General features: G+C 40.8%; 4 protein-coding genes across 10 annotated transcripts; 1 reads left to right on the top strand and 3 right to left on the bottom strand.

Moving 5' to 3' along the window:
* The first annotated feature begins 33,814 nt into the window (after positions 1–33,814).
* Positions 33,815–54,277, top strand: TMPRSS2 (transmembrane serine protease 2). 3 transcript variants are annotated; one of them, XM_026121583.2, is made up of 18 exons: positions 33,815–33,965; positions 36,826–36,867; positions 37,451–37,570; positions 38,352–38,476; positions 39,715–39,871; positions 41,060–41,130; positions 41,953–42,148; positions 42,476–42,559; positions 43,893–44,012; positions 45,345–45,474; positions 46,557–46,667; positions 47,533–47,576; positions 48,264–48,438; positions 50,208–50,383; positions 51,604–51,699; positions 52,066–52,208; positions 52,754–52,906; positions 53,097–54,277. In XM_026121583.2, exons 6-18 carry the CDS (start codon positions 41,116–41,118, stop codon positions 53,106–53,108), a joined length of 1,455 nt encoding a protein of 484 aa, XP_025977368.1. In that variant the 5' UTR covers positions 33,815–33,965; positions 36,826–36,867; positions 37,451–37,570; positions 38,352–38,476; positions 39,715–39,871; positions 41,060–41,115; the 3' UTR covers positions 53,109–54,277. The 3 variants fall into 3 exon arrangements, with proteins under 3 accessions (XP_025977368.1, XP_064381372.1, XP_025977369.1); XM_064525302.1 differs by having other exon boundaries at positions 40,984–41,130; XM_026121584.2 differs by lacking the exon at positions 33,815–33,965 and adding an exon at positions 34,163–34,274.
* A 1,495-nt stretch (positions 54,278–55,772) lies between these two features.
* LOC112996159 (interferon-induced GTP-binding protein Mx-like) lies at positions 55,773–99,999 on the bottom strand. 4 transcript variants are annotated; one of them, XM_064525236.1, is made up of 17 exons: positions 99,015–99,999; positions 89,373–89,563; positions 88,391–88,495; positions 78,964–79,149; positions 73,737–74,068; positions 72,000–72,195; positions 70,902–71,039; positions 69,423–69,577; positions 67,541–67,679; positions 66,831–67,029; positions 66,046–66,124; positions 64,919–65,041; positions 64,029–64,170; positions 61,739–61,897; positions 60,737–60,813; positions 58,976–59,224; positions 55,773–56,274 (listed from the first exon to the last, which is right to left on the bottom strand). In XM_064525236.1, the coding sequence occupies exons 5-17, from the start codon at positions 74,010–74,012 to the stop codon at positions 56,032–56,034; spliced, it is 2,175 nt and encodes a 724-aa protein (XP_064381306.1). In that variant the 5' UTR covers positions 74,013–74,068; positions 78,964–79,149; positions 88,391–88,495; positions 89,373–89,563; positions 99,015–99,999; the 3' UTR covers positions 55,773–56,031. The 4 variants fall into 4 exon arrangements, with proteins under 4 accessions (XP_064381306.1, XP_064381328.1, XP_064381322.1 ...); XM_064525258.1 differs by having other exon boundaries at positions 59,075–59,224; XM_064525252.1 differs by having other exon boundaries at positions 72,000–72,192.
* Positions 100,000–100,148: 149 nt separating this feature from the next.
* FAM3B (FAM3 metabolism regulating signaling molecule B) lies at positions 100,149–112,388 on the bottom strand. Its single transcript, XM_026121587.2, has 8 exons — positions 112,187–112,388; positions 108,710–108,853; positions 107,704–107,827; positions 106,284–106,342; positions 103,759–103,809; positions 102,464–102,551; positions 101,570–101,702; positions 100,149–100,642 (listed from the first exon to the last, which is right to left on the bottom strand). The coding sequence occupies exons 1-8, from the start codon at positions 112,203–112,205 to the stop codon at positions 100,556–100,558; spliced, it is 705 nt and encodes a 234-aa protein (XP_025977372.1). The 5' UTR covers positions 112,206–112,388; the 3' UTR covers positions 100,149–100,555.
* Positions 112,389–118,328: 5,940 nt separating this feature from the next.
* On the bottom strand, positions 118,329–174,515 carry BACE2 (beta-secretase 2). Of its 2 annotated transcripts, XM_026121507.2 has the most exons (9): positions 173,778–174,509; positions 151,552–151,640; positions 144,307–144,523; positions 142,593–142,721; positions 141,183–141,317; positions 137,850–137,951; positions 134,235–134,384; positions 132,853–133,021; positions 118,329–125,695 (listed from the first exon to the last, which is right to left on the bottom strand). In XM_026121507.2, exons 1-9 carry the CDS (start codon positions 174,090–174,092, stop codon positions 125,442–125,444), a joined length of 1,560 nt encoding a protein of 519 aa, XP_025977292.1. In that variant the 5' UTR covers positions 174,093–174,509; the 3' UTR covers positions 118,329–125,441. The 2 variants fall into 2 exon arrangements, with proteins under 2 accessions (XP_025977292.1, XP_064381339.1); XM_064525269.1 differs by lacking the exon at positions 142,593–142,721 and having other exon boundaries at positions 173,778–174,515.
* Positions 174,516–214,518: the final 40,003 nt, after the last annotated feature.

The following is a 214,518-nucleotide window of genomic DNA, read 5'->3' as shown; positions in this document are numbered from 1 at the left end:
GATAAATGATTTAATCTTTCCCTAACAGAGTCGGCTCCCCTCCCATCACACAATACCTCAAGGGCACAATTAAAGCATTTTCAGATAACTAGAACACTCCCTAAAGTGCTAATCATGCTGGAAAGATTGTTGGAGAATTTAGAAACCTAAAGCTTATCTCCTGTGCCATACAAAAGGGGATCTGCTTCTGCAGACATCCTAATCTCCCTTCTATTTAAATTTCAGCTAATTCACAGTCCCACACTGGGAACTAGAAAGGGTTGATTAGAAGTTGGGTGAATCAATATGTACTGAATAGCCCAAAGAAGTGAGAACATTCATTTTGACACTAATAAAACTGGGAAAGCTGTGGGTGGATGACTAAAAGGAACAAAGGGCTGCTTAACAGCATAGAGCTAGGGTAAAAAGGCCAGGAAGAAAAGTGCTCATAAAACTTTATGACTAAGATCAGAATAAGATGAGAAGTACATTGGATGAAGTGTTAGATCAGGAAACATGTCATTCAAAGACTACAGTAAGTCATGCCAGCTCCTACCTTTTTGGACAGGAGGTTTGTCTATCTGAAAGGGGCAGGAGGAGGGCCAAGTTCCCATGTCCGATTCCCCCATGAAACAGTTGGCTTCCTTACGTGAATTCATGTGACTACTCAAGAAAGGACTGGCCTGATATTTCAAAGCTGGATAAATACAAAGGCACTGGGGCCCCGATTATTCCAGGGTTGTATTAAGACCTTTAACATTAGGAAGGGGGGGGGGGGGGGGGGGAAATTACCCAGAGGCTGCAGGGTCACAGACGTGCCCTGAAGGACTCAAACCAAGGAGAAAGGGTAACAACTTCAGACTTTAGGAAAAGAGGCCAAGCATTAAACCAAACAGGAAACAAAACTACCTGGGGCCTAGCACTTTGCTAGGGCCTGTATTTCTTCTGCCCTCGCTTTATTTGCCCTGTGGCTATACAGAGAACTTTCTCCCGTGAAGATGTCCATTTGCAAGTCTCATGAGTGTTTTAACTCATTTAATAGTCTGCTTTCTGCTAATACATGTTTTGAGCAGCAGTTTCTATTCATTAAAAGCAATTTTCATCTCAAAGTACAGAATGATTTTAGTATTTTGAAACCACAATATATGAACTCCTATGGACTTTGATTATTGAAATGTTCAAATAAGATCATTTCCTGTCATGTTTTAGAAGTATTCACGATCAAAAAATAAACATAGCATTAGGATGGACACCTAACGGCAATAAGCACTTGGTCATATGTCTTCTCATAATTTTGCCTTCTTCCCCCTGCCCCCCCCCCCCAAAAAAACCCCCCTACAATCTAGAAACCTTTGGCATTAACATGTAGAAGGCTAAGAACAACATTGAGCACAGATATGCAGTTCTGAGCTCTGTCATTAAGATCATCATTCCCCTTACAGAGTTTCATTACAGACTTTGATTCTTACAAATATTAGTTACAAATCTCATTAGGGATGTTAGTGCAAGCCTGTTGGGGCTACAGAGAAAGCATCTCATGGGATTTATTTATTTTTTTTTAATCTAGTAAGCTAAATATGGATTTCAGCCACTCTAAACCACAGTACTTGTCAACTTACTAATTTTCTGCCTGAAAGATTTCAATCATCATCTTCTACATAGATTTTAAGCCTCTGCTATCAACACAACCCAACAGGCAACAAACAATGAAACCAGTTCGGTGAAATAGACATGCACTTCATGCATTGGCCCACGGTAGGAAAAAAAACAAAAACACAAAAAACAAACAAAAAAACAGAAAACAAATTCAACTTCTCATAACACGTTAGTTCTCATGACCTTAATGTTATCCCCACACTTCCTAGCACCTCTCACAACAAGAGGAGGCAGACCTGAAACACTGATAGGAAAACAGTACTCAGGTATTCCTAATCCACCTTAGAGCAAAAACGTACCAAGACTGAGAAGAAAGCCTTTTGATTTCCAGACCAACTCCATTGACTCAAGAAGTCTGCAAGTTCAGGTAAGATTTGGTTGTATACACACATGCTTGGACACTTTCAAGCTAATCCTAATGCCAAAGTTCCTTGATTGTTCGAGTATAACAGAAGTATTTATGTTCCAAATATGAAATTCTTCAAAGCTATTCCTTCATCTGGCATTTCAGACACACAGAGCAATCAGTGCACTTGCAAGTAGACAACACATTTACTGTACATGCCAAAGTGTATTCAGGAGGACACGCTTGCTTTCCTACAGTTAAGGACTCCTCACTGTAGCATCAAAATACTGATGAGAGCTTTGCTATTGACAGGTACGCTCACAGGGCCAGAGCAGATTTTCAGTCTTGTTTCACGAGCACATAGAGGAGGAGGAAGCTTGCAGCTTTCCAAACCGCAAAGTGCTCCAAGCTTTGTTTCCCACACCTCAGACTACAACTCTCATGAGAGAATTTGAACTTTTCATGTCAGATTACTGACTGAGGACACCTCGTGGTTTTTTTCTTAAATGCCAACACCATAAAGTTAATTCTATCAGAGAAAAACCATTATTATTCTTTCAGAGAAAACTATTAACTTCAGAGGAAAAACATTACTAGTCAACTACTTTTTAAACATATAAACCTGTATTTTTAAAAATTCAGTTACTGATGAGAGGGGAAAAAACATAACATTTTCCCAAATGTTTACTAATTTCATCATTCCACCACATACTGCTCCCATTTCTTTCCCATTCCATGTTCTTTACTTAAGACTGTAATTTCTCAAAGTTTTAGGTCAACATGCCACTGTCAAACTGAATTCATGGACCTAAGCCCACCAGTACAGTCAGCCAGCACTAGCAAGCTCATAAGTGATACTAATTAGAAGGGTTCTATGGCCTCATAAGCTACCAGCAAAGCTCAAACAGGATATGAGCCAATAATTTAAATTTGAGGAGAGCCAGAACTTTTCATTTTTACCCATTTGTAATGATCAGAATATTATCCGCATCAACCGTACACCAAATAAAAGGCATCTATATACTTACATAACTCTGTCAAGTCACCAATATATTGAACTTAATTAGAATATCAATGCATACAGCTGGGTGTTTTTTGTTTTTTTTTGTTTTAAATACACACACAGGGGATGCTGTAGAAATCAGGTCTCCATTTTGTTATTCCTGCCCAGAAAAATAGAAATGGTGAAATTTTAGGATATACTTCAATCCTTAATTTGGAATGCTTTGGATTACCACAGATGTGTGTTAAGTTTAACAAAACTTGAAGTTAAATGCTATGTGTTACTTTGGGATTCTCAGTCCATCTTCTGCTTAGTCCAGAAACTGAGTTTTTACTACATCAGTGTTCTGGAAAAGCGATTTCCTGTTCTCAGCTCTTTCACAGTATTTTTTTAAAATATTATCTGAAACTCTCAGACATAAACAATTAAACTAACAAACTGTAGCTATGCCATGAAAGAGTTCATAAAAAAAAAATCCTCCATACACGCCCTCTTCAACACCTGTCATGTTCTGGGTACTACACTGTTCTTTCACCTCTCCAGATATGTCATGCAATGATCGATAATCCTGCCTGTGCTCCAGCCTGCCCCTTAACTGCCTTAAATACCTGTTTCACCATATTTTCTCTGCTTGTTCCCATGTTTGAGAGGCACATGAAATCAGGCAACACAGAAGTTTAATGGCTTCGAAGTAAAGACAAAAGAACATTCTCCCACACTCCCAATCAAACTTAAAGATACTTCTGAAGCATAGAGCACAATTTGTCCTCCAGCTGGTGGCAATATGAAGCCAACAGCCCCCCAAGGAGCAAGCACCACTGTGAAGTGGGTCAAAGCAGCCAGCCAGGGTGCAAGATGAACAAAGAAGCTTCTCCATTGTACTTTAACAGCAGAGCTCCTAATGGAGACCCCAGGATAATTTAGGTTCTCTTCCTAGTATGAAGTATTGTGCAAAATTGATAGCTGGATCACTCATTAGTCTCTCTGGGTGAATCCACCCAAACGTGCAGGATAATTCACTGGCACAAGACAGTGCTGTTTGATTTCACACAAGAAAATACATCTCTCCCTTTGCTTAAGTGCTGAATACAGGGATGGTACAAGAGCCATAACAAACACAATAACATGAGGAAGAGAACAAGACAAATGGATGAGCCATTGTACTGGCTTGCACACTAATGCCCTATGGCTAAAGAGCAGGATGACGTCCCTGAACACAAAGCAGGCATTAGATAAGGACATGTTTTGGGGAGTTGAAGGACATCACATTTTACATTCACTTGGGTGTTAAGTCAGCCTTTCTGAACTAGGAGACTTCCTTTCCACCTACTCTGTTTGGCACTGTCTTAGTGAATGAACTTACACCATCAGGTGCTGATAAAAGCAGAATGCAGGCTCCATTGTTACCCCAATTTTTTCAGTTCTTATCAAGAGACTCATACTATGTTACTGAAACCACATCTCATTCTAGGAGAATGATACTCTCAGACCATCCATTTAGGATAACAAGCTATGAAATTCAGAACTTTGATATAAAAAAGCAGAAGTGAGACAAATCATGCATGAGAGCATGAGTTAATGCCTCTCAGCACTGCTGAACACCATGAATACTAGGCACCATGTGGTTTCTCTGACTAGGCATGCCTGTTCATGAGATGTGTGCTTTTGTGCTGAAGCAACAGATTCACAGCAGTAATATATCATCATTTTTCTGCTGAGTTATCTCCTTTTCAGATACCTTATAGTTAATGGCTCTGTAAGACTTTGTTCAGTACTATCTAAAACATCTCTGGTGGAAGAACTTCTACTGTCTCTCTTTCTCTGAGGATGAGGGCTTTTCTACCACTCAAAGTGTTAGGTGCTAAGGTCCTCAGGGGAAGGGAGTATGCACAGCAGTCCCCCCACTCCCTTCTTCTGAAGGGTCATGCATCATTAAATAAATAATACAGCCTAATATACAGTCAATCACAGACTCAACTTTTGCCCTGAGCCTCTTGGAAAACTCTCTAAGCATCTTCTTGGCAGCAGGCAGAGTCTGTCCTGGCACTAACTTTGCCCCCCAAAAGCACACACTTAAACAGGTACCATGATGTGACAAGATCATTAACAGATAGGGAGTGGGGGGAAAGCATTAGCCTCATACAAGACTATAAATACAAGGCATGTAATGAGTGTTGGCAAAGTTTTTCATTTTCCTCCTCACTTGTACTGGGTGCAGGTGACCTACATTCTCCCCTTTGCATCTCACAGCTATGGCAGCTGACCATGCCACAGGGTTTGATCATCAGGGAAGTTTCCCAACAGGCTGTTTTCTTTTCCTTCACAAGGTTTCCTTACCTGGCTTAGAAATTTAACTGTGTTGCCAATTCTTATGATTTTATCACAACTGTCCCACTTTTTTTTTTTAATTAAAATCTCAGCTCCCAAAAGCAAGCAGTTATGCAGAAATCTCAGGTTTCATTAAAAAAAAAAAGTTTCCAGACCTCAGAAATGCTAAGAAAAAGCTTGAAAGGGAACATATGTTCTAAAGGTTAAAAATTTAGAATGAAACACAGGAAAACAACTTCTTTTTTTAAATGAGATCAAGACTGTTCACATTCTCAAGCACCTTTTTTGTACATTTATTTCACCTCCCTCCCCAAGTGAAAAGGAAGGGATGAAGCTTGAGCCAGTTTTGACTGTCTAAGATTAGTATTAGTATTCAGTATTAGTAATCTGATATATAAATCTGATTAGCTTGAAGAGGTCAAAAGTCTTACTTATTGAACTTTCATATGCAAGAAGGAAAGATTATTATAAAACTTGTTCATTGTTCTAATCCCCATCAGGAAAATTAATTGTTTTTGTTTTTCTGTTGTTTACACAGCATTAGGAGAGCATCAGACACTTTATAAACACTGAAGGCTGATCTAAATAACTGAAATACAAATATACAGCCTTTATATGAGGGATGGAATTCTTTAGTTATGTAATACAACCTGTCCCAGGCTGTATCTTTTGCTAAGCAGAATCACAAAGATACAAGCCAGAAGAAAAAGACAGATTCAGTTTAACAACAGCTTTGCTGTTTCTACCAGACAGAAAGTGTCTTTACTAGTAAAAATGCATAAATATCAATTCCATGCACGTGTTTTTGCTTTGCCACAACCATGTAAGCTCTCGACACAAATGCAGCACTATGATCACTTCATATGATGGACTCTGTTTCAAAGATTTTTTTGCTACCTCTGCAAGAGCACTAGGAACTTTCAAGTGCAAACACCTTTGTACAAAGCATGCTATAAACACCACCACAAAGACATGCCCTTCCACAGGGGATTTAAAGCTCACAGTCTAGAATTCAGCCAATATCCCAGGTGAGAAAGTGGACAAACAGCACTAGGTGGAGAGAAGTTAAGTTCACAGACTGGTCCATACATAGCAGAGTGGCTGCTAAGGAGTTTGGAATTTTATTTATGTATTTATTTAATAAGATCCGCTGAAGTGGCATATCTGAGAACTAATATCGGGCCTGAGCCCCTTCAGCTCTGCCACAATGCAGTTCATGATTTCAGTGCATAAAACCCAAATGAACAAACCAGGTCAAATCAGAATCAGGCTCTCAAAATGGAACTCAGTCTTAAGGGGAATTCTCAGCCATGAACTTCCTGAATGAGGTGCAATTAAAATCTCAGTGTTGTGTTCATTTGGGGGGGGGGGGGGGGGGAAATAGTTTCAATATTCCATTTCCTTGTTAAGCAGTCACATATTAACGCCAGACATTTAATGACAAATATTTGTGGAAAGCATGCAACATCCACATTCCAATAATCCTTCTTGCAACTGATTTTATGTTTCCCAATACATACCATTTTAAACAAAAAAGTTAAAGAAAAAGACAGCAAACACTATGCAGCTGAAGTCCAGACCACCATTTGCTCCAGCAGCCCAAATGGGATGACCCCAATTTGACAGCACTAAAGCCCCTGGAAACCCCCCCCCCCCCCCCCTTTTTTTTTTTTTTTTTTTTTTTTTTTTTTTTTTTTTTTTTTTTAAGTCTCACTTACACAAGACAGTCCTCAGTTGTTGTTAGGCAACACATGATGGACACTGGATGAGCTCCAGAAAGCCCTTGAACACCCCTGAACTCTACGCAACAGCAAAGGGACTTTTCTTATCGCTCTGAACCAAAAACTCATGCACGCAGCTCAAGATTTAGGTGAAATCTGCAGCTCTAAGCATTTTTTTTAATTAAACAAAAGCATATATCCCAAAGGAGATTCCTCCATATTCCTCCACATGGAATAATGACAGGTGACAACACTTCTCTCTTAATTAGACAGCCAGACTCCTCCTGGGCCCTCTGATTTCTGCTAAAACCAGATCCTTTTTCCATTGGCTGCTGTGCTCCAACTGTGTAGACCTAATTTGCTGTAGCAGAAAGCATGATTGGTCCAACACCATCATCCATCCCTCTGAGGGCAGCAGCCTTTGTGCAACACTTCAGGGCAGTTAGATCACTTTGAGAAAAGCGCTAAGAAATGTAAATCACACACTCTTGTTTTCTTCCCCTCTCCCAACACACTTTACAGTAGTATTTATATTTATCTCACGGCACATTCCTCACAAAAATAACCCTCAAACAAGATGAGCAAAGCTCATCTGTTATTTGACAAAGCTTTGGGAAGTGGTTCCTGGGGGAGAAGAAAGGGCCCCCGATTTACTGGCCAAATTACCTTGCCATCATATTCATATAGCTGGATGCCTTATGATGCAGTCACTGGAGTCAAGCCCATTTCAAGGTGAAAAAAGACACTTATCATCTAGCCAGAAACACATACACGATGTTTATTTAGCCTCCTCTAGCTACAGAGGAGCGCGCGACCCGACCCGCCCACCCGCTAACCTCCTCCTCTTCCTGCTCCTCTCCCTGGGGCACCGCCAAGGCCTGTAACGTCCCTCTCCTCCCGCCCCCCGTTTTCAAACCCCGAGGCTGTTGGGCTGACGCAGTTCCCCTCTCCTCCGCGAGGGGCCGGGCCGGGCCGCGCCCCGCTTCCCGCCGCAGCCCCGTCGCTGGGGCGGCGGCGACCCCTGCCGGCCGTCCTGGCGCCGCGGAGGCCCAAATACAGCCCGGTACGACGGGACCTACCTCACCCCCCCTTAAAAACACAAAACAAACAAACACCCACACAGACCCAAGCGGACAGCATCAGCAAGTCGTTACACTGAAGGTCCCACCATTCTGTCCTATGCAGTTCAAAACGAAATTCTTCTTCAGGAAATGGGGATTTCTGTTTAAATACGGCAGACGAGGGGCACAGACCACCATACTCGGACGCATCCCTACAGCAACACCATCACACTTTCCAGCCAGGGGCCTTGCCTGGACAAATCAAGCAGTACTAGGATGGTTGGCGTTTGAAGCTCCAGTACATCCATACAAAGCATTTCTGTTTATTACTCCACTTTGCCTTACGCTAGTGCAGTAACCATTCTTTCATCAAATTTCACATCCACTTCTCACAGGTGGTGTTAAATTTGCTTCACGCAGGAGCAGCAAAACCAAGGAATTGCCTTTTACTAATGCAAAACGCAACCCCAAGATGTTATATTTCTCCCTTTTGCTTTCAAAACAGAGTGTCCATGAGCAGGCTTGTGATGTAAAGACTAAAGGCAAGACCAAATAAGAAAGAGAAAAAACACACCCTGTTTTCACTCTCACCTGTTACCTCATAGCCCTCAGAGACAGGACCTCTGCTGAAAGAGCTGTTATCAGGAAGCTACAGCAATCAAATCCCTTAGCCAGAGAGACATACTGTCTTCTATAAAACAGGTATGTGCACAAAGGCAGCAAAAGGAGAACTTAATACTCACTCCCACCTTGTGCTGCTTCTGCAAGCAATGAAAATGAGATGCAAAGCAGCTGGGAAGCCCTCAGAAAATCACAGCTGCAGGTAACTTTCCCACATCACTGAGCTATAGAGGTGTGGCTCTGCAGAAGAGAGTGGTTTCAGCTATATTTCAGGGCAAGTCATTGACTTGAATTAGGGGATTGTTGCTGCATGGCAATTTTGTTCTTGTGCATTGGCCTGGATGGGCCCTTTTTTAGCAGGGGAACAAATCAAGACAACTTTTGGGATTGTTGAAACTAGCGTGTGGAGATACAACCTGCTTCCCCTCACTGCTCCTTGTGCTGGATCACTCCTGATGCAATATTAATGTGACTTAGCTTGTGCAAATAGAGAAATCAGCAGCTGGAACTTTTCTGTGGCAAGTGACTGGTGTGATGTGGCACCACACCCTGCCTTGCTGCTTCCAAATATATCTTCTAAAGTAAGAGACCTATCATTTCTTAAAGATGAACTAAACACTGTTCAAATTAGAGAGATAACAAGGAATGGTGATCTCAAAATAATAGACTGTAAATAAACAAGCATCATAATGGTCAATAAAAAGCTGCATACAACAGTTTTGTTTTTTGTCTAGCCAAATAATGGAGTCAGCTATGCCTGGTAAAGTACTTGATCTGTAACCTTTCAGTACTGACAGGTCGAATAGCCCCCTCAGTTTGAGAAGCTGCAGCCTGTCTGTGGGCAGCAGCATTGTGCTTTCTGTTCTAGACCTACCTGAGATGGAGCCATGTCCATCTCTCTTTCTATTTTTACTTCTTCTTTACATTGCTTCACAGCCATCCAGTTATGCGTACACATCTCTTTCTGCTTTCTGTCTCCTTTAGCGTACCCCTTTTCAATTCATCTGCTGCTCCTCCACAGGACCATCTTACGCACAGCTTCAGCTCCCCGTAAATGTTTCTCCTGGCCCTCAGACAAAACATGTTGCTTGCCCCTCTGCTTCCCTGTACAATCTCTGTTGTTTCATGTCCCTCAGCCTCCAGTTCTCAGCCTCTCCTACTTGCTCCGCAATACCTGCAGAATTGAAATACATGAGTTATCTAATTCTGACGTGAAAGGTATTCCAGAGTTTAAGTCATCAGATAATTAGCTTTTAGTCAGATGAGGGCAGTGTTGCAAAACATGTTGGCTCCAGCCGCCACACTTCACTGCTGTTCTTCCTCTCAGTGCAACAGTTTGTGGTCTGTGTTTGCATTCTGAAATGATCCAGGCTGAAAAGAAATATGCTTGAAAAACAAAACAAAACAAAACAAAACCTGGGAGATTTATCCCAAGTCATTTCAGCGTTGTGGTTTACGGCAGCGCCATGCTGACATCTGAACAGAGGAGGCAGCACATGCTGTGGCCAAGGAATGAGCAGCCAAAGACAGGAAAGGAGTTTCTCAAGCAGAACTCCTCCAACAAAGGCAAGATGTGGCTGCAGCCTAAGATTTCTGCACTATTTTTAATCCTGAGAAGATGTGGGGTTTGATTATCTGATCCCTTGTGCAAATCAGAGTCACTTTTTGCATACCTCACTCCTTTGTCTTGTTCTCTAGCCCCTTCCCCTTACTTCTCCCAAATTAGTTGCTGCAAATCCTTCAGTCTACCATAGAATGGTGATTTCTTTCTTTGAATAAGCAAGTGACAAAGGTGACAGTTCCTGCCTCGGTGTTGATGTAGTGGCCAATGTCTAGCGTATGTTAAATCTAACAAACATTTCATGATCTTACTTGGGGGGAACAGGTCAATGGAAAGTCACCTCCTTAAATCTGACTGAAAGCAGTCAAATAGCTGTGTTTGCCAAGGTAGAAGGGAATTTATGTACATATCCAGGGACATTTCTTTTTGAACAAGCTCATTTATGACTTAGAGTTCATTTTCAGTGCAGTACACTGAGAAGCAGCTGTGGAATTTCCATTAACAGTAATATAAATGTTGTGGCTAATTGCATGGGAAGTATTCCTCTCCCCCAGGTTAATTCACACTCAGGATCTTTTCTTCTGCTGGTCTAGTTCTCAAGTGGCTTCCAATTCTACAGATAAGGAACTGAAAATTACTAAGAACTCTCCAAAGTGAATAATAATGGGTAACTGGAACACAAAATAAGGAGAATGTTCAAATGCATTTTGCATTTCATGACTGCAAGATGGATTAGGAGGGGCCATGGCTGAAGAAGGATCATGTGGATGATCTGGAGTGTGTAGGCTGAGGATATACGTGCAGGCTTTACCACAAACTGGAGAGGAGTTCTGAACCAGCATGTTTCTCTAGAGCTTTAGTGGTGACACATACATAAGTACAGAGGGCCTGATGCTCTTTTCAGTAATTGATGAAAATCACTGTCAAACATCTTGATCAGTCACAATTTTTCATAGAATCAGCTGATTTAGGAAATTCTGTATGGAGATGGATGTTGAGAATTAGGGACTACACTGGAAATTTTTTGCCATTCTACTTCTAGATGCTCCCACAGCGTGCTTCACAAACCCCTACAATATAATTAGCAGTTGGCAGGAAAATCTAATTGACTTTATTTTACAAAATAGTTAAATGACGTGCCCAGGTTCACAGAACTGAATGTCAGAGAGAGGAGCAGAGTTGCAGATTAGGTGGTCTGTCTCTTTGCTACGGTCAGACACATGGGAAGAGCAGAGCATGGCTTTTTGTCATGTATTGGTAGCACGGAATATCAATGTGGCTGATTCCATGGTGTTCCTTGCACCAGTAGTTATTGCTAGCACTCCTCTTCCTCTCCATTAGTAGGCTGGTATGGCATTAGACCTTTGCTGATTTAATGGATACTTGGTCTCACTCTTAGATAGAGGCCTTACTCTTCCCCTTTTTCCCTTTGCCTTTGTGCTTAGCAATGTGCTTTCAAAGTCATTCCCAAGCCAAGGAAGATATGGGTGCTCCGGTTTTTAGTAGTTATTTAGTCAATTTAGCTTAATGTCAAACTTCGTCTCCATGTGCTTTTTCTTACACAGTGCTATTCCCCTACAATTCAAATACCTTAAAATACAAAATTTGTATGGTTAATATGAATACTAATTATGAGGTGAAATAGCAAAGTAATTGTTACCTGGGGTAACAAGTATTATCTGTAAATTACAAACAGCCAGATGATCAAGAAATGAAAAACAGTATTAAAACTATTTCTTAATTTGCCATATAATGGCCCTAAGCTTGTTTACACTCATAATGACTCTAAGGACTTCACAACTCCTCTTCAGTTGCCAGGCAACTGTGTAGCTTGAAGGAGTGTAGCCGTGTCCATTATTCTGGTGTCATTCATCTGGCACAGTGACATCATTTGGGGGTTTATATACATTTGTTCAGCTTGTGTGCTTTCAGGAAAAGCAATACTCTTTAGTCTGCTTGAATGCTCTTTAGTCTGCAGATTACCTACAGGATATGTACTGTTGGTGCATCAAGCACATAAAAAGGAACCTGTTTTGGATGCAAAATCTTAAAAGTGATGCTGAAAATACATATGTAGGTAAGATTCAGAAGTGGTTACTAGAATTGGTAATTTCCCCAGAAGTAAATTCAATGACACTGCCTGTGAAGTACCATTTGAGCCTGTGAAACTAACTTCTCCTGAATCTGGATCAGCTAAACTTAGATCATTCTCAACAGCTGATTGCCTGGAAAGGTTGCTTTAGCTTCCAATGACCAAAGTGTGTAAAACCAGGTTAGACCGTCTACTTCTATGCTACTGGTTACATGGTTTCCCTAACTGTCTATCCTAAAATTTATGCTATATTCTATAAATCCATTGGCATGGAGAACTCTCTTTCAAGCTTTTATGTGCTTGCAGAATTTACACTTTCCCCTTAACTTTGTCTGCTTTAAGCTAAACAAAACTAAATTGTGCAATATTTTCTTGGAAGTCATGGAAGGGGGATTATGTCACTGATCTTTCTTGTTGCTCTCCTCTGGACTTTCTCTAAATGAACTACATCAATTCCTGAAATGTTGAGCTCAAAACTTCAGGCCTCACCAACACAAAGCAGGTAGTAGGGGTTCCTTCCCTCATTTCAGGCTCTCCTCCCATTTATACTTTCAGGCTGTGCTTATTTTTTTTCACAAGAGCAATGACATTGCTAGCTGATGCTCAGCTTTTGTCCTCTGTAGCCCTAAGAGTCTTTTCCGCAAAGTTTGCTACCATTTTGATAGTGAACCTCCACTGAGAACTGCTCTCAGGCCACAGCTGTCCACCCCAGTTTTCACTCCTGTTCTGCTACAGTAGTTTTATCAAGATTAAAATATTTCACTGACATATCTACAGAAATGTCATTAAAGAAATAGTTAACAATAATGAAATATGAAATGAAATTGTCACAAAAAGCAACGTGTATCTCTCTGTTAACCTAAGGCAGGATATTACCCTAAAGAAAGAGTAAATCAGTTCAAAATTGATCAAAAGCCTTACTCAGGTCAAGACAGAATGCCAAAAAGGGGGAATCAGCCCCAAATGCAGGTGTCTTATGCTTCTGTTACTGACTAGGTCTCCACTGAACTACACAATGAGTAGCATCTTTAGAGGAATTAATTTTATCCTGGTGTAGAAATGCAGCTCACATGAAGACATCTACACTGCAGAAACTCATACTTAGGCATCTGTATCTGGCATTAAGTCCTGTCGCCATCCCTCTGTCTCTCTATCCCTCTGTCTGTCAGCCCGTCTATCTATCTACGTATAATATCTTCCTCTACCTTTGGTCCAAAAAGCCTGTTCCCCAGTCACAGAAGGAAATTAGACTGGTTTGTCACGTCTTGTCAGGTCTGTTAGGGTCTTTCAGATTTGCTGAGTTAAAAGATGGGATTTTCTTCCCTAAAATCCAGCCCTACTCACTCAGGATGCCACAGTAACTAAGCCAACACTGTGCCAGAGAAAACACGAAACCAGGAAACCACAGGCTACTGTGCTTTTGTTTATATACATACCACCCCCTTTGTTCTCACTGAAGACATTTCATTTTGTTCAGATCTGGAGAAATGTCAAATGCAGATGGAAAATGGTGTGTGTGAAGGGCAGGGGACAAAGAGGGGAGAAACGTAAATCCCCAGTTAACCCTCTGTTCTGATTAGTGTTACTGATGAGGGGAGAAAGCTGAGGGAAAAGGCTGGGTTGAAACAGGAAGCAGGATTTATTACCTCAGGTAGAATTTAATTCCATTAACCATTAGCTAAGTGGGGAATTCAGGTGCCTCCATTAGCTTCCAGAGTCACAGAAAGAAGTAAAACATAGGTTTCAACATGGTTATGTCCCCAAGTAAGTGGATATGGCTCCATACACAGCTGAGCAGAATTGAGGAAAAAGAAATGATATTTTGAAAATTGTATAGCTTTTTTCATAATATTTATATGTTATTATATATTTATAGTTATTTTTTGGCCATTTTTATGCCTGATCTGCAGTTTAAAGATAACACATTTTACTCATTCTTCTCCTTCAGAGATTAACTGTGCTACCTGTTCTCCCGGCTGTGACTGGAAAATTGAACAACGCAGATGGAAAGGGAGAAAAATGGAGCAGATCCAAAAAGACTGATGCAAGCAGTACAAATACATGTGATAAATTATAATGACATGTAGATTTAAAATACAGTCTTGATTTTTATCCTGTCCTCTTAAGGGAGAGCACCGCCCATACAGCATTTCTGGATGAGAGGTGCTGACATGTGTCCTGCTGATCAATAACTGCTTGTTGGCAGATTGGCACTGTCGGGGCCATGCAAACAGCACAACAAAGGTTATGTTTAACACACACATAGTGCTGGCTGTGTGCCTTTTTAGGCCAAGTGAAGCCATATTTCTCCCCTCCCTCTCTTTCCTCTCTTTTGCCAGGAGACCCAGCTCTTCCCTGTTTATATAAAAGGTAACCTATTTTCCCCATCTTCATAGTGTCTCCTGCTGTATTTATTATATTTATCTTCACAAAACTGGCCAGGCAACTACTGTCAGCTCCCATTTTAACAGCTGAGAGAAGTAAGCAAAGGGAAACTGAGGTTAAATCTCCTTGTAAAGCCAAAGCACTCAAGTCCAAACTTTCAACACCACTGAAAGCCCCCGAATTCCGACTCAGGTATCATCCCATACCCAGTGTTTATTTCCTTTAGACTCCTACAGTTCAGATGGGTCCAGAAAACTCCAGTTGTACCTATCCCTTTTTCCTGGTTTCCTATTAAAATGAAGGAGTGGTAAGGGGAAGAGACTCTGAAGGAGTACCTGGCACATGCACACCTCCTCGTAGGGATCTCTCCAAGTATACAGTCTCATGTTTTTCACAAGTATTTGTGAATTCACCTGAATACATTACTTCCCCCTTTCAATTACAATTACTGCAAGTCCTTTGTTTAAAATGGTTATTGTGCATTAAATTTGTTCCGTGTAACATGAACTTCTCAGAGTCCCCAAACCCAGCACGTGTTAGGCATAATCTACTGGCTACATGCCAAAGAATAACAGTTGTGCAACTACTAATTATAAGATTATAAAATAATAGCACTTTAGTAGATGAACAGCCCAAAGGAAATGTTATTATTCACAGTTTTGACTTACTCATATTACAAGGCACCAAAGGGCACTTTCAACTCAGAACGTTCAGCTTTATGTTTAACTCTTAATTACTTCTATCATGTTATAGTAATTCATCAAGCAACCAGGCACACGTAAAAAAGACACTCCCTTGCTTACAACTGATTGGGAAATTACATGTTCTAACATCAAACTTCAAACAAAATAATTTATGACTGTATTGCATATGAGAAATAATATGCAGAATAGTTGTACTATAAATAGTTGTTAGTTTAACCAAAATTATGTTTTAGTTTGTGCCAAAATAGGCTTCTAGGTGCACTGCCTTCTTCATAAAATTAATTTGGACAGACAATAGAAAGAAAAGCTCTGGAAAGACTATATGCTAAAACAACATCTGCTTGATTTCCAGAAAATAATAAATAAAGAAAACGTGGAGAAATAGACCTAGATGGATTTTTATGGAGCATAATGATACATATAACTAATATATTGGAAATATTTCTTAGCAGTTGGATCATCTGCCTAACACAGAGCTCCTCCCTATAAGAGATATTTTGGAGTTCTATCCTACCAAGAACATTTCCTTGGAAGCTCGTTCTAAGGACAAATATATATGAAAACTTTCTTCCTGATACTCTTTCTGGATCTTAGGCTAATTTCTCCTCCTCTTATCTCATTCCCCAGCTGCGTTCTTGAACCATGCTATGCAAATAACTCTCTGCCCTTGCTACAAGTGCCCTATAAGCTTTTGGGAGTTGAACAACTGAAGAGATACTGTCACAGGCTTAACAAGCTACTTGTGTCTATTTTGACATAGATACATTTAACTATTTTTATTTATGGTAGATCCTATCCAAGCCTTTGGTACTCTTTTTGCTCTTCTTAGAACTGTGTCAGATTTGTCCTCACTCAGCTACATAATGAGTAAAACTCGGATAATATTCAGACATCCTAGAATACAGGGGGAAAAGCATAGAATCACAGAATGACTGAGATTGTAAGGGAGGTCACCAGGTCTGTCCCCTGCTCATAGTGGGGCCAATTAGCTCAGGTTGCTCAGGGCTAGTCCAGTCAAGTTTTGGATATCTCCAAGGATGAGGATCCCAAAACATGTCTGGGCCCCTCTTTTAAGTGTCTGACCACCCCCTTGAGCTGCTGCTTCTCCAGGCTGAGCAGAGCTCCCTCCGCCTTTCCCCATGGACTCTGGACTCTCTCCAGTACGCCCCTTTCTTTGCCGTCCTAGGGAGCTCTGAACTGAACACAGAACTCTAGATGTGGTCTCACCAGTGCTGAATAGAGGGGAAGGATCACCTCCATCAACCTGCTGGCTACACCCTTGTCAAGGTCCTTCTGAACACCAGCCCCACCCTCCAGCATTATCAGCTGCTCCCTGCAGCTTGGTATCATTCACAAACTTGCAGAGCACACGCCGTCTCACTGTCCACATCATTAATAAAGGCATTAATCAGTATTGGCACCAATATTGATCCCTGAAGGATGCTGCTAGTAACTGGTTGCCAGGTAGACTTTGTACCACTGACTGATTGTAACCCTCTGAGCCTAGCAGTCCAGCCAGTTTTCCACCTACCTTATCGCTTAATTACCCAGTCCATATCTCACCAATTTAACCATAAGGATATTGTAAAAAGCAGTGTCAAAGGCCTTGCTAAAGTCTAGCAACACAACATCCACATCTCTCCCCTCATCCCCAGAGCCAGTCATATCATCATACAAAGCATTCTGGCTGGAGGGGCACAATTTGCCCTTGGTAAATCCATGTTGGCTGTTCCCAAACATCTTCTTGTCTTTCCTGTGTTTGGAAATGGCTTCTAAGAGTATTCGGATCAGGGTAAGGCTGAGAAGCCTGTAGTGCCTCAGATCCTCCTTCTTGCCATTCTTGAAGATGAATGAGATGTCTGTATTTTTGTAGTCATCAAGGACTTCAACCTATCACCGTGACCTGTCAAAGATAACAGAGTGGCCTCACAGTGACGTCAGCCAGCTCCCTTAGCACCCTTGGGTGCATCCCATCTAGTCCCATGGACCTGTGTGTGTCTAATGCAGGTTCTGGTGAAGACAAAGTCCAAATTAAAACACCTCTTCCCCAAATCCCACTACACAGTTCTCTCACACATCCATAAACTAAGGCAAACTCTGCTTCAAATATTTCCTAGGTTTGTTTTTATTCTGACTCCTGTGATACATCCAGCTTATTTAATAGCACGCAAATGCGTTTTTAAAAAATGTAAATATATGAATATTATAAAAACTATTGTTTGATAATTAAACAGCTTGTGGCCAAACAAAGCAACTACAACAATGGAAATGGTAATATGCATTTGTTCTCTAAGCATACAGTTAAATTGTCAAATAACCCCAAATGGTGTGTACAATAGTAAAAATAAAACTAAATAATGCGTAAAAAAATCCACAGCTCTTGAGGTAATTTTAATTGTTAATTTCTATTCACTATCAGGAGTTAGGTGGAGGCAAAACCAATTACTTTCATCATTTTAATTTTCTTTAGCAATAAACAGTATCTTTGAGAGTACCAGCTCTAATGAGATATATGGTACAATTCTGTATAATTTTCTTACCTTTATGTAGAAAAGCTCTTTCCCTGGGTAGTACTGAATAACTAAAATAGCAACAATTATGGCACTAAACCCACAGACTTTTGTTCTTCAAAAACACAGATCTATGTAAGTATGTATCTTTATGTATCTGTTTATCAATTTATCTGTCTAGAAGTCAAACATGCAGTCTCTTTTTCCTTTGTAGCATTTTTCCACATTCAGCAAAAACAATTCACTTAACAATTTTTTGTATCTTTTCAGCTTTTATTACCATTGATTCATAGTTTTAAAAGTGTTTTTACCTTAGGTAAATCTAGATATAAATAATTCAATCAATCAAGAAATGAAAATTAGGGGAAAAGGTACAGCAGATCCATGGTGTTTATTTCAGTATTTAAAAATGCTGTAAGGTGTATTAATGAAGTAGTTTCCAAATTACCTGACTGGGTTTGGGATTAAAAGTGGAAGATCTGGCTTTCTGAAACTCCATTTCTGAGAGCTGAATCGATTTAAAGAATTTATTCCACAAATCAAAGGGAAGGAGGGAAGGCATTAATGAAACTGAAGTTCTTCATTTTGCAAATTATGTTCTTCTGTGTAAGAATTGAGTCAAACTGTTTTTTTCCAAAGAATACTTACATCTTGTAAATAGCCTGAATTTTTTGTTATGTTTTCAATTAAGCTGCATGCCCCCCACCTCCTACCCCCGAAAAGAGATCATTAAACCACCCCCTTAAATGCCTAGCTCCACTTTGGATCAAGCCCTTATATAATCATTTGTTTTGCCATCAACAGCGATTTTGATTTGGGCATCTTGTGGGTTTCTGTTTATGGTCATAATATGCAATACAAGGGCCACCCATTTCCCCCACACCAAGTATCCGCAGCCTGGTGTTACTTTGAGCAGCACAGTGCCAGCATGATCCCCCCCTTGCCCACATGTCTCCCAGCTCCAATCAGGGGAATGTCTGGGATCTTATCTGTACTGGGAAAAATGCAGAAGGTTAGAAAGCAGAGGTCTCACCACGCTCTATTGCCCTCGGCATTCCCCACCCACTGCAGCAGCAGCTCTGGCTGCAGCAATGGTTGTCCCGGTCGAGAGTGCCTCGGGGCAGTGCCCCCAGCAAGGGGCCCTTGGCTGAGAGTGTCTGTTTGCTCCAAGAAATTTCAGTTCTTAAAACTGATAGCCAGAGTCACATTGCAGGTATTAACTGTACTTCACCTGTGTTGCAATCAAGGGCAAAAATGCTCCTTTGCAATCTCAAAGTTGTGCTTTTAAGCAAGATGTTCCAGCTGATTAACTGCAAGAGGAAATGGTTATAAACTGTGCATGCTTGTGAATATTGAACTATGTAAAGCCTTTGTTGATAAGGATGAAGGTATACTTTATTCCTTTAAAAATGGGGTAACTTAGGGTGTGATGCAGAAACAAACTGGATTTTGAAGAAGCTGGCTATTGCAATTTATTTTCAAAGCATTCGTTTTTGTAATTTCAGCACAGTCTGTGAGAAGCTGATTGCTCATTGTAGTTATATAGTTGATCATATGAATATCATCTCTAAGTTTTAATATTAAAATGTTATTTATATAATGACAAAAAATGGACTTGGCAGAAGTTTACAATAAGATGCAAATAAAGACAGCTCCTATTCTGAAACTCTCACCCTCCGAGATGACACAGGCAGAGAGAAGGTTTCCCCTTCCTGTTGCAGTAAGCAGTGGATTATTATTATGGAAGTGCATTTTTAGAAAGGCTTGAATGCAGCAGTGTGATGGCCTTACAAATTTAAGGTTAGGAAAATGTGACAGGAGTAGAAACAGCAGGGGCAAAAAGGGAAAACCGGGCAGGTAATCTGTACTGGTTTTACTGGAAAAGCAGAAAAGGGGTATGGATCACACTGCTAGGTATTCTTACAAGTTAGGCAGATTTTCAGACCAGCAAGTGACACAGGCTCAAATCTCAGCAACTCATGCCAGCACATCTCATCCTCTCTAAATAGGTCATAAAGCAAAACAGCTCTCAGGCTGTTCACTCCAACAGTATAGTCAGCAAAAGCTGACAAGGGTGACTCCTGTGCACTTCAGTGTTACCTGGGTGTATGTAGCATCACTCTGTGAAGCAAGCTTCGTTTCACACTAGTTAAATTAAAAACCAGGTCCTACACCATCACCCTACAGGGTGGAAAGAACAACTTGAAGAAAAAGTGAAGTGATTTCTGTTAGATTCGTGAGCTGAACAGGTCAGTTAGATATATGCCAACTACGCACCTGAACCACACAGGGCTGGGTCACTTTAAATACTGGAGGTGAAATCCTGGTCAGAGAAAGGAGGAGGAGGAAGAGGGGGAGAAGGTGGCAGCTAACACATGGAAGATATGAAGAGGTAAGCCTATTCAACCAAGATGGCAGCGCAGGAAGGTGGTCTCCAACAGCAAATCAAGTAAGACAGTTGGTGAGTGAAGAGCTCTAGCTTGCACCCCCTGGCTATTATAGTATATGTGTACTTTTTCCTAGTCCTGAATTTCTCAACGTGCATGTGACTCCCTTTTTGGTTTATCCATCTGCATGATGGTGAAGGCCACATGAAGCATGAAGAAATTCCTACCTTTAAAAAAAAAAACAAAACAAAACTTTGCAGACCACTTTTTAACCTTGTTGTTATCTAGGTAAGGTCTCAATCCATAGACTGTACAGAGCTTTTCAGATCAGTGTTTCTCAGTGGCTTGGGAGAACTGCTGATCATGAGGTTCAGGTTGATGTTCAGATCAGCTACAGCACCATTCACAGAACAGCCCATGGCCCCACAGATACCTACCAGTCAAGCCTGGAGGCATACCGGTAGGCTGATACTTTTCCTCTTCTGCCTCAGTCTTCAGAAAGAAAACAGGCAAAGACATAACCTTCTCCTTTGCCACAAACCTCTAGAAGAAAGCCCAGGCATGTCTCTTGCCATTACAGTTAGAAATAAGTGAACACTAGTTACACCGCAAGTATACTTTAGCGATAAATATTTATGCAGGTGTTATTTCAATTTAAATAACAGAGGCAGTCACTGGTGAGGGATAAATGGGATTTGGTTTACTGTGATATGTGAAAGGTCATGCTAGATCTCAGAATTCTTCTGGTTCTTCCTAAGGGATGTATGACACTGAAAAATCATTTAGAACAAAAATTTATGTAGGCACCAGTAGTATGTGTTATTCTAGCATCTCACACAAAGTTGTTTGAGGAAAAACATGCAAAGGTGTATTCTGTAACCTTGACTTATGTTTAGCAAGATAGGTAAGTCATGCACTAGTTTCTGAAGCAGAAAAGAGCACATACTAGCCTTACACTTGCTAATGTACATGAAAAATCATAGAAAAAATTCTATGGTGTGACACAAAACAGCTGTTTTTCTGTTTGTTTTCCACAAAGCATTGCTGAAACAAGACTTTCAGGTCATCTTGCAGCAGACTGATTTATGCAATAGTCCATTAAATGTTTGACAGATGAGGGTTGTTATTACATCCTTTTTTTTGAAGTTGGAGCACTCCTGGTGTGAAGAGCCTGTTCTAGTTGTTTGCCCTTCAAGATTGATAGAGCCAGGCTGCCTCCCCAGGAGGATATCTGTCCATCAGTCAGACTCTGGGGAATGTGGAAGATTTTTTTATAGTGAACTCTATCTTTCATCTCTCAAACCATCTTACAGGAACTCTATTCCCTAATTTCACCCTTGTAGGTTGCTTTGAGTTATAGAGGCTCTGGGACAAAGCAAAACAGAAGACATCTGAAATAGGCAGTGTCACAGAGTCAGTGGGGCTCACCCCTTTAAAAAAGTTTTTTTTTCAGTGAGGGCCTTATTCAGCAGCCCAGGACCAGGTCAGGTCCTAATGGAGCAGTTCTGAGCGACTGCAGGAATAGATGATCACCCTCCAAGATGCAGGGTGGGATGTGGGGGAATGGGGTGTTTGTTGCGAGTGCAAACAGCCTGCCATGAGCTGAGATCTGACCTCAGGGGTCTTTCCTCCCTCAGATCAGCGATAGCAGAAAACCCTCATCATATACCTGAGCCATTCTGCAGCACAAACATTGCTGGGAATATAGTATATCAGGAACTTCATAGCCTCAAGAAAGTTTTCTGCAGTGACCAAACTTTTTTCCTCTCTCTCACAGAAATTACTGCCAGCTTCAGTGTGACATGGATGCTCTTCTCCACCCACCTCCTGAGGAAACAATAGATTTCAGCTTCCAAAGCATCCATTTTTTGCCATATGTCAGGATTATTCCGTACTGGGGAGGCACAGATTCTTTCCTTCAGGATCTTGAAAGCCTTATCTTCTTGGTAGCAGTATCCTTCATGGACTCAATCACTGCAGCTGTAAAGGCAACTCATCATGAGATAGACCATCTATAAATGCCCACAGGAAAAAAGAGGAACATACCTGCCTCTTTATTCTGAGAAACTGAGTTTAGAAACAAGACAACCACTTTGGCAAATGCCAGGTTGCACTTGATCATTCCCTTCAGGAGAACTTGGGCATTGGGAAGTAGCACACTTGATGAGGCTGAAGCCCTTGTTTTGCATTGAATGAAGAACAGCCATCAGCTGCTACAGGTGGGACTCACGCTGCCGTGGATGACCACATCACTTAAATAAGTGGAGGAATACTAAGAACAAGGTATCAGGATTGATCTTAGACTCAGCTGTGGACCCTTTCCTGGCAAGCAGCAAGATTTCCCAGTATCTCTTCATAAAGACAGGGGTCCTAATGTACCTGAGTTTCCCGAGCCATTTTAGTAACTTTTTAAGACGGGTCTGAATAAATGTCAAACTGGGACATGCTATTGACACTTCTGAAGTAAATGGAGAAGCAAGCCCATCATGCTAATGGACAGATGTGGATGCCAGCTCTATACTTGTCCCCAGACTGAACATACCTCTCCATTTCTGGAAATACTTGTCAGAAAGCCTTAGGGCTCAATAGCCCTAAATCTTGTCTTAGCTCAGAGATCTTCCGGGTGCAGTAATGAAAACATTGGCAATGGTTCCAAACACGTACAGCACTGTGCTCTGTCTGCATCGGGAAGGAGCACAAGCTTCTTCTTGTTTTGGCACAGATCTGTAGCTCTGGATAGCTTGTCTGTTTTGTTTTTCCAGGCAAGGTTTCAGTAGGTCACATAATACACGTGGCAGGGTTCTTTTACGCTTACGTATGAACTGACATAAATAGTCTTCTTGCGTGGACCATGCACACTGAGGGAGAGCAGGGAACATTCTTAAATCTAGGCTTTACATCTAGCTTACTCCAAGCTCTCTTGTTATAACGCCTCCATTGGTTAAACTGGGTCTTCCTCAGGTCTGCCATGCCCACCCACCAGCCTTTGAACCTAGGACAGAACAAATTGGAATAAATTAATAAATGTTACCATCTTAAAGAAAAAAAAAAGCTCTTTTATAGGTCTAGTATTCTTATGGCCAAGTATCCCTAGCATAGTTTGGGGGAGAAATTCCATTGAACACTATGACTTCTCCTCAGAGGATTAGCAACAGTTGTACCATTGCTATGCATTGCACCACTGTAACTTTTTGCAGCATGTATTTTATAGATAAGTCAAACCTCCACATCTACCCATGTACTTGTGGATGGTAGACAGTAGCCCTGGATGTCTCAGTCATCAGCTTCGTAAGCCTTAAGCAAAAGCCAGGTGGAAAATTTGAGTTCCTGAACCCTACCAGAAAATAACCTCAACACAAGGTAATTTGCAACTGCTCTGCTGCAGGGCAGAAGAAGCATGAAATACTGGAAGGAGAACAGTATGTACTTTTAATAAGAGGCTGTGAAGACCATAGCCTTATACATAACCAACAGTGTATTTATAGCATTTGGTGGATCAGTGTTCTTTCCAGTTCCTTTAGTGGACACCATATTTATGAGGTAGCTCCTGACTTGGGCAGTCTGGGGAGAATAACCTAAACAAGCCTCAGTGCTCTTGTGGGCACTTGACCAGAAAGAAAAAGAGAGAGAAAAAACAAACGCATCAGAGAGAAAATGAGGTACATCAACTTGCTTTTTTTGCCTTATGGACTAGTTCATACACTGTGACTCAGCTGGACTGGGATCCTGCAGAGGACTGGGATCTTGCTAATTTAAACCAAGTCTGGCACGTGTCTACAGCTCCTGCTATGAGGGAAGACTCAATCTTTCAGGTACTCCTGAGAGAGATGCACCATTTTCCTCTTTAGTCTTCTCTTCCTCTGCTCCCTTTCCTTTTACTCAGGTGATGGGAGAAAAATTGTGCCAGTTCTAAGAGCACCCTGGAAAAGATGCCAGTGTTATGGGCGTAATGAATTATGTGTCTTTCTCTTTGTGGTTTTAGCTTTGGATATATAGCTATAAGCAGAACAGCATCTACAAAAAAGGCAGTTCACAGAACTATTTACCTTCTGCATTAGCACTGGATGGTCCCTGGAATAATGGGATATGAAAATTCCCCAGTTCAGAAAAAAAGAGAGCTGATGCTCCTGAGTGGAGGAGACTGTGTTGGGGGTAGACATCTGACCTTTGCAGAGCTTTGCAAGGTTGCTTTCCTCTCTGAATTACCAAATCTTCTGGATCACTATATGTTTGCATTCCAAGTCTGAGAGCAAGAGACACTACACTATTAATAAGTACTTGCATCATTAACCTTAGTGGGACAGGCTACCTAGCCCTATTTTAGCATATACTGTATTTCATAGTAGCATAGTCCGTATGAGCCTCTTCTGGCCCAGGAAGAACAGACAGAGCCCTCTATCCTCAGCCTGCTGGATATGGGTCATGACTTTCACTTACTTACCTCTGGACAACCTGCACCTGGGCTTCTCAGAATAGTCTGCTTAGGAGATGTACAAGTATATGACCCTGACCTACTGGGCTGGCACCACAGATTCTTCCTGACTGTAAAGCTATTTGTGTGTTTCTGTTCTGCAGAGACTTGTCATTGCCCTTCCTTCACAAAAGAAGCAGGCTAACCTTAGCTGGCTGAAATAATTTTTGCTAGCCTACTTGATACCTCCAGAAGGCAGCACCTGAAGAAACTGTAAAAGGACTGTTGCCAGGTCCTTTGGCAGCCCTTTGAGGACTGAGGTGAAGTGAGTCCATGCAGAAGCACAGGCACTAGGTTTCCCTATTTCACATGCAAACATGCAAAATCTCACCACAGTGAAAGCCTACTGTTCTTGCCTCATCCAACGCCTGACAGACAGTCAGGGCATCCTGTCTAGGTAAGGATCTGAGCAAAGAGCTCAATTGCCCTTGAGACCATTGGGATAGGATTGTACCTCTGTCAAGCATGGATCATCCTCTGCCATCCTCCTTGTGTGTAGTGACTAAATTCATCTGAGGTACCACAGCTCCATCCTTCTTTTAAATACGCACTGTAGCAGGTTCGTTGACTGCTTGAAGAGCTGCTGCTGTTTCTCATCAGCGCAGCCACATTAGGTCCATCTTTCTAGTGTATCAAGTCCATCATATGGGTAATGCAGCCCTGAGGCAAGGCCTTTGCCTGCCCCACTCTGGCATCAGTATTGGCTCAGTCCCAGAAGCTGTTCCTTCAGTCTGTTGACACCCAGTGCAGGAGCTTGAGGTTAGATCAGCACCACCAGTAGCTCTGCAGGCAGCAGCCAAAAAGAGGAAGGAAACGATGCTCCCTCTAAGCTCTACCACACAGCTGCCTTCCCCAGCCTGGGCTGGACTGTCCTGGGCAGCCTTGTCACCTGACTGGATCCCTGTTGTCCCAACCTGCGGGTTGAGAACATAGCACAGCGATGGGGCTCACCCAGAGGGGGTGTTGTTACACTGCTTCTTGCTTTCACTGGAGTTTTGTAGCCCCACCACATACTGCTAGGATCTTTGGATTAATGCAGTCAGACTGCATTAAAAATACAATCCATCAAGCTATTCTGGGTACACAAGAAACTCTGTGGCCTCTCTAAAGTCTTTTTAGGAGTGACTAAGTTCAAATGTTTGACAGTCAATGAATTTGTGTTGAATGAAACAACTAATGTGCATTTGGGCAGATTTGTCACCTTTGGTATATCCAAGACAAAAATGTTAAGTCTTCTCAGATAGGGTGCAGACAGGTAGTGTTTCACTGAAGTACTAGCTCTCTCCTGAATCATTAGCTCCATACCTGTCATTCTGATTCATGTCATGGGCTGCTACAGGTCTGAGTATTTTGTTAGATGAAATTAAGGCAAAGAATCCACAGTTCCTATGAGTTACAGGTATTTCTTCTCTAAGTCTCAGCTCTAATCTCTGCAAGGGTACCACAAAAGTCACGTTTTCTGGATGGAAACCCACAGTTCTCCTTGTTTTAAATGTGGTCCAAGGTTAAAAAATTGTGTTTTGATTGGCTTTTCCTCACAAATCTGACTGGCATCAAGACACATGAACAAGAGCAGAACAATGTTATAATTTTAAGAGGATTTTTTTAAATCTATAAACCATAAGAATGGGTTAGGGATAAAAAGCATTTTCTCACAGCAAAGCGTTTTACTCCTCAGGTAAATGTTTTTGGAATATTGCATGCATTGTCAGGTACTGCAGTACCTGTATCTCTGAATGGTTATCCAGTTATCTACTTATCCGGTCAGTAGCAACACAAGCTTTATGACAGCAGGAGCAGTAGGTTAATACTATGGGAGAGGGAATGCTATGTATACAATAGGACTCACTGAACAGAATCGTGTGAAAAGTAGAACCTGCCTACAAATATATAAAGGTGGGAAATACTTGCTTGAATGATAAACAAGGCTGGAATAAAGGGGAATTTAGTCTAACATAATAGACACATAAGCAAAATAGCAGAACAGAGTCTTGGAACACAGAAAGTCCTGTATGGGACAACTGTTCATGGGAAATAGATTGAGTAATCTAATGCATCTTTTTCATCCCTAACTTCTCTGTGGATAATAAGCAAGCTGAAATCTTGTTCAGTAAAACTATATAGGGAGTCACTGAAAAGCAAAACAACTATTTACCAAAATCTTTAATTAAAAAATGTTATAGGAAAATGTGTGTAGGTGGAAGTAAACTCAAAATTTCAAACAACTGTAGCTGCAAACCAATGACTCCAAAGCCATCTGAATTTTGATCAGTAAATTATTCTAAAGACAATACTTGAGAAAGAAAAGCAGAAGGGCAAGAAAGTTAGATTTCAAATACCTCAAATACCTCCTAATTCCTGCAGTTTGCACAGCTTTCCAAACTACCGTGCTCTACCTACTATGATATTTTTTTACATGCTGTCCTCTCAGTTCTAGCATCCACACAGCTCTCATGATGTTAGAAATAGAGAAAACTGAGTACAGAGACAACATGTTTATAAAATTGTCAGTTAATCTGCTTTTGTTATCTAACTTCCATCTATGCTCCATTTTTTCTTCAAAGCATGTGCAGACAGAAAACAAGATAATCAGGATTTTGTGATGAAATAAGCCCCACTTAGCCTATGCCATAATTAGTATTATTGGTACAATGTTACCACCTAAAGCATAGTCTTTGTTAGTTTTGGATATTTAGGGAAACATTTGTTTCTCGCACAGTATGAATATGACTAATACTCTTTTCTATAGTGTACATGCAATATTGCCAAAGTGGTTTTCATCGTACCTATACCAAAGTTTTAAGCAAAACTGCAGTATAGATGCCTGCTTGAGTTGGTAAATTTGTTTGACGAGAACTGTTACTGTTGTTACCAGAGAAGAAGTATTTAGGAGAAGAGGTCCATCACCAGCAAAACCTGTAGTACCCAGTTTGTACTCCTTTCTCAAGATGAGAACAAATTGCCTTATGAAGATTATTCATCTGGTGGTTTTACAGCAATTTGATGACCTAAATCCAAATCAATCCAAGACAAAGCAAATACTTTTTCTAGCTAGCTTCTTCTAGCTTCAAATGGAGTTTCAAAATGTTTCAGTGTGGTTGGGATTTGATTCCAAAGGAATATGTTATAATTATTATTAATAATATAAACCAGCTACGAAATGATTAAAATTGGTATACAATTAGTTAAGCCAGCATAGGAATGTCTTGCTCTAAAACTTGCTTGGTTAATGATGAAGGAAGGTTGGGGAGTAAGTAAAGGTAGAGTTAAAGCATCAATCTTTCACCTCTTAGAGGAAAACAGCAATACTGAGGTTTTCATTGTCAACCAGAAAGGACTTTTTTTTCTCATGCTGCCTTCTCTGAAGATAAGAAGTGTTTTGGTTTTGTTTTATTTGCACCTTTAAACACAAGACTTGTTTAGATACACAGCAGGCAGGCAGGCAGGCAGGCAGGCAGGCAGAGTTCCTTCTTAAGGAATTAATGCAGCAACTGAACCAGAACAAAACCAATCAAGAGAGTCAGACCTAAACAAAGAATGATGAAGATGAAGAAATGTAAGCATATTTTAGTAATTCAAAAGGAAAACGTAGCAAGCCAAATATGCAAGGTTTTACTAGAGATCAATAATTCTTATGCTGAGATGTGCAATAGCACTGACCGTGATTCAGAAAGACTTTCAGAAAGACTTTCTTTTCCTAAGTTAATTGCTGGCTTGCTGAAGAATATAAACACAAAAAACTAAACTGGATTTTCACTTGCTTATAGCATGCCTGATCCAATGAACTGAATCAGTATTTTGTTTGTGACTAAGCAGTAATTTACAGTTTTCTGACTTCATCTACCCGGTTTATTGTGGAATTGAAACAATGTTCAATTGTTGATAAAAATCAAGTACTTTTATCTGATGCAGGAACAGCCCATAAAAAATTGACTAGTTGCAGGTGAATATAAAGAGTACATGTTATTTTTACTCTTTTGTAACATTCTAATCAACATGTCTCCAAGCACTTTACAAATATTTGGTTAGATGTGAAAATAGCTATATACCTCCTGATAATGCATACCATTAATTACCCTACCTTTCACAGAACAGGAAGCAGAGCCAGATAGAAACAAGTTAGCCAAAGTTGTGCCAGAAACCTACAGCTGAACCTGGACTTAAAGAGAGAAAAAAGAAATAGCTCTTTATTGTTCAAACAAACAAAATGCAATTCTTTTCAGATACAATTTATCTCTGATTATCTCATGCAGGTATTCAAAAAATTCAGCAGTTCAAAAGGTCTGGTTCTATTTTTTTTTCCTGTCTTCTGTATAGAATTATTATCAAAGAAAATTCCACTGAAAATCAGTGGAACAGTGGTCTTTCCAGATCTGAAAAAATAAGTTATTTGCTGATATAAGATGTCATGAGTGACATTCAACATATAGAGAAGGTAACTAGAATTTGTTTTAATTCTAGTTATCTTCTCTTAAACATTCAGTTGAGAAGTTCTGGCTCCACTAAATCAATGTGAATTTTGTCCAAGATTAAATATAGATACAAAACACCACTTTTGGTTTCTAATTGGAAAAAGTCATCTTAATTTAAGATTTATTGTGATTTTATTTCTTTTTTTTTTTGGCCTATCAGAGTACTTTTTCATGTATATCAGCAAAACTAGTAAATTTTATTCTAATTTGTACTGAAACACAATTCTGCCATTTTTTTAATACTTTCCTTTCCCTTTGCAAATTCATGTTAAAAATTTTTAAAGCAACTGAAAATGTATTTATGTTAATTTTCTTTTACTAAAACAGTGAAATCAGTCTACATTGAGACCCATATTCATGATGCATTCTAGTTACTTCAGGCCTATCTGTTGGTACAAGAGTAACTAACCATAAGCCTGGTTTAACTGGCTGAGTAGTCTGAATTTATGGCCGCTTTGTGTTACATGTGCAACACAAATCAAACAACCAGATCAGTGGAAAAAGTCCCAAGTATAAGAAAAAAAATACAATAAATTAAAGTTGTCATTTGATTTCTGTGCCACAAGACTACCATTACTTTAATGTGGAAGGCAGGTCAAATTCTATTCTGGTGTGGGAAAATGCAGCGTATTTACATAGTACATCCTGAAAAATCCATCAAAGAACAATGTTTGAATTTTTATTCTCTCTTATTTTACAGTTAATAGATAAGGAAACCATTGAAACCATCGTGACAACATGCACCGAGAGGAAAGTTAAGGTCACTTATTATTCCTGACAGTTTCTTCCCGCTGGGAGACAGCAAATAATTTCACCTGCTCACTCTGAGACTTTCTTTGTCTCTCTACTAGAAAGCTAAACAGGAAGAAAAAAAAAAAAGGTGAGAGGGAGCACTGTGCACAACATGTCCTCTTATAAATCAGGAGTGAGCACTGTCTAAACAAAACTGAGTAAAGATCCTGCTTAAAGCAGTTTGTAAAGGACGACAAAAACCCATTATTCTCATGCATGAAAACCGTTTTTCTATACACAAGAACTCAGTTTCAGTTTATGAAGTTGCCAACTCATTTTTCCTCTAAGATGTGTTTGACAGAGGCAGATGCAATGGCTCTATCTTGTACACTTTCTGAACTCCAGGATTCAGAGGGGAACAGGTGGAAATTTTTCCTCTTGTGAGGTCTCAGGGAAAACTGAGAACCAAGAGCCTAGCTCATTTTGTGGTTCTCTATGTCTTGGCTTGAAACTCCTGAAAAAGTTTCTGAAAGGCTGGGAAAGAAGTGAGAATGTTTGCAGGGACACACCTTTCTAATCTGCAGATGCATGCCACCCTCTCATAGTTCCCAGATAACAGGGTAATTGGTTTAGGTAGTCACGTTTTTTTCAGCATCTTTAGTGAATACCATAACAAAGAACACTTCTTGTTCACAGGTACTCAAGAATTAGAATAAAAGAGGATTTTTGGAGGTGTCTCCCAATTTATTTTGATTTTCAAATATCCCTGAAGCAAGTAAGTTTCGTTGCATTGTGTTCTTACTAGTACCAGCAGATACAAATGTACTCTCAAAGTCAATGTACATTTAGCTTAAGCTTAGTTACTAAATGATCATTTAATTTTCCAAGTTTGGGGAGACTGCTGGCATAGTTGTATGGATGAGTGTGTGACTCTAGTGTTTGTCTGAAAAAGTCAAACAGACATCTATCTCTCATAGTAATGATCCAAAAAGGAAAAAAAAAAGCAAAAAAGCATAGAGGACCTACTGCAGAAGGGCATGGTAAGATTTCCTAGCACACACAGTTGGGCCATGAAAACAAAGGAGGTGTTGAGCTGGGTTAGCCAGATCTTCATCTGAATGTTTTGTTCAATTGAGGGCTTTATGACTGAATTTTCCTCAAGTCATCTTTAATTCTAGTTCTACTGGAAATGCTATGGCAAAAGTAAGTAAGTATGGTCTCAAAGTTGCAAGAGTGAACTCATCCTGAAATGTGTTAAGCAAGTACTCCACAGTTTTGCTTCTGAGAGGCTTTATCTCCCACTCTTCTGGGTTTTTGATTAGACTCTAGATACACAAGCAAAAATTTAGAAGCAAGAAAGGCAGTGGAGCTAGTTACATATTGAGTATTAACAGAAGAGGAAATGAAGTGTGATGACAAGTCGCCATGAAAACAATACAAGTTAGGATTAATAGGTGGGCAGAACTATCTCAAAGAATAGAGTAAAAAAGATGTCCTAGGAAGCCAAAGAACAGCAAGGTGATCCCATGGAAGGATACACAATGGTAGGTGATGCTAGGCATCTGAAGAGATCAGCTTCTTTACATGCTGAATTTCAAGTGCTTAGCAGAAGTATTTAAAAGCCTGGGCTTATATGTCTGTAAAAATAAAAGAAAACATCCTCCCCCCCATGTATAAATATGGAGGAGGAAGTGGTTCACTGAACATTTAAACTATTACGTGAGAAAAAAGCATCTGAAGTGTTAGGATGATGAGTGTTACCCTGGATAACTTTTAACTTCACAGGTTTCTGGAATTCTGGGCCATGAGTGTGTCAGAGGGATCCTGAAGAAGAGGATGTCCCTGGCCAGCAAAGTACTTGTATGCCCCTCTAGAAGCATTTAGCAACTCTGAAAAACACCAACCAAACAACCTGCCCTGAGCTCTCTTTTTAAGGTGGCTCATGATCCTCTAATGAGATGAGTACCTGGCATCCTAACTCCGTAAAACCGGACCTACATAATTAAAACACACTAAAGCATATATGCAAATATTTTTAAGAGATCACAAGGCCACTAGCTAGTCCTCAACTAGAAGACCAGCTGAAGCAGACATTACAACTCTTGCTGCCAAGTGGAGGCAGTGTCTCCTTCCCCACCTTCACTGCCTCCTGTGCTCCAGCTCTAGTGCACATTTGACCTTTGTTAGCAAACAAACAAAAAAAAACTTGCAGAACATTAACCCAACTTAAAAAACTTTTACTACGTTAGAGTACGGTACCACCAGTCCTTTGGTGAGCCAAATGCCAACCTCACACAGAAGAGGTTGCAGCCCAGAGCAAACGGGAGAGGAGCTGGGGGAAGGAGAGCAGGAATGCCCATTTCACTGGCAGCAAATTTCTTGGCCAGCTCAGCCATCTCATCTGACTTCACTCTAACGAGTAAGAAGAAAAGGTGTTAACAGTGTTAATCAACGAGCTGCTGGCACACAGCCAGATCTTCAAGTATGTAACTGAGCAGTGTCCCATTAATTTTAATGGAGCTGCACTGAATCCCTGCCGATCTGGTATTATTTCATAGTTCGCAAAGCAACATGGTCACCTGCTACAGTCTAAAGCTCTTCTGTCACTGGAGCACACCACTTGCCAGCAGAGCATACTTGTTTATTCCCTGCTACCGCGTCCTTCTGCCCAGTTTTGTTCATAACGCCTGAACCAAAAGTAGAAATAGAATATAGAAATTAGAAATACCTACATATGGACAACATCAAAGTACACAGGAACCTGCCTGTATACTTTACGTCACCCTTTCTTCTTACCTATAGCCATTGTGCAAGATGTTTGGACAAGTCCAAGATGAGATATGGGGATTTTCTTAAGCCTTAAAAAAATACCTTTAGGAGCATTAATTGTTAGGTATCCTAATAATTAAGGGAGCTCTTTATTAAGAGAGAAGCTGGACACAACATCCCTTCTGGAGAATGCACCATACACCACCAGGCACGTCCAACAAATGGGGTATAGAGCCAGCTGCACGCATGTTTAAAAGTGAAACAAACCCCAAACATATACCATGCCAAACAGGTACTTTCAGTCTTTCACTATCTGTAGTCTCATTACAGAGATGTTAAACATAGCACATGGTAATACTGTGTTAATTTGGAACTGTTATTACAAGTGACTGGAGGCTTTTCACACACGTATAGAAATTCCCAGTTGCATACTAAGTTTGTTTTAATGTAAATTGATTTTTTTGTGGTAGAGCTGAGTTTCGGCAGTGAAAATAAGCGCTCAAAACCTCATTTCTACATCTCCTCTATTAGAGTTATCCCGGGTTGCTGGAGTTTTAAAAGTCACACGACAAGTGAGATTGCAAGAGTTTTTACTAGTACCCCTTCATTAAACGGGGCTGGAAGGCAGAAGGGAGAGGCAGGAAGCAGTTTCCCTCAGCCCGGACACTTTTATGGGTATTCCTTATCAGCTCTGACCTGCCCAGCTCAGAGAAGGGCTGCGGTTGCTTATTTGCACACAACATCCCGAGAAGCAGACTCTCGCGGACTGATTTCTACGCTGAGAGAAAAGCAAGCCCCGGGCCCTGTCCTGCCTCAGGCTTCGATAAAAGAGGGAGCAAACGCCGAAAACAGAGACACCGGCGACTTCGGGGGCATCGCGGGCCGCCGCCGCCGCGCACGGGCAGGCGGCGGGGGGCTCCTGTCGCTGCCCTGCTTGAGGAGGAGTAGGCGGGAGGGAGGCAGGCAGGGAAGGGGGGGAGCCCGGCCGGCCCAGCCCGGCTGCCGCCCGTCCCCGTCCCCTCGCGGCGGCGCCCGGGGCGAACAAAGCGAGCCGCCCCGCTGGCAGCGCCCTCCTCCGCGGCCCCGGCTGGAGGAAGGGGCCGGCCGCCGCGTCCCCCCGGGACACCTGCCTCTTCCCGCCGGCTGCCCCGGCCCGGCCCGGCTCAGGTAAGCGCGGCGCCCCGCGGCCCCGCAGAGGCCCCGCGCCGGGCAGCGGCGGCTGCGGCAGGGCCTCCCCGCGGTGTGCGGGCTTTGAAGCGGGCGGCTTCAGCTCCGCGGGGCGGCAGGAGCGGAGCCGGGCGCCGAGGGGAGCCGGTGTTTTCTCGGGACCTGGGAGGGAGGGACGGAGGAGGGCGGGCGCGGGCTGGCAAAAACCGGGCAGGTGAGTAACCTGGCCGCCGCGTTTCTGGCCAGCTGACTTCCTGCCTCAGGCGGACAAAATCTACTTTTCCTCGGTGTTTCCCTGCCTGCGCAGCGGTAAGTGCAGCGCGGCACGGCCGGGCGTCGCGGCACGGCGGTGGGGAGGGCGAGGCGGGGGCCGCGGTAGCCCAGGAGAGGTGGTGGGGCTTGAATGATGCGATAGTCGAAGGCAGCGGAGCGCTGAGCGCCCGCTGAAGCAGTCCCCAGCCCCGCACCGAGGTGAGTGCTGCCCTCCCCCTGCCGTCGTGGCGAAGGGAGACGAGACGCAGCGAGGTTAGACAGCTGGTCCAGGGTCACGGAGCGAGTCGTGGAGAATAAACTGGGACAGAACCGGCTCCGGACCCTCTTGGTTATGTGTTAATGTCACCGCCGTTATGCAGATTCCGGCAAAAGCGCTAATTTCTGGGTGCGAGTGTCGGTCTTGTGGCCTAACTTCAGACGAGTAACCTTACTGACGGAGCCCCTTCCCGCAGGCACCGCATCTAAACCTCACTCTATTGAAATCCGCCCCCCCGGTGGCTTTGCTGATGGTCATAGGCTGCCTGGACCTAAAATTTCACCTCGGGTTTGTGGGGAGGGGGAGTGCCAGTGAATTTGAGAGACCATTCTCCCCTGCTGCCTTTGTCCTTGGTATCCCGGGTTGTTTGCCCTGAGTAAAGTTTCATTAGTGCCTTTAGAAAGCACCGGAAAGCACCTCTGAAGGCTGATTTGCATCAGTTAAGGCGCCAGGAGGTGCGGGAGGAGATGGGTGTTGTGCGTGGCAAAGATCAAGGAAACGGTCTCAGCCTTGGCTGTTACCTAGCTATGTCAACACAAATGTAATATAAAATGACGTCTGGACTAGGATAAAAGTCGATCTCAAAGTTGGACTTCTTCCATTTTCGCTTTATTTTTAAACTTTTAAGAGCTATAGTGGTACGTAGGGCAAATGTATTACGGTACCCTAGCCTGGAAATGGAAACAAGCCAAAACGGTGTTGATTAAGAACAAGTTGTAAAGGATGCTGATTAAAATACGTCCGTTGGAGATGCCACTCCCGCAGGTGTGGGCTCTCGCTCCTGCGTGTACAGCCCGTGTTGGTCAAGGGTCGGTCCACGCCAACAGCTGTGGTATGGAGACGGTGGCTAAGCCCTGGCTGTGCTGCCACACCAGTTGTTCGGACTCATTTTTGATGAGCGGATCGCTAAGCCCATCTCTGGCAGTGTGGACCTCTCCGTGGAGGGAATTCATCACTCCTGCTTGCTTTTCTTTCTTATCTGCGGTAGACCCCTTAGAAGTGCCTTACAGCTCCTCAGGATCTCAAAGGCAGAAAACAGATGACCTAGACAAATACCTAGTCTGTTTTGTTACATTTCCAGTCTTGATTTTTTCTTCTGCTTACTAGTAAGCGATAGCTATGTCTGCAAGCTCATTCATTTGCAACTTGAATATAGACAAGTATCCTTGAGAGCATTTTTTTCCCCCCAGAGCCTGCCAAAGGCTCCTGGTGCTGTAGGGAGACTAGAATTTTACTGCCAGAAGGGTGAAGCCATTTGCTGCTGCCGGAGGAGGATGAGAGCATAGGCAGAATTGGGATATAATATAGGGGGAGAAAGCATCCAAATGCTGGTCTGGCTGTTGCTGCATCCTCTAGCAAAGAAGTGATCTGTGCACGAGGTGGTGGATGTTCTGGGCAGCAGTTGCCCCTGCAGTTGTTGCCTGACAAATGTGTCCTTTGCCTTCCTTGACGACACCATATAATCCCTTTCTCGCTTTTTTTTTTTTTTTTTTTTTTGAAATAAAATCATGTGATGTACTTGTGATAAGCAGTGTTTCATGATGTCATTTGCTTTCAGGAAAGATAAATATACAATTACTCATAGTATGAATACAGTGTCTAACTTTTATAATGAGACTGCTACTCCCAGAGCTTTTTAACACTTTTTTTTTGCCCTTTGAAATAGTATTAGTACAATCTGGGCTTGCTGGCCTTGGGCAGACTGCTGTATTGTGGAGTTTATTTGAATGGCTGGTAGCGTTTATCAAGAGGCACTGTTTTTTAACACCTGTTGATAAGTAGTTCTGCAGTTTCATGGTATCTTAGGAGCTAATCTAGAAGAGCTCCCAAACAATTTCTTGGGAAATCTAGGAATGCTGAGGCTGTATTTGCAGGAGCCTGGCTTTCATATCAATATTTGTATAGTCTCTTAGAGTTCTCTGCAAGATGCTTAATGCTGCTGAATGGGCACACTGAGCAGAGTATGCCTACTGAGGAGGTTAGCTGAAAAAACAGGGTACTGGAAGAACGCAATTTTGATTACTTTAGTAAAACTTTCAGTTGCTCATAGATTTGGTTTTGGCTCATTCCCCAGAGTGAATTTTAGCCCGTGGAGTAAACAGCATTCTCATTTTTTTTAATCATCAATAAAAATATCCAGTACCACTTCCTGGAGTAGTATCAAGGAAATTTGGTTAATTAAATTAGATGAACATTCTCATTTAGTTCCTTTTTCATACATGATAGGATTTTTTTTTTATTTTAACTTTTCTAAACTTAATTTGTAAGTTTTTTTTCCTGGTTCTGTTTGTTAAATAGGAGTATTGAATGTGTTCCTTTTATCTTCTCCAGGTAGAAGAGAGACAGGAATTGCCCAGTGTGTGGAAAGATCAGGTAAGTGAACTTGGAATCACCTCTTTGTTCATATTTTCTCTGTCTTTTTTTTTTTTTTTTTTTACTCTTCCCCCCTTTGTTTCATGGTTAAATTCCTGTAGCAATTGTGTTTAAGGTTACACTGCTGAGGCTTCTAGAAGGACGTAGAATGAGTGGGAATAATAAATAAAAGCATGGTTCCTTTATAGCATCAACAAAACCCATAATTCTGGATTGCTCTTGTTTGAGATCAAGCTTTGCACTGGATTTGTTCCTTTACTATCTTAATGAGTTTTCCCAGTCTCCTAATTTCTTTATCTGGGAAATGGGAATCGATAATTTCTTGGATATGGCTTTGTATGAAGGAAGTGTTCGTCACTGCTGATGTAGATTGTTTGGAGGCTTTTATTCTTCCTTTTAGAAGCTGAACTTGATGCATTTGATTTTTAGCTGTTCTTTCCTCTCCTTTCTTTCTTGTTTGCATGTGATTGCTTTTATGTAGGTATAACTATGAAGACCTAGTCTGTGGGTTTTTGTTTTTGTTTTCCAAATGTTGGTAGCTATCATACAGCTTGGCAAACAGTTAATAAAGTCTTTATTTCAGGAAATGACCCAGAATATGTATTGAAGTAATACAGAAGTACAAGAAGTATACTACTGTCAATCTATCTCTGGCTTCATTGGCCAAGGCGAAATAGCTGCAGTTACATTAGGATATCTAAAGGTAATTTTTCTGTCCTGTGGACTTATATGTCTAGACATGGAAGCAACACACAGATATCTTTTTTTATATAAAAACTAATATAGGAATTGGAAACTAATATAGCTAGGGGTACTTGTGTAGAACTCTACACCTCCAAAGCATGGTACTGCTGTTAATTAACAGTTGCAGCATGCTGTGTGATAAGCAATATCATTATTATTTCTTGGATGCGGAAACAAAGGCAAAAGCAATCTATCCGAGGCCAGACAGCAGTTGTTAACAAAACTGGGGTTAAACCTTTAGGGTTTCTTTGCCCTTTGTTCTTTCCTTTGTGTTCTGGGGATGTTAGCTCTTAGCTAGTGAAGGATGGGCATTATAAATGACCCGAGGGAGGCATAGGCAGAGGCTTACCTTTGCCCAGCAAGGTGAGGAGATTAGGAGGATGTGGTGGCAGGGAGGACCACTTACAGTTGAGCAGCACAGCTCAACACTCAGTGGAGATAATGGCCCTTCCTGGGGTTGGGAGGGGAACCAGCCTTTGGAGGACTAAAGTCTTAAGAAGTTTCTATTATAGTAAGTAGTATGTTATTGGATGAAGTAACAACCTATCAAATAGCAAATTTTGCTTAAGCATAAAGAATTAATGAAGTTGAGACTGTTAAAAGTAGAACTGATTTGAAAAAATGTCATTTCCTAAAAGAGCTGTTGAGTTAAATTCCTATTGGATGAATCTTAAACCTTTTCACATTTTTTTTCTCCCATTCTAATGACTTTTCTTAGAAAAACTATTGTATTTTTTTAGCCTTGAAGACATATGACAGGACTTTAATTACAACACTCCCAAGGCATATGTGAGAAGAAGCTAAAATATTTCAAGTTAGCTGCCTGCTGTGAGGCAGTGTATTTCACTGTATTCATCACTATACTGTGAGTAACGGCTATGTCTTTTATACCCTGCTATTATTTATGCCCTGTCTTTAGAAACAGTAGCATTATTTCTTTACTTTCAGAGTTCTGAAACAAAAGCAGACTCGACTTTTGGGGATTCTGTATTGCTGGAAGTCCAAACACTTGCTCTGTTCCATACTGGAGTAGTGAAATTCAGGGGTTGACCACTTCTAAATGGCAGGTCTTTTCCTCACCTGGGCATATTTTTTCCAAAGCTAAGAGGTGAGCAGGCAAGGTGAGGATTTAGCAAGCTGCCCTGCAAGGCTCGGGCTTCTGGGGACCTGCCTCTTGCAGGGGTGAGCTCCATCTCTGTTTCCTAGCTGAAGGCTCGCTGTTCGCTTTGACTGCCCCAACTTACTTTAAAGGACGCTGAACACTTCAGATGTGCCCACTTATGTGCCAAATACTTGGCAGACATCTGGGGGAATGACTGGTGATAGCAAGGAAAGATAATTCTGTGCTCTCACTAACCTTTGCTATACCAGGGTTGGTTTATGATACTTTTATATGGGGATTTATTTAAATCTATCTGAAGTACGAGGTTAAGCTAGAGGCTAAAATACTGGGCCGAGATAAGAGAGGCAGGTCACTTCTAGCTCTACAGCTGGTGAGACACGGCCTGTTTCACAGGTCAGCTTTTTTCTCCGTGACCTGGTTTCCTCATCTGTAAATCCGTTGCACTAACCTTGATTTATTTGTAAAACATTTTGAGATGTATCGGTGATGCATGTTATAAAAAACAGACTATATCATTATTGGATGCTGTCCATTGATTTTGCCTAACTTTTAAAAGAGTGCAATCTAATGGGGACTGTGGTGTTTTTGGTTTAATCTCTTTGTAATAGCCTTGGAATATTTCCTTGGAAATACGTATATACCTGTGTCTTTCATATCTGTTATGGCCTGATAAAGAAAAAAACTTTTTTTAATCAGCAATTAGATTGGAAATAAATTAACAAGAACTGCATTGGTGGTGGTGATTTTAAAGCCAGCTAAGCAACAGAGAGAATTTTTTGTCAGTTAATTGGAGGAAAAGAAATGGGATGAAGACTGTTATCTACCAACTTGCTAAAGCATTTCAAACTGTAATGTTGTAGAAAAAGTTTTGGTATTTTTTGGTTATAGCGTACCTGTTGACTCACCTCAGAAATACCTAGTAGTCTTCAGTCTGTTATCACTAAGCTTTTGTATCACTTTTTTTTTTGTTTACTTTTCAGAAAACAAGATAAAAAAATCTTCTTTCAAAGTATTACTTGGTCTCTAAGTCTGGGCAGAACTGCATTTCCCAGCACTACTATGAAGAGCTGAGTAAGAATGGATGCGACATAAACCAGAAGTTCTGAAGACTTACTCACCAATCTTGATGCACTTACTGTAAGTAGGAGTAAAGCTTGTTTTCCCCAATCTGCTGCACAAATAAGAGTTCAACAGCATGTTATTAAATTTTTTTGCTAGCTTTAATGGGCAAATACCAGAATCGGTCTTCCTGGATTGTGATGAAGTATGGGCATGCTCTGTGTGCTACGCTGCTGTTGAAATCAGCTTTAAAGACATTTGCAGTTCAGTCTGGGGTGAGATGACACCTAAGCACAGGCTCTAAAATATAATGTTATACTTCAGGCTGAATCAAGCTGTGTTTTAATTCAACTGCTCTTTATAACAATGGCTTTCAACAGGGTTCATGGCTGTGCCTGCACACAGGGTAGTGCTCTGGAGGCTGGAGAACAGTATTTCTCAGTGGATGACTGAGGCATCTCCTATGCCTTTTTAATGTAGGATAATATTATGAGAGGTCTCCACATAGTAAATTAATTATTTATTAAAATGATTGCTTGGGGAGGTGCTATAACTGCCTATGTTAAAACTGTAGCACCAAACACTTTGAATTTCTGGTGTCTGTTCTAATCTGTGGCTTTATTTAATTTTTTTTTCTCTTCTGACTCTTAAATAAACTGATATGATTTAAATGGGGGATGCAACTATTTTACTGTTTTAAAAACTTTGTGTTGATATGGCATATTGTCTCCCTGCTATGCCTCTTTCACTGTTTTTCGTGTGGTGGCTACAATTCAATCAAGAAGAGAACTTTTCACAATGCGGAAGAGTGAAAATAATGTGACCTGTGGGATTAGTTGCTGTAGCACTATTAAATGAGTTGAATTTGCATTTCCTGGTGCTTTGTTCATGTTCTCGTTTCTGTGTCATAAACTTTGGAATGATATATGAGTAAGCACTGAGAGAGGTGGGAGGAACTGAACTTGGTACTGATACCGTATGGGTTGTTGACAGGATATTCTTTCTTTAACTCTCATGCTGTCAGTGAGTGAGCACTAACTTAACCTTCTCAGTCTGTGTGGCGTTCGTGTTAATGAGTAGTTGCTACTGTGTAATAGTCAAGGTTGTACTGAGAGGCTATTAAGATCCGATTTCATGCCATGTCCTAAATTATACCCTCTCTTGAAAAACTTCTGGTATTTTTTGCCCAGATTTGGCTTTTTTCCAAAGGAAAAGGGACGACAAAGCTGGACAAAGCTTTTGATTGTGATCACTTTCTGTGTATAGGCTGACACTTCATTTCTGAACACTTGAATTGTTTCAGCATTGCTGACAAAGGAAAGATGACCTCTACTGTAGTAAGTAAACAAAACATTCCTTATTTTTTTTAAATGGGCCTGTTAAGTGATGTACTGGTTAATACATCTTTTAACATGTGGCTATAAGTATTTCCTCCATTTTCTTTTCTGCAAAGTGGGAGAGAGACACCATGAGAGAGGTGGAAGAGGCTTGAAATAACTACTATTTCAAATGTTCAGATACTCCTGTGAGGGATTTATGCTTTTAGAACTTCTCTGTGAAGGATAGATTGGAATGGCTTCGAACTAGTTCTTAAAGGTCTTCCAAGGTATATATTCCACAACCGCTCATGGACCAACATGTTTCAGAAATGGCTTAGGTATAGCTGGTCCTGCCATAGGACAAAATGAGTCAGTAAGCCTTTTTCCTAGACAGGGACCACTGGATACACCAACACTGTCATTTGTCAGCATTTCTTTCGATGGCGGTACCACCTTAAACTGTCCTCGCTGCTCATTTCCACCCTGTCAGATGCTCCGGTGAAATGGTTTGTGTGGCCGCCTGGTGGACTGGGTTCAAGAATCCTTTCTGGTTGAGTTGCTTTGGATCAGGAAACTGATCTCTTAATATTCCTTCCAGCTGCGCTGTGTGTTATTTTTATTATTTAAGGGCTGAGATACTAGGCTAACGAACTGTAAAGCTCTTTCCTTATGTAAATTGGAGCCACTAATAGGTATATGTTTGTATGGTGAATTTCTGCATTAGCAAAATTATAGTAGAGTTCTGCATGTCAATGACATCTTAAACTTATTTTGTTCTAACTGCAATTTTGCCTCTTTTTTTGTCTTCTCCTGTTTCCTTCTCCAAATGTTATCTTTTAGGGGCTACCCCCATACTATGAAAATCGTGGCTTTCAGCCAGAAAACTTTCACTCTGCCAGGCAACCAGTAGATGCTAACGCATATCCACAGTACCTCTCTACAAATGCTCTGTCAGTGCCAAACTATGTCCCAAGAGTTGCTACATGTCAGTCGAATAGGCCGGCGGCACGTTCATCCAGGATACCCTGTGCATCAAGTAAGATTGTCAGTATTTCTTCCAGTTTTAGGCTTAGTGCCTTCTAGAGTGAGTTTACAAATAAAAGGGATCTTCCTTTCAAATTCCTGTATTGAAGGAATCCACAAGGGCTACCACCTCCCTATGGATGAAAAAGTAGTAGCTGGGATGCCAGTGTAAAAGGATAGGAACCTGTGTGATTTGGAGGAAGGGTGGTGGAATGGAGAAAAGTCTGACTGCCAAAAACTCCCTGTTTTTAATTTCAAAGAAATACAGTGCTAGTGGTCATGCTAGAAATTACCTTATTTAGGAACCTAATTTGTCTTTTTGTCCTTACTTTCATTTCAGATGTAAAGAAAACCATAATCATTATCTTATCCATTTTAATAGTCATATGTTGTGTAATTGCTGGTTTCTTCATTTGGTATTTTGGTAAGAATATTTTTTTGTTCTAACAGAATATTTATTAAACAAAGCAAAGATGTATTTAACTTTTAAAATCAGAAATACACATTCTTATCTTCCATTTAGTGCTGAATTAAGGACAGGAAAGTCTTGGTTGCCTATCTCTTAAGATAGAAACTTATGTTGCTACCTAATGGCTCACTTATTTGGAGTAAACAGTGCTGCTATTGCTTTCCTTCCCTCTGTCAAAAAAATGTTTTTTTGACATCAAGTGATATGATCAGCTTTTTGACTCTTCTGGAGTGGCTTATTCAGCTGACTTTTCTGGAAAGCTACAATCTTTCTGGCAAAAGCTACTGCAGAACAACTGCGCAGATTTGGTCCAGTATCTTTACTAAAGAATAGTTTGACCTCTTGCAAGGGTCTTTGCATAGAGGGAAAGCTGGTGCATGACCTTGCTTGGATAACACGTTCTACCGTGAATTGCATTAGAGATATTACTGCTGTGTATTGTCTCTGGAATTAAACTTTAGTCTAAATTCTAACTCCACTTAACTTCAAGTGAAGGAAGGAGACTGAAATATTTTTTTTTTTCTATGAGATTTTTTGCTTTGGAAAGTGTGTTAAGGTTGTGTGAGCCCAACCATGCTGGGTGGGAACACAGATGATATGTTAACCTTGGAAGTCATCCCTAACTGGAGTGACTGAGCTCTGAAACTGGGCTAGAGCAATTCTGTTCAGTTTAGGTGAAGCTTGTCTTGCACTGTCTGAATTTCACTTTCAGTGAAAATCACTTTTCAAAGGACATTGAAAAACAATTTACTGTGTTTTTAGGAAACTCTCCCTTTTTTCTGTTGTAGTAGAGGAAAGGGAAGAGCAAGAGACAAGAGGGTTCATTTAAAACTATTAAGATGACACTTCTTGCTTTTTTATTCTTAGGATTTGTTTGGTTTTCACCGCTTTGATTTATACTGAGTAGACTAATCTTGTTTTGAATCGCACTGAAAGTGACAGGTTGTAATTGGAGTTAATGGCTTTCCTCCTTCTGTTTATAAGCTTTGTCAATGTAAAGTTGAGTCCTGTTAGCCAACTTGATGGTGCTTGCTTAATTCAAGTGAGGCAATGGACAAAATCCAAATAGCTGCATCAATGACTTAATCTGGCAAGTGATGTAAAGGGCGGAGCAATAAATCTTCTGTTGTGTCAGGCTAGGTCTCCTCTCCTCTCTGAATCTGTTTGTTTAAGAGCTCTTGCTAATATTTTGCTCTGTCAAACCCGGTATACTCCTTAAGATGTGAGCTGGCAATAGTCACTTGAGGCTAAGTTGATGCTCAGACTGGGTATTGCTCTTCTCTCGCAGTAGAGAATCGCTGTCTTGGCTCCTTAATAGAGTGCGGCTCTTCAGGAACATGTATACTGCCCTCCCAGTGGTGTGACGGGGTGATCGACTGCCCTAACAGCGAAGACGAAAACCGGTGTGGTGAGTGTCTGCAGGCTGCCGGGGGAGGACTTCAGCTAACTGTAAGAGGTTTTGAGCAATTTCCCATGTCCAAAGCTTGCCTAAGTTAAAATAGAGCCAGTTTAGGTTAAGCTGTATCCCTAAAGTGGTTTAGGGTATGCTTCAAATCCTGTGTCTTGGTCTTCAGTCTGCTTCCGATCACGTTGCACAGCTGAAACAAAATGACTAACTGGGGGCTTTGGGCTGGCTTAACTTAGAATCAGTTTAAATAAATATTATCTTTTAAACTGAACCTAGTTTGTGCAGATCTGAATGTAATGTAGGCTCTTGGATGGCAGTTGCTGTTGACTTCTTAGTAGGACTTCAGGTGATAATACTAATCTGGCTGTGTTCAGTGACTTGGCTCCCCCTTTCCAACATATTATCATTTCTCTTTCCTTGGTCTCCCAGTACTTCTTTTTGACCACGTCGTAACTCCTCTGTGTAAGAAAGCAGCCTGATTTGATTACTGTTTTCAGCTGAAAAGATGACAGAGGTAGCTTTAGTGCAGAGCTTAGAGCGTAGGGTGTAAATGTCACTAATTTGTCCTCTTCAAAGCTGTGACATCTTGTTTCTAATACTTGTGTTGTGCCAGTGCCACACTGGACAGCTCTTGCTGTGTCCTTTTCTTTGTCTTTGAACTTTTCTTCTGCACATGCCTCGTGCAGTGTTAGCATTTAAGGACTTAAGCTCTGAAGCTGTTTCTCTCCACTTAGTTGAATAATGTGTTTCTGTGGAAGCTTGTTCCATCTTTTCTTTTCCTTGAACTATTTTATATTAAATTAATGTTGCATTCTTAAATGTTAAATTCTTAAATGTTGCATTCTTGCTCTACAAGAGCTTATCTGAAGAAATAGGTATGTTAAGGTATAGTGTACTGATATATTATATATAAATAATATACTATATTTTATACATAAATAAAATATATTAGAATATAAGAAATACACAGTATGCGTTCAGGAAAGATTTAAAAAAATCAGATATTGCAATCTTCAGTGGTAGAATATGAAAAAATCTTCAGGATTTAAAAGCTAAGATGAAAAGATTAACACAGTGTTGTACATTTTTATTTTAAACTGGTAATTCTTTTAAATTGCCTTACACAAAGGAAGTCAATTATTGTGATATTTCTGTCTACTGGATATTTACCCAAAACTTGTATAGAGGGCAGCGTTAAATTAACACCAGTTCATTCATAATACAAACAAACATTATGACTAACAAACATCATGGGTAACAATCAGTTTAAGTAGAGAAAGGCTAGTAATGTAGTGTTTGTGTTGTTCTTGGGTCTTTTTCCTTTTCTGGTAGTTAGACTTTCTGGACCAGATTTTACCCTGGAAGTTTATTCACCTGTCAACAACTCCTGGTATCCTGTTTGTCAGGATGGCTGGAATGATGATTATGGAAAGATAGCATGTGAAGACATGGGTTACAGTGCGTAAGTATAACCTTGCTCAGACTTCGCAAATACGTAGAGAGATTAAAATTTCCCTACTGCGGTTCCCAAAGAATGTGTATCTGAAACAAAAAGCAGTTGCTAATCTAGCTGTTGTGAACACAGATGGGTCTGATCTTAACAATGGTAGCTGTTGTAGCAAAACTTCATTTCGATTCTGCAGTGTGTCATGGCATCTGGCATGCATGCAGCATTTATGGTTTGAGTTCACTTGTCTGATACATTCACTCACAAAGGTCTTTAAGAACTCACTTGAGTTTAGTTCCAATTCTTTATAACTACTTAATAACGCCCAATGTGACTTTTAATCTGTCATTGTGTGTGTTACATGGAAAGCCTCAACCTTTTGAGAACACAAGTAACAAATATGAAAGATCACCATAAATGTTTGCACCCAGTATGCTAGCCAGATTGGATCCCCATAACTCTATAATGTAAATTTTTCTGTAGTTGAGATACTTTATGCTGCTGCTCTTTAAGGTTGGCAAATGCTGTCCTGTGGTATGCTTGGAGTAACGGGGTGAATTTTTTGTGTGTGCCCGCACTCCACAGCGACACTTGGTAGTAAGATCTCTGAACCGGCAATGACCAGAGTAGTTCCAAATCAGTAAGACGGCCCAACAGCAAATACACAGAGCTGGTCCTCAGCTAAAAAGCATTGCAAAATGGCAGCACTTATTAGCACTAATTAGCACTGAGACTGTCCTATGCAAATGTTACTGTTGCTGCTTTTTGGACCGGAACTTTGCTGTGCTGTGTAAATGTCCTAGCAGAAGCATCTCTTCATCATGCTCCATTTCACAGGGCAGGAGATTCCTACCATGCATGTGTATTAGATGAAAACATTATTTTAATCTGGTTGTTTGATGTGAAACTGAACTTGATAAATTGATATTTAAAGAATCTGAGCCGCTGGCACTGTACTGTGCTTAATGTGTTGTGTGTTTAATGCCAAAAAAAAAAAGTATTGTTCATGTGAGAAGCTCTAGCTTGGTGCAGTTTGTTATTATATGTTTGAAATCTGAAACAGTTGGGTTTCTTAATGGACTCTTTCTGTTTTGCAGAGATACATATTACTATAGCCAAGGAGTAGCAGCTGAAGTTGGCATTAAAACCTTTATGAAGCTGAATACAAGTGCTGGGAATATAGACTTGTACAGAAAGCTCTATGCCAGGTATCTTTGCTTAATACAAACTTCTTCACTTTTATCTGGGGTCTTTCCAGTAGTTTTAAGAGATGTAGCTTCTGCCAGTAGCATAAAGCAAACATATTTTTCAATGGGAATTATTAGAGGAGAGTTTGTTTTTAATGTGGTTGCAGCAGCTGCTCTCCCCGCTATTTAAGATCATAGCTCTCTTTTTTCCATCTTTCTACTCCTCTTTTCCTCTTGAAACAAGAAGAGAGAGAATGGGACATTTTCTCTATGCTGTCCAGAAGGTTGCCATGTCGAGGAAACTATCATAAGGCTATTCAACCAACAATATGAATTTCTGCATGATAGCAATAGCTAATATCTGTAATACATTCACAGAAGTTGGTAGTTTTTCTGTTTTTCAAGTCACATGAACACATGGCTTGGAAAATGGATCTTTCACTGTAGAAGGTACTGTGTTTTTTATCATTAAACAACTCTGCAGCGTTTAGTTTCCAAACCTGTAGACTGCTGCACCTGTGAAGTTCCCTTGGCTCCCTGTTTAAGTTCTGCTACAGCTACTTCATAAATCAGTTCAACTTTTTTTTATGCTCTCCTTCATTTTGCTCCTCAGTGGGCTTTCAAGCCTCTTGTACTGCCTGTCTGTGCTAGGGCCTGCACTCTTCCACATAATAATTTTGGTGAATGGAAGAAACGGCAGTGGCCACTTGGGTGCCAGTAGTGTAGCTGGAGAGGGTGAAGAAAGGAGGGAGCCTCAGCAGGAAGATGAGTGTGAAGGCAGGGCATGTAGCTGGGAAGGACAGGAGGCAGCTGCATGGTAATCTGTGCCCACCATTGGCTCCACTGTGTGCCTAAAAGTGTCTTTGCCTTTTGATTTCTATTGCAGTGACTCCTGTGTCTCAGGAAACGTGGTTTCTCTGCACTGCATAAGTAAGTGTCTTTGTTTCTCACGCTTGCCATCTTTTGATGGGTAGATGATTTAGCTGTGGTTCCCAAGTTTCAAACGAGGGATATGAGAACTGGAGCGGAAGAAGAAACAAGGAGGGTGTTGGATCCTCGATTGCTTTTGTCTTTGTTGCCACCAGTTCCTTGAAATAATTTGCCCGTGATGAAACGCTCTAGCCATTGCTATGCATTTGTGGTGGGAAGTCTGTAACACGTCTGCTGTGTGACACACGGCCATCAGGTGGGCGCTGCTTTCCAAACTGTGGTGACTGAAGAGATGACTCCCAAATATTTTCTGTTTTGTTCCGCAGCACAAAGATGTGTATTTGTGCGGCTCATCAAAGATATTTGAATGCAGCAGCATTCAAAGGTGTAGCAAAGCACTGTTTTATGGTCATTTCAAACTGGTGAATTGAGGGCAACATATACCAAATATGTTGATTGATGTTTGTAATGTAAAGAGGGCCTAAGCTAAATGAGTCGTGGGACCTCCGTGTGCAACTCAGTGCCATGAATCTGTGTGGCAGAGGCCCGACTTGTGGCATATCAAACAGGCACCATGTAGCATGCTTGATGCACCCCTCTCTGCTGTGTGATAACGAAGCCTGAGCTGAAGAAACTGTCCTCCAGACTAAGTTGCTCCTTAACTAATATCCGCATGTAACCCCTTAGAGTGCGGCCTGTCCACTAAAACCGTGAGTGCTATGAGCAGAATCGTGGGCGGAAGCGCTGCATCGCTGGGCCAGTGGCCGTGGCAGGTCAGCCTCCATGTGCAGGGCGTCCACGTCTGCGGCGGCTCCATCATCACCCCCGAGTGGATAGTGACCGCCGCTCACTGCGTGGAAGGGTGAGTGGCAAACCCCGAGGCAGCAGACCTGCAGTGCCGAGCAATAAACGTGTTTGTCTGCGTTCATCTTAAGAATAGCGATTTTTGTCACTTCAGGCCGAAAGTAAGGTTAAACATTTACTCAAGTCTTCTGGCTTTCCACTTCAAAACTGAATTGAATGCCATTTTTTTCCCCCTCTTGAATGCAGGTATTAGCTACCATATTTTAGCCGTGTAGCTGCATGGCAGATTGGCTGTTTGCTTCCTGTAGAAAGAAAATGTGATCTTACTTGTTAAAGGTGGAAACTAGGTTGGACGGTGCTGTTGGGCACAGATACCCACCCAACTTAAGATGTAAATTCAAGATACCAATTTTACTCTGGGCAGCGCAATGTTATTGTAAAGAAGAAGTTGAATTACACTTTGGAGAAAAAAGGAAAAAAAAGCACAGGTATCGCACAACTGTAAATGTGATCAATTTAAAGCTAGTCTAGATTAAGATGTATGTGCTGTTAAGTTCCTCATATCTTCGGGCAATAAAGCCCATGTGAATATTAAATATAGGCTTATACCTGCCCAAGGAACACTTTATGTGGGTTGAGCAACAAAAAAAGCTGGTGCTTTCTCTGTTTTACCCTATGAAAATAGAAGCTTAAAGGGCACTCAAAAGTCTGATACCTTGTGCTCTATGGCAGAATATGTTTAAAAGGTAGCCACTTTTATTGGAGGGAAAATCCACTAAAATTAAGAAAAAACATTTTAATGGTTGTTTAGCTGGATCACAGTTAAAGACTAAGCCAAGGAAAAATAACTTCGTTCTTAACCTTGAGAAAGGAATGCAAGTGTTTAGTTTTATGCAAAGATCTTATCCCTCTTCTGTTTTCTAGTTTGGGCTCTGTAATGTGAAAGTTTTAGGAACGGCAACCAAACTGTAGCTGGTACCAAACTAGTTTTCGGTCTTAACAGTTTGTGGGACCTACACAACAGCTGCTGCCTTGGCAGTTCTGCTGGAGAGAGGTTTAACACTCGTGGGCAGTTTTCTACAGAGCATTTGTAAACTGTACTAAGAGACCACTGAACTTGCATCTAGCAAGTGTGCTTAACATAAAGAAATCCTAGCACTTTCTAGAGGCTGAAATTCCTTCAGAGATCATGGTTTTCTTAACACTGGCTTCTGCTTCTTCCATGCTTGAGATAGATAATACACACAAGTAACACCACTGACATCTGAGACTTCAGGAATACCTGCTTGATGTCTTGAAATCAATAAAGAGACTATAGTGCTGCAGTCTCGGATGTAATTTGCTGAGCTGAGTGGCTAAGGGGATAGGCAGAAACATTTAACCTATTTCAAAGAATTTTTGTGTATTTATGTTTAGAAATTGGAGTCCAGCTTTCCCAAAGCTAGATGTCTTGCACTTTGGCTTTCAAAAAAACTGATTCTGAGATTTTTTTTAAAGTTAAATTACCTCCCTTTTATGTTGTTTGTCTGTTTGCACCTTTTTGATGTGTATGGAACACAAGTGTCTGAACACTGACTTTCTCTACTTCTTTTCTGAATGTGTTAATAGATTTGGATTAACATCAGTAAAAATAGTGCTGTTAAAGTGGGCAAGTGAGGAGAGACTGGTGAAAAGTAAAGAAGTCAAAAGTCACTGTTTACCTTTGTCTTCAGAAAGGGTTGCCAAAAGCATGTGCGTTCTGGGTCATAGTAAAGACCGCTTTTGAAGCTGTAAGTTGGGTCTCCCTGCTGGAGAAGCAAACCTTCTAACCTTTTGTTTTTTTTCTAGGCGATATTCTGACCCATACAGCTGGACAGTTTATGCTGGGATCCTGAATCAGAAAGACATGATCTCCACAGCTGGACACGGACTGCAACAAATCATCTCCCACCCAGATTATGATTCAGATTCTAAAGACAACGATATTGCCCTTATGAAGTTAGAGGCACCACTAACTTTTACTGGTACGTATTCTGCTCTTCGTAAAGGCAGAAAACTGATGGTAACAAGCATATCTTTTAAAACTCTTGAAGTTAATCAAGAGATCCTTCTAGACACTTATCCAGGGGAAGAACATGAAATGTGGGTAGAGACACCTTAATGCCTCCTCTGTGATGTGGGCTCAGCACTGAATTTTCTAAGTAGGGTTTATTTAAATCTAGTTACCAAGGGTTTGTATATAGAAGTTCACTGGGGGGAGCTGGGGTAGCTTTTAACTCATTCACTGTTCTCCACCTAAGTAACATACTTCTACTGCAGAATACTATTAGGTGCCTAAGTATCATTGCCTCTTGTGTGTGCAGTCTCCGGGTGTAATGGTGGAGTAATTGACTAAGCCTTAAGCCAAGTTATATCAAAATGCAGTAGAAAAAAATAGAAATGTTCTAAATTCCTGCTCAGACTCCTCATATTAGCAGGTTGCTTCCCCCCCTCCTTTTTTTTTTTTTTAACTTGTAAAATTGAAAGGGCCTTTTCTTAAAGGTAGATGTCAGTTGTTCGTAAGCAAGCAGTAATACTTAGAAGATGAAGCATTATTTAAACTTAAAGGGCTTTATACAGGTGCTATCTATATGGGTTTATGTTTTAGTGCATCAAGTTAAAGCTACTAGAAATAACCTGAAAGAGCTTTTCTGCTGCTGAGGGTAGGGAGGGTGTCTGTTTACCACACACGTTTTTGTGCCTTGTTTTTTCCAGGTATTTAACACTTCTTGTGTACGGGCTGCATCCAGTCCTGCCTGTGCTATGATTGTTTTCAGCAGGGTTTTGGAAAAAGAGTGCAGAAAGCTATCGTGAAGGGCCTGTTATTTATCTGTTACTGCTAAAGTTGCTGGAAGATTTTCTTCTCTCCTTTTTCCTTCTTTACTATGAAAAGAGCTGGTATTAATTATCTTGATAGCCCAATGGATTGGGCTAGAATGATTGACTGTGCTTGTTCCTCACTTTGAGGGCAAGGCTAGGCAGCATCTGGGAAAGGGCAGCTGCTAAGCTTTCCACTGATGCCTTCATTGCACTGTAACTGGTTAACTGCAAGGAGTTAAAGTACAGAGAAAATGTGTAGTGCGTATGTATTTATGCATAGAGTAAGTGCTGGTCATGCTCAAATGTTTTTTATGCTCAAGTGTATTTATTTTGCATTATGTCTGGACATCTGGGACTACAGACTGCTGCTGTGTTTGCTTTGTAGACAATATAAGGCCAGTTTGTCTGCCCAGCTCAGGAATGGTGTTCAATGCCGATGAGCAGTGCTGGATATCTGGGTGGGGAGCAGAGTACCAAGGAGGTAAGCGTGGCTCTGGGGTACTTTTGTCTTGTACAAAACCAGTCCCCTTCGATGTGCCAAAAACCGCTGCATGGGCTATAAGTGGACAGTTTGAGTCAGATCTGTCAATGTGCTCAATGTTATTTAGGGCTGCAGTAGGCAGGTTCTCTTGCCTTATGGTACACTGACAGCGATGCACAATAACTCACTGACCTGGGAAGGGAGTTTTAATGTCGTGGTGTTCGCTGCGCTGTGGGCCATACACCTAAGTGTCTGCTCCCATGTTTCTAATAAACTTTTTCATCTTGGCATTTGTGACGGCAACACCATCCAATGCTTGTTCTAATTTTGTCCTTATGTCTATTTTTGTGCGTGTCTCAACTTCAGGTAAAACATCAGATGCCTTGAATTATGCTATGGTACCCTTAATAGAACGTTCTACATGTAATTCTGTCTCTATCTATAGTGGCATGGTTTTGCCTACAATGATCTGTGCTGGATATCTAGCAGGAGGAATTGATTCCTGTCAGGTAATTATTTTTTTTATTAACAGCTAATAATGATGTGATTGCTTATTTTAAGTCTTATTATTATTAGTTTTTTTTCTTTAATCATTTGCTGATTATAAACTGATCGTACTAAAAAAATTAAAAGGTGACTGACATTTCAGTCGGGCTTGTAGTTTCTTTTGTGGTGCATCCTTTTAAAAGGGAGAGCTTTTGTTACAATGTTCTGAATAGCTGCCAGTGCTGGCTTCTTGCTAAAAAGGATGGTTTTTGTTGTCTTGTGCTTGAAAATGAATGAACAATACTCTTCATAATCATGGCAAACTCTACTATTATGCTTATGAACAGGGAAGTCTATAAACTATCTCATTCAGTGCTTTGGGCAAACGCTTTTTGTGCACATTACATACAGTCATCATTTAATGTTGTAATTGCTATAGTAAGTTGTTTTAGTTGCTGTCTGGAAATGATACTTCTTTATTTTAAACCTAACTGGTGTTCCTGAAGTGAAATGAATTGTGTCTTTCCAGGTGGTCAGATAACTAATAATATGCTTATGTTTTGTGCAGGGCGACAGCGGAGGTCCTTTAGTAACTAATAAAGACTCTGTGTGGTGGTTGGTCGGAGATACCAGCTGGGGAACTGGCTGTGCTAGTCCCAATAGACCTGGAGTTTATGGGAATATGACTGTGTTTACAGACTGGATTTATAAAAATATGCAGGTAAATATTTGGGGGGTTTAATATTTTTAAATGTCCCAAATCCTGAAACTTGAAATTAAATATTTATAACCTGAGACTTGTCTGACAATAAAGCTATTTCCTTGAGAAGTATCCAAATAATTGATAAGATAGAGTCTCTTAGTGGAACTCCTTTGTTTGAACAAGCCTCTGTTTTTTGTTTTTTAAACAGGCAAACAGATGACAACACTCTCTGTCCTTCTTGCTGATCAATGTTTCTGAGATCAAGACTAAATGAAGCCATGGGTGCCTGGGATATTTATTCACCTTACAAATGATTTTTCTCTTTGAATTTGTTTTTAAAAAGTAACGTGAAGGATCGCACACTCGGTTCTGTGCTGGCTACAGGGACTGATCTAATCAATGAAGAATTATCACAATAAGCACCTTTCTCCTTAATGTGGTGCCTGGCAGAAAGTAGTTCTGCTGGGAGAAAGCAGAACGTCAGCTGCTTACTCTGTTTAAGTAACTTTCACTTGACAATCAGGTACATGTTCATAATGACAATCTTGATCACAATTTAACTTAAGATTTTTGTAGCAGGCTGTTGAGACAGTTGGTTTAGTAGTGTTTTAAATTAAGTGATGTGAACGTAGAATCTCTGAGCTGCTGGTTGGCAATTTAAGGAAAAAAAGTGAACTTTTTTGGTATATATGAAGGGAAGCTTTCATGCACTACAGTAGAGACACAGAAGAAATACTGTATATTTAGCTTGTTAAAAATCCTCAGGATCTTGACAGTTGTCGTCCAAGTCAGATTGTTGAAAGTGCGATCCATCTGACCACCTCAGTAATTCAGAGTGCTGTTCTGCCTTAAGCCACTGTGAATCCCCCAAGGGCAAGACCTGCCGTTGCTCTGAGCTGTAACAGGGACCAGTGAATTCAGGGTCCTGCTGATGAGGTCTGTGACTGCACGTGTCAGAGCATGACTCCCGAAAGGCAAAGTTTGTTCAGTGAGGCTGTGTTGCAAGCTATAGACCTCTGGTTGCAGCTGTGCATACAGAGACTGGATGTTATATGCAGAGAACACAGTCTGTGTCTGCCTAACCAGGTGACTACCTCATTTCTTAAATTTGGTTTTTAATTCCTTAAAACTCTCCTTTATGCATCTGCATGTATGTTTTTAGTAAAATGTATTAAGTATCAGAGCACCACCTCAGCTAGGATTTTAAAAAATAGTTTATAATCATAGTACAGAGGATCAAAAAGCCATAACAAGTCATTTTTGATAAGAAGGATGCATCTTTTGAGTGAAATGACTCTACTAGTCTTGTTTTCTCTATTGGTACTGAAACGCAATTGTCTTGCATGCAAACACTGCACCAAATAAATTTGTTTTTGTTTTTTACAAATAGTTTTGCTTAATGGTGGTTTGTATTTGTTTACTTGGCTATTCTTGGAAGCAGTTGCTGAATTCAGTGTCTGAAGTGCTCTGAAAATCTGATTAAAAAAAAAAAAAAAACAGAAGTGGGTGATCCAAGAGATTTTTTTTTAATTCCAATGTTTCAGGTCCTTGAACAAACCTGGGGAAAAGAAGTTGCATGTCCAGAAGCACTGAGCTTCTTCAGTGGCTGAGTCTGATGAAATCACTCTGACTGGTGAACTTGAGCCAAATAAGGGAGTTAGCTGAAAGGCAGTGGGTTGAGGTAGTCGCACCCTGTTTTGTTAACATATTCTGTTAATGCACCCGTATTTGTTACTCCTGCCTGAAGCGATGTGTACCTGCCTCTTTTCTCTAGGTGTGCGAGGGTGTTTTCAATAGCACATGAGCATGAAGTGTGCCTTGGGGAATACTGTGAAGTAGTCAACAGATTTAAGGAATGTTTAGCACAGAAATAAAAAATGTTTGAGTGTTATGGTATCGGGCTTTTAGAAGGCTTCAGACCCACAATACTCTAAGTCAGTTGTACCAAAACACTATACTGAAATGTGGAAGACTGACCCTGGTGTTAAACAGGGTTAAGAAAGCTGTATGCTCCACTTGAGGTGAATGCAGTACCACAGGTTGATACCCAGCAGCTGCTGCAGTTTCACAACAGGGGATCAAACACCTTCCATTATTTTTATCTTTCACTTAGAAACATTTCTTTTCCATCTTTCTTGGAAATTACTACATGACACGCAAGTGCAAAAGTTTGAGCTGAATGCAGGCTGCCTTTGTGCTATGGAAAGCACAGCTTTGTCATTTAAAATAAATCCTCCATATGAAAGATACCATAAATATAACATTCTGCAGTATTATATTTTGCACTGGCTTCCATGAAAGGGAAGACAGCCTTTGGAAAGATTCGCTTAGGCATGAGGAGGGAAAGGAGACAGGTAGCAAGCCATATGTGGCATCCTTCTAATGTTTAGTATCCTGGGTGGTTTAATCTGTTCTGGCCATCCAAACCCAGCCATCTAGTGAATTCCCCATCAGCCTCAAAATTTCAGGCAGTGCTCCAGGCATTCAGAAGAAAAGCTGCTTAGGATTTCTCTACAAATCAGAGAACTGAGAAAGGAGAAACAGACCCAGTGGCATCCTGTCGATGCACTTATCTGAGGTAATTAAGGTAATTTTCTTGTCCTAATAGGTGGGAACAGCTTCATGCCTGCTGTGTGCACCATCTCTACCTAGTGGCATGGGACTTAGAGGGGTAACACTTTGCATGTTCATCTCACAGGCAAGAACAGAAAAGCTGACAGCTACAATGAGGCAGGAGAGCAAAGGGAAGCAGGGAATCAACCCCCTAGAGCAGAGGAGCAAGCTTGAGCTAGGAAAGTGAGTTAAAATTTGATTTCTAGAGTTTGAAGATTATTCATCTGAAATTCCGCCATCCTCATTAAAAAAAAAACCAAAAACTGAGCTCTAGCTTTTTAGTAATTATTTTAATGATATGCAGTAAGTTCATAAAATGAATGCTTAGAAATATGATAACGTGTTTAACTTCATACATTGGCATATGTGTTTGTGTTTAATTTACTGTGGAAACTAAAGCAGAAGGAACAATTTTGAGAATTCTAAGAATAAGTGTTAAAGGTCAGTGCTCACATTAAAATTTGAGCAGATTTTACAGATTTCTTCAGTAACACTAGAAAACAACAGTTGAAAACCCCTTCAAAAAAAATTCAAGAAAGCTGCAGAGAGGCAAAGTTTCTTAGATACTGGCAGGCCTTGGTGAGACGATTAACTCGCTGACTGAGTGAATTCCTGTATTTAGCAACTTCACCATCCTCCTGAAGTAAAAAAGTTAGCTTTTCTTTTTCTTGCAAAAGATGTAACATTGTGATTTGTAAGTTATCTCCAAATTTTTGGAGGACAGAAAACAGAATTATCAAAGGAATCTGACTGGAGAGGCGATTCCTTGCTCCCTGCAAGGAAGAGAAAAAGAAATGACAATTAGACTTTTTTTTCCCTCCCAAAAAAGCAAGCAATAGGAAGGCGTTATAGATAATCTAGTAAGAAGTGATAGCACATTTTAAAAATGTTACTGAATTAGTGTTCAAGGAGTATGTGCCTATAGGAACTAAAAAAAATGATTATCATCAGTCTCTGTCATGCCTAAAGAACGAAAAAATGAAGAGACTTGGGAATGTCAGCTGCTCTTTTTTCCCTCAAGGATCTAAACCCAAGGTAGGCTATTCCCTACACACCTCTCATGGCTATCAAAGGTTATCATTGGTACCACTGTACTAGGCCATACCTGATAAATAATATTTGTTAACAATTTCTGGCTTCAAACCTGACTTTGGTGAACAATACCGATCCACTATGATATAGGAGAGATCTGACAGAGATTTTTCAAAGGTGGTAAATTCCTGTATTTAGATGTTATTTTTGATATCTTTTGTATAAGTGCTTTGGAGTAAGCGTTAGCCTTAAGGGGGAAAAAAAAGTCTTTGGCAATAGTGATGTTCAACTGTCAATACATTACAACTGGTTGTATTTTAGTAAGATAATTTTCTGCTTAACGTGACAACCTCTCTAGCTGAGACTGGGAGGCCCTCGCCATGGAGAAGTCTATAGAGAGTGTGCGTGTGTGTGTGAGAGTGTGCTTTCGGGCAAGGGGAGGTTCAAAGCCTCTCCATCACTGGGAGGGACCTGAACCCAGCTCTGCTCTTCCCAGGGGAGAGCTTGAGTGTGGGGGAGCTGGTGGTGTTCTCCTTGCTTCATGTGGGGGAGCCTGACTTGAGAATGACTGTGGGAAGACCAGGTAAAGGCGCACCTGCTTTATAGGTCCTAAAGCGGCTTAGGCAGCCCATTACCAGTGAGGTCTAAGGTTTTTCTGACCTTAAACACCTTCAGAGTTCACCAGCTGTAAATCTTTCATCTTTAAGGATGGGGTTGAGCTTCAGATGAAAAAAAAAAATCCCTACATGTAGATGTTTAAGCTCCCTGCCTAGTCTGCAGAGCTCTAGTCAATACAGAGCTGGGTCAGCTAAGGCACTTACTGAGCCTGTCTGTTCTCTGGGCACCACTGACTATGGTGAGAAGGAAGGCTGATGCTTTAAATGTGGCTGTTTTCTGGACATGAATCCCACCCAGACCTTGACAGAGCTGCCAAAAGTGACGTAGGCTCACGTGGGCTATTTTCAAAAGCCACGGACATTTAAGGGCTTTAATCCCACTAAAAGTGAATTCAGCCTCACCTAAGCATCTTAAGTCCAGTGCAGCTGTGATGCCCTGGTATTTGTTACTGTTGAAAAATTGGTGCTTAAGTCATTTATGAAAACGTACCACTAGCATTCAAAACTTTGTCCGATAGCAGAGTGTATAGTGGGGAAGGGAAGGGTGGAGAAACTTATGCAATTTTGCCTTTGGCTCTTGCTCTCTCACTATGATAAACTGGAATAGCAGCCTGAACATTTAAGTGTATGAATCTGTGAAAACCTTGCTATTGAAATTCAAGGTGAGCCACTACCTAAGCTACTGGTTATTAATATTTAACTTGTTGCTTTCTGAGGAACTTCTATGAAACAAAGGTCGAAGCCAGACAAGCAAATTCTCACACTAGGTGTTCTCCTTGCTGTAGCTCTCTAACATGATCCTTGTGTTAAAACATCCAATTTCTCTATAGAGATTTACCTTCTATTGAGCTATCTGCAATACAGCATAGGTGCCCTAATCTCTATGGGTAGCCGAATCCACTTTAACTTAACATTTTACCATCCCTCCTCCCCTGCAGTTAGTTTAGGATCTGACTGAGTGCCACTGCAGTGGCTTTCTGCTGGCAGCAGGAATATGCAGAGTGGTTGGGGGCTGAGCTGAGATCTCCAGCTCTGTGCCAAACACAGAAGTGCCGTAAACAGTGTCATTTAACTAGTGGAAACTGGCATAATTTGAAAACTGTGGGACAGACTTCTAGCGGGAAAAGCAATCCTAGGACTGCTTTGGCTTGTTGCTTCCTTTACTGGGGAGCAGGGCTTGCTATCATCCATGTATCAGTGATTTCTAACTACAGGGCTAAGGGATCTTCCTCATCTTCTCCTCTTCCCCAGTCAGGTGAGTACCTGTCCTTCCTCCTGCAATACTCGTCCCCAGAGGCAAAGCCAGCAAGCGAGTGTGCCTGCTGCATGGGGCTGGGTAGGAGGCAGGGAGTTACCCCCTGCTCCACAGGAGCAGGGTGAGAAGAGGACCCCTTTGCCAAAGGTACGCTCGCTGGGAGAGGGGCAACCACAGCAAAGAGCTGTGCCAGGCTGTGGGCTAGCTAACAAGCGGTTTAGGAACCAGCTGTCATTTTAACAGCCTGCAGTCTTTTCCAGTTTCCAGATCCAGCAACCCGTAACCACACCTCCACAGTGAGTGTGCTGACGCAGCCCGTGGGGCCAGCTTTGCCCAGGCGATTTTATCGCTGGCTGCCAGAAGCTCCAGCTGATTTGGACAGAAGCTGGGCATCTACCTGAATGGGGCACTTGCACCCTGTGAGCATTATTCCCTGTATGGTAGTGCTAGTGTATGGTACTGTTACACCAAAGAGAGACTCGTATTGACTGCAGCGAGATCTGGACGAGGGATATTGCCTATAGTATTCAGAGCAGAGCAGAAATGCTGTACTGTAGTTTGTAAACTCACACTGATATACGCCTGCGTGTGAGAAACCATCTCCTCAACAAAGGAGGGCTCTTGCACTGAAACGGCTGCAAAGTTCAGCTCTGATGGGTTTGCTTTCACCTCTCTGTGCTGCTTTTTTCCCTGAACCATTTTTAAAGAAGCCGTATAACTGTTGTCCTGGCAGTATACAATTTTCTCCATTTTAAACTGGGTCCGGATGTTTCTTTCGGCCTCTGCTGCTTGTTGCTCTTTCATGTCTTCAATTCTGGCCTAGGAAAGGAGAAAATAGTAAGCTCTGAGAAGTTTGCTTCCTTTATGAAGACGCCAGTGTTTAGCACCAACCCCAGGGAAAGGCAAGGTCGGACACAGGGTTCAACAGCCCTTACTGCCATGCTGTCTAATCCTAGCCTGGCTCCTGGGAGCACATCGTCACGGTTTAGATACAGGTCCCTTCGCTGTGAAAGAGCAGGGAAATGTGACATTTTGTCCACTCATTAAAGTCCTGAACGGGATCAGGCAAAACCTGGTCCTTGGAAAATACTGAGCCTAATGGGAGCAGGCAGCAATTGCCAGTCATGAGTTCAGCCAGCCCTCAGTTTTCACAGGTATTTTGATGGTGTCTTGCTTTTGCAGCAGGCAGTGACAGTGGGTACCGATGTGAACTCCATTTCCTCTCCCGCTCTCCTCAGAACTGCGGTCTCCTATCTGTTGTCAGCAAGCCAACCCCTAATTATCTGGCATTTTTATTACAATAATCTGCCGTTTTCTGGTCTTTTTGAAACTTTCGTCTGAAACTTTGTGGGGGCAGCAGGGTCCCTTCAGTCATCCTCAAAGTCTCTTGAAATGCTTTCTTAGCATCCCTTAGACTGAAGTCTTAAAAGACTGAAGTCTTTTTCTTATCTTTAATGCCTACCAGAACTTCCTCCCTTTTTTATCTCTCTCACCTCATGTTATGACTAAAGAGGGTCCCTAAGCACCTCTATGCTGGGCTGAAATAACTTACTTGATTGCTGCCCAGTTGGCTGGGGACTTCAGTAGGGTTTGTCCACGCACATTACATAGCAAACACCTGTTTCACCCAGCCTGTCCTTTGAGTTTCCTTTTAAGCAGGACCCTGCGATTGGAATCCCCGTCCTGCCTGGCCCTCAGTGCTTCCAGCCTCTTCCTCAAGGCTCTTTCTCAGAAAAGGTCTTCAGTGACAACCATGTCGCTTCACTCCACCCCAAAGCACCCAAGCCCCCAAAACATGAACAAGCATCATTTAATTCTCTCACAGGTGAGTGGTTTTGGCTTGTCTGCTGCTGCTCTCTTTCATGAAAGGTAAATCCCACACTGATTATCGCTCTAGCTTGCCTTTCAGAAAGCCAAAAGCACTGTTTAATTCTCTGAGGCTACCCACATGCTTATAAATCATTGCAGGACTGAAATTTGAAATTAATTCTAAATTCTTCAAGGCAGGCATACCAGGTTTTCTTTGCCTAGTGTTGTGTGCATCAAGAATGCGACCAGAATGAATGACAAATCTGCATTTTAGACCTTCTCAAAAGATATTGAAATACACTTTGTCAAAGTGTATTTGACAAAATGTACTTTCATTAATTCCATTATAAACATTCTATTGTTTTCAATCTGTTCCTTATTTTATAACAATCACAGACCTGCAAGAAATTCCATGGTTGCATAAAGATACTGTAATTGGAGAGGTACCATAAGCAAAGCTGTATCTACAACTGCCATTCTGTCTTGCTCTTGTCTTATCCCAGCTTATACGTAGTCTCTCACCTTAGCAGCTCTATATAGATTGTGAAAATCAGCAAAATGCTTTTTAGTGACTTCCAAAAAAGACCTTTCAACCAGTTCTAAGGGAAGAAGAGAGAAACAAAATGAAGTCAGGCAAGCAAGCGAGGTTTTCAAGCTATTGTTAACATAAGGCTTGGGAAACCTATTCTCTTTCCAAATTTATCCAAACATAGCTAGGCAGCTATGCTAATGCAATATGCTTTCATATCAAAAAAAAAAAAAAACAACTTAAGGAGGAATTTATATTCCTAGATCCAAGAGTGTGAGCCATGGAAGACCTCCTGTAACCGCTTATCACCTGAGACATTGAATAACCCTGAGATATCTTTGATAAACCAATTCACGTACTTGTGTTTGACCACGTGTGCCATCCCTTGGCCACGTAAGCACTGCATGCATTTCACCCTCTGAACAGCCTATGCAGGAAGCGGGGCTAATGCATACAATAAAGAGGGCCGAATCTGGCACAGCGCACAGAAGCGGTAGCTGCTTTCATTGGCAAGTGTGGGCAGCTGCTGCTGCTGCTGCTTTTGCCATGAGCTGTTTGCACAAAAGAGTAGTGCACGAACTGGAAGCCAGCATCCCACTCATGGGTTACTAAGTCAGGCTTTTTCTGGGTTATTCTCCTTCTCACATTTGCATCCCTTTCTACCTGGCTGCAGAAAGGGCTGAGAGATCTGTAATAAACCTCCTTTTCCCCCCCCTTCCAAGGGCTATTTGGATTGCACTGTTCTCAAAATCTCACAGTCACAGAGTCTAATTCAGGACTTCAGGCAGGTGGGTTAGCTCTGGGAGAGATGGGATGATGACATACTCCTTCCTTTGGTGTTTTTTACTGGGTGAACTACGTACCCTTCCTCCCACCCCCGCAGCCAGTGTGTAATATGTATAATATTTCATGCAGTGAATTGGCAAAGAAGCTGGGTTTAGGGTTTATGCATTGCACTCCCTGGGCAAAGGCTACATGTGGCCCAGGAGACATACCGACCACGGCATTCAGTGTTGCAATAGCTGGTGCCTCCAGTTCCATGATTTGCTCTTTTACAATGTCCTCAAAGGTCCTGTAACTGGTAAAGCCTGGGAGCTCCCGTCCACGATACTGGCTTTCATATTTCCACACTTTTTTAGGTACAATTTTTGTAACTGTAAAATTAAGAAAATTGCTTTAATACTAAGTTTATAAATTACAGATTTAAGAAGGAAGTCTGCTTCTTCCCTCAGAAAATGCTCTTGAGAAGAACTACTACTAAGCTGATCTTTCAAGGAATGTGGTTACTATAGAACTAAGCTAACACATTATTGCTTTATGAATGAGACATTTCACTCATTGGATTAAGCATCTAAACTGACAGAAAGAAAAACAGAAATAATGACGAGGTTCAACATTACTGGCTCTTTCTGGAATTGGTACTCTCTCAGAAGTGGCCAGTAGCAGCCATTTCTAAGGTATTAAAAAAGTAAAAAAAAGTAAAATCCATTAAAAACAGTCTTATCTCAGGGAATCTAGTATAGACTAGATATTTTTGGTTAAGACAGAACAGTCAATATGCCTGTGTTAATGTTATAGGAATTTGCCATCTTAAATGAGGTATATTCCTTTTGAATTGATTTACACAGTCAGGCATGTTTCAAAAGGTTTTGATTTTGACCTGGGTTTGGGTCAAATTTGTGAATTATAGATCCATAAAGGAAGCACATGTTGAATTAGAAATCAAGCCATGAAATACTGCATTCTATTCTAACATTAAGCTATATGAATTCATTAATACCAAAAAAACCCCCAGTCCTAGTAGATGTGGAGTATCTTGCTCAGAGTCGGAAAACATACCTGCACAGAGAAGGTAGTACAAGGCTGTAATATGGCCACAAGAACAATGTCTATCAGCTTTGGAATAGAAAGTTCAAGGTTTCAGCTATTCAATTTATCTGCTACTTTTGATACTTATTTCATCTTTTTCCTGATGAATGATAAACAGAATCATCCAAAGTGCAATGAGGTACCTTCAGAAATCCCAACACTTTCTCATAACCACACTTTTGCATTGAGGAAGGGCTACCTAACACTACCTCTGATTTTCAAGTTACGGAAATGTACTTCTTCAGCTGCACAAGCAAACACTTCGCCTGAACATGTGTAAACATTTTCTGATAGCACATTGCACGCAAACAGCTACACTATGGTAAAAGTCATTGTGTGCTTCTATCCTGGTCCAATTGTGAAATCAAACATATTAGCTTAAACCAACTGGGATAAGTTAAAAGTGCCCAGAGGATTGACTGCTATGGTTCAGCTGCAATGTGAAGGCTTGCATATATCTATTGCAACTCAGTTCCTCTTTGTCCTGTGAAGACGCTGCATCCTTCTGCTAGTGTTTCCTGCCATTTTTCATCTATTTCTTTGTGCCCTCATTGTCTTACTCTTTTACTGCCTCCATAATATTGTTTTGATTGGCTTGGTGCACCACGGCTGGGACATAAGAGACAATGAAGTATAGCAATGTCTGTCTGTCTGTCTGTCTCTCTCTCTAAATACGCATGTCTTTCTCTGGCTGACTGCATCTCTGGGCCCAATTTGTATCTATCATTTTAGAGTCACTAGTGATACTGTTATGGATAAGTATCAGTGCCAGAGAGAACTTGTGCCAAGAGCTACTGCTTGACAGGCAGCTGATGCCACATCTTCCCTGAGAGAAAACGATGAGGTTTCTGAAAGATGTGAAAAAAATGCTGCAAAAGATGCTGAGTATGCAGTAGTATTCCGTGTGTGCATGTGTCGTCGTCGTCCTCCTCCTCCTCCTCATTTTAGAGCTGGGTTCAGTGAGCAACTGGCAAGATGGTAATGTGCAGAAAGGAGTATTCTGTAAAAGGCTATGGTTATTTCAAACCCAAATTGCTTTCTGCACCCTTTAAACCAAGCTGAAACAGAACAAATATGACCAAAGTTCCAAAACATTCCGATTTTATTTTTTAGAAGACTTGTTCAGAGACTCAGCATCCAATTCTCTGCCAGGGTCAACTGTCTTGATTTTATTACTTTGCTGGGAGAAGAGGGAAGTCAACTGATCTCACTGTAATGACAGCAATTTACACCAGCTGTGTCTCTGTCACCAAGAACCAAAGCATAATTTGCCTAGCACTACAGCAAAAGAATGCTTGTAGCTTCTTGTTTTCCACTTTCTTGAAAGACAACATATTGGTGGTGCTGTATCTTAATTTAAAAGCAAGGCAATGGAATTTTTCAGATCAATTGCAAGTGATGTTTTTCTATGCTTACCCTTTTTACTACTGTCTTGGAGGACTTCTTCCCAATTCTGAAACTCTCTGCGGATTTTTGTAAACAGTCTGATTTCGTTTCCAGACAAATGTTCCTCTCCATGCATTGAATGAGCAATATCTTCATTAAACAGTTTGATTAGCTGTAATAAATTAAAAAAAACAAGCAAGCAATGTAGTCAAGTTTTGTTTCTTCAGACTAATTTGTATATGTTAAACAAATCTTCAGTCATTCGATGTTCAAATAAGGCCATGGTTCATTGAAAACATCCTTTGATTATCTTTTGCTCTTAGCTCCTGGTATTTCTGCAAAGCCAGCACATCTAGGGGAGAATGAACTTGATCTGTGGGCTCTCAGAACCATTTACTAAACTCTAACTGGTCAGACCTGTACAAAATCTTCGAAGGCGGATGGGTTTGCACAAGCGCCTCCACTGGCCTGCAGAAAATTTACTGAGAGTGATGATTTTCCCATGAGGAGAGAGACCCAGCTGAACTTGCAAACCGTATTTTGATATCAGGACCTCATTTAATCTTATGAGTGCCATAAACAATGGGAATCTTCCAAAATGCTAAGCTAGCAAGAGTGTAAGTTTTCCCTCTCCGACATGATTGATTTTGACCAAGCAATCAATTGAGTTGTTCTTCAGTTCTCTCATCATATAATCACAGAAATTAATGCTGGAAGGTCCTCTAGTCCATTATTTTTGCCAGAAGGCATGATGGCAGATATCTGTGTAATTTACCATCAAAATCTATCAATGGCAGGTCCTACAAGTTCCCCTCGTGATCCATACCGATGCTTCACTGCCTTACTATGTTTAGAACATTTCTCTCTCCAGCAACGACCTCCCTGTGCTGTTCTGTAACCAAACCAATATTGATACTTACATCTGTGAGGAAAATCAGCTTGTCAGACTCTGTTGTGGGCATGCCTTGTCTGTATTTGTGTAGTTCTTGCAGTGTTTTTTGGAGTTCACTGCGTATTTGGTTCTCTAATGTAGGCAAAGTTTTCTGGAGGGCGGGCATGAAAGAAAGATGCTTAGGTAGGTGGAACATGTCTTTTTTTTTTTTTTTTTTGGCAGAAAACAAAACTGTGCTGAGAGTGACCCAGGCCTGCACATATGTAAACTTTGCTGCTGTTTGGAGTCCAAGAGCAGCTCCCTGTCACCTGTATCCCATGTATGATAGCGGGATAGCACCGAAGTGCAAATATGACCTTCACTGAGAGAAGACTGGGGGGAGGCTTTGATATCAGGGCTGGACCTCGCTGTGAGGTGGGCAGAGCAACTGTAGTCTAGCACAAGGTTTCACCTACAGTGTGAGCCAAAAAGTATGTCCCAGCCAGTTGTAACAGCGAGGTGGTGATGTGGGGAAGATACTGAACCCTCAATTCCTGATAAATATGTGACTGAACATAGCTGTTCAGTTGCTTATTTTATGTAAGGTTACATAAATACATATTATTTCCTCCTTCAGGACTGAATTTAAAAGATCCTTGTATTTTAGCATTTTCCCATGATAGAATGATATATAGTATAATTATCTATATATATATTTATACATATATAATAAAACAATATATTAGCATCATAGCATACTGAAATAATTAAAATTTTACTTGAGATTTTGAAGACATATTCAGTTGATTGATAGAAATTATTCTGTTTTAGAAAGCTGGCAGTAATAGCTTGTCACCCAGCCTATCAAAGTTCTTCACAAACAAAAGGAAATATTCTGACTGCTATTAAAAAAACAAGGGTTATGAGTCATAGGCAAATGAAGTGATTTGCTCGTTGTCAATCCTTACTTAGACTAAAGGCAAAGCTGAGGACAGAGATGGGTTTCCCTACCTATAACTCTCAGCTCAGTTTGTTCTCAAATTGCCAGGTTGAAGGTTAATTAAATACTATGCATATAAAGAAATTTTGGTAGTTGCAATCCAAGGCTGAAGGATTTGGATTATTTTTAAATAGTAACGGGTACAAAGAGCTTAATATGACATCTCTGTTACTTACAATGATATGTCCCACAAGTTCACTTGTGAGCTTCTCTGCCAGAAAAGGGATGGTAGCCTTTCCTTCATTCAGAAGAATGCTGCAAAAAAAGGGGAAAAGGTTATGGGCAGAGCACTTTTGCAGGGCAAGGGAGCAGCACTGATGTGCTGCTTTGTTTTTACTGCTACACAGATTAAGTAAAGGGGAGTGCTAGTGTAGAGACGGGAGCAACTCAGGAGCTTCTGGGCACAACAGCTTTTACACAAGATTTGACAACTACTGCTACTTGCTAAAGAAAGGGGAACAGAGAAGACTGAAATAGCATTTGCTATCAGCACATTAGTATACTGCTGCATTGTTGCTGCATGAGGTAAGCATACTAAATTGAAATCCTTTCCACCTGTAATTATACTACAGCTGATTTGCTGCCAAGTCATCTTTGGGGGAAAACTGTTCCCTCAATGCAAGCAGTACTTTTTTCTCTTGCTAAGTTTCACAATGTTTTCCAGTGAGTAGAAATACTCAGCAAAGTACTTAACTTCAAGTTCTCAGATACTTGGCCTATTCTGAACTTCTGAAGTTCATTATGCTTCTCCAGGGGTAAGGAATACACCAACCTTGCATCCAAATAAATATTTTAAAAGATTATTTGACATGTAAAATTCTGCTCGCTTACGGGAATACAACATGGGCAATGACAAATAGCAAATAAAATTCCTGTTTGTAATCCTAACTGAAATCTCAGTCAACAGGAGGTTTTTCAGTGACTTCAGTGTTTTGGATTAGGTCCTTTATGTGAGAAATACCTAAAATGTTGATGAGTCTCAAAGAATTCTTTCTCCTGCTGGATTGCAGAGGCTAAGGTCAGATTGTTGCGGATGTCCTGTTGCCCGCGACACTTCACGATCATGTAACCTTTTTTGAGTGGGACGATCACATTTCGTATTATGTTAACAATAGACTCTTCAGTTCCTTTGTCCACCAAATCAGGTTTTGTGAGGATTCCTGTGAAGTTACACAGAGAGAAAATTAGTTGCTCACAGAAGTTAAAGGTGGAGAAGATCCATTAGGATATCTCGTCACCAGAGCAGGAATGTTCTGTACAGTGTTTTCTAAAGTAACTCCTTATCTTCATTTTACTATTTCTTTCCTAGAAAGCTCTCAGCTCCTGGGCTTTGCACAGTAAAGCTTACTCTTCAGTTGGACTCCCACCACACTTTTCTCCTTGCCTACCTTTTTAACTGCAACAGCAAGATTTTCCCATCGTCAACTTTGAGGTTTTAAATTTCCAACTGCTCATATCATGAATGTCAGCAAGACTCAAAACTGAGGTATTCTTAGAGTTACTGGCTCTCTTCCAGTTTTGTAAATAAATTCACAATAGTTTATTTAGGCTGTTCTATATATTTTTTTCCTTGTAGCAGCTAATTGCAGAACCGTGTGGAATATAAAACACTAGACTTTTATAGAAAAAAGGTTTGCACTTCTCTTCAAATTGTAGCATTAAAAGTCTCACCTAGCGTCCTTTCTCCCTTGGGATCCACCTCTTGAGCCATTTTCAGTGCTTCTGTTGTTGCGATATCCACATTACAGGGCACCACTACCAAATTGAGTGTCTCTTTGTTGCAAATAATGTTTTTAAGTAGCTTTTTGATCTGTAATGTAATACAGCAGCAGTGAAGTTCAGTACAATCAGATGCTAGCATGTAGGATGTGACCATCTCTGTCAATACCAGTTACTTCACTGATGGCATGAAATGTCACATATACTGAGGGTACTTTTACATGCTAAAGGATGGCATGGAAATGTCAGCAAAAGTATGCAGCCTCTTTTGCTATCTAAAGACAAATGCAAACATCTAACATGAATGAGAACAGACTGTTGTTATACTTGTCCTGAAAGCTATATAAAAAAAAAAAAAATCCTCACATTCATATAATCTTTCTTGATGGAAATATTAATATTTCATAAATAACCATGTATAAGAAAAACAAGTTCTGATGCCTAATTACAAACCTATGGAAAGAAAGCAAACTAGATTGTGCTGATAAATCTCAAATTTGTATCTCTGAAAAGAAGGCAAATGCCTTTGGCTTGTATTTCAGTGGATGATTAGCGTAAAAACAAATCTCATGTGACATTTAGTTGGCATTGTTTCCATGTTTCAATGCCAAACTAACAGAGTTTCTCATGGTTTGTGTTGTATTGCAAAAGGTTCACACTGCTCTATTGTGCTTATACTGAATTAAATTAACTCTTTATTCAGAGTTTTAGTAAAGTTGCCTTCATCTTTTCTACATGCCTTCCACCCTGATTTCTGACACAATAAAATGCTATACCCTCCATGTCTGAGACATGCAGGCATCTGGGGACAATGGAAATGTGTGAGTGATGTCACACTAGCTGCTTTCTTCTGTATACAATAGAAAAATTACTATCTGACTGTAAAATGATTTTACTCCTGTCCCAAGAGTAAAGCCCACTTGTATTTCCTTTGCTGATCTTGCAGGATTACCCAAACCTATCTCATTCTTCAGCTGATATGTCCAGCTTAGTTTGTGCTACTCTCATTCCAAGTTCCTACTTCAAGCTCTTACTAGAAATAATATACCCAGTTCCCGCCCATCACCCTCAGGTCCTGACCTCATATAGCTAGGTATATTTGCATTCCCTAGCTTTTTCTTCTAAAAGCCACATGAGGAAGGCTACAGATCCCCTTCACTTTAATGCATTTTCTGTTTACTTCATAAAGGGTCTGCTGGGATCCTTTAGGTGATCAGAAAAAACAGAATGGGTCACATTCTTATCTACTCTATATGTAAGGGGCAACAGAGCACAGAGCCAGTAAGAGGAATAGTTTGCCTTCTTGCTCCAGAAGAACTTCCATGAACTTGGCTATTTTATAACCTTTTATTTTATAACCTTTTATTTTATAACCTTTATTTTTTATAACCTTTGCTAACTACATCCACAGAACTGGTTAGATACAAGTCATTTTGAGATGCATCTATCTTCCAGTCTGCAGTCCAGCCAAGGGACATGGAGGCAGCACTGTGTTCAGAGACAGTCTGCCTGCGAAACAGAGTCAGTGTGACCGGGTTATGCCATGCTGCCATGGGTGATTGTGTCAGGCACCCAAGAAGGCTCATTTACAGCTAGCCTGGGCAGCTTCCTCCTGCACTACAGCGCAGAGGGAAGATCCTGGTCCTTGCTGTTCCTTCCAGCACTGCCTTGCCTGAAAAATAGGCCTGTTTGTTAGCTACAATATCATAGCTCTAATTCTGGCCTGGATGCCAAGTATAACAATCCCAGCAGCACCCTATACCAAAGACTGACATTTAAGGTAGGTTACAAAAGTGACCCTTTGCACAGGTTAGCACATAAGACTGAGTTTTACCTGTTCCCCAATGTCAGCTGGCTGATCTCCTACAGCCACTCTAGCAATTCCAGGAAGATCAATTAGTGTCAGGTCTGGGACAGCAGGGGACCAGACTTCTAGGGAAATCAGTTCGCTACTAATGGCACCTTTAGTACCAGCCACAACATTCTGGGCTACAAGGAGAAAAGAGCAAGGCAATGAATACTAGGGTCAAAAAAAAGTGTATCAAAGTGAAGTTGAAATAGGAATACAATGACTCTGAAAAGTATCTACTACCACCTAAGGCTCTTTTAGGCATGGCTTTTTTCAGGTGCAGCCACGCACAGAAATCCATTTATGCAAAATCCTAAGGAAATTATTAGGGAATATATAGATGCCTTTTGGAATGTGAACTGTAATATTTTACAGAGTATATACTTATTTAGTGTCATATAAACAGACAAAATACATATAAATAAACAAAAGTGATAGGATAAGATACTAGTCAGTTGCAGACATGCTTTCTCAATATCAAAACACTCTGTAGACATTAATTAATTTTTGGCTGCCTTGAAAGATAAATAGGCATTATTCTATATTCTTCACCAGTCGATTGTGAGGTTGAGAACTCAAGTAATTTATCACATGTCTTATAAGAAAATAAGACTAGGACCGTGAACAGCACAGAGGAGCAAAGTAACACCATGTTCTGCTGTGAGCACTGAATCACACTTGTTTCATTTACTCCATACAGCTATGCAATTTTATAACCTCTGTTGGGTTTTTGATACCAAAACAAGTAACTTCTCATGAGAGATGTTCAGCTCTGTAGTTAGCTTACTCAGTTCACACCACTGGCAATTTTTGAAGTATTTATTGAAAATGTCCAAGTAATATATGGAAAAACTAGTGAACAACATGACAATGTGCTAAAGCTGTGCAAATCAAGAACATAAGGACAATGCAGCTTTCACATTTAGGGCACGTGCTTATTGCCCTTTGGATAAGAAAATTGTTTTCTTGCACTGCATGAAACATCATAAAAGTGAAGCTGCAACAAGGGAAGGGCAATGCTTGGGGCTATGTTCACAGTAACTGGTAGAAGGTCTGTATGCCCTCCACTGTGCGCTCTTTCATTTTTTCCAGAATCATAAGGTTTCCAGCCCCAGATACCACAAGCTTTCCCTGGGCTTTTGCACTGAAAATATAAGCCATTTAAGGCTTAGCATGTTCACAGCTCAACAGACAACCTTCCAAAAACAGACAAACAACATCCAGTTGAGGACATGGCCTGAGCTTTTATCAGACGTCATGGATCATATTCACCACTGAAATAGTGAGTAGGACAATTCTCTTGATGTATGTTATGCTATCCCACCTTCTTCTGCTCTAAATTGGGTTCTTGGTGGTTACGATCACTGTGTTAGTCTGGGGATTGCTGTCCAGTCTAAGAAAGGGGAGAAAGTATTCACAGGAGATTGAGCAAGTCAGATCAGAGGGGAATGCATTATAGCTTACCTCCTCTTATTGCTTTCTCCACCTCTGAGGGGTTATTGAGCTCTTCACTGGTATTGCGGTAACTAATTTTCCCTTTCCATTTCTGTGTAGCAGGTGATTTTTTGAGTTTAAGTTCCAAGGGACATCTAGTAACAATACCTATGATAGTTCGAAAGATGGAATTAACTCATGTTAGCGGTTGTTACATATAATATACAGTGTGCTGTGGATGGTGTGCTGTACACAAAGATACCTAGTACTCTGCACAGAGCCACAAAAATGTTCCAAGGGACCTTTAAAGGGCTCTCATCCAGCTTCCCATTCTAAGCAGGACTGTCACCAGCTCTAGATGTGATCAGCCATCAACTTTGGCCAACTATGTCTTGCTAACCTCCAGCAATGGAGATTTACACTCTCTCTGGGTGACCTGTTTCAGTGTTGCACCACCATCCTATGAAAAAGGTTTTTCTCAAGTCCAACCTGAAAGACTAGATGTGCTGAGGATGGGGGCAATTCCAACTAATGCAGAACTTGTAGAAATTTTAAGTGTGTATATATATGCACGCACACACACATACATATATACATATGGAGCTGGAAGGTGAATTTTCTTGAGCTGCAAATAAACTTTTCCAACAATCTTCTCTGACTTGAATAACATCCAAGGCAGGCAATTATTAATAAAGGTTATTTTACATTTTCTGCCCAAAAAAATTGCTGTAAGAAAACTTTCATCCAAGAAAACCTAACTCCAAGAAAGCAAATTTCAAAATTAGTGTTTCATATGGAACTGACACTCTGCTGCTCTTGTAGTATTGCTTTCTGGGGAATACACTGCGTCAGCTGATGCTACCTCTCAAACTGTCAACAATTTGGGGCAAATATGCTACATTATACTTTTCCTAGTCCTGATCCCTTGATTGTCCAGACCACGCAATCCAGTTCCCCACCTGCACATCCATTTCTTCTAATGGAAATCAGACCTGAGAAGGCCCCTCATGTCCCACAGTTTAGATACAGTCTCTGTAATGAGTTATCTGCTCCCAGATGGAAAGGAAAAAGAAAGCCCTTCCACCTCATCAAAGTGAAATTCAGGTGAAAGAGAGGACGAATTCTCACCATTTCCTCTAGGAAGAGCAATACCAGACAGGGCTTCTAGGACAGAGCTTTTTCCAGAGCTCTGGTCTCCAATCACTGCAATTGCAGGCAAAGCCAGATCTTTTTCTATTCCAAGAGCCCTCAGGCTGTCGATGAGATCAATACAGGGGCGGATCTTTTGCTCGTATTGGTTGTACAAGATGTGTTCTTCCGTCTGCTAGAATTAAAGTTGCATTGCATTTTCTGTAACTTTTAGATAAGTTATTTTCACAAAAACCTTCTAGGCATCTCTTCCAGCTCATCATCCTCTAATAAGCCTTATGTACTGATATCAATCGCTACTTGGTATCACTGTACATCCTTGCACCTCCGTGTTATAAATAGGTGTCTGCAAATACAATAAAATCAGTTGAGGTTGGCTTAGTGATTGAAACATCTTTGATAAAAATACCAAACTTCGTAAGCTATCATCTGAGAACTGTGGAGGTGGAAAGTAAGAGGAAACTCCACTACTAAATGTGTTTTGTTCATTTATTTTTTTAATAACTGCCATTCTTATTTTACTCATCTACAAATGAAGGATATGTATGCAAATGAAGGCTGGTCTCAGTAATAAGGTAATTTAGTACAGAAAAACATATTAAATCTTTATTTTGAAGTCTGAAGATTTACTTTGTGTGCAGACACCAAAAAGATTCTGCTGCAGAGTCCTTAATAGATGGCAAAAAATCTTTTAAATCATGATGTCTTCTTTCATTGCCTCATTTTAGTTTTAAGTAAGGTAAGGTAAGTCAAAGTGAGTGATTTCTTTGAAATGACTAATTAGTGCCAGTTTTTGTTTTGGGTACTACGTACCAAATGTTAACACAGGATCTTCTTTTTTTATGAAACCAAACCGATTCCTTTCCAGCCCTTTCCAAAACTGGTCTACCTGCTGTTAAATGTTTCCAGTTAAGTGCATAAAGATCAACTTGGTTCCTTCTCCCAGTTCCTCTTTTCATGTTCCAGTCTGACTGCTGCATTTTAAAAGCTGTTTTGAGAACATCAATATTTTGTAAGACTTAACAGCCCAACTACATTCATACCTGATGTTTAGAAAATTAAAGCTGAAGTGGGTAACCATCACCTTGTTCTAAGAAAGCCACCTCTGAAAATATGTGTATCAGATGTAAGCAAAAAAGAGTAGATTTTTCTTTCAAAGATAAGAAAGACAGTACTCATCCCTGGATGCAGATATTTTAAAACCATTTTGGTAACACCTCCCCACTATCTTCATTACAATGTTCACTAGCTAGTAAATGCTTAACCATTCAGAACTTCATTAATAGACTTAAAAAAAAAATTTGTTCTGCTGTTCCAGTGTTAGATACAGAACACATATATATTAACATTTCTTTATATTCCTGTTGAAGGTAGTGAAGCCTTAAGTTAAAAGTATCTTAGATTCTAGGATTTCCATTTAACATTTGCTAATTTTGACCAATAAAACAGACATACATTATACAGTAAAATTGCTGCTGGGCTGTTGCCATCCTATTTTTTATATTTGTATTTTTTATGCCTGCAGATTAATTGTATGTATATATATTCCTAGTTACACAAATGACTGCTTGGGTCCTGACCCCAGAAGTACTCCTGCCCTTAGACCTAACAAGTGCATATTACCCAAGGAGACACAGGGGCTGATTTGGGGGCACAAAGCGAGAAACACGAGTAACTGTGGGAAGGATCTATGCGCTCCTCTGCTGTCTGCCTTACCTCATGCTGTACTCGGAACCATAGTTTCTCCAACTGTTTCTGCTGCTCTGGAGGCTTTCTCTGAAACGCAGACTTTCGCATTGGTGCCTGTAACGCCATCCTGTTTTGGTTTGGAGGAGCTTCTTGGTCATCTAAATCTGGTGGAAGAGGTACTGCAGAAGCATCTACAAGTGCTTTTCCGAAAGGTAACGCAGCATTTCTTTCCTCTGGAAAAAGATGCAAACGTTTACCATCCATGACCTCCTGATTTCTTGGCTTATCACGTGCATTGTTCATAACTGTTTCACTAAAAGACGATTACTGTCCGGTCCAGCCAGTCTTCTGTACAGCTTCTGAAATCAAACATGGGGCGTTCAGTGAATCCAACTTGTACTAGTAGTAACAGCAGAGAAAATCAAAACACCACTGTTAATTACCGAGTCAATCCTTCAGCAAATGTGCCACAGCTCTTTTCAAATCAATGAAATTGCTCTCCAGAAGGTAAATTTGAAACACTTCTCCCTACTTCTCCTCCACTTCTTTGAGTTTTCAGAAACAGAAGTTGCAACAGAGTAAACAAGAATATTCTGAACAACAAAACGCTAAGCTGGTTTTTGTGGAAGGCCCATTTTCCTCAGTGAAATACTTGCTGAAAAGTGTTTTGAGAAGCTCAGTCACCATGGCACCTGCTGGGCAGGTTTGGAGAGAGTGTGTGAATGCTTAACTTCAGTCACGTGAGGTCAGGTTTTCAGAGCTGCACGTCTGCACAAAGGGAGTTTACACGACTGGACTGCTGGCAATGGAAGTCCAAAACCCAAAGCTGTATTCTGCTGGGCAGCCACCTGCCCTCTCTTATAATAGAAATAATTGTCAGAGGCAAGTCTAGCCTTTTACACGTATTTTAGGAGCTCAGTATCTTAGGGCTCCTTCTTCTATTTAAAATTGCCTCTCAAAAAGCAAATAAAGACCTTTGCTCAACATTATGTTGGAAAAGGAGGACTGGGAGGCTTTTTTATTTTCTTGCTTGGGTTTCCTTTATTTAAAAGTGAAGTTTTGCTGAGAGCTTTTCCTGGAAGATTCTGTGGGTGACTGAAGAAACTGGAGGTTTACGATGTGACATTTTCCAGGGAAAGTGTGAACAACAAAGAAAGTGATTTAAAGAAAAAAATGGCCACCGTATTTTTCAAAGCCAGGATTTTTACTTCCTTCTCCCCTCACCCCATCCAAATCTGCTCAGCTCAAGCACTTTGGAAAAAGAGTAAGAAGAAACACATTTTTTTTCTTGAAATAACTGTTGTTCTGTTAATTTTTTGGCTGAATTAAACTTGCAGATTTTCTAATTTGAGCAGATGTCAAAATAGGAAGATCAACACAACGTAAGTTGTATTCCCAATGTGTAAAACAAGTTTAGAGAGAGAAAAAGAAGAACAGACTAATTCCACACTTCCTGTTCAGGCCTTCTTTCTAATAAAACAATAAAAAGTTGCATTTTTTTATATTCCTGTCTTCTTTAAACAACAGCTTACTAGTCTTTAGTCCTGATCCTTGGTCAGACAGACTAAAGAGTCATAAGCCCAAATATATTTCCAGAAAAGATCCATTCATATGTTGAGAGAGCCAAATAGGCCAAATAGCAATATATAGCTGATACATAAAAGAAAACACTAAAATAAAAAATAAACTTAAATGACTGGAGGGAAAATGCTCAGTTTTTGACCAGAAATAAAGATAACTGACCTACTTTCTCTTCTTTATAGGTATTCATTTCACAGTTCCTTCATCTTTCTCCACACCTCCCTTTTCAGTACTGTTTCAGTGTGATCTTTTTTCTCTTTCTATTAACAAATATAAAAACCTTTTTTTTTCCCCTTGAGTGAGGGCTCAATGCTTAACCTGTAACAAACATACATTCTCTATTCTCTGATAGCCAAATTCTTTTATCATTTTCTATTGCCATACAAAATAATTTATTGATAATAATGTTTCTAATAATAATTCCTTCTATTGCCTCTCTTCTCCATCCAATCCATTCTCTCCCTTCCCTTCAATTTAGAGGGAAAAACACTTCCTATGATTTTTCGTTTTACCAGAAATGTTACCCAGCAACAATCTTCTGTCCCTTTCACACTATTATTTACATTCCTTGGGTTGGATTAAGAGTCATTCATGTACAGGTTTTAGTATGTGGCCTTGTAAACATGAACATATTTCGTTCACAGAATGGTTATACAGAAAGCTTTAGCCATCCTTATAAGCAATAAGAAGAAATGCAAAAATAGTGTAGTAAGGCCACAAGGAAAAAAAAGGAGATCTTGAAAGATAAACCTGTGACACAACCAGGGTACTGAGATTTAAGGAGTCTCACAAAAAAGTGCCAACTTTGAAACATTTCAGTGTAAGGGCTATTTCCGGCCACACACATGAAACCCCTTTTTAGCTAGGTCTGCATTGCAGACCAAAGTGCCACATGGACATACAGGCTAAAAAAGATACCAAAATTGAGCAGCAGAGTGAGTAAACGTGTGGATTTCTGTGGCTACCCAGCTGTTCTGCCCCTGGATCTGAATAAAGTTAGACAAGTTGAGCTAACCCTTCACTGTGCCATGCAGACACAATCACTTCTTTGTGTATTGAGCCTTCACGACTTCAAAAGCAAGCAGAAACAAAAGCAGAAAAACAGACAGACAGACAGAAAGAAGAAAACGAGAGGCAATTTTTCAAGTGTCCTTCCGAAACTGGCCAGAATCTACAGGCAAAACTTTATCCCTGAATGACCTGCTAATAGTAGAAGTGGGATAACATCCCCCCCTTACCAGAACTGTCTCTATGTCAGTCATTAACTCTACCTGTCTTCTCTGAGGAAACGAAGTAATGTACAGCTTACCATGCTATAAATGCACATTGTCATCTACACCATGTTTCTGAACAGTGCCCTACAAGCTATGCATTTAAAAAAATGCCTTCCAATTTAAATGCCATCTTTCAATCATTTCCTTAAAGAGGAAATAATCCCTGTGTTTTATATAATACAGCCATAAGATGGCAGAGATACTAATTTCTTTTTGTTGTTGTTTTTTTTTCTCCCCCAGAAAATGAGTCCTGGGAACCTTTTGTAATCATACTAATGTTAGACTCCTATGCACCCTTCTCACATTCAGCTATCAGATAACAATTAAAAATTGCAAGATTATTTAAAGAAGAAGGAAGAGAGACACTGTTACCTGTGTAGCGTCCTGTAGCAAGGAGAACCAATAGCCTTTTTCGTCTTCTCTTGGTGCTTTTCTATTGACCATCTCCACCCATACAGAGTGAAAGGAATGAGAAGAAATGAAACTAATTCATGAAACGAAACTAAGTCTATGACATGTCCTGAAATAATCAGGCAGTTTATTAATCTCCTTCCACTTCCTTTTACTCCAGCCAATTTTCTGACATGGCCTTTCCAGGAAACAGAAATTAAACTCCTCAAGGGTACAGGTGGCCTCACTGCCATTTAGCTTTACAGTGTGATCTATCATCTTATTTTGTGACTGGTATAAGGTATTCAAAGGACAGATGATGGTTTTTAGCATCCATAATACATTCTTTTTTTCTCACATATAAGTATGTAGTCAATTCAGCATTTCAACAGTTACAAGTAAATGTAAGATGACAAAAGACTGAAAGTAGACTTAAAGTGTTCTCGCTGTGTAACCTACTCTCAAGTTTATTTTTGTAAACTCATATAAAAACAGCACCAAAATGAAGTAACTGTCTTAAAACCACGAGATCTTAGAAAAAGAAAGAAAAGGAAAATAAGAGAGAAATAGCAGAAATTCTGAATTCTTCCTTGCTGTCCTTTTAAGCCTGTATAAGCCCTGTTCTGAAACTTTTATTGAAAAAATTCAGAGCTAAAAATGTATTTTCTTAAAGACATGGGATTGTTTACCAACTGACTAACAGCAGGAGCTGAGGTTTTAAATCAAACAGCAAGGATTGTGAGACTCTCAAAAAAAAAAGTCGGAGTCAGAAACACTGTAGTGGTTGGAACACTTCCCAGAGGAGACTAAATCCCAGGAATAATTTCTTTCAGGCTCAAAATTAGTCATGCTGTCCTCCTTTTACATATAATTTACACACACACACACACACATGTGCATCTTAGCATTCTAGTCATGAACTGCAAACATATTGAAACTCAGGCCTACTTTCCACCAAGTCCATTGCAGTCTTTGGCCCCCCTTTCTTTCTCGTCAGTCTTTCCAGGATCCTCAGCTCACAACTCTGTCTTCACTTTCCTTTCCTTCCACTTTGCAAACCTTATCTCTATCCTGTTCCCACACTTTCCAGGTTCCCAGTTTCCCTTCCACGCTTTCCCGTCTGCTAGCACTTTCCTCCCTAATGCCAGTTCCCCAGCGTCCTAAGTATTATTTGCTGTGTGCATTACAGCAACACCTAACAGCCTTATTCAGAGTTCTAGGCCCTCTGCATCGGGCACTGCACAAAGCACCATCTCCTTCAGCACTTGTCATAGGGACAAGGTGAACACGCACACAGGCTTTTCTCACACCCTCGTATTAAGTCAACCCTCACCTTGCTCCTTAGAACTGGCAAGAGATGAACAAAAAGCACTTTGTGTGTTGCATTATGTAAGCAGTACCTCCTAGCACACTGTAATGCCATCTTGTTTTGTTTCAGAGGAGCTTCTTGATCATTTGACACTTTTCTTTCCTTGAGACAACTTGCCTGCAGGAGCAGAGACAGCTCTGTACATACTTTATACGCAATCTCTTCTTTCCTACCTCACGCTCCAGCAGCATCTCACACTGTCTCAGATGACTTTTATGAGCCCTTTTTGCTTCTCCCAGACGAGAAGCATGAAGGGCCGTTTTGTGTGCTGGTGTATGGAGAAAACCACTGGGAATGGGAGCACCAAGTCTGTGATGCTCCTAATAAAATAACAACTGCCAAAAAGAGTTTTTGCTAGGACACAGTTCCACAAACACAGAATGACATACACAGTATTCCCATCTAAAGAAGAATTAAGTACCAGGCCATAGGCCATAAAGAGAGCTCGCTAGCATACATTAGCAGATTTCTAATACTTGGTAAGAGACTTAAACTGTGATCATTGGAGATAGGGGTGATTCGCAGGACTAGAACAGTCCTTTTATAATACCTACGAAAAATGTGGTAACAGATGCTGTAAAAGTGAGTTAATAGGAAGTCAAAAGTTAAGTTTTCAAAAGCCAACAAGAATAGCCAGTACCTCTTTAATGTGGCAGCAATGTTCCTTCTCGTTTGGCATGTGCTACGCAGAAACAGAATATGCCAAAGGGGATATTGGAAAGCAAAAATAAAAATGCCATAAAAACAGGCACAACAGGCTCTCCTTTCTTTGAAAAAGGGATGGACTCAGCAGCTTCCTCTCTTCTTACTAAACTGCTGTCAGTCTCTGTGGACAGAAGGAAGAAAGAGTCAAATGGCAGAAGTGCTAGCAAGGACCTCCCCTTTCCTCACCCGAAACATTGGCTCTAAAGTGACTGCTCCACATCTGCTGTGGCTCTGATGGCAGCGGGCACGTTCAGAGTGCCACCAGCCAGGTTGCCTGGAAACCAGCCGGAGGGGTTTCAGTGTGCTCATCAGCTGGTACTGAAAGAAAGTGGGCAAGGGACCCCCACCCAGGAGGGTGAATATTTTTCCGATCTCACTGTGAGACTTTCCAGCCCAGCCGCACCATGCCACCACTCACCCAGGGCATGCTGCTTTTACTGAACACTTATGACAAGAAGGCAAAGTTATGCTTCAGTGTGATTAACCAGATGTTACACACTGCTTCAGGGCAGTTGAGCTTTTAAGTTGTTTCTCAGGTCCTTGCATTGTTTCTTGATGCTATTCCATCAGGATGTTCCCCCTTCTGTTGTCTTCTCTACTCCCTTGACCACATTTTGGGAGTCTTTATTGGTGCTAAGCTGTTCAGCAAAATCAGGTTTTTTTGTCCAGTCAGGGGCTTTGTCAAGTTTGTTGCAAAATCAACGCTTATTTCTCACTTCCTGTGATTTTGACTGCTGCCTCTATCCGCTGCTCGCTCTTCCTGATTTTATTTTTTGTGATTTTCAAACTGCCTTACTCTAGTGCATGAGGTTAAACTGAGCAGAAGTCACACAGTCTTTGTTAGAAGAGTCAGCTTTTTCCTACTTCCTTGTCTAGCAGTTACTCAGATGGGTTACTTTTGAGCCTACATGGGCACTCTGGATCTGGGAGCATAGCAGACAGTAATACAGAGCCAGCTTGTGCACAGCCAGCACCACAACTGGACATGGACATCAGAGAGGGACCTGCCTTCTTATGTTACAGTGCATTCAAATGTACAAGGAAGGCTGCGGCTGCAGACTGTGTTCTGGTCTTCCTCTAACATCAGTCCTCTTGCACCCAAGCATATAGGAGACCTAGTTGTGATGGAATAGGCTTGTACAGGTACTGATTTGCTTATTAATTTTTAGCTGTGCATTTCTTATGTGAATGATTTGGTTATGGGGTTTCATTTAACCACAGCATTGTGTTTCAAAGAAGAAGAAAAGCTCTGTGTAATATCGGAAAAATTTTGCAACATGGTTCCCTCTAGCCGTCCCTTCCCCAGACTGAGGGAGCCCCGCTCTCCCAGCCTCCTTTCTCAGGGTGTGTGCTCCAGCTTCCAACCACCCTGGTGGCCCTCCTCTGGACTTACTTCCAGTTTATTGATATCTTTTCTGTACTGAGGGGCCCAAAAGTGGACATCTAGATGTGGTCTAACAAGTGCCAAGCAGAGGTGTATAACCACTTCCCTCAATCTCCTGACTGTGTCCCTGTTCACACAGCCCAGTGTGCTGTTAGCATTCATTGCTGTCAGGACATACTGCTGGCTCATGTCTAGCCTAATGCCTATCACAACCCCCAGGTCTTCTCCAGCAGAGCTGCTCCACAGCCAGTCAGTCCACAGTTCATCGCACTGCAGGGATTTAGTCCATCCTAGGTGTAGGACTCTGCATATGTCCTTATGCATATTGCATAATGAATTGCATAAGGTGCCTGTTGGCCCATCCCTCCAACCTATTCAAGTCCCTCTGTATGGCAGCCCTGCCGTGGACTGTACCAACTACACCCTCCAGTTATGTTTTCTCCACAAACTGGATGCCAGTGTTTTCCATCTTCTCCAGGTCACTGAGAAAGATATTAAACAGAACAGGTCCCAGGATAAACCCCTGATGAACTCCACTTGTAACTGGCCTCCAGGTGGGCTATGAACTATTAATCACTACCCTCTAAGCCCTTCCACCATGTTCCAGCTTAGATACAAGAATATTTTAGGAGACAATGTCAAAAAACTTGCTTATGTCAAGGCGGCTGACATGCACTGCTCTTCTGTCATTCGCTGATCTAATAATTTCATATTAGGAGGCATTCGGGTTGGTCAAGCATCACCTCTTTCTCCTCCAGGTACTCAGAAAAGGCTTCCAGGAGGATTCATTTCATAATTGTCCCAGGGACCAAAGCGAGGCTAATCAGTCTGTACTTCCCTGGATTGTCCTTCTTGTTCTTTTCAAAGATAGGTGTAACATTTGCCTTTCTCTGGTTATTGGGGACCTCTCCCAGTCTCCACAACCTTTCAAAGATGACAGAGAGTGCCCTTGCAACACCAGCAGGCAGCTTTCAGCACCCTCGGGTTTAGCCTGTTGAGTCCGTGGATTTGTATGGGTTGAGACTTCTCAAGACATCTCGGAGATCTATCTTCTCCCACTACCTGTAGTTCCTCTCCTCATTCAATTCTGTCTCTAGGCACAAAGACCTGGGAGATTTTATTGGTGAGGACTGAGACAAAGGTGGCATTCAGCACCGTATCTGTGCACCAGCCATATCTGTGTCTGCTGTCCTTACATTGCCTTCCCCATTCGTCTGTGAGCCCACACTATCCTTGTTTATTCTTTTACTGTTCAAGTAGCTGTAGAACCTCTTCTTGTTGCCCTCGACACCCCTTGCCAGTGGCCATGTAGTTAATGGCAGCTGTTAACTCTCAGGATTGTGTCCACTCCAACTTGAATCCTTCCCATGGAGGAAGGAGAAGACCACCCTGTGGGCTCCCATGTCCGTTGCCCCCCCGAGCCCTGTAGTCACTCTTGGTTTGCTCCAGGTCTCCCTTGACATTGATGCTCACTCCAGTGACCAACAAGCAGTAACAGTCAGAGGGTAGGATGAGCCTTGGTGGTCTCCCTACAACACCCAGGATCTGTTGCTTGTCCACAAAGCAACAAGCTTCCTATGACAGCATGCCTGGTCAGCAGACAGGTGCCCTTCCTCCCCTCAGCAGGGAATATCCAGACACAACCACTCATTGCTTCCTCTTGGTGCAGATGCTCAGCTTGGGCCCAGCTGGCCCTGAGGGTCCCCTTAACCACACCTGTCCCCTCTCTGTGCTGTCGGGGCTGGCACCAACTCTACACTCAGGTTTGAGCCGGTAGAAGGAGCCCTTTTCCTGCTACCAGGAGTCATAGGCTTCCAGCAGCCTACCTTGGGTAGCCCCAGGCCTGGATGCCAGCTCTCCTCCTGCCCAAGCCCCCTCAGATGCACGAGAGACACTTTCTTAGGCAGTGCTGGAGATGAGGCCCAGCAGCCTGTCACCCATGGTGCTGCACAGTCCCACGCTGTCTGGAGCAGAGCATCTGCCCCCCACCTGGCACCCTGCCACCCACACAAGTACGAAAACCTCCCTCCTGTGCTCCCACCTCCCAGCTAAGTAGTCGCTCCCAGCACTCCCTAATCAGCAGGCAGTTAACAGCTAAGCCTGCAGGCCTTTTTTAATCAAGAACTTGTTAACCAGGAAGCAGCTAGCAGGAGATACCAGCTGCAGAAGCACCTAGAAGCTACCAAAAGCAACTAAAAGCAGAAAAATGACTTTCAGAAAAACAATACCATAATAAACAATAAAAAATCCCAAATAAATAAGCTTCTTCATACAACTGTTGGGGGGGGGGGGGGGAGAAGCAGACCAGAAACCCCTACAAAAGCAGCTGCTGCCTAAATAAAAATCCCACAAATAGATGAGAACAACAACAAAGAACCCCCACAAAGGACTACTAGGAAAAAGAACCCACAATAAAAATAAATTAAAAAACCCTCCCAAATAAATAAAAGCCCAAACAGAAGCTACCAAATAATAGAGGAGAAAAAGGAAAAAATGAAGAAAATTAACCGAGGTGTTGTAAAACAAAAAGAAAAGCCCATAAACTGCTGAAAAATAGGAAGGGAGAGAAAACACAAAACCCCACCAATGCCCAAAAACCCTGCTAAAAAACCCACCAACTCCCCTCCCCACCCCAAAACCAAACAATTACCCCAGTAAGTGCCCAAATCTCTATTTACTGTGCTGCCATTCAGCAGGTAGGCAGGTATTCCCTGTGGCAGAATGACAGGGCCCGACACTCCCTAATCATCAGTCCTTTGACTACTTACAGTTCGTAACTACTGTTGTAATGCAAATAGGAGGGAAAGACGTCTCCACCTCCATGGTCACCTGCTCCACACTCACAAAAGAGATTTCTGCCTGATGTCCCCAATACAGGAGCTTTTTCCTGTCCCGGTGGGTGCCTGCTGCAGGCATAAAGTGGCTTAACTGAATTTGATACTTCCAAAAGAAACCTTCAGCCCTAAGGATAAGTCACTTCTGTAGTAAATTATATTGCCTGCTCCGCTGGGGACTTCAATGAGTTCTTTGAGAAGACAATCTGGAAGAACCTGAAGGAAAAATGCTATGAAAGAAATATTATGAGGGAAAGCTGCCATGTAGATTGTGGGAACAGGGCAACAGAGCAGCTGGAAGAAGCCTCAGACACCTTGGGTCATAGGGAGATACTTAGGTTTGGCAAGCAGGAATTGGGTGAGAAAACAGAGACCCTGCAATTTGGCTTCAGTCACAAGAACGGGGTTCAGGTGTCAGCGTGACCAACATTGCCCCTCATTCAGGAGACTGCAGGTAAATCCACTGGTCCAGAGATTGTTTTCACTTAGCACTGAGCTGATCATAACGGTCAGGATTTCCAAAGCCAAAGCAAAAGGAAGCCTTTAAAAAATCTAGTATTTAAAGCTCTTGAAAAAATGGCCATATCTGCAAAAGTGCTGGCTAACAAATGTTATGACTGAAAATTGTGACTAGCTTTAACTAACTCAGGCACAGTTGTCATTAGCCATGGCTAACGTTCATGCAAATTGCAGGAACAGCTCCTTGGCTTAGCACAACTGCTTTAAACTGGGGGGTTTGCTAAGCACTGCAAAGCTTCTGAGAGATGTTTGATTCTTTCCTTCAAAATCTTCCTGACATCAGTAGTCTCTTTCCCCTCCAAAGGCAGATTACTGAACTGATCTTTGCTTTCCAAAAGGCTACAACATTTCACCAAGTTTTCGCTATAGTCCTGAAGGATGTGGAACGGAATAATCCTAGGAATTTGAGCAGAGACTGTTGTCTGACCCCTAAAATAAGGAGGAAGCAATCAATAATTTTCAAGTCAAAGGAAATGGAAATATAAGAAAAGGGATTCTACAATTCACAAATGAGTTTTTGCTTAGAAACTTTTCAAGCTATCGGGTGGTGGTATAAAAGCATAGTTAACAAGGATAAAACACTGCTATCCATTTAGTTGCAGCTCTAAGGTAGCCAGTTTTGGTAGGTCATATAAATTAGGTTTAGCAATATGGAGCTCAGCAGATTAAAGCAGTTGGTGCTGAGTCTCACACTGCTGCAGTTAGATGCTGCCAAAGTTAGCTTATAGTCAGCTCCCAAACCTTCACATTTGCTAGTGGCTTTCTGACTTTGCGACACAGCAAAGCTGCCAGCAATCAGACATACAACAGCACCATGCTGTACGTACTGCAGTTCACCGAAAAATTTGAACCATAATCAATCTATGAGAACACATACTAAAAAACATTAATAAGGAAATGAGTATATTTATTATGCTCTGTGTTCCTCTGCTCAGTGTTAATTCAGTATTTATCCTACCTTTCCACCCTCAGCCTTTTCAATTGCATTCCTCTTCCTTGCACCTTTCTCCCCACACGTATTTCTTATCCTCAAAGATGGGATGATTATAGAAGAAAGAAGGAAAAAAAAAAACATAGGAAAAGCTCACCCTGAGGCATGCAGTCAGATAAATAGCTATTTCATCTGTGAAGCATGGCTCTTGAGAACACAAAAAAACCCCAGGCATTTTTTTAATTTCTTTTACTAGTTCTCAGTAAGCATTGTACTAGCAGTAAATAACTTCTTCCAGTTTGAACTGTTTATTGCTCATAATTTTAGTCCTTTCCTCTTGTTTTCTTTTTATGGCTTTAATTATATTTTGTCATTAAAAAAAGGAAAAAACAGAAATATACCAGCCCTAATATTACCCCATCCAAAAAAGGACTGAAGCATTATTGCCCCAGCTGGTACAAATCTTAGCCCTAATTATTATCTGCTGCAAGAAATGATGTAGTGACAGAAAAGACAAGATTATCTAGATCCTCTGAGATCTGAGTCATGCTATTCACTAGCAGACTATAGCCTTTTATTTTGTCTTCAGTCTTCATGCTTTTTTCATAGGGCTCTTCACATATTTCACTCTACTCTGATTAATGCAGTAAGTAATTTTTTCCAAGTTACTGGCAGATAGCTGGGGCTTTAACAAAAAGTGCCGAGAATCACACTGTTCGTGCTCCCACTGGCTGTACCCTTTGCCAAACATGCCTGGCTCTGTAGCAGTTTTGGCAGATGGGAACACATGCTTCACCCATTATTTGCTCCAAAAATTTGCTCCAACTGCTGTCTGCTGTAGGGGCACAATCCCACAGCTAAGATCTTCAGGTGCTAGAAGAGACAAAGCAGTAGTCAGCTAAAGGTGACAACAGAATAGAAACAAGGCTATGAAGACATAGCTTTCAGGTACATACAGCCTGGAGCTCCATATATAGATGAAACTAAACACCTCTACATACATTTTTTTGCTTAGCTTGACCAACATTGTACAACTGTACAGCAGAACATACAGAAGGGTTTAAATAGGATATAGCTAGAAGCTGATTATTGTTTTATTGGTACTAATTTAGTTGTAAAAATATATGACATCTTTGGAAATGTGAAAGTATGGGTTTCACAATGTAAATATTCAGACCAAGATCAGGAGCTGCTCTAGTGTAGCAAAGCACGCATTTCTGGAGGAAGAAAGGGTCTGAGGTTAACACAGAAATTTCTCTCGCTTCCCCACACTCAGAAGATGAAGAAGGCTCCAGCTCGCTCCAGCTCCTGCTTGCAGTGCACTTTCTCCTTGGTGACTCAGCAGGAGTAGATGCCTTTACTACTATGAGCCAAGAGCTGCATGAGGCAACTTCTCAGCTCCCTTTATTGTGTCTCCCTTTCCATCTCCTGACTAGTATTCTTCCCCTGCTTCTTTGGGTGAGCCAAAGCTCCTGCCTATTACAAAATCTTGACTGATCTCCAGGAACAGATGATGAGGATATGCAAAATGACCTTACAGACATCTGCCTTCCTTCAAACTTGGGGCTATATAGTCAGATTAATAACGTGATTAATTACAGACTCAGAAGCACTCTATTTTATATAGACGACCTGCAGCTACATAGGTTATTACCCTCAGGATCACTGAGGTATGCACATGAGTAGGCACCTTTTCTGTGTTCAGATGGGGACATTCCCCCCTAGTGTATTTAGAGGTATTATTTGGCAAGTGACAGTGAGAAGCTGTCTGAGAATCACTTAATTTCTCAGCCCCCTCACAAGCCTCTTCCTTATGGAGGAAATCATAATAATGAGGCCCTGAAGGTAATTTTGGCAGCCCAGATACCATCCTTTTCAGTTTCCTAACTGCAGCAATCTAACCTTTCCTCGTTCCTCCCCCAAATGCAGACCACGGCTGTATGTTGTGCAAACCTCTTTGTCCAAGTTCTTTTGTTCTGCAAGGATGACCAGTAAGGTCAGTGGGTTTCCGGTATCTTCCAATATGAATCTTTTAGAAACAGCAAATGGGCCCACAGGGTCTTGCATACCACTAAAACTCACTCATCTACCCTATATCTGCATGGAAGAATGGGCTAATTTCCCCGGGCTTTTCTGTTCGAGGGGCAATCTGGAGGCAATGTGGAGGTAAATGAACTCCGTAGAGCAGGAGACAGAGAAATAGTGGAAGGAAAGGGAAGACTTGCTGATGAAATGGCCTGGCCTGGTGGCTTGTCCTGTATTTGTCCAGAGCTCTGCTTTGGAGCAAAACACCTGCTCTCTGCCAGGGGAGCAGAGCAGTCAGGGAGACAGGCTCCCTGCTTAGTCTGCAGTCCACATGCACATGAATTTGGGACCCCCCCTCAAAAATCAAGGCTTTCATCTGAGGAAGGAAGCATCCCTGGGATATTATGAGCAAGAAAGCAATTTCACTCTGTCCTTTTTTCAACTTCAGCAAGAAGGGGAGAGGGAATGAGAAAAGTTTGAGAGGCTGAATGGAGTTGAGAACAAAAACGTGTAGAATCCTAAAATAAGAGCCTCCTGCGGCTTCAAAACCCAAACCCTAGTTCTGTAGAAAACTCTTTCGCACAATCCTAATCAAACTCTCCTTGTTCCCAGAATAACACTCCTGTCTACAGAATTGTTTCCTTCCATTCAAACATGACTGCACGCAGCAGTCTTTCTCCCTGCCAACCTCATAACCCTCATTTGCTCTATATCCACTAATCTTGGGAAACAAATTATGGCTCTGTTCTCTGCCTTTGCAGAGACCGCCCCCCACTCACAGAAAAACTCTTCAAAGATCAAAACACTTTCACTTTTACTCTTATAAATACACCAGCTTCCCAGCCAGAACCCTCTTCTGCTGTTTCTGGGTTCAGTATCTTGTGGCTGATCTCCCACAGCTGCTCTCACAATTCCTGGCATCTGGGACATGGGGGACCTGATTTCAATGGATATTAATTCTTGGCTAAGTCCAATACCAGCTGCTAAATCATGGACTAGAGAGAGGAGATCCATCCAGTACCAATGCTCAATGCTTCATAGGGCTGTTTATTCAGACAAGCTGGAAAAAAATTCAGAAGAGAAAATAAATTTTTGCTGAATTTTTTTCTGTAGCCAATGTGTTCAAAGTAAAACCAAAGTAATTTCCCCAACCTCCTCACTGTACTTTATCTCAAAAACTAATTTATTTTTCCCTTCTTCATTCTTCTCCCTCTCTTTCTCCCTTCCACATTCATAAATATAACACTTGATAGACATCAAACGTAGGGAAACATTAGCACCAAAGAACATGAGAGTACAAACCTCTGCATTGCTGTTCTATATATGCCCACCTCTGCTTTGAAACAATCAAACCACTGAGATTCAGGATATGTTGCTTCTTGTGAGATGTCCCTGTGCCATTGCATTTTTCTAGATGCAAGGGGATCAAAAAGTACTGATAAAGGTGCAGTGCATATGTGCACAGATGTTTATTTGATGGCTCTGCATATGTAAGTCTCAGTGCTGCAGGGAACACTCTTGGCCCACTGAGTTTCAGTGACCTGGACCCTTTTGGGCACCCTCCCACCCAGAAAAGCTGGAGAGCAGACAGAGGTCCAGAACAAGGCTCAAGATTAAAAGCTTGTCATTTCTACCTCAAGTTATGGTCACCTCTTCAGATTTCACTCACCACTTCTGAGGGTCTACAAGGCTCTTGCCCCATCTCTGCATAAATTTCTTCCCTTCCCACTGGTCTGTGCACTTAGTTGTCTTCAGGCTGAGCTCTAAAAGACATCTGGGAACAACACCCATGGAAATAAAACAATTGAAACCACTAGTCTTGTAGAAAGAATGAAAGGCAAATGTTAGCCTCCCATCTGAAAGCCATGTAATGTTTCATGAATCTGTTATAACTGAAGACACCACCCATTATTACTTTGTAGTTTTCCAGCATTAAAGATCAAAGTCTCTAACATTTGTTGTGGCGAACATTTATTGACACAGAGGAGTTTCTGATCGGGCTTTTAATCCCCCTTCACTTCAAACTCACGGTGCTCATTACAGTCATACATACACATGTACAAGTACGTTACATTTAGCCTGTTTTACAAACAGATATCTCAGTTTAACAGACAGGGCTGTGGGCAAAGCTACCCAAGGTGATATCAAAGACTGCCTGGCACAGCTGACAACCTCGCTCAGGTTCCCTTGTCCCTGGGATCACAAGTGCTGCCTGTGTCTCTCCGCAGGTCTCCAGCACGCTTAGGCTGTGTCTCCCTCCGTGTGGACCCACAGGTGCAGATTGATGGGGCAAAATACCCAGTGCCACAATCCTGACACCCATGCTATTAACAGTTCCTGGGGGAGAGAATGGTTACTTTGGACTAGCTCTTGTTTGGTCTCAAGGACTGTATACCTGTGAGTGATTGAGGTGCATTAGGTGCACTCCTGGGGCACATCGGCTAGCCTGCTTTCATCCAGAAGGAATCCAGCTCTGAGTCTCCTCTGTGATGTGAACCAAAATGCTGTGACTGGAGACAACCCAGAGATTTGCTTCAAAAGCGCATAACTGAGCTGAAGCAAAATGCACCCTTAAACAAAACAATGCTGCCTCTGCGTGCATCAGTACTGCAAGAGACTTGGGATGAAAAGCTGATGAAGTTAATTCTTACCACAGTCTCTAGGAGCAGCAATACAGACAGGGCTTCTAGAACAGAGCTTTTGCTGAATTCCCATCTCCAGTCCCTGCAATTGCTGGAAAAGCCAGATCCTCTTCTGCTCTGAGGCCTCTCAAGCTGTTGATGAGTTTGATGCAAGGCTGGGTCTTTTCCTCTCATTTGCTGCCCAAGAGAATTGCTGCTTTCTGATATCAAAAAAAAAAAAAAATCCCTTATAGGTTAAAAAAAAGACCTTAAGTGCTACTTTCAGTAGTTAGTCTCTGTGTGTGAGGGACCAACAAAGTAGTGCACAATGTTATCTAAAGAGGAGTTATTCGGTAAACAGATGTTATACTATAATATACTGTTTGTAATTCGCTATTAAAAGGCTGTCATTTGCTTTGGCACTTGCTCTCAAGAACCCTCCAATACATTGTACAAAGACGACTTGGATATTCAATGGACGTTGCAAAGAACGAATGGCTCAGACATGTGGAGCCAGCACATGCTCCCCGCAGAAGCAGCCAAGGGTCAGATTGCAGGCCTTTCTCTGAGGGCCACTTTTCTATGTGCTGTGCACTCTTGATCTAAAATTGGGTCTAATCTACTGATCTTTAGAGTGTGCTGAAAGACTTACTGCTTCAGGAAAATAAGGAAACTCTTCCAGGGGTCGTATTTATGTTGAATGAGGAGTTCCTCCTGAGTGGTTGGTGTTACACAGTTACTCTTTTCTATGAGGTAGCTTTTTATATCAATTACATGGGCTATACTGTTCTCTAGTCATTGCCAGAGGGTTGCAAAAGATCAGATGAGCATGGTGACTTCATAGGCTGAAAAGTCCTGTAGAATCAACACTCCCCTGGCTTCTTCTGCACAGACAAACTAGGGGTGATTTTTAGGAATGTGTAAGGTGTCTGGACCTCAAAATTTCAACGGGGCTCCACATATCCCTGTTCACTTCAGTGATTACAGCTCTGGCCTAAAAGTGCCACTGCAAATACCCAGTAACTGCTTTAGAATAACGTCTTCTGCTTTACAGACAACCCCACCTTTGACGGCTCACATGAACAAATTGTAGGGGCTTTTTCACCGCTCTTCTCTAAAGTCCTCAGGTGCCATTTCACGAAAGAGAAATGGGCTGAGAGCACAAGAAGTTCAGTTCCTGATGGACTTCTCTGTCCCAAAAACCCATCTCCACAGATAGCTGTGACTGGCGCTACAGAGAGCCCTCTCCAGGAGGAGGGGCTGAAGGCTGACCGGACTTTGAACAGCCTTGTCTTTGAACAACCTTGTACGTCCGGTACTTCGCAGAAAAGGTGGAGTACTGTGACAAAGAAGTGAAAGAAAACTTCCCTGCTGCTGCCCACAGCTCTCCTGTTGTATGGATCAAAGTGTAACAGCCTCTGACACTGTAAGCCCAACCCAGCAGCACACCACACCGTACTCCTCCTCCCTTCCCTTGACTAACCACCACGTGCACAAAAAAGAGAGATTTTATTTTGCTGCTGTTCTCACACCACTTTCCTAAATGGTCAAGAGTTTTCCATGACATAATTTACTGCATTTCTCTTAAAGGGCAGCCGAATAGCAAATATGTTAACATCCACCACATGTTGTAACCGATGGGGCTGGCTCTACCTGTATTAGGGACAACGTGCCTCACCCTCTAGCCTGTCCAGGGCATACTGAACTGAGGCCATCTTTATTCTCTCAAAACAGAAGGTTATACCCCAAACGGCTGCCCTTTCCCCTCCAAGAAGCTTTCCCTTCCCCAGCAGTGCTGCCCCTTCTTGAGCAGGCTCCTGTCTAGACTGGACATTAAGCCCCACTTCGGTGGGTGTCAGAGGACAACGATTTGCTATCAAATGGGTCATAATTAAGCAGAATGGTGACACAGCTCTCTCTTCACCTGCTTTCTTTGCAGCTGCTGCTACTGTCAGGTTTATTACACCTTTCATAAGCAGGTGACAAGAGTACTGTGCACCTCCTTTGCCCAGACATGCTCTCAGTCCATGCCTGCTTCCGCTTTGCTCAAGTAGACGAGCTCCAAACAGCTCTGTTTCTAACACCTTAAATCTCTAGAGAGGAGCAAAATCACAGCCTAACCTTTTCTAGTCCTCAAATTTATGCATATGCCAGTACAACAGTAATTTTCTAATCCTGTGAAAACTGATGTGCAATATCCTAGGAATTTCCCATAGAGGAATCTGCACTTACAGACTCATAAGATAAGCTACTGTTTTACATATATATAGTTAGTTCATAAAATGTCAATGAAACATACCTACATCAGTCAGGGACAAGGTCTTGTTTCTTATAAAAAGGCTATTTCTGAAGTACTTGAAAATTTGTATGAGCTAGCTGATGCAATTCAGGCATGTAATCAGCCCTGCAGATTTCCTTACACAGTTGTCTCATCGGGTGTTTATTCCCGAGATGGGTGAAAGCATCCTCCTCCTTTCAAAATTCACAGCCTGGTGTCTGTGTGACTCTGTTTTGCTAGAGTGAAAAACAAACAGCTGGGACTTACGGACATTTTCATAGTGGAGAGACAATACTGATTTAGTTGACAATCTCTCTTGCTGACATGCCGTTCTGCCAGATCCTCTGCTACCATTTACTGTGCTGTTCAAAGCACTAATTTACATAAACTGAGGATCTCATCTCAGTAATTTTTAACGTAACAAGATTAAAGGAACAGAAGCAGAGAAAGCACATGCGAAGCTAGTTCCACCTAAACAGTTCATGTGCGATCAGATATACTACGAGCACTGTTTTTAGGCTTCAGGCTCCCCCTGCAAATTCTAATGCTGAAATGTTAAACATCTGTGAGCAACTGACATTATCTGTCTTAGCTGTATTGGGAAATGCCCTTTTATTCCTTTCTTATTGTCACATATGAGGAAGGTAAAAAAAGTGAGGGAAAAATATAACCACTTGTAAATATCCAGATGCCAGGATTCATTCTCCCCTGGGAACTGTTTAGATATTCTCATGATTATTAACAGGTTTCAGCATCCCTTGAATGAACAGTTTTAATACTCTAGTTAACTCAGTTCCAGTCCTTAGCCACACTGATTTATGTATATTGAGAAATTGGTCTGCCTCTTTTAAAGAATTTACACTATGTAAAATATGATTCAATATGCTTGATGTTATTTCCAAAAATGTTTAATGTATATATCATGTGGTCATTATCCATTTCACTCAGTTTGGAATGATTGCATTTTCTACTCTAGACTGATACTCAAAATACAGAGATGCATTAAACACTAAATCCCACAAATGAACCCTCTTCCCTTGTTGGAACACATCTACGCTGCGTTAATGTCACCCCCATCTCCACTATTCAGCCCGTTCACATGAGATTACCAAAAATACTCTCTTTCAGCAGAAGAACCACAGGTAACTATGAAGTTTTAAAGGATCTACTGAGCAGGCCTATGTGAGGAAAGCTCATACTTTCTTAGTTTTTTATATCTTGCACTGAAAAGATTCCTCAGTCATCGTCTACCTTTTTTATATAAAAATTCTACTACTACTGGCTCCAGCCAGCTTCTGTGCCAGTATTCAAGAGAAGGGCCTTGAAGTGATCGCTTGTCCCTTTCCAATTCATTTTTATCTTCCTGAGTCAAGGTTGTCGGCTGGGAAAAGACATCCAGAGAGAGCAGCTAAGTTTAAAATGAGTAAAGCAAATCTTTAACTCAGGAAGGAAAATCTGGTGTACCTGCCCTACACCTTACTCACACATTGTAGTAAATCACTGCAATGAATTTCTTGCAATAAGTTCCACGTTCAGTTTTTGTCATCTTCAGATGACAGAGTGGGCAGGTCTAGTGCCTTAGCTCCTACGAAACTTCAGGCAGGGAATGTGTTGAAGGTCCTGATCAATACCAAGTACTAAATCACACTTGGCAACCAAAGACAGCAAAAGGAAACTGTGTTTCCAAGAAGATGAGTTCATTTATCACTGTGATGGACATGTCTCCCACAGCAAGCACAGCTTAGCTCCTGAACTCCAATTCTATCCTAGCCTATCAGAAGCAAAATCAGAAACTAGCTGTACATGGTGTTTTCTGTTCTGGCTTCAAAGTCCAGAAATAGCTACTCAGGGTCTAATTCTGCCCCTTTTTCTCTTTATAGGCAAAAAAATCTGGTCGTGATATTCACTGATGAGCCAAGATAATATATAATGATATTCAATATGAGCCAGGTTAGGAGCAAAATTCGGATTTATAGCCTAATGTGACTTCAAAGCACATATAACCCTTTGGAAAGTCTTGCTTAAAGACCTTATTCTTCTTTTCCAGATACAACTTGTTATAGATCTCCTGGCCTTGGGGAGAAGAGAGAAGTTCAGGCTCGTCCCTGAGAACTCACTAGTAGGGAATGCCCAAGAGACAGAGAACAACTATAGAAAGCATAGCTACAGAAGACTTCTATTAGAAGTATGCGGTTGAAATGAATATTGCTTTTGGCTAAAACATAACCATTACAAACATGGTTTTTATTTTTAATGAGGCCTGCACTGGAGACAGGGCCAGCCTAAAGCATCCGTTACTATGCTCTTTTCTGGAACAGGGAAAAATCATGTTAGAGCTGCTAATGTAACCCTTGCATTTGAGGGGGAGAATCTACATTTCCTATGCTGCTGAAAATCTTGCCCAGGAGAAAATCCAGCCACCTGAGCTATGCCCCCCTTCCCTATAGTCTTGTATCAAAGCAGAGAAGTGAAATCAAAACTTCACACTCCCAGGACAGGAGGAATTGCTGTCACTCAAACATTATTAAAAACACCCATCTTAATCCCTTGAATTCTAGTCATCTTTCAGCATTCCACCTGCTGCTAAGAAGAGATTTAGAGGTATGAAGCTCACATATTACTTCCCACCAGGCATTATGTAGAAGTAAAAGCACCAGCTTCTCTTTGCTCTTCTGAGTGGATTGAAGTCACTGGGAGTTTTGCTTTAAGCACAGACTATGAAAGAGCAACAGAGTGTATTCTTTCACTGTTGAAGAACTTTTCCTTTCTTATACTTTTCTTTTAAAAATTGTGGAAACTTCCTACTTTGAGACAGATGACATTACACAAAGAACTTACTTAAAGTAACAGTTATTGACCACTGAGGCACTGGAAGTATTAATAGTTTTACCTATTACTTGATCAATATTTCCTACTGCTGCCATCAGACTGGACTGCAAGAGATCCATCAGGAAATTTTAAGGGCATGTCACGACCTTGAAACACTTTTCATTCTCTTAAATGGAGAGATAAAAAGAGCCTCTGTCCAGGTACTCCACTCATTATAGGATTGATTGTGTCACATTTCCACTGGAGGGAGAAGTGGAAATGATAGTTACTTTTTCTAACTGCTTCTCTCTAAAATGTCTCTCTAAATGGTCTGGGGATATGAGGGACCTATGTGAATCCTTCTTGTGAGGAACGCTGAACAACAGGCAGATATTTGCAGAGAAATTTGAACATGAATCTAGTACGGCGTAAAGTGGTGTGATGCCTCCTAACCTCTGACAGTTCAGCAGTAATTGGGAGAGGGTACAGGGAAGGGGGCTCAGGCTTGCCAGGGGTCTGGAGCACAGGACCTGCAAGGAGCGGCTGAGGGAGCTGGGCTTTTTGGTTAGAAGAAGAGGTTAAGGGGGTGACCTACTAACTGCTGACTACTACTTGAGTGGCGGTGACAAAGGTTTTGGAGTCAAACTTTTCTCGGTAGTGCCATACAGTATAATAAGAGAAAACAGCCACAAGGTGTAGTTTGGGAGCTTGAGGTTGGTTATTAGGAAATAATTCCTCACCAAGAGGTTAGAGCTGTACTGGAACAGCTCATCCCAGGAACTTGCACTGTCTCCATCCTTGGAGGATTTTGACACTCAGAAGACAAAGCTACAGCTGACTGGACCTGGTGGTGGGGAAAGCCCTGCTCTAAGCACAACACTGGAGCTCCAGAGCTCCAGTCCAACTAGTGTTTCTATGATTAGTAGCTAAACTCACATGCATAACAGTACTCCAGCACGAGTCTTCCTAATTATCTAAACTATCCTTTTTTTATTTTTATTTTTGCTGATTTCAGCAAAAGCAGTACCATGGGCTATTTTTTTTCTAGTGAACAAGGTGATCTATTGAGACTTCAAGCCTGGACATTTACCAAGTCCAGTACTCATTAGTGATACACAGAGTGCTGATTCTAACAGCTTACACACATTAGAATTAGGGGTATAGACACCCTTGATCTTCAGACAAACTTCACTCCAGCAAGTCCAACAAAACCATGGGCTTCAGTGCTAAGCTACATGCTGAGGTTGCTGTCCGGGTCCCAGGAAGGCTGGTGCAGGCTGCATGGAGGCCTCTGTTGCTGCAGCTTTACTGCAGCTGGCACCTCAGCCAGCCACATTAAAGCCATATACTTCAATTATACTTCCAGCTGCAGTAGGTATATGACATGAGAGTCTGCATCTCGAAAGGAAACCTAAACGTGTCCCAAAAGTTAGGTTGCTTAAAAACAATGCACACTTCTTAAACATACACCACATGCCAAAGTTACAAAAGGCATAGAAAAAAACTTGTTATGAAAAACATACATTTCCAGCCTCTCTTGAAAGTCAATCATCCTCATACCCTTGTAGAGCCAATTAAAAGGAAATGGAAGCCTGCTACTAGCAAAGTGCAGGAAACTAAGATCTAGCAAGTTACAAGCAAAGCTTCCAGCTGGCTTCCCAGCTGTAATTGCACTATGACCAGAGCAGATATCTGTTGGTTTTAGTAGGCACTCCGCAAGAGCTCTTGGTACTTCTACAGACAAGATATACCAAGGTCTGGAAAGACACTGCTGCCACCTGCTGTGGCATTTTCCTTTCGAATACAGAAAAACAAGCCCCGAGTAATGCTGCCACATAAAAGCTCGTGTTTTCCCATTGCGTCTGTGTATTGTGATTTAGAAAAAGATCACCCCCCCCCCAAGGTTTTAGTCTCATTTCTTGTTGGTAATACTTCATGCTGTTCTAGAAGTATTTCATGAAGTGCGATGAAAACTACAGCATTTACCTGACCAAGGAGAGCACAACAAATTGCTTCCTACCTGCTGCTTTTGTGGTTGACAGCATTATGTGACACAGACAGCATTACGTGGCATTTACAGCACTAACCTCTGCGGCTGAAGCTTGGTTGTGGTCTAGAGCTTATGACAGGGAATGTAAGGACATCTGCATAAGAGATTCTACACCCTATGGCCTCACACTAAAAGAAGTCTAAATATTTGATTTCCTATTCTTCTGATTTTTTAAATCCAAAAGCATTTCCCAGATTAATTTTTCAAAATTACAGTTCCATAAAAATGCTTTTCATTCCAATTTAGAAGCCAGTTCTTTCAAAAGTGCTCCAATTGTGTGCAAAATTGAAATTCCATTTTCAAACCAGCTCTCTGTAACATTGCTCCTACTCGGAAAATGTTTGGAAAAGTGGCACCCTGTTACTCAAGAGATCACTTTTTTTGTAACTTCTTGAGATCAGAGAGGTATCAAAGTACTTGATGTTCCTCTGCCTCCCATATTTAAACACTGTGGCATTAGCAATGGAAAACAAAGCTGATTGCTACTCTACGCTGCATATTATTAACACACACAGTCTAGCTGACTCAGCTGCATTTCTGAAAATGTGCACACAAGGGAGTTAAAGAGCATTTCTCAGGGGTTCCCATGCAGTTCGATCTGTGACTTAGACAACAGCATGCATTTTTACTGTTGCCCATTTGTAAAGAATGGAGTACTGGGAAGTTGCTTTCTGGTGACAGGCTAACAACCAGCCCTCCGCTGTCTGGAAATAACAGCATCAATCTTCTTTTGGAATGATTAGGCAAGGCCCAAGTGGCCTGAGATGATGCTCACTTTATAAATCAATGATAAATAATGTATACAGCAGATGCTTCCACTTGAATAGCTAAGAAAATAAAAGATTGCCAGTTAATGGAAACTGACAGTAATACAACCCGGACAAAACACATCTTGACACAGATGCTCCACACAGAACCAAAACAAGCAATATCTGTGTGATCTGAATATGGCTGTGAGAATGCTAATAACGCAAACGATTACTCTTCTAATTATTGTCGCTGTTCTTGGCTACATCAGAATCATTATCCACTGGATTTACATGCAGAATCAAATACCCAGAGCAGCCTTATGATGAAAAGCTGTTTAGACAACAGTACAACACCATTATCACTTCCTTAAGGGGGACTCTTCATGGTGGCAAGGGTTGTACGCTGTCAAAGGAGCAGTAAGCTAAGATTCTGCTGAGGCTCGGTGATGCCAGAGCTAAGGGTGTACTTCGTATTTTGCTTTTTACCACAAAAGGGTAATGTAGTAGTACATTTCATGTTAACTGCTGAATAGAAATTGATGTAAAATTTGTTGTAATTGATGTAAGATTAATTTAGGCTAGAGTAGAAGGCAGTAACTGTCAAACCACACTGAGCTCCAGGACTATCTCAGAGCCTGGCATGCTAAAGGGTGCCTACCATTATTACTGTAATTATGTTATTTATTTTTATAGTTCAGGCATGTAATGCAGAAGTGATTACAGTGTAAAGGAATAAACATTCAGACAGTAACACAAACATTCCCTGAGTAAATTATTGGGCATGTGAAGATGTATACTTCAAGAAAATGGCTATACAAAAGCTGTATGTCTTGGTATTGCTCTGGCAGAGAGGAACGCTAAAATACAACTGACTAGACTCCTCTATCAGCAGCACAGGAGAGATTTGATTTAGCTGCCAGGCTGTAACATCCCTAAGAAGTGTATAAAAGCAGCTGCAACCTACTTATTCAAACCTCCCAAGGAGTAAGCACTCAAGTATCTTCAGTACTCCAGAAAACTGTCCAAACACAGGCTCACGCGAAAGCAGCTGTTATGATCAGTGCTCCTCTTGACAAAACACGTGGGACTGTGTAAGAAACAGCAGCAGATGCAGAGAAGTTTTCTTAACTGCTAAGTAGTCTGCAGTTGCTAGCAAACATTGGGTCTCCCATCCAAATCATTAAGATTCAAGATGAGGACAAATTCAGCATGTGTTACAACAGTTCATATGAATTTACTATTAAATGTGTAAAACACCAAAATGGAGACTTACTTATGACTTGCAAAACTCATAAGTTGAACAAACAAAAGAACAACAGAAGCATGATATAGATCTGGAAAAATATGGAAACAGGTATTTCAATACTCAATTTGTAACCACCTAATCAGTAGCAAGGTGATAAGGAACAGCCACTCTGAGTCTGTCAAGGTCAAGTTGTATCAAAGTAATTTAACTGCTTTCGTTGGCAGGGTCCCTGGGCTAGGGACCTGGTAGCAGGAAATGGAGCTTTAGGGACTAGGGGAGACTTATTACCAGAAAGCTGCTGGGAACAGCAGTGCCTACAAGCAGATGGTGGCAGCTGGGACAAGGGTAGAGAAATGGAGCACTGCAGAGTGGCCTTCAACTGGGCAACACAGAAAGCAACAGCAGAATGAGGCTCTGGCTGTCGGCAAGCAAGCTCTCAGGTTGTGACCGCAAGGTAGGCAAGAGAGGGTCGGATATCAGCGGAGAGAGACACTCACAGTTTGTTAGGGATTAAACAGGATAGATTTAATAAAGGACTTACACGACAGACTGCAAAGGGAGCCCCGGGAACCGCGAGGAGGGATCGCCGAAGGTAGGCTGCTGGAGGTACGAGTCAGACACACAGCCAGGACACACAGACCAGACACGTGTGGGACTCAACTTGTTGTTCCTAAGGGCCCCTTAAATCTACTAGAGCTGTTTACTTATCTCAGCTGTGCTAACCTTGAGTAGCTACTGCCCGGGAAGGAGCTAGACGTTGCTGACAAACCGGAATATGCGTGCCTGGCCCTGATGGGAATTTGGTCAGTGTGTGGTTTCACATACTTGGGACTGCTACCATGTACTCTGCAGTCATTGACTCCTTGCCAGGTCTTCTGCAGGTGTTCTCACTACACCAGTCATTGCTTCTGCTTTTCTCCTGCCCTGAGTCTAGAGTGGAGGACACCAGTAAACAGCTGCAAAGAGTGCTGTGACCCATTTGAAGCACAGCATGTTAAGAAAGTTGTTAATGCACATTAAATGAAAGTTTTAATGTTGAGAAAAAAGAATAAAGAAAGATTAAAATAGATCAGGTAGGTCCAGTCTACAAAGGAGAGAACTGATGAGGACAGTCTCCATATGCATGATAGACTAGCATAAAGAGAGTGCTGACCAGCTACTGTCCTTGTAATTGGTTTTGTCTACAACAGGATATTTAGGTTAATTCTGTATGTTTGGGAAATAGCTAGAATAACAGTGAAATGCTAAAGGAAGCAACTTAAAGAAGCTGTGGAATTTGCATTATGGGAGGCTTCTGAATAACAAATGGCAAACACCAAAACCACACAAACACCACTTAAGAAAGTTCTGTACGTATTTGATCTGCTTCAGTAAAAGGGAAATTGACCAAATGACCTCTACAGTTTCCCTCCAACATGTGTTTGATTCTACAGCTAGCATGGATAACGCTTAATCTTGCATGAAGTCATATCTTTTTTTTAAACTTAGAGGAAGAGAAAATAATTAAAAAGAATGATGTAGATTTTCAGCATAAATTTGGTAAAATAATTCAAACAACTTGCCCCTTGGATGTTAATGTTGTTATTCCATGTTGTTATATCACTGAAACCAACAGCTCAACTAAAATAACAGCAATTTCCATACTTTTTCTGAAGAGATGCAGTTACTAATACACTAACATCAAAATAATTTATTGGTAGTGATTTTATATTACAATTTAGATTAAATGCTGTTTTCATATTAGTCTTTAAAGACAACCAGAAGAAAACACACAGTAAAAACAAACAAAAACTATAATTACTAATGACCATATATAATCACTTTCAATAAACCTGGTGTTTTATGACTGATCTCCTGAACACTGTAATTCCAAACCACAGTATTTTACTTCCACCTGTCATCGAAATATGTAAAACTTGTGAAGAAAGAATGCTTAAAAACTGTACATATGACTTATTTTACAATTACTGTTCAGATGCTTGTAGGCTTCAGGAGGCAACCTACTAGAGTCATATGTATAAAAATATAGAAGTGTCTTTATTAGTAATATTATATAGTATATATAATATAGTATGCATTTGTTCAGATCAGGTTTCTTGGGATACAACCTTCTATCTGGATTTCAGCTGGCCAGCCACTGTACCTGTTGTTCTTGTCAGAATGGTTTATCTATTGAAAAAAAAAGAAAAAAAAGAAATTTGGTTTACCTTTCACAAACTAGTTTGTCACGCCTCGTATAACAAAAGGGGGAAAATGGAGTAAGACTAGGAAGCTAAGGGTTATGTTGGGCATCTTGCTTGTCATAATGGGTGAAAATTCCACCAGTTTCTTTCTTACATACAATGCTGTATTTATTTCCCAGATGGATGTCATAATATACACTAAATGGAATACTTTTTTCCTGCAGAAGCTCTGTAATGCTAAGAAGACTGCAACAATATTCTAGGGTAAATTAACTATGGAAATTTCACATGCCTTTGGAGAGACTCAGTATCATAAAGAGAACAGAATTCTGAGTTGGATCTTTTCATTTCTGTTTGTCTCCCTGTCATGCAGAAAGAGCAATAGTGGACTTACCGCAAGCAAAACAAAGTCACAGATGGAAAGAGAAATATGATATAGAAATGGCATCTTTAATACTCCTGAAGCTTGAGGGCAAGTTATTCAGAACAGCTTTGCGATGCAGGCACTCCTTTGCTTGCATAGCCAATATGAGACAGCCCAATTTTCAGACAAAGCAGCCTTGAATTTTTAGAAGTCCTTGGAACTGTCCTTCCGGAAGAAAATATAAGCCTCTGCACAGCACGTCAGGCTGGACATTTCAAAATTGAGACTCTCTAGAAAATTTCTGTAACTATGTTGTAGAAAGGAAAAGCAGTCACAAAATGACTGTGGTAAAAATGCTGGTGTGATAAAAGTCATACTGTACAGAGCCCAGATCCAAAGCAAAGAATGAGAACACATTAGAGAACTTTTTTTGTACAACTGGGACCTACTAAACAGACTACAGTTATTTTAGCTCCACTACTAAATCTGTATCTGAAAGCCATACCTGAAATACAGACAAATACAAAGTGAAAATATAATGAACCTGACCTTTTCTTTTTGGATATTATCTGGCAGCTTGAAGCCTTTGGCAGCTACAAATGCCCAGCTTGACCTAAACTTCATATTCTGTATTTCTTTACTTCCCAGCTTTTCTACTACTTTTTTGGCATCATTCTTCAACCTAGGAAAATTTGGCACAAAAAAAGTGTTAAAAATGCAGGATGTGAGAAAAGCTGAAAAAGATGACCATTGATTCATGGTTTACATAGCAGGTCAGCAGAAGGAACAATAAGTCTAAAACTTCCTCTCTCTTGAGAGCTTAGTAGCACACTATGAAATTCACACATGAAAATCCTTTTTTTCTTCCTCTGTAAATTCCTGAAGTTAATAGAATCTGTTTGCAACAGTGTAGCAAAAACAAAAAGGTATCTCAAATAGTATTTGATATTTCATGCCTTTTTAAATAAGGATTAGAGCATGAAATTTTTATCAAACGTATTAAGACTTCCCCCATATAATCATGTGTCCTTACCATGATCATGAATTACCTTATCATGAAATCAAACTAAAAAACCTTAAGATCTGAAAGCACTTAAAGAATCAGGTTAAGATGTGCGAAGGAATGAAAACTAGGTATGTTATACTTGGAGCTGTGGATTCCATCTCAGTAGAAAGCTGCAACCTAGACATAACATCACAGGCCCTTATGAGGACAAATAAGTGTCTTTTAGACAAATTAACACCACCTGTTCATCTTTGAAAGCTTCATCATATATGATATGGGCAAGCACTGAATGGACCTGGATTCAAAACCTCTGAAAGATGAAATGAGAGAACAACCCTATAGAACAAAACAACCTGTTGCTTTACAGTATTTTGGAACTGTGATTTTCAAGCTATTCATTGCTCTATTCCTCAGCCTATCATGAACAACTTGCTTACCGGGTGCTTCCATCATCATGGGTCACCATGAAAAGCAGGGACCCTTGTGGTGCATTTTCAATGAAAGCCACCATGCCTGCAGAGTGGTCTGTTGAAACAATACACAATTGATTATTTGGGTCTCCCAGACATACACACATATCACATGCCACCTACTTTCTCTTATGTTCAACTTGTTCTCCATTTTTGGCCTTCTCTGTTCAAAATGAGACATAATTAGGCAATACTTCTGTTCACAAGCAGAGGGCCTAATCCTGAAAGGTGCTGAAAGCTGCCGGCTCTCACTGAAGGCTTGCCAGCTCTCACTGAAGGCTATGAGAGAACAGGTTGATCTGCAGTTCTCAGTAGTAAACAAAAATATTTATTCTGAACTTCTAAAAAAAAAAATTTAGACTCAAGACTGTAAGTATAGTTTAAGTTTACCTCATATGGTATTATACATACAAGCAAAGCATGGAATAGCCCAGAAGTCCTTGCTATTTTATGCCTTTATTTTTGTGAGTTTCCTGTTAACTAAGCTGACTAATAAACCAGACTGCATGCTCATTTTTTTAAGAGGGCAGCCTATCTGCAGCACTAAGCTATTTATTGCTTTTGCAATTGCCAGACATACACAAGACACTTCTACTAAGCATACAAAAAATATAATGCATGCCCTAGAGAACTTACAGTCTAAGTACTGTATATAAAACTTTACTTACATGATTAGTCCCAATGTGATTAATAGGTTTATTCATGCAAGTAAGGTCATGAGCATTCCTAAGTGGTCAAAGAATCAGCTTTCAGTACCTCACAACATTCTGGTTTTACTAATGAGTAATAAAACTAGTATAGTTCAAAGTAGGGTAAACATGTTAAAAGGTATTCTTAAAGTAAATCTCCTTTCCAGATAGACTGAAGGATGTTAAGACACAGACCAGCAGACTGCCTATGATGACTTTAGAACTAAAATAGCGCAAAATCTGCCACAAAAAGGAACTGGCTGAATAAAGTATCTGGATCTGATATTCGGAGACATGGTATCCTAACCAGACTGAAATCATGGACAAAACAGGTGACAATTAATTACAGAAATGTTAACTAGCTCAAGCAACAGGAGAAATGTGGCTTTTCAGACAAAGTTTGTTATCAGACCTGGCTACAACATATTTTAATAAAGACAATACTTGTTTCTAGAGGATCCACTTCGATAAGACAATCATAGTCATTTGAAAGAGCAGGATAATCATTTAAAAATAACTCTCTTCTGAACACTGAAATGTTAACAAATGCTCTATTACACTTTCTTCTCCTACCTCCATCCCACATGTCAAAAAATTTTGTCGCTACAACTTCTCCTGTTTTATCTGTAATTAAAAAAAAAAGTTTGTAAATAGAAGGCAAAAATGATTAAATTTAATCAGCATACAGAGTGTTTTCAGCTAAAGCTAGGCATCTCCAATATTTAGTATTATTGTGCTTCTGAGCTTCATTTGTTTGAATTTTGAAATTGGAAGGAATCTGGAATAACAGAAGTTTAAGGCTTGGGTGATAACATTTTGTTTCACATAGTCTCTGCCTGCAGCAGCAATCAGCTGAGAAAATTCTTCACAAATCAGTTATTTTCATCATTATAGGACAGACCTGAAAGCTGTCAAATAAAATCACATTGGTAATAAATACACACTTCTTTCAACTAAATGAAGTCACTTACCTCCCTCTCAGCAGATGGGATCCGAATCATTAAATGTGATTAAAACATTTTCATTACTTTTTGTTTTAAGGAATGAATTAAGATTATTGTGAGCTTCCGTGTTTTTATATGTGCATGTACTACACTAGGTCATAACCATAAATAGGAAAATGGGTTAAGCTTGAGACTATTTAAAGTGACCTAATACTATTCTGTGTAGTGTTTCAGATGTGCCAACTTTCATGTCACTTGTATCTCAATGGACAGAAACCAGGCACTCAAGCATCATTACCACATCACAAGTTGGGTATGCAAACCATCTAGTCGTTTCAGAACATTTTGGTCAATATTCATAGTTAATTATGCTGCTGTTGAGATTGGACTATCTTCATTTTCACAAGACATGTAGAATTTGAAATATTTTCTAGATTTCTAAATCCATGCTAACTGAACTAATTGATTTTGATTATCCAAGACACATCCCTTTTCCATTTAGAGTGCTATCTGCACATTTCTACTGTGAAGATGCAGCAGTTCCTGTTCCCTTTCTGGCTTATCCTTGATTCATACATGGCAAAATCATGGAGGCAAGTTCTTCCAAACACAGGACTAAAACCCGAGTTTATCAGGTTGATGAGGGGAAAAGGTGGTAAAATCTGTAAGTGGTAAAACAGCATTCTAGAACTGGGCTGCTTCTCAGAAGAGAACAAAAAAATTGAAAAGACTTCAGTGAGGACAGCAGAAAGACACTAAATTATTTCTCTCTCTCTCTCTCTCTCTCATTAGTTTGGGCTTAATAATTCTGTCTTCTTTCTTACAAAAGACCTGTCCATCCAGAAAAGAAAGTGTTATCCTTATGGAATGAGTGTGATGCTACAGGAAATTTACTGAACACAGTCATTAGCTAGACTGATCTAATTAGAGGATATGCAGAAAATACATTTCACTGTAATTTGGTTAGAGATAACAGACATTTAGTGGCAGATGAAGATGTAAGGTAGCTAAAATGTATATGTGATGGAGAAAATGGTTGTTCAGCCTTTTAAAAATGTGAATGCTAGAACTTGATGCAATACTTCTTTTTCCTCACTAATGTCAAATGCAAACATAGTACTAGTTCCCCACTCCTATTTGATACAATCTTACTTTAACATTTAGGGTCAATATTTGCCCTCTTAGTTTACAGCTGTATACTGAAAACTCATTTTTAACTGTTTACCTCTCACAGCCAGTAAAGCTTTTATGATTCCTTATTGGAAACGTGAAAAGCATACAGTTGTTAACACACAAAAAAAAATTGGAACAGATTCTTTGCTAGTGTAATTCAGCCCACTGACTTCAATAAAAGCACACAAGTTTAGACAAGTCTAAGATCTTAGCAATACTGAGATACAGACACTGGAACAAAACCATTTTGTGATCAAAGACAAAAGGACCATGCACCTGAACTCTCTCTCTTTCCCTCCCCCCAACACTTGTGCATTTATTTTGCTCAGGATCTATTATCAAGTACACTACCCTTTACTATTCCCATTCATCTAATTAAAATGGTACCTCCAGATCTTGAATAAACTGCAGCTTCTGCATTCCAATAGCTCCTGCTATAAGCAAAGACATGTAATGGCAGTTTAATATTAATTGAGTTTCAAGCCTGTCTTTCTGCCCACTGACCAAGTCTGAAGGCATTTTTACTTCGGGGCAATTTATTTCCATAAATCCTTTCTTAGCGCAAGATGAGAAGAAAAGCAGAACTGTAGTTCTCAGTTACTGCTTGCTCCTATCAGTGGAGTGGCAGGTATGTTTTACCAAAGGCTGAACCTGAAAATTGAGTCTAACTGCTGGAGGCCACGGTATTTTTCCCATGTTACATAAAAAGCAGTTATACTTTTGTCTAATTAAATAATATCACACATCCACATAAACATACACTTCTACGTACATGTTCTCTATTTTCTTATACTGCTTATGAACAAGTTTGTTTTGTTCATTCACAAGACTTTTTCTTTCAAATACTAAGTTATACTTAAGTTTAACATGAATCTGAGTTTGTAACTATTTCCTTTTCGTCCATACTATCTAGTAAAAAAACGAACCTTTTAAAAGTTATTCCAGTACAAATGTATCTCTAACATTTATTCTCTTACTTACAATTCACAATGGCAATGTTTATGCCTCTTCCAACATTACCCTTTGCTTCACTCATGAGCCTGAAATTGAAATAAATACAATCTCAGTAGGATTCAACCCTTCAGCAGGTCTCATCCAAAGTCATATTTACCTATGCTAAGTCACTTCCTGGGGTTCATGTTTTTTTCAGTTACTTAATCAAAGAGCCTGTAACAAACAAGAGCTATAGCTTAAAAATTTTGCACATTATACCTGTCAAACAGCTTCCTTTGGAGGGCATGAGTCTTGCAAAATAAGCCAGCTCTGGAAGGTACTTTGTACAAATGCAGCCAGAAAGAGAAAATAGAGACTACCAAAAACAAATGTGGTTCTGAGGAAGTATTTTATGTGGACTGAATTTACACAAAGATCATTTCAAGACTGTGAAGTCATTCTACCTGTCCAACTGAGAACCATGAAGGAACATGACTTATAGAAGGTGTTGCCCATTCAACAATCAGAGCTTTTTACAGCTTTTCAAGCTGGCTGTCCCGAACCATGACAATTAAACTAACTACATTTGAAACTAACACTCTAATGCAGTTTTTGTAGAGGAACAAAGTAAATAACTTGAGATTTAGTTATTAAAAAATGAGCTAAACATTGTCAGATTTATTCTGAAGTTTATCATCAGTAAAACATTAACAGTTTAAAAGTCTTTCAATCTAAAGGTCAAAGGACTGAGAGTGCATTTCTTCCAAGCATTCATGTTGCAACTACTCAGCAATAAAAAAGTTATGAGTCAGTCAAAGCTAATAAAAGAAAGCCAATCAAACAGTCTGGAAAAAGAACAATGGCAGGTAAAGTGCACAGAAACTACATCCTCCGCTGGAAACAGCCTTGTTGCAGTCATCTCTGTGACAACAATGAGCTATTTCAAATGGAGAACACACAAGAAGTAGACAGGGAAAAAAATTAAGAGGGCTTTTAAAAGTGTATTTATAAGTATATATTCAAACACACTACCTCTACGTTATCTTCAGCCCTTACACCACCATTTCTTTTGAGCCTTTATTTTATGCCAGAGTTCTGTGGCGATGGATTATTTTGGTTTGAATCATCATCATAAAGGCTGTTTGAACGGAGGAAGCTGGGAAGGAGATGGACCCATGAAGCATGATGCAGAAAGGCTCTCACAAAACATAAAAAAACCCCTCAGTCAGAAATGAAGAGACAGTAATTCAGAAGGAGACAGCATGGAGACTCATTCCTTGCTAAGAGGCTTCGGAATTAGGGCATGCTTAATAGCACTGAAAAGGGAAGACACCAAAGGCTATCAATTGTAGAATTTTTTGCATATACTCTTACCGAAGAATCCGTTTTTCCCCCAGTAGGAGCTATGAAACACCTTTCCTCATACTACAAAGCACTTGCTTAGATTTGAAGTTAGACTGGTACTTACAGCTTATCCTCAAAACAAATTTTAGCCAGCTTTTCCTTGCCACCACCACTAAGAACTCGATAGGCATAGCTCCCAGGTGAGCAGGGAGACCAGTGATCACACTTCTGCCTTTTTGGGTCTGGGGCTACAACAACAGAAAAAAAAAAAAGGAGAAAACTTTTTTTTGAATGCTACATAAACAATTTCTACATAGAAATAACCACTTAATGTCAACACACTAAGCTTAAACATTTTTATAGAGTCAAATCCTGCCAGTTTTCCAGTATCATAGCAACACCATTGCAGATTTTCCTGGGCTTTAAGGTATCACTGACTTTCAAACTTCTGCTGGGACCAAGAGAAAGCTTATCTAGGGAAAAAATGTCCCGTATACTCTTGATTTGAGTCAGATCATACTAATTATTATTAGTAGTACTAATACATACTAATTATTATCAGCATTATTTCATTATAACAGGAAACAAGGGCTATGAAGATCAAGAATGTCTGCCAATACAAAAATTTTCCTTGCTTAATGACTTAAAATTAATAGCTATCATTCTCATTTTAAGTCTTTTTCACATGATAACATAGTCATAGAGTGAGAAAAATGTATGCCTGAAGCTATTCAGTCAGATTAGAGAGGAAAAAGCAACAATGAAAATTTCATCACAAAGTTAATTAGTGATTTAACAATTTACTATAACTGTAAAATATATATATAATAGGAACAAGGTTGCAGCTTTGAAGATTTGTGCTTATATACAAGCAAATAAATATGTGTTCTTATTAGTCACTTAATGAAATGTATTTGCATACTGGCAAATATATGATGACATTATGGTTCTTCAAAGATAGCGCCTAAGAAATAGTTCAGGCTTACACTAATTAACTTTATTCAGCCAACTTAACTCCTAGGAGAACAGCACGTCATTTGTTAGCTAAGAAGCTGTTTGCCGTTTAACATGTAAACACAGAACATTACATGTAAAACTAGGGAAAAAAATAAAGAAATACAACTACATACCCCTTACCACTGGTTTCTTTCCAATATCTTGAAGATTAGTGATAGATGCTGAGAGCACCTCTTCAGGTACAAGAGCACTGAGAAAGTATCCCAAGTACCAAGAAACCAGTGTTGCCAACAGAAGTCCTGATAATTTCACAAAACCTGATAAGAAAAAGAGAAAAATGCAGAGATAGAAAAGAGGTACTCATAGCAACACACAAAATCCTGTATTTTCTCTGGCACTGCTACAGAAACTGGTTATTTTATTTCTGATACACTGGGTAAACACAGCCTTTGGAGATGCTGCAATAGAACATTTGTGATGTTCCCCTTTAAACAACCTCTTTCATTTCTAGAACTTGATCTTCAAGCAAAAATACACCACACAATCCCCCCTCGATCCACAACAACAATGCCCCAAAGAAACAAGAAGTTCAGCTTAATCCTAGCGGGATTCTGACTCTGAAAAATAAGCACCAGATACTACACATGACTATTCAAGTAGTATGCAGTTACTGTTGATTTTGTGCAATAGGCAAACACCACAGGAATTGCTTAAAATCCCCACGCTGAACATAGCACATTCACCCTTTTGACACCCTGAGAAAAAATGACTGAAGAAGGCCCAAATAATCCTACCCACACATTGAGCTCTGACTGCATTCAAATATGACTAGAGTGATTGCTTCACCTTCTCTCAATTATATCAGTTTCCATGTATTGTATTAACAGTGCATCGAAAGGCTGCAAAAAATAAACAGGATTCACAATTTTCCTGTCTGTAAATAACAAAAATAAAAATAAATCCATATTAGACACCTCCTCTTCCTCATCATCAGAAATGCTGTTGTACGTTCCTGATCTAGAAGAAATATATTCTCTTATTTATGAAGCTAAACAATGAAATATCACACTGCAGGTCTGAAATGCTGACAGTTTGAGGTGATCAGATACTTCCTGGACGCATAGGTCTGTACAGTTCATTTACTAAAGGACTATTTTGATCAGTACTTAAATGCTGCCATTTGGAAATGGGCAGCAGTCTAAAGTACGCAGGAAAACTCTGCTCGGTAATGAAACATGTCCTTGAACATAATGGCCCACTCAAGCAAAAAAGGAGGATTTTAGTTTTATAGTCCTGAAAATCAAGTTTTACATAACCAATGTCCAAAAACATTATGTTCACTTTGCCAACTTGTTACAAAATATTTTCTATTGTCTAGCCTACACCTTCCTCATAATAGCTTTTACTCCAGTCCTTGAACCTTAGTGAGGATGAGCACAGATCATTACGAACATTCAAGGTTCTTTTGTAAATAATCCCAGTTTCCCATTTGCTGGATCCCCCCCACAAAAACAACCCCCTTTTAAGATGATGATCAGAGCTCCCAGAAGGTTCTGTATCATTGTACTGAGCAGTCATGAATGCATGGACTTATATGACTGAAAGGAAGATGCTGTGAGAAACATACTATATTTTCATCAGAGGATTAAGACTGGGAGGGTAATATAATGTATCTTCAGAGATAATAAAAAATTTCCTAATTATTATCTCTCTCACCCTACCACTAGTAATAATACAAAACTACACTAAAATAATATTGAAAAATACCCCATCAACATTTGTGTTACATAGTGATTGTGAACATTGACAAACACAAAGTTCCCATACCACAAAGAAAGAAAGAAGCTGCATGCACCAAGTAGAATGAAATTTACTCCCTTCCTTCTCTTTTTGAATATAAAGATTCAGATTTACACATGAAACATTTAATTTGTGAATGAGAGCATGTCACAGTTTTTAAAGACAAAAAACAGAGGAAGAATCAAGTGAAAACTAAAAGAAGTTTATTTAAAGATTCTAGCACTTTTATTTATTTGGGAGGGGGAGGGGGTTGGTAAAGGTCTATGAGCCTGTTAATCAGGTTTTGCATTGCTTATGCTGTTGTTGGCTTGGCAGCTTTATCTTTAAAACCATTTTGAATTGTTTTTATCAGAACTATGAACAAACTCTGGTGTGAACTAGGTTGGAGAGCGCAGCCTTTTGCCTAAGTAGAAGATAAAGTATGAAATGTCTAACTTCAGTTATTACATTCCTGTGTTTTACTTATATTACAAGCTTCTCGGATGTTTCCAAAACATGCCTTTTAACGTTTAAGGAATACATTTGCTAACTCTTCTGCACAATTTGCAGTTAGCTCACAAGACTGTTGCACAACATTTTCATTGTCGAGAAACTTCTGGTTTTGCCTTCACAGATTCGCAAGCCATGAGGGGACAGTGCTGAAGCTATCTACTGGGTCCAGCTCAGCCTTTGAGATTTCCTGAAGTTACACATCATGCACATGTATGCCCTTTTCTGGGCACCTGCATAAACATGCAAAAAACCTAGACAATAGCAGATAAACCATAAGCTCAGACAACCTTAGAACAGTTAAGAGAGCTTAAGATTTCTACGTGTAGTACTCAGAAATTATAAACTCCCAAGTTAGGTCTACATTCACAAGAGCAAGAACATTCTTTCGCTGGTTTTAGGAGCTGTCACTCATCAACCCACTATTACACTCAGAAAAAATGACCGATATGGGAACTGTATGCCGCAGAGAGGCACAGGTGACAGGAACCTTCCTCGCTTCATTTTGCCTTTAAATAGGGTGAGAAGTGCTATCAGCTCAGAGATACTTGGCAGTAGTCACAGCATCAGGGAGATGGGCTGACAGGAACAGGGAGGATGGAAATGTACGGGCAGCCTGGAGGGTGTTGTGGAAGGACGCGCCAGAAAGCAAAGCTGAGGGAAAAGCTGATGGTGGGTCCCATCTTTCAGCTACTCCCAGATTTCCTTTCTCCCTCCGGTGCTGACTTGCACCTCAGCAGCAACTTAAGCATCAAATTTAAGCGCAAGATTCTTTGGTGCTTAAGTGACTTAAAAATGCTCTGCCTGCCGCACCCTGCTAATACACACTCCACCTGCACACAACTGGACTTCCACGGAGGGAGTTAAAAAAAAAAAAGTCCACTGAAGACCCAAGTTTAAATTCATCCAGCCTAAAAATCCTAGCATTGATCGGTTTTTAGGAGCTGGTCCGGAGCTCGTAATTAGGCTGACCAAAATCTGGGGGAAACTGAGCTCCAGGGCAAGGAAGAAGACAGGGACTATGGGGAACTACAAGTTATCATCAACCTTGGAAATGACTGTAACTTTTAGAAGCAAAAAAACGAAGCAAAGAGGGGAAAAAAGAAAAAAAAAAAAGCCTCCAGCCCACTCAAGTGTCCAAGCTGGTACCAAGCCTTTAAAAACTACCCGATCCTCCTCCGCTCAGGCTAAGCGACGGGGCCAGGCCTCAGGCGCCCCCCTCGGCCCCTGGCCGTCCTTCGCCGGGGGCTCGGGGCGGGGGGAGGCGGCAGACGGCCCAGGACAACCCTCCCGGCCCTGGCCCCGCGCCCCCTCCTCGCTCGGCGGGGGAAAGCCCCCGCCGCCCCGAGGCTGCTACTCACTGTGCCGGCTCAGCCACATTTTTCACGGTGGGGGGGGAGGGGACGGGACGGGACGGGCTCTCCGCCCCCCTCCCCGCAGCCGTCCCGCGCTCCTCCTCCTCTCCGGGGCCGGGCAAAGCCCCCCCGCCTCGTCCGGGAGCAACCTGGACAGCGGCGCCGGCAGAGGCAGGGAGGAGGAGAGGCGGCGGCCACCTGCTCGGCCCGCCCCGCCGGCGGCAGCGCCGCTGCTGAGCGCGGCGGGAGCCGCGGGCGATGCGCCACCTCGCGTCGTCGGCCTCGCCGCCGTGGGCCTCGCCGCCCTGCGGCCGCTATTACGGGAGGGGGCGTGAGGTGCCAGGGCGGGCGGCGCTCAGCCGCAGGCACACCTCATGACGCCGTTAAAAAGACAGGCAGTGCTGCCTGATCTCCTTCGTCGTTTAACGGCCGCGGGAAAGACTTGGCTGAGGCCGATGCGTCTCCTTATACCCCGTTGGTGAAGACATCAGAGAGGGCCTGGCAGTGATGGTGGATGTGGCGGCTGTGCATGGCAGAAAGAGACGGTGAGATGAGCAAGCGGAGGGTTATCCGCTGTGCAGACCCGCCCGTAGAGCAAATAAAGTAAAAATGCTAAGAGCTGCCTTATGAAAGGCCCTTAAACGAGCCTCGTGGAAGTCGTGCTGAAAGTCAACCGCCTGAAGAAAAAGCAGCGCACTCATAGGACTAAAAGCAAGACTCGCGCTCCATCCAACAACCTGTTTGAATAGTTGTTTTCCCCCTAGGTTCAAAATAAGCCAGTTATTTTGAAGTCTTTGTTGAACCCAAACCAGAAAGTAGGAAGCAAATAAATACTGTTTTGTTTTGTTTTCCTGGCAGTGATTTGGGTCTCATTATTTTAGCTGATGGTAATTCGTACTTGCTGAGGCCTGCGGAGGCCCAAGGCGCCCTCCTGCCCCGTGGTGGCACTGGGCCTGTGCAAGGCCTACCATGAGGCTGGGCTGCTCCCTGTAGGCAGGTAAATGGCCTTTGCTGGCCTGTGCTGGTGCAAAGCTGCCTAAGCGTCTGTCAGCCCTGCACCTGCACGGAGAAGCTGGCAGCTCAACTCTCATGTTGAAAGACAGCCTTCTGGGGACTGCAGTAGCAACTCGGGTTTGCTCAGGAAACTGAGCTAAAGAGCTCCAAGTTGGGCAAAACCCAAGCAAGGAAGCTCGTAATTTATTTTTTAAAATGTTTGAACAACACTGTAAATTATTATTTTCACTTAAAATCATCTGTTTTAGTTTCTCATAACCTTTATTGCCTCTGCCACAGGTGAAGCACAGAAATGATATGTAATTCAGCAAACAGAAGAATAAAATCCTGTAGAGTATACATACTCCCTCCCACTCAGCTGGACTGGGCCTTCCCTGGACACCGATGAAAGCTATGGATGCTTCCAGTCACTGGAGAAGAGGCATTTCTTGTCTTTGTCTGGGAGCTGGGATTTCACAGTATCCTATAAATGGCAAGTAATTGTTGCTGTTTATTGTCAAACGTACTGGAGCTTGCAAATGAAAAGCAACATCCAATAAACCCTAGGCATGCCAATAATTAAAGTGGTAGTGTGGGACAATAGATTTAAGAAATAAAAAGCATAGGGCAAAAAGGAAAAGGAATTAAGAGTAGGCAAGAGAAAGTTAAGAATATACAATTATTTTCACAAGAATTGTTATCCTATGAGACAGTATATCAGAAAATGATGACATCCCTGTTAATACCTGTTTCAAACTATTCAAGAGTGTATTGTTAGCTTTAAAGTAAAAATAATGTGGCTTAAAACCCAAACACTACAGTTGGTGGTAGCCAAATGAAAAATTCTGCTCGTTTTATTAAAGCAAGGAAAATTAACTAGGACTCAGGATCATTTAACTTTGTGATAAATGTATTGTGTGAGCATTGGTGGGACATGGACTCCATGGATAAAAATTTCAAGCACCCAGGAGCTTTACTGCCACCTAAACACACTACTGTTTAAAAAAAAATAAAAAATAAAAGAGAGAGAGAGAGAGAGATTGGTGACTCTTGAGTAACTGCCTGTTTACCTGCTTTTGCCCCACAAAAAAGATGTGGTAGGTTACAGTTTTTTCATTACTGCCTAAATTACATTGAGCTACACCCAGGCATTTGTTACAAAACCAGGCAGCACCAGCAGTAACTGGTTCGCTTGCCAAAGTCCAAGGATCCAGTGGTCTATAGCTGAGGATATTTTAAATGCCAAAGGACTGGGAAACTTTTAAATGTTTTATTTCAGGTATCAGTTCTGTGTCTGCAGAAGAGCTGCAGTACTGCTCTAGCTCTAGTAATTAATCAAAGGTGTGATACAAAGCACTTTGGAAACATTATTCATATTTTACACATTCATTCTGTAATTCAAAGGCTTAGAAAGAACTTAATAAAACATTAATCTTCACTCTAGAAGCTTGTGAAGCTGACAGACCCTTTGATGATAAGCAGCATAGAAAATGTATTCATGAAATAAGAACGGTCTTGCAGACAGCAAATGGCACAGATGGGTATGTACACAATGCTTTTGCGTTAGTCTTTTTTTAACATCATAAAAGCCAGAGTCCTTGGAAGAAGTTTATGGGCATTTGCTAACACTATAAAATTAGAACAGAACAAGTTCCTGCCTGCCCTTTGAACCTCTGTACCTCCAGAGATGTTTTCTGCATCCACCCCAGTTGGCTAACAAGTTAGCATAAGCATCATTCCAGTACTCATAGCTATTTAATTTAAATGCTTTCTGCTTACCCACAAAAGGCCAACAATATATGTTTAATCATGCTAGGATAGAGTTAAAACAATTTAATGATTTAAAATGGAGGCAGAGTTTGTAAGGCAGAGAAAAAACACCATACCACATCTTTGTATGTAGAGGTCACAAGGACTTCAAGAGCTACTAGGGAAAACAGATTATCTAAATAAAAAGAATGCAACTGATGTTTAAGTTAACTAATTGTACTTCAGACTTGGGATAGGTGAGAACGTACACACGGACAACATGGGTAGCACTATGGAAGACCAGTTCTCAGGCTGCCCCAACTCAGCCATACTTCTGTGTGTGCCTGTGCCCACAAGGCATTCAGGTGGAACGTCAGCATCTTGAATTGTGGTTGCATGAAGAGTAACTTGGAGAAATAGGGATTTTTATGTATATTCTAACATGATATGACTTTTTTTTTCGGTATCCCTTGAAGGTGTTCAGGAAACCCAAGAGCAAATATTTAGAACAAAATAAAAGCTTTTGGATACTTTCAGTTCTTTCATGGACATACTGAAATAAAAAAAAGTAGATATACAAAAATGAATCATATAACAGAAGAGAAATGATTACTTTCAGCTCATAAGCCAGAAAACCTGTAAAGCTAGCGAGCCTAGCCAGGAGGTTGCTGGTCTGTTTGGGGGGTTGTTTTATACCGGAAGTTTTTTAAGGTGTGGCCTATCTCTGTGTTTTTCTCATGCTCTGTTAATCCAGAGATACTCAAGGAAAAATACAATTTCACTTCATCCAAATAGAAGAAGTTGACAGGACAAGTTTCCTCAGTATTAGCAGCACAAGCTCAATACATTATGGGCTCAAGTCTAAAGTCAACTTTAATATACAGTGACCCAAACCTTTTGGAAGAAGAAGGGAAAGGGGAAAAAGAGGAAGAAGGTAATCCTTCTACTAAAGTTGGATACTTTGATATGACTTTGCATAATCCTACAGGATCTTTGTAGTCTGCTTTCTGGGACTGCTGTTAGGCCCAGAAGTTGCTATTAGCACAGACCCTATGCAATTCCACACGTTCTGCAGCAGAGTCTGGATGTGAGCAATTCTGGTCAGATATGGCTGTAAGCCATGAAATTAAAAAAGTAAAATAAAGCAAGTAAGAAGTCAAGTAAAGATGTACCCGAAGGAGCTGGGCTCTCTAGGCCCTTGCTGCTAGCAATCCTGAAGCACTTGTATCTTGGCACCATCCTGTAGTAGCTCCTGGAGCTCTTCCCCGACCTGTACTGCCAATGCCAGGTTTCTCAACAGGGATCTACGCTGATGCTGCTGTGTTGGGTTTAGGTGAGCTGAAGGCAACACCGGAGTTCCAAAGGAGCAAAAAAAATCACAGTATCCACTTTTGCAGCCTAGCCTGCACTCACAAGGAGGGAGCTGGATTTCTTTCAGACCTGTCTTCTAGAGAGGAGGAAGAGAGAGAAAGGGCCCACCTTACATGTGGGCCAGCATGGCAAAAGAAATGCGCAGAGTGGGTTGATCTTGCAGGACAGCATGGGAAAATGGTGGGCATGAGTTAGTCAGTGAAGAGAAATGTAGAAGCAAACCAGAATACTATGTAAAAATACATCAGCAGTTAAAAATCCCTATAAAACACCAGCCCAGAGAACATTCAAGATATACAACAATAAAAAAATCTCTCACAATAAAGAATAAAGAAAGCCAAAGTTAATGTTAAGCTTACAATTAAAAACCCCTCAACCAATGGCAAAGTAAGTAGTATTCATATGCACAATACCTCAGAACAGAACTGTGCTGGATGCATAAAAATGAAGTGCAAGAATCACAATGCTTTGTTTATCCTTACAAAAATTTTGTCTAGTCAGCAACCATAAAAGTTCAATATGCTAGTATTTATTATAATAATATTCATGTATATAATAAAATAATATTTATCTGTACCCTGTCAACGTAGATCCCTGTTGTCTTTACAATATCCTGTATTGCTTAGGAAATGCTATTCAATTTCCAAGAAAAACAAATGATGGGTCAAAGTTTAGGCAAAAGTAACTTGTAAACTTCCAGAAGAAAAATCAAATGCAAACCATTTATTTTTGAAAATACTTTGTTCTGGTGCAGAAAAGGAAGAACTAGTATTCACAGTTCAAGTGTCCAATGGATTTACCTGTAGTCTTGAAAAATTAGATTGGGCATTTGAATTGTAAACCTTCACGTATTTGTCTATACTGCACTGTAGTTAACAAAAAAGCCCTATTCTTGCAATAAGTTCTTGCTATCGTGTTGTACACTCAAACTTAAAAGGTGTTTTGTCTAGATGAGCCAGCTTGAAAGGGGGGAAATGAACAAGACATGTAACCAATCAGTTATGGCTATTAATATGTGTTAGATGGTTTTAAAGGTTTGGATTGGCTAAATCTGAAGCACAGAAGGACATTCTGAAGATGATGGTAGTTTCAGAAGCACAGGAGAAGTTTAAACACAAGAAAGAAATTGAAAACCTATACAGTACCTGTATGAATGTGCATAGATAGGCTTCACTGAATTATGAAAAGGACAGCAATAAACAGAACTGGATGGCTTTCCAAAGTGTGAATTAAAAATACTGTATTAAACAGTTTGTCCTAATCTTTCTTGTTTGGCCAGTCCACCAACTTTAGCAGCACATATACACTATGCTACCTCAGAGCTTGAAAAGAATTTTTTCTTTTAAAGAAACTTTTTGGGGAGTGGGAAGAGGGATATCACTAAATGATCACGAGAACCCAAGTTAAGAACCTTTTTAGGTAGGACATTTAAAGAGAAAATAGTTGAAAATACTTTATTAATAGAGTTCAAACAAGACAACAGAATTTGCAGGGAAGAAAAAAGGGCTCGAAAACTCTAGTATTTGAAAAACAAAACACGTGCGCCACCTCCTGGGATACAAAACATAGAGCACAGTTAACCACCTGAGCTCTAGCTCTCCAAACGTAAGAAACCAACTGTCAGAGAGTCTTAGGGACTGGGACACTCACTTGGTATGCCTTCTTGTTTCATAGTTTAGGGCAACAGAGAGCAACCATCCAAAATATTACTTTAATTCATTCCAGATAATCAGAAGTTTCATCTTCTCAATGTTTTCTATGCCTGATTTCTGTCCAGTTCTGAACTGACGGAAAGTTGAAACAAGAACATTTCAGTTATATCAGTATAAAGAGGAAAAATCACCTTGAAGTTAAATATACCTTCCTGCTCCCCTCCTTGCAAAGTTCAGATGAGTGCTAAAGCAGTTCTGCTTTTCTTTCAGAGCTAAATGCAGAAGGTACAATTGACAGTCTCAAAGTACTAGGAATAATTTGTTTGTATATAATTTATTAGCTTTGAAGATTATCTTAACAGGATTTAAAAAGACACAATGGGTTGAAAGAATTAATCATTTATTTTAAGCAGCAGAAATTTTGATTTTTACAAAGTGTCTGAAAATGGCAAGACTTGAAAGTATAAAACACCAACCTTTGGAAAATTGTGTCATGAGGCTTAGCAGTAATGGGACACACATCCTAACATCAGCTGAAGACTGAATAAAAATACAAAAAAAAAAAAAAAAAGATTGTACCCCTTTTTTCAAAGTTTTGGTCCCATTTTCCTTTCAATGTTAAATCTGATCTAATACAAAAAATTAGGTGAAAAAATTCATCTAGTAGATGGGATCATTTCCTTAAGTGATGTTTCCAAAAGAACTATCAAGTAACAGTTGACATAGTTAGTCTTAAAAGATTTCTACATCTCCATATAAAACTTCAATAAAAGTAGTGAACTGCCTCTTTCAGGTAAGACATAAGTCTTATGTATAGTTTAATGCACACACACAGTATTGGCTAGCAAAGCAGTTTTTCCAGTAAATATTACAGTAATCCATGCCTTAGTGCTATCAAGAAATTGTCAGTTTTCAGAATCACTTCAGTATGACTTGCTTGAATCCATTTTTTTTTCAGAATCTTACGAAGGACAGCTATGCTGCAAATTCAGCCATTTAAACATTCAGTTATGTAATTCCCCTCTAACAACACAGGAATAGACACACCCTTCACAGGTTTGACATGGCTCTGTGAAAATCTGTATGGGGGAGGTACTCTTTGCAGAGGGCTGTAATGAGAGCATTGTTATGAGCAATGTAGTTCGTTCAGCTATTTTGCTGCACTACACACCCTTGTAAAATCAGAGTGGGCTGAGCTGCTCAATTTGAAAAAGCAGAAGTTTCTCAGTCAGAAGGAAGAGCCAATGGACAGCAATGGGTTCCCTATGCTTTGTGACTAGACAAAAAAAATGCAAGGCCTTTCACAGTAGGGCTACTCATCTGCTTAAAGAATGGGGCTAACTCTCACTGCTTCTTGTGGTCCTCCACCCACCGGGGTATTTTGTAAGAAGAGAGAAAAAGGAAAAAGTACACATATACATCAGTAGTTTCCACAGTGTATTCCCTGGATGCCATGCAGTAGTCCTTGAGCTACAGATCTTAATTTCATCTGTCCAGAAAGCAGGCCAGGGTGGGAAGAGCATCCACACCAGTCCTTTCCACTACCAAGACAGGGATAGCAGTCTGGTGCCAGAAAGTAAAGGATCAGTGACGACGACCAGGGAGGACAGACCCATCTTTCTCAGCCTGTCCCAAGTGAGGGAGTGGGGAGAAAGAAAAGCTGACATTTGTGGGAAAAGAAGAAATATTTCCCAGTGGGAAGTGAAAGAGGTCCAGGAAACGTAGATGCAAACAGGGATCTTCGCACACAGGCAGGTTCAGGGACCACGGACATGGATGAAGTTTTGGCACTCATTGTCTCCCCCCCACATGCTACCTTAATGCAGGTATTTTCAACCTAGAGTCTGGTTAATTTCTAAAGCCTCACAAACTACTTCAAAATAGGTCTCCGAAAGAAAATCAAGTCAATCTGTCACCAAGGAAATCAAGTCTTGTCAAAACACTATATTTTGGATACAGGAGTCTTCAACTTTTTGGAACATTTTGGGGGGGAGAACTGGGGTCAGAAGGTAATCAGAAAATCTGAAGGTTCACAGCTAGTGACTTAGTAGGAAAACAACTATAATCAAGAATGTTGATTTTAAGTGAGTATCATCAATTAAAGAAAAAGACAACATTTAGTGAGGGCTATTTGCTTTACACAATGAGAATTACCTTCTGTGTTTTACTGCTTGGCTAGCTTAAAAAAAATCTGAATGTGCATTTTATATTTTAATGTAAAATTTTCAGTATTTCAAAAACTATCTAACTGCTGAGATCCAGCCAAAGCCTAGATGCAGTGAAAAAAATGTGAACACAAAACATGCTTGTATTATTACTCTACAGTAATTAATGTTAACATCTTTTAAAATAACTTTTTTTTTTTTTTTCCAAACAGATTATTGCTAGGGGTGAAAAATAACACTATACACTGTTACATGGAGAGGGTGCAATGACTATACAACAAAAATTTATTCAGCAGATGTCTAATAACTCTACTTAAGAGATGCTTGTGCCCCTTATTCACATGTGAGTGGATATGTGGACAGAAATAGGCACCTGAGAGTACAATTGCTTTCAAAATATTCAAACAAGTGAATCCTACCAAAGCAGCCAGGTGACAAACTGACATAGGTGCACTTATAGCAGCTTTTCAGCAACTGCAGTTGCTCTCCAATTCTGCTCTACCAAGGTGTCTCAGCCTTGACCTCAAAGTTTGGTAGACACTCAGCTGCTCAGCATCTCTTGTGTTTGGCACAACTGGCCAGCTTCAGCCCACCTTAGTCCCTCTGTCAGTGCATGTCATAACAGTAGCTTTTGCAATATGGATCCACCTCATTCAGGGGTTTGGCTGAAGCCAACAACTGGATTTCAGGGGAAATTCCTGAAGAGCCATTACCAGCACTCTGGATTACTTGCAAGCCTGGCCTAAATTCTAGTGAGGGTCTGGAAGCCAGGAAATCTGACTGGCTCAGAAGATTGCTTGTATCCCATTGCCAATCTGTTTTCACTTCTCTGAACAGCAGCAAGAATTTCAGCAGCCAGAAATGAACAATTTATCAATCAGAGAGTCAAGTTTAACAGCAACTAATCTCTTGGTAAGTTGCAGAGACCTTTTTTAAAAGGCTCAATCAATTATGCTCTTACAATTTTTACTGAAGTAGAGTTATGGGTAGCTTGCTTGTTTTCCTTTACTTAATTTCATTTGACCTCAGCAGGATATTGTACCAACCCCCTTTATTATGGAAGATCTGAGGTCAGAATAAGACAACGAACCGACCTAGTTGTTGAAAGCATCTACAGAAATCAAAGAACATTTCAACAGTACAATAATTCTGGACTATCAGAAAACTTAAGATCCAAAAAGTTATGATAAGCAACTATCATAACATAAGCCTTTGCTTATCTAAAAGAAAAAACTAAGCATCCAAATGACTCATCCTTCAGTGAAACATAACCAACTGGTAACACTGTAAGCAGCTGCCTGTAAGTAGCTGCGTAGAATAACCCTACTTTGACTTCAGCCAACAAGTAGCTAATTATCATTAAGTAATTGATATTTTAACACAAGATACCAAAAACAATTGCTTTGTGATTACCACTAGTTAACCTGCACAACATCAAAGCTAAAACTGTACTGGTACATTGCCTCGATATATTGCCTTTAAGTGGGTCCAACATACAAATGCAAAATATCAGCCATTTCACCTTAAAAACAGAACAATCTCTCGATCTAACTTCTTTACAGAACCTGAAACAAAGGCGTATAAAAATTCTTTATCTGTTTTCTTCAGCACCTAAATTGAGCCAAAAAGCCCCCCAAAAGATTTCTAGCATCTGTGACAGCGCAGCGGGATAGAACTAAGATATTCCCATGCTTGAATTGAAGTTTAAACTACTTGAGCTCAAATGACAGAGCTCCAAATCCCTTATGACTGAACTGATAGTATCAATTATCTAAGAAGCAGCATCAAATGAAACATGGTTTTCTGACATTTTCATGGTACATGATATGACATTCACATTAGGAGAATGGTAGTTCTGCAATAAACATTAGTATGTATACAAGTAATGGGAGGTACTGTGATGGGAGTATCCTGTCTTCCATAATAAATAGAGAATATTTTCCAACACCACCTTTACCCAAAGCTCTGTTTTTTAAGGCATGGTTTACTCTCATCTCTGAGGTTAGTTAATAGGAGTATAAAATACCTCATAGCACTCTCCTTTAAAAATTATCAGGGAAAGAGATCACTAATAAGACACACTTGGTAACCCTGTAGTTTGTCATTACATTTCATCTTTCACAGAAAAATGCTCAAGAGCATTATTTTTCTTAATGTGCTGTAGACTAAAAATGAACCCTCAAGGGTTTCTATTGCTCTTCTTGTTGCCAGAGCAACAAAGCAATACTCACCTGAATATCTGCCACTTTAAGTATCAATTTACAAGCTGAGATGAAGTTTGTACTGCTAGCAGATGTCACTAACAGCATTTTTACTATAAGCCAAATCTTAGTAGCAAGGGATGCCATGAAAACTCAAGAATATATTACTATTTCATTTGTGCTACTCGATTATTGCTCATATAATTCAAGTATTTCTGTTAAAATGTCTTGACCAATGACATTCAAATGAAAGGTAAAACTGAGAGACATTTATATGAAATCTAGTGCATTAAGAAGACTTCATTAAACAACTTAGAAGAAATCTAGCTTGTCACTAAGAAGCATATTGGGAACCCTTCCCAATAAATTCCTTCCTAAAACTTTTTCTGATAAGAAGACAGAATGGAGGAGAGGGAAGAAGCTAACAAATAAAAGTATACAACTGGTATTACTTTCTGAATCAAAAAAAAAAGGTGTCACTCTTTGCCACTGTATCAGTCCAAACATTGATAATGTATTTGTGTTTAAAATGGGTGACAAAAGCATTACTTATATTACTATACTACAGAAAAATGAATGCAACTTTGAAATGGTTTGTTATATGTCAAACCAAACCCAGAAGGACAGAATGGAACCGAATCACAGAATTGGAAACATCACTCTTTCCAAATCAAAGTCTATTGCTTTGAGAAAAACTCAAAGGAATTTTTTTTTTAATGTTTTGACACAATACTGACAACCCATTTCAACAAGTATGGGCCGCCAATTATAATGAGCAGTGAGCACCCACAATACCAGCTGAAATGAACGGGGAGGCAGTGAATGCTCTGCATCTCTGACAATCCCTCATTGGATTTTATTATCGCTTCATACAAATGAGAAAACATTCAAAAGTGAAAGTTGCATCACGGGGTGAAAATACCACGATGTGAAGGACGCATTTATCAATCAGTTCACCTGAGGAAACCCTCAGAATTAGAGCTTTCCTCCCCTCCCCACCTTAGAGGAGGAAAAAAAAAGTGAATCAATCAAGTGAATCTCAGAACTAACAAGTGATATGACAACAGGAGAAAAAGGTAGGTTTACGATGATAAATAACAAGTGTTATAAACTGTACTAAAAATTCTAATTATACAGACATTAGGGAAAAGACATATGGAAGATACAGGGGAAAAACCCTTAAGCTTTCTTACAGTTCTTGAATTAATTGTTTTTCTCCCCTTAAAAACTAAAAGGCAGGTGAAGAAGGAGGAAAACTCAAAAAAATTCCTCCAATTTCCAACTCCTAATTACAAGACAAGACATTTCCTGATGTTAGGTCAAAACACCAATTATTTCACTCTGTCCAGCCAAGCAATCTGAAAGTGCAGGAATTAAAAAGGAAGGAATAACAAAGACATTCTTTACAGGCACTTCCAGTTATGAAGTGAAATGCACAAGTTTGTTTAAAAAATAGTGCTTTATTTTCACATGTACTATATGCACCTCTTTAAAAGTACCATTCTTGAAAAAGACATCTTTGGGTATCCCATGCAAAGGCAGAAGCAGAGGCAGTGTGAATTGGGAGGAGGTCTGGTATTCTGAGCTAAACTGCGTGTTTTGTTACCTACACAGATGTGTAACCTGCTCTGCCACTGAAGTGCAAAAGAATTTTTTCATTTTTTTAAAGAGATAACTCATGAGTTTTGAGTGTGAAAATACAGTAGTTATCACTGGACTTCTCAGCCTTATCATCTTATCTTCATCACTTATCTTTCAAACTCACTATTAAACAGTTTTAGAAAAGCAATGGAGGTTGTGTAACACTGACTGACTAGATACAAGAAAATATGTTCAGTCTGCAAAGAAAATGCCGTCTTTTGACCTCAGCATTAAGATCTGTGCTTGCACAAAGTTCTGCTTAAATATATTCCTCCCTGCTCTCTCCCGCTATTGTTTTTGGTCTTACACTGTGTTTGTTCTCAGACACCACTCCCAGCCAGTCAGTACAAACACTTTTCATTTGATGGACTCACCAGTGAAGCTAAGCTAAAAACCTCCAACTGCTGTTCAAGTTTAAAAACAAACCAGCACTAAGGTTTTCACTTCACAGTTTATCCATGAAGACAGGTACTTTATCCCTTGAACTTTCAGGTTGCTGGGCTCAGCAAAAAAAATGGGTTGTCTTTTCTTACATGCTCACTAGAAATACCGAAAGAGGTGGTAAAGCATGGACTTAAAAAAAAATTAAAAAAAGGAAACCACTTGGGGGAAAGCTGAGAGGCTTTTTTTGTTCGCCGAAATGGAAAGTTATGAAACATTAGTTTGATCAAATCAACTACTTAGAAGCCAAGGAGTTACACTTTGTTGTACGGAATTTCCTGTGTTTTAAGACCAGTTCTAAGTCACATGCTTGCCAGTGGTAAGCATCCTTGTAAGCTGAGAGGTAGTCTTGTTTTACACTAAGGCTGAACAAGTTTGTTTCCCTGTTTTCCCCTCCTCAAACTCTTTTGGAATGATGCTCAGGAACGGTGACCTTCTCAAGTGGCAGCTGTAATCTTGAGGGGGGAAGGAAAAAAAAAATCAACATTTCTTCTTCTTGACCTCACTTGTATCCATCTGCTGAAGAAGTCTGACCTTTCCCCCTCCCCTGCACCATGCACACAGTTTCAGAATTAACTGGTATAAACAAAAAGCTGTATTAATTTAATATGATTAAGAAGAGAAATTATTAAAAATTATGTTTTTTCTCTCTCTTTTTCTACATTCAAGGCTTGATTAGTTAGAAACTTTTGACAGCTCCTTTTCTGTGAGAGGGAGGGATAATTTTGTTCAGATAGTGGAAGAACATCATGGTGTGTTTTGTTCTTTTCCTTTTTTTAAAAAAAGAAGGTACTAATGAGGGCATAAAGGCTCATTGTACTATAGTAGCAAATCCAGTATGGTAGCACTTAAGAGGTGATTAATAGTGCTTTGGTCCAGAATCAGTGTTAGAAAATAAAGCTTAAAAAATCATGATGCAGGATATTTGGAGGGATTTCAACAGCAATTTGTAACGGACGTAGAAAGGACTGAGGCATTGGCTTCTTCTCCTTGGCAAAGTACTTTATTCTTCATTGTGTTTAAGTTCCAGGTTTCATGATCAAGTTTCTCATTTCCATCGATGACGCACTAAGGAGGATTCATCATTGACCACATCATTGTCAGTGTAGCGGTGCTGACACCGCGGTGGAATAAGCAGTAGGATGATCAATACCAGGAGGATAATTCCACACAAGCTCATGAGAGCATAGGAGGCAATCCACAACACTGGTTCATGGAAAGAAACGCTAGAAACACAGTTGCTTGCAACATCCGCTGTTGTGAAAGGGCCTTCAATCTCAGATACTGGAGAGCCACCAACTTCTACAAAATCACATAAAGAGAGACATTAAGTCCATACATACCATTTAAAGGCCAATGAAAAAGATTTAGCCTAAATATATCCCACTCCCCTCCATCATCATACATCTTGACACACTCATTTTTTATGTATTTCTCACTGCAATAAAAATAAAAGCATTGTGTGTTTATAAAATGAGAACCTGAGGTGTTGGGAGACCATGCTACTCCTGCATGCATACAGACTGTCAACAGAGAAGAAATTGAACTCAAGTCTCCCACAGCACAAGTTAAAGCCGAAGCCACTAGATCACCTTTTCTTTTGGGAATAACTTTACAGAAATGACAGTTTAACAAGACTTAAAAATCTTACAAAATACCAACCCACTGCAGTAATTCAAGGCCTGTGGAGTTTTTGTTGTTTCTGACATTCGCGACAACTAGAAAAGCAACTCAGACAATTTTTACATCTGCTGTAGTTGCTACCTCCCAAGACAGGCCTTAGGGAGCAACATGCAGGTTCATTAGCTTCCAGATACCTAAATGAACCGTGTCCTGGGCAGAGCGGAAAGGAGCCCAGATACCCTTGCAAGTGCAGCTGCTGAGGAGAGAGTTCAGAAACAAGATGAGATAAAGTAGGAGAGCCAGGTGATGAGCGTACAGAAAATGGTAACGGTGGAGATGAAGGTCAATGGCAGCAGTGAGAAGCTGGGATGCAAAGGAGCAGTGCCATAGGGCAGCGAGGGAGAAGCTAACTGAGCAGCTCAAAAAAACGGAGGTGATACAGCTAAAGCAAAAAGCAAGAGAAGGTGCCAGGGCAGCTCTTTTTTGAACGGCCATCCATCTTGGTAACATCACAGACTGTGACCTGTTTCATTGCCATCACAAACCCATACTTGTTAAACCAGCACTTGCTTAAAAGGGTTACGCTGCCCATGGTTGTCAGAGTAACCATGGCAAGCACAGCAAAGTTCCCCCGAGTTGTGGACAGGGCTATCTGTATTGTAAAGGTAGAACAGGTGGGTTGCCTAGGGCAACAAAATATTCAGAGCATTTCCTATCTGCAGGACTGTGGCTGGGGAAGGATGGGTTTCCTTTAGCTTGCTTAGGGCAACTAGGAGCCTGCAGTTAGTACCGTCTGTGCGTTTTAACAAATATTCTTCCAAACAGCTGTAATTTACTTCTCTAGTCGAATACTCCAGGGCACATTTGTGTGTTTCTTATAGAAGGCCTCAGTTTTAACCTTCCTACTTCATTTCATGTTATACACAGTTCGTTTTACATACACTCACATGCACACATTCTTGCCAAATCATAAGTGACGCTGCCTTACTGAAAACAATCTCTCTCATTTACACACAGCTTAGACAAGATTCCTGAAAGCACATTTAGAGAGATGTGCAGAACATACTTTCTTGATGGAGGAGGGTAGTTTGGGTTTTGGGAAGGCAGGAAGGAGGCCTTTAACATTCTCTGCAGAGAAACAAATGCAGAATAGGTAGGCTGATTTATTTACAGTTTATTTGGAGAGATTTTCGTTGGTGTTCATTTCCTGGCCTCCTTGCTTCATGACCTCATATTATTTAAAGGTTTAAGTCTTATTAGACTTAATTCAACTTAATCATAGGCTGCCACTAAAAGCAGCAGTCCTGCTCTCCCTCACTGCCTCTTGTATTGGCTCTAGTGACAGTAGGCTGCAAGGAGAGTCAGGGCAGCTTGCTGATCTGATAGAAAACTAACCTGTCAAAACAAACAAATGCCAAAACGAAGAATTTTTTGTTTGATCACTCACTGAGCCAACTCACCCTCCAGCTGCAAGTGTGGGAACACTTCTTTCAGCAGCTATACACCGTTAAGAGTAGGCTGAGTGAAGCCTGGGATTGCACCACAAGCATTCTGGCATTGGTGGGTAAAAATCACATCTTCTTTTAACTTGTTGGATTGCAATGACCTGGCGCATGCACCCTATTGCATCAGCAGATCTTTGCAAAAGACACTGCTGTTACAGAGACATGAAAAGCGAGCTGCACAGTAGTGGTCAGAGTTGTAAAAGACTACCTAGCAGGCCTGTGGCAGAGACAAAGAACAAAACCCTTTTGTTCAGAGTCTCAGTAGTGCACTTTGTCTACTGTGCAATTATTTTCCCTGGAAATCTCACCCCCCTCCATATACACTATTTCTTCTGTCTCTATGAAGTCCTGCAGCAAAAACAAACTAAAGCACATTTAATACTAATGCAAAATGCAAGGCATAAATATTGCTACTTAGGAATTCACTATTTTGAAGAAGTGAAAAAAAAGCAGCACAATTTTCCTTCTTGCAGATAGCTTTGAAAATAAACAGTCCCTAATTACTCTGTATTTGGCTTGAGTACAATAATTACTCCTATTAAAAAGGCAATACAAAATTGTTGCCATAGTGGCTGACATTTTAAATTACGTTTTCAGAATATTTGACAGCAGCATAGCCTCTGCTTTCTTCCCTCCAAAAATAAAAGTTTTCCCTCACCCTCCTCCACCCCCCAGAGAAATTGCTAGGAAATAGAGGGGAAATTTACTTAAATTGTTCAAACAAACCTTTAACAAACTAACAGTCACACATTTAGACTATTACACATTAGCTGAATTGAGGTATTTTGCCTTTTAATTAGAACATCTGGTAGTAGCTACCTACAATGAAATCTTGACCTTGAATAAATGGGCTTTTCTTCATTATTGATGACCACAAGACAAAGATGGCACCTCTGGAAAAATGCTATTTTATAGCATCTGTGTAGAAGCTCAAAGTTGGAAAGACCAAACACACGCTCACTCACTACCTTGGGTGGTTTGAAAAAGAAGTGAACAGAAGGTGGATCAAATTTATCATAGAATTGTAAAGTGCGGCTTGGCAGGGACCTCTGGAGGTCACCTAGTCCCACCTCCTACTCAGAGCAGGACTGTCACCAACGGTCAGCTGTGGCTTTGTCCAGCCAAGTCCTGTGAATCTCCAAGGATGGAGAACCTATGATCTCTCTTGGCAACGCGTTTCAGTGCTGCAACACACTTCTGAGGAAGAAGAACTTCCTAATGTCCAACCTGAACCTCCTAAAGTGTAACTTGTGGATGTTGCCCCTTGTTAGCTGTTTGGCTTGTATTCACTGTTGGCTAGTATTCAACTTGGGGCCTACCATAACCCCCAGTTCTTTTTCCACATGACCGTCATTCAGCTGGTCCCTTCCAAACTGTACCAGTACATGGCAATGTTCTGGTCCAGATGTCCAAGATGCAGAACTTTGCCCTTTTGCTCATTGAACCTCATGAGACTTCTGTTGCCCAGTCCACAAGTTTATTAAGATCCTTCCAAACCGAAGCTCTGCAGTTGATCATGCCAGCCAATCTCCCCAGTTTAGTGCCCATAAATTTGCTGGGAGTGCATTCTGTCTCATCATATTTTTGTTTAAAAAGCTGTAGAAGTTATGTATGATGATAATGCTCGGCACATTTCTTCCCTGAAAATCGCCCAAGTCTTAATCTTATCATCTTCTCACTTACTATAAAAATATTAGGGGTATAATCCCTCTCAATGCTGAGGTACCATTAGGTTGCATCTCTAATATTAAGGTGATCTGAACATCTAGTCTCAAGAAGGGAAAGTAGGCTAATCCAAAACCTTTCCCAGCCATCCTGTAAATAGTAGATGATACCTGAAATTAACAGCAGCAGGCAATTTGAAACAATTTGAAATTAGCAACAAGCAGAACAAGTTTTAAAAGGCTTCAACTATCGATCAAAACCAAATTTACTGTCTTGCAACAACTGAAAAGCTTCATGCAGCCTTCTATCTAACTCTTTTGAGTCTTTCATTCTTGGTATGTGCTAGAGAACTAAAATGGTGCAGGGAGGATTGCAGGGATAAATTATTTCTTATCTGTAGTCAAGTCTCAACAGAAACTTGGGGTTCAGTGAAGTTACAGGTTTGTTCCTGTTCCTGCCATTTTTGCATTCAGCACATACTTCTTTAACATCTTATAAAAGCCTGGGCTTAAATTCAGTTTTAACACTCTATTGTAAACAAGGAAGCAAGAGTCATTACAGAGAAACAGAGACACACCAAATAGTCTTTTACATTTCGCTATTTCTGAGGATTTATGTCACGAGTAATTCAATTTAATTTAAGCCCACGAACAGACTAAAAAGGTCCAAATAAATTTCATTAATGTAGTTGCTATGGAAGACATGACGGGTCTCCACAGGAAGCCAGTTAGGCAGCTTAATCCTTCACACTGCACTGACTGCTAACCGCTCACAGTTGTTTTCTGATGAAAGTAGTGTTAAATATGGAAACCACAAGCTGTGAGGAAGTGAATTCAGAATAAATGGCACATCCAGCAAAACGTCATCTGCCCCAAGTGAATAAAGTCTCACAAATCAGTATCTGACAGTCAGTGTCTTATATCATCTGATTTCTCAAGAAGCTGAGTTCCCACAATATTAAGTTAGACATATGCGTAGAACATGGCCAAACAAAAAAGAAGAAAATGCCTTCTGACACCAGTTGGGAATTATGATGTGTCCAAGCTAATGTAAATGCAGCTTTCATTTCTAGCAAGCCCATTTCTTCCTCTCTGGAAGAAGGTTGTGTAGAACCAAATGAAGTGGCCAAACTCTAGGCTTCTATATAGTGATACTACCATTAAGGTGTTATTATGGTTCCCTGACTTTTCCTCAACAAAGATACACTTTCAGAGCACTTCTCATTAGCACCAGCTGGCTACAGTCCCCCGCTGACCACATTAGTCTAATAGACTGTGTCAGAGCATCCCCACCCCTTTCCATCAATGGCTGCAGCATGGCAGTGGCAGGAGGCAGCTCTAGGCTTGCTAAAATTGCAGTCAGGAAGCAAACGGAAGAATGACAGGCAGGAAAACCTGATATGCAATATTTGTCAAGTTACACTCTCTGTCCTTCCAGAAGCACTCAAAATGTGTCTTTCATCACTGCAGGGCATCTTATAGAGGTCTTCATTAAGCAACCCACATAAATATCCAGATTTTTTTTCTTAGCAAGCTCAAAGACGACAATTCTGAACCTGTTAACGATGAAGAGATTTTTTATTTTCTTATTTTAAAAGGCTTTTAAAATGCCCCGGGGCTACAACTGAGCTAGGTAGTATCTCTCTTCTTATGCTCAATTACCTAGTTGCATTAAGCACTCAAGTACTTACTGTCCTCACCTTCTCCAACATCAATATCGGGGATTAAAGAAGCATTGTCATTCTTGCTTTTTTTCTCATGGCAAGTCTCTGACACTACTCTGTTTTCCAGGGCAGAGAACATTTCTTCATTTGGGACAGAGACTTGCACATGGGTATGCCACCCTTCCTCCGCTCCCATTTGGATTCCAAGATGTTCTTGTGGTGCCATAGCCATGACTCATCAACAAGGGGAAGAAATTCCCAAACTTTTACTTGTTTTTAGCTCTCCTTGGTGAAACAAGGCATATCATGAAAAAGCAAGACAGTTAACCAGAGCTGTGAAATCAGCCTGTCCTTGAGAGGACATAGTGCTTGCTTGCTTGCTTGGCAGGACTCTGACAGAGCACAGATTTGATTCTTGCTTCCTAACCAGTAATATGCAAGCCTGACAGAGGTGAGATGGGTGCAGTACAGAGCCTAATCTAACAAACGTTGCTGGAGCTGTGCTAGTTGTGTGCAGGGACACTACAGAGGCATCTGTACTATGTTCCCTCGCTGATCATGCAGTACAGAGATCCAAGTGGCCCTCAACAGTCAGCTCAGACCAGCCAGGTATTCTTGCTTGGCCTGTGCATCAGTGATGCAGGGGCTGAAAGGGAGAAGTAAGGAGAAAAAACAGGAGAACTGAGTGAGCAAGAAGGTGGCAGTAGTAGATCAACGACATGAAGATGGTAACAGCAGCGCTGGTGGTGGCTTCAGAGCAGGGCAGGTAGAAGGTCTATTAACTTGAGCACTAGTACAGTGCTGTGCCCAAGCTGATTCATTTTATCAGAGTGCTGGGAATATGATCTAGAAACAACCCGGGCACACTCTGTAGTCCCAACTCTGAGGCATTCAGGGGGTTCAGAACTATGCAACTCAACACACGCTGTGGTCACAAAGTGTACAGATAAATCAGAATTAAAGAATGGGCCCTTCTACACACAACAGCTGCCCCCCACCCCCACCAAGTCCTTTTCCCTGGCTATAAAATTTGTGTTTTCCCAGACACATTTTTCTTTCCCATTTGACATACTATACTGGGGATTCTCCAAAACGTTCTGTACTCAAGATTTTCAGTCCTTTGAAGTCAGACACTAATGCACAAATATAGTAGCTCTGACTAGCCTGTCTCTCTCACTGGGAACTCCAGACACTCATGGAGATCAACTGCACAATGTGTATGTTGTGAGTTTGACACAAAAGGATGAGGAATCACTGGATTAAATGATATAAACTGCTGCTACCGATTACCAGAGTCTATCATGGATTTTGTTTCCCACTTTTTTAAGTGGATTCTAGAAGTATAACAAAGCATGCAGCCCTTCCTTGCTAACCACTTCTCATACCAAAAATTATCAGGTTTTTTTTTTCACATTTCCTCAGCAGCCAATCAAAAGGATAATGGCTTTTCTACTTACACTGAGCACACTACTTGTTTAGAGACAACAAAAACATCACAAGTCTAAATTTGAGTTCCATTTTCATCTTTTGCTTTTTTTTTTTCTTCAGTATTTCTGAAAGGCCAAAAAGGCACAATCTACATTTAGAGAAAAGCTTTAGTATGGTATTTCACTGCACATTTCAAAAGTTAGTTGAAGAATCTATTCATCTACAAACTAGAACAGGATTACACAAATGAAGCTGCAATAAGACCAGGATGCTCCTATAACTGTTTTGGGGAAACCACACGCACACGCAGACATCTCAGAAAGAAGACATTCTCTCAGGGAAAGAATGTAGCTAAAATTTCCAAAGTTAAGGCTGATTTACTTTTACACCAAAAGGTAGTAGAGTGCAATTACAGCTCTTTTTTTCCTCCCCTTGAATATTTTGGGATTGCTCACAAATATCCCTTCGCGCTTCATTAATAGCCACATTTTTCCCATCAGATAAGTGATGAAACACTTCTTTGGAGAGTGGAAGGTGTTTCCTGACTCACCAGTGCAGGACAGTATTTCTCTTACCTGCACACGGACTCACTGCAAAGCCCACTCTCCTCTGAGCTCTGTCAAATATTACATAGAAGCCTTCCATGACTGTAGCACCAATAACTAGGGCATTCGTGGAGGAAGAGATCCCAAATCGGTAGCACTGTAGATTCTCTCCAATCCCAAGAATGGGTTGAATATAAAGCTATTAATGAAAAAAAAAGAAGCCAAAGACTAAGAAGCAGCAAAATACAGTACTTAGAAGATGACAGTTCAGAGAGATCTCCAGAACTTTTGATTTTTATATTCAATCACTCAAATTCCACTAGAAATGAAGAATGAATAGGGGCAAACAGGCTTGCATACATTATTTTAAACTGGTCAAAGTTTAAGTGCAGGTAAGAGATTAAGCTCAGGGAGTCTAAGCTTAAATTTGAACACAATCAGTCGTTATGTAAAGGTCACCTTCAATTTCATGAAAGCCATTTTTTAATTGTATATTTCATAAGGGAAGGAAGGTAAGAAAGGACTTTGGGTGTGAACACAAATTAGAGAAATATTTAAATAATTATCAGTATACAATGGATGCAGACAGCATTCAGTGTCAGCTTCAAGGCTTTATGTTCATAACTTTAAGTCACATTTTACCCCTTTTCTCCTGAGAGAAGACGAGAGATTGACAACTACATGATCAATACAGAAAAAGCTTATTATAAGGCTTTACGATATTTCGAGTTAAAGTGTACTTAAGAGGTTCATTCTCCACTTTGCTCCTGAACATCCCCTGAGGTAAAAGACTGTAATAGTGATGTTAGAGGATAGGTTGCCTGTATTGCAACCTATATTGGGGAAGAAAGCCAGAGAGCAGAAATGAAAGTGGTACACTTTATTATAAAAGCTGAGATGGAATATTAATAAAAGAGAAACCAACCAAGTTATAGAGACTGGTGAAGAGATCAAACAGCCTCATTGCCAAGAGTGTCATTTTCAGGAAAAGTGCTCCAGTTCACAATACAATGAAAACAAATCAATTTGCTTCCCAAAATGAGAAGAGCAAAATGAGCAAAGACGCTGTGTATCAACATCTCATGTAGCTAAAACTTCAAGAAAAACAAAATAAAAACTTGCTTTTTTTTTCCTGATAGTCTGAAGAATTCATTCAGAACTACACAGACTGCACTCAAATGGAGACTGTTTTTCTTTTTCCTTTCAGGCATCAGGGCTTCTTTTAGCACAAAAGTTTCTTTGTCATTTTTCTGAAAGTTTGATTTTTAAAATTTCATTAAACTTTCTTCCCTCACATCCAGACATAAGCCAGTTCTCTATTATTGCTAAAAATAGCTCCTATTTTGTAAGAACATGCACTCTTATAACAGCAAAAATAAATGCATAACTGAAAACACAAAGAAAGTTGAGACCTGTGGTAGGATAGAGATCCGAAAGGACCTACTGGAGTTTTCATCCCTCAGGTAAATGGAGAGTTTGGGAAAGAAGGACCAGGGTCTTTCAGTTTTATCCCAACATGCAAGCTGTGAACCAGTCCAGAAACCAGAAGAGAATTCTTGTATCTATGAAAAAGCATGATACATAAAGATTGCATGTATTTTGATAGATTTTTGTAAATGATCACTACCAATATTTGACACTTCTGCTTCCCATAGAGAAACTCAGGCATGAATACGAGTCTGACAAAGACTTTTTTTTTGGTGATCAAAGCAAAAACCCCAAACGCCAATCAGTGTATGTCACAACCCATTAAAACTTGGAAGAAGGGGGAAGAGGTAAAAGATGACTAATAAATTTCAGCTCTCCCCTCCCCATTTCTGTCTCATTACTTCCACTTCCCCAATAAATATGTATGACCTTCCTGAGCAATCATTACAGCAAAGAGGCTAAGCCCCACCTCTTCTCCAAACAGTTGTGACCAAAGGCCAACATTTTAAAGAAACAGACACTGCTTAAAAACACAGAACAAGATACGAACCACAAGAACATTTAACAGTCACACTCAGTCAACTTTAAAGTTTTGAAGCTAAGGCCTAAGCCAAAATCCTCTGGAGACTAAGGGAATCAAGGTCAGCTACATTCAATGGAAAGAAGCACATACTGCTGACTCTCTTGCTATATGGTCACTCACTACCAATATAACTTGACATGCTTTGAAAATAAAGTTGATTAACAGTGTTTCTTAATATATCCATGGCACTAACAATACAAACAATAAACCCATGCAGAGCTTCTTTACCTAAGGCAAACATCCTGTCTTATGTTCATGCTCCCTGAAGGACACAAAGTTGATGTGCTGCCAGATCAGAGGAAAACATTTCCTTATTCAAGTGCAATACTTTGTGCTGGTTCTTATTTCCACATGAAGTAACATACAAGGCAGTATCTTGTTCTGACATTATAAAGCCAAAGCATCCCATTTGGGTGAAAAAGAAATATGTAATCCAGCCCCTCTACTCCTCTCATCTACATTTAATTGTGATATTACGTTGTAAACATCTGTTTATAAATTAGGTATATGGCATATTACATGTGACATATATTCACACATACCTGCCAATGAAATATCTGTTAATAAAGAAGCTACACAGCATTACAGACTTGATACTTCAAAGTGCTAATCTCTGTTCTTGGGCCAACATGCATACACTCATTTACACAGTGCAGCTTAGGGACACAGACTGCTTTTATGCTTAATTCTAAATGCATACTTAAGTACATCTCTTGGCATGGGACTGAATGCTCTGTCCCTCAAGACTGAATCCCAGGTCAGACCTGCTGAAAAATGTAGTACTCCTCTCTTTCCATCTCCTCTTGGAAAACAGAACTTGCAATTTGAGAACAGCTACAAAATAGCAGCCAGGCCAGACTGGCAAAGACTATACAGTGCTTTCTTTCAAATGCCTGCTTTGATTTCCCAGAAAGACTGCTTATTACGTTGCATTTCTCTGCCTTACTTTTGTATGCCAAACAAATGGGTGTGGGGGGTGTGGCTTTCTGATACCTAAAAGTTTATTAAAATAAAGATTTTAGGCCTATATGAGACTCTCTCCAACTATGCTTACTAATGCTTATTACTCCAACAACGCTTACTGACTTAGCAATAATTTAATGCTGTGTATAGTGACGCTGTTCTGACTTCAGCTCAGCAAGGTGTTGTAGCTACCACCCAGCTGTGGCTCATCTCTGCCCACCTGCCAAAACCATCAGTCTTCAGACCTGCCAACATCAAAACTGCATCTGTAGCTGTTCCCTAACAGACTTCCATCCAAATCAGTTGGGTTAAAAAAAACCCCTGCACTATTAAAGACCATAAAGCTCACAGCCCTGTTTATTTATAGAGCTGAATAAAGGAGCGCTACACATGCAGTTGTGCCAATATACCTGAGGGGGCAATAACATCTTGCTGGGAAGCTCATAATGAGCAGCTGAGAGCAGAAACTTGTTAACCTGATTCACCTGCAGTCAGAGAAGCATGTCTGACTACAGCCTGACGATTTTAAGTTGCAATGATACATAGCTTGCCAGAAGCACTGAGCGTGTGATTGTAATGGCATAGTACAACTGCTGAAAAGATCTGTTTTCCTGACATCGCTCTTACAGTGTCAGCATCCAATTCTTACAGCAGCTAATTACTTTCTTATTTAACAGAATATCACTATTGTTTAGAGGTGTGTAAATAACTTCTGGTGTGCGTGTGGTGGGGAAAGGAGTACAATAGCAAGGTCTTGGAGATTAAAAAAAAATCCCTAAAATAGAAGAGTTAGTTTATAAATTTTTAATAGGAAGGGCAAAAATCATTAAGCAGAATGGGTGAGTGCTTCCTATCTAATATCTTATTGATTGGTGGGCTGTTTACTTGGCATATGGAAGGCCCTAGTTCAGACGTCCTCCTGACCAAAACCAGAGAGGAGCTTGGAGTGCTGTGACCCACTTCACAAGAGATTGCTGTATCCACAAGGTGACACTACAACAGCTCCTGGGTAGGCTTCTTTTGATTCCCCCCACATTGATTGAAATTGTTCCAGCTGATACTTAAATGCTTTACAAAGAGTAGACCTTTTCAACCAGTGAAATTGAACTATGTAAGATAATTAGTATGTTTATTTCAGATACTGGAAATCTGCAGGCAGTGAAGAACACTTCATGCTGCATCTCTGCTCTCACTCAGGTAAGGAAAGGATTAAGTCTTGCTCTACCAGCATACAGGCAAATATTCTGCCTTTTGGGCAACCAGCCAATAGCCCAGTTACTGCTGTCTCCTGTGGTTTGTAACTACTGCCATTGTCCATTTCTGAAACCACGACAAAAATATTAAAATTGTTCATTTTGGGTTATCTAAGATTTATTCTTCATCTTCAACTTTCTCAACGCTGCTCATTGCATTTGATCAAAATTTATGAACAGTTGTTGCTACCCAGAAAACATGTCAGCTAATCTAAACACAGAGAAATGCACTATCCCCATGCCCTACTTCTAAAGCTCACTCTATTTCCAAAGAAAGAAGCTTTTAAACATAAATAATTCAATAATGAAGGCCAAAAGAAGCTATACTGATATGAATAATCCTAATGAATGGCATGCATTCTCTATAACAATAAGCATTTTATCTGGAAAGCAACTGCTTGCAGTATCAGGTTTACTTTAGGAACACTCAGTTTTGAATTAAAGGACTGAATTTTGCACTCATAACACTTTGAATTGAAGAGACAGGGATTATGTCTGTATTTCTGAAACGCTTAAAACAAAACACTCCATTTCTGCACTATTTCTGACCCATCTCCATACAGGTTTCTCTTGTCTATTATATGGCCCTGCCTTCTCCCACCTCCCCTTCCCTTTTCCATTTCCACTGATCAGTCAGTTCTTACTTAGTAACAGGGGTAGACGTGGAAAAATTCAGTCCCCCTCAGGTCAAAACCCTATGACTTACAAAGTAGATGGCAAAGATGACACTCCTATGAAGGATCATGTGATCATTTAGTAGGAATTTAAGATTTCAAGCAAGTTTAATCACATTAGCTTACCAGGGATGTGCGGACTATGGCTTGCACGACAGCACTGAAGACTTTCTGGGGCAGCCGGAGGAGGGTGGTACCACTGTCTACTATTGCTTTATCTGCATTATACTAAGGGGGGAGAAAAAAGGAGAGAAATTACACACACTATAGTTAATGTAATGCAGATTAAACTGTTTCATAACAATAACCAGGCTGTTCCTTTTCAGTAGCAGTCTTCACAAACCTGTATGTCACACCATTTTGCAGAACTCTCCAGCTGATAGCTTAAATTCAAACGATGTCTGAGAGCAAAAGTAACACACAATCTGGACACAAGAGTGAGTTTATCTGCATCGCTCAAGAAATTACAGCGTGTCACTGGAGCTACTGAAAATGGCCAAGCGCTCATATTCTCAACCTTCCTCAAAAGGAAGTAAAGCACAGCCTCTCTCAGAGGTGAAGCTACTCCACCTTACCTCACATATGCCTTGGGCAAAAAGTACTCACGTGGTCAGTGCGGACACACATTACGTACACTGATGTAGCTTACATGTATGTCCAAGCCCTGAATCAAAGTCTCTGCTATAATGAAAACAACTTGTGCTAGTTTAAATATAATAGAGCAGCCCGCTTATAATGACCCATGTATATACTTTAAAAAAAGTCAGGGAACATTAGCCATCATTTTATGTCATATTTGGCACTGACTCAGAGTACAAATGTCAAATGCCACACCTTTCTCTCTCCGCTTCTGAAAACCACCAAAACACAGGCAAAGGCACCTACAAAGAAATCAGCAAATTTCAATCTCACTGCCTCAAAATCTGTACCAGCCCCCCCCCTCCAAAACTAAACACACTTTTCATTACTAAAATCCCAACCCCCAGATTAAGAGATATCTTCAAACTTCTGGTACATTATACAAAGAATAAGTATTTCAAAAGGCAAATCTTCTTTCATGAATCCTTTAAAAACGATGATTAATTGTAAAAAAAAGGCAACTAGCGGTGGCAGTTTGCATTAATTACTTTTGTTATCAGCTTAGATGGTAGGATCAGTATAATTCAACAGTGATGTGTTTATGGCATAATCAAAAGACACAAGGAAACATACAGCATAAAATCATTAGGAAGACGTCAAATGGCAAGCTAATTTTAAATCCATCAGTTTAGATGTTATCAGGTCACATGCAGTATCTTTAGTGCAGTGATAAAAACAAAACCCAACAAAAAGCAGAATAGTAACTGGCAGTTATTTTCTTTTTGAAAGAAGCCATGCTGTAGGCTGCTGAGCACTGCTGAAAGAAATGCAAACTGGAAAAGCACTGCTGTGGACCACCTACCATTTATTCTGCACTCAGAAATATTGCTAAAGAGTAGAGAAAAATATAAAGGCGTTGTGGCCACATCATTTTTTTGCTTTTGTTTTTTTAAGAATTCTGTAAACAGAATCCATTTTTAACATATTTGTACCATGAATACACAATCACCAGCATCCTTGAGAGGCTCCCTTGGAAAAAAGTAGGTAGGAGGCACAGCCAAGAAGACCATCTATTAACATAAAAACCACTTAAAATTTCTGGAGTAGCAGTATCACTCAGTGAGTGATTAAGTACCACATAATTTTTCATGCCATGTACAGAGTACTTTCAGTGTGCAGTAACTTCTTGCCTACTTAGGCTTCCCAGTTAAAATTTAACAGTGCCCCTGTGCAGTGTGCAGTATTGGCAGCTCAACACTTCTCTCAACCCTGGTCTGACAGGATCAAGGCCACAGCTGCAGTGTAATACTGGACAAATTCCCAGCATTGAAGCTTTTCCCTTCCAAGGAAAGGAGTAGTCTCTGGTCACTGTAACAAAAAAAAAAATCCATTTCCTAGAAGACAATTAAGAAAAGAGGGGGCACATCATTCTGTATAGTGAATTATGGACCCTGTGCAAGCCCCTAACTAGCTAACCACTCTTCTGCTAAACTTCTGTTGGAAGATCTCCTTTGATCAAGAAAAGAACGATGCCTTCTGTATCACCGACTAGCACACTATGCTAATACATTCAAAGTGAAAGCAAACCATGGCTTAGAAAAGGCCTGCAATAACAGGAAACTTTCATAATTGCTAGACTTTTAAGTGATTTGTTTTTTGGAAACAGCAAGTATTAAACAATTAGTACCATGACTCCTCTTCAAAATACATTGACTGTTTTTTAAGGCAAGAAAGAAAAAGCAAACGCAAACATGCTAGAGGCCTAACAGTCAGTTATGCTTTCTGAACACTACAATAAAGATAGAAATAGCTATTTAAATAGACCATGTTTTGCTTATTAAATACAAAAAGGGTATGAATGATTTTAAATATTTTATATGGAAATATGATGTCCATATTTTGTATGGAAATATAATATTACGCACATGTAGGATTTTATCATTAATTTCACTCAATCTGTACGAACTTTAAAAACTTCAGAATTATCATGCTCCACAGATTTCCAACTACGAGAACAAGCATAAGATATTTTAAGATGTCTAATGAAAACAAGGCGTGAAAATTACAGCACTAAAATTGAAACATGAACAGCAACAAGCGATAGTAAAAAACAAACAATACACATACATATACACACATCCTTCAGAAAAAAAATGTTTAAGAATAAAAATCGTTAACACCACAGCTTCAGTAGACTGATCCAGAGATAACTGAACATTATTCCCAATAAAAATAATAAACATATCCATGAAGAGAATAATAATTAGTGAGACTGAAATGAGCACAAATGGATTACCAAAAAAAAAAAAAGAAAGGATGGGATGAGATACTTCGGAAGGCTTCCCAGGATGGCACCTGCCAACTGCCATCATGAATTATATGCTTAGACATCTCCAGGGGTGTCATTCCAAAACCTTCCCTTCTCTTTGTTAAACAATTATTGTTCCACTTTCATTTGATTTTACTTTGTAACAGACAGCCATAAACTGCAGTTATTTAATGACTGCTGCCTCAGTGAAGGAATGTACAATCTTCAGTGTATGGGCACCTTCGTTATAACAGAAACTAGCCTACATGGTGAGCCCTTCCAAACCACGGCACTCTCATTTTCAGTGGATTGTTCATTTAGTATTTTCAGTAAATTATAGACTAGGCTACAAATATTATTTACAACTTTAAAGTCCTGTTTGAAGCAATTTTTGCATGTTTGATGTATACACTACATTCCATATGGCTTGTTCACTTCTCTTCAAAGTTACCATGCAGCCTTAAGTCTCAGAGAAGACTGCAATACACATCTGCTTGCAAAGACAAAACTGATCAATTAAGTACTTTTCTTAACCAAATTTGTATTTTATACAGACACCTTATTGCAAATACCTCTCTGCAGTCCAACTCGAGATTCTGTCCTCCAACCTCCAGCTTGAGTATTTCAACCTGATAATACCACTCCTCTTTGATAGGCGTATACCAAATATCACCCTTGTAGAGACTTGGTTCAATTCCACCCAGAACCTTAGAGAAAAAGAGAATGGAATTTACACGCTTTAAAATCCAGGATGTTTAGCTTTGGGGCAAGTACAGGAAAAAAGGAGAACTGTAATACACAGGGCTTCAAAATTTTAATTTACCACCATTTGTAAGGATTTTGCTGACAAATGCTATCAATTCTTAATCAATAATAAAGTGATATACATTTTGCAACTATATGAAACATCTAGATATTAAGACTCTTGCTCCAGTAAACCAGAATTCCCATATTGGGCCAGATTACCAGCATCTTCTACAAACTCAAACTAATTTTCTTATGAAAGTTCCATTGTTGAAAATTAAGAGTATCTTCAGTGGCTTAATCTAGGCAATGTATAAAAATAGGAGAGAATATTAAAGTTGTACATGATAAATTCACCTTGTAAGTTCAGAAAAGCCTTAGTACTGCTTAATAACAACCCACTTTTCTTAAACACATCCAAACTGGAATATGACCATAATATTATTGCTACTAGTATTATCTTCTATCAAAACTTACATTTATGATGACTGGGAATATACTAGACTATCAGACTTTGATGGTTTGAACCGAACTAACTGAACTAACATGAACGAGCATGCATTTGGGCTTTGTCTATCTCAGGTATGTTGCCATTTACAGTAGTATGTGAATTTACCGCAAAATAGCAATTTGTGATTAACTTCCTGTGCTGATAATACTTATTTCAGCATAATTCAGGAAGTGTAATTCCAAATCATGGTCTCAGACAAATGTAGGCCAATTCTTGGTTTCACTAAAACAGATGGAATAACTCTCCTAATAACAAGGAGAAGATTTGGTCTTCAGACACTTTCCTTTGGTATGTTGTCTACAAAAAAAAAGGAAAGGGGCCTTGATTCTTCTTCCTCTTTTTACCTCATGTAAAAAAGTTACTGTAGCATTTTTATGAGTTTGAACAAGCTTAGTAGTTGAATAAAACACTACTCAGTTTGAGAAAGGTAGCAGAATCTAATCTGTTTGTTGAAGAAATTGCATCAGGTATGGACATGCACCACAACATTTCCTTTTTTATTAAAATTGAACTGAAATGCAGAAGTTTACTCAAACTCAAGAGAAAAAAAAGAACAGAGAATGAAAACAAACAGGTCATTGAATTCTGCTTAAGTGCTTAACTTTTCCTTAAAAATTACAAAGCATTTCATATATTTAATACTAAATTTGGAAAAAGTAGGCTAGTTGTAGAAAAAGAGAGAGATTAACAAATATACATTTTCCCTCTCAGATTGACAGATACCCACAAGACTACCTCCGTTGGTACCACTTCCAGAAACAGGCAGTCCAGCACCACACATCTGCAAGGAGAAGATGTTGGGGATCTTTGCCTGCCTCACAAGAGAATCAAAGAACGTCTCCACAGAACTTGAAGGCTTGAGGATGTTGAAAAACAAAACAAAACCCACAAAAATTGCAGAAGTATTCATTAGAAAGCTCTGTTGCAGAAATGAGCAAATCATTCAAACAAGATCACTTTTCATGAGTAAACTGAATTTCTGACAACCAAGTGATGAAAATCCTAAATATGATGTCACAAAAAACCCTGTCATTTCTTGTTTTCCTTTTTTAAAAACATTTTTATTCTTGACCACTGTCATAGAAATCCCCAGAGTATTCTCTAATTGCAGCTTTCAAATACAAGTTAGAGGTTCAGGCAGAAACTTTTGCCAAGAATGTAACTGTTCGTAAATAGCTCTGGGTTATTAGAACAGTGAAAAGTAACTTGCCCTTCCCACCTTTCCATGGTTAAAAGGTGGAATTTTAAAGGTAGGAACTTCAGGTTTTAAAATACAATGATCTAATTCTAATGAACCTGGTATTCAACAGCACTTATCTCCTCTTCCTTCCTTTAAAGGACATAATATCAAAGCACGCCCAGTTCTACTGATTATATTTGCTAACAGGTTTCTCTCCTACAGCATATGCCATGCTTTCCTTTGCAGTTATTAAAAGTATTACAATTCTGTTGTAATTCAAGTTTCTGTGCAGATATATGTCGTGACACATAGAGACACTGGTTAGCTTGCCAAGCGCTCTTACTGCACAAAGTACTAAGCAGAATCAGAAGCTAAGAACACTTCAGTCTTTGAAAGAAGAGAAAAATAAATGCCAGTGTTTGCCAGAACCAGAACTTGAGAAGCAGCTATTCTCTGCCAGCTGACAGTGTATGACAGCAAGTAAAGCAGAAGTCAATACAATGATCACACAGCTCTTGAATAAAGCATTTTAACTCTCGAGTCAGCACACAGTATTGAATTGTTTGTTCTATCTGCATATGTCTCAGTTTGTGGATTTTTTAAACAGTTATTGTGCAGGTTGAGAGCTAGGACTATACGGTGCTCCAGTCACATTTTCAGTTTTAGACAATAAACGATTTTAAAATTATAAATGTTAGGTTTTAACTTAAGACTTCTACCTGAATTTCCTACCTCCCTAAGAAGAGATATGTTTCATTAAATGTTCATGAAAACACCATAGCTCATGTTTGTTCTGAAATTACCCACGTGTGCTCTCAGTCTCAACTTTTATTATATGTATGCGGAATGTTGTAGAATGAGCTGCCAGGGGCTTTGCCAAGTAAGTTCATCAGTCCATTGACAAGTCTTGAGGGAGCTCATTAGAGCCCTAATAAATGCCCTGCATACATGTAACAGAAGCCTGGTAACCTTTACTCCTATCCTCTGGTACTACAAGCTCTGCAAAAGCTTATTCATTCCAGATGAGCTAAAATTGGAGCATCCATCATCATACGTGCCTAAATCCTTGTCTGGGACTGTGGTATCATCACAACCCCATTTACTCTTTCTGGAATTTACCAAAACACAAAAGATCCTTAGCAAAGAGTGGTTGGAAGAGAACAGTCTAACACTGAGAGATCATTTGTTCCCTTTACCTTAAAATTTAGATTTCTAATTATTGTCATTGTGAAAGACAAAAGCTGGGGAAAGGACGACTTACCTTGGCTAAGGCATCATAGGCAAGACCAAGAATCCCATGCCATTTAACCCCTGGCAGGAAGAAATTCTCTGATTCAAGAATGGTAGCAATGTTGACAGTGTAGCTGCCATTGATTCCTTTCGGGATAGTAATGACATCTGTACCTAGCACTCCAGTCCAACTTCCTTGAGTGTACTTAACTGTGACATCAATTCCTTGAGACTTATATGTACTTGACCTTTAAAAGGAAAAGACACACTCATACATGAGCTGTTCATTTGCAATGCAAGAAAATCAAGCACTGTTCAATCTTAATTTTCCATGCATAGGAAAAGTAGTGAAGTCTGCAAAGTCAATCCCATATACTCACAGACGCAGTGGGAAGGATTGTAAAAACACTAAAAAAGGATAATAAAAAATCTTGAGCCCCTGTTTTGACCCTGAAGCAATCAATGACTCAAGTCTTCACAGTATGTGTCTTTTTTTTTTTTTTTTTTTTTGATCTGTGGTATTATGCCATCTACTGTAATACATCCCTGACTCAGACAGGTCCCATTACAACAGGAGCAATACACTTCAACTGTAAATGAAATGTATTAAGTGATGCTAAGGAACTGAAAAGCTTCTGAATTCAAATCTAAAATTGAAATGCCAAGCTAACTGAATAGTTTTAGAGTAACATCTCGTTAATATTATTAAAATTGTATTTTGGGTAATTTGTAGTGCTATTGTGAGTAACAGCACTAAGACGCATATTTTATGAATCTGCAGTTTGGTTTGTCTATAATGAGGTAAGTAGATTTGGATATAATAAACAAACAATTGTAGGACGATTGTAAACAAACTTGTAGGAGGAAAGGAAGAATTCCTTCTAGACCGGGGCAGCAAAAGCAAAGGAGCAGTTAACCACAGCACTCCAGGGAAAGGAAGAGAATGCTACACGAAAGCTAACAAAAACAGTAGAAAAAAAATCATTTTTTTTCATTTTAAAATCTGTAGTATAAACATAGCAATCCTCTTCAATCCATGTGAGGAGCTACAGAACTCCTACATTCCTTGGCACATGGTTTCTCCTTTTAAACAGACAAGTGACCATGCCTGCTTCATCTGAACAGACTTGTAACTTGATAGCCTTTTTAAAAGTAAAGTTTAAAATCAGCAGGTTAAAGTAATTTCATAATAACATCTTTTATACCTGTGTAAAACAATACAAGTGCAGGTGATTACTGTGCAGGGAGATTTATGAAGCCAGTTTTAACCTAAGAGCTGCTCTCACAGAAGCAGCCATGGAGCCACGAAGTTACAATGCAGGGAACATGAGCCCACCAACGAGGACTGACTCAGGGAGCCAGCTCATTCTGGAGCACAAGCTGCCGTGGCTTCACAGTCACCTCCACCTGAGCTAGTCAGATTAAAGTTAGTGTGATTATACCTATTATGGGGCTGATAACCTTCCAATGGCAATGCAGACAACTTCCACCCAATTGTACACACTTTATCTGACTTAACAATTAGACCCTGTGAACTGTGGCAGCTGATCCTCTTTCTAGATGAAGCAGGGGTAAGGAATAAAAGGCCAGGCTCCATTCCCAATTAGTTCTTGATACTCCTAATGGCTAACCCTTCAAGGGCTTGATGGCTCAGCAGCTTATGACATCCAAGACAGCAGAAACAAATGAGGCAATGGGCCACACAGATTGTATTTCAAAACTCATGAATTCTAGAGATACTGGTACTATTTGGATCCAGTCACTGCTACTGCCATTGCTCTTTTAACTTTCTGCAGAATTCTGCATTTGTATGACACCTAGACGCAGGGACATCGCCACTCAGTCAGGGTCTTCAGAGCACCACTGTGATACTAAGACAAGGTCTGGCAGTACATTTTATAATTCAAAATAGAGTCTGAATAATTAGTGATATAAGAGAAACTGAGAGGACAGGGAAAAGGCAGGGAAAATACAGGGCTGTTCATGAAGAAAAGTGCTTGACTGTGCAACAGAAAAGGAAACATCTAAAATCAGAGAGAAAGGAGACAGCTGGGAGAACAAAGTAAAGCGAATCTGGGAATATAGACTCTGCATGACTAGCAACAACTAGCTCTTCTGTAAGCGCTAACAGGCACACAGACTGAGCTCTGGAACAGGACAAGGAAAGACCAGGTTCAATTTCCAGTATTATTGGTGAGCTGTGGAAAGGCAGGACAAGTCACTTCCTCACCCTCTGTGCCTCAGCTTCTCCATCTGTAGAAATGGGTATGACAATATTCATCTCATTTGTAAAGCACACAAAAGTCCTGTTTAAAAGCAGACCTTATTTACTTCAAGGAGTGAAATTCCTGGTGTGGGAAAGGATCTCACATGATTCTTGCGGCAGTAATTATATTGTTTTGCAAAAGCAACATTTCCTGCTCCATCTTCTTGACTGTAATCAGCCCATGTTTTTCCCTCTCACTGATCCAAAAGAAGAAGACTCCTTTGGAGGTCAAAACCAGAGAGTTGTTCTAATTCATGGCCTGAGTGTTCTAAAACAGAAACACGCAGCACAAAAAATTCCAAACAAGCCATTTTGGCGATGATAAGAAAATAAAAAATGCTACTCTTCTGGCAGGAGTGTATCTAAACCAGAGGCAAAGAAAAGGGCCTAAGAGATTACAGTGCTGTAGTACCATTAGTCCTTTCTCTCTCTGCTTACTGGCTACTACCTTCTCTTCAGAGCAGCCACAAGAAAAATGGTTCTCAAACCCCGACGCGCTATCAAGCCTCACGTGAGATAACTAGCAATGCGTTCATTTTCTCTTTCAGTTACTCCTCCGTACCAGACTGTAACACTAAAGACAACATAGCCACAATGTTATTTCTAATATCATTCTGCATTTGAGGGAAGTTCAACACGGGAACAGTAAATCCCCTATGCAGAAGGCCCTGCTTAATACTGACCCCACCAAACACAAGGAATTCCTTCTTAATTCCACCCTCTTCCAGCTCAGTTGCCACTCTGCGAGAAACCAGTGCTTCAGATTTTCCTGCTTACCCATTCACCTTCTAAGCAGCAAATCAATGTCTGCACAGACAGCAACGGCAGGGAGAGAAAACAGCAACAGACTGAAAAAATCTGAACACAAGTTTTGATCCTTTCTCTGATGATAGAAAGATGGCACAAAGCAAGTGATTCAAGGCCAATAACTTTAAGACAAAGCAAATGTGAAAATCCAACAACCAACCTAGCTGTCGGTAGACTATTCCACAACATAAATTACTGGTTTTTAACCAAGAAGTTCCACCTAATTTGCAGGGGCTCTGGAGCAAGCTTGCTATTTACCCCAAACAATAAACTGTACAGTGAAGCACAACAAACTTTCAGGATCATACTGCAGACAAGAGCCTACTTTTGCTTGCTCATACATACTTTATTGTATTACTTCAATTTATTGCCCATAATTTTTTTACCCTCTTATCTCACAGAATGATCAGCTGCAGATTGTTCTTGAAACTTGCCCACAAGGCGGTAGTATTTACATTGAAATAGTACTGTTGCTTAAAATGTAGCCCATGAGTATTTCATTCTTCCGCATACCTGCGCCATCAATGATTATTTAGTTTGAAGTACAAAAACACTTTTACACATCAGTTTAAATAATCTTTTATCATAAGCAGCATATTCAACAACAACTACTTGTTATTTTAAGCAGTATGAGAAACAGAAGCTATGATTTTTTCTTTTCAGTTTAAGGGGAAAAATATGCCATTTTCCCAAACCTTATATATCACGGTAACTTATACACCATGATCATCACAGCAGACTCAGAACTTTTCACAGCAAAATTTTGTCAGAGCAACTCACAAGCCCAAGTAATGAATGAATTCCAGACTAACAGAAAAGCACATATAGCCACTGACATATTAAAGACATGACAACAGCTTTATTTGCTGTTATATACAAAGACCCCGATAATTAAACAATGGAATTATATGACACAAAAGCATCACACACATCACCACCTAATCAACTAGCTTTTTTTCCCCAAATTGCTCAAGGAGGGCACTTTCTCAATAGCTCACCCCTCCATGTTCCTTAAGACTCTGAAACAAAGATAACATCTTTCCTGTGCAAAACCTCCTTAATTTCAGTCCAAAATCAATCACACGTGTAATTTAGTATCATTAGAGTTAAAATTAAACTAACAACTTGGCAATCAGGAAATTCAGACTCATCATTGTGTCTCTTTGACACAATATTAATATTCTAATAAGGAAACATCTATAATTCTGCCCCAACAGTTCTATTAATTTAACAAATTACTAATCCTTCTTTTGCCTTGCCTTCAGTTTGCAGTTTATGGCTTTGATATGGAAACACTTCCCCTGACTACTGGGAAAAGGCTATCATTGGGCTCATTGCAAAAAAAAGACAAGAAGCGGGGCCCAAGGAAATACAGGCCACTCAGCTTCACCTCAGCTCAGGAATGATCACAGAGAACAACCTCCTGGAATCTGTTCCCAAGCACGCGAAGGACAGAAGGTTATCAGGGAAACACAGCAAGGATTCTCCCAGGCAAATCATCCTTGACAAGCCTCACTGCCATCTACAACAAGATGACTGGCTAGAGGTATGAGGGGAGAGGAAACGTAGTACATCCCAACTTTAGTAAGGCTTTAGGCACCATCTCCTGCAGCATTCCCACTTGGAAGCTGAGGATGCTGGGGCTGGAGGAAGAGACTGCTGGATGGGTTGGAAATGGGCTGGGCTGCTGGACTCAAAAGGCAGCGATCAATGGCTCAGTGCTGAGGCAGCAACAAGCGGATTGCCCCAGGCATTGTTACTGGAGAGAAAATTGTTCAACATCTTCAACAGCCTGGACGATGGACAGACTGCACCCTCAGCAGATTTGCACAGGACACCAAATTAAGTGCAATGGTTGACATACTGAATGGCAAAGCTTCATTCTAGAGGGACCTTGAAAAATGGGAGGATTGGGCCAAAGGTAACCTCATGTCATTCAACAAGGAGAAGCATAGGGTTTTGCAGCTGAGGTGGAACAACTCCATGCTCCAGGACAGGCTGGGAAGTTATGTGTTATGTCCACCAGTTATGGTGGACACCACACTGAGTAAAAGCCAACAGAGTACTTGCTCTGTACATACAGCAAGCCCCAATGTGGACTGCATTTGTAGGGCCATGGTCAAGGTATCCAAGGAAGTTATTACTCTCCTCTGGTCAGCACTGGTGAGACCACACCTGGAGTACTGTGTCCACTTGTGGGAACCTAGTTCAAGAGCAATGCGGAGAAACAGGAGAGGGATTGGCAGAGAGCTACTAAATAGGTCAGGGGCCTAGAGCACAGGATCTGTAAGGGGAGGCTGAGGGGAGCTCGGCTACAGTTTTGCAAACAAGATGCTAACAGGAGATGTAATAATAATCTACAACTACTTGATAGACAGTTACAAAGACGACAGAACCAAATTTTTCTCTGTAGCGCCGCAATGAAACAAGAGGAAACATCCACAAGTTACATTTTGGGATGTTTATGTTGGACATTAGAAAATATTTCCTCACCTGGAGAGTGGTGCAGCACTGAAACACACTGCCCAGAGAGATCATGGATTCTCCGTCCTTGGAGATTTACTGAACTTGGCTGGACAAAGCCGCAGTTGATCTGATCTGGTGACAGTCCTGCCTCAGTGAGGATTTGTACTAGATGATGTACAGAGGTTCCTTCCAAAAAACATTTGTGAAATCCCTCACTGATTCTGGAGGGGCCAACAAGATCCTTCCCAGATGCCATTTATGCTTAAAGTACTTGACATAGAAGAAGCATGATGTAGCCAGGTTCCTACATGCTAACAGCTGCATTTTATTCTGAACACATTCTAGTTTTCCATCAATCCAACCCAAATGAGCAATTGCATCTCTGGGCTATTATCACTTGAGTTTTGCTGAATCTTTTGATAAAACACTCTTAACTTTTCAGGGCCTAAATTTCAAGGTTTTGTTGTTAACTTTACACCAAAGTTCTCAAAACACAGTGCACACTGAGAACACCGATAAGAGACTGTAACCTCTGAGTGATGTGCACAGCCTTCCTCAGCACAGGACCTCTCTTGCTGTTTCTAATAGTGTAAGGTTCTTACAGAGAGAAGCCTCATCTTTCCAGATAAAAGAACGTCACTGAAGAGAAAAGAGAGAAGGAAAATTGTGTTTTTCGTTTGTTGACAATTAAGCTTCCTCATATAGCTACTACCTATGGAAAGGGATAGCTGGCTTGTAAAACTCTGCAATCGTGCAGAAATAGCCTTCAAATGCAAATTCTGGACTTTTCAGACCTGTGTCATCTCTGAGGGAGCTGTGAGGTATTCCCATTAACATTTGACAGGAGGTAAGGCTGCTCTAATAAGCAACATGGAAATACTGGTTTTTCTTCCATTCCTGGTGCATCTTTTAAGAAAAAAGCCAAAGCCCATGTTAAAATACACAAAGAAGTAACAAGAATGGCAGTACTCTCCAGCCTCCCAGTCCTCTAAGTATCTTTACCCATGTGCTTCAATGAAAGATAGACACTCCATTTTGGAGAAATGTATCTGAAACAATTGAAACTAGAGAAGGGCAGAAAGGAAGGAAGAAAGGAGGGAGAGTGATTCAGGTAGACAAACCTGTGTTTGGCTGTGACTAATGTCAGTTCATGCTGAACACAGAAAATATTGTGCATAACAGGCACCAAAGCCAGTAAGTCATATAATACAAACAACCAGATATAGCACAGGGTCTTGTTCAGATTGCTGACTGATGAAGGTCATTGGCCAGACAAAACAACAAATTAGTTTTAGACTGATTTTGTTTTTGGATAAACTGTCAAGTAACAAAAACAATTAATGCTTTCTAATTACTTATTTTTAAACAAAAAGAAAGTGTATTTAAACTTTTGAAAAATTTTCAGGCTACTTGGATAAGGAATTGGCTGAAATTGGCATCATTTTGCAAGTGTTCCACACTAGCTGAATCTGATTTTTAATCTGCTTTCTTCCTTTTTTTCCCAGCTCTAATCATCATTTCACTCTGAACTCAGTTTCACTGTCATCAGTGGGCCTGTTTATAGAGTCAGGTCGGAATCCGCATCGGAGAAGGACAATCTTCTGATTCAGGCAATAAAATCCACACTCTCATGGGATGTCACAGAAATCCCAAGAACTGCCTTACCATCCACTTTTACAAGTAGTCAGAATCTAAGAGACAGCCTATCCCATCAGGGTGTGCAGAACAGGTACTTACAGCTCTGGATTGAAGTAGGAGGTGACATCAGGAGCAGGGGCACCTGCTACAGCAAAATTACTGCTTCCAGTGTCAACTAGAATATTTAACTGCCAAAAGAGAAGAAAGGAGAGGTGGTTTTTGTATTCAGCTAAACAAACAAACAAAATCATTATTTTGTCCTAATCACCTTCTGTTTAAAAATGAAGATAAATATTGCCCTGGAAAATAAATAAAAAGTGTCACTGTTGAGAAAGTTATGCTTCTGTGACCCTTAAATAGCTGGTTAGAATGAAATACAGTCACGTTCAGGGAAGGGGGAAAACCCTCAAAACCACCGTTCACGCAGCAGATGAATTCATGATATGTCAAATTTCTTTTTGGCCCAGTCCCTGTGTTTCAGCAACCTGGCTTGCCTGGGATGCACACTGAATTGCGTACTGTTTAAAACGCTGCTTGCACTAGAGTTTATGAGGTTTCCGCGTAGGGCGCTGAGCGCAAGCGTGAGCAGGAACAAGCAGAAACACGAAGCTGCCTGGGGGCTTGGGCAGCCTCGCAACGACGCACGGTTCGCTCCAAGCCCCAGCAACCTACCACAGTCTGCCCTGCCTTTAAGCAGGGGCATGGCAGATTTCTAAACCCTGTGAAAAGCATTGATTGAAAGGTGGCCTAAAAGCGGGCCGCTCGTTCAGTTAATCGGGCAGATGATTTAGGCCAAAAATTGCCTAACAAAAAAACCACACAGACAAATTGAAACCCCTCCTACTCTTTCCCCATTTGGCCCAGCTTCCCAGTCTGGTTCACCACAGCAGCAGGATCAGTTCTTTCAGTGGCAGTGCTGGCTCTAAGCCACCTTGAAACTACAGCTTGAGGGGGTCCCTAAATGATAATTTATGCCAGTCACAGACTGCACTACTACCAAAAGTAGTGGTCACATTTTTTCCCTGCTCTCGGCTGGATGCTTCCCATGCCTTTTTGGCATAAACTCTAGCTCTAGTTCTCACGTGGCCGTACAGCAAATCAGATCAGCTTCCTGATCTACCATTACCACCAAAAAAAAAAAAAAAACAGTAATCTGTTAGATCAGAGAGTTACTTCCGAAGAGACGGTAGGAGCAGGGGTGAAAAGAGTGATTGCCTCTTTCAGTGACAATGTGGTCTCAGATTGTCCTAAACTGACCTGGAAATTGTGCCCTCGGCAGAAGGGGGCACCCGCTCCCCGGAAAAATTTTAAGCAACTAAGAATCTGCCTGTGGGAGGGAAGAAGACATCAGGCCTGGGTTGCCCATGGTTTGCATCTAGGTCAGACCGGCCACTGCAGTGGCCCCCATCAAGCCTTAGACTTGAGGCAGCCGGAGAACTAGCACTGAAGGCAGATGTGGGAAGGGGAAAAGGCAGAGGGAGGAGAAATCAGTCTAGGGCTGAGAAAGGAAGTGGAGAAACGAGCTGGAGTTCAGAAAGGAGCATAAGGACAGAGGCCGGGGTGAAAGGTTAGCATTTGGAGAAGATTGTCTGAATTATTCTTAAATAGATTTTAGACAGAGCATAGGCAAAAAAAGTGTGAGTTGATGTTCAGAACATCTTTGGTTTGCACAAGGAGGGGGAGGGGGAAGAGAGCTGCCCATCTTTTACCTTAACTTAGTTATGCTTAACATAGTATGTTAACTGTGTTAACAACTTAACATAGTATGGAGCTGAGCAGCTCAGAAAATAAAAAAAACAAAACCAAAACTGATCAGTAATCTGTGGCACTCTTTTCTGAACTGCGTGCTCACGCTTTCACTGGTATTCCTGCCCCTTAGCATGCAAAAATTTTAAGACTAAAAAGAAACAAAAACACAGTCTCACACAAGTTATTCATCTGCCTCCCCGCATCTCAAATTTCAGATGAAGCAGAGGCAGTGCACTAAAATTGGTTTTGCAGCCACATGAGCTAGACACAGACTTTGAAAAACAAAAGGACATACACAGGTTCACCTGACTCCAGGAGCTGAGGCTTGAAAAGAAAATAAGGCTCCCTGAGGCATGCCTTGCAATAAAATCCAGTTCACTGCTTACGTTATTTCACTCTATAACAAAACCCTAACATTTTGTCAAGTACCTAACAAAGTAAGAACTGTTCATTTTTTTTATCTCTGGGAGAGGAATCGTATTAAAAATAAATAATAGAGAGCAGCTACAACGTGTGCCTCTATGAGAACCTACGGAAGTTGCTCAAAGGGGTGCTGCAGAGCTTAAATTAATTAGCATTTACAGGGCAGTCAGTGATGCTGGAGTAACGGGCACTATACACCAGCAGCATAAACACATGTAGGTGTTGCCTTAGCTTCAGTAATATGCATGACACCATACACGGAGGAGGACTTAAAAAACCCCAACCAAACAAAAACAAAAACCCGAGCACTGAAGACGGCATACGTGAAGGATATTCTACCCCCACACCTTGAATGAAAAGTAATTCTCTCAGAATTCACAAATCGCTGAAGAAAAAGGCAAATTTACTACCCACAGAACTGAGCACATCAACATTTCTAAAAGAAAAAAGACGCCCCCCAGCTCCTCTCCCTCTGGAAAGCCCCCCCAAGCCAAGGTGGCTGACCCTGCGAGTGCCAGCCCGCTGTGGCGCGGCGGCGCGCGCATGACAAGCCGCTATTGAGGCTGACATTCTGTGGCCGCATGTTTGCGCCTAATGAGATGCAGGCAGCCGAGACGGACACAGATTTATTGTAGTCCCCACAATAGCGCCAGTCATCAGCAGATCGTTTCGAGGTGGGTATAACTTACTGAGCTCGCCGTCTCTCCCTTCTACACCTTTTGGGGCTGAATTTTCTCGAGCGCCTTCACATCTCATTAGGAACCACTTTCCCGGTGTCACCACTGAGGCCTGCTTTATCCCGTGCAGCGTGCTGGCAATTTAATACCGCTGCTCCGGGAGCTTCTGGACAAGCCACAGGACAGCAAGTGACAGAGCAGGGTCTGGAGGCACCTGCCCTGCCCCACTGCCGGAGGTTGGCACTGCCTGCTCCCTTGAAAATGCAGCCAAATACACAGGGTGCCCACACCAGTGCATTTTGCAATCTGGCTTACTAACGTAAACTGAACTCAATGCTCGGATGAGTTCATTGAGCTATGAACCGTGACAGCGGAGAGTGGATGCACCTCTCTACACCTCTCTTTCCGCCATGGGGACAGCAGACACCCATGCAGAGGCAGAGCCGAGAGTGTCGGTAGCATCCTCTTACGCTGCCTCCCCATGAAGCACCAGGGATCGCGAAATCAGAGCTTTCGCAGTCAGGCAAAGCAGGTTTATTGGATTTACTGCGGCCACCTAGAATGAATCACTTCCTGACACTCAGAGCTGATTATTTAGCGATCACCGTGTTTTGTCAGAAAGTGTCAGATGAAGTCCGATTTTGTGAAAGCCAAGATCAGAGCAAGATGGCTGAACATGGCCTTGAAGGAAAAACTGTCCAAAGACTGCTGACTGATCACGTGCACAGCATTAAAAACAATCAAAGACTACTTTCCTTCCACTTTCTGATGTAGGAAAGGAAAGCCTAGAGGGTTTTTTTTTTATTGCTGTTTCCAAGTTCAATTTCAGACCTATATAGCAGAAGGCAGATGGGAAATGTAAAAACCCATCTTTCCCTTGAAGGTCACCTTTGCCACAGCTGTGGGACATAAAATCTGCACCTAGTAGTATGCCTGGAGATTATTTTGTTGGACACATTTACTATATGGAAATAGCATGATTATTAATAAGAATTAAGATACCTAGGTATAGAGTAAGCAAGATAGTGACATCTACCTCTGCCATGCCAAACTTATACAGGAAATCTGACACCCTATCTATATGCCATTAAGTTCTGCTTATAAAAAAAAAATCAAAAATTGTTTACTGAAAGCACTGAAATATGTCTACAAGGAGGCAGAAGTCTCCTTGGGCCATGCATTTATATATTTTATTCTGTTCTGAAGGGGGTGAGATGCTGAAAAAAATATAGGTGTAATGATTTATTCCAACTGGAAGTCAAACTCCTTGTCTATACTTCAAGGATCCCTAAAACTTTCCAATCCTTCATTTAGCGCCAACATCAAATAGCACTTACTGTATACTGTCCTGCTTCAATAACTTAACTTACCACTATGTCTTTAATTTTGTTAAGCCTTCCATTGCTGAATATTGTTGTATTTCAACATCAGAAAACATTTGCCTATTGATCTGTCATCTTGTTTCATTCAGCAAAGTTTCATCTATCTGTGGTTCAAGCACAAGCCCCATCTGCTTGTTACAGCAAGTAGCACCAGTACGACGTCATCAACACTAGTCATTATCTATGCCTCATTTAGCTGCCTGGTGAGCAACAACCTGAAGTTATCTACCATGCTTTCAGAAAGCGACTTCCTTCCCATTTTCAAGGAAAAGTGATAAAATGTGGCAATCATTCAATTTTTGTCGCACAGAGGCAAATAGCATCCACTAGCAGGCAAAGACCTTACCTCCCTTTGACCTATATCGTGCTCAGACTTAGTAATGCTTTTCTTCCCTGTTTTAGTTTGAAGTCTGATGGAGTTTCTGGTAACTTCCAGGAAAAAAAAAAAAAAAACAAAAAAACACAGACTAGAAGTGCATAATGTATTTCTTTGAAGAAGCTCTCTGCATGGTTTAGCATACGTAGCCTTTTGCAGGTGTGGAACCATAGGACCTGTATGCAACTCTGCTGCGCTGCTGCTTTTGATGCGATACCCTAGGTAACCCAAACTGAGCTAGTGATAATCTTCATCCCCATCCAAAGACTAATCCATGGAAAAATCCACTACGGTTCTTCAAGTTAATAGGCCTGATCCTCTTAGGTCAAGCAATAAAGATTCATCACTGGACACAAGAAACCAGACTGAAAAAATGCATTTGGCTCTTCATCCCTGCTTGAGCTGAGGCAGAGAAGGAAAAAACAAAAAAAGAAGGAATAAGATCTGCACAGTTAGCGCCGTAAGTACAATAATCAATCTCATTCAGCCTTATGTTTACTCTGGGGTTCAGTCAAAATCCTAGCGATAGGCAATTGATAGCTCCCCCAGCACAAGCCAGCAGACCAAAGACGCTGGCTCTGTAAGAGTTCATCATGAAAACTACAAATGATCATACCTTCCCTGGGATTTTAACTTGACCCAAGAGCGCCCTTTTCTTTTTCCCTCTCTCCTTTCCCCAATAAAGACAGCGATCGTTCCACATTACTGACATTCATATGCTGTTCAAAATCTTGTCCTGCTGTGCTTTCATGATTTCTCCCACGCACACACTTAAAATAGGGTTTATAGTCCTACTCTGCTTGATGGAGTATGCCACACACTGAACTATCACAAAGTAAAAATGTTTTTCTGTCCATATTTGGAGACTATAAATAGGAAGCATCCCGTTACTGGCTCATGAGCTGTTAGCACACATCATGATGTACTAGCTTAGCAGAAGTGCACCCCATCTAAAAAGCCCTGAACATGTAAAATCTCTTAACTGCCCTTCTTTCTTATTTTGTCCCACACATAATAAACCTTCCAGAAGGTAATTTGCTAGACAGTGCTTAAAAAAGGTGCAAAGAAGTGTGAGGTTTCTTGTTAGGGATAGCAGCTAGAAATAATTTGGGTAACAGCTCTTCTTTTCTAAGCTGGTTAACAGAAAGAAAATTAGTTGGCCATTTAAATACTGCCTCATTTAACACAATGATTCCTAATTATATTGTCAGCCCATCTGGCAAGAATTGCTTACAACCATCACGCAAAACAGAAAACACACTCTAGCAACTATATGCTGTGTTTGCCCACAGTTGTTATGTGTTATTATTGGCATAGGCTGTCAGTCAGGTTCTTTAAGCAATTTGTTTCTACAAATTAATAATGTTAAAATACATAGTTGCTTTTTAAGCATAGAGTGACTGTACACTATTTACAGTGTTATCTGGAATTAGCATTTACAGCCTACTTTCTAACAAACAAATTCAGAACACTAAGCTTTAATACAGATTCTTCATCTGTTCCTTTCAAGGTAAAGAAATAAAACTGAATTAAAACATGAATTAGAGGAATTTTTGGAAGCAGGTCTAGATGTAGAGGCCTGCAAAGTTGCGCATAAACCAAAAAAAAGCTCCATAAAGACACACTCCCACTTACAGAATGATGTGTATTTTGCTGATGAATGCTGAGCAGGTAAGACTGAAACCAAAAAAGAGGTAAGAGTTGGTCACTCTGTACAAAAGGGTGGCACACTGCCACAGGGAGCTGGGACAGGTAGGGGGTCGCGAATTTTTCACTGCTCTTAAGCGGTTCCCGGACCAGAGCTGCCCAGTCCTCCTTACTGCAGCCATCAACAGGAATCCACAGAACAGCTCAGCTCTTTGACTGACAGCTGTGCAGCCCCTGACGAGGACAGAGAAAGACTCCACCTAGAGCCAAACACCTCTCTGCAATTTGGACTATGTGATACTTAACCTTTGAGAAGGAGGAAAGGGGGAGGCCTGACCATTACACAGAATCTGGAAAGAGTATCTCCTACAACACTTTGAGGGAGGTCACTTCATATAAGGAAATAGAAGCATCTTTGCTACTCACCCTCCAACCCCCTCCCATAGTGATAAGTAAGGTTTAAACATGCAGCTAAGATAAGAGAAGCTGTGTGAGAAAGAAAAATGGAACAGAGATTAATGATTTTCTAATGCAGTTTGTTAAGCAGGTGGTGCCACACCATTTCACTGCAACGTCACACTTAGGACACAGAGGAAGGTGATTTACTGCAGCATGAAAATTTGACCAGATCAGAAAGTCAAATGTATCACAAAAGATAATTTCTGCTTTGGCAACCACAAAAGTTTGTCAGGGAGACCGTGGTGTATTTATAGATTCTGGAATATGCAGGTGAACAAATTGCAAATGGAGATTTTTCAGCACTGAAGCACGTCAAGCCCACCAGAACATCTTTGGCATTTGCTGTCATTTCCCTCATCATATATTCAGCTGGCTTCAGGACTCAGGATTTGATCCTACATTTACCTGCCCTTATACCCACTCTCTCCCCACCCCCAAAACACACATCTATCACTGGATATCCTCACATCTGCACTGGGCCTAACAGAGGACAGTGTCTCTTGCCCTCAATCTTCTTATGAAGTGAACCACTAGAGTGGAAGAATACTTTTTTTCTCTGAAAAGCAATAATCTTTTTCTTTCCCAGAAGATAACAGTACTACCTGGATTAGCCAATCTATCCCCACCTAAGAGTGCTGCGTGCTTCTGTAGCTGAGATTTGTATTAAAAACACAAATGCTAAGAATGAGTGATTGCTCTGAAGTATAAACTTGCTAAACTAAATTGTGAGTTGAAATATGAGCATCTAACTCTGGGACTGATGAATGGTCTTTCTGAACAGAAATATTACAGGAAGTGCTTTATATATATTATCATTTTGACAATAAGGGAAGGCTATTATGGTTTAAAGACAAACAAGTAGTCAGCCAATCAATCCTGGTAACAAAGCAAAATACCTATTCTTCGTTCCTGCGCTCTCCTTTCTGCCAATTCCTTTAGTTTCCTAAACATTAACATTCTTTCTGCACATGCTGTCTCATGTGGTATCTTATTTTTCAAGCTGAAATTTATTCCCTGTGTCTAGATTTATCATATAATACATCCATCCTATTCATGGTATATGAACATGCTTTGCTGCTGAACGTGAGCTATTACTTGTTTATCTTAGCGCTCTGCGAAACGTAGCAATTTTGTCTCATTGCCTTCTCAGAACAGATTAACTATTTTTTCCCCAGATACAAGTCCCTCTCCTGTGCCACAGACTCACTCCCCCGACAACAGACAAAGAATGTAGATTTGTGAAGCAACTGCCTTAGTTCACCTTGAACTGAAGCAATGTCCTGTTCGAGGCATTGTGTTTGAAGGAAAACTTGGATTAGTTAAAGTTCCATAACAACAATACTCTAGAGGTCTAGAAAAAATCTCGCCCATAAATAAACATCGGAAAGCTTGGATCAGTTTGAGAAAACACAGAAAAACTGTGACAGTCTTCTGACAGGCACATGGTTGTTGCAGAGACCCTCAAGAGCCATAACTTGTAGAAAAAAAGGGACTGTGTGAGCTGCCTGCTATCTTTGCACAGCCTTCCCCAGGTTAACCAGCAAGGCATGTTAACATGAAGCTGATAGTTCTTACCAAGAGCAGCAAGGTACTGAAGCACTCACAAAAACTGAGTGGGGGAAATCTGTATATTTACTATATCTATACTAAACGTGTTCTTGAACTGATAGATTACTGCATGCTTAGATAAATGGAAGATTTCAAAAAAATACAAACAGCCCCTGAGACTTAAGAATGAATGGAGAAGACATCAGACATTTGCACCTAAGTATGCACAGAGCCCTTGTTAAATCCAAAAGCAAGTTTCCACCTTTAAGTAGGTGTGTAGGAATTAAATCCATCCATTTCCCACTAATTACAGTACAGCACTGACGAGACAAGGGAGACCGCAAGCAGAATGCCCCTGGGACCCACTCTCACACTGAACTGCAAGACTCATTAGGCTTCCCAGTGTCCACATAGCCTTCGTGTAGAGGGACAGGCCACCTCCAAATTCCCTGCCTAAATTAGTAAGTGTCTCATGCTGAGCTGACTCCCCCTTCCCCAGTGAACACTGTGACCAAAGGTGTGGGAAAGAGCACTATTAATTCAACAGTTGGAAAGAAACTGGGGAAACGCCTGAAGCCTCTCTCTACCATCAGCCCGATTCTCAGAGATACGCTTGCGACTGCCACTACGAATTTCACAGCTCAAACCTCTTCCTTGCTTGGAAACCTGTCAGTGCAGTGACCATCGAACAGAGCTGTGGAGTGTCGCTTGGCGGGTTTGGAGCCCTTACAAGCAGAGGTGGCCACATCACACCGCTTCCAGTGCATGGAGCTACGGGCTCTGCATGAGGACCTGTGGGCAGGGAGAGCTTATAGCACTGTTGGAAAGGGGAAAACAGAAATATGGGGGGAAACAGGTTGCCCAGCTGTGCTTCGCAGTACAGGGGCATGTAAAACACGAGCCAGCAATAAACAGGTAGCTCCTCTCAGTAAAGCTCTGTACACTTGCGCCCTTGTGTTTAACCACAGCCCGTCTTAGTTCATACCTGAAGTAAAGAAAACAGTCTAGCTGTTTCAGTTGACCTGAAGCTAAACCTTCTCTGTAAAAAAGACAACAACCATCTGCCTAAAAAAAAAAAAAAAAAAATCCATCTCAGGTGTTAGGTTAAATGTCTGTTATGTCTGTTCTGTTTTCCAGCATTTCTTAGTGCATGGTACTTGCAAAAACCATAGTTCTATGTCAAACCATTTTAGAGTTTCTTAGAAAAAAAGGAGAAAAGCTTGACTGATCATGCTAATATACTACCTTTCAGAATATGGTATCACAGGGCTTTATTTTTTGCTTTGCTTTTTTTTTAAAGGAAATGAGATCAGTAAGCCTGTGTTAATGTATTATATCCAGTGAATGATTATAGTTAAAAGCTGCATACAGTTTAGAATTTCAATTTTCTGAGGCTTTTGCTCTCCAAAATTAGCTTCTCATTTATTTTGTCAGGTCACCCTTTTCTTTAGCTCCACTGTTCATTAGACTCAGAGAAACTGCTATTTGGAAAAAAAAAATGCATTTTGAGTTCTTTCCTATTCTTTACCTAGCTTCAGAAGTCATGTATTGTTAAAAAAAAAAAAAAAGAAAGAAAAAAAAACTTTGAAATGAGAAAACAACTCTCCATCTGCAGTATCTGTAACACTGAAACTGTTTACACATTTACACAGAGCCAAGCTGTAGCTAAGTAAACTCAAGAAGGCTTGAACTGACTAATCTTCAAACCTTCATCAGGTTGTACAAGCTTCTACACCCTGAGTCACTGTCCATGTTTACCGTGCCATTTGGAAATAATGGAATTAATCAAAGGCTGTGTTTCAAACTTCAGCACAGCTTATGAAATCTGTTCCTAACGTTCTTGAGTGTAGGAGAGGAGGCATCTCTAACCCCACGGTGCTGATGTTTTATCAGTCTCCTTTTTGCCAAAGACACCACAGTACCCTTACCTTCTTAGTGGTGGGCAGAATTGGCAGAAGGCTCTCAGAGGACAATCGGTCTCACTCCTGTATTCTACGTCCACCAAAAGGGTCTCCCTCATGCCAAACGTGAACTTCAATCTCAAAGTTAAATTAAACCCTGGATTTTAAATTGCATTAGAGATGTGAAACTAAGTGCCAAAGCTGCTTCCCCAATATTTGAGAAGTTTTTGAAGAAAACTATCAACTTTGAAAAACGCTGCACTTTGGTGACAGCTGCGAGAAAAAGGCAGTTTGCAGGACAACAGTGAGAAAAATCTGTGTTTTGAGGATGCTGTATGCTGGGCCTGATCTCAAAATTCAGACCTTCTTCCCTCCTCTCTCCCCATCAACTCACACTTGTAGCAACATGAGTCTTCTCAAGGTTTTTTCCCCCTCTGTCAAGATGTTAGTTTTAGAGACAGGTGTTTGTTAGTAAAGGTTTTTCAGAGCTTGGAGAGCTGTGAGAAGGCAAGGTGAAGGAAGGACAATCCTGGCGTACCAAGTTGAAATGTTCTCCCCGGAACGCACTGTTCTCATCCAAGGTGCTGCAATAACACAGTAGGGCCGCTCATTATCACATTGTTGAAGCTGCACTGACTGGTTTCAGAAAGGTCTTGCTTACATTTTTTTAGTGCTCTTCTTACAGTGGGGCATGGGGTGCTTATACATCATTTTTCATCCATCCTCCTAAAACACCATAGTAAAACCAAAGCGGACGAGTATTGCCTGCCTTGAATTTTTCTCCATCTATCCACTGGAAACGTGAAAACAGCAACCTTCTCCCAAAACGGGATAGCCAATGGAGAAGATGAAATGAGAATCCCTGCCTTGCCCTTCAAATTGAGTTCAAGGTTGTAAAAATAGGCTCTCCCTCCTGGAGACAAGAAAAAACAAGTGGCAGTCTCACATTTGCACAGTGAGATTCCTGGATTAGCCAAGACCATTGGGGGTAGAGAGGTCAGGCAACTACCACACTCTTCACAAAATCAACTATGCAGCTCCCTGTATTTCAAGTCATGATTTCCCCTATAAAAATGCTACAACTAGTTCTTCCGGACTGGACTTAAAGCACTGTTAATATTTTAATGTCAGATAGCTTTTACAGTATTTTGCCTCGCTAAATTGGGGTGTTTCAACCTGGGGAGTGGAAGAGACTGGTCCCTGCATTTACCCATCCCCTGCCTGCCATGAACGACCTCCTCCCCACGTACCACAGTAGCCTCCACCTCCATCTCTCTCCTTCCTCCCAGAAACAGCTGCAGTCGCAACTTTTGCACACTTACTGGGTTATATGGATGTCAAAGGAATGGGACTGGGTCAGCTGCCGTGGCAAGGGGGATGGAAAGAGGGAAGAACTCAGAAAAAAGACAAATCCAGCTACATCAAGCACCAGGACTGAAACTGGGCTATTCAGACTGGATTCATAGATAGAAAAGCTGCCGCATGTCTCCTCTGGGGAAAAAGGTGGTGGGTCAAGCAGCCTGCCCCTTGGTCCGTGCTGTGCAAAACAGCCATGGGAACGTATGCAAGTGGCCCCAGGTCCCAGAGCACAAACACGGTGATGAAACTCCACTGTTTTTATTTCCCTGGTAATTAATAAAGGGAGTACACCAGACAGAAGGCTTTTGCTCCTCATTCTATCTGACCTATTTAGGATATTACCAAAGAGCAGAATTTGATTGTTATCGTCAGTATTTCTCAGAATTATACAGTGGAGTTCAAAGGCATATACAGAAAGCAGCTTTCCACTCCAAAATACTAGGAAGAACTATCTGATCGGGGGCGGGGGAAGCCATTGAGCAATCTCACAATAATATGTCTGATTTATTAAAAATAAGAACAATCTTTCTATTTATTCATATTTATTCTAGCATTTCTACTTAAAAATTTGGCAGGGCAATTTAAAAGGCAGATCTGATTTTCAAGTGAAATAACATATGATTTTTTGTTGTTGTTTTTAAAGAAGCAGCTTTGCTCCCCCTGCTCCTGGGCTCGTTTATTTCTCTCTGTCCTTCTCCAACATGCACACTTTACTCTCTTTACCCTGGCTAATACTGTAGAGGCAGCAGCTCTGGGAAATAAACTAGCTTTGCCTGTAGCTCAAACATCATTACAATTGTTAACTAAGTTCCACTATAAAAATCTTTATTACACAGGAGAAGGCAGAGGCTTGCAAGAACACAGCTTTATTTTCAGATACCAGGCTGAGCTTGTAGGGCAGGAAGTTAAGACTTCTTTATTCTCTCATGTTGACAAAGTCTGATCTCATACACTGCAACGCAACACAAAAGAGCGCTTCCTGCTACTCTTACATCCCAGCATCAGCCGATACATAGGACTAACCTATCTACTACTAGAGCCAGGAGTTAAAATCCATCATGCGATAATGGTATCTCAGATTCCACAGCAGCCCACAAACGCCAAGATTTTATGTACTATGTAGAAGGCTTTTCCTAAAGCCCTTGCAGCAAGTACATTGACATTGCTGTCTATATGCTAAAGTTTATGGTGTTCACTCTGGTGGAATTCTAAAAGTTTGGCCATCAGCAACAGCAAATGCTGAACTGCACTCTAGATGTGAAGAAAGTTTCCAGACCTGAATAAAATTTGTAGCTAATACCACTGGTATTTAGTCACTTGTCAATAAAAGGCTAATGTGAAGAATCAGCTGAGTGAAAATAAACATTAACTTTAGCTAGAACATGCAACTCTCCAACATCCATGTCTAGGCTGCTGAAAAATTTTCTGATTTTTTTTCCTCCACACATTAGTTATCTCAGCAGTCTGAATGCCAAAATCTAGCACTTTGCATCATGTGAAATGTTTGTGTTATTCCCCAAAGGACTTTGCATCCATGAAGTAATGACAAGATTATTCTGAGGCAGATAAACTGAAGCACTGTGACTGCATCAGATGTTATCTTGCTATAGCATTTCTCAGACTTTTAAAAAGTGTGACCACCTTTGGACACCTCTGTCTTATTTGCAATTTGAGAGTTACTGAGAAGGAAAAGAAAAAAAAGAATAAAAATCTCTTTATTTATATAAAAATACCAGCGGGACTGATGAATCGTTTTCTGACATGCCTCACATTTCACTCCTATGTGTAACAGACACCTACTAGACAGAAAAGTGAAGGAAAACATAGTTCTTTCCATACCATGCTTAAGCAGTGTGATAATACTGCCCTGAAGACCTTCTAAATTGGTATAGCACATTCTGTCTTGAAAAGATGCTACTATTTTTAATTTTTTATGCTGCAAACACTGGCAGTCAGGGTTGCTGTATCAACAGGTATCATAATGGAATTTTGGAAGCAATATTTTAATTAGGTAAAAAATTGAGAGAGAAAAAAGAAACTCCCTCAAGATTACTCAGTCAAAGTCTCAATTTGGAAAATGGATCTGAAATCTGCAATCCAAATAAACACCCTAGTATATTATTTTCTATGCCAAAATCATATTGCCAAAGGCAATCTTCAAAATTAACTTCTGCTGATCTGATATACATTTTTTTCTTCTCTTTAATGCCACATAAATTATTCTGGGTTTTGGGAAGGGCAGGGGGTAACCCAACCTTTCACATGATCTTTTTGGAAGTAAGCCTTTAGTTTCCAGAAAAGCCCCAAACAGCTGATCTTCTCTGATATGAAGATTCCTATGGCAGCAAAATAAGAAACAGAAAGAGCCCTGGTAGGGGAAAAATTCTCATATCTGGCCTTGATGTGAGATTGAACACAAGCCTCAACACTGTGGGAGCTTCTGAGGCACTGATCTGCAGGCTATTCTCACAGGCAGATCCACAAACAAATATCAGGAGGAGTTATCTGGGAGATACCTGCGAAAATGATCCGATTACTCTTTCCCTGTCAAATGGCAGAAGCCGGCCTTTAATGAGAGAAGGCTTGTGTTCAGTCCCTCAAGTTCAAAGGTTACTCTCAGTGCTCAGTTGACTCATTTTCTTTTTTCCTTTAAAAAAATTCTAATGAAAAAAGTAGTACTATCAAGCAGTTTTAGGTTCCCAGGAATAGATTTGTTTGTGTCTTTAAGTGGGAGAAGCTTAGCAAGTGTTACTGCAGTATTAATGCCTTTCCTCTTTTAAAATAAAACTGGACTAGCAATGATTTTATGAGACAAACATTTTCCCTAAACACATGCAGCCTAGCTTAACAGCAGTTTTTGGTAGTAAGTAGGTACAAAAATAAACCAATTGTAAAGCAATATAAAAATCAACTAATTTTACTACACACAAGCTGAGCAAGGAAGACGGCAAATAAAAGACTAAGACGACAAATTTTACAAATAATTTTTTTCCTAATATAAGGTTATTAGTAAGCAGAGGTAAAGGAAAAAAAGGATTGCAGAGTGCAATTATTGTCTTGACAGATTCCCTTCCAAAAGGCCTTTTAATTATGATGCATTAATCTTATTTGATGAATTGTAATTTTTACATAATAATTGTGTAATAATGTATAATGTATATATGAATAAGGTTTTTTTTCCATCTAGCATATTTTTATCAAAATTCCCTCTCCACCATACCCCACAGGTTTTATCTGTCTGAGGATGACTGTTGCAAAACTGACACCACGAGGTGGAGCATCTGTCCCCCCGCCCTCTCCCCAAATACTCTTAAAAATAAAAAGGCAGTAAGAACAGAAGGAGGAGGTAAAGGCAAGAAGAAGAACGAGAGGACAACTCTGAGGGAGGAGAGAGAAGGAAAAAAAGGGTAGTAATATTTTAATTTTATCAGCCTTTGGCAAAAGCAGGAGTTAACTTAAGACTCTGGCCTAAGGTCTTCTGAAGGCTCTGAGAGGCACGATGCTAAAATGCGATAGCTGAGAGAGCCCCTTCAAAGGGCCAGGCAGGGTGAGTGGTAACACTTTCAGCTGGTCAAATTTTCTTTCCAAGGGAGAGCAGTTCAGCAGCTCCTTAGAGAGGCTCTCAGGTGGTTCTGGGCTTCAGTCTTTGCTAGGTGCTGCACAGCGCACCCATCCACAGCCACAGCAAAACCAAAACATAGGTAATGTAGACCTGCTCAAGCTACCTTGGGTGCTGCTAGCAAAACAGGGCACCAGAGCAAAGTTCATTGTATACTGTAAAGCTGTCCTGAAAAGTGCAGTAGATTTCTGGGGAGACGGTCACTATTGTCACAACCAGACTATAACCGGTACCCAAGGCAGCTAGCTTATACTTTCTCAGTTATTTAATGCTGCAATCCAATCACAGGAGTGACTTTAATGCAAACATATCCAGAGAAGAGGAGCTAGCTAGCTAACTTGTTATTTTAAAAGAGAGGGAGTTTGTGTGTAAAAAAATTGCAAATAAAATCTATTTTAGTGCTAGGTTATTTCAAATGCTTTGAAGGACACTGAACTAACAGACACAAATTCAAATTTAAAACTTTTTTATTTTAACAGCAGTCTGTGGAACATGCACACCATTTGCTCCACAAGCTCAGATTTACATAGCAAAAGTCAGGCTGAAAAGCAGCAAGAAGTATGACAGTCCCATCAACTGGCTAGAAAAAAAACATTCCTTCTTCTTCAGGTGTATGATACACAGATTTATAGAATAGGACAGCTATATGCTACCTCCTTTACTTTGAAGACTTGATCTCAAGTCCTAACCTGGGCAAATACAGGAGTAACAAATTCCTTCACTTATGTACACCAATTATGAAAAAATGTGTATTTTACAGCAAGTGTGAAAAGGGAGAGAGGTATATCTGATTTATTCATATGGAGATACACATGTGCAGAGGTGCGTCATCATACAGCTTCATTTTTCAAAGGTAGCTGTGCTTGACAATGACCAGACAACATTTCAGCTCAGACTTACTTCACCTATATCAAGTGAGAAATTTTGAAAGATAATACTGTGGAGGTAAAGCATATTAGCTAATGTGCCCACAAAAACAGTGTCATAAGTGCTTTTCACAAAATATAAAGACCACTGCAAAATGCAGTAATTTTAAAATTAGTCTTGCTAGAGACTATACCTAGAGCTACCTGCCCTCTGTTCAGAACTTAAAAAATACAGATTCCGTAATAATTCCAACATACTAGAATGCCATCTTGGCTTTCTTATGTTCTCTGGCTATCTTTAGTCTCATTTCTCCCCCAAATCCCAACTGATTTACTCCTTAAAAATAGGCAAAATTGTTATTGGCTCGCCCTCTGCTTTACAATTCCCAAATGTTACGGATGCTTTTGCCCTCATAGGGAATGAACTGCACAGAGCACTTAAAAGAGTGAACCTAACACCCCTTATCATCATCATCGCTGCTCTTCACAACTAATCTTCTCCTGTGACCCACCTGGAACTGAATGCACAATTGCAAAGATCAAGGACATTTCCCTTGAGGAAAGTAAGTGCCTTTAAAGGAGTACTCCTCAGAGAAGTGAGTGCAGCTCTAATCCAAGCTATTTACGCGGAGAGAGGGGCATATCCCAAGGACTGACCACAGCAAGCCTCTCCCATTCAGTGCCACTCTGCACATAGACATAGCAGGTTATTACAGACCACTTATAAATACACCCAGGCAAAGCCTTGCTACAAAATTAACTGTGCTCTAGTCTAATCAGGGCAACTATGTTGTAATTAATGCTTATATTTTGGTTATTTTTATAGTCCAGGCTCCACTACCTCCATGCAGCGATACAGCATGCTTTTGTGAGGACTACTTTTGTACAGAAGGAGGTGCCAGAGTCCTAATGCATAAAAGCAGGTACATTTCTGTCAACCAAAACCTGGTATGTTTGTTTTGTCTTTGGCCAAAAATAGACTACACCACACCATTACATCACAAACTAGCTGTCTCTTATAACTTTCAGCTCCTTTTTTCTTTTTTTTTTTTTTTTTTTTTTTTCTCCTGGGAGCTAACAATGACAAAAAGTCTACCAAACTCATCATTTAACAACAGTAACATTTTGGATTTCAATTGTAGTTTCATCAGAGGGATCTGGAGGGTACACTGCCACCACAAAATAAGATATTTTGAGTTAGGCCATGGTACTTGTGTTTGCTCAAGCCTTCTTGTTTCTCACTTTCATAAAAAAAGCTCAAAAAGCAAACACAGAAGACCCACATAATTATTTTAAAAATAATGAGACTGAGTGAGAGTTTGCCTTCTGGCATTTAAACCTTGAAGGATCATATTGTCAAAACTTCTCCTTGTATCTAGAAAGATGGTAAACTCTCTTTCAACAGAATTAGGAAAGTGGTGCTTAGCTTCTCAGGAATAACAGAGCTCCAGAAATCAGGTCCTTATCACTTAATACAGCAAGACCCATGAAATGAAGTGATGAAACTGCAAGAGCAGTTGAATCTTCCCCCATGATCTTTGTTTCTTACAGATCTCATGAATTAGAACTATCAGCAGTTAAGCAAGAGTGACTGCATGTTTAGAAGTTGCTAATGTATGTGTTCATCACCTTCAAACTATCAAGCTGTAATTTGTAAGAGTCCAAAACAAACTCGAGGTGTGTAACACATTATTCCTCTTTTTCTTTGGATTGGCTGGAAGAATATGAAGGAAAGTTAACCCCCCCCCCCCACACACACACACACTAATTACATGGAAATTGGACTTTGTGTTTTGCCATAAAGGCCATTAAACCCAACACTTGCCTTTAACCTTAAAACTTCAGTGTGAGTTTACAGGACTGATTTTTGCTCACCTCCTGTACAGAACAAACTGCCATTAGGTAAAACAATAAACAAAACCCCTTTGTGCATGGAATGAAAAATTGAAACTGAAACTTTAAAAGGGACTCATGGTCTTCAGAGCTTAAGTCAGAATCTATTATGCCACTAATCAAACCATAACTGTATCATTTGGGGTTCTCAGGAGGCACATGCTCAGCCTCCCTTTGCAGTGAAATTGCAGGAATAATGTTTACATGGTCTCAGTAAAACTACAATTTGGAAATGCACTGGGACTGGCAGTACTTCCACCACCTCACACAACAGAGACTAGCAGAACGGGCAAGATTAAACAACGGTACTTTCTATGCAATCACTTAACGAAGTTCAGACGGGCTTCAGGAAAGCTGGGAAGGACATGAGATGTTTTAAGAGTCTGACTGTTCTGTTGGTCAGAAGCTTGTAAGAGAAACAAAGTTAATATGAACAAAAGTGCCCTGAACACAGCAATCCTCCCTGCCCCCAATGATCTTTCACTCAATTCATCACAGTGCTTATAACCTCAATCTTGAGGCAGGCAAAATAATAAAAGATAGAGCAAAGGAAGTTCATCAGATTATTTAAAGAAATAAGAAGTAAGAACCATGCACACAATTCATATTGGGCTCTTGCCACCTCATATTTAAATCTCTGAATTGGAAAAATTGCACCCATATAGACAGGTATAAAGCACATAATCCATCAGAAGTAGGCCACATAATACAGCCATGTCATAAGAGACAAATATATCACACCCTTCAATATAATAGGACTTTTTTTCCCCCTCTTTTTCACCTTTCATGTAATTCTTAAGCAGAGCCGCAGGTCTACTCTGAGTATTAGTGGGAGTAATGACAGTTGACACTGAGCTGGTAGCTAGTCTGGGGACCCAGCATGAGTAGGATACTGTATTATAAAACTGGAAATGGTCAGAAATATTTTGGTAGAACCATGTTGCAAAACTGCCATTGTGAAATTCATTTTTGTGCTGTGCTCATCTGCTATGTGACAAATCAGAATACAAATGGAAGCCAAGCTGTGTTAAAAACAAACAAACAAAAAAACCTTTAAAGGACCTGAAAAGCAAAATTCTTTTGCAGTAGCTTCCTCCAAGAACAGAAATTAAAAAAAATTGCTAAAAATGCAGTTGAGCAGTAACACAAGTTCAATAGCATTCCATGAAACAAAACATTTATTCCCAACACTGGCGAAAGCACAGTGGGTGGTTGAGTGCCTGGGCAGTACAGTGACACTGAGTCAACAGGGCAGTAGGCCTAGATAAAAAAGAAAAAGCCAGCAGATGCTGGGGCACAAACCATTACTGGGCTAGATTACATTTCTTTCACTGCATTCCGTCACTGCAACCATGTCTACTACAAATCCTACGTCAGTAACTTAGAGCAGTACAGTCCTATCTTGACTAGTGGCTAGTAGTCAATATATGACGGTAGGCTCACAGCACTAATCACATGCCGTTTCAAACTTACCAGGCACCAACATTATGACTGTAATGGTGACACTAATCTTGTGCCTCTTTCTACAACCAGCTATGTGGTCTCTGCCCACCACTGTCTTGTTTCCGCTTACACTCCCTCCTTCCAAGGGTGTAAGCTCCTCCCAAGATGTTGTATCCAGCAACAACTCCGCTGTCCACCTTTCTGCTCCAAGAGTGTGGAAGGGAGCCACGCTTTAACCCTTCCTCGTTGACAGTATTCTTCTTTCTCCCTGGCAAAACATCAGTGCAGATTTGTAGGGTTGGCAGTCCTGGGAGAGGACTGAGTGAGGAAGGGAGTTAGGCCAGGGGGAGTCCCACGCCACAGGGGTGCGAGAGTAAAGCATGTCTGAGCATCCCTTTACGCTGCACCTTGTAACATGGGGCAAAGTGGGGGGGGTGGGGGGAGGAGCAAATTAAGAAGAGACATCCTTTCTACCTGACCAGAACCTACTCTTGACTCTAGTGACTACTTCCCAAAGAGTTTAGTATGATCCCAACACTTGGCAGTATCAAGATACCTGCTTTTAGTATCAGCACTGTGAAGGATTCAAATAAAACCAGCCTGCAGTGGCAAGCAACTTTATACCACTTACTGTGAAGCAGAGAAACAACAAGTATGTTGGTGATCTTTAAGTCTTCCAGTTTTGGGCAGGGTCCAAGATACAAATTCCTTTCTATCAAAAGTAGAAACCAAATTTTAACTGTACTGAGTCACTATACACTGAGATTTTAATTCAGAAACAAACATGTTTATAACTTTACTTACAATCTCGGTGGGCCTGCTCACGTGAACAGAACTTCACATGTGCTAAACTCCAGTAGTGGTCTTTTAAATAATTAACTTTGAAAGAACTCAGAACTAGTTCAAAATAATACAAGCTTGCAACCACATTTAGAGCTTTTTTCAGATGGAAAAACATCAAATCAAGTTTATCTGAATCCTTATGTCACTTGTAATATAAGAAATACTAGCTGTTAAGTGTAAGTGAAGTCTCAAAGTGCACTGAGGGCAGCACATTTCTCCTGTTAGACCTCCAGTTACATTATCAAAAGCCTGTCCCAATTTTCCTTTTCCATTTCTTTCTATTTGAGAGTCCCCCACGACATGTAAGGGGATGATAAGCTTTCTATTTACTTTTTCTACCTAAAATTATTTTTTAATTTAAGACATACTGAATTGGATTATTACTCCAATCAAATCTGGTATCTTGATTCTAGCTGAAGCCAATATTGAATGTTCCCTGGAGTAATGAAGAACACATACTGCCACACTAATAGAACTAGACCAACATGCAGTGAACGCCACAGAGGAAAAACTGTTTCATGGCCTCTGTGGCTACTGGGCAACACCTCGATATTTCAGATCTGGTTAGCCTTCTTAACTACATTTATTGATCATAAAACAATGCAACCTTTTTAAACACATGCATTGATCCTACTGTCATGCATTTCACTTAGAGTGATAATGTAACCAATCCTCTTCTTATATATCCAAGTGTTTAAAAAAAAAAAAAAAGATTTCACAGAAGTCCAAACATTTAACAGCTGAACAGTCCCTGTTGGCTAGGCATTTGAAGATTCATTAGCTTTTTATTACAGAGAGGAGCTAAAGCAGAAGGACTTTCGCATGCACTGAGAATAACACATGGACCAAAACTGCAGAAATATATGAGAAGTTCTGACGCAAAGCCCCAAGGGCTCTCAGGAAACTAATCCCCGCTCAGCTGACTAGTCATCCCCACCAAGCAGGCAGCAGTGCTTCTCGTGGCATCTCATGACACAGATGAAAGAGCAATTAGAAAACTTCAGAAACACTGCTGAAGACAAATGAGGAGATTTAGGGAAATACACTCTTTGCAAAGGATATTCAAAACATATACAGGCTCTGTATTGTTAATAAGGATCTCTCAAAAGAAGCAACTCTTTTCGCCTAGTAATTGCTTAGCTGAGCAAGAGTATTTTGAGTGATTTTTACGGGGGCACTGGGAGTACCTATCAAACCACCCAGTCACAATGCAAAGCAGCCTTAACAAAAAAATAAACCAACCAAACTACAACTCTCAAATACAATCATTTTGACTGACAGCACAACTCACTTCGAATCAAAATGACATTAAGCAGCTTGAAATAAGAGTTCCAGCTCTTCAGGATTTCCTTACAATTACCATGCCAGGGAACATTATTTTTTCCCCACAAAGTGCCAATGAATGAAAACGCAAAAAAAAAAACAACCAAAAACAAAAACAAAAAAACAAAACAAAACTGAGACCTATGCAACGGCACATGGCGTGCGCACAATATAACATTCTGTCGTTTCCCTTGTTTTTCTCCACCTAACGATACCGGCTGGAACTTAAAAGGGAGCGCAGGAAGAAGAGCCTCTAACTCGGTCCTTTAAAACTTGCCGTCACGGCTCCCCTGTGTAACATCTGTAAGTAATTCACCGGCACAGACACCACGCTCAACATCTTACAGAGTGGGTGGGGGGGAACCCAGAGAAGGAGAGAGAAAGCCAGCTTTGCTTGGCTCTGGACACAGTGAGGGGAGCTTTCTAGTCCTCCACACCATTGTGTGTGTGTGTGTGTGTGTGTGTGTGTAGCATGTCCCTCTGAAGAGTGCTCCAGCCGAGCCCGCGCACAATCACCTCGACTTTATTAAAGGATTTAGCAGCCCGCGCGATAAAGGACGATATTAATAAAAGTTGCGTCCTGCCCTGAATTAATAACTCCGCCGAGGCGCGAGGCCAGCACCCCGTGAGCCGCCAGAAAAAGTTGCGTCTGGGGGAGCGGCAGCGCCGGCCGCCCGCCGACCAGAAGTTTGGGGCACCCCGCCCCTCCCCCGCTAACGGTTCCCCCGCCCGCCTCCCCCCCTCAACGGCCCCCGCGCCCCGCCCCCGCGCCTCGCCGCCGGGCGTCCCCGGGCCGCCGACCCCGGCCCGCCCCTACCGGTTGCGGCGGGGTCCCGATCAGCATCTCCAGGTAGTAGCCGCGGCCGGAGTCCCCCTGCAGATTATCCACCATGGCTAAAAAGTTGAGGGTGCCTCCGGGATCCGAGGCCAAGGCCAAGCCATCCGTGTCACCGAGGGGCTCCTGCTGCCGCCGGCTGCTGCTCGCCGGCCTCAGCAGCACCGGGGCGGACGGCGACCCACCGGGGGCGGCCGGGAGGGACACGCGGAGCGGCAGGGAGAAGAGAGCCCGGCAGAACCCCGCGGCGCCGGCCAGGAGGAGCAGGAGGCTGGGGGCAACCAGCGACGTGCCCATCCTGGCGGCAGCGACGCACTTCCCAACTCAAGCGGCTCAGGCAGGAGGCAGCGGCTGCCTGGCTGCGGGACTGGAGCAGCCGAGGAGGAGGAGGAGGAAGGAGGGAGCGGCTTCCCCACGCCCCAGCTTCATCTGCCCCCCTCCGAGCCGAGCTCCTCCTCGCACGGGTTTCTCGCGTGCGGCCCCCGCCGCTCCTCCTGCCCGGGGGCCGAGCGAGGAAGTTGCCCTCCTCCCCGCAGTGCCCGCCGCAGCCTCCCCTCCTGCCGCGGCTCGCAGAGAAACTTGCTCGGCGCGGCACAGCCCGCAACTCTTGCTAGCGGATGTGACGGGCCGCGGCCGGCGGCGGAAAAGTTTCCCAGCGCCTTAAAGGGACGTGGGCAGGGCGGCGGGACGCGGCGCCGCGCCGCGAGGCAGCGGCAGCCCCCGGGGCTTGGCGCCCTCCGCCCCCAGGCCCGGCGGCCCCCCACCCTCAGCGCTGGCGGGGCCGCGCCGCCGTCTCCGGGTGCGGCGGGGAGGGGAGCCGCGCGCCTTCCCGGCGGGGCCTTTCAGGGTCACCCGCCACCCCCGGTGAAGTTGCCCCTAGAAATCCTCCCCCGGGCCGCGCTGCGTCGGCCTCGGTGAGGCAGCACCTGAGGACCCGGCGGGAGCGGGGGCGGCGGGGGACGGCCGGGCTCGTCCCGCCTGAAGGCAGCCGGGCGGAGGACGGAGCCGCGGTCGTGTCACGAGTGAGGGGGAGGGCGCCGGTGTCTGAGCAGGGAGCCGGCCCTGGGCGGCTGCCAGCCGGGGCTGCTCGGGTGCTTCCGCGCGTGTCCGTAGGAGCGTCTGGCTGCGGTGTAGGTAACAGCAGCCGGCGTGTTAACAGGGGCGGCGTTTGTTGTGAAGAGCGGGTATGGGAGCAGGCTGTGTGGGGAAATTCATTTTCGGTATTAACGCCAGGCTATAACAGAGCGAAGCGTGAAAGGCATCCGTTTATTAGAAAGACTGTGAGGCTTTAAGCGCCTTCATCACGTGCGGAATGAATAATGATAATCCGGTGAGGCTTTTAACGATGGGAGCGCTTAGGACAGAATCAGTCCTTACACCTCTGGAGTAATGACAGCGCTAGACAGATAATTAGATAGAGCAGACAGTCCCAAACCCTTGAAAAACAATATTGGACAAGTCCAAGCAGAGTCATTTTGGGGTTGTTTGTTCCCTTCTCCCTTGTCTCCCCCGCATCCTCTATACTACGTAAAGTGAAAAATGTTCAGCCAAAAATCATGCACGCTGTCAGGTCCCCCTGACCAATTTGTTGTTCTAGGCAACCACCTGTTCTGTTCTTGTGTATAAACCTGCTCAAAGTTGCACAGACTGGGAAGGAGAGCTCTCCCCTGCCATAGAAAACAGCAAGGGTTCCCTCTTTTCCTCAATATGATGCCTCCCAAAACATTTCCAAGTGTTTCACATGCATTAAATGATGTATCCCTAGGAGGCAGACAGTACTGTTGCTCACTCCTGGGGAGAGTGAGCAAGCTATTTGCTGGAAAGGTACTAAGGTGAGGCTATTTTCCATTAAAGAGAAATCAGAGCTTCCCTGCCCCTGCTGAAAGGAAAGGGGGGGGGGGGGAAGGAGTTTTCACTTTTTTTTCACTGATATTTTCAGTAAGTCACCTCTGTGTTGTGACTCAGATTCTGGAACCCTTCCCCTCTCTGTGTAACTTCTCCTTTACATCATTTCAGTGCCTCTGGTGTAGTTCAGTGCTTTCCCGTGCATGCACAGCACGAAGTGGACGTGGTCCCTGCCATTTTCCCTGCTGCCTGCAGAGCTCTCCATAGGGAGAAACAGACTGGAGTGCTCTTAGCCCTGCTCTGCTGTGGGTGGCAACAGAATTGTCCTGACTGAGGACTTGAGAGGGCATAGATGAAGTTTACACTCAGAAGAATGTTTTACATGTAGGAAACTACACCTACTAGTAAAATGTGAAGCTGCGCAAACCCCCCTGGCCACAGGAAGCTTTTTACTTTTCTGACAAGTAGGAGAGTGAAATATTCCAGTCCTGGTGTGCTTAGTCTCACCTACTCTAGAGCATGGAGCTGGAAAACACTGCTTTAGAGTGATGACAGCTGAATATGTGAGGGAGTGGCACCGTTGCTCACCAGAAGAGGTTATCTCTGGGGTTCTACAGTAATGTTTTTTTCTAATGTAAGAGGGATAGTAACAGGTTATGCTGTAAGGCCTGTCTAGTCATAGGTGAAGCTAAAAGGGAATGAAAAGGTTAGGTTTCTTCATGAGTGAGCTGAAAACTAGAGAAATGCTCCTGCCCTTTTGAAAAAGGAAATGTGAAAAGTAATCAGGAGTATAATTGAACACCCCCTCAGAGTGGTAGGGATATATTTATAACAGTGAGCAGCTATATACATTTTGTTTTAATTCTTTTACAGTACAGTAAGTCTTCCCCCTTGCCACTGTTGCTAAGATACATTACCGTACTTCTGGATAAAGCAATCCCAGTCAGTGGAAGTGTATAGTTTTCAAAGTATAGCATATTTTGAAAGATACAGCATAACCTTTAAGTGTTCAAGTGAAAACTTGTCTTTTTGTCATATTTAACTGTTTGTTAAAAGTTTTTGTCCTGTTGTGCACAGGCCTAGATAAGTCTGGTAGTATGTGCATCTCAGACAGTTGCTGCGTGTGGAGTGGTGTATGCATAACCTTTCTGTGCTCCCTTCACATTATCACAACAGGACTCATGTTCATACAATAGTGTATTGTGTTGTTTCTGTCTTGCCTCATCTCTCCTTTATTTACCTAAGAGACTGGTAAGGCTGAGACTGTACCATGTGATTGTACAGGTGAGTAGTCCTAATGAATTCATGAACAATGGCAGGAATGGGTCTTATAAGAGCAATGTAAACAGCTGTTCTTGAAAGAAGACATTATAAAGTCCTCCCAGAGAGCTGAACATAACTATATCCAAAACATTCCTGAGAGAGGAAATCATCTGTATGCAGTGCAACTACATTCAATATGTACATTTATTTGTTTGTGTACCATATACACAAAATAAATGAAATGCTGGAAATAGACACAAGTTTTAGTGTCTGGTCTCCTTGTTTTCTAGAATATTTGGAGAATCTTCATTTCTCTATTTTTGTTATTCTAAGTATGTATTCTTTGAATAAATAATTTCTTAATCTTTAAATTTCAGCCTATGCAAATTGGTATTTTTAAACAGTCATTTGTTCATGTGTAAACTTGAAGGTGTATCTTGCCTTTGATCCAACTCTGCGTTAACTTATTTTGATGGAATTGTTGTGCCTTAAACCTCAAGCCACTCCAAAGTGAATTAACCTTATTGCATCTGTCTCTATAGCATAACCTTCCATCTGTGTTTGCAGAATACAACATATTACAGACGTGGAACTGCTCTGTCTTATGGACAAGGCATATTAACAAGTCAGAGGGACAGTAACTATACAGCAATATTATATCAAGACTGTTGGGAAAACAAACAGGAATAGAGAAGAAGCCTGAAGGCAGAGGAAGTTCTCAAACTGATAGGAATAAAGACACTCTGGATGACTAAAAAGAGATTCTCTCTTTTCAAAAGAGAAAGCTATTAGCTGTTCAGACTGAGGCAGTCCTCTGCTGTCCATCTGAAGAAGTCAGGCTGACCTATGCTATCATTAAGCAATAATAAGAGAAGACAGACACAGAATACAGACTTCTCTTCTAAAATGCCTTTGTCTAATTTCTGTGCTCCTACTATTAATCAATACGGTTTTAAGAAAACTGATTGCTCTTTACCACGAATTGTACACTGGTACAGAAAGAAGCCCAGCTGATCTGTGGTGTAGAAATGGTTAATTTGCAGAGTGCAGTAGTCTTAAGAGGGGGGAGATCTTGTTCTTCCTGGGCCTAACTGGGAAATGGCCTCCTCTGTCTGTGGTTGTCTTCTTTCAGTCAGCCTTTGTCATACTTTGGGCCTGATCCAGTGAAATGTTGCTGGTAAATGACAGAGCAGCAAACAAGCAAGCAGCAGCAGAGGCCACATGGTCTGGCTCTGCTGCGTGTCTGCCAAGGCAGAATGTCTTTGAAGGCAAAGAACAAACCAGCTGCCCTGTGGGAGAAGTGATGTGCTGTGCAGGAGAGCAAATCCAGTGATACTGCTGTGGCTGCAGTGGTATCTCTGTTGTGCCAAAGTGAGGAAATAGACAATCTAGGACCTTGTTTAAGGACTGAGCATATGCACAGTGTGTAAATCTCATTCAAAATGCCTCATGTGGCTGAAGAGTATGTGGTTGTGGATGTAGGTGCAAATGCTTAATGCCCTTTGTTGCTTTACTATGGGTAGAAGAATCTTAGTAGGGGTGTCTTCTTTGTTGATCGTTGTTTGTGCAATTTAATTTTCTGAATAATGATATATCTGTTTGGCTAAAGTTGAGTATGTGACATGTTGCAGATCCAGCTGTCTTCTGTCAAAGTTCCATTCAAAAACAAGCAACATGTTTTCCCTAGTTGTCGCTAAAGACGTGTAGTCACTGTTGGAGCCTGGCTGATCTGAGAACCTATCACCGTAGACTTTGTTTTGTGTAGAGGTTGTCACCCAGTTGGGTGCTGGGGTCCCTATGCTGCAACTTCTTCCCTGGAGCAAGGTCTTCCATGCAAGCAAGCTTCACTCAGGAATCAAGCTCCTCTCCCTCTGGGGTATGGCCCCTCCTCCCACAGAACAGCTCGGTGCCCCAGGATGTCTTCTCTCTCCCCTGGGCCCCCGACCTGCATACACAACACCCCCTACTCTGTTCTACCTCGTCCCTTGGAGAAAGAGTGCTGTGTCACCAACCAGAGGGAGGCAATGTGGAAAACAGCTTGTTTTCAGCTTGTTCCACTGCTAGAGCAGAGAGGCTGCACAGGTGTCACCATCCTTCCTTTGAGAAAAGGGATAAGAGCAAAGGCAGTGGAGGCAGAAACACAGCTGCAAGTCTGAGTGTCTCAAAGTGAGGTTGACACACAAGTAGGCCGAAATGCTAGTGCAGAGCAGGGCTCAAGATTAACATCAGGTTAATGGGTCATGAGCACCCCAATGCTACAGTATTGTCAATACTAATTCTTCTGGTATCATGGATGTTTTACTCATTTTGTATTGCGTATGGTTCGAATCTTGCTGACTGTGGGCCTGGTGTATTTTTCATTGATAGCTGGGAGATTGGACTTTTGAGCTTCTGCCCTAGATCTGAGACTGACTGCAGAATTCATGATGAATGCATTGACCACTCACAAAACAAGGGTTATTTCTCCTCAGAAAACTCTACAGGCTTCCTGAACTCTAGTCGCTAGCAGACACCACAGAAGAAATCATTTGTGGGTTAGACCTTAAAATAATACAGTATCGACCTTCTGATTCTAGACTTTCCTGCACTACAAACAGCAATGGTTATAAATTTATAAACTATGAAAAATTAAACATGCAGTGAACTATAACAGCACTTTAAAAAACAACACATCAGAGCTAGCACGTACTGCTGAGATTACTCAGATACTTTCATAACTGTGCAGGGCTGCAATCTACTTGCCCAGCAGTGTCAGACTACTCATTTACTGTTAATAACAAGAGTAGTAAGGATTGCTAGTTAGTGAACGTTAAGGCAACCGGTAAGCTTGGTCAAGATTTTTCAGAAGTACTTAGAACTCAACAATGTTTTGTGAGAAATGAAGGAGATCAGGTACAGAGTCCTCCTGAAAATCTGGGCATCAGTCACTTTGGGGAGGTAAATGCATGGAGTATGGTTTGAATGTGTTTACTGTTCCAATCCATCTGTGCACCAGATGTTCAACAAGGGGATTGCAGGCATGTTCCAGGCTGCATGCACTTAGAGGCTGCAGCCAGGAAATGTTTTTAAATAAGCATCTCATTTGGTAGAGCTGTGGGTCTATATTTGTGCCCATTTTTGGAGATACTGAGGAATTTTGTGATGGACCATGTTAGCTTGTCTGTATAGCCAATTTAAAGGTGGGAAGTTGCTGGCTGTCTTCTTTTTTTTTTTGTGATAGTCTGCCTAACCAGCTCATTCTGGAAAGTCAAGCAATAAGTGATCTCATGCATCACAAAGTCAGTTCCTGCAGCCTTTATTTATAACTTGCTTTTTTTTTGTCCTCCTTTCTTTATCACCCTGATGCTAACATGACTGTGGCAGAACCTCTGAGGTTGGGATGTGGCAGATAGGTTTGCCATAATCTGTACAAATCTGCAGTTTACTTAACCTGCATTCCTCAACTGAGAGACCGCCACAGGGACATGCAATGTCCTTTCTTTCCCCTCCTCCTGCCCCAGTACATTACTGGCTTCTAGTATAGATATGCTGATGTAATAAATATAATTTCAAGAAACGAGGGTTGCACATGACCCACAGACTTCAGACCAAGTGTCTGGGCGACACTTGGATGAAGAAGGATTTGGAGTGACAGTCTAGGTATATGTGATTAGTAGGGTTAATTAGGTTTCTCTGGTTAAAATGAAAGATTATTTGCAATTTGACAGTGTGGGTCTTTATTTTGGATCTTTGGCTTTTTAGTCTTGAAATGATGCTTTGTTGAATATGGGTGAAGTCTTCATCCCACTGAAAACAAAATTATCCCACCAATTCCAATGACCTTGATCTAAATAATCTACTCTGTATACCAGTCTTTCCTAGCAACAACAACAAAAAACAACAACCACCAAGATTTGAGCTCTTTTTTCCCAAAATTCTTACAAAGATAATGGTTGTTCTGTTAGGCCCATAAGATAAACGTGTGCATAAAAATGAATATGTTACTAGGAAAATAGTCCACAAGCACTGAAATATTCTTAACCCTTAATCTACAGGGAAAAGCCAGTGCATCTGAGAAGGGTTTGCAGCTATCAACTTTGTAAAATAAGGTCGTATTGTTATCCTTTTGAGTCTCTGGAGACCCTTGCAATGCTTTATTGGGGCTAAAGAAAGGTAAAATGGAATTGTGTTTTACAGAATGATCTCCAATAGCAACTATAATGCTAGTTCATGATGTTCCAGGGTATATTTAGCCTTTTGAGTGTTATTGCTAATGATAAGCCCCAAATGCTACTTAAAACTCACACATACTTTTGAAAACTGATAATGAACTGTTTTTAGCTGTGAGTATTGGACTTTCTACAGGGCAGAGCTAAAAAACAGTTTAGGTATTTTAAGGTTTAACAAGTCAATTAGTAGAAGGACTGCTGCCTACAGTCATCTGGTAATGAGGGTAGATGAAATGGTCCAGATAAAATATGTCCTAAGGCAAGATATTATGATTCATTTTTTAAAATATGAGAAAGATCTGTGATCTTGGAAAGTTTGATTACATTATTAATGTGTAAAATGTTATATGCCTTTGCACTTCAATTTTTCTCTGTCTTTACAGTAGTTCATTATTCCTTATCAGTTACAGGCTTGTAGGTCTTCTCATAATTTATGTCTCCTACTGTTTGTTTCAAGCATCCAACAATGAAAATAATTATGCTTGCCTTTTGGTATTCTTTGTTTTCAGGAAACAATACATCAGGGAGGCTGTTTCAGAGATGTAGACTCTCAAAGGCAGGCAGCCAAAAGAGGTGAAAGTCTGAAAATGGAGCTTAAACTTCAGGTAATTCTTCCCTCATTTATAATTTTACAGCCCACTGAGGTAAGCCACATTGACTTGTTGCTTACAAGGGCAAAATCTGGCCATTTTACTTCAGTTTTTCTTTTGTTCTTAATAGTTTATGCTATTTCTTATGTTGGGGCATTAAAAAATACATTACTTGGAGCTGGTAGCATGGCTTCTGGTTTAGAATGCCCAACACCTCCAATTAGAGTAACTTAAAACTTTGCTAAACTTAGGGGCTGAAGTTTTTCAGGCCGTGGGTCTGCCAGACTCATTCTTTTTTGTGCAAGTCCATTTCTGGCATTTCTGAGAAAGGTGCTGGAGAAAAATACATTGTGCTGTAGCATAAAAGAAAGAAACAGTCCAATTGGGGGTATTTGTGAGAGAGAAGAAACTCTGGAATGTCCAGGTATTAGAAAAAAAAAACCTCGAATGGAAGTTTCCCATGTATGAGATATATGTCTTCCATTGCTTTCATGAAAACAAATCTGAGCATAGTCAAGTTACTCTGAGAAATCAGTTTACATATGTTCAGTAGCAACCCATCAGGCAGCTAATTTCTTCCACAGACTCCATTTACAGTGAACATGTTCCACCTCTTTGTTGGTCTTCACTTCTAGGCTAGGGAACACTGTTCAGTCCTGGTGCGTGCGCCTTGGTAAGACTTTCTTTGCAGTTACTGCTCTTGGCCATGGCAGTGCGGTGTACAGGAACAGGTATCACAGAAGTGACAGTATGCCTCTGAGGATGGCTGGGCAGAATGCAAAGCAGCTTCTTCCTTGAAACAGAGGGAGGCTTGGGTCTGGCAGGTACAGGGGCATGGGCAGAAAAACTGTGAAAGGGCAAAGAGGAATGGACCTGGGTAGTGGTATGAGATGGACGGGAAAACGGGGCAAATATATTTGGCAGGAACAGGCTTTTGGCACAGAGTGGAAAGGCCCATGGTAACTTCAGTACATTTCTTACTGAATGAGGGTATGAGTGCAGTATGTCTCAGATGATTTAACTAATTTAGATTTCCCACAAAGGAATCTGTTCTACCTTTTTTTCTGAGAAGAGCTAGACCTTCTGGATTCTTAGAGACCTATCATTGCTCTTTCCTTCACAGTCTTTCTCTGCTGGATGAGTTTATTGACTACATTTTAATATCTTCTCGAGAACTGTACACATAAACCTTCACAATACTTTGGTCTCCATGGCAAAGGTTCAGCTGTTATTACATTTGAATGTGAATTTCAGGAGATAGTACTGATAATCATATTACCCTGTCTAGGAAACAAAAAATAAGAAAAGTTGACTCAATGTTGTAGGTAATATCCTTTATTGGACTTGTATGAGAATACATGTTTCAAAAAAGGAAGGTATTCAAGAATGACAGTCCAATCTTTCTAGGGTCTGAGAAAGGCTCTAGTTCCAAATTTTGACCATATAAAAAGATTGAGTAAGTTTTAGGTTACCATATATTAGCAATACACTTAGGCTTCTCTGTACTCTATTAGTATATTAGTATACTCTATTAGTAAACCTTATCTAACTACAGCAAAGCACTTAAAGTCTGGCTGAATGAGAGCTATAACATGCAGTTTGGATTCTCTCTAGCACGTATAAGCAGACTGTGCTATAAGTAGTTCATAACAACCACTTGGATATATGGGAAAGATGGCAGGAATGCATTCTGCTAGGTGACCTTTGCAAACACTTCTGGTGTCACTACTTGCAGTACCTAAGAAGCTGGTGTTTACTGCACCGGTTCTCTTCTGGGAACTGGGAAAGAGGACACGGCAACTCTTCAAGGTTTGCCAGAAGATAATCAGAAATGTCACTCCCTGCTCCATGCCTGCCAAATACAATTGGAACTTTTGCTGAGGAGAAAATCATATAGGGGTTGCACTTAGAGGGGAAGTTAAGATGCATGTGAAATACCTCATTTTCAGCTGTTGGTGCTGTAAATGAAATGGGGATACTTGTAATGGAGTGGAATTTATTTTTCTTGCAATGAATACAAATGTTTATTTACTTAAAAAGAAAAACTGAACAAACAGAATAAAGAAAAAAGCAGGCATGGCTGCTTTGAAGGGAAGAATGTTTTTATTTTCTACTTTGAAGAAATTGTTCAAGTAGTTCAGCCGTGTAAAAATGTGACCCCTCTAATGCTGCCAAGGGCAGTGAGATCAGGGATAATCTGCTGGGGAAATGCAGCTCACGCAAGCTAGCAAGAGAGATTTAAACTTCCAATACCAATTTTTCCATGAGTGAAGCATGTGCAGAAGGGAAGACTAGTACTGTTCTTTGTTTGCTGAAGAACTCTGTTACCTGTTTTGAGGAAGGTTCTCTCTGCTTTTTGCTATAGATGCACATGGATATGAAGGATTGCTGCATGCTCTCCCTCCATACTCCCTCCATACTCCCTTTTCTCCCCAGCTAAAAACTCCATGTAAGACTAAGGCAGCTTTAGGAAAAGTACATGAAAGTTACATTTCATCATTGAATTTTCCTTCTTCCAAAGTAAGTACAGGATAGCTGCTACAAAAAGTGTAGACCAAATTGGTACATTGCAGCATCATTAGGCGCTGATACTGAAATTAAAGCTCTATTGGTGTTGTGATGGGTGATGTGCCAACACCACAGTCATGTGGTGATTCTGAAGGTGTGCAAGTTATTACTCATTCATATTAATGTGGTACTGCAGTGCTCTTGTGCACTCCTCTGTACATGCTCTGTACCCCAGCTTCCACTGTAAAATTCAGATGTTGCTTCCTCCTCTCCATAACAGAAGTGGGGAAGAAGAAGTATGGATGGAGGCAGAGTTTGCTCCTTCTTACCTGTCCCTAGCTCATCAGCATTGCTAGGCCTGCGTGGTGTCAAAGGGTTCTGTAAATATCGAAGGGAAGTGTCTGCAAGAATGCTTGTGTAGCATTAGGTAGTCCTAGGGTCCTTGCACCATTTAGAGGTAGATGAAGTCTCATAGAGCAGGTCTTTGTAATTAGAGAGAGAGAAAGAGACTGCCCTCCCAACACACTGCTCCCCCTAAAATGTTATTGACTTCTTGTCCTTGGAATATCGTGATATCTTTTTTTGGCATCCCTTTTGTGAAAAACTCCAGTAAAGTTGTTCAACAGTCCCTCGCAGTTCCAAATGTAAGATCCCATTTAAAGTGGTCTGCTTCAGTGGGTGCTAACCCCATGGTCAAGTATGCAGTCTTCTGTGTGATGCGGAGGCATCCTCTGGCTGCACCTGGCGTTGTGCTTCCAGGCTTGCTGTCTGAATGGACAGTGAATCTGGTCCTTAGGGTGAATTTTCCTAGGACAGTGTGGACATACCTATTACATGCTGTAGAGTATTAAATACTTTCGTAGCTAAGCTCTTCAACATATAGTATAAAGTAAGGTACCTGTTAGACACAGGAGGAACATGGTGAAAATGTATTTACTATTGTTTTGGAAGACCTAGTACACTACAATAAGAGCATCATCGAAAAGCTCAAATGCAGGATTTCTACGACATAGGATAATTAACTCATGTGCCACTCACTGAATAGTGAGGATAAAAGGAAATATTGAACAGCTATCCATTCAGTGATTGTTGTAAGCTGAATGAAGATGTCATGCAGAAAAAAACTGAATGTGATAATGGTGCTAAATAATTAGCAAAAAGGGAGAGAACATGACAGAAAGTTATACTGATAACTTTAATTCTGACTTTCTCTAGCTCTTTAGTGCTTGACTATGTATCCTTAATGTAGTTCTGGTATACACGTGCACATACTTATGTATGCGCATACCCTCTTCACAAACCCTTCTGTTCCAAAGATTAATTCTCAAGTTTTATGGGTGAAAAAAAAACCCCTTCCTTTTTACTTAGGAACATTAAATGATTCTGTCCATTTTTTCCCCCTAGGGAGGTCTGAGTCGGTGAAAACATGCGATCATAAAGGAACTCTTCATTATAGTTTTGAGTCTTGCAAGTATTGCAATACTGATTCACTAATCAGTAAAGAGCAACCACTTCTGAAGTTTGTACTGGTAATTGCTGAACATTGCCCAGCAACTCTTTAGATAAGTTCAGGACAGAAAAAAAAATGCTTTATTTATTTGAAAGTACAGCAGAAACAGATCTAGTATGTTGCTACTGGAACTGTCAATGTACCTATAATGCAACTTTAGTTATGAATCCTATTATTTTCTTACATCTACAGTGATTATTCCTCTAAGACATTGCTAATGTACAAGGGCATAAATAATGTTGCTTTAAGTTTCAATTTTTTTTTCTTTTTAAGTTTTTTTTATGCTTTTTTCAGGCTCATAGAGAATGTATCAGTGCCTTCTCTTCCTTAGCCCTGATTTGTCTTTCTCAGTGTTTTCCTTTGTAAACTTCCTACTATATGAGCTGGGATCAACTTTTTTTTGGAAATGCAATAACATTGCTTTCTAAAGCATCTTTCTAATCTACAGACAGTGGTCTACAGAAGTGTTTATGTCATTCTTCACCTGTTACTTATTTTGGCTGTAGTCACTCAGCACTTCCATTTTCTTCTTTTTAAGTCTTTCCTAGAGCTGTTCTTTCTTCAGCTGAAGAGTGTAAGGTTAAAATATCCATTTTCTTCATTGGACAGTGACAGTATGCCTATTGTAGCAGAGGAAATTGTGGTGTTACCACTTCTCTGCAGCTCAGGCTTTGTTCCTTGCTCCTGCTATATGACTGCCTTGCCCCTTCTTGGAAGAGAGACCCCAGATGCAGGTTAGTAGAACCCTAGGAATGCACTAAGTTAGGAAGAGGTTCTTCAGAAAAAAAAAAAATCCAAACCAAAAATGTAACCTTAATGATAATCCTCAAGCATAAAGGGGCGAGGCCTTGTATTGCTTTGCTCTTGAATGCTTTTGCTCTGTGTCTTTCTACTACCAGACATTCTTGCTTTTTTCAGGAGTCAAATCACCTGAGTTGTTTTTGACAGTGCAGATTATCTCCTTCTTCTTCATCATCACAGTACCTGGGGTTTTTGTTCACATTTCTTCCAACCTATCTGACTGAACCTTCCTGAGTTTTTAACAGTTTTGAGCTGCTTCTCTTAGTGGTGTGCCCAGGGTATTGCTTTTGTCTCTATGTTATCTTCATATTTACCCTATCAGCAGCACTTTTGCTCCAAGCTAGTGATATTGGTATGCTCACAGCACTCAGTTATGTTTCTCCTTTCTTGTCTGCTCACATACTCATCAATAATTCTATTTCTACCTCCCTTATCTCTCTCTTGGAGAAATACAACTGCTTTAAAGATAACAAAAACAGAAATTCTTTTCTTCCCCTCTGATTCTCAGTATTCATATTTTCTCACTATCAACATACTTGTCATTTTGGTTCTTATTGCCAAGAACATACCCTTTTAAAAACCAGTGGCGCACTGCTCTAGACCTTTCTCTCCCACACTATCAAAATGGACGTGTATATTTTTAAGCACAGTCCACCAATATTCCTAATTTTGGTTCAACTGATAAGCTCTTCCATGTGCATTTCTTCCTTTGTGCCTCAACATCATCCATATCATCTATGCCTATTTTTTCACTTCCCTACCTATCTCCTACAGTCTTTTAAAGTTCATGCAAGTCTGCCTGATTTTTTGCTTTTCTCTGTTCTTCATGGTCCTCATATTTTCTGAAGACTAACTATTGTTAGCCTAATATTCTTAGCTTATTCTTGTTATGGCTGTTCTGTTTATACTTTTCAAGTTCCCTCAGCACCTGCCAATTCAGATTCTTCATTTCAGCATTTTTTTCATTCCTTGCTGTTTTGACATCATGCTTTTTTCATCTTGTCCTTTGGAAATTTTTTATTACCGCTTTCACTTCTATGTGTTTCCACAATTTAAATCTCTTAGAGGAGTTTCTGTGTTCTGCTACTTAATCCCAAGCATACTGTCTCTCATGTGTCATTTTGCTTGTCTTTACTACACTATGCTGTACTAATACTACTGCTACTACTGTACTACACTATATTGCTCTGTTTTTTCTTTATATAACCCTCCTCCAAATCTCATACTGGAAACCATTAGAGGGAGAATGGGCCTTTTACTTCCAGATTCATCACTATCCTGGTTCTGCTCAGAACCAGGGTCATTTTGGGATTGTATTTCCCAGAAGGACAAAATATCACAAGACTTGTTTAGAAAGGGGCCAAAGCTCAGAGAGCTCACAAGCATCTTGTTTAGTGCCTGAAACAATATTGCAATGAGTAATGTAACAACAGGAGGGGAGGGAGAGGGAGGCTATGGAGAGAGTCTCAGGGCCCAGCTCTAAGTGGCATGCCACAGGCTGCACACAGTTTCTTGGGTTTTTTTATCCCATGCATTTGCATGCAGTTGATCACAGGTTGTGGATGTGCTGACTGAGCCTCACGAAGCAAGCAAAAGGCTCCAGCACTGTGCTTCATAGGTGCTGGGAAGTCTGGAGGCAGAACTCAACTGTGAAAGTCAAAGCAAAATATTACAATGTGGGGATACACCATATCATTAGGTCTCATAATTTTATCATGAGTCTTTTGGTATCTGATGTTTGTCTGTAACACCCAGCTCTGGCAGGCAGGTACTTTGGTGTGAGTCTTCTCTTTCATTAGAACACAAGCATGCTTCTAGCCTTTACATCTCTAGAAGAAAGAATACTAGATGTGAATGTGTCCAAAAGACTCACACCAGAATGTGGTTGTTGTGTGGAGTCTTTTTAATTTTTTTAAATTATGTTACAATTTTTAAATCCATATTCTCCATTTTTGGGCCAGATGATAATGTCATTTGCGAATGCATTTAGAGTTTATGGGGAGCAAATACCTCTCTTTCCTATCAGAAGTAGAGAGACATGGAGGGATCCCTTCCTTTATAGGCTTTTGTAATAGGAGGGACAGTGAAGGAAAGGAGTCCTTCTGTAAGAAAATCACTGAAGGAGCTGGACTTACATGATACAATTACTAGAGGTGAGGCACAGTCAGACTGAGGAAACTGGAAGAGAGCTATGAGAAACTGTTTCTTGTAGGGAGAATGCCTGAGAGGATAAAGATCTTTTAAAATGCTCTTATCTGTAGCTAAGCCTTGAGTGGGCTTATACCTCTGGTTCAAAGGTATCAAGCTTGGAGACCTCTAATAGGGCACCTTAGCTTTTTAAAGACCTGGGAGAATGGCTGGGTCCCCTGTGTAATTCAGTGATGTACAGTTATAGAAGTTTAGCCGAGGCATTTGATTTCCTGACTGGCTTAATGGAACTGGCACAGAAAGAGAGAAGAGAATAACAGTGCTTCTCAGAAAGGGACAGGCTATGCTTGGGTAAGGGAAACCTGAAGAATCGTCTTGGTCTTCATTGTATATAGCTGTCCTGGGCTTTTTACTCAGAGATGAAGGGACAGATGGGGAGTTAAGTAATAAGGCCTGGTCAGGAGATTTCTCACTGGGATGCCTTGATGCTCATTAGCTTGGAAGGTGAGACCAGGCTGTAGCCACTTTCAGTAAGTTACTAAAAGAGTGGGTCTAGTTCAGGGGCTCTGATACCTAATTTACTGCTACTTCTCTGATACCTCAGGAAACTACCTAGATGCAGAAGTAGTTTAGCCTACTAAACTATTAGCCTATGGAATTCCTTAGTTTGGACATCAAATTGCGGAACACAGCTATAGTGCTTCTGGACCTCAACCAGTGTGTGTGTGTGTGTGTGTGTGGTGTTGTGCTGGACCAGGTGGCTTTGTTGTCCTGGAGAACATGTGTGCTGTGATACACTGAGTGATGTAGACAGGCCTGAAACTATGAGACGGCTGTAGCCGTCTGATGAAACTGGTCTGTGTGCTCGACTCAACTTGTGGGCCTTTTTCTGTCTCCTGTACTGTGTGGGGTTGTACTGCCTGCGCTCCCAAAATAGCTCCTGAAGAAATTGTTCTCCAGGAGAAAAACCTCTCTGAAGTATGGTTAATTTTGTGCCCTGAAAGAGTGCTCCAACAGACTTGCTGCTGGATTGTATTAGCAAGAAATCATAGGAATTGGCAGCTAGTCCAGTCAGGCCAGTTTGGGATTAGGGGATGAGGAGAAGAAATTTGCACATGCTTCCCACTTAGCTGCTATAGCAAGGGAATATTTGTTTCAGAGAGCCTGCTTATGTGTCTGGACAAAAGTCACAATGTGGCATCTTGCGATGTAAACAGTAGATTCTTATTCTGCTTGCTGTCTTGCATGGATGTATTCAAAAGCCATGAAAGTCTTACATTGAATTTAGGTATTTCAGTCCAAACTATGATCCTGAGCACCATCTGCTTATTACCATCTAAACCTGGAGACTGCTAAATCCTTCTCTTTTCTACTCTCTTCCTCAACCCTGACATTTTGTTCCTCTGAAATTGTTTGAATGAAAGTCTCTGTCTATAGAGAGACACAATCATTTCACTTGCCTCCTTCTTGAAGCAGGACTGTTCCTGATAGTAGGTCAGGTCAGCTGCAGCTCTATCCAGCCAAGTCCTCCTCCTGTTAGCCTCCAAGGATGATCTCTCTGGGCAATGTGTTTCAGTGCTGCACTATTCTGCTGGTGAGGAAATACTTCCTAAGTCCAACCTGAACAAAATGTAACTTGTGGATGTTGTCCCTTGTTTTACTGTGGCACTACAGAGAAAAAGTCAGGATGTACACAGCCACTGCTCTCCCCTCATGCACCTAGCCAGTCATGTTGTAGATGGCAGTGAGGCTTGTTGAGGATGATTTGCCTGGGAAAATCCCTGCTCTCAGGAGATAGCAGGGACACCCCTGCTTACTTTCTCGTCCTTTGCATGCGGGGGAACGGATTCCAGAAGGTTGTCTTCCGTGATCTTTCCTGAGCTGAGGTGAAGGTGAGTGGCTTGTATTTCCTTGGGCCCTGCTTCTTGTCATTCTTTTGCAATGGGCCTAATGAACAGAACTATGTGCGGCTTACATCCTCTGTTGTTTTACTTCTACTAATAGGTAGTAATCCAAACAATAATAGACTGGGCGAGTCTTCCATCATTTGAAACGAGATAATCAAATTGTTTGAGAGACCAGAAGAGTTTGAAGAAGGTGGATGAGAGCTGCAGGACAAAAGCATGCCTCTGCGCAATGGAAACTTAGAGTGATTACATAACTTGGTAAAGAGTTTAGATTAAAAGTGGGAACTTAGAGTGATTACATAACTTGGTAAAGAGTTTAGATTAAAAGAGCCAAAGATTATGAAACAAGCTCTTTTTTTCTAAACTCTTTCCCACTTGAAAAAACAAGAGATTTCTTCATGAGAATGAAAGGCAGTGAATTCATAACAAACAAGTCAAACCACAGGTGCTTTATGCAATAGCAACCTGCTGCAGGCAATAGAGATGAAGGGCTCATTTCCTCTTAGCATAGGAACTGCTGGACTGAGAATGCGCCGTGGGAGCCACACTGGACTGTGTGCATTCTGAGCCCAGAAGCCGCCATAAATCAGCTCAATGCTTGGCATAAATCAGAACAGTTTCCGGAAGCTTTAGTTACCTGCTAGGTCTCAGGGTTCCTTGTAGTGTTATAAAGGAGAAAGAGGCTGGATTCTAAAAGCTCCCTTCCTCATTTCATGAGCCAGCATTATTTCAATGGGCCCTCTTTCAGCAGTGATCAGGAGAAACACCAGCAGAAGATGTGTTAGCTTTTTTCTGGTAGAATGCCTCTTTACATGAGGCCCATATTGCCTGGTGCTATTTCTGCCCTTCTACCACATCAGAAGGTAAGGTTTGTATCCACGCTAAAAATACAGCCGAGAATATACTTAATGTTTCAGGACACAAGTTTAACATGCAGAATTTAGCTCATCAGGGGTCCTTGCAGTCATAGACCTGTGCTAATAGTCAGATGCAGTATGTATTTCTTTTTTCCTCAGGAATATCTGATGATAGTAGTATTGTCAAATGTTGGGCCTTGAGTCACAACTCTTCTCTTTATATGTATGGAAGACCAGAGTGTGAAGATTGCAAAACAGTCCCCTCTCTTAATAAATAAAACCTCCCCAAATCCATAAATCTCCATCAGGTCCTATGTGAGGCAACTAGTGTGCTGAGATACTTGCTTTTCCTCTCTCCAAGGCTTATTGTGATGATTTGTGGTACTGAACCATCTCATCTGCAGATGAGAAATGAAATGAAATGTTATTCATTGTCATCAATGCACATGAAAAAAAAATCACGCTCAAATATCTGGTAGTTTTCATGCATTAAAGCAAAAGGTAATAGGGAATAATGATCCAAAAAGTGAAAATAAGGATTAAACTAAGCAGTTTTAAGGGACTGTCAAATTATTCAGGTGGAATATAGTGGTTTTACTGTTGATGAAATGTTTATAAACTGTATGTGGATTCAGCAAATTACTCGACCTATAGGTGAACAATTCCCAATTTACATGGACTAATTATTCATTCTGACTATTTGTCCTCTGTGGTATATGGCTGGTTGCATGGCTACATATTTGTTGCTGGACTGAAGGACAAATTTTTTGGACAGTAGAATAGTGAGTAGTAAATACTTGTGTTACTGCATTGACAAAATTGATTATGTGCAAGCATTTTGCAGAGAATAGTTATTTTTCAAGTATTCACATGAATCGAAAAGCTATTCACTTGAATTTTTATGAACTTCAGACGGGGGTACATGAAAAAGAAAGAGTGTAAGAGTGCTTCAGAATTCAAAGAGACGTTCTTGAACATCATTTGGCTGTGCCAGCCTTAGGCCAAGTGTCAATATTGTCTCTCTGCTTACTATTTAATATCCTGCTGATATACGTACTTAACTTTCAGGATGGCCAAGTATTCAAAGTTTATTTTCTTGTTAACATTTTTATGTCATCTAGGGATTGTTACCTAGGAGACTACTGGGAACTGCAGGCAACTGGGAAAGGGAATCATAGCATAAAAAAAATCACTGCCATTGTTCGTAAGAGACCAAACTTTTTTTTACCCTCTCTTCACCAAAGCTCTCTTGGAACTGTTTGACTGGATGAACGATCCTGGAATCAGGGAGAATTTGAGAAAATTGCCACCTGTTGACTGTTGAGGGACTCCAAAAGAAAACTGCGGAGAAGTATGTTCTGATTTTGGGGTTGTTTACTTGGAATTTTCCAAGTAGCACCATAAGTTGCACCAGACTGCAACTGAGAGACTGAAAAGAATGGAAGGTACCTTGAAGCTGGCCACTAGTCAGACTGGGTGGTTTGGTCATACTTAGAGCATTGTGTATTAGATTCCTAAATTACTTTCAGGCTCATCACTAACCTCACAATTCTTTGGCCAAGAAGGAAATTTTAGAACTGGGAAGGAATATGCCATGAATGAGAATGGTTCAGCACTGGAACAGGTGCCCGGAGAGGGCTATGGTATCTCCATCCTCGGAAATTTTCAAAACTCTCCTGAATGAGGCCTGCAACGATCTGATCTAACTGTGTGTATGTTGGCCCTGCTCTGAGGAGGAGGTTGGACCAGAGACCTCCAGAAGTCCCTTCCAATGTGAATCTTCCCATAATCCTAAATGCTGGTAGAAGTGCCCTCAAGGGAAAACCAGAGGATATGAGACTTAAGAAAGAAACCTAGTTTGGTTTGGGCTGCAGGACAGAATTCCGAAGAGCATAGCTAGAGTCTCTTCCTCTGATTACATTGAGCTGGGAGCATTGCACAGTTTCTTTATTCAGCCTTGTTTTTCTCTCTTGGACATTGTCTCATGTCGAGAGGCATGGGAACTGAAATTTTAAGCTCCATTTGTTCTCTTATCAGAGAAACATTGCTTTGTATTATGTCATCTGTCTTGTCTAAAAACACTTCTAGAACGTTTTTAAACAACAAATATCAGGGTAGGAAAAGAATTGTATACATAGGTACAGCAGTGTGAAATGAAGAGGAAGGTTTAGGATGGGTAACAGAGTAGCCTTTCATTGCAAGTCTTCAAGGGATGTAGCAGAATTGAGTCATTTAAAACTAGTCTGAGCAACTTGCTGAGACTAGCATGATGTAGAAATATATATATCCTTTGCCTGCAAAGTACTGAGGTCTTGCAAGTCCAATTAGTTAGAGAGGACAGAGCATAGATTAGATTCTAGTCTTTTTGCATCCCAAGGATTTATACAGTAACACACCAAAGTGACTTCATACCAGATATTCCATTTTGCATGTGCTGGCCTAAGCCTTAGGCTTTCTTAGCAGAAAGGACCTTTGGATATTTAAAAGCTCTACATGATGATTATGTATGTATACATAAATTGAGGGAAATGTTTGATACTGTTTGTATCTGTCTGAGTACAAGATAGGGAAATGCGTAATGAGCTTTCTTTTTATTTGGGTTAGACTGCAATGGCTAGATTGAAGCTAAAATATGTTTAGCACATTTAACACCTAAGGTTAGCTATGTTCACATGTAAGTAAAAAAGTTACTAGGAGGAAAGTCCAAGTGAGTTACCTAAGCAAAGATTGGCTAGCAGTAACTGTTTCAGATAAACGCAGGCTAGTGGACTTGGATTTGCTTCAACTGCTGTAAAAGTGAAGCTACAAAGAAAGAGCCCTGTAACCTCTAAACAGCCAAGGGCAGTCCAGCCATCTGACCCCCGCGACTACTGATCCAGTAGGGTACTCGTGGCTGGCGTTCATTCACGACTGTCCAGATCACATGGTTGCTTGGCTTTATAAATTCTCTGCTGTGACAGGCCAGGTGTCACTATATGTTTCTTAAAGCTGAAAGGGTGATACCTAAAGTCTTGGCTGGGGCTAGAACATATGGACATAACATTACCTCATAGAGCCATTACCATTAAAGAATAAACTAAATGAGAGGTACTGTTGTCTTTAGCTTCAGCCTCAAATGATTTTATCAACTTTTTTTTGAGAATAATTTGGGACATCGAGAAACTTTGTTTTGCAAAATATGCAGCCTCATTCTTGACCATGAGAAGAGATTAACAAATCAGTATCCACCTGGACAGGTCACAAAAGTGTTTCAAGTGAGGAGGGGCTGCTTTGAGCTGACAGTCTTATAAAACATAAAAAAAAAAAAAAAAGTGAAGCGATTGCATGGCTAGGAGTGCTGAAAGATGTGGAAGATTGGGCTAGAACTTGTGCAGGGGTAACTCTATGAGCTATGAGAGAGAGTCCCTCAGTCTGACAGTTTCTCCATGCTTATGCCAAGTATGCTGATGCAATTTCAAGGGGTTACCAGTCATGTATGATGCATAGTTTACAGATATTTGTACTAGTGAGTGAATAAGATCTGAGAACAAAGTGAAGGATAGCTGGTGTAGTCAGTGAGATGACTAACGATGAAAGTTACAAAGGACTTTGCATTTCAAAGCTGTCTCAGTGAAAAATGGTGTAGGAAACAGGCTTCCTGCCTGCTGATATATCAAGTTACCTGCCTCAGTCTGTCATTCACATCATGAAATTACTTACAACAGTAGTTTTCCTTTGATGAAGATAATGTTATGTGTATGAGGCAAGATTTCATTTCTGTGCTATCTGGAATATTTTCCAGTTAGCATTTCATTGTATGCCGTGATATGTCAAGAAAGATTTTGTTTTACCCAATGAGGTGTCAGTGCACTGATGTGGGATGTCATGAAAATGAAGCTGTAGCAGAGGACAAAAAGATGGAGCATTTAAATTGTCTCACTCATAAAACTGCCAGACCAGCAATGGTATCAGACCTAGTAATAACTGTATGCAACTGTTCACGTATACACTTTGCTTTTGAAAAAGAGGGAAGAGCTTTCATTTTCCTTTTGAGGTTAGTGAGTCCTCAGAGGTTTAGCAAAACTGAAGATGTTATTGCTATCAGAGCAAGGGAGAAATCTGATGTACTTCTTTTGGTCTGTTATTGGCAATTGAGCCAACATACTAAAGTATCTGGGATACTGAGAGTGGACTACTGTCACATTCCTTAAATATAAGAACTTTCAATCCAGAATAGTTACTGTGGTGCTGTGTATCAAGATTATACCTCTGATCTTGGCTTCAGTGACATTCCTGTATAGGAGTTTGCTCCATAAATCCAAAGAGCTCTCTTCTTTCTCCCTGGGAAAATTGACTTCTCTGAGTTCTGGTATTCTGACCACTGATTATCTTTCTAATTCAGCAACATTGTCCTGAGCCACATAAATGAGATATAGGCATACCTCAGAAATACTGCGGGTTCGGTTCCAGACCACCGCAATAAAGCAAGTATCTCAATAAAGTGAGTCACAAATTTTTTTTGGTTTCCCAGTGCATATAAAAGTTATGTTTATACTGTAGTCTATTAAGTGTGCAATAGCATTACGGCTAAAAAAATATTGTGTGAAATATTGCGAGAATTAACTGTTGGAAAAATGGTGCCAATAGACTTGCTCGACTCAGGGTTGCCACAAATCTTCGATTTGTAAAGACCACAAAATCTGCGAGGCACAATAAAGCGAAGTGCAATAAAACTGTATATATACTATAATATGCCTGTAACCAGTGCAGCCAGTACAGAGCTCAGCAACCCCTTGCCCTTGTGATTTGAATGCTTTCTGTCTCAGAAGAGAATACTTCAAAGTATGGCGAATTTTTGTGGTTATATTTTTGCATACAATACGAAAGAAAAATACAGTTTATCTCTACAGCAATTTAATTGTCTTTTCACCTTTGAACAAACCAACAACGTAGGAGTGTCTTTTCTTAATCTTATTTTCAATCTTGGACGTTGCAAAGATTAGAACATAAGCTTCTATGTGGAAAAGTATAGGTATTTTGGTATTGATTCATCATAAAAAGAACTATTAAGCATCATGAAAAATTATACTTGAGTAATAACCACATATCCTGTGTCAATTGTGTGCATTAAATTTTTAGCTATTTCTATTTTATCACAAAAAACATCCAAATAGAAAACTCATTAAAAATGTCTTTCATAGATTTCTCTAAAGAAGCTACATTTGAAAGTCTTAATTTGTCTTTAAGTTGTTCAATAGAAATCGAATTGTGAATAATTTTCGCTTTCTGCTTGTGTAACTTGTTCACAGTTCACGAGTCCTTGGCACGTTCCCGTCTTCCATTACATTTAAGCAGTAATAACCCAACACCCCTTACATAGGTCAGTTCATGCATATTCCCACCAGATGTCAGTGTAATACAGAGGAAAAGAGGCACCAGCTGAAGAACAAATTTTCTGGCTCTGCAAAGCTTTTCTGCAAGAATTTATTAGTCATGGCAGACTTGTAAGGCACGTTCACTGCTCCACTGTCATGGAGTCCAGGATAATGGACTCCATGCAAGTCAGCCAGGAATATGCTGATGGTGTTGGCACTCACCCAGGATGCCAAAACCCCAAGGTCAAGTACCTGGCTTTGGGCCAGGGCAGAGTCTGGAGTGTAGGGAGCGAGAAGAATTAGGGCAACTGGCAGGAAGTAGGCTGCATTTGTGTATGAATGTCTGGGGTTTCTGGTTTTATTATTTTTCATGGTACAGTACTGTGGCCAAAATGTAAGGGGAAAAAACCCCAACTAGTTCTTCATCTCTGCAACACCCTCTTGAGGTCTACATCTGAAGAGGAATAAAGACAGTTAACTGGAACCTTTTGACCTTGCACTGCTCACCTTTTCTAGGCTTTGCTATGTCATTTTAACATCTTCCCTCACCTCCACACCCCATCACTGACATTGGTCTTAATCTGAAAATGAAAACACAGCTTTGTGAAAGCGATTTATTCCATGTGGGAAGTGTGCTGCTTTGAACAGTGGGAGAAAAAAAATAAAGCTTCTTGTGGTACAGTGTATTTATTTTTCATCCACCTCTAGTCTAATTTTTGGTAAATCAGGATGCTGAAGGCGCCTGTGTTCTGCCTACATGGGTGACAGCAAGGCGGCACAAGGAAGTGCTGCTAAAATAACTAGGCCAGTTTCTTTCTGTGTCAGAGAACATTCCTATCTAGAGATGACTGTGCTTGGGATTGGTAGGTAGACATTTATTGTGAGAGGAAAGGGGACTTTACTGCTCCCCTTCCTATTTGCTCCTGTTTCTCATTGCAGCTGGGAATGTCTGCTGTTTCCAAGTCTCTTTTGCTTTTCCCATAGCTTTCATGCCTTGGGCAGCCCCCTGTCCTGTGACAGGGGAGAGACCTTGGATGGAGGTGGAGATTGGTCACCACCTTCACACCAGGCCCCATTTGTCCCTGTTTGAGTAATTTAAGGTTGGAAAGGAAGAGGCAGGATTTCAAGACTAGTGCCCTTGCCATCTCAGACAAGTGGCCAGTAGGTGTTTAGTCCAGGAAAGCCCAGGGAAGGTTCATTACCCACACCAACTCCCCCACCCCCGCCTAATGCTCCCCAGCATCTTTGAGCAAGTTGAAGAACTTTCATACAAATGACACAAAACCTTTGGGACGCCGTAGAAAAAGATCGAGGGAGATCATTGCCTATCTCCTTATGATCCTAGGGAAAAGTTCAGGACATACCTTCAATCTGGAGCCTACCTAACCTTGAAAGAAATGCTTCCATCTACTCTCCCTTGTGGAGAAAAGGACGTGCAAGAGATATGAACTGACTCCCTTCAGTTCAGCCTTGACTTATTAGGGAGCCTGCATCTTTCATAACCCTAATTGGAGCTTGATTCAGCTCACATAGCCAGACTGGATAAGGCAAGAACAGCATGGCTTCTCTTGTATTGTGCAAACTCTGACATTCATTTTTCAAAATTACCAAGGAGTGTTGTGCAGCAGACTTTTTTATATGCCTCATTATACTTTTTTTGGCTAGTATATTGCAGGCTGCCATATGGCTCAATATAAAAATCTTTATGGGTATCTGCTGTCTCTCATAATACATAAAGATATGTTAATTAACACTAATTAAGTCAATCTAAAACATATATGAAACATAGCCTTACAAATTAGATAATTGAAGCATGTTGGCCAAGTCCTTAGCTTCTGGCTAACTGCTAGCTGTTCAATATTGATGCCTCATGAAGGCACTGATAACACTTTCCTACTCTGTGCGTGCTTATGCTGAGCAGATATTCCTGGTGCTTTTGAGTTTTCTTATTCTTTGAAGGTACAAGAACAGGAATGTAAATACAGGTTGCCATTTTGAAGACAGCTGGGAAAACTAGTTGGAATACAATGGCATTTCTTGCTGAAGAATGGATGAATATTCTCAATGGGTGAATTTTTTCTCATGTGTCCTTCTGATGTCAGTGGGCAATTCAGATTCACAGGCTGAACCTGATTTATGCTGGGTTAGGAAGGAGGTAACAAGGCAAATTTGTATAGATGACCATGTCCCTGCCCTGGCGTGGGTCATCCACGGGAGGTGGTCCCTTGGGGGGTGTCCCTGCCCTGGCATGGGTCCTCCATGGGCCATGGTCCCTCAGGGGTGTCCCTGTCCTGGCGTGGGTTCTCCATGGGCCATGGTTCCTTGGGGGTATTGTTCACAATACTGAAAAAGCATAAAGTACTGCCATGGGCAAAACAGTCTCAACTCAGGGAATTTCCCTTAATTTACTGCCGATTAAGATAAACTTTTAATTACTGATTCAGTTATTGAGAAAAAAACAAGAAGACAAACAAACAAACACTTAGGGAAAATGCCTCTTCTCTCCCTCCCCCCGGGTCATCTTCAGTCCAGCACGTCTCCTCCCCCCTTCCTAGTCTTCACTTCCCTTGTTGCGTCTGTGCCTTGCACACATCCCTCCCAGTCCCTCAGGTGAGGCCACAGGCAGCGCAGGAGGTTGAGACTGGTGTGTAATGGCTTCTTTCTGCTGCTTTGTGCTTCTTACTCTTTCCTTCTGCTGTTCTTTGCTTCTTACTGCTCCTCTGCCCCATTCTGAGTCTTCCATGGGCCACAGTCCCTCGGGGGTGTCTCTGCCCTCGCGAGAGTCGCCTGTGGGCTGTGGTCCCCTCAGAGGTAACTCCTGCAGCATGGAATGCCTCTTTCCCAGAGTGCGCCTCCAGCTGTGTCCCCGCAACGTCCCCTTCCACCTATCTCCTGTTTTGTTTCTCCAAACATGTCTCTTCATGTTTCTCCTCACATCGTCTTCTGTGTTTTCTCCTGTGTCTCCTGCCCCGAGTGGCTACTGCCTCTTCTTAAATATGTTTGAGCAGTGGTGCTGTGTGCTGCTCAGACTGTTTGAAGTTTTGCTGCGTGGTGGGTTGTTTTCATCTGTTTCAGAGCCAGCTGGAAGCAGCTGTGACAGGCCCAGGGCAGCTAATGGCCTCTTCCCACACAGGAAGCCTGCAGCCACTGGCTCCCAAACCCTTGCTATTAATGCCCAGTACCAGTATTCCCAGTGGGATGTGAAGTATGTTCTAGCTTACTCTCCAGGTGCCTGTAAGATACACAAAAGCTTTCAAAAGCCCTCTTATGCAGAAAGAAATACTGAATGCAGTACTTAAAAAAAAGGGGGGTTGTCTAAAAGATTTCTCCGGCTTGTATATTTTCTTACATATTACTTATTTATTTTAAGGAACCAAAGTGTTTGCTGACAGAGCATAAGACCTTTTATAGGCTAAAATAACAGCAATCTGTCTCCTGTGGTGACTCTGTGGCAGCTAGTAAATCAATGACAATAAAACATCAATGGTTAATACTGTAGAGTTTATTCTGAAAAAAATGAACTGTGAGGGTGCTTGTTGTGATTCTATAGTTAAGCACAAATGGGAACTCAGCCTAAAACTGGGTATTCGGCATCTGCATTATATAGAAAAAATGGCATGTTCTCCTCAAACTCACAGTGTTAGGGCCAGACCCATAAATAAGTATAGGGTTTAATGACAAAATTCTTGACTTTGGGATGGATTTTCTGTTTGACCTTGGGAAACTGTTTTTAACATTTGATTAAGTCAATACTGTTTCTATTCTCCCATTGGTAAGATGGGATTAATATCAGGTTTTGATCAGCTATTTGAGGGGGTCCCTGATGGAAGGCACTGAGCAAGTATTGATTGTAGCAGTCGCACTATAAATGTTGGCTGGGGCGGAATTCAGTTCGTAGCTTTCCCACAGGAATAGGAGAGTCAGCCTTGTGAGAGAACTTGCACGTGATGTAAAATAACTTGGGTTTCTAGCTCAGTTGATTTAGGTTGCTTATAGATAAATTCTTGTTTGGAACAAAATGATACAGCATTTGTTTTGTTGTTTTTTCTCCCATTAAGATTACTTAGGAGTAAGTTTTGATCTTGTGGCATTCCTTAAAAGGACAAAAAGTGCTAGTAAAATGCTACATGTGTTTGGAATGCATTTTAAACAGAATGATTATTAATTATTTAAGAGAGGAGTATGTATACATTTTCTTAAATGAGGATATTTAAACGCAGAATAGAACTTTGTCAGCAATAGAAGGAAAAGTGATTAGAAAAAGGTTCAGAAATAAAAATAAGTGCTTATTTAGAAGAGGGAGTTGTAGCATGCTATAGAATTTGTATGCATTCAGAATATACATCAATTGTCTGGCAGGAAGTAAGGCACAATAACCTGTGTGACTGTAGGAGCACTATCGCCCACTAAGATCAGGAATCATTTGCTGTAGTCATTGTATGCAATACAGACTACATGGGTGTTGACTGTATGATCATAGTCATAGAGTTCGAAGGGACCTCCAGAGGTCACCTAGTCCATTTCCTTATCCCAACAGAGGATCAAGTAGACCTGTATGATTTCTGACAGATGTTTCTCTAACATATTACAAGCACTCTAGTGATGGAGAGACAGCTTCACCAGGAAATCTACTCCACCATTTCATTAGCCTTTCCAGTAAAATTTTTTTCCTGCTGTCTAATCTGAATCTTTCTTGCTGCAAATTAAGCCTATTTCTCCTTGCTGCTATTTCCATGAAGAACAGATTGCTCCCTTCCTCTTTGTGACAGCCTTCTATTTATTTGAAGATGGTTACCCTGTGCATCTTTAGTCTCAGCTTTAAGCCGAGCATCCTAATTCAGTGTTTCCTTCCTTCCAGACTCTTTTCTTTTAGTCCACCCATTTTCTGAAGTGCAGTGCACCAAACTAGAAACAGCATTCCAGCTGAATCCTTGACAGTGCTAAGTAGAATCGAAGGATGTATTCATGTCTCAAAAACCTTATTCCTGTTTCTGTATCTCAGTATGACACTTGCCATTTTCACAACAATGTGATGTTGCTGGCTTATGTTCAATTTGTCGTTGACTGTTAACACCTACATCCTCCTTTGCAGAGCTGTTACCTAACCTGTTTCTCCCCATCCTGTGTTTATGCAGTCTGTTCAGTGTGGAATCTCACAGTTGCATCTGTTGAATTTTATTCTTTTTTCCCCCATTTTGCTAGTTTGTGAATATAATTTTGGATTCTAGTCCTTTCTTCCCATGTGCTTCTAGTTCCTTCTAGCCTTTGTCCTTATTCCATAGTCCTAGTTATTTTAATGAAAACACTGAACAAGACCGAGTCTAGGGTAAACTTATGCAGACAGTGGCTTTCTGATCAGGTTTTACAACTTGCTTATGTAAATAGCATGTCAGACTATATCAGAAGTCTTACTAACGTCAAAATATATGACATCTTCTGCCTCTCCTATGTTCACAAGACCCTTTACATTTCCACAGGTAGAAATTAGATTGGTTTGAAATAAAAGTCTTTCAGAAGCTTGCAAGTAGATTGCTGGATTATTTGTTCCAGAATATTTGTAGGGGTTGTAGTTACAATGACCAGCCTGCAATTACCTGGTTCTTCTGTTTTCTCCTTTCTAATGCTATGGGCTTTTTTGCCCCATTGCAGTCTTCCACTGCCTCACCTGTCCTCAAGAGATGACTGCTAATGCTTTTGAGGTTGCTTTTGACAGTTCTGTAGAAATTCTAGGATGAAGTCCATCAGGCCAAGCCAATTACTGTCTTCTTTCCTTCTTAAGTGAAGGATCCTCCCTTCTCTCTTTTTGTCACTAGTAGTCACTAGTAACAGGGTAGTTGTTGTCGCCTTTCAGATTTTTCTAGGGAAGACTTGATGCAAAAAGGGCATTAACCATTTTGGTCTTCTCAGCATCACCTGTCAGTCACTTTCCTTTCCTGTTAGATAGCAGAGCAACACTTCCCTTGTTTACAGTGAACAAAACTTTTCTCAGTCTATCCCTTCTTATTAATGTGCTTCTGGAATGATTCTTGTTACCCTCTATGTACCCTGCTCATTGCTTCCTCCTTTATGCTTTTATGCTTGTGTAACTCTTATACTGTCCTTGGCAACCTGATTTAGTTTCCATCTACCGTGTTCCTCCTTATGTCTGACATCAGTGAACAGCTCATGATATATGTAAGTTGGTCTATTATGTGCAGTAGCAAAATAAAGGATAAACAGTTTCAGCTCTTGATAATTTTTGCCTGAATTACTGCCATGCAGTAAGTGTCAGTTAATGAGAACTTTTATCATTCATCATTTTGGGGGATTTGGCATGGTGACTGTCCAAGACTTACTTTTCTCCCCTCACATTCCCTCTCACTGCAAAATAATAATGAATACCTATCAAGAAGTTTGTTGATGTTTTTAAAAGTAGGGCCATCTGGTTTGGTCTGCTCTTCAGCAGAGACAGACCCCTGCTAGTGCTCTGTGTCCAAAGAGAGATCAAATGTGCCATTTAAATTACATATCTTCCTGTCCAGTGGTTGATGATTAAGACGATAGAAATGACTAATAACAACAATAATAATACAATCTAAGAACTGACTTCAGTTTGTAGTTCAGGTTTAGATCCATATTTGAACCACCAACATTCAATGGGCTAAGATATCCTGCAGTGGCTTTACACTAATTATGATCATCTGCAACTCCCACTGAGGTGAGTGTAGTTGGTTATATTAAGTGCTGTAATTCAGCATCTCATTGTGTATGAAAATGAAAAAGACAGATTAGTGCATTTGAACTGAACATACTTGAGCATCAGTAAAGTGAAGATGCAGTGACAAGACAGCTCTCTAAAGACCAATTAACAAAAGTGAATCCCAAATATATAGTCGTATCTTGTTCAAGAAATGTCACCTAACATTGTAACGTTTGTTACCGGGAAACATACTGCCTGATCATGTCAAGAGCCTTCAAGGAACCGATGCTTAGATAGCCTGGAGATATTCTGCCAGAAGAGATTTGAAGGGAAAACCAAAGTAAAGAGAGCTCAGATGTACAGTTTTAAATTAATGCAACTCATCAAAACCATCTGAGAAAAATTCCTTTAAAATGAAAATAAAAAAGTATGACCTTAGATGACTAATTTCATTAGCTTGACTAATGCTTGTTGAGGATCTTCAAGATTTAAAGCACCATATGAGGCTAAGTATTCTTTTAGACTGCTGCAGGGTTGGATAAATGATCTCACATTTCTCACCTGCCTACACGCTGTGTGCCTACACCCTCTGCTCACAATCTGGGTTTTGCTACTCTCCCTGGCCTAATGTCTCAGTAAGTTCTGACTCCCCCTTTTTAGTGCCAAGACTCACTGAGGAACTGGCTCAAAACAAAAGCAGAGATAGATTCATGTTTACTTTGTAGACATACTCAGACGTTATGTAATTTCTAAGGATAAAGCATCCTTATATATATATAAAATGCACAACTGGGGAGAAATGGAATTATGTATTAATTTTTAAGTTCAGTGTTCACGGTATCAAGCTGGAAGCTGTGCTAGGATATTGTCTTGAAAAATGATTAGAGCCTAAAGCAAAGACTGGAACAGTGTTTTTTTCAGTGTGGAAGGTTAGTAGCAGAGGTTTCTTAGTGTTCCTTTACATTTTTATTAAATGAACAAGAGTATGCTACCGAAAGAAAGTTCTTATCCTTACAGAAAAAATAAATCCTTCAAGGCCCCATTATTTGGCTAACTACTCAGGCCTAATATTGAATCTTTGGAAACATCATGAAGAGGCCTTCATTGTGCAGCCAACAGATTGGCACTACAGTGATGGTAACTAATTATCATGAGCATAATAAATAAATGGCAATGCATTTCGTTAGCTTTAGGAGCTTGAATAATCTGGCAAACAGCTTGCTGCACTCTGTCACACAGTAATGATATTCTCTGCCAGCCAGGGAAGTTTACCTAGGAGCTGTGACTCATGTTCGTTTTGAAAGGCATGGCGTTAAAGGCCTGTGAATTACATCTGTTGTGAAGAACACTGCATTTAAGTAATTACAAATGCAAAACTAAAACAAATCCACACGGCAACAAAAATGCTAATTGATCGCATTGTTTTGTACACATAAAGTCTTTATTTTTCCTTGTAAATGTTTTTGCCATTGTAGATTTCTTGGGACCATTTACTTTCTGGTGCATTGGTACTGTATGTCTACCTGCATACTTGTATGACCTCCTGCCCTTACCGGAGCAGCCGGCATCTCACCCTCTTAGTTACACTTCTCAAAAAAACAGAGGGGTATAGAAGTGCTCAGTGAACCAAGGAAAAGTGGGACACAGAGAGGAAAAGTCCTGGTCAACACCAGAAGCAAATCTCTCAGATCTCTTCCGTTGCCACCTGTAAAACCATTTAGCAATCTGCAGGCTGCAGACTGGGTCATGCAAGAAGGGGCTACAGCACTAGTCCTGGGGCTTTACTAGAGTCTGCCTCTGGATGCAGAGCACTGCTGTAGGCTCCTGTTCCTTGAGCCCTCAACTCAAAAGACAGCTGAGTGGTGGATCACAGACCAGGCCAACCACTGGTGCCTGCATGTGAAACAGGAAAGGAACTTCATCTCTGCTTTGGAAACATGAAATACCAGCTAAGCTGCGGGGCAGTATACAGGAAGAACCAGTACTGTGCATCTTTATTAAATGCATGATTCTTGAAGAATCTTTGTGAGCATCTTTGTGAGGCAGGTATAAAGCTATTTTTTGCCAGGAAAATGCTTCTGTCATGGAGATAGTTTTTACCAGCAGAACTACTTGTCACTTCTTATAATGTACCCTTACGCCCCCATCCCTGATGTCTTACAAAAAACTTTATTTCCTAAAACCACAACTTTGCCAGTTTAATGGTGACAATCTCTGTGGTTTTGGTCACAGTCACAAACCAAATTTCATTGTATCCTCACCAGTGTAGTTATGGCAGCAGAGGTATTACCGCCTGGCATAAAGGACTTTCTCCAAAATCATGTCAGTGTATGGCAGAACGGAGGTTCCATTTACCAGGCCTGAACACTTCTTATCAGCCACAGTGAAACAGGTTTCTGAGGAGCACCTTTCACTGCCGTGAACTGTCATCTAATCTTCCAGGCTCAGCATTCAGGATCTTATGTACCAAACTCCATGTTTTTGAAATTACACAGCCTCTCAGCTGTGAACGTTCTAAGGCTTTAAAATGAACATTAAGAGGAAAATAAGAATAATTACCTAAAATTTTCTGGAATGATTTATACTGCTGAGAGTGGGGTTTCATGCGTGACTCAAACCAATCTAAGTCCAGGCTGCTAATACCCTAATACCCTATTCCTGGCCCTGGGTGTGTGTTTCTAGCACTCTTCAAAGCCCAGAAGAATTAGCACCTGATTCCAAGGCTTTTCTGCCTTTTGGGACCATTGAGAACTGTTTTACTTTCACGTCAAGGTTGCTCTAACTTTGGGAGCAGGGCTAGCCACTGGTTGAGTCTGATCAGGGCAGTGCTGATGCTTGCCATGACCTGCTACTTGGGCTGATGAAATAAGTCATGGCAGGTAAGCTGATTTCTGGGGGTGTAGTGGGGAGAGGGCTTTAGGGAGACATTAAACACACATTTGTTCTTATCTGAGAAATTATAAATTTGCATGTTTTTCTTTAATTAAAGAGATATGTTAGCATAGAAATGGTTTCACCAGTTGTTTATCTCACTGGTAGGCAACTTCACCAGCTGCTAGCAAATAAAAAGTCACCTTTGTGCTCAGAGGACTTCTCGTGTTCTGCCATTTTCATACTGTAACAGGTACATGAACAGCTCCTAAAATAAGGCACACGCCCTTGAAACATGTTCATGTCACGGATGGCTAATCAGTCAAATATTATGAATGATACCTTAAGAGGAGTGCTTTAGAATAGGCTCTCATAAACAAGGCAACAAGTATGGTTTTGAGTCTTTTCTTCCTTTAAAAATTGCTCCCCACAACAGGTAGTATATAGGGCACCGAAAAAAATAATTTTACTTTCTTTTCTGATCCTGCAAACAGTTGGGCGGGCACTTAGCTGCTTTGTTAAACTGGGGCCAGAGCAAAGAATAAATCATTTCTTGTATGCTGAACTAAAGGTTTCAGAAGTGTGCTCCCTGGAGCTGCAGAGGGTGAGTTGTCATGGCAGCGTGATGCCTGATGCTTGGCTCTCTCCAGCACAATCTCCTCATTGCTCTGTGCTCCTCCACTTCACTCCATGCCATCCAGCATGCTTGAGGTTCAAGTGCTAAGGCTATTAGATACATGGCTTTGCAGATAAACTGAGATACTTGCAGTATTTTTTATCAAGAAACCTTGTTACCTCTGCCAACCTTCTAGTTTCTCACTTGGGTGTTGCTTAGAGTTACTGGCAACCTTTGCACTTGCCAAGCAAATTCAAAATGTGTCAGGCCAAAATAAGCATAGAAGAACAGTGCATAAGATTTAGGAAAATAAGTTTTAAATATTGTGCATTTGCCTTCTGGTTTCTGAGCTATTAGAATGTATTCAGAGCACATTTGTCAGGTGCTTATCTGCAAACTTGGAGGCTACAAATCATGTTGAAAAAGTGAGTAAGTGGAGGTACTGACATGGTTGCTTGCCTCCAGGACTTGAGGCAGAAAGGAAAACACCAAGGCTCACTATAAAACTCTAAAAATTGCTGGTGAAACAGTCAGTTGCGGCTCTACACAGTAGCTCTGGCATTCTCAACAGAGCCCTTCTAACAAGGAGGGCAGGATCATGGTAGCACCATCTCAGCTTGTGAGCCGTTCTTCTCCTGGAGCTGTAATTTGTTCTGTAGTTTTGTGAGGCCTGAGGTGGTTTGTTCCCCTCCTGAATGAAGGAAAAGTCTCAAAATTTTGCTTGCCTTTTTTAATTCCTTCTCACAATATGCTATGATTATTTTTCTACTGCATTTAGAAAAACCTGGTTTCATGCCCTTCTGTCAACATTAACTAGAAAACATCTAGTCTTTACTATGCATGGCTCTTCCATTTGCAGATCTGTCAAAGAGGCTGGCATGGATATAGAGTAATGCATTCAGGAATGTGATATATTATTACTGTATATCACTCATGTGATATTTATTGAATGTATATGTATATTGTATGATATGTATATTGCATTATCTATATAATATGCCCTATTCATTACATCTTTATACATTTAATACAATGCATTTAGGAAGTTTTAAGATTGCATACCTTAAGCATTGCAGTAACCACTGAAGTTACACACAGCAATAATAAATCTGCCTTTTGTAGCTCAGGGTTGCTGTTACTTAAGTATAGTGTATGTGAAGTAGTATGTACTAAAAGCAATAGTTCGAAAATACATTTCCAGTTCATAGGATGGTAGCTCAATAATAATCCCTCCTGCCATCAAGGGGATATGTTTTGATTCACAGTTCCATTATGGAAACTGCCTATTTCTCTGTCAAAGTCTTGGTTCAGAAGATTCATTGTTGGCCCTTGTGAGAAACAAGTGATTGGATTTACTCTCATTAGCCTACCTTTAGTGGTATTTGTGTGTGTTTTAAAATATGATCCCAGGAAAGGAAAAGGGAGAAATGATGAAGCTTAAAACAACCCCTAAGTACTAGAAATCAGGATGAGACTTCTTGGGCAGCAGGCTCTCCCATGTCTGCCTCTGAAGAATCTTGTGCTAGCCACTGTCAGAGCCTGGAGGCTGAAACAGAAGGGCACTGGATCTCATCAAATATGGCAAATCCTTGATGGGAAAGAATTATCAGAGGAAAAAATACCTAAAGAATTTGTGTAAATAAAACTTGGGGTGGAAAGACTGCAGACTAGAGGAGAGGCCAGAGAAAGAAAGAAAGGTTGGTGTGGGGGAAGAATTTATGGAGGGCAACTTTCATGACCTGTTCATGTGAAAAAAAGGCCAAAATTCATGGAGAGAAGGAAGGCAGCTGATGATGTATGACAGTGTTTTTTGCCTTGTTGGCTTTGCTTATGTTTAGCCTTTCTGTCTAAGAAACTGAGACTTCACCTAGGCAGGTAGGTAGAGCATTGAAAGAAAGATTTCAGACAGGGACTTACATGATCACTAGAATCAGGAGATGTAAAACAAGCGAGAGGTTTTATGAATGTCAACTGGAGTTTGCAGTCTATCATGAGATACAGGTCCAGGGTTTGGTAGTTTCAGTTGCCATGGAAAAAAATTTGGGGGTGTGCAAGGGCATGTGTCACCTTTTGGAACAAATGTTGGTCCCTCATAGGAGATAAAGGACAATCTGTGTATTTTAATTTTTGAAAAAGCTTGTGAAATAGGGAATTCTTTTCCCTCCTACCCCTTTCCTGATCCACTGGATAAGAATGGTAGGGTTCTCATCCCTAATTAAAAAAATGGCAAAAGTATTAACAAAAAACCTGTCTATATTTAGAAAGATGTAGAGTGATTCATTTGCATCCTAATGGCTTACTTTTATCCCCAGAGTTAAACAGCAGCTACTAAGCAGCTACTGTTTTAAGTCTTTCAGGATTAAATAACACTCACCCAGTGGTATTAAAAGAAGTGGCCAAGACTTTTGACGAACATTTACTGCTGATTTCTATCAGGAAATTGCAAAATATTGGAATAAGCTAATGGTATGCTGATTTTTATGAGTGGTAAATGGTATAACCCCAGAAATTTTAAGGTAGCTCATTTGACATTGTTTCCAAGAAAACTCCTGGAAAAACATACCTTGTTGAGGCAGGAATTAAAAGGTGATTGTGTGATGATGTCATTCAACATCACTTTTAGGTAGAATAAGTATTCTCAAACTTAATAGTTTTTGGTGAGGTGAGAAGTTATTGTTGACATGATTTCCTTGGATTTCTCTGAGGTATCTGAATGAATCCTGCATGTCCCTCTGATAAAAGAAAAATTAAGACAAAACAAAGGCAGCAGTTAGGTGAGTTTAAATCAACCTTGCCAATGGGCCCCAAAGGTAATGCAAATAATGAGGGTGTTAATACAAGGTTTCTCAAAGAATATGTTCTTGGTTCAGTGCTGCTTAGTATCTTCAGAGCTAATCACAATAAATTTCAGGTGATGACACAGAAATAAATAGGAAAGAGAATTGGTCAGTGATACAGATTAGCCTTGATCTTTTGAGGAGATGGGCTCATTTGAACAGCACGCCTTTTACTAATGTGACATGCCAAGGAATACATCCAGGAACAAAGAAAGGAGGTCTCACTTTTAAGACCAGGTGCTGCGTCCCGGAGGCAGGAGAGCTGAAAAGGAGGCAGAGGTGATAGCAGGTAATCAATCAAGCATGAGCTCCAGTGCAATGGCATAGTTAAATGGCGATGAAAAAGGAGGCAGGGGGCAGTACTTCTGATTATTAGCGGGATCACCCTGGGAATACCATCTGTTCGGGTGTCAACACTTTAAACAAAAAATGTTGACAAGTTAGAGACGATGAACCATGTGAGGTCTTCAAAATTTGCCGTAGCAGAGAGGAAGTTTCAGTACTCAAGTATTAGTCAAGAAAATTTAAAAATGCATTAAAATATTAAACAGTTTAATCTGTCAAAAGGTGGCTATGTAAAATGACCTGAAGTTTCAAAGTTACGGAGATACCTGCAGCTGCTGTCGGTATAAGTAGGATTTGCAGGTGCTGAGCACCTCTCAAAAATCAGAGAGCACCTTCTACTTAGGAGCTTAGCCATGAAATCAGGAGCATCAGTTTCAGCAGCCAGTTCTGAAATTCTCATTTGGAATCGGGGAATATCAACAGCAACCTTTTTGTCTCACCCCTTAAAGCCATCTCTCCCTCCCAGCCCACAAGGAATCTCCCTCTGTTACTCAGCTGAAAGGAATGCATCTCTCTAGGCATGTGGCATGCTAAAAGCCATCCTTGCCTTAGCTGTCTGCCTTTAGCCCCATTAGGCAGAGCAGCTTTCTTTGTTTTCCCAAAAAGCCAAGCTTCAGTTCAAGCATAGCAATCTGCCCTTTATGCCTGTCTTCCAATCTAATGTGGCTGATGGATTTGCATGCTTGCAGACTTTTTTCTCCCTACCCTGAGCAGGCCTGGGTTGGTTTTTTTTTTCTATTTCCTCTTTTTGGGAAATGATTATTTGCCTTGGCATCCCAAGTTAATACCTCTGAGATCCACCTTTTCCAAGATATTAAATTATTTTTCCCAACACCAGTATAACAAATAAATGCGTGTCGTAGTAGTAAGCAACCATGCAAGGGAAAATGGCAAGTTTTTTGGTGTGTTCCACACCAGAGTTCAGTACAGCTTTAAAATCTTTCTTTCAGATACATCTGTCAGTAGCTATTCAAAGAGCCATACAGAAATACTGTGGGTACATTGGCACATTCTCTTGAAATCCTCACACTTTGAAGCAGGAAGTAGGAAAGTGCATCACAGAAATATTTCAGGTATCACGCCGCCCACGAATCATGTGTAATACTTTTGCTCCAGTAATGTTTTATTTTGAACAGCATTTTACTTACAATCTATGGCCTTAAGTGTTTTTCAGAGTTCCCGGCAATAAAGCTTCTGCTCTTAAAACAGTGTATCTGGCGGCAGCAGTTTGCATTGAGCTTTTCCGCACAGCTGGCGCACAGGTGAAGAGCTGCACCTGCACTGAGCCCTGGGAAGCCATCTGCGCTCAGTGGCAGGACCTCAGGCAGGCAGGCAAGGACAGTGGCAGTGCAAGGACTGAGTGAGGCGTATTTTCCTGCTCCACAGACCAGGCAGTATTAGAAAGACATGCACCAGAGAAGACAGAGAAGCACAAATGTCTTACTCAGCTGTTTTTTCACTAGAGTAGGGTCAGGCCAGGGATTGTCATGCATGAGGGAATTAAACCATGTGATACAGAAGAGGCTGTGGGATATGCCGCCCACTGGGGCCTCTGTCAGTACAGTGTCAAGGCTGATGCCTGAAGGTTTGGCCAGCTGAGAGCCACTGAGAAAAAGCAACAAAAAGGAGATTGCTAATGAACAGAACAAGAATGACTGTCTAGTGGCAGATCTGTAAAAGGAGAAAAGAAGGCTTAGCACATCAGAAATAAGAACTGAACCCAGGTTAGACAGTAATTTTGGAGGTGTTTAATATTTTTCTTTAGAAATGCTTTTCAAGAGAAAACTGCTTGTTTTCACAAAATTTTTCATTTTCATGGGTTAGCTGAACTCCACAGTGAGACACTTTCTAATCCTTTTTTGTTTGTGAATACTTTTAAGAACTGGTGTTTTTAACTCTTCTTCAGACACAATGATGCCTCTCCAGCCCTTCCAGTATATCCTGAATGCATACTTAATGTATGCCTGGCTGTTAGCGGCCAAGTAACTGCACTGAATACATTTTTCAGGTGAGGAGGTGTCACCAGGATATTGCCAGGTAAAGGTGAGCTGTTCAGGCAATCACTGACAACATGCGAAACTACTGATTCAGCACTGTAATGTTTAGGTAAATGCTACAACAGCTATTTAAAAGAGAAAAGCGAGACACTTCTTATGTGTGACTCACTAATCACTGTCTGTGCTGTAGAGCCTGCAGTACAAATTCCTTTTGTCATGAAAATGCTTGCTCCTTTGATCCCCACAACATCATTAAACAGTTCTAAAGAGTAAGTAAATCTTTTGGCACACTCTTTGCAAAATAAGCATTTCAGGATTCAGACGCATGTGGGTGTGTTTGTGATGCTGAGGAGATTGATACTGATACAATTTTTAGCAGCGGGTGCAGACTGCACAGACTGTGCGTTGCTTTGCTGAAGGAAAGAGAGAGAGAGGTTTCCCACCTCCTTTTCCAAAACAATTATGTAGAAAATTGAAATGCACATAGTAGCCAGGCAGGATTGCTGTACAGAGGCTGCCATTGCAAATTTAACAGTATTCTGTCCCTCTACACGATGGCTTTGTAAGCTTGCCAGTGGACACATGGTATGTGCCCATCAGCATGGTTCCCAAAATATTTCAAAGGATTTAGTCTTTCTTTCCGTAACTCAGGTAAAATGCATTGGTGCTCTTTCTGGAGGCCCTGGTACTGCTGAGGAGGTTACCAGCTCTTTCCCATGACAAATGAAGGTTACAGACTTGTGGAGCAGAAGCTTGAAATTATGCCAGTCTTTGTGGGGACATGGTGCAGGGTGGATCTGTGGGAAGCGGGTAGGAGAGGGCTGGCTCACAGAGTGCTGAGAAGGGAATACATCCACCCTTCTTTGCTCAGAGACTTGCTCTGTCTCCCAGCTCTGGCCTCCCAGTCCCCACTGTATGGAGGCACAGTGGGTCATGCAGAGATTACTTTGTTTATCAGAGTGCATGTGCTTTAGAGTGTTTAACTCACTTTCTGAGCTGCAGTAATATCTGCAATAGTCTTCTTCTGTGGCCATATGCACATTGGCCCAGTGCCTGAGTCAGCTGCTCTCTTGTAACTTTGGAGCTCTGTGACTAGTAAATTTAATGGGGGGTGGGGTAGATATCTCTAATGATTTCACCAAAGGTTCTGTGGTTTTTATCGAGTAACTTCACAAGACTTTAGCTGAAATGGGAAGAGCTTAAGAGCTTACTGAAAGAATAATGTAAATCTAACCTATTCAAAGAAACATGACTGTTCAGAAGTATAAGAATAACATTCGCTTGCCACATAGCACTCTGTGTGAAAAAAGTTTATACTCTTCCAACATACCATCTGGCAGCAAACAGTCGATTGGTTTGCATCCCAGCCTCTGATCTTGCAAGAAAAATTAAATCATACATAATAAAATGCACTTTTAAAAGACAACATTTTCAGAAATGTGCAGTGGAACTAATGGACTTAAAACTGTTTCCAGTTATCTGTCAGAAAATGTTTTAGTAAACAAGTATCTGCTCTCAATTGTGATGTGCATATGAGTAAAGGGATTTATGTCATACTCCGAATCACTGTTGTTCATGCACATATGCACTCTCTAAGTATTGAGAACATTCAAATCAGCATTTGTGTCTGGGCTGTTACAGTGGAAGAATCAGCTTATGGGATTTGAACTGGTACTAGCCAACCAAAGTATGTATGCAACTGTTTGTATGTTTGGGAGACAATGGGGCAAGTCTGCTGTTTCAGAAAGTTAGAGAGGTCTGTGACTGATTTTGGTACAATACAATCTATGGCAGCTCACCTGCTGAAGGCACCTTAGAACTGCTTTCACCCTCTGCTTTGAAGATCGTTGAATATTAGGGAAGTTTTGACTATTTTAGGTAAGCTGTCTCTCCAGTCTAAAGCATCTTCTTTCCTGGTACTGTGATTTTCCAAAGAACACATCAGGAGAACTTGAAATCCAGTGGGGGAGAGTAGTAATTATTTGTAAAATAATTTCAGCATCTGAAACAAAAATCTTTTATGTGGGTGGATCACAGACAAGTGTGTATCTCGAGGAAAATAAACAAGATAAACTACATGCTGAAATGCCTCTTCTTATTAGGTTTGACTTGGGGAAATTAGACTGCCCACTGGATGTATAATGAAATGATTAGGAAGAACCTTCTATCTAGCTTGTATATACAGGGTTGTGGAAATTTGATTAGGTTATATGAAAAATAACAACGGAGGCTCAGCTTTAAAAGGAGGAAGGGTTAAAATAATGCATGGAGAAATTGCTGTAATTAAAAACACTCTAACTAGTATGCAGAGTCAGTTTGTCTCCTTCCATTAAGGGTGCATCTTCAAGTTTGCATTAATATTCTCAGTGTCTCACCCATGTCTAGGA

Source organism: Dromaius novaehollandiae, chromosome 1 (genome assembly GCF_036370855.1).
Source record: "Dromaius novaehollandiae isolate bDroNov1 chromosome 1, bDroNov1.hap1, whole genome shotgun sequence".
In the NCBI taxonomy this organism is placed as follows: domain Eukaryota; kingdom Metazoa; phylum Chordata; class Aves; order Casuariiformes; family Dromaiidae; genus Dromaius; species Dromaius novaehollandiae.
The sequence above is the reverse complement of the archived record's forward strand: the minus strand, read 5'-3'. Positions and strand labels throughout refer to the sequence as shown.

What these genes read in the sequence shown, in the direction of transcription:
- TMPRSS2 (XM_026121583.2), top strand. An exon ending in CAGGATACCCTGTGCATCAA is followed by an intron (nt 42,149 to 42,475) that starts GTAAGATTGTCA and finishes CTTTCATTTCAG; the next exon opens with ATGTAAAGAAAACCATAATC. An exon ending in CGAAGACGAAAACCGGTGTG is followed by an intron (nt 44,013 to 45,344) that starts GTGAGTGTCTGC and finishes CTTTTCTGGTAG; the next exon opens with TTAGACTTTCTGGACCAGAT.
- LOC112996159 (XM_064525236.1), bottom strand. Translation starts at nt 74,012, where the DNA reads ATGAACAATGCACGTGATAAGCCAAGAAATCAGGAGGTCATGGATGGT. An exon ending in AACTTGTGGGACATATCATT is followed by an intron (nt 65,042 to 66,045) that starts GTAAGTAACAGA and finishes CCCGCCCTCCAG; the next exon opens with AAAACTTTGCCTACATTAGA. An exon ending in CCAAGACAGTAGTAAAAAGG is followed by an intron (nt 61,898 to 64,028) that starts GTAAGCATAGAA and finishes TTAATTTTACAG; the next exon opens with TTACAAAAATTGTACCTAAA.
- FAM3B (XM_026121587.2), bottom strand. An exon ending in AAAGAAACCAGTGGTAAGGG is followed by an intron (nt 107,828 to 108,709) that starts GTATGTAGTTGT and finishes CTGTTGTTGTAG; the next exon opens with CCCCAGACCCAAAAAGGCAG. An exon ending in ATTTGTTTTGAGGATAAGCT is followed by an intron (nt 106,343 to 107,703) that starts GTAAGTACCAGT and finishes TTTCAATTTCAG; the next exon opens with GCTCATGAGTGAAGCAAAGG.
- BACE2 (XM_026121507.2), bottom strand. Translation starts at nt 174,092, where the DNA reads ATGGGCACGTCGCTGGTTGCCCCCAGCCTCCTGCTCCTCCTGGCCGGC. An exon ending in TCGGGACCCCGCCGCAACCG is followed by an intron (nt 151,641 to 173,777) that starts GTAGGGGCGGGC and finishes CTCTTTTGGCAG; the next exon opens with TTAAATATTCTAGTTGACAC. An exon ending in TGCAGTGAGTCCGTGTGCAG is followed by an intron (nt 125,696 to 132,852) that starts GTAAGAGAAATA and finishes GTGATTTTGTAG; the next exon opens with AAGTTGGTGGCTCTCCAGTA.